We start from the raw sequence: 243793 nt of genomic DNA, 5'->3' as shown, positions 1-243793 counted from the left end.
TATTAAAAACACGAAAACCAAATTTACGGCCATTTCCGTTGGAAAATGTTGCTTAAACCTTCTGAACTCTGGAAATCGGAAGATACGTATATGTGGGTACTATATCAAATCGTGGATCTAGGTCGAACATTTTTGGTATGGAGGTTTTGTGTGACTTAGAACACAAAATACCAAAGTACAGCCAATTTGGTTGGAAAATATGAAGAATACCTTCAAAATACCAAAAATTTCGTGGCTAGACCAAAACGTGGACCTATGACCAGTGTTGCCGAATTTGCAGATTTTTTGGCCCAAAATTGAAAAATGACGATTTGACGATTTTATGGTCCAAAATGACGATTTTTCACCTAAGCCAGAAATGCATGAAATAAAAGACGATAACTACATTTTGACCAAAGTTTCACGAAAGATTTTAAGGAAAGGAATATTCCAAACTCGATTTTTGAGCTTTTTAATGTTTTATAGCAATTTCCAGACGGATTGGCTATATCTGGCATATCTAGGCACAGGTATTTCATAGTTTTTGCCACACATTCAAATTACACGAGCTGAAAATATTCCTTTAGTTTCGGTAATAGATGAACATCTTCCTTAAAAAGTTTTCGAGATAAAATATTACTTATATATATTTTGTTATAAAAAATATGAGTCCAGCTTTATTAACATCCTACAAATGCCCTCTTTAAGCTGTCAGCCAGTTTTGAATGAAAATTTTTATCGATTTTCGACTGCCCAACAACCAAAATGTTCGTGTACGGACAAATATGGACAGTCACACTGTCAAGCAAGCGATATTTGAGCATTAAGTGATATTGGGTTAGATTTATTGTTGTGGATTGTATATCTTATGTTGTCAGTCTCATTCTCAAAAAAAAACCGAGTTTTGGAACATGTTGGCGATTTTTTTAAGATTTTTCAAATATTGTTGACGATTTGACGATTTTTTTGACGATTTCTGATCAAAAACTGTCGGCAACGCTGCCTATGACCCCCATTATGGGAACTAATGTCACATACCCCCTTAAGACCCTAAATACCAAAATACAGCAAAATGCACAGTGAAATGTGGTCCACATACCCAAAATACCATATGTGCCGAGGTACCGTTACGAGGACGATATGATTTAACGGTGACCTATATTCGCCATACTCCTTGTAATCATACCTATACAAATAAGTAATATCTGTACCAAATTATAGCCGCTTACCTCAATTAGTTTAGGAGTTATTAATTTTTCCCCGCTAGATTTGGATTTCGCCCACAGTGCGTCTGTTGTAATCACTCTAGCGTTCGCAATAATTGAGCTAGAGCGCTATATCTTTGCACTCAAGTGTCTTTTTTCCATAGGCAAGTCAAGTTCGAAGATGGGCTATTTCAGACTACTTTTTGGTATAGCCCCCATATAACGGTATTTTGGAGATTTTAGCTAAATTTTTTGAGCGAACTACCTGTAATTTGTGATCTTAAAACATCTCCACTAAAAACTGTCCGGTGAACTTTTGTATTAGCAAAGTCATCTCCTGTGAACTTTTGTATTAGCAAAGTCATCTCCGGTGAACGTTTGTATTGGAACAGTCATCTCCGGTGAACTTTTGTATTGGAAAAGTCATATCCATGCTTGGTATAGCCTCCCGATTTTCTGAAATTTGAGGATTTTCGCTACAATTTTTGACCGAACTACCTGTAATTTGACACTTGAGGTTACTAGTGATCACAAAACATCTCCACTAAAAACTTTCGGCATAGGTCCATGTTTTGGTATAGCCCCCATATAGCTGTACCTCACGATTTTCGGTAATTTGAGGATTTTCGCTGCAATTTTTGACCGATCAACCTGTAATTTGACAGTTGAGGTTACTAGTGATTACAAAACATCTCCACTAGAAACTGTCAATATAGGTCCATGTTTTGGTATAGCCCTCATATAGCGGTACCTCCCGATTTTCGGTATTTTGAGGATTTTAGCTACAATTTTCGACCGAACTATTTGAATGTAAGTCGACATTTGAGGTTCCCAGTGGTCAGGTCCATGTTTTGGTATAGCCATCATATAACGGTACTTCCCGATTTTCGGTATTTTGAAGATTTTAGCTACAATTTTCGACTGAATTATTTCTATGTAAGTCGACATTTGAGGTTCCCAGTGGTCACACAACATCTCTACCAAAAACTATCAACATAGGTCCATGTTTTTGTATAGGCCCCATATAACAGTGCCTCCCCATTTTTCGGTATTTTTTACCGAAATATCTGTATTTCGAAAAACTGTCAACATAGGTCCTTGTTTTGGTAGAACCCCATATAACGCTACCTACCGATTTTCGGGTTTTTGGATTTCAGCTACAATTTTTGACTTAAGTATCTGCGTGGTCTGTCCATGTATTTTTGTTCGCCACGTACAGGTCGCACTTTTTGTCCGATTCAGCTGAAAATTGGAGAATACAATTTTTTAGCCATAGGAAGAACGCTATTGCTTTTGGTTAAAATCAGTTCAGATTTGGATATAGCTTTAATATATGTTTTCGGCCGATTAGACGTATTTGCTGCACCAAACACGTTATATACGTCCAATTTTGATGACATTTGGAATATGTGACCGAATTCGATCAGAAAATAAATGTGCCAAATTACATCGAAATCGTATAGCTCCCATATACTCGTATATTTTGGAATGTGTGACTAAACTCGGTCTAGAAATAAGTGTGCCAAATTATATCGGTTCAGATTTGGATATAGCTCCCATATATATTTTCGTCAGATTTGACGTATTTGCTGCACCAAACACGCTATATAGGTTCGATTTTAATGAAATCTGGTATGTGTGACTGAATTCGATCTTAAAATAAGTATGCCAAATTATATGGAAAACGTGGTCATCAAACTTCTCCACCGAACATCGCCAACACAGGTCCATGATTTGGTATTGCCCCCATATAACGGTACCTTCCGATTTTCGGTATTTTGAGAATTTTAGCTACAATTTTCACCCGAACTAGCAGTAAATTGACATTTGAGGTTCTCAGTGGTCATCAAACTTCTCCACCGAACATCGCCAACATAGGTCCATGGTTTGATATAGCCCCCATATAACGGTACCTCCCGATTTTCAGTATTTTGAGAATTTTAGCTACAATTTTCAACCGAACTAGCTGTAAATTGACTTTGAGGTTCTCAGTTGTCATCAAACTTCTCCACCGAATATTGCCAACATAGGTCCATGGTTTGGTATAGCCCCCATATAACGGTACCTCCCGATTTTCGGTATTTTTAGAATTTTAGCTACAATTTTCACCCGAACTAGCTGTAAATTGACATTTGAGGTTCTCAGTGGTCATCAAAGGTTTGAGGTTCTCAGTGGTCATCAAACTTCTCCACCAAGCATCGTTAACATAGGTCCATGGCTTGGTATAGCCCCCATATAACGATACCTCCCGATTTTCGGTATTTTGAGAATTTTAGATACAATTTTCACCCGAACTAGCTGTAAATTGACATTTGGGTTTCTCAGTGGTCATCAAGCTTCTCCACAAAACATCGTCAACATAGGTCCATGGTTTGGCAAAGCTCCCATATAACGATACCTCCTGATTTTCGGTATTTTGAGAATTTTAGCAACAATTTTTAATCGAACTAGCATAATTTGACATTTGAATTGTCAGTAATCACGAAACTTCTTCACTAAAATTCGTCAACATAGGTCCATCTTTTCGTGTAGCTCCTATATAACGGTACCTCCCGATTTTCGGCATTTTGAGGGTCTACATTGTTTGATGGAACTACCCTCAATTTAATTTGACTTTTGAGGTTCTCTGGAGTTACAAAACTTTTCCACCAAAAATTATAAAGATAGGTTGACACTTTGATATAGTCCCGTAGGTGGTACCATTCACCTGGCTGAACACATTTTTAGATTAGATTGGATAACTAAGACAATTGGTGTATCTATCCATGGTCGAAAATTTTTTCCACCTATAATTGTGAAAGGACACTAATTATTCTGTTTTAATTAAGACTATTTTATGGTGGAGTGTGTAAAAAGTTCGGCCCGGCCGAACTTAACGACTTTTGTTCTTACTGTTTTTACCTTATTTAGGTATCTCCGCCTAAAATTGTGTACAGGAAAGAAAATAATTATTCCGTTTTAGTTTAGAATATTTTATGGTGGTGGGTAGAGATGGAAAATGGGTAAATAAATACCCATTAAAATGGGTAAATTGGGTAATAATGGGTAAATACCCAGACATTTACCCACAATGTAGGTAGAAACTATGCAACCAAAAATGCTCTTATTAGGGTAGAAAACGTATAATTTTAGCAAATTTTGGATTAAATATTATTGAGGTTACCTTATTTTCATATGAAAACAGTTTAAACATGACCTATTTTGGTCCATATTTTGATAAAACTCCCAAAATAGCAACAGCATCATTTTTGGTATTCAGAGCAGTTGGTTGAAGTGCTCCTTGCTGGAAAACACCAATGTTGAATCACGCTTCATCATATTCCTAGTATCAAACGGTTTTGCAATCGATTTCAGTTGATTATCTTGAAATTTGGTAATATTCGGTAAAGTTGAGATTTTTGCAGCTTACATGTTTTTCCCCTCACATACAACTTAAAAACTTTATATGAAGCATGGAAAATTTCAAGATAGCGGATTTAAATCGTTTTTCTAGAATTTTTTTGTTGCATATTTGATTTTCTATATGATAGAAAAACAAAATGTTCGTTTAAATATACATATGTATGTATGTACATATTTAAATACCCAAACAAACACCAAAAAAGGTATTTACTGGGTATTTAACCATGTTTTGGAGGGTACAAAAAGTTCGGCCCGGCCGAACTTAAGGCTTTTTTATACCCTCAGCCCTTAGGCTGACCCCAAGTATGTTTGGACGAAATGTGTTTCAGACAATTTGGAGTCGATCTAGCCATGTCCGTCCGTCTCACTGTGGGTGAAATCCAAATCTAGCGGGGAAAAATTAATAACTTTTAGACTAGTTAAGATAGACTATTGAAATTTTGATCATATGTTTTTTATGACCATAGGCCCCATTATATGGAGTATGGTCTATATTGGCCCACATTTTGGTGTAGATCCCATATAACGCTACCGCCCGATTTTCGGCGTTTTGAATAACTTTGCTAAATTTTCTGGCCGAATCAACTGTATTTTGACATTTTGGATTCCCTGAGGTCAAAAAAATTCTCCACAAAAATTGGGGCATAGATCCACGTTTTGGTTTAGCCTCCATATATACGTATTTTCCGATTTTAGTTATTTTAAAGTTTTTAACAAAAATTTTTGACCGACTTAGCTGTATTTTGGCATTTAGGGTAACCAGTGGCCAAAAAAACTTCTCCCAAAAAAGTGGTGGCATAGCTTCACGTTTTGGTATAGGTTCCATGTAATGATATCCAAACTAAACGACTTTTTTACTTCAAAATAAAATGGCGATAAAATGAAGAGTTGCAAATAGTAGCAGTCGGAATTTTCGGAGTAATTACCTCGGAGTATGTATTTTAAGAAAGAAAAAAATTCGGAGGTGATCCCCGGTTATCCCTGGTTAGTTGTACTTTATATAAGATACTTAAAATCGAAGAGTTGTGTCTTAATAATTAAAGATTTTTTTTTGAATATTTTCAACAGTAAATAGTTATGCAACCACTTTCTTTTTAAAGCAGCATATCCAAACTGTTGAAAAAAATTCAATTATGCACTCTTTACTTTAATTTTTCCCACAATTTTTGACGATCAAAACAAATACCAAAAAAGTCGATTAAGCAATCACGAATAAAAACTCCCAATGTATGTACCGCTATAACAGCCAACTACAATAAAATACAAATTTGTTTATTGTTTTCGGGTGCCGCAAGATGTTTAGAATAGGACGCCATTAATTATTTCCATATAACATAAGGTCAGTTTTGGCACTTTTGCTCCGCTAGATTTGAATTTCGCCCACAGTGCGTCTGTCTGTCCTGCTGGCTGGAGCGCACGATAACTCTCGAACGGATGAACCGATTCGGTTCAAATTTTGGCATTAGTAATATTTTGCCCAAACTTAGTTTAAGTTCGAAGATGAGCTACATCTGTCCACTCCTTCCTGTACCTCCCCCACAAAAGTTCGAAAATGTTCGGAAAGTTTGTGCGCACGATAACTCTTGAAGGGAGTTACCGATTTGGTCCATACTTTGTCTTGCGTAAACTTTCTACCAGAGTAATATGAGGTTCCAATATGGTCTGAATAGGTCCACTCCTTCGGGTACCTCCCACACAAAATTTCGGAAAAGTTCAGTTTAGGGCCATCTCTCGAATCGCTTTGATTTTTGTTTTAGCAACTTGTATTCACTGCCCTCCATACGACGGTACAAGTTTCATCAGGGGCAAGTCCATACTTCCTGAGGAAATAGCATGAAAGTTGCAAAAAACCCTATGACACCTGTGATTCGGTCCAAAATATGGCCTTAGTAATATTTTATTCAAACATAGTTTAAGTTTGAAGATATGCAATAACGGTCCATTCCTTCAGGTACCTCCCCCACAAAAGTTCAAAAATGTTCGTACGGTAACTCTTGAAGGGAGTGGCCGAATTGGTCTATACTTTACACATCCTAATATATCTACCAGATATAGATCAGGTTCAAATATGGACTATGCTTGTCCACTTCATCCGGTACCTCCCACACAAAATTTCGGATAAGTTCACTGTAACACCTAATATCGACTAACTTTGATTTTTGTTGAAGCAACTTGCATTCGCTGCCTCAATTACGATATTAAAAGTTTTTTTAGGGGCAAGTCCATACTTCTTGAGCAAACATACCGAAGAGTGCAAAAACCCCCTATGACACCATATGTTGTGGATCCACTTTAATAACGGTCATTGTCGATCCATTCCTTTTAGTATCTCCTCCGCAAAACTTTTGATCTTTAATGCTAATCAAACGCCCAATTTTTTTAAAACCCCCTAAATACATACGTATTTTGGGAAAAAATTGTTTCAATATACACATGCTGAGGGTATACCTCTGTCGGCAAAGCCGACTGATACTTTTTTACTTGTTACTTGTTAGGGTTAAAGTAGCATCTTAATTAATTTAAGTTTATTAAAATTTGGCCCCTAAAACATCATTTTAGGGAGATGACTTCAAAGACAAAAATATTCTTTGTTAGATTGCACTGCCTGCTTAGATGACTTTCCGATGTATGTATACATTAAAAACGCCCATATACACTCCACGTCAGTAGAATGGAACACCTAAATTTCTGTTAATGTTAGCTTGTTTATCCCGAAGCTAATGAATCTACGTTTTTAATCTTGTAGGGACTTAAAGCCTATGATGTTCCGTGTCAAACACAGAAAAAATTATGTTTCTAGCTTTTCGCGAAATAATTTTCTGATCATTTTTCCGATAGTATTATGAAAAATAGGCATTTATTTTCGGTCATCAGGATAGAACAGTCCTTTTATTTTTGCGAGTTGTGGAGATATTAACGCCGAATTTTCTTTCAGTCGATAAAGCGGGGCTTTCCAATCATTTTTCACCAATAAAACTATATAAATAATTCCGCGGACGACGAAATAACAGCGTAAACGGGTTTAAATTGACAGATAATTGAAACATCTCGGAATATCAATAAGAGTCGCGCAACATGGAACATTTTGAAAATAAGTATGAAAAACGTCAACATTTCTTGGAAAAACCTTGATGTTTTGTTCAATGAAATGATTTTTCCGCGAACAAGTCTGCCGTTTAAATGTTTGGAAATATGTTCCACATTTCGAGAAAGATAATATGATACGAAAACAGCCGTTATTCTAATACACTGAGTCAAATTTTAGTACTTTTTAAAACAACATAGGAAACCTAAAACCTCAATTTCTATGACTGTGTTTTCCCGCGAAAACGGGGCTTTTACATTTGCGAGTTCAGTTACAAAAACTACTAATTCGTAAAATCCGGTACGGAGAGCATAACCTGGTCCATTTATATTGGACCATAACACTGTTGAGAACAGTCGCGGACAACGAAAAAAAATACATATAAAATTCAGAGTCCACAGGGTGTGTTCAATTTGAAAAATGTGCTATGTTGACGTTTTGTGAAATTTGTGAAATGTTGACGTTTTTCATACTTATTTTGAAAATGTTCCATGTTATCAGCATCCGCAGCACTCTAGTGTATCCGTCGAGGTTGTCTGTGTCATATTCTATCTTATTGTGAAGAAATATGACATAGCTGCGCGACTCCTATTGATATTCCGAGATGTTTCAATTATCTGTCAATTTAAACCCGTTTACGCTGTTATTTCGTCGTCCGCGGAATTATTTATATAGTTTTATTGGTGAAAAATTATTAGAAAGCCCCGCTTTATCGACTGAAAGAAAATTCGGCGTTAATATCTCCACAATTCGCAAAAATAAAAAGAATGTTCTATTCTGATGACCAAAAATAAATGCCTATTTTTCATAATACTATCGGAAAAATGATCAGATTATTTCGCGAAAAGCTAAAAACATAATTTTTTCTGTGTTTGATACGGAACATCATAGGCTTTAAATCCCCACAAGATTAAAATCGCAGATTCATTCGTTTTGGGATAAATACGCTAACATTAACAAAAATTGAGGTGTTCTATTCTACTGACGTGAGGTGTTTAATTCTACTTCCATAATCTGCTTAGTTTTCCTTGTCATTATTTTAGTGTCGACAGTATTATGCATGTCGGACGTTGTGTGTGTCAAGTTTTTGTGCTGAGTTTGTATTAATTCCATTAGTTAGTTTTGTATTACTTTTTTTGTTACTGAAATTCGTTGATATTAAATCGAATTTCAATATTCTGTTTTAGAATTTAAATGTATTTAGTTAGATATACCTATGTACTAACCAATATATATAGAAAGATGTATATATATAGTTTTGGAAAAATATTGTTTCTTTATTATTTCTTAAATTTGTTCATATTTTGTATTGTATCCCAACCTGATAATTAATTGCATAATCACATAGGAGGCTTTCAGCAGTAGTTTTAACATTTTATATGCACGGAGATTTGTCGGTCTGTTTTAAACGTTTTTTCTTAGATTTTAGTTTTTGTATTTAATTTTTATTTTCTGTTTTTTTACATACGTATATAACAAATAAATAGGATTTTTACATAAAAGAAAAAAGAAGTGGAAACGAAAACTACATAAGTACAACATAAAATATTTAAGTACGTTTATATGTATGTGTGTGTAAATGTACAATTATTTTTCTTTATAGATATTTTAAAATAATTCTAAGAATTTTACATACATAGATTTAATACTTTTAGTAATAAAGCTCACAAAGGTTTTTGTTTTTAAGTTTTTACTATTATTATTTTTTTTTTCTTCTTGAAGTTTACTTTTTTTGTAATAAGATTTAATAAAAATATTTGCTTTAGAATCGTTATGTTGGTATCTTTACATTTGTAACCGATGGTGAGTGTGTATTGTTTTTGTGTGAATAATTGGAATTTGTTGATATCATTATTTTTATTTGCTAACAGGATGTAAGTACTTAATTAAATTTAGACTAAAATGTGTTGCAATTGCAACCAGGGTTCAACATACTCGTAGAGTTCAATCTAATGGATTTTAACAATTTAACAAATGAAATAGTTTTTATTTTTTTCATTTATTGCTAAGGGTGTTACTTGAAAGTACTAATGTAATAACAACAATATTATTTGTGCATTTTCTATATATCGTAGGTATTTATAAAGAATAATTAACATTGGTGTAAGCCTACGCTGGAATTGTTGCCTCTTCATAGAAATCTGGCTCATCATCGTCGGCCTTTGCTTCGCTTCCATCCAACTGTAAAAAAGAAGGCAAAACAAAAATTAAATCTAAATGTACAAAATTTAACGCCTAACCAAATATAAATATATGATATGTGAAATTAAATGGTCAACTCAAGACACTGATTACTATTTCTTAATAATATGTATAGTATTGTATAATATGCTAAATTCGTTATAATTTGTGCTACTAACTAATTAAACATAATTCCAAGAAACAAAAATTATTTTTATCGTATTTCATCGTTTAAGGGAAGGAGCCATATGAGCCGTATAACAAACACACAACAAAGTAATGTTTCACTAAGACGATTAGAATTCCAATTCGTTCGAAGTAGTACCAAATTATGTTGTTTTTTTTAATATTTGACTCGTTATACCCTCAGCCTTTAGGCTAACGAGGGTATGTATATACACTTTGATACGATCAAAAATGTGCCTCATCGAAATACCCGATTCGGGTATGTTCTGAGACACTCTTCACCTCTTATTTCATGCTAGTCACTTCACGGATTTGGGTATGTTCTGAGACACACTTCACCTAGTCACTTCACGTACTAGTGTGTACTCTTCTTTTTAAATACCCTAATGAATCTTAGTCCCAAGAAATTCGTAAAAAATAGGAGTAAATGGGGTGAACAATACTTGAGGCGAGAAGTCAGAGGCGAAGTGTGTCTTAGAACATAAATGAATGGTTTTGATTTTTCCCTGTTCGTCTGTCTGGCTTTTGCGTACGATAACTCTGATTCGAACCAAATTTTGCAATGTTTTGCTCGAAACCTGCAAAAGTTCAAAATTTTTCTGTAAAATGGTGTGAGCTATAACTCTCGAAAGGACCAACAAATTTGGTCCAAACTTTGTAAATCGGATTATTCCTTCCAGATATAGATCGGGTTCGAATATGGGCTATATCGGTTCACACCTTTGGGTACCCCCACACAAAATTTAGACAAAGGACAGTTTGAGGACTCGTCTCGAATTTATTTGTTTTTAGGGTCGCTATTACAACGGTAACATTTTTTCCGTAGTAAGTGCAAACTTTCTGAGATAATAGCCCAAAAGATACAAAAAGCCCTGCCGTAGACCTATGTCTACAATTTTTGATAAAATTTGATGTTAAAATTTGGATAAGTTGTTTGAGCACTTGGAACCCTAAGTGTCAAATAATAGCTAATTCGGTCTGAAAATATAGCTACAAGCATCAAAATTCCTAAAATCTTGAGGTACCGTTATACCAAAACATGGTCCTATATTGAAATGTTTGTGTAGTAGACAAACCAAAACCGAAAAAATTATATTTTGTGAGTAAAATATGCACAAAATGTCTAAAAACAAGTAAAAAAGTAACAGTTGGCTTTGCTGACAGAGATATAACCTCAGCATGTGTGGATTGAAATACTTTTTTCCAAAACAAAACTTATGTATTTAAGGGGATTTTCAAAATTTTGGGCGTTTGAACCGACAAAAATGTTGATTAGGATTAAAGTTCAAAAGTTTTGAGGAGGAGATATTAAAAGGAATGGATCCACATTGACCATTATGGAAGTCGATCTCCAGCCACCCTTGGGGCTGGACTTGCCCCTGAAAAAACTTTTGCTGTCGTAATTGAGGCAGCAAATGCAAGTTAAAACAAAAACCAAAGTGATTCGATAGCAGGTCTTAATGTGAACTTATCCGAAATTTTGTGTGGGAGGTGTCGGATGGAGTGGACAAATTTAGTTCATATTTGAACCTGATCTATATCTAGTAGATATATTAGGATGTGGGGGAGGTACCTGAAGGAGTGGACCGATATGACTTATCTTCGAACTTAAACTATGTTTGGACAAAATATTACTCGGGCCAAATGTTGGACCGAATCGGCAGATCCGTTCGAGAGTTATCTTGCGCTCCAACCACCTCACTCGGTGTCATAGGGGTTTTTTGCAACTTTCAGGCTATTTTCTCGGGAAGTATGGACTACCCCCTGAAGAAACTTGTACGGTCGTATGTGGGGCAGTAAATACAGGTTGCTAAAACAAAAATCAAAGCGATTCGAGAGATGGCCCTAAACTGAACTTTTCCCAAATTTTGTGTGGGAGGTACCCGAAGGAGTGGACCGATTGAGTCCATATTAAAACTTTATCTAAGTCTGGTACGTACTTTACGATGGGCAAAGTATGGACCAAATCGGTTGCTCCCTTCAAGAGTTATCGTGCGCACAAATTTTCCGAACATAATCGAACTTTTGTGGGGAGTAGACCGATATAGCCCATCTTCGAACTAAGTTTGGGCAAAATATTACGAAAGCCAAAATTTGAACCGAAGAGGTTCATCCGTTCGAGAGTTATCGTGCGCTCCATCCAGCCAGACAGACGGACGGACATTGCTCAACCGACTCCAAATTGTCTGAAACACATTTCGTCCAAACATACTTGGGGTCTAAAACCATTATTTCGATGAGGCACATTTTGCCTGTATGAAAGTGTATACACCCTCTTTAGCATAAATGCTGAGGGAATAAAATACCAAATCAGGGAGCCCGCCTGGCTACCTCGGTGACCTCCCAGCAAACCAAATGTCGGATGTCCGACACATAAGAACAATTTCGAAACCAAAATCGTTCAGATTTCGGAGAGAATGTCGGAAGTAAAAATCCCTTCGAATATACCAATGTTATTCTTCCGATGTCGGTACGAATTCGGAGCGAAATGTCGGAAACAAAATGCCCTTCTTCACGCAACAATCACCTTTTGTATGTATCTAACAGCAAAGGGTTAGTTTCATTATACCCTCAGCATTTATGCTAACGAGGGTATATACACTTTCATACGGGCAAAATGTGCCTAATCGAAATAATGGTTTTAGACCCCAAGTATGTTTGGACGAAATGTGTTTCAGACAATTTGGAGTTGATTTAGCCATGTCCGTCCGTCTGTCTGTCTGGCTGGAACGCACGATAACTCTCGAACGGATCAACCGATTCGGTCCAAATTTTGGCTTTAGTAATATTTTGCCCAAACTTAGTTTAAGTTCGAAGATGGGTTATATCAGTCCACTCCTTCCGGTACCTCCCCCACAAAAGTTCGGAAATGTTCGGAAAATTTGTGCGCACGATAACCCTTGAAGGAATTAACAGATTTGGTCCATACTTTGCACATCGTGAAATTTCTACCAGACTTAGACGATGTTCCATTATGGACTCAATCGGTCCACTCCTTCGGGTACCTCCCAATTTCGGAAAAGTTCAGTTTAGGACCTGCTCTCGAATCGCTTCACTTTAAGACCTGCTCTCCAATCACTTTAGTTTTTGTTGAAGCAACTTGCATTCGCTGCCTCAATTACGACAGTAAAAGTTTTTTTAGGGGAAAGTCCATACTTCTTGAGAAAACAGCCCGAAAGTTGTAAAAAAACCTCTATGGCACCATATGTAGTGCCTGGAGAGCTCGAACCGAATACTGCGTTCGTCCACACTTTGGATATTGATTAAGGGTCTGCTCGCGGATCCTTTGGACATTTTTATCGAAGGTTTTCCTTGTGGCCCTGTTTACAGCGATTTAATGTTATCATAGGTTTGTGTGATAAAAAAGCTCTATCTATCGATATCCCCGCAAATTTTTGAGATTTAATCCTATCCATACTTTTGTCGGTTCATACGCCAAAAATTTTGAAAACCCCCCTAAATACATACGTTTTTTTTTTTGGGAAAAGGTATTTCAATCCTCACAGGCTGAGGGTATATCTCTGTTTTGGAAAATTCCCTTTGGAGATGAGCATATTAACAAAAAAAAAAAAAAAAAAAAAAAAAAAAATACATAACATAATAACATTTCCAATCGTTTCGTTTCGTATTTTCCATATGAACAATACAACACGAAACATAACCCACGTTGGCAGAGCTCGGTGCTTAGTTTCGTTTTGTTTACATTCGTGAGTACTAAGAAAACGAAAAGTACTCAACTCCACAAGAGCAGATAGAAAACGATATAGTACTAAACACATGTAAATAAATCAAAAGCGTTTGGTGGTTGATAAAATTCACCATGGTATGCTGATGCTAACTTATAGGGTTGTTAATCACATGTGTGTGTGTGCCTGAGTGTGTCATTGACCATAACGCACAGCAAACGTTTGCCAAAAATTATTTTTGTTTCGGAGGTGAATAAAACAACTCGGCAAAGCATAGCCTAAGTACATTTCAGCAATCGTACGGTTTTCATATTTTTACATTGAAAAGTTTGTGCTTTTGTTTTGGTTGTGAGAATGAAACGATTCAGAGAAGCTGAAAACTTTGTGACTTTGTGTGATTGGTACGGGAATCATTTTGTTTGTTTACGTTCATTGATTTTCCCTATAATGCCTGAGAAAATAGCTGTATATCTCTGCTTGGCGTTATTGTAGCGTTGTTTGGAGATTGCATGTCTTCAGTCAAATCAAATGGCGAATCTTTTCGTAGAATATTTCATCCTTGTAACTCAATTCTTTTCATGCCCTTTTGGTCCTTTGTTTCTAGAACCGTAGTAAAAGTACCACAAGATAAGATTTTTCAGCATCCAAATATTCTACAAAAATGTTGCTTAGAAGGTGTTGTGTACGGTTCTCAATGGCACCTAATCAATATTGTCCCGTTTTGTGTGTAGACATACCAATTGGTTATTGCCTATGTCGACATCTGGGGCTCTTCTGAAATATTTACAACAAATAGATATTGTAATCATGTACACGTTAGTAACTAATTTTCTTGGAGGATAGATCCTGCTATCTCAATTTTTGAACCGGATATTCCGACATTAAAACCGATTTTTGAACCGGGGTTAAGTAACCGATTAATCTTATATATGTATATCATTAAAAAGCTTATAGAGTTGTTAATCAAATGAAATTAATTCGTTATTAAAAGCTATTTCTCAGGGATTATCTTCAAAAGACATTTTCCACCCCCCAAAAATGCTGCTGCTGTTCGAAAATCTTTACGGATGGACCTTCAGATTTTAATACGACATTATTCCGAAGTCGTTCAGAAATCTCTGCGAAAGTTCGGAAGAAAAAATTCCGTTTCCGAATTTCCCAAGGTTATTCTTCCGATTTCGTTCCGAAAACAATCCGACTAAAATTTGGTATTTAGTCTTCGCTAAGGATACGATACGTTATAATGTACGTTATAAGGTACGAAACATCCCTTCCAAAAACAGACGGTATATGCAGGTCCACTCTATGAGTGTTCCACCAGATTTAGGCCTTTTTGAAGATTTCAGTCGGTTTCTACCAAATTGTTAGTTAATTAGAATTTTGTGTTCCCTTTGTATGTACTACCAAAAAACTATACATATATGTCCAGGTTTTAGTCTAGCCCCCATTAACCGCAATTGCCTAATTTTGTGTATTTCGAGATTTTTTTTAATTTTTGGACCGAGATTGCTGTAATTTGGTGTTGCCTGTTGTCAGAGAATTCGGAAAATTTTAAGTATTTGTCCATGTTTTGTTAAGGTTTTGCCACATTTGTCTTCTGAAGTGGATGTAACTTGGTGTTTTCGACTACTAATAGGCATCCACCACGCTGAAAATTAGCTATATAAAGTGATTTTCATCAGTCAAGATCAGGGTTTCGGAGTCGAGGTATTTTTGGAACGACTCCGACTCCAGACCAGTTTTTTTCACGACTCCGACTCCGGGTCGACTCCGAGAGTGAATTCCTGTAATACTAAAATTAATAAAATGTGCACAAATGTTTAACTTTTTACTATATTTTGGCCTATATAGGCTAAACTGTTGGGTTTTCCTTACATATTCTTTAGAAATGACATTCGTTTCAATATAATACTTAACTACAGAACATAAATATTAAGTAACTTCGTATCTATATTGAGAAAAGAAGAAAGTTTTTGCCGGTTTTACGGGTTTTTTCCACGAGTATATTCTGGACGGAATATGGAAATATGAAAATGAAAGGGTAATACAAATCATAAGTACTAAATGCGATAAAAAATATAAGCAATTCATAGCCAAATTTTAAACTGGATGTAAGCCAATGTGCTTAGTCCATATTTATTTTAGGCAATTTTCCTTGCGGCAATTTTCAGTTTGATGGAGAGAGAGGTGAGGCATATGTTAACCCTTTGCCTCTCAACACCCTCTCTCATCTACAAACTGACAATTGCCGTAAGAAAAATTGCCTAATGTAAATATGGACTTAGCCTTAAAAGGAGGCGTTGTTTTTAGATCTGAGAATAGGTGTTTAGCTACTTTTTGTACTGGTCAGTGAAATGACCAGGGTACCTCCCCCACAATTTTTTTTAAGAAAACATAAAATCAAAGATATTTTTGAACTGTCTTGACCCTGAAAAGTCATCGCGGAAGTAAAATATCGCGGTCGCGACAATTCCAAGTTGCATTTAAAGGTATATTTTAGAATTACTGAATGTTTCATATTTAGGATAATAAAATAAAAACGTGTTCAATGAAACAGTACATTGTTAACAACATGTAAAAACGGGGTTAAGTTCAATTGGGTCGAACTTCAGTCCGTTCTTTGGAAGCTATGTATAAAACCTGGAAGGTTTTGTACACAAAGAAGTCTAAAAGCAAATTGTAGCCATTTCGGTAGGATAATGTAACTAAAACCTCCAAAATATATAAAATACGGAAGCTATATCGGAACGCGGAACTAAACCAATAATTCTGTGCATAAATATTTTATGCCTCCAAGGGAGACTTAATACCGAATTATATCCAATTCGGTTGATTCATTTAGGTAAAACCCTTAAAAATGTCTAAAACCGGGAGGTACTCTTTTGGGTACCGGGAGGTACCCTTCCCATTAAACACCAAATTTAGGCCACTTCGGCAGGATAATGCGGCTAAAACCTAAAAAATACCGAAAATCGGGTTTTGTACCAAAGTGCACAGTTCTATGTTAAATATTGTGAGCTATATCTTGATTTCAGCTGAAGGATATCGCTGTATCGACTTATTTTTACGTTGATCAATAATATTTCGAAGTTACAAATGGAATCAAGTTATGGAATATTTTTTTCGACTCAGACTCCGACTCAAGCAAAATTGCTCGACTCCGACTCCGAAACCCTGGTCAAGATATCCTACTCCTGCAAAAAAACTAAGCCTTAACATGCAGGAAGAGTTTAGTACCATTTTCATAAATGAAAGGAAACTAATTGTTTCTATTTACTTCAAACCACGAACTGTGATAGAGGGTATAACAAGTAAAAAAGTATCAGTCGGCCATGCCGACAGAGATATACCCTCAGCCTGTTTGGATTGAAATACTTTTTTCCCAAAAAAAAAAACTCATGTATTTAGGGGGGTTTTCAAAATTTTGGGCGTATGAAACTACAAAAGTATGGATACGATTAAAGTTCAAAAATTTGCGGGGATAACGATAGATAGGGCTTTTTTATCGCACTAGCCTACGAAAAACATAATATCGCTGTAAACAGGGCCACTAGGAAAACCTTCAGTAAAAATGTCCAAAAGCTCCTCGAACAGACCCTTAACCACACAAAAATGTTGAACATTTGTGTGGGTGGTGCCACAAGGATTGGATAGATAGGGCCCACATTTGAACATAAACTAAGTTTCGACAATATTTGTTTTACAACTTTCGGGCTGTTTTCCCAAGAAGTATGGACTTCCCTCTGAAAATACTGTCGTAATTGAAGCAGCGAATGCAAGTTGCTACAACAAAAATCAAAGTGATTCGAGAGCAGGCCTTAAAGTGAATTTATCCAAAATTTTGTGTGTGAGGTACCCGAAAGAGTGGACAAATGATGTCCATATTCGAACCTAATCTATATCTGGTAGATATATTAGGATGTGTAAAGAGTTATCGTGCGCACAATTTTTCCGAACATTTTTGAGTTTTTGTGGGAGAGGTACCTGAAGGAGTGGACCGATATGGCTTATCTTCGAACTTAAACTAAGTTTGCACAAAATACTGCGAAGGCCACATTTTGGACCGAATCGGCACATCCGTTCGAGAGTTATCTTGCTCTCCAACCACTACACACGGTGTCATAGGGGTTTTTTGTACCTTTCAGGCTATTTTCTCAGGAAGTGTGGACTTACCCCTAATGAAACTTATAGCGTCGTATGGGGGGCAGTGAATACAAGTTGCTACAACAAAAATCAAAGCGATACGGGAGCAAGACCTAAACTGAACTTTTCCGAAATTTTGTGTGGGAGGTACCCGAAGGAGTGGACCGATTAAGTCCATATTGGAACCTCATCTAAGGCTGGTAGAAATTTCACGATGTGAAAGTATGGACCAAATCGGTTACTTACTTTAAGAGCAACATTTTCCGAACATTTCCGAAATTTTGTGTGGGAGGTACCGGAAGGAGTGGACCGATTGAATCCATATTGGAACCTAATCTAAGGCTGGTAGAAATTTCACGATGTGCAAAGTATGGACCAAATCGGTTACTTATTTTAAGAGTTATCGTGCGCACAAATTTTACGAACATTTCCGAATTTTTGTGGGAGATGTACCTGAAGGAGTGGACCGATATAACCCATCATCGAACTTAAACTAAGTTTCGACAAACTATTACGAAAGCCAAATTTTGGACCGAATCGGTTGATCCGTTCGACAGTTATCGTGCGCTTCAGCCAGCAAGACAGACGGACGGACATGGCTAAATCAACTCCAAATTGCCTGAAACACATTTCGTCCAAACATACTTGGGGTCTGAAACCATTATTTCGATGAGGCACATTTTCCTCGTATGAAAGTGTATATACGCTCGTTAGCATAAATGCTGATGGTATAAAAAGCTATTCATACAAAGACTACGAAAATTCGTGGAAATTTTTTATTATAGCTCTGGAAAAAATATAAATAATCTGGTGTTAACTTACCGCTTGCATTTCATGAGGTTTATACATTGCAGCCAATTTCATGCGAATTGGTACCATCATCACCAAAAAGAAGGGGAATGCTAACGATATCTTTGACGATTTCACAGCCCACAATATGGCTAAGCACAGAACTTGAATAACCGTAAATAAGTGCATCTTCCAGGTAGGAACTTTCTTAACATAGGGCGTGGGTGGATAATGTTTTACTGGCATAAAGAACAATCTCACTCTGAAAAACAGAAATAGAAAACAAAACATGTCTATATTGAAAACAGGACTTTTATATAGACTTATGGCCTGTTTCACTAAGACGATTCGAATACAAATTAGTTCGAACTACTACCAAACTTCTGTTTTTTTTTTAAATATTTGAATTGTTTTTATTTTTAATCAAACAAACATACATTTGCTACAACAAGAGGAGTTTTGTTAGTAATTCGAACGAATTTGAATTCGAATCGTCTAAGAGATACAGCCCATTAAGTTACAACATTGAGGGTATTTGCATCTAGTTACTGGTTAGAGAATACACTCTAATTAATTTGTGGCCTTCTAATGCTTGCTTTATCTTTTAATGTCATTTGTTTGCTTTTTAAAGCTTTGTTATTTATATCTTACTTCCATTAAAAGAAACTATGAATCTATTTGAGAAGAACCAAGCTCTTGCATTGCAAAGCTCGTACATTGCATGTTCTCTTGAAATAAGAAAATATCAACAGATTTCTTACCGGTCAAAGAACTGGACACCACTCATTGAAGCAACACCCATGTATAGGAAAACACCAAATAGCACAGCCATAGGAATGAGTCGTAATAATGGTGCCATAGTTACGGACAAACCAATCATTAGGGATACGAAAAATCCAGAAAGTCGTTGTTCCTTAACGTCAATAATTCTTGCAGATTCACCAGGGGCATGAGTTCTGCAAAGGAAAATAAAAACATTTGTTTCGTATCAAATAAATGCATTTATTGACTTCATTAAACTCTCTTCAAATTTACCTGGACATTATGGTAAGAGCCGAAACATGAGCCACTGAACGCACAGTTGCAGCACAATGCCAAGGCATTCCAAAGAATCCACATCCCATGTTCAACAAACAGAGCAGCACTATATCAAAATGTAGACCGGAACCTTTCTTCAATCCTCTTTCCGGCTTATCAACAATCAGTTCGGATATGTGTGATTCCATGAAGATAAGAATGTAAACCAAGAGTGCAGGAATTCCAGCCATGAATGGCAGCCAGGTTTCAACTGGTCCCAAACTAACTAACCAACCACGATTGACGGGATCACTGGGTGAAATACCTTCGGGTACACTTAACTTCTCGGTATAAACTTGGGGTATGAAGTAGTCCACCATAACAAATATTGTTATAGATATGGGAACTCCAAAATCACCCAGAGCACGGCGAGCATTACGTCCCAAAAAGTGGGAATTGCGAAACAGTTTCAGATAGTAGGCCACCGTAAAGGTACCCAGTGTTAAAATGGTACAAAATAGCGCAGTATTGGGCATATTTAGAGGTGATAGACTTCCATAATCCAAAGTAATACTGGAGTTCGTTGTTACATTTGTTCCATCTAATGTGGCGGCTGCATCTCCCAGAGTTTCATTACCTCTATCTAACGAGGGCGAGCCAACCATTGTCGGAGGAGGTAAATTATAATCAGCTAGCAGTGGATGTTTCTTGTACACCGATACAAGTTTCATAATTGTCTCCACAATATAAATTAAAGTAATTAGGGCTGAAAAAATTTCCTGTGTGAAACGAGTCAACAGCCTCACATAGACGCTGCCTTCGAAAGCCGAAACCAATATCGATATAATTGCCAGCCATATACCAATATAGGCCCGTATTGTTAAAAAGCTTATGCCATTTTCCTTGCAAAAATTATTCAAAGCTTCATCGAAAAGCAGCAGCGGTCCAGTTGTTCCAATAATCACCAAAGGTTGGCCAGCTAACGAATGGAATATTACACCTACTACGGAAGCGCTCAACAATGTCTCCGAAATACCAATTAAATTATGGGTCTTATCCGAAGCCAAACCACCAAAAGTAATTGCCGTCGATAGGCAAGCAAAATACATAAAAATGGTTGCAGCTAATGTTTCGGTGTTCAAACCATCCAAAATATCACTGCGATACATGGGCAAGCGTCGCTTGAGATCGTTTCGTAAACCACCAAATAGACGATGCGTTTTTTCCAAGGGGCTAGGTTTTTTCTTTTCGTCATCATCATCGTCGGGCTTCTTTTCTACCAAAGCACTGATCAAATCGGTGCCGGTGTTATTGATCTGTTTCTCTTTAAGCTCTTTTTTGTTTTGAAGGGCCTTGGTTTTGCGCGAACGAATCCAGTCTTTCTTTGCTTTCAACTCTTCGAATGGCAACAAATCATGACGATCCCAATTGCCGGGTGGCAAAACAATTGAATCATCCAAGAACTCATTAATGGCCGAAAGTAAATCTTTTCTATCATCAGCTGTATAGGCAATGCCGTGGAATGATTCGTTGGCCATTAGTGTGGCAATGGCACGACCCACCTCATGATAATCCAAGTCGTAATTGGGTGGTCCCAACAGAATAAACATGAAACGAACTGGTATGGGAACTTCCGTCAGACTTGGCATCGGTACACCTTCTGCTAAGCGCAGAAAAGCAATTGTTGGTTGTTCCAAGAAATCAACAGCACCTACCTGTAATAGTTGAAAATAGATAGAGAAATGAAATACAAACTTATCGACAAGAAAAACATTGCAAAAACTTACCAAAACAGTTGTAGCTTCTGCTCCCTGAGGTATCCTCTTTAGGATGGTATCGTTTTGCAATTTCTTCAAGTCTTCCTGTGACGATGAATACATATCATCCTTCATATCAATTTTCAAATCGTTGCTTTTCTTACTGCCTCCAATTTCTAGGGCGGGCATAATTTTTATTTTCTTGTCTTCACCGGAAAGATTCTGCATTAAAAAAAAAAAACAACAAGCAAAAATGCATTATCAGTGTTTTTGTAATGGATGTAAGAATCAACTACGAATCAAAAACATGCTTTAGAAAAAAAAAACATAAAAGCAAAATTGTACAGCATCGTGTTTATAACGAACAAAATCTAGAATTTAAATCAAAATCACAAAAATCAAGTTGTAAAGTGAACTGAATATCTTGGCATAAATCAAAGTAATTTGTGCAGAAGTATAAAAAGAGTAACTGTCATACTGGCCAACGATCAAAGAACCCAAAATTAAAAAAAAAGTAAAACGGCGTTAATTTCGGCAGGGTACAACTTTTTATACTCTCCACCATGAAATATTCTGAAGTTATATGGAATAATTAGTTTTTTTCTGTTACGGCAACCGTAAAAGCCAATTTTTTCGACAGCCAATCTTGTCCGAAATTGTAGATTAAAACTTAAAAAGTAAACTTTTTATACCCTCCACCATAAAATAGTCTTTATTAAAATGGAATTATTAGTTTCCTTTCACAATTTTAGGTGAAAACATTTTTCGACCATGGATACTCTAAATCCCTAAATTACATATATAATATAATCTAAAAAAATGTGTTCAGCAAGGTGAAACATACCTCTTATGGGGCTATATCAAAGGGTCTACCTATATTTACAACTTTTGATTGCAAAGTTTTATAACTGCAGGGAAACTAAAAAGTGAAATTACGGGTAGTTCCGTCAAACAATGTACCTAAGACCCGAAATAACGAAAATAGGAGGTACCGATAGTTCGATTTTTGGTGGAGAAGTTTCGTGACCACAGAGAACCTCAAATGTAAAATACAGCTAGTTCGGTTAAAAATTGTAGCTAAAATCTTCAAAATACCGTTAATCGGGGAGCGCGTTTATATGGGAGCTATACCAAAATATGGACCTATGTTGACGATTTTTGGTGGAAAAGTTTCGTGAGAACCTTAAATATTAAATTTCAGCTAGCTCGGTAAAAAATTTTAGCTAAAATTCGCAAAATACAGAAAATCATGAGGTACAGTTATATGGGGGCTATACCAAAATATGAACCTATGTTGAAAATTTTTGGTGGAAAAGTTTCGAGACCACTAGAAACCTCAAATGTCAAATTAAAGCTAATTCGGTTAAAAAGTGTACCTAAAATCCTCAAAATACCGAAAATCGGGAAGTACCGTTATATGCCAAAACATGGAATTATGTTAATGATTTTCGGAGGAAAAGTTTCCAGACCAATAGAAACCTCAAACGTCACATTACAGCTAGTTCGGTTAAAAAGTGTAGCTAAAATTCGCAAAATACCGAAAATCGGGAAGTACCGTTATATGGGGGTCACACCAAAACATGGACCTATGTTGACGATTTTTGGTGGAGAAGTTTCGTGAATACTGAGTACCTCAAATGTCAAATTACAGCTAGTTCGGTGAAAATTTGTAGCTAAAATTCTCAAAATACCGAAAATCAAGTGGTACCATTACGAGTATATGGGTGCTATACCAAAATATGACCCTATGTTGACAATTTTTGATGGAAAAGTTTCCTGACCACTTAAAACCCCAAGTGTTAAATTACAGCTAGTTCGGTTAAAAATTGTAACTAAGTTCTTCAAAATATCGAAAATCTGGAGGTACCGTTATAGGGGGCTACACCAAAACATGAACCTATGTTGACGATTTTTGGTAGAAACGTTTCGTGAGAACCTTCGCAAAATAACGAAAATCGGGACGTACCGTTATATGAGGGCTATACCAAAATATGGACCTATTTTGACGATATTTGGAGGAAAAGTTTCGTGGCCACTGAGAAACTTGAATGTCAAAACACTAAATACCAGCCATTTCTGAGGAATATTGAGGCAATAACCTTCAAAATACTGAATATTGGGAGGTACCGATCTATGGGGACTATATGAGAGCGTGGACCTACACCAACAAGACTAAATACCAAAATTTCAGCCTTTTCGTTGGGTTATTGTGGTCACAACCTTTAAAATACCGAAAATCGGGAGGTATCGTTCTATTGGGGCTATAGTATGACGTAGATCAGTACGAACAAATTGCTGGGTTAAAGTTTTATGACCACAAGGAAGACTAAAGACCAAATTTCAGTCATTTCGGAGGAATATTGAGGCCAAGGCCTTCAAAATACCGAAAATCGGGAGTTTCGTGGCCACTGAGAATCTTGAAAGTCAAATTACATCAAGTTCAGTTAAAAATTGTAGCTAAAATCCTCAAAATACCGAAAATCGGGAGGTACCATTATATGGGGGCTAAAGTAAAGGAAAGTAGTATATCCCCCAAAAAACACTAAATACCAAATTTCAGTCATTTCGATGAGTTATTGTGGCCACAACCTTCAAAATACCGAAAATCGGGAGTTTCGTGGCAATTGAGAATCTTGAAAGTCAAATTACAGCAAAAAATTGTTGCTAAAATCCTCAAAATACCTAAAATCGGGAGGTACCGTTATATGGGGGCTATACCAAAACATGGACCTTTGAAAACCTGACCGCACAAAATTGTGGAAAAATCAATTTTGCATTTGAGAAATGAAAAGTTCGATGACAGAGAAGCTACTCCACAGCCGATATGCCTGATGAGCTGCTACCGACAGCGAAACCCGGTCACATAATAGTGATTTTATGGGTTCGAATCCTGGGTTCTCTTTTTTCACTTTCAAAAAATTATCGGTCATTTAGTTCTACTCGAACATTAGTTAAAATAAATAATTTACTTTCTTTTATAACAGTACTAAGCTCTTCTTCTACGTTAAGGCTTATTACTTGTAGGAGCAGAATATCTGAAAATCACTTTATATTGATCATTTTCTGCGCGGTTATTTTCTATCCATTGAGATTCCAAAATACAAAGATGTTATATCTACTTCAGAAGGAAAATGTAGCAAAACTATTCGAAAGAGTTCACAATTGGGGCACCATCGCACAGTGGTCGCTGCCATTGGCCAAAATTAAAAAACGAAAGTCTAATTTTTGGTACCAAATGTGTTCATAAATACTACTAACATGGTAAATTTCTCTAAAATAAATTTGTTATGGATTACTTCTTACTGTACTCTTTGAGAATGGCACCAAAAAACAGAAAATTTAACAGGTTGGATTTCTAGGTGAATTCAGTGCAAAAGTTAGGTGAAAGTAAAATATCAATATCAAACTATTTGAACTCTATATTGACCAAACTTAAATCGAATATTGAAAAACAATGTTTTAACTTAATTTTTATGCAGTTTTGTGTTTGTTAATTTTTGGGATTCATTATTGAATACGTGTGTTGACTAAGGGACTTTTGTAATGTCATTTCTTCAATATAATTCAATTTCATGTAAAGTTGTAATTATGTTCCCCCTCTTTCCCCCTAACGAAATTTTTTTTAAAAGATCAGTAGTAGTCTAAGGATTATATTTTTCAAACCGTCAGCTGCATCTATCCGCATCTTTGGAACTGGTTCCCAAAATACTAAGGGTACATTTCAGGGTGTTTTTGTCATTTTTTTTTCAAATGTGCAGGTGATATATTTCAGCTTTTTAAATGTATAGAAGAGGCATTGTGAGGTTCAGTTATAGGAAGGATACGTTAAAATATGGTCCTCAATGTAAAATTTTAAAAATTCAGCCATTTTGATTGATTATTACGGCTAGAACCCTAAATATACCGAATATTGGGCGGTACCTATTTATGGGGACAAAATCAAAGGGTGGACCTACATTAATCGACAATTTTCTGGGTGTGGCCTACATCCACGAAAGATTAAGTGGCATTTCAGCTATTTCGATTTAATAACTTATATGAAACCCTCAAAATTCCGAAAATCGGGCGGTACAATTACATGGGGACCCTATCACAACGTGGACCCAGTTCAAAAAAATTTTGCTAGAAGGTTTTCTAACGCTAGGGAATACCGATAGCCAAATTTTAGCCAATTTCACTGAAAGATGTGGTCAAGACCCCCAAAATGCCTGAAATCAGGGGGTACCGTTCTATGGGGGCTATACCTAACCTTGGACCTATATTAATTTTTTTTTTGCTTATTTTTATTTGTGTTGCCAAACTAGCCTTTACTGAAATTTTCGTATTGTTATCTGCTCAGGAAGTATTTTTGGCCGCTCTTACCTTACAAGTTCGACCACAGTGCATCGTTGTTCTTTCCAAAATATAGACCACTATTAAAAATTTCTATCCTCTGGCAAACAAAAAAATAACAAATTACAGCAATCAAGGTTTGAAAACTTGACAAAAAAAAAAAAAAAAAACACCCGAAATACATAAAATTGGGCAATACCGGTTGATGGGGGAGGCTGGATTTAAAGATTGATATATAAATTGTTTTATTGCGAGTGAGCCTTACTTCTCTGGGAACACAAAACCAATTCGGTAAAAAATTTTACTAAAATCTTCAGAATATCTTAAATCGGTTGTACCTCTATGGTTGTACCGTTCTATGGGGGCTATATCAAAACGTCGGCGAAAAGAAGACCGTGCACCTATACTGATATTTCTCTTCTGAAATACTTTATAACTCATGGAAGACTAAATAAAAACTTGCAGTAATTTCGGATGTTTTAATTATCCAAATACCGAAAATCGTGAGGTACCGCTCTATAGGACTACATGAGGGTGTGGACCTGTACCGACAAATTTGTGGGGAAAGTTGTATGCCCCCAACAAACACAATATACCAAATTTCAGTCATTTCGGAGGAATATTGAGGCCATAACCTTCAAAATACCAAATATTGCGCGGCACCGTTCTATGGGGGCTTAATGAAGGTGTGGATCTATACCGACAAATTTAGGGGGGAAAGTATAATACCCCAGCGAAGACATAATACCAAATTTGAGCCACTTCGGTGGAATATTGAGGTCAAAACCTTCAAAATACGAAAATCGGGAGGTACCGTTCTATGGGGACTATATGAGGGCGTGGACTTATACCAACCAATTTAGACCAAGACGAAGACTAAAGACCAAATTTCAGCCATTTCGGTGGAATATTGAGGCCAAGGCCTTCAAAATATCGAAAATCGGGGGTACCGTTCTATGGGGACTATATTAAGGTGGTAGATCTGTACCGGGAAATTTCTGGGGGAAAGTTGTATACCCCCAATAACACTAAATACCAAATTACAGCCATTTCGATGGGTTATTGTGGCCACAACATTCAAAATACCGAAAATAGGGAAGTACCGTTCTATGGGGGCTATATTAAGGCGTGGACCTGTACCAACCAATTTATGGGGGAAAGTTTTATACCAGCAGAGAAGATCAACTACCAAATTCCGTGGAATATTGAGCCCAAAACCTTCAAAATACCGATAATCGGGATGTACAGTTCTATGGGGCTACATGAGGGCGTGGACCTGTACCGACAAATTTGTGGGGGGAAGTTGTATACCCACAACAACAAATTTTAAATTTCAGCCATTTAGGAGAAATATTGAGGCCATAACCTTATACCGAATATTGCGAGGTACCGTTCTATGGGGGCTTAATGAAGGTGTGGACCTATACCGACAAATTTCTGGTGGAAAGTTTTGTACACCAAACGAAGAAGAAGTACCAAATTTCAGCCATTTCGGTGTGATAATTAAGCTTAAACCTTTAAAATACTGAAAATCTGGCGGTTTCGTTCTATGGTGGCTATATCAAAACGTGGACCGATATAGCCAATTTGCAATTTGGTCACTGGGAACCCTAAATATCAATTTATAGCTAATTCGGTCTGAAAATGTAGCTAAAAACGTCAAAATAGCTGAAATCAGGCGGTACTGTTCTATGGGGCTGTACCAAAAGGTAGACCTATAATTTTTGGTGGAGAAGTTTCTTGATCACTGTGAACCCTAAATGCCAGAATATAGACAATTTGGCCAGAACATGTAGCTAAAAACGTCAAAATACCGGAAACCTGGTTGTACGGTTATATGAGGACTATTAGAAAACGTGTACCCATGTTCATAATTTTTGGTGGGGAAATTTCCTACTCACAGGTTTGAAAATGTGAAAATGTCTGAAATCGGGCGATACCGGTATGTGTGGACCGATATGGCCCATCTTCGAATTTGACCTAAGTTTAAACCAAAAACACATGTTTACAAAATTTCAGTGGTGTAGTTTGAATCGTTCGGAAGATAGCGTGCTTACAACAGACGGACGGACGGACAGAGGCACCGATGGACAGGGCTGAATCTTAGAATTTTACACTGATCAAGATTATATATACTTTACAGGGTCGCAAATGATAATTTCGATGAGTTACAAACGGAATGACAAACTTAATATACCCTCCATATTATGGTGGAGGGTATAAAAAAGTATCAGTAGGCTTCGCCGACGGAGATATACCGTCAGCCTATGACATAACGAAAATATGCAAATCCAGTATAGATCAAATTTGATATACGTTTGCAAGAACATTTACAATGCGCAAAGATTGTACCAAATTCAAGATAGTTATCGTACCTATCGGGCTTTTTAGTTTGCTACCGTTGAGTTTTTAAATAACGACAATATGTCGGGAAGCACAGACTTGCCCACGAAAAACATTATATCGCAGTTAAAAGGACCACAAGAAGTACTTTGCGTAAAAATTTGCAATCGATCATAGAACACGCCTTAAACTTAATCACAAATTTTGTTTTGTGCGGAAGTACCCTAAGGAGGAGACCGATATGGACTATATTTTAACTTAAACTAAATATAGACAAAATGTTAGGAGCTACAAAGTTTGAACAAATCGGTTGCTTCTTTCAAGATAATCGTGCGTACCATTTTAGTGAATGAGTGGACCGATTTGACCCTTATTCCAAGGCCAATTTTTGGACCGAATAAGCTGATCTGTTCGAGAGTTATCGAGCGCTGCAGCCACTACAAATGGTGTCGTGGGTTTTTTTGCCCCTAAAAATTGTACCGTCGTAATGGAAGCAGCGAACTTAAGTTCTTACAACAAAAATCAAAGCTCATAAACTGCAGTTTTGCGAAATTTTTTGTGGAAGGAACCTCGTTGGAACCTTACCTATGTCTGGTAGAAATATTTCGATGTGCACAGTATGGACCAAGTCGGTTATTGCCTTCGAGTATTATCGTGGGCTGGTGCGAAAAGTTTTGTGAGGAGGTGCCAGTGAATACAAGTTGTTGCAACGAAAATCAAAGCGATTCGACAGCTAGCCTTAAACTACATCTGTCCCAAATTTTGTGTGGCAGGTACCCGAAGGAGTAGATCGATACAGTCCATATTCAAAACTGATCTATGTCTGCTAAATATTTTACGATGTGCAAAGTATAGACCATATCGGTTACTCCCTTCGAGAGTTATCGTGAGCACCATTTCAGCGAAAATTTTTGAACTTTTGTGGGGGAGGGAGGGGCAGGATTTGTCTCATTTCGTACTTCAAAATAAATAAAGTAAAAATTACAATAACACAGACTTCTTTGTGAAACTCCTCCCTTCTGAATGCTGAGTTGCGTTTAAAATTCAAATATCAATCATAGAAAATAGAAGAAAAGAAAATAAGATTTGAAATCAAATTAAAAAAGAAACAGATTATACTCTACTTTTATATAAATGTTATTTACAAAAATAAGACAAAACACTACAAAAAGGCATTTTCTACAATATGTATTATTTTCGATTTTTTTATTAGTTATTTGGAAACATTTACACCCATGTAGGACAGTGTGGAATGCCTACGGCAAGATGCATCAATAGTGACTGCTGTCGCTGGTGGTGCACTCAGTGTCTCGCAGATGGAACGACGTGCCAGTGCTGTGGTTGCATTGTTGCGTATTCGTTGTTGCAACTGTATTTGTTGTAGATTGTGGTTCTCATTTCCCAATAAAAGCAACTACATTTCGTTCAACAAATATATGTATATGTACGTATTTTTAGATTTGATTAAAAAAAAATTAATCACAATTTGTTTTACACACACCATGGATTGTTTGTTTTAACATTGTCAATGAATTTGGTATTTCAGTTACGAAAATTCAATCATTTCACCACAATTATGTGAAAAGTAAATTCAATAACAAAAACAAAGGGAAAAAGAAAGAAAAACATCACTATGTTAAAGGGAATTTAATTTGTAGGTGAGAGAAAACATGTTTGCCATGAATTTTTAGCGTGTTCTGTATGGTGAAGGAAAGCGATACAGGGCACATGAGTGAATCCAGTGAAAATGTTGTGGAAAAAATTTCAACAAAATATATATGAATATGAAATAAACCATAATTAATTAGGAATTTCAAATAGTGTTTTTCTGAATCCTGCATATTATTTTTAAATTTCGGTATGTGCAATTGAAGAAAAATTATGAAACTCCTGTTTTTGCTTGAATTTTACATTGTATTTAAATGTATTTGAATCGATGAATTCTGTTTCAAATATATTTTTTACATTCCTAATGTTTATTACTCAATTTAACTTACGCGTTTTGAGAAATTTTAAGAGTCATTGTCTGTGAACATGTACCTAGAATGTTCGAACTGTTTATATACACGATGCAGCTTACTCACTGGCGACTGTAATTGGTCGTACATGGTCGACATTACTGTCATAGAGGAAATAAGATGAATTGGGGAAGCCATCAGAACAACACTTAAAGTTAAAGTGAAAGGCTAGCTATAAATTCAGATATCAGAATCAGAGGGGGATAATCTTCGCAACGTGACATGGCAAAATGGTCCAGCATACATCCCCAACGAAGACTATATAAAGAATTCTACGCTTTCTGTAGGGAGATGCGACTAAAATCTTGAAAATACTGAAAATCGGAGGTACCTTTTTATGGGGTCTACATTTACACGTGCGCACAAAACAAGTAAGAAAGTATCAGTCAGCTGTATATATAGATTTTGTACCGTAATATGGGCTATACCAAATCATTGACATATACCAAAACAAGTAAGAAAAGTCTATAGTCGGACAGAGCCGACCATGGGATACCCTATACCACTATCCCTGGACAATCGCTCTCCACGGAAATTTGTACCAATTTCACACAAAAGTTTCAGTCCATTTAACCCGCTAAGTATTATCTGATCTTCACGTTGGTTTGTACGCTTCTTCTTCATCATAAACTCAAACTTTGTTTAACATTTTGCGGGTTATTATTTTGACCTACAGAGCCGCTACAAAATTGGTCAAAATTGTATTTTTGGTCCATTTCATCCCCTGAACATTTCACGATCATCACCAAAAACTAATCATTTCTATTCTGGCCCGAACCCAACCTCCTTAAAAAATTCGTTACAATCGGTCCATAATTGCGTCCTTAAGCTTGTTTACAATTTTTAATGGACGGACACACATCGCTAAATCGCTTCTCGTCAAGATATGAATTTTGGCATACCAAATAAGGGGTTTAGGACGAATATTTCGTGGTGTTACATAAACTTTTGGAGAGACAATATGTAGCATGGGATAAAAATGTGGTTCTCTACACAGAACCCATTATATATTAGGCAGTAGGCTCGTTATCTAGCAAACACTTTATTGCAATTTACATCAGAGGAAAGATCAGAAGTTTTTTTCCATATGTAGGCTACTTTGCGAAATATATATGTCCTCAAGGAATTAAAATATCGACCAAAAATAAAATTTTTATATTTTTCATACAAATGTTGGTCCATTTCACCCGCTAAAGAATATCAGATCATCATTCAAAATTGTAGGCATCTTTTTCAACCTATACTCTTACCCGGTGCAAAATATCGTGACTATTGATGTATAATTGCGACTTCTAGCGAGTTTGTTATTACACTACAAACAAATAACGGAATATATTAGGCTGTAACTCTGTTATCTGATCATGCACACCAACATAATTGGCATCAATTGAAAGGTCAAGCGTTCCACTTTCAAGTATATCTCACTTGTACGGAATGTCACTTCCAGGAATTAAGATATAAGGTGTATATTAAAAATTTTCACAATTTTCACACAAAAGTTTTGGTCCATTTAATATTAATAATATTATCCGATCGCCATCTCAAATTGCAAGCTTCTCCTTTGTGATATACTCTTAACTTATTTAAAATTACGCGTTGATCGGACTATTATTGAGACCTACAGAGCCGCTAGAAAATTGGATAAATATTATGTTTTTGGTCCATTTCACCCGCTAAATATTTCACGATCATCACTAATAAGAATAGGGATCTATTCTGATCTGAACCCGACCTCCATGCAAAATTTCGTGGCGATCGGTCCATAATTGCGGCCTAGAGCGTGTTTACAATTTATAATGGACAGACGGACGGACGGACGGACACACATCTCAAAATCGCTTTATCTCGTCGAGATATTAAGATTGGTATACCACATTGGGGGTCTCCGACGAATATTTCGCGGTGTTACATGAATTTTTACCAAAACAAACTTATAATACCCTTTTCCACATTGTGGTATAGAGTACAAATATTAATAAGCAAATGTGTGATTCATAGAGAACTCGAAATTAAATTATGTAAAACTAAGTGTGGATTTTTTTTTTTTTTGAAAAAGGTTGAGAGTTATCTTGCACTCTAGCCATTTTGGTATGTGCCGTAAGGGATTTCTTGGAGCTTTTAGGCTATTATCTCAGAAAATATGGACTTACTTCGGAATGTACCGTTGTAATTTCAAATAGATCCGAAACGAGTCCTTAAACTGCACTTGTCCCAAATATTGTGTGGGAGGTAACCGGAGGACGGTAAGTGAGCTTTTAGTTTTTATCTTAGAAAGTATGGGCTTGCCCCCGCAAAAAATTACACCAAGACCTCGCTTTGCGTCGTTGATACGTTCCAAAAAAAAAACGACTCAAACGATGCAAAGCGAATTAAGATTTTCCACGGAAACCCATGTAAAGTTCGGAGATATGTTATAGGGGAAAAACACTATTTGTTCTTATGTCCAGAATTTTAAACGGAGAAATTATATGAACACTATCTACCCTAAATGCCAAATTATAGATATTTTGGTCTAATTTGGCAAGAAAATTTAGCTAAAACAGTCAAAATACTTGAAATCGGGCGGTACTGTTGTAGTAAGGCTATAACCAAACATGGACCTATGTTCATAATTTCTGGTGAAATTTCTACATCACTGGAAACTGTAATGTCAAATTATAGCTAAGTCGGTCTGAAAATGTAGAAAAAGTATCAAAATATCTGAAATCGGGCGCTACAGTTAAATGGAGGCTATACTAAAACCTGGACCGATGCACTACATCTTGATCTAACTTCAGACCAAATATCCATGTGTACAAAATTTCAGCCCTCTATCTGAAATCATTCAGAAAATAGCGTGATTACAACAAACGGAGGGACGGACGGAAACAACAAGCTTAATTTGCCCTCCATACTATGGTGGAGGGTATAAAACAATTAGACACTCAAACTTAAAACAACGCAACATCGAAAATCGAACGACGCATGGTGAAAATTGGTATTAACTAAGCAAAGACCCAGCTTCGAAAACAACGCAAAGTGAAACGACGCAATGCGAGGTCTTGGTGTATTCCGTCGTAAAGGGGACGGCTAGGGTTAACCTGCTGAAAATTTCAAAACGGCCCGATACAATATGGTCCATATTCGAATAGATTGCTATCTTCGAGAGTAATCGTTCACCCTATTTTAAAGAGACATTTTGAACTTCTGTGGGGGAGGTACCCGAAGGAGTGGACCAATATGGCCCATCTTCGAACTTAAACTAAGTTTGGGCAAAATATTACGCAGGGCAAAATTTGGTTCGAATCGGTTTATGAACGGTTCACGATGAATCCCGAACCAGCCAGACACACAGGTGAACTGACAGCGCCAAATTGTCTGAAACGAATTTCATCCAAGTATGTTTGGAGGTCTAAAACCATTATAGCGATGAAGCACCTTTTTGGTCGTATCATAGTATATATTCCCTCTTTAGCCTAAAGGAGTGGACTAAGCTTGGACAAAATATTACCAAAGCCAAATTTTGGACCGAATCGGTTGATCCGTTCGAGAGTTATCGTGCGGTCCAACCAGCAGACAGACAGACGGACGGATATGGCTAAATCATCTCCAAATTGTCTGAAACACATTTCGCCAAAACATACTTGTAGTCTAAAACCATTATTGTATATACCCTCGTTAACATAAATGCTGAGGGTATAAAAATGTTAAGTTCGGCTGGGCCGAACTTTTACAATTCTAAGTAGATACCCAAATGCCTAATTGTAGCTTAAATCCTCAAAATCCAGAAAACTGGGAGGTACCGTTACATGGGGGCTATACCAAGACATGGACCTATGTTGACGATTTTTGGTGGAGAAGTTTTGTAACCACTGAGAACCTCAAGTGTTAAATTACAGCTAGTTCGGTTAAAAATTATAGCTATTACATGGGGCTATACCAAAACGGGAAACTATGTCGACAATTTTTGGAGAACCTTAACTGTCAAAAAATATGTAGTTCGGTTAATAATTGTAGCTAAAATCTTCGAAATACTGAAAATCGAGAGGTGCTGTTATATGGGGCTATACAGAAACATGGACCTATGTTGACGACTTTTGGTGGAGAAGTTTCGTAACTACTGAGAACCTCAAATGTAAAATTACAGCTGTTATATGGGGGCTATACCAAAACATGGACCTATGTTGACGATTTTTTGTGAAGAAGTTTCGTGGACACTGGGAACCTAAAATGTCAAATTACTGCTAGTTCGGTTAAAATTAAAAAAAATACTCAAAATATCGAAACGCGCGAGGTGCCCTTATATAGAGTTCTATACCAAAACGTGAAACTTTGTTGAACATTTTTGGAGGAGATGTTTTGTGACCACTGGGAACCTCAACTGTCAAAGTACAGGTACTTCGGTTAAAAAAATTTAGCTAAAATTCTCAAAATACCGAAAATCGGGAGGTACCCTTATATGAGGGCTATACCAAAACATGTACCTATAATGGTGGAGAAGTTTCGTGGGCACCGAGAACCTTAAATGCCAAATTATAGATAGTTCGTTAAACAATTTTATCTAAAATCATGAAAATACCGAAAATCGGGACGAACCGTTGTATGGGGGCTATACAAAAACATGGACCTACAGTTGTTGGTGGAGATGTTTTGTGACCACTGTGAACCTTAAGTTTTAAATTACATGTAGTTTGTGTAAAAAATTTAGCTAAAATCCTCAAAATAACGAACATCGGAAGGTACTGTTATATGGAGGCTTAAAAAATGTAAGTAAAGTAGTTTTTTGACCAGTGGGAACCCCTAAAGTCAAATTACTGGTAGTTCGGTCAAAAAATATAGCTAAAATCACAAAATACCGAAAATCGGGAGATACCGTTATATGGGGACTATACTATGGGCCGATATCCCATCTTCGAACTTGACCTGTCTATGGAGAAAAGACACTCGGATATGGCTAAATCGACTCAGATTTGTATCCTGATCAAAAATATATATACTTTATAGGTTCGGAAATGTATATTTCAATGCCTTACAAACAAAAAAACAAACATAGTATACCCTCCATAGTAGCAGTTCTTAAACTGCATTTTTCCGAAATTTTATGTGGGAGTTACCCGAAAGAGTTGACATATATTGTCCATACTCGAACTAATTTCTATGTTACGATGTGCAAAGTATGGACCAAATCGTTTACCGACTTCGAGAGTAATTGAGCGCACCATTTTACCGAAAAGTTGTGAACCTTTGTGGGGGAGATAATTGAAGGATTGGACCGATATGGATCATTTCTAAACTTAAGCTAAGACTGGAAAATATATATACGAAGGCCAACTTTTGGACCTAATCGGCCGATCCGTTCGATAGTTATCAAGCGCTCCTGCCAGCCAGACGGACACACGGACGGAATTTCTAAATTGTCAAAAACGAATTTCGTCCAAACATACATACTTGGGGGTCTAAAACCATTATCTCGTTAGCATAAATTCTGAAGGTATAAAAACGATAGACCTATCATGTTTCCTTTTGCCAAACTGGGGTTTAGAATAAAAAATATATGTATATGTATGTACATCTAGTGCAATTTCTCTGAAAAGCCAATTAAATTAAAACAATGAAGTTGTTCTTTAAATAATTAAAGGAACGGCGTATCGATATGATTAATGGTTTGGTATGGCATGGCGAAGAAATAACAATGCAAATAAAATGAATTCAGCTTAAAAAAAGAAATACGATTGAAAAATGTCTACAAACATCGATAAATTTTGCATGGTCGAAGAATGACTGACATACGTATATATACAGATATGGATGTGTGTAGAAGGGAATTATTTCAATGATGTGTTCAAATATGGTAGTAAAATGCCAATGCATGTACGAGTATTGTATATGAAAGTAAGTATTGGAAATGCATTGTCTGACGTTGGTACATGTGACAATGAATTGTAAACGGAAAGCAAAGAAGATAATTACCTGTAGGCTTGTATAACTATTGTATTTTCGTTTGGTGAAAGGGAAACCACTTTGGTGTTCGTTGACATGACGATGGCGCAAAAGTAGGGAACGTAATACGGCCGGCTTGTCATCCGTGTGGATTAAATCTTCAACAACCATCTATCAAATGGAACAAAAAAAATGAAAACATTAGAGGGCAGAAATACATATAATAGTTTGCAAAATTTCGAGTCACCGATGTAGCCAGAAATACATCTGACACCAACCATTTCGTAAGACCCAAGGATAATATTCATATATGAAAAAGTCATACTTACTTGTTCAACTACACGATACGCAACTGCTGGCAAATCTTTTTCATTTAAATCCAACAAAACCACACCCGTTTCCAGGCAACGACGTAAATTAAGCAAAGAGTGAAATGAGAGCGATGATACATGAGCTTTGCCCCAACGATCTGAACCTTCTTGCACATCTTCTTCATATTTGATCCAACGAGCCGTTTCTTTCCACTCACGATCCTCACCGGATCCCATGAGTTCATCAAGCTGTACGAAGATCTAGAAATTTACGATTGGGAAGACAGAATTTTAATATTCAAATTTTGAAGTTGTTAATTTGTTTTGTTTTTTCGACTTACTTCATGTGGACTATGATCGAATTCCTTTTTAGTCTGTAATCCTGCCACACTAATCTGTGGCAGTTCTCTTAGTTTAATGGATGAATGATGAATTTTGTGCCTTCTCAATGCTCGAGGATCATCTGAACGATGCGATCTTAATTCATTAAGATCCGCTTCCTATAAGAAAAAATTTTAATTTTAGAATAATTTTCAAAAAATTTAGTTAGCCATAAGGACAAGTTTTAACCTGTGGAGCCTTTGGTTAGCATAAAAGGGATTAGTTTAAGAAATATTAAGAAAACGAAAAATATGTATACGCATATGGTTAGCTTGGAATAGAAACCAGGACTACATACATATATCTCAAAGTAAATATATAAATTTATGTTTATAAAGGAGTATCTAAGAAAAATAAAAGTGGTGAATATTCGTCTTTGATGGGATCTTAGGTTTACATAAAGACAATGACTACTGTTAGCACAAGCAATAAATATTCTGAGAAAAAAAAATATACGTAAGATATTGAGCTAAGAAGTGCGATAATCACCCATAAAAACGATAACTAGTAGTATTGCAACGCACAGTGTGGTTATTATACCCTCAGCCTTTAGACTAGGGCTACTATACAGTGCTGCTCAAAACATTTGCAACGGAATGACAGTTTCACGTTTAATGTAGTTCTGAGGTAATCTATGGATTTGAAATGCCAATATTCTTGTATGTTAATTGTTTATTGGGCCTTTTTCAAAGATTTAAAAAACAATTTGGAATAAATGCACTTATTTAAAAAAAAATATACAAAACAAAGCTCGAACAACATTTGGTTCTGCTCAAAACATTTGCAACTGAGAAAATTTGATCCAAAATCTGAGGAAATTATTTTTGTTTTGTTTTTCAAAATAGTCAGGCTTTATCCCATAGTCGTTATTTTTGTTTTGATAATATACTGTGAGTTGAACCTTTTTAAAAATCTGAAGACATCATAAAGGAATCCAGTTAACAAAATAAATTAATATATCCTTTGTAATACTGTGCTCTAAGTATAATTAATAATTGTTAAGGTTTTATTCGATATTTAACAGTCTAGAGTTAATATTAGGGTTCCGGAACCTCCTATATGAATTTATATCACTTAAGAACACAAACATATTTGCAAAAAAGTACTGGTTCTACGAGGTCATATATGCGTTTAGTGGTGGTATTATTATGTCAAAGCACCCTGTTATACAAAACTTCTGGTTCGAACAGGGTGCGATTTCGATATGTTATCTGTCCGGTTAGTTCTTGAATCTAATAAATATCTCAACCTCATGCCTCCAGTACTATTTCTGCCCATAAAAATATATAAAAAAATATCTCTAGGTCAATATAAAACACATTCTACGTTTTAAGAAAACTTTTTTGTATAATGGGATAAATTCTATTACACTGTGCAACATTTTAGAGGTCATCGAGTGCAAACAACTTGGGATGCGGATTTTTTGGAAGCTTACATCAAAACTCAGAAAATCATATCGTGGTTTTAAGTTTTCATCGGGTTGCGATTTTATGGCCCCATCTTTCTTTAGGATAAATATTTATTATTTTTACAATAATATGATAATTGAATACCGATATATCGGAATCCAGTGGAGCTATGGTCGAGGAGAAAAAAATCGTAGAAGCAACTAACCTTTAAAAATTAAATTATACTAAACTATATAAAGAAAATTGTAAAAAAAAATATTTTTTATTACATATTTATGAAATCGAGCATTTTAATCAATATCCATTGCTTTTGATAACTCATAATCAGATTCATCTGATGTTAATCTCATTGATACGTTATCATCATAGCCATTTCCTCTAGTTTCGGCGGCGCATGCATCTTGTTTTTGGGTCAAGTTTTGACTCCACCAACAAATTTCGGCTAACAACGCATCCAATTTTTTGTATCTTATTTCCATTAGTGAAGCAATTTGATCGAAGCGTTCTCCGTGCTCATCGGATTCGGTGTTCAATTGCTTTAAAATTCGTCAATGTGAAAATGTATCTCTCAAAAATTTGAAAGCATATCTTTCACTAAGTCCTTTGCTTCTAGCCCATTTGCAATACCAAACATCCTAGAAGTAATAGAAACTTCTATACCAAATTACAAAGCTCTATCTTAAAAATTGCGAGCTGTTTCTTGATTTCAACAGAGACGGACAGGACAGGACGGACAGACGGGCATGGTTATATCGACTTAGAATGTTGCCCTGATCAAGAATATATATACTTTATAGTCTCCGATGAATATTTCGATGTGTTACAAACGGAATGACAAATTTAATTATACCCTCCATATTATGGTGGAGGGTGTAAAAAATTCGAATTACAAATGAAATAATTCGAATTACAAATGAAAAAAATCAAATTACAAATGAAATCTTTCAAATTTCAAATGAAATTCTCAAACTACAAATGAAATAATTCGAATATCAATTGGAATTCTCAAATTACAAGTGAAATGTTTCGAATTTGAAATTAAATAATCCAATTAGCTTTCGATACTGTCAAGCAAGTTTTGATAATTCAAGCGCCAGCATCACTGTTCTATCACACTTCTTTCTCTGGTTGAGGCCTCGACAAATGTATGTGTATGGCATGCAGCGTTGTTGTCGTGCTGTGCTGATGATCGGTAACTGAATATATATTTCTGACGATCGACAAAAGCGAAGTAGGCCTGTATGATTCACCTTTGCTGGCTTCATTAGCGGGACCACCCTGCCCATTTTCCAGACGTGATGAGAGTTGCTAGCGACAGGTTGAGAACTATAGTGAGGTACTACACTCCCGGCACATCCAGCTGTTTCAGGATTATCATGGAGATTTCATGGTATCCCAACGCTTTGGATCATTTAGCATTCCTGATGACATTCGCAACATCGTCCCTTGTAAACTGTGGTAGTTCATCCTTGGCAGGAAGAGATCTAATGTGGCGTAGTACTCTCCTGTCACTCCTGGGCTGCTGGCTGAGGTCCTTTCTTCCTTCTTTCTAGGATTCAAGAGTGACTTAACCGTTGCCCACAATTCACTTATACCGGCTTCGATGTTGCAACACTTCGCGGTTAAATCCATTTGTTCTACTTATGCTCCCCGACCAACCTGTTAACTTCCAGTGTCAGCTCTCCGACCACTGGGGTTGCCTCGACGAAGCTCATCACGCTCAATTGCTAATCCCGTCGCCTTTGCCGTGAAGTTTGGTCTTACTTCGGATATTCGAACAACAAAATGACGAGCGGCTGCATCAGTGAAACGTCCGGGTCAGTAGAGTCAGGCTCAAGCGAGATAAGTCTGTATTTAACAGACTGGTGCAATAGGAAAGCTAATCCCCACCTCTACTTCTGGTGCGATCCTTCTTCAGTAATTTGTAACCATCACAACGCTGTAAGCTGCAGTTGTTGTTAAGCTTGGTTTCCTGTACCGCCGCGACCATGATGTTCTTCCGTATTTAAGAAGTTTCTCGATCATATCTCGGAGTCCATTGCAATTAAATTGCAAAAATGATGCATTTTCAGGGATTGCATGAACAATGGCTGGAGTTAAGCGCTGCGTGTGCGGCTGCTTTTGGGGGTCTGCGGGGGATTCGCATAATATGATGACTTAATGGGAGATGTGTTCATGCAGCATGCAGCAACATAGTCTCTATACTTCTTTGCCCACGCCTTCATATATCCCCCATATAACAGTACCTACACGCAGAAAAATTTATGTTAGAAATATGTTTGGATCCAAACAAATTTATGTTTGGGACCGGTTGCAAACAAATATATGTTTGGATCCAAACATTATATGTTTGGGTCCAAACAAATAAATGTTTGCAACATTTTGTAACATATCTCAATTTGATATGTTTGTGTAAAACATATTTTTTATGTTAGAACATTTTTTTCATGGGCGGAGAGAGGATGTTTGTCAATGAGAGTAATAACAGTGTTCTCGCGGCTTTGGAATGCTGTTTAATAATAAAGAGTTGTGTGTATTGTATAATATAATACGTAGAAGCGAAGAAGGGGGCTTTGGTGCTTTGATGGCGTGTATGCGTCATACTCGTGTGTTTCTTGTTTTGTTGTTGTTAACAGCAGGCGAAGAGGATAAGAAGAAATGGTATGAATTATTTTGTTTTTTCTTTCTTCAGTGTTTTAGTTGCCTTTGTAGAGTCAAGACGGTAAAGTGAGTGAATAAATCAGTGTTTTGTGTTTTCTTAAAGAAATTGTGCTTTTTAGTAAATGAAATGCCCAATACATTTTATAATTGAATCGGAAAGTTGAATGGAATGATTTTATTGGACAAGGAAGAAATCGCATTTAATATTGGTAATTACATACATACTTATGTATATTTGAAATATGGCATATACATATTTATTTATTACATTACATAATCATTTGATTCTAGACGCCGATTCCCCGCTGATGATTTCAACTATGAGGACAATTTGTTTTATTTCACAACTAAGGAGAAGCGTTCAACTACGTTTCTATATATTTTTCCTTTTTAAAAGTGTGACTATTTACAAATTATTTCAATCAGTTTTTCTTTTATTAAAGTGTGTTATGTATTTCTTTGGAATTTTGTATGTACCTTTGTGTTTGTTGTTCTTTTGTCTTTCAATAAAAAAACCACAACATTTGTGTGTATACTATAGAGATAGCCAGTGAGTTCTTACTGAGAGCAAGTGAGCACACATTTTAAAGTGTTTTACATTGAATTTTACGCTCCCTTGCTCTCAGTAAGCGCCCACTGGTGCATATGTTTGTTTTTTTTTTGTGCCTTTTGGGTTTGTATTCTTGTGCACCCAAACATATAAAATGTTTGCACACAAACATAAAATTGTTTCCACCCAAACATATCTTTGTTTGCAACCAAACATATATATCTTTGCACCCAAACATATATATGTTTGCACCCAAACATATATATGTTTGCACCCAAACATATATTTGTTTCCACCCAAACATATATTTGTTTCCACCCAAACATATATTTGTTTGCAGACCCAAACATATATTGTGTTTGGGACTGTTGCAAACATATATATGTTTGCTGCAAAATATGTTTGGACATATGTTAGAGAGGCCGTTTTTTTTTGCGTGTACCGATTTTCGGTATTTTGAAGGTTGTGGCCTCAACATTCCACAGAAATGGCTGGAATTTGGCATCTAATATTCCTCCGAAACTGCTGAAATTTGGTATTTAGTCTTCATTTAGGGTATAAAACTTTCCATATGAAATTTGTCGGTGTAGCCCCCATAGAACAATACCTCCCGATTTTCGGTATTTTGAAGGTTGTGGCCTCAATATTGTACAGGCCCCAATATTCGGTATTTAGCCTTTATATGGGGTATAAAATTTTCCATAAGAAATTTGTCGATATAGATCCACGCTTTCATATAGCCCCAATAGAACGGTACCTCCCGATTTTCGGCATTTTGAATGTTATGGCCACAATAATAGCTGAAATTTGGTATTTAGTCTTCATTTGGGGGTATTCAACTTTCCCCTCTAAATTTGTCGGTATTGTCCACGCCTTAGTATAGCCCCGATAGAACGGTACATTCCAATTTTCGGTATTTTGAAGGTTGTGGCCTCGTGGTGGAGAGTATAACAAGTTCGGCCCGGTCGAACTTAACGCCGCTCTTACATGTTTCCAGTTTGTCTGTTGGACAAATCTGTTTCAATACTTTTGGGCAACTTTTAAATACTACAAAACAAAATTCCTACTCGTTTTTTTAGATAAAGTCACGATAAGTACAATAAAGAGTAGGTTTAGCCCGGTTAAGATTAGTCCATGAAATGCAAACGGGAATGCAAAACCCAAATGGCGTGTTTGTACTAGAAGTTGTTTGCATTTTCAGTGCTGCAGCGTATAATATATCCTTTATTATATGGTGATGAGTATAAAAGTTAACCATTTTAACTTAATATCGTCTGCACTTAAACAATGAAAATGGAATGGCGATAAAGCAACACACATATTTGACACTAGTAACGCATCAAGACATCCAGCTGTGGAATTTTATACCTAAATGTCTAACATAATTGATAACTACAACTTTGAGACATATCAGGTGTCAATAATAGATCTGTGCATAAATAACTATTCTAAATAAACATACATACACATGTACATACATACATATGTATACACATGCAAAAACAAAACCAACAATGATAAGGAAAAAAACGTAAATAAATAAATTAATAATGCAAACACTGGATTTTCTTACCTCCAGTGCCGCGTCTTCCGGTGCTGATATTTTGCGATTACCGGCATCGCCGTTTTCTTCAGTGACTTTTTTGGCTTCCACGCTGTCTTGATGGGAAAATTTCCGTTGTCTATAATACTGTATTCGACTGCAGAAATAAAAACAAAACAAAAACGAATATAAATAGAAATCGGAATACAACGAAATAATTATTAAACATTTATTCTATTGCTAAAACAAAACAATGCGGACTAATTAACGGTAATTAGTGTTATTTTTATCAACAAAACGCCATATGTTTGTTTACCTTTTTCTTCTTTTACGTTCGTGTATATTGTCGTTGGGTTGTTCATCATAACTTAGACTGGGAGGTGTAACAACTGAGGCCTTCTTTTTACCAAATTGCACGTGTTTTTCGTCAGCAGAATTATCCTGTTGGAAAAAATTATTATGATTACCAGATTATAATGTAATAAATTTTTTCTTTGTTTTGTAATTCCTCCTTACCGAATGATCTCCATGACCAGCACGTTCCGATACTAATGGATAATCTTCTGGAATATCATCGTAATTTTGAGCATTTGTTGCTTCATTACCCTCTTCGTATTCGTTTTTTTCTTCTATATTTAAGTCTCCTGGTAAATTTTTTCGATTGGCTGTGAAATAAACGAGGAAATGTTTTGTTTAGCTATTGGTATCAACAAAAATTTAATGTGCTTAATTTGATATATCGACACCTCCAAATAATAGTATACTAAGTCTAAAAAGTGAGTTTTGCAGGAGAAGCTCTCAAAGTGTGGAAATTTTTTTGAACTTCAGTACTATGCTAAGTCAATATTTGTTTATAACTTCTGTTCGGATTGACCGATCATTACCAAAATTTGACAGAATTTAAGTTAAAGGACGTTCGACACCTCCAACTAATAGTTTGCTAATTCTGAACAGTGAGTTTTGCAGGACAAGCTCCAAAAGTTTGGAAATTTCTTTGACCTTCAGTACTATGCTAAGTAAATATTTGTTTATAACTTCTGTTCGGATTGTCCGCTTATTACCAAAATTTGACAGAATTTAAGTTCAAGGACGTTAAATATAAAAATGTAAAGAACTTGAAAATATGCTAAGTCGACTTAGCATACTATTGTTTGGAGTCGTCGATATGTATGTATGTATGAAATAGTGGTAAATAATTGTGACAACATATCTTGGGAATGTCCATTTATCAGTTACCACGAAAGGCACTGTTTTCTACCCTCCATCGCCCAACGACAAAAATCAAAAAATTCATTTCTTCATTCTAAAAATTTAAAGATGCAAATCGCTTCAAAACATTCCAAATTTTTCGAAACTCGACTTGATTTTTCCATTTTTCGCGGTTCTTAAGGAGAAAAAGCAAACATGACTACTTTTGAAGAAAAAAAATATATATTTAAAAATGAAAAAATAGTTATATTCTAAGGGAATTTATGAAACAAACTACTATTTTTAACACCTTAACTTAAGTTGAATCATTTAGCAAATTGCCTAAGCTTCATTTTTCCAGTTATGAAAATTCCTCCAAATTCAAAGGGTTGTCAAATATTTTGGTTATAATATATATTGATAAAAATGAAATTATTTAATATAGATGTATGGATTTTCTTAAAGTTTTAGTCACTTTCCAAAAATACGCAAGAATGACCAATAGTACCATACTGAAGCCTAGCGCCTGCAGATTTCAAAACTGTACAGACTTTTTGCGGAAATTTGCGGTTTTGGCAGTTATGACCAAAATTTGAACTCTATTTTTTAGATGCTGAATTCATATATTTTGAATTTTTAAAATTATTTTTATTATCCTGTTCAATGTTTTTGTTTTTGTGCTATTAGTGATTTCTTTTAACATGGTAACTTGGAGTCGCACTGAAAACTCGCGATTGAAAAATAAATGGTTTTGGGGGTATACACTTTAATAAATATTTTTTCTTGTTTGGGACACCCTAATGTTGCAACACGTCAAAACGTGGAAATTTTCCCCGCACTGAGAAACAAAAATACGTTATTACAGGTAATTCTGCAGAAAAAAAGTGATTAAATCTTATAAAGTACAGAAAAAACATGGTAACCCTATGCAGGCTGTGGCCAAAAGTGGACCAATGTCAAATTTATTTATAAAATCCTGTTCTAAACTCTGAGTTCACTATTAAAGCCTAATCCGTTTAGAATTTGTTAAATATCTGAAAAATACATTAAATCAAGATAGAAATCATGTATGGGGGTATAGCAAATCATGGACCAATATTGACAGTTTCTCGCGGGGACGTATACTATGCAACAACAACTCCTAGCACCGGATTACAGCGAATTCGGTTAAAAAATATGTTGGCAACAGTAAAATACTTCAATTCAGAATGACTCGCTACATGAGAACGACGCGAAATTTTGGACCTAGGACTCCAATATTTTTGTTAGAGTGTTTTTAGCCTCCGAGGACCAATTGATAAACATTTCAGTTCGATATATCATCTAGAAGTATTTTTGTCACACCATCCAATGTAAGTGCAACCACTGTGCATCGTAGTATGGAAAGTATATTAAGTTTGTTTGACAGACGGCAGCGTTAATGCAAATTAATTCAAATTAATTCGTGCATTATCCACATTCTTAATGCACAAAATCCAACTGAATTTAAAGGACATTTAGGTATTTCAATATGGCAATACCGTAGAAGAGAGCCCATATTTATATGAGGGAGAGAGCAATATTCATGCACTGAGACACAAGGAAAACAAAAATACAGTGCAAACAACAACAAAACAGTAATCAGCTGTTTCTAAATGCAGAAACTGTCGTCTGTCAGGCTAAAATTAAAAACAGTTCTTAATACAAATTAACGCTGCCGTCTGCCTAGGGAATTAAGCATTGAAATAATCATTTGCGACCGTATAAAGTATATATCACCAATATTTTTGAAAATTTAACATAGCTGAAGCCAAGGTTTACCCTTTTAGAATACGCGACTTTTGATTCTATATTATAGAAATTAAATATTTTTGGATAAAATGAAATGTTTTTGGACGTGGCAAAAATTATTGGCCTTAAAAGATAATTTGGGTTGAAGCTGTTAAAAAATGCGTAAAAATGGGTTGAAGCCACCATTTCTTTTTTTGTTTTCTCTCGATTTGTGAGTAAACCATACTTCTCTCGATTTTCCTGTCAAAGTAAAAGCATAGACTAATTAATGTAGAGACAAAGAATGGCTCTCACCATTTATCTGCGGCGACACAGATGTCGTTTACGCATGTTTGTGGTTTGAGTGACAGCTACTTGTTTCACTCAAACGAAAACTCCTAAAAATATTAACATTTACGAACTATATGCCTATCAAAAAGAGTGGCATAGTTAATTTCATATGTAAAGCACATTTTAAAGTGGCGAAGTTTGCAAACAGAGACCCTAATTGGTAGAAAAACAAATAAATTGTTTTCGAAGTTGAGTCATTTGACTAGCCCCAGTCTGGCTTGAGTCAGATGACTAGCCCCACATCGATTCGTGCGACATCTGGTTGAGAATGAAAAATGAGAGCGTTCGTAGTCTCTACTTAATTAGTCTATGGTAAAAGTAAATAAGGATCATCCCACTAATGTATCACTTTTCAAAATTTGAACTGCTTCTACCATTAAATGATGCTGACATTTTGAAGCCAGATTTACAGTGTTTTTGAAAATTTCTTCTAATTTCATTCCGCAAACAGGTTTTTCAAAAAATTATATATAGGATTGTAGTACTTGCGATTCTGAGTTATTTGATACGACTAATGTGAATATAGTCTGCACAGCTTCATAGAAATCTACATCCAAATGCGGAAATTTTGTGCGAACATTTTTTTTAAAAAACATATTTTTCGGACCTAATTTTTACAATTGTCATTCGATTTCCTCGTACTTGATTGCACATTTTAGTTTTTTACGTTCCGGATCTAATAAATCATTCTCCGTAAAAATCAATATACTAAAACGCGAGTTACAAGAAAGTCCAAAGTAGAAAAATCACCTAAAATTGTTTTTGGAAATATCGCGTATTTTATCGCGTTTTCTGCGGTTCGTTTCCATTGTTTCGTTTTAGCAGAAACAGAGATTTGAAAACTTCACTGATAAGGGAGCTACATTCATTTTATCCCAAAAAATAGTGTGTGATGCTACATCCACGGTTCTTAATTGATCGCCTTGATATAGATATATATCGATGTAGATTTTCATGGTGGACATTGAAATCGGATGCGGACAAAAATTGTATGCACTTTGCGCAAATTAGCGATATTTTATAGGTATTTTAATGCTAAGATGCAGCTGATGCTACATCTTAGCCTCCAAATTAAATTTCGAAAAAACATATACAAATTTACAGATATGGTCTCGCTGTACATGAAAATCACATGCGGACAAAATGATTTTGATAATTACGCGATTTACATGTATTTTAAAATGCATATAAATAAAAATGGGTTATTTGACATCTATTTCCATTTCAGAAGCTTTGACATATATCCTCATCAACCCAATTAGCTTCCCTAATGGGAAAGCTTTAATATGAATGTCAATAAAGCAAAATCCGTCTATTTTGTTGGGAGATTTAAGCAAAATAAAGGAAGTATTCCTATAAATTTTTAAAATGTTTTCTACTACATAATGCATGTGAAAAAATATTTTTTTAAACAAAAAATTATTTTTTGACCAAAATATGTGCTTATTTTGGTTTCGCCGTGAAGTTTGGATCCACGAAAATTTTTTATGTAATAATATGACCTCTAAATGGACCTTAATTTTAAAAAAAAGTAGACTTATATTCAATAATTTATCAATTTTATGTACATTCCGCGAATTTTGTGTAACATTTTGCAGGTATTATGCAATCTACTCGCTGAAGTCACTTCGAGAGAACTTTTTTGTAACAATTGTGCTCATTAAAATAATTAGCGTTTTATAATATTTCTTTCTTAAAAAGTGAAATAGAAGCGCCATAATTTTTGTCCGCAACAACCAAAAACTGGCTCGCGACCAGATTCGTACTGGGAATCTTTTTCTTAACCTACATATCAAAAATCGTTGATGTAGCGCGAAAAAAAGTTATCATTTTTTTCTGAAATGGAATATGAAATAATTGACAATATTCCTGATATATTCCTGATAGGAATAAAATTCTGAGTTGATATAGCCATGTCCGTTTGTCCGCCTGTTGTAATCACTCTAGCATCCGCAAAAATTGAGTTAGAGCGCTACATTTTAGCATCCGAGTATCTTTTTTTCCCTAGGCAGATCGAAGATGGACTATATCGGTCCATGTTTAGTGTATAGCCTCCTTATAACGGTACCTCCAGATTTTCAGTATTTTGAGGGTTTTATCTACCATTTTTAACCGAACTAGCTGTAATTTGACATATGAGGTTCTTAGTGGTCGCAACAAATCTTTACTAAAAATTGTCGACATAGGTTCATGTTTAGGAGTTGCTCCCATATAACGGTACCTCAAGATTTTCGGTATTTTGAGGGTTTTAGCTAAATTTTTTTACTGAACTACCGGAAACTTGACATTTGAGATTACCTTAGGGGTCACAACACCACGCGACCAAAAACTGTTGACATAGGTCCATTTTTAGGTATAGTCTCCATAACGGTACCTCGCGATTTTCGGTTTTTTGAGGATTTTAGCTACAATTTTTAACCGAACCAGCTGTAATTTGACATTTGAGGCTTCAAGTGGTCACGAAAGTTCTCCATCAAAAATCGTCAGCATAAGTCCATGTTTTGGTATAGTATTCATATAAAGGTACCTCCCGATGTTCGGTACTTTGAAGATTTAAGCTACAATTCTTAACCGAATTAGCCGTAATTGACATTTAAGTGGTCACTAAACTTTTCTAGCAAAAACGATAAACATTAGGGTAATGAATTTTTAACAACCTGGTATCCCTGTATGATATTTTGATGAGTTTTTACCTAAGATTACATAAAATATTAATTATAAAGTGATTCGATGAAAAAGCTTTCGCACAAAAAGCTTTTACAGTTTTTTGTCAGAACTTTTATACTATAAGCAGATATTTCACTGAAAACAATGTATAAGGGCACACAACTTAACCAAAATCACATAACCGTTTATTTTTAACTAATTTTTTCATCGTTTTATAACATATATATCATTTAATGTTATATATAACTTTATTTCGTACATCACAAAAATTAAAAGTTGTTTGTGAGAGACGTTTTTTAAAATTTAAATGGAATAAAAGTTATTTTAGTCATTAATAGACAAAGGGCCATTCATTCGTGCAACACGAAATAATTTTTGAGATTTTTTTTAAATTCATCGATTTTTTTCAAAAAAAAAAAAAAAAAAAAAAAAATAAAAATTATGTGACTTGTGCGGAACGTGTTTTATAATAAAATGGAATGAATGTTAATAGGACAACGTTCATTCATTCTCACTACAGGAAATCAAAAAGTCATAACCCTAGCTTTATTTTTTAACCGAACTGAAGCTTCTATTGCTCACTGCTTCTCCACCAAAAGTGGTCAATATAGGTCCATGTTTTGGTATAAGCCCCATATAACGGTACCTCCAGATTTTTGACATTTTCAGTGTTTTGGTAAGATTTTTTGATGGAACTACCCGGAATTTGACATTTGAGGTTTTCTGCAGTCACGAAACTTCCCAATAAAAAAATGTAAACGTAGGGCCATGTTCTGGTATAGCGCGCATATAACAGTGCCTCCCAATTTTCGGTATTTTGAGGGTTTTAGTGGCATTGTTTGACGGAACTAGCGGTAATTTAACATTTGGAACCTGCAGTCACAAAACTATTACACAGAAAATTGGCAACATAGGTCCACACTTTGATATAGCCCCTATATAAATGTACGAGTACCACCTGATTGAACAGATTTTTTAGATTAGATTAGATAAGTTGGGCATTTTGACTGAAAACCTCAAAAGAGCTCAAATCTGGTGGTATCTTTATATGGGGGCTATACCAAAACGTAGGCCTATACTGTCTGATTTTTGCAAGGTTTGTTTTATACCTGTTATAACACTGTGCAACACGAAAATTATTAGCCATATTCTGATACCGCAGCGTGATAGAAGACCAAAATATATCATATATCATTCCTAGAATCGTCAAATGTTCTAGAAAGTTGTTTACTGAAATCTTAGGTACACTTTTGTAGTTGACGGCATCCCTAATTTTTGGGCGGTTTGGTAACTGTGGACCAGAATCGGAGAAAAAAGTGTAAAAATTGAATATTTTCAAACGTGTTTTGCTATTTTCACATTTAAGAGCCGTTCATATTCATTTCGCATGTTCCAGAAAGTTGTTCACTGATGTCTTTGCTACATTATTGCAGTTGGTTGTTTTCTTGAATATTGAAGGGTTTAGTATCTGTGGACCAGACCAGAGAAATCAGGATAAAAATCCCCTTTGCTTTGTTATTTTGACCTTTAAGAACCGTCAATACAGAGATCGTATGTTCTAGAAAGATGTTTACTGGGATCTGCGGTACATTTTTGTAGTTCGTTGTTTGCTTCAAATTTGATCGGTTTGAAAGCTGCAGACCAAAACCCGAGAAAAAATTTTAAAAGAAATTTATCCTTGGCGATTTTGACCTTGCAGATGAAGTTTTATGGATTATATGTGTTCACAATTTGTGTTCCTCAATACAAGATCTACAACTTTGCCTCTGAGATAAATTCAAAATTCCTAACAGTTTGGAAGATATATTCTTGAAAAATTACCCCTTTTTACCCCTCAAACCTTTGGAGGCCTACAACCGCGAAAGATGATGAGATAGGGAAAAACGGTGAGACAAGTGTCTTCTATTTTTTGGTCTTCTATCACGCTGTGGTGTCACAATATGATTAATAAACCATGACTCAAAAAATGACACACAGTGTAATGTTTTTTACCACTAGCGAAAACTTAATGTCAAGTTTATGTTTTTTGGTTAATTAATGAGATAAAGCCTTCAAAATAACGAAAATCGGGAATACTGAATACGAGAAATTGCTAGAGGAAAGAAATGTAACTCCAACGAAGACTAAGAACAAATTTCAGTAATTTCGGTTGAATAATGGGGCTAACACTTCACTTAGCAGTAAATAACAAAAATTTAAAATATTTGCTACTGTTCATACAATTACTTTTACTCACCACTATTAATATTTTTAAAGCTACCGGGTATTGGATGAACGGAATCTTGAAATGTAGTTACATCAAATTTTTCCTTAAGCGCAGATGGACCAGCGAAAACTTTTTCCATTTCCGAGTCCAAATGAACTTCATTGGGGTCTTCATTGCCACTTGACTAAAATGAAAAACAAAAAGTAAAAAGAATTTATTAAACATTTATTCCTTAATTAATTCATTAATGTAATCTAAAATTTTTGAAAAAAAAAGTAACAAGTAAAATTGATTTTATTGATTTGATACCGTCGGCACACTAAGGAGTAGTTTACACTATATGTAAATGTCATATGACATGAAATTTTCCATCATTATATAGTCGCTAATATGTATGTGCAAAATTGTAATAAAATTACGTCTCCACATTGCCTACGTGGGTAGATATGGAATGTTTTTATTTCGTGTCATATGACATTGATAGATAGTGTAAACTACCTCTAAAGCCTAAAAACCCATTTTTCATAATTTTTTCCATGAGATCTAAGAAATTTTGGTATTTTTTTTTTATTGGTTTGAAAATTTTACCACATATTCTTTGCTACTTATATCTTATGGCAATAAAAATATTAAAAATTTCTGAATTTGACACCTTAAGTTCGGTCATGCCGAACATTTTTACCCCCCACCTCGAATTGTATTGGAATAAAATGAAATAATTTTCTTTCTTTTATGAAAGGAGGTGTAGAATATTCTAATTAAAGAGTAGCTCATTCTTGGACGAAAATACGTAAAATTGAGAGGTATCGTCCATATCGTATTGGTATATGGATCTATAACATGATTTTGACATTTTTTTGGAATGTTTGACAATTTTTAGCCTAAGAGTACTCAGGACAGTTTGACATACGACCATGTGTTGGGTTGTTTACAGTGGCTTGATTGAGACACCTCCAAAACATGGTATTGGAACGCTTTTACAGCATCATCCGGCGATTGCTGCTTTTAACATGGTAAAGTCCGGTTTTAACATGGTAAAGTCCAGGATTTATCTTGGTCCCTCTCCCATCTCAAGTGGACACTGACCTCCCCGTGGTGTCACCTGGGGAGCTGCCTTAAACACCCGTTAAAGGTAGTGAGCTAACATGTGCCGCGCGTTCACCCATAAGAACGTTAAAAACTTAGGTTTGGACCAAAGAATAATAAATCAAATTGATCACGTTGTGATAGATGGAAGACATTCATAGAGCGTGTTGGATGTACGATCGTTCCGAGGAGCAAACATAGATTCGGACCATTACCTCGTTGCAGCAAAGGTACGTACCCGTCTAAACGTTGCAAATAAAGCACGGACAGACACAGCACGAAAGTTGGACATCGCTAAGCTGCAAACACAACAGATAGCCACAGCATATTCCACTCAACTGACCCAATTGCTTAGTGAAAGCGCTTCTCGTCCCGATAACATATCAGCACAATAGCTAAATATTGCCCACTCCATGCAAACAGCCGCAAAATCAGTACTTGGATACCATAGACCTCCACCAAAGAATCCATGGTATGACCAGGAGTGCCGTGCTGCTACCGAAGAAAAAAATGCGGCATATAGGGCTACTTTACAATCAGTAGCAACGCGTAGCGCACGAGAGAGGTATCGGGAGAAAAGGAGAGAGGAGAAACGTCTTTTCCGCAGGAAAAAGAGAGAGATGGAAAAGAGGGAGTGTGAACAAATAGAGATGTACAGGAGACAGAATGAAAATTCTACCAAAGAGTGAAGCATCAAACTGATGGCTTTGGTACAGGCATATTTTCCTGTAGAGACCAACAACGTAATTTGGTAACTGATACAGATAGTGTGCTCAGGATATGGAAAGAACATTTTTCCAAACTGATGGTATCCGATAGCAGTGAAGACGGCGAAGATACCACAGATCCAATCCCAGAAGATGGTATTGAATATATACCGGCCAGCCAAGATGAGGTAAGGACAGCAATAAACCGGCTGAAGAATAATAAGGCGGCAGGAGCAGACGGCCTACCAGCCGAGCTGTTCAAAACCGGAGGCGACACGCTGATAAGGTGCGTGCATCAGCTAGTTAGCACCATCTGGCAGGAAGAACGCGTACCCGACAATTGGAACGTGAGCATCCTATGTCCAGTCTACAAGAATGGTGATAAGACTGTGTGCTCCAATTACAGGGGCATAAGTCTGCTCCCTATTGCATATAATTATTTTGTTTTATTTCAAATATTTATTATAATAAAAAATTACAATAAAATTATATAAAAAATAGCACTAGCATCTAAGGCTATCGAGAGAGACTAAAGCCTATGGTCAATGAAATTATTGGACCCTATCAGTGCGGCTTTAGACCTGGCAAATTTTGAGGTAGTAAAGGACTTCGTCTACCTCGGCAACGCCATAAACACAACAATAACATCAGTTGTGAAATACGAAGAAGAATAGTGTTGGCTAACAGATGCTACTTTGGGCTGAGTAAGCAGTTTAGGAATAAAGCCACCTCTCGTCAAACAAAAATAACACTTTACAAAACACTGATACTACCCATGCTAATGTATGGTTCCGAAGCATGGGTACTTTCTCAAGCAGATAAGGAAGTGCTTGGTGTGTTCGAGAGAAAATTTCTTCGAAAGATCTACGGGCCAATGTGTGTTGACGGCGAATATCGGCGTCGTATGAACAACGAGCTGTATCAACTTTACAATGACATCAATGTAGTTGAACGAATAAAGATACAACGATTGCGATGGCTAGGTCATGTTATAAGAATGAGTGATGATGAACCCGCTAAAAAGGCGTATAAATACGGGCCGCATGGAGGTTCTCGCAGATCTGAAAGGCCAAAGCTTCGTTGGAGCGAACAAGTGAAACGAGATATCAGAAAGCTACATATCCCAGATTGGGAAAATACAGCAGCAAACAGAGAGGATTGGAGATTTTTTCTTAGTTCGGCTTATCGAACAAATGTTCTGTAAAAGGCCAGATAAGTAAGTAAAGGCCAGGTAAGTAAAGATAAGATAAGATCCTTTATCGACATACAAAGATTTTATTTGATCAATGCACTCTGCCGTGATTACCCACGTCGAAATTTATGAAAAATGTAAATAACTGTAAACAACTCAAAATATGGACGTATGTGAAACGGTCCTGAGTACTATTAGGCTAAAAACTTTTAAACTTTCCAAACAAAAGTCAAATGTCGCCTGTCGGCACTGCGTGTTGCCTAGGAGGTTTTTTAGTGACCCTGGTAGAACCATCGCAAGTAAAGACTAAACTTAGTTCTTGTATCGTGTTAAACAACAACAAATGCATCAACCAGACGAAAGCATATAATGTTGACTATATGACGTGTGCTTCTGTTCGTCTTCCCTATCCCATTTCTGATCTATGTATGTTTGTCACTTTCTTCGTGGGGTTTTTTAACCATTGAGAATCGGGAATACCAATTTAGAGCAACTTCAGTACAAAACCGCTTTAAAAGAACTCACATCGGCAGTACAAACAAAAGATAGATTTTGTACTATAAGAACTAGCAACACCATACTACAGTCATTTGACCACAAATAAAATCTTTTTTTTTGAAAGATATTTTCTACCATTGGGGAATAACAAATATTAATTTCCAACGAATTTAGTTGTGATAAAGCCATAAATATTTTGTAAAATAGTATTAAAACAAGTGAGCCAAGGCTATAGTCGGGTCAGGGCCGACTATGCGATACCCTACACCACTACCCCTGTTCATAAGCTTTTGACTAATAAAATTCAAAATATTAAAATTGGAATTGCTTAGCGCCTTTGCTCTGAATGTCTACATTAACACAGGTCAATTTTTTTGATACGCATTTAAGTGCATCGACTGTACAACCCAAATAAAAAATGGAAAAGTGGGATGTATGCCAACCATCCATAGGCTTCTTTCTGTGTTAGACCCCCATCAACCCCCAAAATTTCGTGAGGATCCGATCAAAATGTCGTAGTGTGATTGCACAAAAATGGAAAAAGGGATGCATTACCGACTATTGCGATATCTCTGTTGTTTGACTACCTATGACAACCTACTTCACATTGTTGTAAAGGTGATATTTTCTACTTTCCTTGCCAGGTTTTGCTTTCGATATACATACCTCCTACAGAAGGGAGATATTAACTTTGAAATAAAACGTTGGCCTTTTTTTCAAATATTTTTTTTGTCACATTCCGACCCCTGAATAATATCCGACCATTATCAAAAATCAAAAGGTTTTTTCCTCTGTGGGACCCCCAATAACACTCAAAATTTCGTGACGATCCAATTAAAATTGCGACCTGTAGCGAGATTTCCAAAAAAGTGGAAAAATGGGATGTATTACCGACTATTGCGATATCTACGTTATTTGGATACCTACGCCAACCTGCTTTACATCATTGTAATGATGGGATTTTTTACTTTCATTGTCAGACTTTGCTTTTGGAAGGTCCGGAACCAAAGCTGTGATATTCGTCATTATTATTAAAATCGTAAAAAGGAAAAGTTGTGTTCTATTAGCGGCTTTTGCGATATTTACGTTGTTTGACCACCTACGACAACCTACGTAACATCGTTGCAAAGGTGATATTTTCTACGTTCATCAACAGGTTTTGCTTTTGATATACCCCTTTTAGAAGCAGAGATATTCGCTTTGAAATAAAACGTTGACTTTTTCTCCAATTAAGTTCTTTGCCCATTCCGACCTCTGAATATTATCCGACCATCACCGAAATCAATAGGCTTCTTTCTCTGTAGGATCCTCATTAGCCCCCAAAATTTCGTGACGATCCGATTAAAATTGCGACCTGTAGCGTGATTACAAAAAAATGAAAAAATGGGATGTATTGCCGACTATTGTGATATCTCCGTTATGTGGCCCTACGCCAACCTACTTTGCATCACTGTAAAGATGGGATTTTCTACTTTCATAGTCAGACTTTGTTTTTGAAAGATCCCCAACCGAAGCTGTGATATTCGTCATTATAACTAAAATCGCAAAAATAAAAAGTTGGGTTCTATTAGCGGCTATTGCGATATATTCGTTGTTTGATCACCTACGAGAACCTACTTTACATCATTAGAAAGGCGATATTTTCTACTTTCATGGCCAGGTTCTGCTTTTGGTATACCCCATATTGAAGCTGAGATATTCGCTTTGGAAAAAAACGTTGTCTTTTTCTCCAAATAAGTTTTTTGCCCATTACGACCCCTAAATATTTTCCGACCATCACCAAAATCAAGAGGCTTCTTCAACTGTGTGACCCCCATTAACCCTGAAAATTTCGTGACGATCCGATCAAAATTGAGACCTGTAGCGTGATTTCCAAAAAAGTGGAAAAATGGGATGTATTACCTACTATTCCGATATCTCCGTTATTTGGTCACCTACGCCGCCCTAGTTTACATCATTGTAAAGGCGGGATCTTCTACTTTCACAGCCAGGCTTTGCTTTTGGAAAGTCCTCAACCAAAGCTGTTATATTCGTCATTTTAATTAAAATTGCAAAAATAAAAATTTGGGTTTTATTTGCGACTATTGTGATATCTTCGTTGTTTGATCACCTACGAGAACCTACTTTACATCATTAGAAAGGCGATATTTTCTACTTTTATTGTCAGGTTTTGCTTTTGTATACCCCGTATAGAAGCTGAGATACTCGCTTTGGAAAAAAACGTTGTCTTTTTATCCACATAAGTTTTTTGCCCATTCCGACCCCTAAATATTATCCGACCATCACCAAAATCAATAGGCTTCTTCCCCTCTGAGACCCCCATCTACATCCAAAATTTCGGGACGATCCGAACAAAATTGCGACCTGTAGCGTGATTACAAGGTTTAGATGGACAGACTGACGGACGGACACACATAGCCAGATCGACTCAGCTCGTCGAGACATTCATTTTGGTATATATAAGTATGGGTCTACGACCATTATTTCGATGCGTTACAAACTTTTTGGCCAAAACCAACTTATAATACCCTCCCCACATAGTGGTGTAGGGTATAAATACATAAAATTGGGAGGAACCGTTATATGGAGGTTGTAGCAAAATGTGGACCTATATCGAAAATATTGTTTTAGATATGTTTTTTACCACCCTACATGGTAGAGAGTATAAAAATGCGTTTTTTTAAACACCCTCCTTCTTATGGTGAAGGGTATAAAAATATGGCTGAATATTTAAGAATATCTAAAATCGACCTGTTTGGAAGGTTGTTCCTACTATACCAATATGTGGGGAGGGTATTATAAGTCCAGGGTATTAAAAGTCCACATTTTTTCGTATGCGAATATCTCCGCTTCTGGTAGGAGTATTCCAAAAGGAAACCCCGTCAATGGAAGAAGAAAAGATCTTCTTTATATTGATGCAAGGTATGTTGGCGTAAGTGGCAAACAACCGAGATATCGCAAAAGTCAGTAATATATCCAATTTTACCAATCTTTGTAATCACGCTACAGGTTGGAATTTTGATCGGATTGTCACGAAATTTTGGGGCTTGATGGGGGCCCCACACAAGAAGAAGCCTATTGATTTTGGTGATAGTTGCATACAATTTAGAGTTCGGAATGGGGAAAAACTCATGTGGAGACAAATTCAAAGTTTTATTCTTTGTGAATGTATCGGCTTCTAGTAGGGGTATTCCAACGCAAAGTCTGTGAATGGAAGAAGAAAATATTACCTTTACATTGGTGTAAAGTAGGTTGGCGAAGGTGGTCAAACAAGGGAGATACCACAACAATCGGTAATGCATCCACTTCTTCCATTTTTTGAAATCACGCCACAGGTCGCAATTTTGATCGGATGGTCACGAAATTTAGGTTACGTATGGGGGTCCCAGAGAGAAAGAGGCATATTATGTTTGGTGTTAGTCGGATTATATTCCCTAACAAATTTTTACCAGTGAAAAGCTTTTGCACAGGTGTAGTGGTGTAGGGTATCCCATGGTCGGTCCTGTCCCGACTATAGCCTTTGCTCATTGTTTTTATAATGTGGTTAACCAAAACCCTAAATATGTAAATGGAAAAATGCAGAAACAATATAAATTTCATCGACAGATGTTAACAGTTTTCATTAATTATAAATATTGGTTAAGCTAATTTACAGTGGGATGTTAACAGTTAAGTTAATGTTCATCCGTATCCGTAATTAAAAAAAATAACATTGCTACGTGGGGAACTAAAGTATGAGGCCTATACAACACGTATTGTTGCCAGACGCCATTTGACATTTTTTGGAAAGTTTGACCGTTTTTATCCCAAACGTACTCAGGACAGTTTGACATACTTCGCAAAAAAAAAAGGAATTTACTTGTGAACATTTTCGTCTAATCATTTTTCACATTTTGCGACCTGAATAATTACGGCAAGAGTGCATCGATCAAATTAAATCTTTGTATGTCGATAAATATATTTTATTAATATCTGATCGCAAAAAGGGTTCTTCTCATTAAATCCAGCACAATTTGAAAATTGCTCAAAAAAAAGACTCTTGTCGGTTGGCACAAAGAAATTGTAAATGAATACGATCGCGTTGCTTCAAACGACGTTTATGAGATCTTAACAAACGGCAAATCTTGGATCTATGCGTATGATACCGAAGCGAAACAACAATCGACCGTTTGACCAGAAAAAAGTTAAGTCTTCGAAAGCGAGCCAAATCCTGCGAAAGTTGTTCGAAGCAATTTGTCGCCTATTTCTTCAGCAAAACTGACGATGTGCCAACTATACGGCTTGAGCAACGTAGGACGGTTAATTCTGATTGATACCCTGCAATTTGATTGCCTGAGGTTTCCGGAGGAATTCGAAAAAAGAACCCGAGAAGACGAATCATTGTGCACCATGACATTGCGAGCTCTAAAACATCGATTCAAAGCAGCGCCTTTTTGACCGAACAAAACGTGGACCTGATGGGTCATCCGCCGTAAAGCCTTGTCTTGGCGTCCAATGACTTCATTTAATTCCAGAGCATCATGAAAAAAGGAGTGGTCAACGATTTTTCGTCGTTAGAATATGCTGTTGAAGCGTTCAAAAACCATGTGTTGGAGATGTCCCAATCAAATCACTGAAAACAACACAACACATGTTCGTCTGTCAAAATGTCAAATGTCGTCCGGCAACAGCACCTATTGCCAAGGTCGCAAACTTGTCTAATTCTCCTCGTACCACTACAGCCATAGGGAGTAAAAAATGCAAGTTTATTTGAATATGTGCCTACCTCCTTGGTTATTAAAATAAATGGGTACTCCATTATTAGCCTTACCCCCATTATTATAAGACTTCTTTTGTTATGGTTTGGATTTACCGAACAGATTTATAGACTTCCGGTTAAGTTTAAGTTAAAAGTGATTATTGAATTTCAAGGAGGAGCTTCTAGTGATTAACTTTCAATATGAAAATAATATTTTTAATGCCTCCAAATTAGTTTATTTTGTATTTTCAAATCCATCAGATAGTAAAAGAACACATGTAATAATGGCCCTTAGTGTTTGGTCAATTCAAAGGCAAAACCCTTGAAAACTATCTATTCTTCTTTATCTAAAATAACTTTATCGTAGTGTACCTCTTTATCACAATTGCCAAAAGTGATAAAGTAAGTGTGAATTATGAATATACGTATTAATTTCGGAACTTTTAAATAGCATGTTGTAAGCTGAAACTGTTCAACTTTTTGGATGAAAGAGTTAATTACAAATAAAGCCCAACGAGATACACATACACACGTACACACTTATATACGTATGTATTTGTATTTATTGATAGTCTTATTTATATGTCACCTCCAAGTATTTCATCAACAAAACAATTGGTGTACAATTGCTATATTTACCAATTAAATAAATATCTTTTTTAATTGACTCCTAATAAGAGGTAATTTCCCTGAAGTGTCGAATGTGATCCAATGCGTCAAAGATGGTAAAAAATTTTGCTTTTATTATTGGAAACAACCATAATTGGAACATTTAACACCGAAGGTTCGTTTAGGACAAGGTTCAAGGCAATGGTCTTGAATTTGACAAAAAAATTGGTTAAATTGTCAAGTCCACAGAGCAAAATTTTTTCTATTGTTTATTAGATAGATATCTGATAAAATAACAAAAAAATACAAAAATTTTTTTTTCTATTTGGACCAATATTAAAGAAGTTTCAGTATTCATATGCATATAGTTTCTATAGAAATCGATTTCATCAAAGTGCGACAGCCAAAAAAAAAAAAAAAAAAAAAAAAAAAAAAACAAAATAGTCCTATTGAAATAAAGGTGCAGCTCACAATATTCAAGGTAGAGCTTTATAATTTCATAAATTTCCTTCAACACAAGACGTGGTAGAGGAGACAACACTTCCTGAGACATAGACCACTATTTCCTATATCTCTCGCCCTAAACTCGTTTGTTGACTGGCCCACTGTTTATTATACCCTACTCAACAATGTGGGAAGGGTATTATAAGTTTGTTTTCAATTTTGTTTTTTCAAAATAGTCTGGCTTAATCCCATTGTTGTTGTGGTTTTAATATTTTAAAACAACTAGTTCATTAATGGAAAAGATTTGGCATTGTTCGCCAAGGGGTAAGGCAGGAAATACTATAGTTTCGATTCTCGCCACAGAATCTCATCAGTTCCCTTGTTTTTTGTTTGTGGATATTCTCCACTGAAGTTATTTTTCAATAACTTCTTCAACAAAAAACTTGTTATACCCAAACATCAATCGTCAGCTGGAAGTATAAAGGTAAGCAAAGAAAAAAGTTCAATGAGAAGTTTTTCCTTGGCAACCTCACACAAATCCGACGAAAGTGTCTGCGAAAACAATTCAAACCTTTTACACTAGTATGTTTCGTCGAATTTCGACGAATGCACACACCAAAATTTGGTTGGTCTGCTGACGGAGAAATACCCTCAGCCACTGACCAAGAAAAAAAAAAACAACAAAACCAAACCAACCACAATAATTATGCTGTATATAAAATATATTGATTTTATATCACGAGTTTTCTTTAAAATCTGTAGGTACCGTAACATGAGCTTATACCAAATCATTGACATATACCAAACATTTTTGGCAACCAAACTTCCTCATAAAGAAATTTTTGAAAAAGTTTTAGAGTTATCTTGCACAATATCCGACAGCTTTTGGTCCATTATCTTAGGAAGTATTGACTTACTCCGGAGCAAAATGTACCATTGTGAATGAGGCCGCTCCAACAATCTACTGCAAAAGAGTCAAAACGATGCGATAGGAGCTCCTAAACTTCACTTTATCCGAATTTTGTGTGGGAGGTACCCGAAGGAGTGGACCGATATAGTCTATATATCAATCACATACTGGACTGGATGAAATAATACGATGTGCAAAGCCTGTATCAATCAAAAACTCCCTGTGAGGATTATCTTGCGGATTTGCCATTTTGGTTGGTGCCGTCAGGATTTCTTGGAGCTTTTAGACCAATATCTCAGGAATTATTGACTTACTCCGGCAAAAAATTGTATCGTCGTAAAACGAGACACAAAAAAACTTACTGAAAAAAATTTCAAAACGATCCGTGAGGAGCTCTTAAATTTCACTTTATCCGAATTTTGTGTGGGATGTACTCGAACGAGTTGACCTATACAATCCATATTCCAACCTGATACATGACTGGATGAAATAATGCGAAGCGATTTTGAGATGTGTGTCCGTCCGTCCATTAAAAATTGTGATCACGCTACAGGTCGCAATTATGTACTGATGGCCAGTTTCTCACCAGAATAGTCTTCTATTCTTATTGGTGATGATCGTGAAATATTCCGGGGGTGAAATGGACCAAAAACAATATTTTTATCAGACTTTGTAGCTGCTTTGTAGGGCGCAATAATAGTCCTATCAGCGCTAAATTTTACATAAGGTTTGAGTTTATGAGAGAGAAGAAGCTTACAATTTAATACGATGATCAGATAGATAGTATTTAGGTGGTAATATGCACCAATAATATTGTGTGAAAATTTGTAAAATTTTTAATATATATTTTATAACTTTATTCCCCCAAGTGAGTTATATTTGGAAGACGATCTCTCGACCTTTTCATGGATGCCGATTACATACATCAATGTAGTGGTCAGATAACATAGTTACATCCTAGTATATACAGGGATCCAACAGTTTTATTTGTGTTTAATGTTACCATAGCCACGCAAGAGTTCGTAGTTCTTTTATTGCTTTGTTTTGTTTGTATAGATCTACATTTACCTTCCATGCTACAAAATGCAGCAAGAATGATAAAGAATTTGTGAAATATAGAAACTCCCAGATTGTAAATTGATGCAAATTTCAATGATGTATGGGGTTTTGAAGGTTTTGTGCTACCTGCTGCTCAAAAGTAAGGTAATAACTCGAAACTTTGATTGGCCGGCCGAGCAAAACTAGTGCCCAGGGATAATGGAGTAGGGTATCACATGGTCGGCCCTGTCCGACTATAACCCTCTCTTACTTGTCTTAGATTATAGATCTGTTCTTAGCACATATGTATTCACCACTCCTGATATTATTTTGTTTTCTGCCTGACACATTTTCACTTGTTTGGAAAGTCTAGTAAAACAATTTCTTGAAAGTTCTGATACTCTAGAAAGTTCAGAGAGTCGGGTAAAACGTCACTCCGTCTGACGAAACGCACGAAACAAACGTTCCATGCCTGCTTACCTAGGTAAGCAAATTATACACTCCTGCAGGGTTTCGGAGTCGGAGTTGGAGTCTGGCAAATTCTGCTGGAGTCCGAGCAACACTTCATTCATTCTACACTTATCAGAAATGTTTTAAACAGAATTTCTTTAAATAAGTTAAAGGACAATAATTTAAATACAACCTTTTTTATGCCCTACATAACGCTGTAGTAAGGGGTATTACGTATAGTTCCTTCAAGACATATACATAGAATCACTTTCTGGGTCGATTTGTGCATGTCCGTCCGCCCTTTTGCAACGTACAGGTCGCATTTATTGTCCGATTCAGCTGAAAATATGGGATTATCATTTTTTAGCCATAGAAAGAGCGCTATTGGTTTTGGTGAAAATCGGTTCAGATTTGGATATAGCTCCAATATATTTTCGGCCGATCTCACGTATGCAGCACCAAACACTCTATATACATACGTCCGACTTTGATGAGAAGTGAAATGTGTAATTGAAAAATAAATGTAACAAATTATATCGAAATCGGTTCAGATTTAAATATAGCTCCCATATATATTTTCGGTCGTTTTCACGTATTTGCTGCACCAAACACGTTATTTACGTCAGATTTTTATAAAATTTGGAACTCGGTCTAAAAATAAATGTACCAAAATATATCGAAATCGGTTCAGATTTGGATATAGCTCTCATATATATTTTCGGCCGACTTCACGTGTTTGCTTCACCAAATACGCCATGAGTAGTAAATATTTAATAAATTTTGAGAGGTGGAATTTATTTTCGGAATCGACTTCGGCGTTGGAGTCGGAGTCGTGAAAAAATTTGGATCCAATCGGAGTCGGAGTCTGACCAAAAATGCTAGACTCCGAAGCCCTGCAGTGCTGGATACTATTCACCAAGCTCACGAAAGAGTTGCTTGCTTGAATATAATTCCAGTCATTTATTGTCTTGAGATCCACCTTGCTGGCAGTGGTAAAATGATGCAGATAAAAGATCTGTGATTCGCTGACCGTCACATTACATTTTGATACCCTCAGTCTTTAGGCCAGAGACGCGCTTCTTTGCAAAGAGGTATAGTGAGGGCGCCCACTGAGTTGTTTTTGCATTTGGTTCGCTCTCTCACTTAAAGTGTACGTGAATAACAACAAACGATAAACATCATGTGGTTTGTTTTCTTCACCCATACATACACACATACTAAAACATAGATGGATATTCTTGGGCGACGCTGCTTTAGGCTAAAAAGGGTATGTACACTTTGATGCGATCAAAAATGTGTCTCATTGAAATAAAGGTTTTAGACCCCAAATATGTTTGGACAAAATTGGTTGTAGACAATTTGGAGTCGATTTAGATATGTCCGTCCGCCTGTCTGGATGGTGCGCACGATAACTCTCGAACGGATCAACCAGTTCCAACCTTTCGGAGATAGGCCATATCGGTCCACACCTTCAGGTACCTCCCCCACAAAAGATCGAAAATGTTCGGCAAAATTGTGCGCACGATAACTCTTGAAGGGAGTAACCGATTTGGTCCATACTTTGCAACTCGTCAAATTTCTACCAGACCTACACTACATGTCTGGTAGAAATGTGATGGTTTGTGATGACAATTTCTCTGACATTCTTTTTCATTTACAAAAACCTTCTAATGAATCAGCCCGTCTCGAAAGAGAAACATAACAAAATTAAAAACATATGATCATCATCGCCTTAACAGGTAAACATAAATAGATCAAGTTCGTTTATGGACTATATCGGTCTACTATTTCGGGTACCTCTCACACAAAATTTGGAAAAGTGCAGTTTAAGACTTTCTCTTGAATCGTTTTGATTTTTTTTGTAAAAACTTGTATTCACTGCCCTCATTACAACGGTACAAGTTTTCTTTTCAGAAAGAAGTCCATACTTCCTGAGAAAATGACCCGAAAAGTGTAAAAACCCACCAAGGCACCATGTGTAGTGGTTGCAGCACACGAAAACTCTGCAACGGCTAAACAAATTCAATCCAAAATTTGGCAGTCGTTATATTTTGCGCAAACTTAAATCAAGTCCTAAGTTGGACCATATCGGCCCACTCCGTTGGGTACCTCCCCCACAACAGATTAAAACTTTTCGCTAAAATGGTGCGCACGATAACTCTCGAAGGCAGTAACCGATTTGGCAAATACTTTGCACATCATGATATTTCTAGGAGGCATAGATAATATGGAATATATGTCAACTCTTTCGGGTACCTCCCACACAAAATTTCGAAAATGTGCAGTTTAGGATCTCCTCTCGACTCGTTTTATTTTTCTTGCAAAAGGTTGTACTCAAGACCCCTATTACGATGGTACAAGCTTTTTTGATGGACAAGGCCATACATCATCCGCAAATGCCCCAAAAGCTGTAAGTAAACCCTACAGCCAATAAGTGTAGTGGCCGGACCTCAGTATTCGCTTGGTACATACTTTGCATATAGTAATATTTCTTCGCATATTAGACAAAATTCGAAGGTGGTGCTTATATGTCCCCTTCTTCCTGTACCTTCTCCACAAAACTTCGAAAATATTTTCTAAAACGTTACGCGGGATATCTCCAAACGGAGCAACCGATTTGGTCCAAACTTAGTTTATGTTCAAAAGTGTTTCCTATCGGCCCACTGCTTGGGGTACCACCCACACAAATGTTCATCATCTTTGCTTAAGTGCCGTTAACAGTCTGTTCGAGGATCCTTTGGAAATTTTTTACAGCGATAATATGTTTTTCGTGGGCAAGTCCATGTTTCCTGATATAATATGCTGACCAACTGAAATGACTGGTGGGCGCGATATCTATGGAGAGGGATGTCTCCCAAAACAAGACCCACTTCCAATATGGACTATGTCGTTCCATTCCTTTAGGTACCTCCCCCGCAAAACTTTTTAGCTTTAATTTAAATCCATTCTTGTCGGCAAGTTCATACACCCAAAATTCTGAAAACCTTCTAAATACAAAAGTTTTTTTTTTTTGGGGAAAACATTTACACAGGCAAAGCCGACTCATACTCTTTTACTTGTTCCACGTTCAACACTGCTTTCAGACACGGTGATAAAAAGATGCCCTCAATGAACAAAATTGGAATGTACTGAGACTGAGAGAAGCCTCCAAATTGTAGCATCAGAAATGATAGTGGGAACTAATGCATATGAATGAATATTCACTTTGTACGACGATTTGTATGGAAAAACCTTAATGGGCCCTTCGCTTTTCTTATTCCTGGGATTGAACTGATACAAAAAGTACACTAGACCATAGGTCCACGGTGAAAATAGAGCCTCCCTATTTTGAGTTTAGGTTTTTTTATACACGTTTTTGGACATTTTGGCATATAACAGCCAAACCATTGACACAAACACATTGGAACGCTCCTTCAGGCAGTTTTGGCCTTGAGAAGGTGTAAACTTTTCTGAAAATGTCGATAAATGGCACTGTGCTACAAAAGTTGACCAGAAAAATATTCAAGCTTTCTGATTCTAAATTCTATATATGTTTTGAACCATGGACAACGAAAATGCCTTTAGTTGTACAAGTGATCTGGATGTGCATCAAATTATGCATTTTCACTGATGATTTTTACAAGAGCGTGACTACTGAAAGATGCACTCCAAAGCACTGCATTTTAACTGACCCTTTGGCATTGCATCTTAACTAACCCTTTTGCACTGCATTTTAACTGACTCTCTGGCACTGCATTTTAACTGACCCTTTGGCATTGCATTTTAACTAACCCTTTGGGGTAGAATAGGAGGCAGTCCAAAGCACGTGTTTGGTACAGGCATTCTGCGGAAATTGTGCAAGCCATTACAAAATATGCCAGAACAAATAAAATGCATTTATTATTTGTGCAAAACAAAAATATTAAGAACTTTATTACATTAACACAAATTATGAAAATTCTCCATTGAATTCAATCGCAAACATGCGTGTTTCCTCCGCTTGCATTTGTTCCAAGCTGAACTGTTTTTGCTTCATTTGCTAAATGGGTTGTCTTCCCATCACCAGTTAAGATTTCGACACGTACTCCAACAGCACTCCATTCGGAAATTTTCTTCTGGTGAGTTGCCGGAAAAATGTTCACAAATTAAATATTATTTAAATATTAAATATTATTTAGTTTGTATTAACAAATGTTTGGACATGTTAACACGCTTATCTCTTTTTGGAAAATGAAAGCCGCTGCCTGTAGAGATGTACAATCTGATTTATGTACATATAGGGATCTCTAACAACTGCTAATAAAATGTAGCGAACGGAGTGCCTTTTTCACGACTCCGCTTGGACTGCATCCGGATGCTGTTAAATTGTGAGGAATTGGAGAGCCTTTTTCACGACTCCGTTGAACTGCATCCGGATGTTGTTAAAATGTGACAAGTGGATGTGATTCTTTGGATTGCATCCAAATGCGGTTAAAATGTGAGGACTGGAGTGCCTTTTTCACGACTCCAGTTGAACTGCATCAAAACATGCCGTGACAGAACTAGTCCAAATTGCACTACTTCCAATTTATTTTGCTGGGTATATGATCGCCATCTCAAATTGCAAGCTTCTTCTTTGTCGTAAACTCTTACCTTATTAAATTTTGAGACGATCGGACTATTATTGCGACCTACAGAGCAGCTACAAAATCGGATAAAAACTATGTTTTTGGTCCATTTCACCAGCTAAATATCACCAATTAAAATAGCGATATATTCTGATGTGAAACCGACCTCTATAGCAAATTTCCTGACGATCGGTCCATAATTGCGGCCTAGAGTTTGATTACAATTTATAATGGACAGACGGACACACGGACGGACGGACACACATCTCAAAATCGCTTTGGGGTCTCCAACAAATATTTCACGGTGTTACATGAATTTTTACCAAAACAAACTTATAATACCCTTCCCAGATAGTGGTGTAGGGTATAAAAACCCACAAGAGTTTTAGAGTTTTACACCAATTTTTGCAACCATTTTTATCTGGGTTAAAAATAAAAATGTATGGTTTTAAAGAATTAATTTTATATAAAAAAAGGCTAAAATATATTTTCCCGGTCTGGGATTGAACCGCACACCTTAAATTTGCAATGCTTGTATATATTGAAAAAAATTAATACCTATATGTAGGTAGGTAGCATAGCAAATTAACATAATTTGCCGCAAATCACTTTTCTTAAGAAAATTGCTAAAAATTCGTATACACATATGTATACTAAGGATAAAAATGAAAGTTCCTTGAAATGTCCTTTATCTTAAAAAGAAAACAAAAAAAAATACTCTTTTATGTTTTTTTTTGTTTTAAGTTGTGTATAGACGTATTCTTGTTTCTCTATTAGGATAAATATACTATATATAAGAGGCACTGGAACTGACCTTGAAAATAAGTCCTCATAGGGTTCTTTTCATATGCTGTATTAAATCCTTTAACGTTGTTGTTGCTGCTGTTGTATTTAATATATGTTCTATGGTATTAAATATTGATTACACAACACATTCTGTATAGTAAGCATCCCAAAATTGTATCCTTCAATGTTCTTTTATTTGCCATCAGATGAGGAAGCTGTTGTATGGACGGCCGAATCTATTGCGATAATTTCTTACAATATCTATCACTCATAATTTTGTATTCAACAATGATTTATTGTGGATTTTTATTTGAACTGTTGCAAACGCTTATTAACAGATTATATTATTAAATGTTTTTCTTTTGTTTTTCGACTGCATACTTTGAGGAGCGCTAATATTTCGATAAGAACTTGTCGCTGCGAACATCCGTTGAACAACTATAGCTCAGCTCGGCACACAATGCCAAACATCAAAAATGCCACTAGTGGCATACATACTATGTACGTCGTTGTCTTCCTCTTTTTTGTCGTTTGCTCCGCTATGCTGTGCTCTTTGCTGTTATTTCCTGTTGCATTGTGGGGTGAGTTATACCATCGATAACATACCCAATACTTATTATATTGAAAACCCCTACAATGGAATTTTGGCGCTCAATTTCCACAGACACTTTCACTGGTTGTATTCCTTCAAATAAACCTTATGTGTGGGAAAAATCTCTTCGAATAGAGACACATCAGGCACTCTCATTTAACATATCACTGTTAGTTTCTCATCATAGTATGTTTGTTAATGTACCTCCCCAGATGGTAGTGTGCGCAATCTCGGCTCAAACAGCTGTGCAAAAGCCGCTTACAAACATTTTCAAGGATATCACCACAATTATGTTTAGTTGTTTCTTTTGCTGTTGTTGTTATTTTTCACACAACCCCCAGTTATGCTTTACGCCCAAAGTTTTTATTTATGTTCTGTTGACGTAAAATCGGAAGAGTATGCTCTTGAACTTTTAACCTGTAGCTGTTGCAAATAGTATACTAGAAATACATACGTATAGATGACAGCTGTAAGGAATTTGCGAATTATAGTTGCTATTGACAGACTTGTGTGAAAACGGTAACACGTAACACTAAATAACCATGGACGACGGAAGTAATTCAAACTTAAATTATTTTGCAAACAGCTTCGGGTTGACGTAGTGGGTGTAACATGACACAGCCAAGGATTTATCACGGTCCCACTTGCTTCTTAAGTGGATACCGACCTAGCCGTGGTGTCACCTAGGGAACTGCCTTTAACACATGTAAAAGGCAGTGAGCTAACATGTCCCGCGTTTATACATAAGAATGATAAAAACCTAGGGGTGGGCGTCGGCTTAGTAAAACATCCTTACAAAAAAAAAATCCTAAAATAAAGAAAAAGAAAGAAGCTCTAATGTTTATGACCCTCGCAAACCTTTTAATGTCCATGATCTGCGAAACTGAACCTGAAATGTTCGCACTCTTTATAAACAAGGTGCAGTCTACGCACTGTCAGACAGGACGATATTACTACAATACCGGAAACACGCTGGATTGGGAAAGACGTGACAACAACAACAAAAGTTGGTGCACTGCAATATAAGTACAATGATATAAAGCACAGACTTGATTGTGAATTTATAGTCAGAGGTAGTTTAAAACATCTAGACTCCTGCATCACCCCGTTGGATGAACGACTTGTTGCAATTCCGGTCAACATCAACCTTATCTGTGTCCATTAGACTGGTTTTAACTCATAGGGAAACAAGCCTGTGTGGATTAAAATACTTTTTTCCCAAAAAAAAAAAAAAAACTGTGTATTTAAGGGGGTTTTCAAAAGTATGGATAGGATTAAAGCTCAAAAATTTAGCGGGATAACGATAGATAGGGCTTTTTTATCACACTAGCCTACGAAAAACAATATTGCTGTAAACAGTGCCACTAGGAATATCTTCGGTAAAAATGTCCAAAGGATCCTCGAACAGACCCTTAACCACACACAAATGTTGAACATTTGTGTGGGTGGTACCACAAGGATTGTACAGATAGGGCCCAAATTTGAACATAAACTAAGTTTCGACAAAATTTAGAGATCCAAAGTTTGGAACAAATCGGTTGCTATGTCTATAAAAATCGCGCGTACCATTTTAGCGCATATTTTCGAACTTTTGTGGGGGAGGTACCGGAAGGAGTGGACCTATAAGCACCACCTTCGAATTTCATCTAATATTCGAAGAAATATTATAATATCCAAAGTGTGGACGATAGCAGTATTCGGTTTGAGCTCTCCAGTCACTACATATGGTGCCATATGGGTTTTTTTACAACTCTCGGGCTGTTTTCTCAAGAAGTATGGATTTGCCCCTGAACAAAACTTTTACTGTCGTAGTTGAGGCAGCGAATGCAAGTTGCTTCAACAAAAACTAAAGTGATTTGAGAGCAGGTCTTAAAGTAAACATATCCGAAATTTTGTGTGAGAGGTACCCGAAGGAGTGGATAAATATAGTCCATATTCGAACATGATCTATATCTGGTGCATATATTAGGATGTGTAAAGTATGAGCCAAATCGGTCACTACAATCAAGAGTTATTGTGCGCACAATTTTTCCGAACATGTTTGAGCTTTTGTGGGGGACCGATATGACTTATCTTCGAACTTAAACTAAGTTTGCACAAAATATTACGAAGGCCACATTTTGGACCGAATTGGCAGATCTGTTCTACAGTTATCTTGCGCTCCAACCACTACACACGGTGTCATAGGCTATTTTCTCAGGAAGTATGGACTGGCCCCGGATGAAACTTATTATACCCTCACCATTTATGCTAACCACGGTATATACACTCTCATACGGGCAAAATGTGCATCATCGAAAGATTGGTTTCAGACCCCAAGTATGTTTGGACGAAATGTGTTTCAGACAATTTGGAATTGATTTAGCCATGTCCGTCCGTCTGTCTGGCTGGCTGGCACAAAATATTACGAAGGCCACATTTTGTACCGAATCGGCAGACCTGTTCTACAGTTATCTTGCGCTCCAACCACTACACACGGTGTCATAGGGGTTTTTTGAACCTTTCAGTCTATTTTCTCAGGAAGTATGGACTGGCCCCGGATGAAATTTATAGCGTCGTATTGGGGCAGTAAATGCAAATTGCTACATCAAAAATCAAAGCGCTTCGAGAGTAGGTCCTAAACTGAACTTTTCCGAAATTTTGTGTGGGAGGTACCCGAAGGGGTGGAATAATTGAGTCCATATTGGAACCTCATCTAAGTCCTGTAGAAAGTTTACGATGTGCAAAGTATGGACCAAATCGGTTACTTCCTTTAAGAGTTATCGTGCGCACAAATTTTCCGAACTTTTGTGGGGGAGGTACCAGAAGGACAAGACCGATATAACCCATCTTCGAACTTAAACTAAGTTTGGATAAAATATTACGAAAGCCAAATTTTGGACCGAATCTGTTAATCCGTTTGAGAGTTATCGTGCTCTCCAGCCAGCCAGACAGACTGACGGACATGGCTAAATAAATTCCAAATTGTCTGAAACACATTTCGTCCAAACATACTTGGGGTCTAAAACCAATCTTTCGATGAGGCACATTTTGCCCGTATGAGAGTGTATATACCCTGGTTAGCATAAATGCTGAGGGTATAATATAAACCGATGTCGGATTTCTTTTATGCGGCCCGCCCTAAATTGTTTAGTTTTGTTAGATTCTAAGATTGCCAAAGTTTGAGCACAATCGGAATATGTTAACACGTGCCACTCTGGCCTCAAAGTTTCCAAAGTAATTTGTATGGGGCAAAGGTTAATTTTCACGACATTTCTCTTAAGGCCATATTTATTGTCCAATCGAAGAACAAATTTGTGGCTAAACAAGTAATACCGCAGAAAAATTTGAAAATCGGCTGGATTTTAATATAAGGCTATATTATAGGGCCCAAATCACCTAAAATTTGTCAAGTATACTGTTGGAGCAATATCGAAAAATTACCCGATTTTCATAAATTTTTGTAGGATTTGTTTTCTAGTCACAGCAGTGAACTGTTAAAACTTGTGAAAATTCACCATTCTTCCCATACAAACTACTTTGGAAACTTTGAAGTCCCAGTGGCATGTGTTAATATATTCCGATTGTGCTCAAACTTTGGCAATCTTAAAATCTAACAAAACTAAAAATTTTAGGGGGTGCCGCTTAAAAAATTCCGACATCCGTGTCCTCTCCATGACATCAAAATTATGCTAAGCGATTTTAATGTCATAATAGGAAATCTGTGTCCGCAATGAAACATCTGACTGCGGAATAAGACTGATTGTATTTCGTAGCGGCAACAACATGTAAGCGTCAACGACATTCAAGGGCGCCAAAAAACCATATTGATCACGTAGTGACAGATGGTAGATATTCATAAAGCGTTCTGGATGTACGTTCGAGAAGCAAAGATTGACTCGAATCACTATCCTGTTGCTGCAAAGGTATATACCCAAAGTACCCATAGCAAAGAAAGTGCAAATAAACACAACTTCAAAGTTGGGCATTGGAAATCTGCAATGACAACGGATAGCCACAGCATATTGCACTCAGCTGATCCTGTTGATTTAGCGAACAGGCTGATTTCACTGTGCAACATTGAAAATGCAAAAAAAAACTTATAATGGGCATCTTCTGAAAGTACGTATTAAGACTACAAAAACCCTCATCTAAACTGGGCAAAATATACCCTCTTTCCATTGTTCGGGGCTTTATCTTAAAAACTAATAAGAATGCTTTGTGGCCTTCAGCAGTATTATACGAGTAGTTCTAAGTTTACAGCCTCATCTAAACCGAGCTAAAAAGTCCCTTTTTTTCCATTGTCCGAGGCTTTATCTCAAAAACTAATAAGATAGCTATATTATAGCCCTAAGGTAGTAGAACTTAAGTGTCTAACAGACGAACTAGGAAAAATTGATTCTAGCGGGTAAAAATTTATAAAATGTAATAATGTTTACACAATTTCTGGAACTCTGGTCAGTAGCAGCTAAACTATTGGGAGTTGAACTAAGTAACCGTTTGAAATTTTTTTCAAATAATGTGCTCAGCAATTCTTCAGAAGATTCTGAAACTCTAAAATATTATACCTTCTACAAAATATATTTCATATTTGAGATTTCAATGCATTGTTGATATACATATTTATCAAATTGTCTTCGAACAAGTAAAAAAGTATCAGCCGGCTTTGCCGACAGAGATATTCCCTCAGCCTGTGTATATGGAAACAAATTTTTCCCAAAATACGTATGTATTTAGGGGGTTTTAAAAATTTTGGGCGTTTCAACCGACAAAAATGTTTATTAGGATTAAAGATCAAAAGTTTTGCGGAGGAGATACTAAAAGGAATGGATCGACATTGACCGTTATGTAAGTGGATCTCCAAGAAGTATGGACCTGCCCCTAAAAATTGAGGCAGTGAACGCAAGTTGCTTGAACAAAAATCAAAGTGATTCGATATCAGGTCTTAAAGTGAACTTTTCCGAAATTTTGTGTGGGAGGTACCGGATGGAGTGGACAAATATAGCACATATTTGAACCTGATCTATATCTGGTAGATATATTAGGATGTGTAAAGTATAGACCAATTCGGCCACTCCGTTCAAGAGTTACCGTACAAAAAATGTTTCCGAACATGTTTGAACTTTTGTGGGGGAGGTACCTGAAGGAGTGGACCGATATGGCTTATCTTCAAACTTAAACTATGTTTGGACAAAATATTACTAAGGCCATATTTTGAACCGAATCGGCATATCCGTTCGAGAGTTATCTTGCGCTCCAACCACCTAACACGGTGTCATAGAGGTTTTTTGCAAGTTTAATGCTATTTTCTCAGGAAGTATGGACCTGATGAAACTTGTACCGTCGTATGGAGGGCAGTGAATACAAGTTGCTAAAACAAAAATCAAAGCGATTCGAGAGATGGCCCTAAACTGAACTTTTCCGAAATTTTGTGTGGGAGGTTGCCGAAGGAGTGGACTAATTAAGCCCATATTGGAACTTCATATTACCCTCGTAGAAGGTTTACGCTATACAAAGTATGGACCAAATCGGCCACTCCCTTCAAGAGTTATCGTGCGCACAAACCTTCCGAACATTTTCGAACTTTTGTGGGGGAGGTACCGGAAGGAGTGGACCGATGTAGCTCATCTTCGAACTTAAACTAAGTTTGGGCAAAATATTACGAAAGCCAAAATTTGAACCGGATAGGTTCATCCGTTCGAGAGTTATCGTGCGCTCCAGCCAGCAGGACAGACAGACAGACAGACAGACAGACAGACAGACGGACGGACATGGCTAGATCGTCTCCAAATTGTCTGAAACACATTTCGTCCAAACATACTTGGGGTCTAAACCATTATTTCGATGAGGCACATTTTCATCGTATCAAAGTGTATATGGTAATATTCAAAAATGTTTTACAATCGTTGAAGTTGAGGTTCACCATTTAATAAGTCGCGAACTGTTAATATATTTTATAAAATATGAATATATTTATATTAACTGAAGTGTTTTAGTCACGATCTCATAATATGGACCATAACAAATAATTTTCGTGGATGCTGCGTTGGTGGTAATATAAAAAAATGGGTAAAAATGTGTTGCAGTTAGCAAGCTTTTTTGTGTTTTTTCTTGATTTCTGGTCAAACCAGGGAAAATTCAGACCTGAGCTCAAAGAAAGAATTGAAGAATACCCCTTGGGCAACATGATTCTAATGTGTGACTTCTCGATATATACAGTGCACCCCCCTAAAATCGATGCTGACATTTTGAAGTTTTGAAATCGGGGTTTTTTGAATTTTTCTTATAATTGGAGGGCGCAACCAGATAATGACCTAATCTGTTTATTGGATTGTAGAACTCGTGATTCCACGTCGTTTGATGTATATCTCATGAGTGTGCTCCCCACAGCTCCCTAGTAATAGGAGTCCAAAGTCGAATTTTTGGTGCGTAATTTTTCTTTAAAAACCTATTTTTTGGCTTAAAAATGTACAACTGTGACTCAGGTACCCTTGAACACCGCGTGATATTAGTTTTTTTCCGCGCCGGATTCAATGAGCCCTACCGCGATCGAATCCATCCACTAAAACCGCTGATATAGATACCCTGAAAATAGGAAAATAAGCAAAATTTTATTTTGACTAATCCGCATACTTAACGGCGATTGCCCTTAAATTTTTTTACATAAATGGAATCCTTTATACACGATTATAATATTTGTCAAAAAGGTGTGTCATGAATTTCAGAGATTCGGGAGTAGTATTCGTATTTAACCAAAAATAGAATCAGGTAGCACATCCGCGGTTCTTGACGAATCTGTATAAAATTTGTCTTATTGACGTATTTTTAACAGGGGGTCACTGAAATCGGATGCGCCTTATAATCATATGAACATCGCGTTATTTTTACCCACATGAAGCATTTTGGTGTAGTAAGATGCAACTGATGGCACACTTTGGCGGTTAAATGAAACATGGAAAAATGCAAACATATTGACAGAGATGCACTCGCTCTATGCGAAAAGCACATGCGCCTCAACTGATTTTAACTATTTCGCGCGTTATACGGTTTTTAACTTTTATGTTTTTTCTTTGATTGTAATATCTATATCACTCTTTATTTTCTAATTCTATTGCTTATCACACTATGCAAATATACTTTCACGATGATAAACTATTTTCCTTGAAGAGGTTTTAGCAAAATAATTCAGGTTTTGTTAGGAAATTTAGCGAAATAGTAGAATAACTCCAAAAAATGTTCTCAAATTTTTCGTATTAAACCAAAAAATATATTCTTGAAATAATGTTCCAACAATAAACTTTTGTCTTTTGTTGTAGCTGCAATATGCAATTTAAAATCCTAATCAATAAAATTTTGGTATCACATTTTTCTGCACATTGTCTAGATTCTGTACGTATTTTTAATTTATTTTTTAGAGATTTTTATGGACTCTGAGTAAGAATAAATAAAATTTACTCCAATATTCCTTCATTATTTTTTGATTTTCCGCGAAAATGAAAATAAATTTAGCTAATATTTAGGCGTCTACGAATAGATATTAAATGTTGTTACCGATTTATATATACATTTTGGTATTACAACACAAAGGGCATTTTTAAATATTTTTTCTTTATAAGGGAATAAAACCCCCCATAACTTTTGGGCGCAGCATCCAATTTTGTGAACGCGAACATATTTGAAACCACGATTTTTTCTGAACCCATGTAACAAAAATCGTGAATGTGCTTGCCAATTTTTTTTTAAATTTTTTCTCGATGGAATTGTAAAGGAAATTTGAATTTTACCATATACCCTCCTTAGCCTAAAGGCTGAGGGTATAAAAATATGCTGCATACAGCTCGATAGAGGCATTTTACAAAACTGGAATGTTCTGAAGGCATTTGAACTACACTCCAGCGGCTAATTTTTCCAAAGACAAATCAACGAATTATGTACCAGTTATATAGAGTTTTTAGATATATCATGCATTTTGAGATGCAGTTTTCGAGTTGATTGTTTCTCTATACATTTTCTTCATGCTCTTATGCTCTTAAACAAGATCGATCGCATCGATTTGCTGTAAAAAGTCAATATTTAAACATGTTTAGATGAGGCCATAAAATCTAAACCCCATCTAACAAGACAACCCTAACTTAAGGTAAGGTCACATTAGGCAAATATTTGCTCCAGCGACTGGGAGTGTGTGCTTACTGAGAGCAAGTGAGCGTAAATAATGAAATGAAATCAAATTTATGCTAACTTGCTCTCAGTAAGCGTACACTGCCAGTCGCTGGAGCAAATATTTGCCTAATGTGACCTTACCTTAAGTTAGGTTAAGTCAAATTGTAATACTTAATTATTAAAAATATTTTTATATCCTCAGTATTTATGCTATCGAGGGTATATACACTTTCATACGGCAAAATGTGCCTCTTCGAAATAATGGTTTTAGACCCCAAGTATGTTTGGAAGAAATCCGTTTCAGACAATTTGGAGTAAATTTAGATATGTCCGTCCGTCTGATGGGAGTAACCGATTTGGTCTAAAGTTTGCACATCGTGAAATTTCTACGACACTTAGGTGAGGTTTCCATTTGCACTCAATAGGTCCACTCCATCGGATACCTCCCACACAAAATTTCGGAAAAGTTCAGGCCTGCTATCGAGTCACTTTGATGTTTGTTGAAGCAACTTGCATTCGCTGCCTCAATTACGACGTTAAAAGTTTTTTCAGGGACAAGCCCATACTTCTTGAGAAAACAGCCCGAATGGTGTTAAAAACTCCTATGACACCATATGTAGTTTATGGAGAGCACGATAACTCTCGAAATGATCAACAGATTTGATCCAAAATTTGGCCTTCGTCATATTTTGTCCAAATTTAGTTTCAGTTCGAAGATGGGCATTATCGGTCCACAACTTCCGATATGTCCCCCCAATATTTAAAAAAGTCACTAAACTGGTGCGCCCGATATCTCTTGAACGGGGCAACGAATTTGATCAAAACTTTGTATCTCCTAATATTTTGTGCAAATTTAATTTAACTTCTAAAATGGCCCATATCAGTCCTCTTCTTAGGGTACCTCCCCCACAACATTTCATTATCTGTGTTTACCTGCAGTTAAGGGTATGTTCCAAATTCTTGGGAAATGTATACCGATGCTGTTCGTTGTGGTCCTGTTTAAAGCGATATTTTGTTTTCCGTGGACAAGTCCATGTTTCCTGGCTTGTGAGCACGATATCTATCAAAAAGATATGACTCCCAAAATAAGATCCAATTCCACAGTAGACGTATCATTTCACGTGATTTCACATCACCCAAATATGTGACAACATTCATATCGGGTGCCCACAGATCAAATTCACGCTGCCACGCAGTCATTGTTAATAGTGGCACCACACATAAGAACGGCCCATACATTCTTTTAAGTACCTCTTCCGCAACACTTTTGAACTATAATTCTAATCCACATTTTTGTCGACAAGCTCAAATGTCCAAAAGGGACCACAAAATTTTTAAAATGCCCTAAATACATTCGATCTGTCTGTAGATGAAAGTTTAAATTCACATAGACTGAGGGCATATCGGCCTTTTGTAGAAAATTTACTTATGTTGAAACTGAGGTATGGGGTATTGTAACTCGAGAATAGTTGTAATATACCATAACTTTTGAACACATTTAGATAAAATAAACTGTTTTAGCATGATTCACCGATGGATTTCTTAAAATTATAATTTGAGCGGAAGCTGTGGTCATATTAATGTAAAAAAAAAAATAGGAAAAATCGTTGAAGGAAACGAGTTTTTTAATTCAATTTTCAATTAGTGGCTTTACAATACAATGTAGAGTATAATGTTCAAAGAAGAAGTTAAAGAATACACTTTAGATATGAAGTTTCCAATGTATGATTTTTTAATATAGCCACTGCATTAATCTCAAACGGATGCTGACATTTTGTAGACTGAAAAATTGGGTTTTTTGATTTTTTGCTCTAATCGGGACGCGTAACTGTCCTCGTTTAAAAACTGATTATTAGATTGTAGTACTCGCGATTACGCATTTTTTGATGTATAACTCGGGCGTGTAGCCTTCAAAGGTTCATAACAATCTCAGCTTAAAATCGAAATTTGTGTGCGAAAATTTTTATAAAAAACCTGTTTTTTGATTCAAAATTTGCAACTGCCATTAAATTGTCGGTGAAACCAGCATGAACTTAGTTTTTTAACGTTCTGAATCCAATAAGCCATGACTCGTCCAAATCCGTCCACTAGATCTGCGGATGTTTTTGAAAATTGCGCGCATTGAAACGCGTTTTGGAAGTTTAATTTTTACTGAAATAAATAGAGCTATGTATATGCTTGTTTAAAATGTGCAAAAACATATATTTCAAAACTATCGCTAATCCGGAGATACAATTGATTTTTTCTAAAAATTAAGTGCGATGCTACATCCACGGTTCTTGATGGATTGCAATGAAACGACATCAAATTATGTATTTTTTAAGGTTAACATCGAAATCGGATGCGCATAAAATGTAAATAAACTTTGTGGAAATTATGACCACCTAACTGTATTTTGCGCCCTAATATGCAACAAACGCTACATTGTGGCCGCCAAATAGAATTTCACAAACTGTACACCATATAAAAGGGATTGATTCGCTAAAAAAACCTATTTTTTGTTTAAAATTTACAAACGTTATCGATTTCCGTGGAAACCTGCGTAAATTTAGTTTTTTACGTTCTGAATCTAACAAGCCATGACGCGTACAAATCCACCCACTAGATCGGCGGATATGTTACCAATTATTTTGAAATTATCGCATATTAAAACGCGTATTGGATGTGTCAGTTCTACTTAAATAAATAGATAGATACGCGTGTTTTAACTGCGCAAAAACAGATATTTAAAAACTCTCGCAAATCCAGAGATATAAAAGATTTTTTCTAAAAATTGTGTCCGATGCTACATCCACGGTTCTTGATGGATCGCGTTGAAACGGCATAGAATGATGTATATTTTAATGGTGATTATTGAAATCGGATGCGCATTAAATGTAAATGAACTTTTGACCTAAATAAGCGAAAAATTTGTTTCAACGGAACATCTTCATTATTGGGACATAATTCTGATCAGGCGATAAATTGATCAAGAATATATCTATATCTGGTACATCTTGCTATAAGATAGTGTCTGGATTTTTGTGTGAACGACTAAAACCTATGGTTAATGACATAATTGGGCCACATTAGTGCTGCTTTAAACCTGACAAACCCACCATTGACCAGATATATACCTTGCACTGGTATTATCTAAAAGGGAATAACGACCTTAACATCCCCGCGGAACCCCGTCATCAGTCACATGGGACCGAAACTGGAAATAACTCGCATATGAGTTTTTGGCGATCTTTTTTGTTCTTTTGGGGGAATTTTCACACAAAAATAGGTGGCTGTCCGCTAACTCCAGAGCAGAATAGGGAAATAGGTCTCGCTCCTTATTACACATGGGCGACTGTTGAATGATAGTTCCTCATCCCCCACTAAGAGGTAAGTGAAACCCAAACTTTGTATCTGCAAATTGATGCCTGCGAGATAGAGATGGAAGCCCTGTGAAGAGCAAGCGCTCTTTAGGTAACCCCTAAGCGAAATCTTACTGAAATGGCTTCTAGTTTAGTTAAAACCAATTCTGTCGACACCAAGATGGGTATGAAGGTCTAGGCTTGTCCTAGTTCACTCGGATGTGGCTCTTATCGCATGACCTCCCTTTTTACATGACAAAGTAAATTCACATCGGACTGTGCTGACGGCGTCAATGTTTACAATTAAAATGTTTACCAACAACTTAACCTTCGAAGTAGAAGGATATTTCGGTAAATCCGATATTTCGGTAAAATCATTAAAATACTGAAAATCAAGAGGTAAGCTTCTGTGGGGGATATAGGAACCCGCGGTCCTATAATGATAGTTCTCTTCTGGAATATGTTGTAACTCTATAGAAGACAAAATAACAATTTTCAGTTTTTCGGTGGGATATTGACGTCACAATCTTCAGAATTACGAAAATCGGGAGGTACAATTTATGTGGGCTTTATGTGGACCTATACCGGCGAATTTCAGTCAGAAATGCTTTTTACCTCACAACAAATACTAAATACCAAATTTCAGCCATTCCGGTGGGTTGCTGTGGCTACAACCTTTAAAATACCTAAAACCGGGAGGTACCGCTCTATGGGGGCTATATGAAGACGTGGACATATACCGACAAATTTCGGGAGAAAGTTTTTTACCTCCAACGAAGACTAAGTGACAAATTTCAGCCATTTCTGAGGAATATTGAGGCCACAACCTATACCTACAAATTAAATATGGACGTTTAATACCCTAAATAAAGACCAAAATACCAAATTCCAGCCATTTCGGTGGAATATTGTGGCTACAACCTTGAAAATACCGAAAATCGGGAGGTACCGTTCTATGGGGGCAATACGAGGGCGTTGACCTATACCGAACAATTTCTGGGGGAAAGTGGTTATACCCTAATGAAGATTAAGTACCAAATTTCAGCCATTTCGGTGTTATAATGAGGATAAAACCTTCAAAATTCCGAAAATCGGGTGGTACCGTCAAAACGTGGACCGATATAGCCCATTTGCGATACCGAACATCCTAGGAGCAATAGAAACTTCTATACAAAGTTACAAAGCTCTACCTTTAAAACTGCGAGCTGTATCTTGATTTAAACAGACGGCTTAGAATTTTACCCTGATCAAGAATATATACTTTATACGGTCTCCGATGAATATTTCGATGTGTTAAAAATGGAATGACAAATTTATTTATACCCCCTTATTTTATGGTGGAGGGTATAAAAAACATAACCGAAAAGTTTTATACCAGCAGAGGTTTCAGACAAGGAGATAGCCTTTCTTGTGACCTATTCAATATTCTGCTGGAAAAGATTATCCGAGATGCAAACGTCGAAAGGGATGGCACAATATACACAAATAATCATATGTTGGTCGATCAGTAAAAGGTGTAACTGCTGCCTTTAAAAAATCGAAAGAAAATCTTATAAATTGGTTCTGTGCACCGCCATAAACACAACAAACAACATAAGTTGTGAAATAAGAAGAAGAATAGTATTGGCCAATAGATGCTACTCAAAGATGTAATGCAGCCTGTTATACCTAAGATTAAAGAGTCCGGTACAATTAGGAAATTGTGATCTACAGGGAAGACGTTATCACCGATTTTAATATACATATAATCGAGTTGCCCACGTCCAATTTTACTATGCCTTTTAGGATACGAAATATCGAAAAAAATTTAAGTTGGTAGAGCATATAAAAATTCGGTCCGGTCGGTGCATACTTCACACAGTTTTTATACCCTAAGCCTTTAGGCTAAGGAGGGTATATACACTTTGATACGATGAAAATGTGCCTCATCGAAATAATGGTTTTAGACCCCAAGTATGTTTGGACGAAATGTGTTTCAGACAATTTGGAGTCGATCTAGACATGTCCGTCCGTCTGTCTGTCTGTCCTGCTGGCTGGAGCGCACGATAACTCTCGAACGGATGAACCGATTCGGTTCAAATTTCGGCTTTCGTAATATTTTGCCCAAACTTAGTTTATGTTCGAAGATGAGCTACATCGGTCCACTCCTTCCGGTACCTCCCCCACAAAAGTTCGAAAATATTCGAAAAGTTTGTGCGCACGATAACTCTTGAAGGGAGTGACCGATTTGATCCATACTTTGTATAGCGTAAACTTTCTACCAGAGTTATATGAGGTTTCAATATGGTCTCAATAGGTCCACTCCTTCGGGTACCTCCCACACAAAATTTCGGAAAAGTTCAGTTTAGGGCCATCTCTCGAATCGCTTTGATTTTTGTTTTAGCAACTAGTATTCACTGCCCTCCATACGACGGTACAAGTTTCATCAGGGGCATGTCAATACCTTCTGAGAAAATAGCATGAAAGTTGCAAAAAAACCCCTATGACACCGTGTGAGGTGGTTGGAGCGCAAGATAACTCTCGAACGGATCTGCCGATTCCGTCCAAAATACGGCCTTAGTAATATTTTGTCCAAACATAGTTTAAGTTTGAAGATAAGCCATATCGGTCCACTCCTTCAGGTACCTCCCCCACAAATGTTCGGAAAAATTGTTCGTACGGTAACTCTTGAAGGGAGTGGCCGAATTGCTCTATACTTTACACATCCTAATATATCTACCAGATATAGATCAGCTTCAAATATGGACTATATTTGTCCACTCCATCCGGTACCTCCCACACAAAATTTCGAATAATATGGAATCACTATGATTTTTGTTGAAGCAACTTGCATTCGCTGCCTCAATTACGATGGTAAAAGTTTTTTTAGGGGCAAGTCCATACTTCTTGAGCAAACAGTCCGAAGAGTGTAAAAATCCCCTATGGCACTATATGTTGTGGTTGGAGATCCTCTTCCATAACGGTCAGTGTCGATCCATTCATTTTAGTATGTCTTCCGCAAAACTTTTGATCTTTAATCCTAATAAACAATTTTGTCGGTTCAAACGCCCAACATTTTTAAAACCCCCTAAATACATACGTATTTTGGAAAGAAATTGGTTCAATATACGCAGGCTGAGGGTATATCTCTGTCGGCAAAGTCGACTGATACTTTTTTACTTGTTATTTGTATTTTCAGTTTTTTTACCTATACGTTTTTTTTTAATATACACATTTATATAACTATAGGTGCTTTAATCCACAATTCACGTGTTTCTTTGATATAATGGAAATAAGCTTTTATGTTAAATTGTATGCTCTGTTAACTTTTACCAGAACTGTGTATAAGAGATTGAAAACAATGTGTGAGGTTCTTTATTTTAAATACTGAGAATCAACTAATCTTGCCAGCAAACACACCTAGACACATACTTAAGTACTGTATGTATGTATTACCTTTAACAACAATCCTTATACATGGTCAAGGCCAGTGAAGGCCAAATGTGGAAAAAGTTCATATGTTTAAGTGTGTATGTATATGTACGTATGTCCTTAGATATATCCCCTATATATGTATGCTAAAAGCTTTCCTATATTTAAATATAACCAGCAAGCAGGCTGGCGGTGTGGTCAAACAGAATAAAAACAAAATAGCTACAAGATATTTGGTTGCCCTCACCAACTGATGTACATGAATTGGAAATATACCGATGCATAATAAATGCTACACAGACGTCAACTGCAATTAAATTACATTTAATGAAGACACACGCACACAAATGTTACTACATATTTACGGATACTAAATGAAATTACGTGTGGGTTATATCTGCATTGCCTTATAGATTGAAGATGTGAAGTTATTTCATTTACGATATATTTATCCTGATGTATTTATGCAAAAATAATATAAAATGCAACTTTTTAATAAAACAAAAGTCTTTCATGGCCCTAAATGCAACAATAGACATTAAAGTGGGGCGATGTGTACACCACCACGGGCGCCTCGATTTTCTGATTATTGGGATTGTACTGAGCAAAAAAGTATACTAGACCATATGTCTACGTTGAAAATCGAGCCCCCGGATTTTGACTTGAAGTTTTTTTTCAAGGTTTTTTGGATATTTTTGCATATATGTAACAGGCAAACCACTGAGATTTTCGATCCAACACAAAGACAAAAATTGTAGCCAAGACAATAATTAAGAACTCTCTAATACATCGCAAAAGCATTGGAATGCTCCTTCAGGCAGTTGTGGCCCCAAAAATGTGCACATTTTTCGGAAAATATCGATAAATTACACTGTGCTACAAAATTTGACTCAAAGTCAGTGTGTGGAAATTCTTTTTGGAGATGAAAGCCCTTGGTGAATGTACTAAGAACGCAAAAGGAATTTTTCAGGATAGGTCAAGTTTCTGAGATATGGTTTGGCCAAAATAAAAAAAAATTTCAAGTCAAAATCCGGGGGCTCGATTTTCACCGTAGACATATGGTCTAGTGGACTTTTTTTGCTCAGTACAATCCCAAGAATCAGAAAATCCAGGCACCCACTATCACTTTTTTCCTTCCATACAAATCGCCCCGGCCTAATAGACATACATATATGTATGTATAGTTTTTTGCAAATAAATTTTCTATCTTCTGGGAACACAAAATTCCAACAACCAATTCGGTGGGAAGAAATCTTAAATGGGGGCTACTCATATATCGCGGCTCTAACAAAACATAGGTCAACATTTGATTCTTTCAAGGGAATTTCGTACTTGTAAAATGCTTTGTACCTTTAGCGCAGACTAAATACCAAATTTCGGTTATTCTATGGCGGCTGTATTAAACGTTGACCTGCACCGACAAATTTCTGGAGAAAAGTCTTGTAACACCAACGAAGAAAGAAACTGCCAACGAAAACTAAAATCCAAATTTCAGTCACTTTGGTGAAATATTGGAGCCGAAACCTTTAAAATACCGAAATTAGGAGGGAACGTTCTATGGGGGCTATATGGAGACGTGGAACAATACCGAAAAATTTCATATGGATTGTTTAATAATTCAGCCATTTCGATGGATTATTGTGGCCATAACCTTCAAAATATCGAAAATTGGTCGTTACCTTTCTATGGGGGCTATATTAAGGCGTGGACTTGTACCGACACATTTCTGGGGAAAGTTTTATACCACCAACGAAGACTAAACACCAATTTCAGCCATTTCGGCGGATTATTGAACCACAACTTTCAAAATACTGAAATTCGAGATGTACCGTTCTATGGGGGCTAATGATATAAAACACCCTTGTTGGTATAAAATATTTCCCCAGTTTTTTGTCAGTGTAGGTCCACGACTTCATATAGCCCCCATAGAACGGTACCTCTCCAATTTCAGTATTTTGAAAGTTGTGGCTCAATATTCCGCCGAAATGGCTGAAATCTGGTATTTAGTCTTCGTTGGTGGTATAAAACTTTAATAGAGATGGACAGTGGGTAAATACCCGGTAAATTGGGTAAATACCGGGTAAATTCCCATTTGTGGGCATTTACTATATTGAATCGCCAATACAACATCTTACACCCTATTTCTGGGTTTAGGTTGTGAAATCGTTTCAAAATGGAAAGTTTTACAATACTTTAAACAAGTGGATAAATACTTGGGTAAATACCCGAGTATTTACCCAAATGTTGGGTAAAAAGTTTTTAACTGCCGAACCACTTGACGTAGCCTAACGAAATTTGGTTCATATCTTACTTATATCAAGAGAACATCTGGTATATGTTCTATGGGGGCTTTATGAAAACATGGACCAAAAGACCCCATTTTCAATGCCAGATGTTCCCTTGATATAAGTAAGATTTGAGTCAAATTTTGTCAGCCTACGTCAAGTGGTGCGGCAGATAAAGAGTTTTTACCCAATATTAGGGTAAATACTCGAAATCGGGGTACCCTTATATGGGGGCTTTTAGAAAACGTGGACCTACGTTGACAAATTTGTACAAGGATATATTATACTCCTTGAGGACTCACTGTGTCAAATAACAGCCAATTTGGTTGTAAAATGTGGCTAATAGGCGAAAAACACCTTAAATCGGGAGGTAGGGTTATATGGGAGCTATATCAAAACATGGACCCAGAGACACCATTTTCGTTCGTGGTTCGACAGATAAAGAGTTTTTACCCAATATTTGGGTAAATACTCGAAATCGGGGTACCCTTATATGGGGGCTATAAGAAAACGTGGACCTACGTTGACAAATGTTTGCAAGGATATTTTATACTCCTTGAGGACTCACTGTGCCAAATTACAGCCAATTTGTTTGTAAAATGAGGCTAATAGATGAAAATACCTTAAATCGGGAGGTACGCCTATATGGGGCTGTATCAAAACGTGGACCCAGGGACTCCATTCTCAATACCGTTAATACCATTGATATAAGAAAGTTTTGAGTCAAATTTCGTCAGCCTACGTCAAGTGGTTCGACAGTTAAAGAGTTTTTACCCAACATTTGGGTAAATACTCGGGTATTTACCCAAGTATTTACCCACTTGTTTAAACTATTGTAAAACTGTCCATTTTGAAACTATTTCACAACCTATACCCAAGAATTGGGTGTAAGATGTTGTATTGGCGATTCAATATAGTAAATACCCAAATAAATACCCGGTAAAAACCATCTCTATCAAGGCCTTTCATCTCCAAAATGAATTTTCCACCCTCCAGACTTTAAGTTCAATTTTGTGTCACAATGCTATGGAGAAGAATCAGAAACATAACTATAAACAAATTTCCCTTTTCTTTTAAGCCGACCTCGTATATGCATTAAACGTGAATGCACAGAAGTTAATTATCCAAAAATGATGATCCATCCACACTGTCCATACAACAATCATTTGCTTGCTATTCCTTCCTGTCTTTCAACATGTTATCAAACATTGGACATTAGTTAAATTTTGCTGACACATTGACCGAGAGCATTCGTAATAATGACCTTGACCACCACTATTGATTTCTTATTGTTGCATGGAGGAAAAACAACAACGTACAGCAACCCACTACTGTTTGGTTTTTGTAAGTTTGTGCACACCCTATCATCTAAGCTGCGGGGGTATTTATTGTACATGTTTGTAGTATAGTCATATTTTTATATTCTCACTGCATGCACTGTGAACCGACCAGATGACGGTGACACATGATATTACACATCAGTCCGAATGACAAAATACTTTCACGATGTATGTATGTGAATTAAAGAGGGGGGTTGTGGATACAGATTAAACCTGAAAACATGGACGACTTATGCAACAATACAAACAAACTTACGTAGTATTTAGTAAGATTAAAGAGGTATCAAAGTGATTTAGTGCACCTAATACTTTGTTCATAGGTAAATGAATGTTTAAAAATGACACAAAATTCTTTATTTATCTTTATTTATCACAAGTATTGTCCGATTGACATGAGTCGGTCATAATTGATATTTGATATTTTTGGACATGGAACGATACTACGATACGATATACCAAAATGAATGTCTCGACGAGCTGAGTCGATCTGGATATGCGTGTCCATCCCTTCGTCCGTCTATCTAAACCTTGTTATCACGCTACAGGTCGCAACTTTTATTGGATCGACATGAAATGTTGGTGGTTAATGGGGGTCCCGGAGAGCAAGAATACTACTGATTTTGGTCAGGTGTCGGAATTCGAAAAAACTTATTTGGAGAAAAAGTCAAAGTTTTATTCCACATATCTCAGCGTCTATAAGGCGTATACCATTAAGTACGCCTGTGCTCATGTTGATTTTGAATCGACTTTTTCCCTCTGTGTAGTCGCTAACTACTGACCATCTTTACAATGATGCAAAGTAGGTTGGCGTAGGTCGCCAAATAACGGGGAGTTTTTACTTCCATTGCCAGGGCTTGCTTTTGAAAGGTTCCCAACCACGGCTGTGACATTGTGACTATTGCGATATCTCCGTTGTTTGAACTTCCAACGCCAACCTACCGTGTATCGTTGTAAAAGTGCTTTTGATATACCCCTTATATAAGCGGAGCTATTCGCTTTGGAATAAAACGTTGACTTTTTCCCCAAATCTAAACCTTGTTATCACGCTACAGGTCGCAACTTTTATTGGATCGTCATGAAATGTTGGCGGTTAATGGGGGTCCCGGAGAGCAAGAATACTACTGATTTTGGTCAGGTGTCGGAATGCAAAAAAAAACTTATTTGGAGAAAAAGTCAAAGTTTTATTCCACATATCTCAGCGTCTATAAGGGGTATACCAAAAGCAAAACCTGACAATGACAGTAGAATATATGTCCTTTCCATGAAAAGTAGGTTTTTGTAGGTGGTCAAACAACGAATATATCGCAATACTGACCACATCCGTTGTCAATAGTGTAGCAACACCTTTTGTATTCGAAATGAGCACGTCGTTGTTAATTTGACAACGAGGTGGTGTCAGCGGTTTCGAGAATTGACAACTTACCGTGGTAAAAGTGAGTACGATTGTGGTCGAAATATTAAAAATTGAGCACGCATGTGCTCTTATCGACACCATTCGTGGTCAGATTCAAAAAATTCCAACGCCGTGGTCAAAAAAAGAAAATTAAGTACGCCTGTGCTCATGTTGATTTTGAATCGACTTTTCCCTCTGTGTAGTCGCTAACTACTGACCATCGTTATAATGATGCAAAGTAGGTTGGCGTAGGTCGCCAAATAACGGGGAGTTTTTACTTCCATTGCCAGGGCTTGCTTTTGAAAGGTTCCCAACCACGGCTATGACATTGTGACTATTGCGATATCTCCGTTGTTTGAACATCCAACGCCAACCTACCATGTATCGTTGTAAAGGTGCTTTTGATATATCCCTTATAGAAGCGGAGCTATTCGCTTTGGAATAAAACGTTGAATTTTTCCCCAAATAAGTTATTTGCCTATTCTGACACCTGAATATTATCCGACCATCACTAAAATCAATAGGCTTCTTCCCGATCCGATCAAAAATGCTACCTGTATCGTGATTGCAAGGTTTAAATAGCTAGACGGACGGACGAAGGGACGGACTGACATAGCTAGATCGACTCAGCACGTCGAAACATTCATTCATTATTTCGATGCGTTACAAACTTGTTTGACCAAAATCAACTTAGTGGTGTAGGGTATAAAAATGTAGCTAAAATCATTAAAATGTCGTAAATCGGGAGGTACCGTTATATTGGGCCTATAGCAAAACATAGACCTTTGTTGAAAATTTGTAATGCAGAAGTTTTGCGACACCTGGAAATCTCAAATATAAGACTACAGGTAGTGTGGTCAAACATTTAGATAAACACCTCAAAATACCAAAAATCGGAAGATACCGTTATATGGGGATATACCAAAAACATGGACCTTCATATACTGTCAGTTTTTGTTGCAAAAGTTTTGCGATTGATGGCAATTTTAAATGCCAGGTTACAGGAAGTTTGATCAAAAATTGTAGCTAAAATCCTGAAAATGCCGAAAATAAGCAGGTATCGCTATATGGCGGCTATACCAAAACATGGACCTATGTTTTGGAGAAACTTTGTGACCACCGGGAACTTTAAATGTCAAATTACGGCGAGTTCGTTTAAAAAATGCAACTACACTGAACAGCGGGAGGTACCGTTATACCGATTTTTGGTATTTTGAAGATTTTGACCTCAATATCCCACCGAAAAGGCTGAACTATGGCATTTAGTCTGCTTGTGGCTATAAAACTTTCCACCAGAAATATTTCGGCTTACGTGGACGTTTTGATAGAACGATTCTTCTCGATTTTCGGTAGTTTGAAGGTTTAAGCTTCGTAGTCAAACCGAAATGGCTGAAATTTTGTATTCAGTCTTTGATGGGTATGTAAAACATTCCAGAAGAGAATTATCAGTATAGGTCAACGTTTTCATATAGACCCCATAGAATGGTACCTCCAGATTTTCGGTATTTTGAAGTTTGTGACCTCCCAACAAAGCGGTTGATCTTTGGTATTTAGTCTTCGTTGGGGCTATAAAACTTTCCACCTGAAATTTGTCGATATAGGTTCACGTCAAAATATAGCACCCATAGAACGATTCTTCCTTATTCTCGAAGGTTTTAGCGTCATTATCTCACCAAAATGGCAGAAATTTCGTCTTAAGTCTTCGATAGGAATTTAGAACTTTCAATGAATTTTTCTGTCTAGCACAACAAACACTGCTTTTTATACAAGCGCAAGTACTCAAGCTGGGGCATCATACATAGCACGTAAAGTGTTATGTTTGTTTGACGAGATGTGTTTTTTTAAACGGCTTACTTAAGCCAAAATATGATCTGTTAGCCAGTACAATTGTCCTTCTTATTTCACAACTGATGTTGTTTGTTGTTTTTATGATGTTCAAAATATCTCAAAATTATAGGAACCTATTTCCGCAGTTCGGCAGATTTCTATGGACGCATTGCGAGTCTCAACCATCAACTTGGTCACGTCAACTTGGGTTTTGTCTTCTTTGCTCTTACTAACAATTTGTAAGGCATAAGTAATGTCGGCTCTATAAATGGGCAAAATATTTCATCAAAAACTTTCACATTTTGCTCACATTGGTAAAATTTTAATTGGTGGCAAATAAATACATATGTTTTCTCGAAACCAGTTGTAAAAAATACAAACGACCATCAAGTGTAGCACGACAACTTTCAAACGGAATGCGCGAGTTGGTCCAACATTGCATATCGTAATCTTCGAAGATGATTTATACTGGCTTATTTTGCCACAATGCAGTTTTATGCAATTTTGAAAATAATTTCGAAAATTTTGCAACAAATTGTACTTCCCACAAAAAGTGTAAAATTTCTTGATAATTGGATAGACATGGCGGGTTTGGTACATTACGAGTAAATACATGAAATCGGACGAAGCTTTATCGAAATCTGAATCAATTTCAATATATTGGGGCTGCTCGATAACTTTCTGGCCTAGGCAGCACTGCCTGTTGCTTGGCGCCATTTGACATATTTTTTGGAAAGTTTGACAGTTTTTAGCCTAAACGTACTCCGGACAGTTTGACGTACGAAAATGTGTTGTGTTGTTTACAGAGACTTGAAAACATCCATTGTAAACAAGTGAGCAAAGGCTATAGTCGGGACGGGGCCGACCATGTGATACCCTACACCACTACCCCTGTGCATAAGCTTTTCACTGGTAAACATTTATTTTAGGGAATATAATCCGACTACCACCAAACATAATATGCCTCTTTCTCTCTGGGACCCCCATAATTTCGTGAACATTAGCGTGATTACTATTGCGATATCTCTTGTTTGACCACCTACGACAACCAACTTTACATCGTTGTAAAGGTGATATTTTCTACTTTCCTTGCTTTTGCTTTTGATATACCTCTTAAAGAAACAGAGATATTGGCTTTGAAATAAAATGTTGACATTTCTCCAAATAAGTTTTTGCCCATATGAATATTATCCAACCATCATCAAAATCAATAGGCTTCTTCCTCTGTGGACCCCCATTAAACCCACAAATTTCCTAACGATCCGATAAAAATTGCAACCTGTAGCGCGATTTCGAAAAAAATTGAAAAATGGAATGTATTACCGACTTTTGCTATATCTCCGTTATTTGGCCACCTACGCCAACATACTTTGCATTATTGTAAAGGTGAGATATTCTACTTTCATATTCAGACTTTGCTTTTGGAAGTTCCCCATCCAAAGCTGTGATACTCGTCATTATAATTATAATCGCAAAAATGAAATGTTGGGTTGTATTAGCGATATCTTCGTTGTTTGACCACCTCGACAACCTACTATACATCGCTGTAAAGGTGATATCTTCTACTTTCATTAGGTTTTGCTTTTGATATACCCCTTATAGATGCGGAGATATGCGCTTTGATATAAAACGTTGACATTTTCTCCAAATAATTTTTTTGTCCATTCCGACCCCTGAATATTATCCGACCATCACCAAAATCTTCCCCTCCGGGACCCTCATCAACACCCAAAATTTGGTGACGATCCGATCAAAATTACGACCTGTAGCGTGATTACAGATTAGATGGACAGACGGACGGACACACATAGCCAGATCGACTCAGCTCGTCGAGACATTCATTTTGGTATATATAAGTATGGGTCTACGACCATTATTTCGATGCGTTACAAACTGTTTGCCCAAAACCAACTTATAATACCCTCCCCACATAGTGGTGTAGGGTATAAAAATGGCTTGAAGAAGGTAAATTCTGAGTGGTACACCACAATTTGTTTGCCTGAAGTCTCCTGAGAAATGTGTGCACAATGACAATGAGAGCTCCCACACATCGATTCAAACTATTGCCTTTTGAACGAATTTACATTTTTATACCATCCACCAGAGTATGGACGGTATATTAAGAAATATTCCTGATTAGCGTAAAATTTTGAGTCGATCTATGAATATCTGTCCGTCTGTGGCAAGCACAGAAATCAAGATAGGACGCTGAGATTTTGGGAAGTGGCGTCTTTTGATTGCAGGCAAGTCAAGTGCGATGATGGGCTATATCGGTCCACGTTTTGGTATAGCCCCCATATAACGGTACCGTCCGATTTCAGGCATTTTGACGTTTTCACTCACATTTTCAAACTGAATTAGCTATTATTTGATATTTAGGGATCCTAGTGATCCACAAACTTATATTTCAAAATTATGGGCATATATTCATATTTTGGTATAGGCCCTATATAACGGCACCTCCCGATATTCGGTATTTTGAGGATTTAAGCTACAATTTTTAACCGAACTAGCTTTAATTTGACTTTTTAGGTTCTTAGCAATCACGAAACTTCTCCACAAAAAATCGTCAATATAGGTCCATGTTTTGGTATGGGCCCCATATAACGGTACCTCCCGATTTTCGGTATTTTGAACATTGTAGCTAAAATTGTTCACCGAATTAGCTTTAATTTGACATTTGAGATTCTCAGCGATGACGAAATTTTCAACCAAAAATCGTTAATATAGGTCTATGTTATGTTATAGCCCCCATATAATGGTACCTCCCGATTTTCGGTAGCTTGAGAATTTTTAATACAATTTTTAATCGAACTAGCTGTAATTTGACATTTGAGATTCTAAGTTATCACGAAACATCTCCACTAAAAATCGTAAACATACAGTGACACAGAAAAGTATACATACACCCTACAAAAATGCAGTTTTGGCTAAATCGTTGGGTTTTTTACAGCAACAACTGCACTGTGTGGCTCCTGGTGACAAAATAACCATAATTACACAAATTTATTTTAATCTAATACGTATATTTAATACAATTAAAGAAATTAAATATACACAACACAGAAAAGTATACATACACCACAAGGAAATACGAGTATTATCGTAAAATTTATGGAATTAGAGCAATATGTATACATTTTTTAGTTTTGGCGAATGTTTCTGGGTGTCTGAGATATATTTTAGAGAAAAGAAAATAATTTTTGGGGGTCAAATGCCGTTATTTAGGGTCAAATTTCTTATATACCTCGTTAAAGCTGACCGTTGCTTAATTTTTTGCGTTTTTAGGTATTGTACTTTATAAAAAGCACAAAATTAGTTTCAGATTGCAAATATTGAGACCCACGTTAGCTTTGCAGTTGTTATTGAGCAAAATATTCCTTCCTGGGCGTCGATTAATGCACGTTTTTCCTCAAATTTCTCAGGAAATTAACATATTCCGCGGAATTCCTGGCGCAAATTACATACAAAATGCATTAAATTGCCTTGTAATATGATCTGATACAATCCTTGGGCATTAATTTAATCAGAAATGTGCCATATTTTGTTACAAACCTGTTCCCAAAGCTTCTAAAGCAACAAAATATAAGGACTACCAAAAAAGCATGAAATTTGTACTGTGAACAACGTCGTTTTCGTATTATGATCATTACCGTTACTATAGGCGCAAAACGTTTCGTATAATTGTACATTCCTGAGTCATTTGATGCCAAAGGATTGTATCCCACATTATTACAAGGCAATTCAAGGCCATCTATATGTAATTTGCACCAAAAATTACGCGAAATCTATTCACTTCCTGTGAAATCTGAGGGAAAACGTGGATTTAACGACGTTCAGGAAGGTATATTAGGCACAAAAACAACTTCAAAGCTTTCTAGGGTCTCAAGATTTGCCATCTCATACGAATTTTTTGCTTTTTATAAAGTACAATACCCAAAAAAATTAAGCAAGGGTCAGCTTTAACGAGGTATATAAGAAATTTGACCCTAAATAACGGCATTTGACCCCCAAAAATTATTTTTTTTTCTAAAATATATCTCAGATACCCAGAGACATCCGCCAAAACTAAAAAATGTATAAATTTTGCTACTAATTCCATAAATTGTACGATAGTACTCGTATTTCCTTGGGGTGTATGTATACTTTTCTGTGTTGTGAAAATTGCATTTCTTTAATTGTATTAAATATACGTATTAGATTAAAATAAATTTGTGTAATTATGGTTATTTTGTCACCAGGAGCCACACAGTGCAGTTGTTGCTAAAAAACCCAATGATTTAGCCAAAACTTCATTTTTGTAGGGTGTATGTATACTTTTCTGTGTCACTGTAGGTCCATGTTTTGGTATAGCTCCCATATAACGGAACCGCCAGATTTTCGTTATTCTGAGGGTCTTAGCTACCTACAATGTTTGACGGAAATAGCCGTAAGTTGACTTTTGAGGTCCCCTTCAGTTATAAAACTTTTTCACCAAAAATTGGAAAGATAGGTCCACACTTCGATACAGGGCTATATCGAAGTGTGGACCTATCTAGGTGGAACCTTTAACCTGGTTGAAAAAATTTTTTAGATTAGATAATATATGCATTTGGTGTATCAGTTCTCGAAAAAAATTTCCACCTAAAACAGTGAAAGGAAACTAATTAGTCCATCTTTACTAAGAGTATTTTATGGTGTATGGTATAAAAAGTCCTTAACTTAACGACTTTTTACTTGTTGATTATAAATATTCGCGTTTTCTTTGTTAGGCCAGAAAGAGATCGAGCAGACTTCGTAACTTAGCAAACTTATTTGCAGTCCGAATTTGTTGACATTTTCCACATTTCTTCAAAATTGGAAATGATTCTTACAAATATATAAATAGCGTTCGTCCTTTGACAAAAAAGGTGACATTCCCCAATTTGTATGCGATTTGGACAATTAATGCGGCATGTATGTACTTTGTTTGCAAAAACTCGTAGAAAGATAGATCGACTCAGAAAATAAATCTATACAGGTCATCAAAAGGAACTATGGGTCTATTTTGTCTCCTTTTGCATGTTACAAACTAATGAACAAATAAATATAAACCCATATGGGAGCATCGCAATTAAAATATAAATTGCGCCTTTTAATTGAGATTACTCAGCTTAAAATTGTGGACTAGTGTAAGAAGAAAGATAAAACTCCATACAAAACTGTGACATAAGTTATAGTAAATAAATACATACGTAACGGCAATTGAGGTCGAGCCATTGGCAAAATTATCGTTACGATTAATTTTACTTTTTAACAATAAAATGTAAAATCAAACCTAACAACAATGATGTTGAAAATTGAAAGTAATCTCAAACGAGTTTATTTGAAGCGAATGTATGTATGTTGTTTTTTCTTTGAAATTTGGTTTAATAAAGACACTGTGGGTCGACAATGATGGTGTGGCAAAAGGGAGCATTACTCCAAAAAATCTTTTCAACCACACTACGCAAAGAAATTACAACAAATTGCAATTTGTATTTTTATAAATGTTCATAAAGGCCGAACTTCAGCTCCATAAACCATATTTCTTGAAAAAAATTTGGTCCAAGTCATAAATTTAGGTCTATGTCACCGTAAGAAATCAATAGGAATTTTTAATATTTTTGTAATTCCACTTATTAAACTAAAAATTGACAAAAAATAAAATCACCCATGCTGGTTATTAGACTTACCTTTTTGGTGTTAAATCCCAAAAATGATAGTTTTCGGACATTATTGTCACCGGACGAGCCTTGTCCGCTAAAACTCATACTGATGGTGGTGTCTTTTCCTCTTTTATGTTGTTATTGTTGGTTTTATTTATGAAATAGAGGCGTTTCTTGGCAATTAAATATGGCTGCAAATAAAAGAAAAAAATAAAAAATAAATAAATCACTTAAAAACTCACATGCAGTTTGTTATAACAAAATTGTGGTGGTACATCATATGTACTTGTGTAATTGCAACATCAATAAAATTAAAATAAATTCATAGAGCAATAATAGAACAATGTCTTCTTAAGTGTAATTGCGACTCGCCATTTAATTAAAGTCACGCATTTCTCTTGTCACGCAAACAAACGTGATATAAAATGAATCCTTATCATCATCGTCATCAGCCGTGTTTTCATTTTGTAATCGTTGTGTACTTTCATCTTCTTGCAAAACAATAATACCCCGACAATCATACTGATATGACGTCACTGCCATCATCATCTTCGTCACCATTATCGTCGTAGAAAACTCATAACGATCATTGATCATCATTGTTATTGTCCATTAATAAAAGCACGAGACTTTTTTTTCCTATGTAATCAATTAATAGAGCTCATTGTTGGGAACTTGTGTCTTCCAGCCGAATACTGTTTGCCAATCCGTAAAATATTCTGTGAAGAATAAAGAAAATTGCCGATAGCATGAGTGATGACAGTTCGGCCGGCCGGCCATACATAACTCACTTTCTGGTTGGGTTCTATTCAAAACATTGAACGACAGTGTCAGAAATAATGAATTGAGTTTAATTTATTGATGGTGTTAATAAAAGAGCTATGAATGTTTATAGTAGCAATTTCACAATTAATGACTGACAGACAACAAAAATAAAATTTTTAAATAATTGGGAAATATTCCATTATTTACTTTTCATATCATACGTATGTATGTATATAAAAGAGTAAATATGTATGAATGTACTGTAATGTATTTACTTGCACATAATGCAACATTTCGTTGGGTCTACGACAGAGAAAACATATGTATATGTATATCGTCACCTGAAATGCCTAAAGACGTAACCCTCAAAGGGTTACGTTGAGGGTTACGTCTTTGGGCATTTCTGGTGACGATATATGTATTTGCTTATCAAAGTGAATCGCTTAAGTCGATTTATGTCAATTTAGAGCAGCGTCGCTCAAGAATTTCCACATGATGTTTATCGTTTGTTTTTATTCACGTACACTGTAAGTGCGAGAGAGAAGCAAATGCAAAACCAACTCACTATACCGTCTTTGCAAAGAAGCGCGTCTCTGATTTAGAGTTACTGATAGCTGTAATTGTATTTGTAATGCTCTCAGTCTTAAGGTAAGATCACATTAGGCAAATACTTGCTCCAGGGACCGGCAGTGTGCGCTTACTGAGAACAAGTGACATACATTTCAATGCATTATTTGTTCTCACTTGCTCTCAGTAAGCGTACACTGCTGGTCGCTGGAGCAAATTTTTGCCTGTGACCTTACCTTTATAGCTAAAGAGTTTATACAAAGGGTATATACTGAGGTTATGACTTTTTTACAACCTGGTATCCCTGTACCACATTTTGATGAGTTTTTTGCTAAGATAAGATAAAATCTTAATTGTAATGTGATTCAAGAAAAAACGGCACAAAGTCATTTGAAAATGAGTCTGTATGAGCTTTTCTGACAAACATTTGAAGTCACTATAAGCAGACATGCATATAACTGAAATAGGCTTTGGAACCACACGACATAACCAAAATGGCTTAACCTTTTGTTGCTCATTAAATTCATATCATATGTATATAATTTTATATCATAGATCATATTAATTAAAAGTGGTTTGTGTGGTACCTGCTTAGATATTTAAATGGAATAATAGACAAGAGGTCACTCATTGGTACAACAGAAAATATTTTTTTGAGAACAAGTAAGAACGGCATTAAGTTCGGACTGGCCGAACTTTTTATACCCTCCACCACAAGTTGTACTGAAGTAAAATGGAACAATTAATTTGCTTTCGTTTATGAAAAAGACTATATACGAAATTTCTGCAAGTTCGATAGTTAGGAACCCGCGGACCTACACTGATAATTCTCTTCTGGAATATTTTATAACTCCATGGAAGACTGAATAACAAATGTCAGTCTTTCGGTGGGATATTGACGTCACAATCTATAGAATTACGAAAATCGGGAGCTACCGTTCTAGCTGTGAAAATTCGCCACAAGATTGCCCCTTATGATATTTTCGCAGGTTTTACCGTTTTTGAGGTATAGAAGTTCAAATTGAGACAATGCACTGACAGTATCGCCTCCTTAAAAAGCAATATCATGCTCAGTGCGCCTTAACTAATTTTTGATGAAAACCGCATACACCTGGGAAGATTTCGCGGATTCTGAAACAGCAATGTTCATAGATAAGAAAAATAAAGAAAAAAGAAAAAATCGCCGGAGGGATTTTTAAATAAATCGCGATCAAAATTCACAATTTTAGGTTTTCACGATTTTTCTTGGAAACCGCAAGTCGTATCGAAATGAGTCTAAAGAAAATGTTGTAGCTGTGAAAATTCTCTACAAGACTGACCTTTAGGTTTTTTTGTAGGTTTTACCATTTTTGAGATATAGAGGTTCAGTTCAAATTTTTAGGTTTTTATCTTAATTCTTCAAGATTTTGCTTGGAAACCGCAAGTCATATCAAAATGGGACTAAAGAAAATGTTGAAGCTGTGAAAATTCTCTACAAGACTGTATGATTTATTTCCTAGGTTGAACCATTTTCAAGATATAACAGTTTTATTTGGGAAATTGCAGTAATGACATTGTTTTATAAGGAGGCGATACAGTCAGTGCATTGTCTCAATTTCAACTTCTATAATTCAAAAACGGTGCAACATACAAAAATATCATAAAAGTCAATCTTGTGGAGAATAGCTACAACATTGTCTTTAGCCCCATTTACATAGGACTCGCGGTTTCCAAGCAAAATAGTGAAAACCTAAAGAATCCCTAAAAATGTGAATTTAAATCGCGATTTATTTGAATATCCCTCCGGCGATTTTTTTGTTTCTTGATATTTCTCATCTATGAGCATTGAAGTTTCAGAATCTGCAAAAACTTGCTAGGTGTAAGCACCTTCCATTTAAAATTAGTTAAGGCGCGTGATAAGCTTATTGTAAGAAATGACTTTGTCGATTCTGCCACCTTGTCACATTAAGCTTGGGACCTACAGTTTATTGCCGAGTCAGAACGGCGTATCCTAAGACACCACTTTAAGAGACGGTTTCTGTGGCTGAAATACTCAGAAAATGTCGCCAACATTACTGAGGTGTATTTTGCCACCGTTGAAAGTTTGATGTTACCTCGCCGGGGAATCGAACCCACGACATTCTACGTACAAGTCGGATGTGAAGTTGAAATATATCTACACTTTATGGAATAATATTAAAAATGAAGATACGTGTTAAAAGTCTCCGTAGTCTATTCTTCAAAAATCAAAAAATGTAAAATTTCCATGTTTTGACATATCTAATAGGTTGCCACTGTGGTGCAACGGTCTGCACGCCCGCATTTCATGCTGAATGCCCGGGTTCGGTTCCTAGGCCATGCCAAATGAAACGGTGGCAAAATACCTCTTAGTAATGATGATGACATTTACTGAGTATTTCAGCCATGAACAACTTCTCTACTTGCGGTGTCTTAGGACACGTCGCTCGGACTCGGCGATAAACAGTAGGTCCCTTATCATTGAGCTAGTATTAATCGGGATGCACTCATTCATTTGAGAGAAGCCTTCTTTGTCCATACTGGGATGTTTGTAGAACAATTATGTATATCATTAAATATTTCTAATAAAAGTTCCAAAATTGACACTTGTAGCACCTTCTGATACATCTATAAAGAATCTTTGAATATCTGGTTCCTTTTTGGAATACACCTAATATAAATAAATATATAAGCCACTGCAAATATACCCAATTACAATGCAATTTGCTATATCTTTCCGTGAAATTTTCGACAGACGGACACTGCTCCAATTTTATTGAACACTACAAGTGCTATATACAAATTTTCAAAGGGAATATTGTGAGTTTATGTCAAATGGAAATGATCGCGATTTTGTGCTTTTTAGGGTTTTTCGATAACAGTTCATTGTGGATATATATTGTGATATCAAAAATATATTTCAACCGGCAAAAAACAACTAATAATGAGCAGAAATTCAAATATGCAAATTATTTGAATTTCTGCTCATTATTAGGTGTATTTTGCCGGTTAAAATATATTTTACAACAAATATATGACTCCCAAAAGTATTTATATTTAATTGTACGCCAGGAGGGGAGTGTGCCTTCACCAAAATTGATATTTCACAAAAACTTTAACGGTAGCGACACCGAGTGCATTATTAAAAAAAGGTGGAAAAGCGACCCCTTGCTGCAATATACATATGTATAAAAATTCAATTGGACAATTAATATGCTAGGGCTCCACGTAATTTGCAATAATGCTGGGAATTTCTTTATCATGATAGAGACAAATTGTAGCATGGGAGGAAAATGTTGTATTCTACTCAAAACCTATCATATATTAGGCGGTAGGTCCGTTAGTTACCCAGGAGACACATGATTGCAATTTGCATCCGGGGAAAGGTCAGTAATTCCTTTTCCATATGTAGGCTGCTTTGCTGGTATATGTGCTCCAGGAAGTAAAATATGGACTAAATTTTAAATTTTTATATTTTTAGTCCATTTAACCCACTTAATGGTCCATTTAACTAGATAATATGAAATCATAATCCAAAATTGTAGGCATGTTCTTCGACCTAGACTCTTACATCGTACAAAATCTCGTGATTATTGACCTATAATTGCTTGCTTCTGATTACACTACAAACAATTAACTAGATATATTAGGCTGTAGCTTTGTTATCTGAGCAAGTAAATCAACGTATTTTAACCCTCTTAATATTATCTGATCACTATCTCATATTGCAAGCTTCTTCTTTGTCATATACTCTTACCTTAGTTTCGAGGCGATCGGACTATTATTGCAACCTACAGAACAGCTTTGAAATCGGATAAAAATTATGTTTTTGGTCCAATAACAATAGGTGTCTATTCTGGTCTGAACCCGACCTCCATGCATAATTTCGTGAAGATCGGTCCATAATTGTGGCCTGGATTTTGATTAAAATTTATAATGGATAGACGGACGGACGGACACACATCTCAACGTCGCTTTATCCCGTCGAGATATTAAGATTGGTATACCACATTGGGGGTCTAGGACCGATATGTCGCGGTGTTACATGAATTTTTCCCAAAACAAACGTTTAATATCCTTTCCACATAGTGGTGTAGGGTACAAATATGAAACATTTTCGCATGATAAAACTGTAATAATATGAATAAAGGTAATTTATTTGTATGTATGTATGTACACTAGGGTTAAGAGTTTTCGACATTTTTTCTCAAAAATGATTTCCCGTGGTATTCATCCGTACTTTTGCCCATTAATAAAAGAAGTTCACGCACAATTCGATGAAATGGAAATAAAAATTCTCAAATATTACTTCTTGTTGCCCGAATGAATAAACTTAAGCCTACTAATAATTAAAATAACGTTTATTCCATTCAAATATTAATAAAGGTATTGCACAAACAACTTTGAAAAAAAATTGATTTTTACTTTTTTTTGTTAAAAAATTAAATCTTTGAAAAAAAGGCGTTTACGACATATTTATGATTCTCAGAATTAAAGAAAATAAGTGAGAAACAAATGTTACGTCAGTTTGGTTATCTGAAGTTTATTTTCAATTAGATATCTGCTTACAGTGACTTAAAAAAATTGATCATAATTCTGATAAATTCAAATTTTAAAATCATTTTGTGCGTGAGGTTTTTTTCATGTAGAAACTCATCACACTATGATGCAGGGATATGAGGTTGTAAAATAAAGCGTAAAAAAAGCATAAAAGCGTATAAATATAATTATTAATAAATAAATTAAATAAAAATATTGTATAAACAACAACCTCTTCTGTCCAGTAGTATATACAAAAACGGTGTTTCGTTGTATTAATTAAACTGGAAAATACTAACACTACATTACCCAAAGGCTGCTTGAATTAATCTCAGATTTTAAGGTTCTCTCCCCACCTACGATTTTTGAACCCGTGGATAAAACAGGATCATATCACTAAGCCAAAAATAAAATACAGATTGCATCACATTTATTCCATTAATTTAAATGTAATTTGATGAGATTTTAATTAATAGAAATAATAATGTTGCAAGTAATTACATTTAATTTATTTCATCAATCATCTAAAGTTATTGTGAATACCCTAAATTTTCAGACGACAGATATATTTTACTAATTATTAAATATGTATGTATATATAATATCTGTAAACGGTGATTCGATAAAAAAAACGATTTAAGAATGTATATATCAGCGCTTTGGACACTTTGTTCAAGTCATTGTAAACATTGTAAACAAGTAAGAACGGCGCGCCGTTATGTTCGGCCGGGCCGAACTTGTTATACCCTCCACCACAAGTTGTATTGAAGTAAAATGGAATAATTAGTTTCCTTTCGTGTATGAAGAAGACTTAATACTAAATTTCAGCAATTTCGGTAAAACAATGTGAGGCACCGTTCTATTGGGGCTATTTCAAAACGTCGATCTATACCGACAAATTTCTGACGGAAAGTTTTTAGACTCAAAGAAGACTAAATACCAAATTTCCTATATTTCGGTAAGAGAATGTGGCTAAAACTTAAAAAATACCGAAAATCAAGAAGTACGCTTCTATGGGGATATAGGAAGACGTGGACCTATACTGATAATACTCTTCTGGAATATTTTATAACTCTTGGAAGACTAAATAACGAATTTCAGCCATTTCGGTGGGATATTGACGTCACAATCTTCAGTATTACGAAAATCAGGAGGTACCGTTCTAAGGGGGCAATATCGAAACCTGGACCTATACCGACGAATTTTAGTCGGAAATGGGACAATATGAAAGCGAGGACCTGTACAGACAAATTTCTGGCGAACCGTTTTATATCACATTGAAGACTAAATACCAAATTTCAGCCATTTTGGTGGAATATTGAAGCCACAACCTTCAAAATGCGGAAAATCGGGAGGGGGCTATACGAAGGCGTGGACTTATACCGACAAATTTAAAGGGGAAGTTTGAGTACCTCGAACGAAGTCTTAATACCAAATTTCAGCCATTTAGGTAGAATATTGAGGCCACAACGTTCAAAATACCGAAAATCGGGAGGTATCGTTCCATGGGGGCTATATGAAGGCATGGACCAATACCGACAAAGTTCTGGGGGAAAGTTTTCTACCACCAACGTAGACTAAGTACCAAATTTCAGCCATTTTGGTAGGATAATGAAGTTAAAACCTTAAAAATACCGAAAATCGGGAGGTACCGTATCCCGAAATTTTTGGGAGTTGATGTGGGTCCCACATAGGAAGAAGCCTATTGATTTTGGTGATAGTCGGATAATATTAAGGGGTCGGAATGGGGAAAAACTCATTTGGAGACAAATTCAAAGTTTTATTCTTTGTGAATATAAGGGCTTCTACTAGGGGTATTCCAACGACAAAGCCTGTCAATGGAAGAAGAAAATATTACCTTAACATTGGTGTAAAGCAGGTTGGCGAAGGTGGTCAAACAAGGGAGATACCACAATGTCGGTACAGGTCGTAATTTTGATCGGATGGTCACGAAATTTTGGTTGCTTATGGGGGTCCCGGAGACAAAGAAGCATATTATTTTTGGTGGTAGTCGGTTTATATTCCCTAAAAGAAATGTTTACCAGTGAAAAGCTTATGCACAGGGGTAGTGGTGTAGGGTATCACATGGTCGGTCCCGTCCCGACTATAGCCTTTGGTCACTTGTTTTTTATTTGTATTTTTGAATTTTGTTGGTACATTCAGCAGGTGTATACCATCCATTTTATTCATGATGTCTCAGATTAAGTTCAGGTTGGCACTGTGTTACAATTTTCACTGTATATTGGTACTTCCTGTACAGCATCTAAAACTGTAACACTATATATACATAAGTCGCCAACACTTTCAGGTCTAAACTAAGAAAAATTGCGAGATTATTCTTAATATCCCAGATATCCTCTTTTTAGGATAAGTGAATCCATTTCTTCAAAATACAGTAACCAATGGCGATCATTGTTGCGGTTACCTTTCTATTTTTGAAAATGCAACTAAATAACATTTCCGAAATCTTTTTAAAAAAATCTTGAATATCTCCGGAGACCTATTTTATTTTATTATATTTTATTTTAATTTATTTTATTTTGCTCTCTGCTAGATTTGATCCTGCGAAGTTCTGATTTGTAGCCGAACACACTATACACTGTACCACGCGTACGAACATTAAGGATGGTTTAAACGCTTACGTGTGCACTACCAACTGTTCTTTATTTTGTTAACAAAAAGCCGCGTGGCAACCGCGAGCGTTGAACACACAACCCTCTCACAGTGGGAAATAATACCGATCTAACGTGCAGAAAATAAAAAAAATGACTTGAAGGAAACTATGAAAGTATTGACTGTACTTAACCGCATATGTAATAACTAGAAATAGTCAAAACGGAATAACGGTACATTTAAAATTGATATTTTTTACTATGTTAACCATGACCTTTTTTAGCTGTAAATTTGCGATAGACGTGTGAATTCTGTGAACATATTATTGCGAATCTATTGTATTTTTAATATACCGTAAAGGTATTTAAATAAATTAAATAGTTTTGTAACCCATCAATTTTTTTAGTTTAAATGTTTCAGGGTAAATAAAATTAGAAATCAGTTAAAACATCGACTTTTATTTTTTGCACGCTACATATGCATTTTTCCCACTGTGCCTCAGTTTTGTAGTCGGACACACACTAATTTCTTACTAACGAGTAAAGTAAATAGTTTTTCCTTGTAAAATTTTTAAGAAATAACCCATTATTTTTCAGCCTACTGATAATGCAGAAAGTAGCTTGTTTACATTACTTTGTAATGGGTTATTCGGCTTATGTGGCTGCCAAATTTTTGATAGGAAGTACAAATTTAAGTCTTGTTGGTTCGATAATGTGGTACAATCCTTCAAATTACCTAAAATCAAAAGAGAAACTATACCGACTATTCCCCTACTAAATTGCTGATACATCGCTATACCTTATAAACACCGAAAATCTGGCGATATCATTCTATGAACCTATACCAAAACGAAGATATTTACGGGCAATTCCCCTCGCAAAAACTAAACCCAAATATTTCTGCCAGTTCAGTTCAATAATGTGGCTAAAACTTTAAAAATACCCAAAATCAGGAGATACCCTTCTATGGGGCTATTTCAAAACCGAACCGCAAATCTTGTAGCCCCAAAGAAGAAAAAATGTACGCCATTTCTGAGGAAATACCTCAAAATAAACTTTTGGAAGTAAACTTTGCATCCCCAAATACGACCAAATACCAAATTGCAGCCATTTCAGCAAGATAATGTGACTAAAAGCTTGAAAATACCGAAAATCGGGAGGTACAGTTTTATGGGGGCTATTTCAAAACGTGGACCGATACAACACATTTATAATACCAAACATCCTAGAAGAAATGGAAACTTGATTAAGAAATTATAATGCTCTATCTTAAATATTGTGAGCTGTATACTGATTTCAACAGATGTACGGACAGACGTGGCTAAAACGAATTATAACAGTATGCAACACTGAAAATGCAAACAACTTCTAGCATGTATTTTTTGAAAGTACATATTTAGACTACAAAAACCCTGGTAGGGTTTTGTCCTGTCAGGCCCAGTTCGGATTTTATGGCCTCATCTTAACCGGGCTAAAACAACAGTTTTTTGCATTTGTAGGACCTTTATCTCAGAAACGATTAGAAATTTGGCCTTGTAGTCTTTGGCAATATTGTAGCCCGAAAATGGTAGAAATTGTCTGTTGAACAGACCACATAAGAAAAACTTCATCTAGGGCATCAAAATCGATCAAATATAGAAAATTTTACATAATTTCTGGAATTCTGGTCGGTATCAGCTAAACTATTAGGAGTTGAACCAAGTAGCCTTTTGTAAAAATCATCCAAATAATGTTTATAGCAATTCTTCAGAACATTCTGAAACTCTAAAATGCTTATTTCATGTTGTTTCAGCGGTATTTTGCATCATATCTTTTACAACACGTATTTCAAACACAGTTCACACCAACGGTTTATTCTCGCATTTCCGATTTCACTACATTATTGAAATTTTTATTAAATCGTCGTTGAAAATGTACTGAAAACAACGGCATAGATGCATTTTACAACAATGACATGTTCTAAAGAGTTGTGTATTACATTTAAGGGAATATTTTTCCAAAAGAAAATATTCAGAAAAAATTAACGGTTTGGAGATACGGTGCGAAATGTATAAAAATTGTGGAATTTTTGCATATATTTTGAAATTTGAGGCAATAAATGTAGTTTTTTCGAGTTCATTATTTCTCCAAATATTTTATTCTTGTCCTTATCTACAAATTTGCTTCAGAGGTCAGAAGAAGATTCGCATTGGTTTCAGAGATATAGCCCCGAATTTCTTTAAAAACTCAATATTTAATCATGTTTAGATGGGGCAATAAAATCCGAGCTGCATCTGACACAACAAAACCCAACTAGGGCTTCCTGTCGTTTGGGCCTGTACTTTCAAAAAATCCTCAGTTCGAATTGTTTGCACAAGATCACCTTAAAAATGTTGCACAGTATAATTTAATTTATAGACCCTTCGACAAATATTTCAAGGTGTTACAAACGGAATGACAAAGTTTATTACACCCTTCATATTATGGTGGAAGGTATAACAATAAAGTCGTAGCAGCTGATGGCTTACCAACCGAGCTGTTCAAAACTGTAGGCGACATGATGCTAAGGTGTACATATCATCTTGGTTGGCATCATCTGGCAAGAGGTACACGTACCCAATGATTAGAACGAGATCATCATATTTTCCGACCAAAGGAGATAAGACTGTGGACTCAAATTATAGGGGCATATGTCTGCTCAGGCGTGTTGGTAAATTTTCGTGTTTCATTGTAAGGCCAGAACTTTGTCGTGCAACCGTCTATATAAATGTTTTATTAATTCGTGCATCCATTTATATAACATTTCCCGATAAATCGAAATTTCAAAAAAAAAATGTATATATTTGTCAAGCCGCTAACAACACTAACAGCACAGTCGTAGCCTACTGCTTGGGTATGTGGGATTTCCCTAGAAATATTTTTTTTTAATAAAACTATCACAATATAATTAATAATATTCCATCCAATAAAGCAAACAAGGAATTGGCAATTGTCTGTATAATATTTTCTACCCTTTCTTTAATTTATGTTTACAAACCAGTTCGAATATTTGTTTCGGTCACGTGCACCTGCTGTTTATATTAAGATAATCAACACTGTTTATTTGGATAGTTCCTTAGATACACTTGTAGTTTACTAAATTGTTACACTTAGTATTCTTATTCCATTCATGAGTTACCCAAAATTGAAACTTTTGAAATATGTATTTCGCCAACATGTGTTTAGTGTTTGGATAAATCGTACATCGTATTCCCACATACACTAATAATAATGTTACAAATCGTATAATTTACCAACACACAGACAGAAATCAGAACGTCGATTGCAATTTACACAAACACTGACAATTAATTATTAAACTGGACATAGAAAAGTCATTTACCGCTTAATTCAAATGCAAATAATCATTTATTGCATTTTTTATTTGTCTATTCCTTTTCCTTTGTGGTATTTAATTATTTAAGTTCTTTCTTTTGTTTTCACTTTATAGTGCCACCACAACTATTGAATGTGTCGCGCAAATTCACACGAATCCGAATCGAATTGACCAAACACTTGTGTTCAGGTCTCATAAATATGTATAAGTCAATAGTATAAAATTTAATATATTAAGGATAGAAGGATACACTAAAACAAAACAACAACCAAAACCACAACAACAATAACTAACACAAATAAACAAACACTAGACACGGCGTACGGTAAACGAGTAAGTAATATCGATTATAACCGCACGAATGTTAAAATCGATATGAACTTGTTGCTAAAGAACACACGGCGATTTATGCACCATCGAACCACCAGCCAGTCAGCCCGACCAGCACGACATAGACACCACAGCAGACAGACAGTAGCAGAGTTACCAAAGTAATTATTGTCATTGGTTGGTTGGTTCGTTGTGATATCGTAGTTGCCGACAACAAAGGCAAGCGCTAAACAAAACCAACAACACCACCATTACTATGGCACCAACAAATACTTCTTCATTCCCAAACTCAAAACCCTTTTGTTGACAACCCTAAATAACTAACCAACTGGGCTGGCTGGCTTGCTGGTACTTCTGTGCTCATCGTTCTACTTCATTCACATCATTAGAAGTGCACGTTAATTCACAGAGACAGTAACAACAACCCAGCAAACACAATGTCGGACGTCCGACGCGTCTGCTCAAAGTCGGAAGTTTTTTCCGACGCGTCTGACCGACTTCGGTCCGAACTCTGTCCGACTACTCTGACGAACTTTTTCCGGTTCTCCCTCTCCCTCTCTGAAGGGAATATTTCAATTTTCCCCTGTGCTTCTTTGGCAAAACTATGTGTAAATAAGCATAGAGAAAAGAATTGTACATGTTTCGCTCGCACATTGTAAATGTGTAATTGTTGATGTGCGGCGTTGATGCAGTACAAACGAAAAATTGAGTGTTCGGGTTTTAATTTCTGTTTATTTTCAACATCTTTTAATAATAATGATGGTAAATAAATCAGAATTTCATACGATAGTTCATCTGACTTCGCAAACACTTTCGAATTTCATAAGATTTTACTTCCGAATTCGGACCGATATCTGTCCGAAAGTCAGTAAATAAATCAGAAATTTATCCGATAGTTCATCAGAGTTCGGACCGAATTCGGTCCGAAAGTCGGCTAAAACATCCGATTTTCATCCGAATTTCGGTCAGAGAACACGTCAACCACGCCATATGACTTTCGGTCAGAGTTCGGACCGAATTCGGATCCGAACTCGGACGTTTCATCCGACTTTCGGACCGAATTCGGTCCGAACTCTGATGTTTCTTCCGATTTTGGTTTGCTGGGAATTTACTCAAATCTCCTTCATACACTTTTATATGGGTATGTGTGTATGTGTTGAATCAATAAATAATTGGAGAAAAGTATAAATAACAACAAAAATAAAATTATTTGTTTACATTCTCAATACACTGCACAGTGATTAGAATGCCTTTGAAGTGATTAGAATGCTATGTCACAATTAATTAAACAAAACAAGTAAAAACGCGGCTAATTTTCTCTCAACCATAAATTGTATTGAAACCACATTTCAGCCATTTCGCTTGGATAATGTGGCCAACACTTAAAAAATATCTAAAGTCCAGCATTACTGTTCTATGGGGTCAATATCAAGACGTGGACCTAATACCGACAATTCTCTGTTGGAATATTTTATACCCCCAAATGTTAACCATTTCGTTTGGATAATGTGGCTTAAAGCTTGAAAATAACGAAAATCGGGAGGTGGCTATACCAAAACATATTTAATATTATACATATATAATTATTGCGAGCTATATATTGGTTTTAACGGACAAACGGACATTATACGGACTTTGTATGCTTATCAAAAGTACGTACTTTACAGAGTTAACGAAGAATAATTTTCCGTACTTTTCGATATGCATACATATGTAAGTATACCCTACACCACACTGTGGAAAGGGGTTTTATGGCTTTGTGCATTTGTATGTAACATGCATAAGGAAACGAGATAGACCCATAGTTCCTTTTGGGAATATACATAGAATCTAAGTCGATTTATGCATATCCGTCCGTCCTTCCGTCCGTTCGCAACGTACATTTTTTAAGGCATAGAAAGAACGATATAGCTTTTGGTGAAAATTGGTTCAGATTTGGATATAGCTCCCATATACATATATTTTCGTCATTTTCATTTATTTGCTGCAACAAACATGCAGTATACATATGTCCGATGTCGATAAAATTTGGAATGTGTGACTGAATTCAATCTAGAAATAAACGTGTCAAATTATATCGAAATCGGTCCAGATTTAGTTTTAGCTCCCACATATATTTTCGGCCGATTTTACGTATTTGCTCCACCAAACACGTTATACATCTCCGATTTCGATGAAATTTGGCTCCCATATATATATATATTTTCGGCCGATTTTACAAAAGCGCTATATATGTCCAATTTCGACGAAATTTGGAATGTGTGACTGAATTTAATCTAGAAAAAATGTGCCAAATAAAATTGTATCCCGTCCAGATTTAGATGTAGCTAGCTCCCATATATATAAATATATTCGTGCGATTTCACTTGGTTGCTGCACCAAACATGCTGTATATGTCCGATTTTGATGAAATTTGAATGTGTGGGTGACATCGGTCCAGAAATAAATGTGATAAACTGTATCGAAATCGGTGCAGATTTGGATATAACTCCCATATATATTTTAGGCCGATTTCAATTATTTTTTGCACCAAACACACTATATATCTCCGACTTCGATGAAGTTTGGAACGTGTAAATACATTTGGTCCAGAAATAAATGTGCCAAATTACATCGAAATCGATTCAGATATTTTCGGTTGATTTCACAAACACGCTGTATATGTCCAATTTTAATGAAATTTGCAATGTGTGATGGAATTTGGTCTAAAAATGTTATATTGAAATCGGTTCAGATTTGGTTATAGCTCTCATACACTGCCGCTCACTTGAATAGAACCCCCTGCAAAATTTTTTTCAACTTCCATTTATTCCGACTTATACAAGATTTGAAGTTTTTAAGTTTTATTATATTTTGCTTCATGTGTTTGGAGTAAACTTAGTCATTCATTTGCATTCAAATCCAATTTGTATAAGAAATATACAAGTAAGAACGGCGTTAAGTTCGGCCGGGCCGAACTTGTTATACCCTCCACCACAAGTTGTATTGAAGTAAAATGGAATAATTAGTTTCCTTTCGTGTATGAAGAAGACTTAATACTAAATTTTAGCAATTTCGGTAAAACAATAGGAGGCACCATTCTATGGGGGCTATTTCAAAACGTCGATCTATACCGATAAATTTCTGACGGAAAGTTTTTAGGCTCAAAGAAGACTAAATACCAAATTTCCTATATTTCGGTAAGAGAATGTGGCTAAAACTTAAAAAATACCAAAAATCAAGAAGTACGCTTCTATGGGGATATAGGAAGACGTGGACCTATACTGATAATACTCTTCTGGAATATTTTATAACTCTTGGAAGACGAAATAACGAATTTCAGCCATTTCGGTTGGATATTGACGTCACAATCATCAGTATTACGAAAATCGGGAGGTAACGTTCTATGGGGCTATATCGAAACGTGGACCTATACCGACGAATTTTAGTCAGAAATGGGGCAATATGAAAGCGTGGACCTGTACAGACATATTTCTGGCGAACAGTTTTATATCACATTGAAGACTAAATACCAAATTTCAGCCATTTTGGTGGAATATTGAAGACACAACCTTCAAAATTGGAAAAATCGGGAGTTACCTTTCCATGGGGGCTATATGAAGGCGTGGACCTATACCGACAAATTAAAGGGGGAAGTTTGAGTACCCCCTCAAAGTCAAAATACCAAATTTCAGCCTTGTCGTTGGAATATTGAGGCCACAACGTTCAAAATACCGAAAATCGGCAGGTACCGTTCTATGGGGGCTATATGAAGGCATGGACTGATACCGACAAAGTTCTGGGGGAAGTTTTATACCACCAACGTAGACTAAGTACCAAATTTCAGCCATTTCGGTGTGATAATGAAGCTAAAACCTTCAAAATACCGAAAATCGGGAGGTACCGTTCTATGGGGGCTATATGAAGGTGTGGACCGATACCGACAAAATTCTGGGGAAAATTTTTGTACCCCTAAAGAAGACTACGTACCAAATTTCAGCCATTTTGGTATGATAATGAAGCTTAAACTTTCAAAATACCGAAAATCGGGAGGTACCGTTCTATGGGGGCTATATGAAGGTGTAGACCGTTACCGACAAAATTCTGGGGGAAAGTTTTACACCCCTGAAAAAGACTACGTACCAAATGTCAGCCATTTTGGTAGGATAATGAAGCTAAAACCTTAAAAATACCGAAAATCGGGAGGTACCGTTCTATGGGGGCTATATGAAGGTGTGGACCAGAACCGACAAAATTCTCGGGGTAAGTTTTATACCCCTAAAGAAGACTACGTACCAAATTTCAGCCATTTTGGTAGGATTAATGAAGCTAAACCTTAAAAATACCGAAAATCGGGAGGTACCGTTCTATGGGGGCTACATCAAAACGTGGACCGATATATCCCATTTTCAATACCAACCATCCTGCAAGTAATAAAAACTTCTGTACCAAATTTTGACTCTCTATCTTTAAAATTGCGAGCTGTATCTTGATTTCAACAGACAGACAGACAGACGGACGGACTGACGGACGGACGGACGGACGGACAGACGGACATGGTCAAATCGACATAGAATTTTATGCTGATCAATAATATATATACTTTATAGGGTCTCCGACGAATATTTCGATGTGTTACAAACGGAATGACAAATTTAATTATACCCTCCATATGGTGGAGGGTATAACTAGGAAAACAAAATAAAGTCAAAAATTGAAGTAAAAAATTTGGCTCATTTGAATAGAACCCCCCTTTAAAACTTGGGAATACAGAAAGATTGTATTAGAATATCGATGCATATTCACTCTATAATGAAAACGAAGAACTTTTAGTAATATTCAGTAAAAGTATATCCCTCCTGATTAAGGATACACCCGCATATGCTGGTTTGGCAAGGATTCTTTAAATAATCAGGTGTATTGCCTAACAAAGCTTGCTTTTTTCTTTCAACAACTTTATTTTTGGAAGCGTACTGTCTTCTTTAGTCGTATATTTTACGCATAAGTCATTCCCATACATTATAGAGAATATTTACCACTGTAGAATATGACGGCCCCTCCAGGATATCAGCATTTCTTTTCAAAAATTTAAGTTTTGATGACTCGAAGTGTACAAAAGTTTATAAAATCGCGATGAAATTGCCACTCTGGATATCCGAAAATGCTTCTCACTACTGGAAATGCCTGTTTTAGAACTCCTTTGTGAATTGTCGTGCCCATTTAGGGTGAAAGAAATTGACGTCCAAGTCCTTCATAAAGGAAGAACTGAAAGTTCTTCGTTTTCATTATAGAGTGAATATGCATCGATATTCTAATACAATCTTTCTGTATTCCCAAGTTTTAAAGGGGGGTTCTATTCAAATGAGCCAAATTTTTTACTTCAATTTTTGACTTTATTTGGTTTTTCTTGAATAATTCTTATACAAATTGGATTTGAATGCAAATGAATGACTAAGTTTACTCTAAACACATGAAGCAAAATATAATAAAACTTAAAAACTTCATATCTTGTATAATTCGGAAAAAACAGAGGCTAAAAAAATTTTGCAGGGGGGTTCTATTCAAGTGAGCGGCAGTGTATATATTTTACATATTCACACTGGTGTAGGGTATCAGAAAGTCGACCCGGCCCGACTTTGATACTTTTCTTACTGTTTTATTTTTGCGTTGATGTCGCTCGCTATGTATTAAAGGTAGAAATTATTTGTTTATATTTTTTTAATGTTAATTTTGAATGTTTCCACACAGAGTCAAAATCTCCAAAAATACTTCACTACTTGGGGATACTGTCAAAAGAAGAAATGTTCCAAACCGAATTTCACTATGAGTCTTTGAACAAAAACAATCTGTAACCATAATATATCTTTAGCGCTTCTTGTTTCTGATATATAGCTTAAGCTCATGTTTTACAAGCTTTGTCCAGATTTTCCTTATCATTGGACATTGGAATCTCTCAGAAAATGCTGTGCTTGTAGAATTTTTCATCTTTTGGTACTATTTGTATAAAACTAAGTTTCCTGTTACTTTCATGCATCACCTCGAAAAATTAACGAAATAAATTTCATTAATAATATGTTTGTGTTTTGTTGTCAAAATTAATATATGTGCGAATTTTAAATTTAGTAGGGGTTTCTAGTGCCACTTACTAAATTTATAGGTCTTAAAAATAAAAGATGTCAGTGCTTGATATAAATCGATTAAGATAACTAACAAATTTGGCGACTTGTATCATATTGACAAGTTCCACTACCAGCTCAGCTCAATATTTAAAAATATTCAAATTTTTATGTCTCACACTATCTATTAATAGGTTTTTATAAGACTCCGTGGCTATCCGGGGATACATTTTTCTACACATGTACTCACTATTACCTTCTACCACACATATATATTTTTTCGTGGATACGCCGCGATACCGAGAGTTATTCTCCAAAAAAAAAAAAATTATAAACTACACTAAAAACTACACAAATAGCTCATCACATGTCTACGCCAACAATTCTTTATCACATCTAACCTTTTTTTTAATTCTTAATCATAATTTTAATTAGCATACCTTCCCACGTATTTTCCATTAAAAAAAAAAGTGTTAATTATGTTTACGGCGTTTAATTGTTGAGCGAAACAATTTTGCTCTTCTTTTGATTGAATATTATAAAATTTTACAATGTTAGATGAAATATCTTTGCCAATGTATATGTTCCTAACATTGTCTTTCCCTTCCGCAGCATTACAATTAACCGCATTAATTGGCCGCTCTTGCGGGCTCAATTGGGAAATCTTTTCTGACTTTCTGTTAGGAGTCACATTCGCATGGTTCGGATTGTGGGAAAGAATATTTCTTTTTCTAAAAGTCATATTCGCTTAGTTCGGATGCAGAGTGGCGCTTTCCAATGTTGCGATCATAGTTGTTGATCACGGCCTTGCTACCGCTATTATGCTCATCTGCAACGACACTTGTTTAACTATCTAACTAACTATCGAAGGAGTCACACTCCTATTATAATCGTTTCGTAGTCGTCACATACAATACCAAGGAACTCATTATTACCACCAATAAAAATTGAAAATATTTGAACTGATACACTTGTTGTCTTTGGTTTCATTTTCTTCTCTTTTCATCCTGAGCTATCACGCCAACACTCTTTAATATTGGTCCAAATAGAATTTGTTGTATTTCTTGTATTGTTTATAGCTATTTAATAAAAATAGAACAAAATTTGCACAGTGGGTTTGGATGCAATTTTCGCGATTTAATATTCTAAAATCAATTTTTCTCTTTTCATCCTGAGCTATTGACTGACATTGGTATCACGCCAACACTCTTTAATATTGGTCCAAATAGAATTTGTTGTATTTCTTGTATTGTTTATAGCTATTTAATAAAAATAGAACAAAATTTGCACAGTGGGTTTGGATACAATTTTCGCGATTTAATATTCTTAAATCAATTTTTATAAATGATTGTATATATAAATGATTTTTGTATATAGCTACAATCAATTAGAAAAAAAAAATAAGTCCAATTTGGTAGTGGGATTCTATGGATTACTCTTTTTTCTTATTTTGTTTTAATTTTTCCTTTATACCAGTGCGAAACATTTGATTTTTACCAAAAAAAAAAACAGTACATTTCTTAACATGTGTTTTATTATTTTATATAGGAATTTATCTTAAACTTTTTAAAAACGTCTTAATTTTTTGTTATGGCATTGAAAAATTAGGAGTCTACCGAAGTCCCACACATCATCCAACCATTATGCTACGTCTCGCAGGTGGTTAAGTTTGATCATCAGGCATATATTGGGGTTTTGTTTTTGTGACAGACGAAGGCGAAGCTTGGTAACTAGTATATATGTATATGCAATTCATTTTGATATATGCAAATGCGAAATTATGTTACTTAATTGAAAATCCTAACTTCTCCTCTAGTCCAACTTGGTAATGCCATGTTCACAAATACCATAGCATGTTTATTCCTACGTCATTTGTATTTGAAGATTCTTGATCAATAATTTCATTTTTATACCCTACACCACTATGTGGTAAGGGGTATTATGTGTCAGTGCATTTGTATGTAACATACAAAAGGAAGCGAGATAGACCCATAGTTCCTTCTAGGGATATACATAGAATCACTTTCTGAGTCGATTTATGCATGTCCGTCCGTCCGTCCGTCCGTCCGTTCGCAACATACAGGTCGCATTTGTTGACCGATTTCGCTGAAAATTGGGGAATACCATTTTTTTAGCCGTCGGAAGATCAAGTTCGAAGATGGGCTTTATCGGTCCAAGTTTTGGTATAGCCCCCATATATATTTTCGGCCGATTTCACGTATTTTCTGTAACACACACGCTATATATGTCCGATTTCGATGAAATTTGGAATGTGTGACTGAATTTTGTCTAAAAATAAATGTGCCAAATTATATCGAAATCGGTTCAGATTTGGATATAGCTCCCATATATATGTTCGCCCGATTTCACGTATGCGATGTACCAATCACGCTATATACGTCCGATTTTAATGAAATTTGGAATGTTTGACTGAATTTGGTATAGAAATAAGTGTGCCAAATTATATAGAAATCAGTTCAGATTTGGATATAGCTCCCATATATATTTTCGGCCGATTTCACGTATTTTCTGTACCAAACACGCTATATATTTCCGATTTCGATGAAATTTGGAATGTGAGACTGAATTCAGTCTAGAAATAAATGTGCCAAATTATATCGAAATCGGTTCAGATTTGGATATAGCACCCATATATATTTTCGGCCGATTTCGCGTATTTGCTGCTCCAAACACGCTATATAAGTCGGATATCAATGATATTTGGAATGTGTGACTGAATTCGGTCTGGAAATAAATGTGCCAAATTATATGAAAATCGGTTTAGATCTGGATATAGCTCCGATTTATATTTTACATATTCACAGTGGTGTAGGGTATCATATAGTCGGCCCCGCCCGACTTTGATCCTTTCCTTACTGGTTTGATTTGAAAATGGATGGCAATTATTGTATTATTGAGTATTATTGAATGATTTTTTTTTTGTGCCCGCGATAAGTTCATCGATTGCATAACTTAAATTCAAATAATCTTTCATATTTAAATAATTATACCCTACACCACTATGTGGGGAGGGTTTTATATGTTGGTTTTGACTAAAAAGTTTGTAACGCATCAAAATAATGGTCGTAGACCCATACTTATGTATACCAAAATGATTGTCTCGACGAACTAAATCGATCTGAATGTAATCACGCTACAGGTCGCAATTTTGATCGGATCGTCACCAAATGGGTGTTGATGGGGGTCCCGGAGGGAAAGAAGCCTATTGATTTTGGTGATGGTTGGATAGTATTTAGGGCTCGAAATGGTCAAAAAACTTATTTGGAGAAAAAGTCAACTGTTTATTCATATGCGAATATCTCAGCTTCTATGAGGGGTATACCAAAAGCAAAACATGACAGGTTGTCGTAGGTGGTCAAACAACTAAGATATCACAATAGTCGCAAATAAACCCCAACTTTTCACTTTTTCGATTTTATGTATTATGACGAATATCACAGCTTTGGTTTGGGGACTTTCAAAAGGAAAGCCATGAAAGTAGAAAATCGTATCCTTACAATAATGCAAAGTTGATTGGCGTAGGTGGCCAAATAACGGAGATATCGCTATAGTCAGTAATACATCCCATTTTTTCAATTTTTTGTTATCACGCAGCAGGTCACATATTTCATTTTAATTTTAGAATGCAAAATAGGTTGGCGCACATCCCACTTTCCCATTTTTTATTTGAGTTATATTAACGAGCATCTGTCGCCTTTGCTGATGTGAAGGTATGATCCGACATAGTTCATTTTGGAAATGTGTCTTATGTTGGGAGTCATTGCTTTCGATAACACTATGCAACACTGAAAATGCACACAACTTCTAGTATGCATTTTTTGAAAGTAAATATTTAGACTACAAAAACCCTAGTAAGGTTTTGTCCTGTCAGATCCAGTTCGGATTTTATGGCCTCATCTAAGCCGGGCTAAATATACACTTTTTTGCATTAATCAGGCCTTTATCTCAGAAACGAATAGGAATTTGGCCTTGCTGTCTTCGGCAATATTGTAGCCCTAAACTAGTGAAACTTATCTTTTGAACAGACCATATAAGAAAAACTCCACCTAGGTCATCAAAATCTATAAAATATAGACAATTTTACATAATTGCTGAAAATCTGGTCAGTATCGGCTAAACTATTGGGAGTTGAACAAAGTAACCTTTTGCAAAAATCTTCTAAATAAAGTTCTCAACAATTCTTTAGAACAATCTGAAACTCTAAAATGCTTACTTCATTTTGTTTCAGCGGTATTTTGTATCAATTTCTTTAAAAACTTAATATTTAACTATGTTTAGATGGGGCCATAAAATCCGAGCTGGATCTGACACAACAAAACCCAACTAGGGTTTCTTCTCGTTTGGGTCTGTGCTTTCAAAAAATCCTCAGTTCGAATTGTTTGCACAAGATCACTTTAAAAATGTTGCACAGTGTAATATATCACTCATCTGTTGATTACCATAAACATTAGAGCTTTAATATCGCAGTAAAAAGGACCACATGGAGTAACTTCGCAAACAATATCCGCAGGATCCTCGAACATAGCTTAAACAAAAATGTTTAATGCGAGTGCGAGGGAGGTACCCTAAGGAGTGGACCGATATGACACATTTTCGAACTTAAACTAAGCTTGGACAAAATATTCCGAGATCCAAAATTTGAACCAAATCGGTTGATCTGCTTAAGAGATATCGCGCGTACTATCTTAGTGAATATTTTTGATCTTTAGTGGGGGAGGTACTGGATGGAGTGGCCAGATAAGTACCATTTCGAACTTTGGCTAAATTTTCTCAAAAATATTACGATTTACAACGGTTGGAACAACCCAGTATCCAGGTCGAAAGTTGTCGTGCGGATTAGCTAGATTTTTCAGGTAGTATGGAACTGTACCTTAAAAAAAAGCAAAGCGAGCAGGACTTAAACAGCACTTTTCCTAACTTTTGTATTGTAGGTAACCGATGGAGTGAACGGATGTAATCCATATTCGAACCTGATCTATATCTTGTAGAAATATTACGAAGTGCAAAGTATGCACCAAATCGTTTACGGTCTTCGAGATTTATCGTGCGCACCATTTTAGCGAAAAGTTTTGAACTTGAACCTCTGAAACCCATGCCTACGCCTACCAGCACATTCCAGAAATTTTCATAAAATTTGGTTCTTAAGTTTTCGAGATATAACATATTTAAAAAGTGGCCGTGATCGAGACTTCTGGCCTCAACTAAAACATTTGATAGGGGACACATCCACCGTTGTAAATTAATTTGCAAGCCAATGCGTACATAAATTTTGCAAATACAAATAACGATTTTAAAATAACATGGACCTCCAAAACTTATAACCATATATAAAGACCATTTTCATAACGGGACATTCCTAAAATTTTCATTAAATAAGGTTCAATACTTTTGGAAGTATAATGTATTAAAAACGATGGTGGTCGGGTTGTTTAGCTACAAATAAGTACATAGAGTAGGAGACACAACCCCAAAATTGTTACTCAAACCGATATGGTCATAAGTTTTGCATATATAGCGTTTTTTTAAGGACGTGGATAAGGTACCTCACTTCCTCTCAAATAAACATATCGCTCATTTACACATTTACATAAAACACATTTACACATTTACATACATAAAACATATCGCTCATTTACACAAAGAGTGACACGTAGTTTCGAGAAAAACATGTTTAAAGTTAACGATTAAAATTTGACTTCCCAAATTAAAAAGATTATTACACAAAAAATAAAAGAACTACTTGGACCATATTTTGCAAGCAGCTAGTCAGATATCAGTGTTAAATTTCTGTGGAAGATCAAGCATGATTTGAAGTGTTCTAGTGCTTCATAAACTCAAATAATTTTTTTGTTGAATTGTAGAGTTTAAGAGATATCAGCATGAAAATTTGACACAAGATAAAGTAGAAGTCGTAGAAAAAATAAAAATTTTTACTCAGAAAACTAATATTTTGAGATATGCTACTCTTTGAGTAAATGAGCGATATGTACATTACAACGGCAAACCTTGAACATTTTCTGCAAATTTCATGAAAAACGGTTCAGTAGTTTTGGAGATATAACATATTTAAAACAAGTATGAAAGGTCTATAGTCGGACGGAGCCGACCATGGGATACCCTATACCACTATCCGTGGACAATCGCTTTCCGCGGAACTTCTTTTCAATGATTGTGAAAATTTAATTGTCAAAAATCAGAGATGTATAATACTTATGACCAAAACCAAAAAGTTATCTAGAATGACAAATACATTTTTGTAGCAGGCAAGGAAAATTTAGTTCACACAAACTTATGTAGTACTACTACTTACTACATAAGTGTGTTTCATTATTTTCCGTTGTTTAACCGCTAAGTTATTGATATTTTACAAATTTTCAAACAAAAGTTTCAGTTTATTTAACCCGCTAAGTATTATCTGATCTTCACGTTGGTTTGCACGCTTCTTCTTCATCATAAACTCAAACTTTGTTTAAAATGTTACGGGTTATTATTTTGACCTACAGAGCAGCTACAAAATTGGGTAAAATTTTGTTTTTGGTCCATTTGATTCCCTGGACATTTCACGATCATCACCAAAAACTAATCATTTCTATTCTGGTTCGAACTCAACCTTCATAAAAATTTCTTTACTATCGGTCCATAAATGCGTCCTGAAGCTTGTTTACAATTTTTAATGGACGGACACACATCGCTAAATCGCTTTATCTCGTCGAGATATGCATTTTGTCATACCAAATGAGGGGTCTAGGACGAATATTTAGCGGTGCTACATGCATTTTTGGAGAGGCAATTTGTAGCATGGGATAAAAATGTGGTTCTCTACACAGAACCCATTATATATTAGGCAGTAGGCCCGTTATAAAGCAAACACTTTATTGCAATTTACATCAGAGGAAAGGTCAGTAGGTTTTTTTCCATATGTAGGCTACATTGCCGATATATGTCCTCAAGGAATAAAAATATCGACCAAAAATAAAATTTTTATATTTTTCATACAAAGGTAATGGTCCATTTCACCCGCTAAATAGTATCAGATCATCATTCAAAATTGTAGGCATCTTCTTTGACCTAAACTCTTACCCGGTGAAAATGTTCGTTACTATTGGGGTAAAATTGCGACCTCTAACGAGTTTATGATTACACTTTATACGAATAACTGAAAATATTGGGATGTAACTCTGTTATCTGATCATGCACACCAACACAACTGGCATCAATTGAAAGGTCAAGCGTTCCATTTCCAATGGTAGCTTACTTGTCCGGTATGTATCTTCCAGGATTAAAGATATAAGTTGTATATTAAAAATTTTCACAATTTTCACACAAAAGTTGTGGTCCATTTAACTCTCTAAATATTATCTGATCTCCGTCTCAAATTGCAAGCTTCTTCTCTGTCATATATTCTTACCTTATATAAAATTTCACGTTGATCGGACTATTACTTCAACCTACAGAGCCGCTAGAAAATTTAATAAATATTATGTTTTTGGTTCATTTCAGCCGCTAAATATTTCACGATAAGAATAGGGATCTATTCTGATCTGAACCCGACCTCCATACAAAATTTCGTGACGATCGATTGCGACTTGTAGCGTGTTTACAATTTATAATGGACAGACGGACGGACGGACACACATCTCAATATCGCTATATCTCGTCGAGATATGAAGATTGGTATACCACATTGGGGGTCTCCGACGAATATTTCGCGGTGTTACATGCATTTTTACCAAAACAAACTTATAATACCCTTTTCCACATTGTGGTATAGGGTATAAAAAGTAGACGCACCCATCAAAAAATCCTTACTAAATAATAGGTTTTTATAGTACTCATTGGTTGTGACTATTTACTATCCCATTATTTTAACAAGGACATGTCGCACTGAATAGCAAGTTATTCTACGACCACTAAAATAACTTGTTATTCTATGGCCTGTAGAAGTTGAAAATAGCTAAAAACATATGTTCTATTTTTAGAACAGTTAAGGTAGAATTTCCCTGCAATATAAAATTGAACTACTTCATGATGAAGTAGTACTTTCATAGCTTCTTTCCGAAGCAGTCTACAGAGAGTCATGATAGATACAGTCTATTCTTTATCTTTTGACAACATCCGATTTGTATCCTTATCATCGAATTTATTGTATATGAACAATTTATAAGTTTTTTTGCAAAACGACTTTTAAACAGCAAAAAACATGATCCGTTATGGTTATTTTTTACTTTTTTATAGTAGAGAACTCGCTTTTATTGATCAAAAATACTGGAAAACTTCTTAAGAAATGCTTCTTTATTGACATCCACAGAGTCACGCAAAATATGTGATGAACATACAAATTAGACATTATCCTCACTGCACCATGCCCTTGTAAAAATCATGACTTTTTTCACGAAAAAAAGATGTAGTCCAGAAGCACTTGCACTCATGATTCAACTACTTTTTTGGCTACAAACATTTTGCTGGGTTGTCTTCAATTTCAACGCACTTCATATTTTTATTTTATTTCGCTGTCTGCTGGATTTGATCATGCCAACTTTTGATTTTTTTTAACAAAGTACATGGCCGACGATGAGCATTGAACAAACAACCCCTGGATTTGCAGTCGGACACATTATAGAAATATAACATTAAATTCTGCACACCAATTTCTTCAAAAAGCATTATTTATTTGAATTTACTATCCTTATCTAGTCTTTTTCAACTCTATTTTGATTACAAAATTCATGTGGAAAATATTTTTGGTCCAATTGATCCTTTAATTTTTTGCAAGCAAAAGTAAAGTTCTATAACAATCGAGTTATAATTCAACATTTTACGTCTTCTATATAAGTCCTACAAGCCTTCTGTCAGAAGACCTCACAAAGGTCTACTGGTTTTTTTATCTTGCCTTTTATTAGAAATCATCCTTGTCTTCTATTAAAGGACCTGTTGGACTCCGTCGAAAGACAAGGTGGTCTCTTCGGATATCCCACTGATTACACTGTGACACCAAATGGAAGTCAACGTGTTGGGGTGAAAAATTCCCTTAGGATCCCAAAGGATCCCATATCAGATATTTCTGAGTTATGACGTAATGATTTTTTGATTGGCCCCCAATAACGTCTGAAAAAATGCTTTATAGCTTCGTTTGGCGATATTTTTTCATCATTTTGAGATGACATGTTTTCTGTTAAAAAGAATGAAGAATTTTTTTGTAGAATATTTTGATCTTATAGCTCAGTTCCTTCCATGTCTGTTTTGTTCTTGAATTCAAAAAGGAAAACAAGACCGGATTTTCTACATGAAAAAATTCTACAAAAATGTTCCTCCGAGAATTTTATGTAGGTTCCGAAAAATCGATTCACGTTTTCATTGTCCTTTATCAGATTTACCCGTTCCTTTCTCAAAAAATCCGTATGTTTATGTATTTCGGTACATTTCCTATAAGTTATTACCTATGTATGAAATACGGATGGTTATTATGATTTTTTACAACCTGATATTCCTGTATCATATTTTGAAGAGCATTTACATAACATTAGATAAAATCTTTATTATAAGATGATTCCATAAAAATCTAGTAAGGACATCAAACTCTAAAAACTCGTCGATCGAGTTTATTTTTCAAATATTTTTGCCCGCCTTATAATCAAAAACGTCAGTTTTTTAAACCAACAATTTAAATTTTGACTTTTACTGTCCACCATTTTTGTAAAATCTAAAACTTTTTACAAAATGGATCGATATGGGACTAGATTAGTGTGTCCTTCATAAGCCCACAAAATAAATGACAAGCGCTTTATTAGTTTTCGAGCTAGATTTGGCACCACAAAACGCTTTTATTAAAACAGGTTGTCGTAAATGGCAATTTTTCAAAAAAACTTCGCATATATTTTTCAACAAAAAAATTCAGAAAGCATAGTAAGTTATAATCTTTAAAATTAAGAAAAAATCTACCAAGAAAAAAGTTTCAAAGTTTCGTAAGTTTCACGAAAAATGGCTTTTCAACTGGGGCTCATCATTAAGGCTCTAGAATAAACAAAAAAAAATTGAACTTTGAACACAATTTATTTAAAAATCCCTCTAGCGATTTTTTCTTGTTTTTGGATTTTTCTCATCTATGAACATTGCTGTTTCAGAACCAGCAAAAAAACTTCACAGGTGTAAGCGTTTTTCATTTAAAGTTAGTTAAGGCGCACCGTACATCACATTGTTTTATAAGGAGGCAATACAGGCAACACATTTTCTCAATTTCAACTTCTATATCTCAAAAATGGTAAAACCTACGAAAATATCATAAAGGACAATATTGTAGAGAATTTACACAGCTACAACATTTTTCTAATCCTATTTACATATATTATGGTTATGACTTTTTGATATTTTTTCTCAAAAATTATTTCCTTTGATTGCTTGAGTTGGAGTATTCCCCCATTGCCTCAACTTAATTTTTCTGAACGCTACCAATATCATGATTTCATCCCGGCGAAGGGGATTATCAATTGTCCTCTCAGTTTTTGAAATGATGCCTTTTTAGCGAAAAACCGAACTCTTTAAGTGTCTAGTATTCCCATATGAATGAGAATCATACTCACTTTTCGGCTTTTCAAAGAAACACCAAAATCAAAACATGTCAGCACGTATCAACTAAGAATTCATCGAATTCTGTGATTTGAAAAGAACATCACTTTTTTTGCCTATAAATTACAAAAGTAAATGTTATTCCATTTAAATATTGAAAAAGGTCCCGCACAAACCCCTTTTAATTTTTAACTTTTATGAACTTTTAATAAAATAAAGTTATATATAATATAAAATGATACATAGGTAATAATACGATAATAAAATTAGTGAGAAATAAACGGTCGTGTCATTTTGGTTATTTCGTGTGCCCCTATACCTCGTTGTCAGTTAAATATCTACTTACAGTTACTTAAAAACATTTTTTTTAAGTTGTGAAAAATAACAACTTTAAAAGCTTTTTGTGCGGAAGCTTTTTTGTTGAATCACTTTATAATTAAGATTTTATGTAATCTTAAGTAAAAACTCATCAAAATATCATACAGGAATATGATGTGGTAAAAAAGTCATAACCCTAATTTCGATAGGACTTGCGGTTTCCAAGCAAACTCTTGAAATCCTAAAAAACCATAAAAAATGTGAACTTTGACCGCGATTAATTAAAAAAGCCCTCCGTCGATTTTTTTTTTCGTTTTTTGATTTTTCTCATCTATGAACATTGTAGCTTTAGAAGCTGCAAAAACTTCCCTGGTGTAAGCAAGTTTCATTTAATGTTGATTCAAGAGCAGCGTGTTCTCTTTTGAGCTGTGCTGTTGTGACTTAAGAGGTACATTGACAAATTAGGAGCCTACCTAAGTCCGACACATTCAACCATTACGTTACGTTTCATCAGGCATATTAGGAAAATATTTTCTATTTTCACCATGAGACTACATAAATACATTGTCTGCAAATTACATACATGAAAATCCCTTCGAGGTCTTTACGAGTATGTACGTAAGGTCGGAGACACAACCACCATTGTCTGGCAAATTAATTTTCAAACCGATACGTTCATAATTTTTGCAAATATAGATTTTTTTAATTCAACAAAAATTATGCAGTCAGTGATTAAACCACATTTTTAAATGCAAACTTTTTCATAGGTATAAAACATATCTGTATTCTCGTGTGTATGTACCCTTGTTCCGACTAAGTGCTCTTAAAAATGTATACACCACTGTGCCTAATATAAATAAAAAACATTTATTTACATCTTTCTCTGGTTTCTCTTTTCACTTTTTTTGAATGTGAGATATTTTGAGTTGGTTCGAAGCATGCATGTTTACCCGATACGGTATTTTGTCATATTTTCATAGCTAATAATCTCTAAACAGCTTGTGTATCAAGGTTATTTTTGATTTGCCGGTGGCAATAATATTTTTTTCCTATTTATTTATCTATCTATCCATTAAACGAATGACCCACGAATATTTACGAACTTTGCGATTGAGTATTATTTTGTACGATGTGACGACAACAAAATCAACAAAACCAGAAGCCCAGACACACAAAGTTAGAGACCAAAAATAGCTATTGACAGCAAATATTAAGCGATCATCTCGTGACTTTTGTTAATTGTGCGGGTGACGATGACTCCCTTCATTTGTTGTTGTACAAAAAAGTTCAGATATGAAATTATTTCGTTTAGTAGCAGCAGCGTATATTAAAAATTCACACATTTTAAATGAGAAAACACGGTAAAGTAATCAATTTATTAACACTTTCGTACAAAAAGGAAATAATCGGTTAAAGTCGATAATTTCATTTGTAGAGATGACAGCTCAATGATTATTTTATATTCTTTTTATACCCTCCACCATAGGATGGGGGTATATTAAGTTTGTCACTACGTTTGTAACTACTCGAAATAATCATTGTAGACCCCACAAAGTATATATATTCTTGATCAGCGTGCAATTCTACATCGATATAGCCATGTCCGTCCGTCTGTCCGTCTGTCCGTCTGTGGAAATCACTCTAGCGTCCGAACGGATTGACGTAGGTTGATGAAATTTTGGGAAAATAAGTTATATTTACGTAGGACTTTTGGTATTGAAAGCGGGCTATATAGGTCCACGCTTTCGTATAGCCCCCATACAAAATGACGCGTGACGCGCCGTCGTTTTAAGGAATTTTTAAGATATTTGGCCCAATTTACCACCGAATTGGTTGTAATTTGGTACTTTGTGTCTCCAGAGGCCAAAAAATATTCCTACCAAAGTTGGGTTATATAGGTCCACGTTTTGGTATAGCCCCCATATAAGGCCCCATATAAAGTACGCGTCATTTTAATATATTTCGAATGTATTAGACCCATTTGACCACAGAATTGGTTGTAATTTGGTATTTTGTGTCTTCAGAGGCCAGAAAACATTCCTACCAAAGTTGGGTTATATAGGTCCATGTTTTGGTATAGCCCCCATATAAGGCCCCATATAAAGTACGCGTCATTTTAATATATTTTGAATGTATTAGACCCATTTGACCACAGAATTGGTTGTAATTTGGTATTTTGTGTTTCCAGAGGCTAAGTAACATTTCTACCATAAAATGTTCATATAGGTCCACGTGTTGATATAGCCCCCATAATACAATATCTCCCGATTTTCGATATTTTGAACGTTTTAACCTCATTATCACACCGAGATGGCTGAAATTTGGTATTTAGTCTTCTTTAGGCGTATAAAACTTTCCCCCAGAAAGTTTTAGGTATAGGCCCACGCCATCATATAGCCCCCATAGAACGGTACCCTCAGAATTTCGGTATTTTGAAGGTTGTGGCCACATTAATCCACCGAAATGGCTGAAATTTGTGGTGGAGGGTATAAAAAGTTCGGCCTGATCGAACTTAACGCTTTTCTTACTTGTTTTTTTTAACTTACATTTATGGCGAATTCGTTTACATAGATTTAAACAAGAAATGTATTGCAAAGATCAAAATTGTAGAAAATTTCATATTAATTGTTCGTTTATGACAACAAATTATGCAAAAACAAGTAAGAGAGGACTAAAGTCGGGCGTGGCCGACCATATGATACCTCACTACCCTTGGGCATCACCAGTTTTCCACGGAATCTATTTAATATGATTGCTTAATATTTTTACCGTCCGGTTAGACATACATAAGTTGATATACATGATAACATCTCAGAAATATTGCAAGACATACACCGTCATCACTGGAAAAGTTGGGTGTAACTATCGTTACGAGTATTTTATAATGGATAGCCGGAACTTTTTGTATTAAAAAGGTAAAAGAAAAATATCAAATGCCATTTAGAAATAGCATTTGAGCGATTTTTATCGACCAATGAATAAATGACCAATATTTCGAGGTATTACATTACTTCTTACCAAAATTAGCACAACAACTTCAAGACCCCGTACGGCCTTGTAATTTGCATCAACTTAATAAAACTTTGAATTTCTCTATCATGATTTGAAAACTCTTCTATCATGATGGTCTTTACAAACTAAGGTCACGTATGGTCTTTACAAACTAAGGTCTTTATCAAAACTATAAAGCAACCCACTTACGAGGGGAACTAGAAAAGTTTCTGGCCTAACAATGAAAAGGCAAAAAAAAAATAAATCGTGTATATTCTATTTTTACTCGTCACTCGCGAAGCATATTTCAGACTTGCTCGATTTTAGAAAAAAAGAGAAAAGTGTTTGCGAGTGCGAGTTCTTTAAGAGTACGAGTTTTGAGTATAATCGAGTAGAAAACATTTATTTATTTTTTGACCGTTTGTGTGTTCGTGTGTGTGTGTGGTGGCGAACAGGTTTTGATGTTGCTGTGGACTGAATGTGGAATTGTTCAGAGGAGGGCGGTCGGAGGTTCAGAGAAGGGTGTTTGGAAGTTCGGATGAGTGTGGTCGGAAGTTCGGAGGAGAGTGGTCAGAGGTTCGGAGGAGGGTGGTCGGGAGTTCGCAAACCTGTTCGCCACAACACACGCACACACAAGGTCAAGAAATATTTAAATTTTTTCTACTCGATTATACTCAATTTTTCTCCTCGAGTAATCTTGTACTAATTTCGATAATTTTCACCACCACTCGTTTTTTCTTGCAAAACTCGTACCCTTCAAGTACTCGTACTCGCAAGCACTTTTCACTCACGAGTTAAATCGAGGAAGTCCGAAATCTGCTTCGCGAGTACTCCTTCTCGAACTCGCTCGAGTTTCACTCGCGAGTAGAATTCGATCGAGTATTTCGGAGCCCTGCTTATAAACGATTATAAACACGATTCAAAAAGGACTCGAAAAAGAGTCACAAATTAAGAGAAATAACACTAATAAATGATTAAAACACGACTCGAAGAAGACTTTATATACTACCAGAAAACAGTCGAAGGTGACTCTAAACTTAATGTAGAGGAAGATTTAAGAGTGATTTTTTTATATTACTCACTCGCGAGTAATAACGAGAAAATCGGAGCTCAGTTTATAAGTCCTTAGCGATTCATTTATGAGTCTTTTTATCAACGAAGAAGAAAATATGAAAAAAATTAAAGGAATTTTCTTTTTTATTCTTCTTTTTGTTTCTTTGTTTATTGTTGTTAAGTTTTGTAGAAAGTGTATATGAGAATTATATACAACCAAACAAAACAATCAGTGTTTAATCACCTATCTGTTCAAAATCTGTTCAGAAGACACATAATTCTAATAACTTTTCAAACAACTGCATGATCTGTTTTTGTTTAAACATTTTTCAATCTTCAGGTGATCAAGATGTGACAATAAATAACGAAAAAATAGTCACAGTTTACAGGCTTCAATGATATATTTTCGATTGCTATACATTTTGTTATTGTATTTATACCCTATACCACAATGTGGAAAAGGGTATTATAAGTTTGTTTTGGTAAAAATTCATGTAACACCGCGAACTATTCGTCGGAGACCCCCAATGTGGCATACCAATCTTCATATCTCGACGAGATAAAGCGATTTTGAGATGTGGGTCCGTCCGTCTGTCCATTATAAATTGTAAACACGCTCCAGGCCGCAATTATGGACCGATCGTCACGAAATTTTGTATGGAGGTCGGGTTCAGATCAGAATAGATCCCTATTCTTATTGGTGATGATCGTGAAATATTTAGCGGGTGAAATGGACCAAAAACATAATATTTATCCAATTTTCTAGCGGCTCTGTAGGTCTCAATAATAGTCCGATCAACGCGTAATTTTAAATAAGGTAAGAGTATATCACAAAGGAGAAGCTTGCAATTTGAGATGGCGATCGGATAATATTTAGAGGGTTAAATGGACCAAAACTTTTGTGTGAAAATTGTGAAAATTTTTAATATACAGCTTATAAATTAATTCTGGGAAGTGACATTCCGGACAAGTGATATATACTTGAAAGTGGAACGCTTGACCTTTCAATTGATGCCAATTATGTTGGTTTGCATGATCAGATAACAGAGTTACAGCCTAATATATTCCGTTATTTGTTTGTAGTGTAATAATAAACTCGCTAGAAGTCGCAATTATACATCAATAGTCACGAAATTTTGCACCGGGTAAGAGTATAGGTCGAAAAAGATGCCTACAATTTTGAATGATGATCTGATATTCTTTAGCGGGTGAAATGGACCATTACTTTTGTATGAAAAATATAACAATTTTATTTTTGGTCGATATTTTAATTCCTTGAGGACATATATATTTCGCAAAGTAGCCTATATATGAAAAAAAAAACTACTGACCTTTCCTCTGATGTAAATTGCAATAAGGTATTTGCTAGATAACGGGCCTACTGCCTAATACATAATGGGTTCTGTGTAGAGAAGCACAATTTTATCCCATGCTACATATTGTCTCTCCAAAAGTTTATGTAACACCACGAAATATTCGTCCTAGACCCCTTATTTGGTATGCCAAAATTCATATCTCGACGAGATAAAGCGATTTAGCGATGGGTGTCCGTCCATTAAAAATTGTAAACAAGCTTAAGGCCGCAATTATGGACCGATTGTAACAAATTTTTTAAGGAGGTTGGGTTCGGGCCAGAATATAAATGCTTAGTTTTTGGTGATGATCGTGAAATGTTCAGGGGATGAAATGGACCAAAAACAAAATTTTAACCAATTTTGTAGCGGCTCTGTAGGTCAAAATAATAACCCGCAAAATTTTAAACAAAGTTTGAGTTTATGATGAAAAAGAAGCGTACAAACCAACGTGAAGATCAGATAATACTTAGCGGGTTAAATGGACTGAAACTTTGGTTTTGGTCATAAGTACTAGTATTATACATTACATCTCTAATATTTCATAATTAAATTTTCACAATCATTGAAAAGAAGTTCCGTGGAGAGCGATTGTCCAGGATAGTGGTATAGGGTATCCCATGGTCGGCTCCGTCCGACTATAGACTTTTCTTACTTGTTTAAATTGAACTCTTTTTAATCATTAGAGCGAGTCACCTTCGATTTCCGTTTTGATTGTACATGTGAGTAATTAAATTTTTGACCATCAAAATGGCTCTTAAAAGACTCCGGAATTTAATTTTTCAAAAAACAATCTTCTAAGTCCTGGCTGGAGTGCTATGGATGATCCTTTATCGACATACAAAGACTAAATTTGATCGATGCACTCTTGCCGTGCATATCCGCTTCGAAAGTTATGAAAAACAATTGGACGAAATGTTCATAAGCATGGTGCAAGAAAGAAGGTGATACAATAATACCAACTGATGTCTTCATTTACTGTCAAAACATATTTTTAATCAAAAATAAATAACAAATATGTCGCTCCTATAAACAATATATGTCTATAAAATCTTTATTTAAACTTCGCGAAGTATATTTTAACGTTTTCTTCTACCTTTTGTGGATATTTCGCGCAAAAAAGAAATGGAAAAAAAATGAGGACTTCGGCCTGAATTCGCCTTTTGGATCCCCAGCACAAAAAGTTATTACCAAATAATGACTTTATTCAGTAAATTTTTGCAGTTGTAACTACTTACTGATTGACCGTAAAAGTCATTATTTTTACATGGGGATGTCATAGGAAGGAAGTACTTCCTTAAATGTGTTTTTTAAGTACATATTTAACCACTTACCAGTAGTAAAAAAGGCTAAAAAGCGTATGTTCTATTTTTCGAACAATTGTGGCAAAATTATATTCAAATTCAACACTCCAATTATTTTTTGTTTTTATTTCTTCTTTTTCTTTTATTCTGCTCCCTGCTGGTGTCGAACACATGAACTTCTGATTTCTAGGCAACCACACTACACACTAGGCCACTCGTACAAATAGTAAGTGTTGTTTAAAAACATCCATGTACATCAACATTTCTTCTTAATTTTGTCAACAAAAAACTCCCATGCCGACGGTGAGCTTTGAACACACAAACCTAGGATTTGTAGTCGGACTCACTAGCTCTGTGCCACCGTACTTATTCCTTAGTAAGTAAGTAGTAGTAAGGAAGTAAGTAGTTATGTGTAAACCATTATATATGCACTACCTGATAATGCGGAGTGTAATGAGAACTCATTACTCGGTAATGCATCAAGTAATGACACGTGCTTACCAAATTTTTGCTGGGTCACCTTGTTAAATTCGCCTTGTTCACAAGTAATTTGCATTTTTTTTGCAAAGTGATTTTTTTATATGTATATGTTTACGTTTCTTTCTTACAGTAAACACATCAGATAAAACGAATCTGAAAGAATTTTGTTGATATGTGCATCCATAGCTCTCTAATATGAAAACAATTTCCCAGGTAATGTAAAATTAGACGACTTTTAAAATAGCTATTTCCGAAAATTTTGTTGATAATATTAAAAGTTTTGGATGGGGATTTGATGAGTGGGCTATAAATATAACATTTTAGTACAATAAGTAGACATCAAATAGATATGGTCAAAGTAACGTTACCAAGAATTAACAATTTAAATTTGATAAAAAATATAAATTCTTAACATTTCCTAGAGTAGATCTTTTGATTGCCACCTTGGCTATTGGTTTCCGCTAATTGGACATCTCTTCCGATGTGAAATGTATAAAAGCTTTCTGCCCACCTCTGCAAACTTCTGAGATATATCACAATTTTAATCAACTTTATGACAGTGTTGCCGCTTCCTTTTCAAATAGAAAGAGTTGACGTGTGTTGATAATTTTTGTGCAAGTACTTATGATTGCATAGGAATGGAAAATTCCAACTTTGGCACATATCGGTTCAGATTTGGATATAGGCACCATATACGTATATTTTCCCCGATTTTGCTATAATTCGGTCAATTTTAATTGAATAGCCTTCAAAATATCGCATTGTCGTAGGCCCATGATCAATTTTACCGATTGCGACAAAAAGCTGTTCGGATTTGGATATTTGATACACTTCTGGACAGATTTTTGTGAAATCAGGGACCTAAGAAAATATCAAATATTAAATTTGAAGGCTATTCAAGCAAAATTGACCGAGTTATAGCTATGCCATCATAAGTACTTGTGCAAAATTCATCAACCTAGGTCAACTCCTTCTAGTTTTGTCCACTTTTTTATGGAAGCGGCAACAATGTGCAGTATGTTGTCTAGGCCAGAAACTTTTCATGTTCCACTCGTATATGTTAGACAGTAGATTCGTATTCTAACCACTACATTTATATAATGAGAGCTGAACAGTTGCTTTTCAAGTTTTGTTTCCGTATCTGTCGCAATATGTCCCAGAATTTAAAATGTGGACCAAATTATTAAATTTTGTATATTTTCCCCACACAAATTACGGACAATTTCGACCGCTAAATATACCCGATCATTATCCAAAAATATTGGCATTTTCCTTGACCAAAACCTTTACATCGTGTAAAATATTGTCAATATTGAACGATTGCTGTCACCCCTAGCGTGATTATGGTGACACTACACAAATTTAAAATTTTGGAGTCTTTCTACATTATATTCTGTAACTCTGTTATCTGAACTCGTACATCAACATAATTGACATCAATGGAAAGGTCAAAGTTTCGTCTTCTAAACATAACTCAAGTGGGCGGAATGTGTCTTTCACAAATAAAGATATAAGATACATATTAGAGATTTTATCAATTTTCAAAGAAAAGTTTTGGTCCATTTAACCGGCTAAATATTTTCTGATCATCATGTTAAAATGTGACCTTCTTCTTTGTCATAAACTCAAACATTTCTCAAAACTTCTCGCTGATCGGACTATAATTGCGACCTACAAAGCAGCAGCAAAATCGGGTAAAATTTTTGTTTTTGGTCCATTTCATCCACTAAATATTTTGCGCTCATCACCAATAACTATAGGGGTCTTGTCTGGTCTGAATCCGACCTCTATACAAAATTTTGTGAAGATTGGTCCATAAATGCGACCTGTAGTTTTATTAAAATTTTTAATGGACGGACAGATGGACCGACGAACCGATGGACACACATTTCAAAATCGCTTTATCTCCTCGTGATATGAATTTTGGTACACCGCATTGGGGTCTCCGATGAATATTTCACGGTGCTACATGAATTTTCGTACAAACTTATAATACCCTTTCCACATTGTGGTATAGGGTATAACTATACGGTTTTTTGTTCAAATCTCTTGACATTAGTCCTCGAAACAATATTTCGTCAAAATATACAAAGTTTATTTTCGATTTATAACAAACACGGACTAAAATAAGAATTACCTATCACTTTGAGGTGTCAATAAAAGTATTGCAACATTAAAAGCTGTACAATAAAACTAATAATTTTTGGAAATTTTTGTAGTCATTATACATTTTATACCCTCCACATAATATGGACGCTCGCTCCGTAACACTTGTAACACTTCGAAATATTCATCGGAGTATATGGTAATATTCAAAAATGTTTTACAATTGTTGAAGTTGAGGTTCACCATTTAATAAGTCGCGAACTGTCAATATAATTTATATAATATGAATATATTTATATTAATTGAAGTGTTTTAGCCGGGGTCGCATAAAATGAACCATAACAAATAATTTATGTGGAAGCTGTGTTGGTGGTAATATTAAAAAATGGGTAAAAATGTGTTGAAGTTTACAAGTTTTTTTGTGTTCTTTCTTGACTTCTGGTAAAACCACGGAAAATTCAGACCTGAGCTCAAAGAAAGAATTGAAAAATACACCTTGGGCAACATGGTTCTAATGTATGACTTTTCGATATATACACTGCATCCCCCTAAAATCGATGCTGACATTTTGAAGTTTTGAAATCTGGGGTTTTTGAATTTTTCTTATAATTGGAGGGCGCAACCAGATAATTTCCCAAACTATTTATTGGATTGTAGAACTCGTGATTCCACGTCGTTTGATGTATAGCTCGTGAGTGTGCTTCATACAGCTCCCTAGTAATAAGAGTCCAAAGTCGAAATTTTAGTGCGTAAATTTTCTTTAAAAACCTATTTTTATACCCTCCACCATAGTATGGAGGGTATATTAAGTTTGTTTTTCCGTTTGTAACGCATTGAAATACTCATTTGCGACCCTATAAAGTATATATATTCTTGATCAGGGTAAAATTCTAAGTCGATCTGAGCACGTCCGTCCGTCCGTCCGTCTGTGGTAATCATTCTAGCATCCACAAAAATGGAGATAGGACGCTGAAATTTTGGGAAAATGCGTCTTTTGTTTGCAGGCAGGTCAAGTTCGAAGATGGGCTATATCGGTCCACGTTTTGGTATAGCCCCCATATAACGGTACCCCCCGATTTACGGTATGTTGACGTTTTTAGCTACATTTTCAGACTGATTTGGCTATAATTTGACATTTAGGGTTCTTAAGTGTCAATAAACATATATAACAAAACTTGTGGACATAGGTCCACGTTTTGGTATAGCCCCCATACAACGGTACCCCCCGATTTGCGGTATTTTGACGTTTTTTAGCTACATTTTTAGACCGATTTAGCTATAATTTGACATTTAGGGTTCTTAAGTATCGATAAACTTATATAACAAAAGTTGTGGACATAGGTCTACGTTTTGGTATAGCCCCCATATAACGGTACCCCCGATTTACGGTATTTTGACGTTTTTAGCTACATTATCAGACCGATGTAGCTATAATTTGACATTTAGGGTTCTTAAGTGTTAATAAACTTATATATTAGAAGTTGTGGACATAGGTCCACGTTTTGGTATAGCCCCCATATAACGGTACCCCCCGATTTGCGGTATTTTGACGTTTTTAGCTACATTTTCAGACCGATTTTGCTATAATTTGACATTTAGGGTTCTTAAGTGTCAATAAACATATATACCAAAACTTGTGGACATAGGTCCACGTTTTGGTATAGCCCCCATATAACCCCTATATAACAGTACCTCCCAATTTCTAGCCCACCAAAAATTGTCAACAGTTAGATATAGGCACCATAAAAAAGGGTCTCCCGAATGAAGCATTTTATGTACATTATCTGACATTTTAACGTACTCACTTAAAGTTGGGGACAGGAATGAATATTTTATGGTGGAGGGTATGAAAAGTTCGGCCCGGCCGAACTTAATGCTTTTTTACTTGTTTGACTTCAAAATGTACAACTGTGACTCAGGTACCCTTGAACCCCGCGTGATTTTAGTTTTTTTACGTGCCGGATCTAATGAACCCTTCCGCGTTCAAATCCATCCACCAAAACGGCGGTTATAGATACCTTGAAAGTAGGAAATTCTGCAAAATTATATTTTGATGATTCCGCGCATTGAACCGCGATTTTCTTTGGTTATTTTTGCATAAATGGAAGCCTTCATACGCGATTATATTATTTTCTAAAACCGTGTGGCATAAATTACCGAGATTCTGGAGTAATATTCGTATTTCATATAAAATAGAATTTGGTAGCACATCCGCGGTTCTTGACGAATTTGTTTAAAATTTGTTATGCATGCGCATAAAGGTTTTTTGAACAGTAAGATGCAGCTGACGGCACACTTTGGCCGCTGAATGAAAAGTGGAAAAATCGCTACATATTGATAGAGATGCACTCGCTGTATCTGAAAAGCGCATGCGCCTTAACTGATTTTAACGAATTCGCGAATTATACGTTTTTTAACTTTTATGTTTTTTCTTTGGTTGTAGTTTCAATATTACTTTCTATTTCATAATCCTATTGTTCATCAAAGTAAGAAAATACACTTTCGGGTTTGTCATCGCATTTTCCTTGAAGAAGTTTCAGCGAAGTCCGTCAGTCCTTGCATCGAAATTTAGCGAAAGAGTAGAATAACTCCCAAAAATGTTTTTTTCTATTTTTCGTATTAAACAAAAAATATATTTTTGAAATAATATTCCAACAATAAGTTTTCGTCTTTTGTTGTTGCTGTAATATGGCAGTTATAAATCCTATCGTTAAACTTTTGGTCTCATATTTTTCTACGCGTTGTCTATAATCTGTGCGTATTTTTAATTTATTTTTTCGAGTTTTATTTGGACTCTAAATTAGAATAAATTAAATTTACTCCAAGATTTTTTCAGTATTTCTTGATTTTCCGCGAAAATAGAAATACATTTAGTAAATATTTAGGCATCTACGGATAGATATTAAATGCTGTTAACGCTTTATATATACATTTTCTTATTACAGCAAAAATTGAATTTTTAAATATTTGTTCTTTATAAGGGAATAAAACCCCCCATAACTTTGGAGCGCAGCATCCAATTTTGTGAACGCGAACAGATTTGAAACCATGACTTTTTTCGTAACCTATGTTCCAAAAATTGCGGATGTGCTCGCAAAAATTTTTTTAAAATTTCTTCCAATGGAATTGCAAAAGAAATTTGAAATTTACCATATATATTCTTGATTAGGGTAAAATTCTAAGTCGATATAACCATGTCCGTCTGTCCGTCCACCCGTCTGTTGAAATCAAGATACAGCTGGCAATTTTTAAGATAGAGCTTTGTAATTTTGTATAGAAGTTTCTATTACTCCTAGAATGTTTGGTATTGCAAATGGGCTATATCGGCCCACGTTTGGATATAGCCCCCATAGAACGGTACCACCCAATTTTCGGTATTTTTAAGGTTTTAGCAATATTCGATCGGAATGGCCGAAATTTGGTATTTGGTCTTCATTTGGGGTACAAAACTTTCCATATGAAATTTGTCGGGATAGGTCTATAGCCCCTCATATAGCCCCTGCAGAATGGTACCTTCCGATTTTCGGTATTTTGAATGTTGTGGCCTCAATATTCCTCCGAAATGGCTGAAATTTGGTATTAAGTCTGCATTTGAGGTATAAAACATTCTATATGAAATTTTTCGGTATAGGTCCACACCTTCATATAGCCCCCGTAGAACGGTACCTCCCGATGTTCGGTATTTTAAAGGATGTGGTCTCAAGAATGAACATTTAGAGTTCCATGAATTTATTACAATAATTTGTAAAACATTGTCTATATGTATTTACATTTGATACTAAATATTTCCATTCCAATGTGACTTAATCGCCTTAAACATGGATCACTTTTAAATCAACTTGTCTTTTCATCAAGTGACAATATTACAGACAATTACACAGGTAAATTCACAATAATATCGACAAACAAATGATTTCGCACTATTTTATAGTTGTCGCTTTTGAGTTATGTATTAAATTATTTGTTCGAATATAATAAATTATTTGATTTAAAGCTGCACATGTCATACGTTATTATATTCTTGACGGGACAAAACCATTTCGCATTACTTTTAAATCTCTGAAGCTCATCAATAATGCCAATGGACATCGACAAACGTATTTGGCGGATACTTACGTGTAATACCCGTAGACAATGATATGTCATATCTTAGAACGAGCATATATGATATATCACATAATTATTAATATCGTTTTTTTTTTGTCATAGGGAACGGACAGGTGGATATAAGGTGAATGAAAAACAAAAATGTGCAGAACATTTATTATTTATTTTGATTGCACTCAATATTATGTAATAATTGATATCGGAGAAGTAATATTTTCACACAAACAGGCTTTATAAATACATAATAAACAAAAGAGGAATGAATGGTGAGACTTATAAATCAATTTATATGTCAGAGGGGCACATGCTAGTTAGTTTGTCACATGTTTTATCTTGCAAAAAAAAACATAAATAGTGACAAAGTTTTCGTTAATTGTAGATTATGTGACTAAAACCAACAAAATATCGAACATCGTGAGGTACTTTCTATGGGAGTTAAATCAATAAGTGGAGCTGTACCGACTATTATCAGCAAGAATGCTGTACACAGTGCGCCTGAACTAACTTTAAATGAAAAGAGCTTATACCTTGGAAATTTTTGCGGAATCTAGAACTACAATGTTCATTGATGAGAAAAAAAACCAACAAAAATCGCCGGAGGGATTTATAAAAAAATCGCTATCAAAGTTAACATTTCACATTTTTTAGACTTTCAGGATTGAAAATGACAAGCCTTATCGAAATGGGACTACAGAATATCTCATATAATAATAGTTCCACAAACATCTCAGGCGGGACAAGGGAGCCACCGTGGTGCAATGGTATGCACACCCGACTTGCACACAGAAGTGAGTGCGATTCCCCGGCTAGGCAATATCAAATTTTCAATGGTGGCAAAATACCCCTCAGTAATGTTGGCGACATTTCCTGAGTATTTCAGCCATGTAAAACTTCTCTACAAGTGGTTTATTAGGACACGCCGTTCGGACTCGGCCATAAACAGTAGGTCCCATATCATTGAGCTTAATATGAATCGGGGTCCACTCATTGATATGAGAGAAGTCTCCCTTGTCCCTTGAGAATACCACTTTAAAAACTCTCTACAAGATTGGCTTTATTGGTTTGTTTCTAGGTTTTACCATTAGAAATATAGAAGTTCAAATTTAAATTGGGACATTGCACGCCTTAGCTATCTTTAAATTAAAATTGATTACACCTAGGAAGTTTTTTTTTTTGGATTCTGAAACAACAATTTTCATAGATGATAAAAAACAACAAAATGCCCAGAGGGATTTTTAAATAAATCACATTTTTAGGGTTTATTAGGTTTTCACGATTTTGCTAGAAAATGGCAAGTGCTATGGAAATGGGGCTACTGAAAATTTTGTAGCTGTGGAAATTCTCTGCAAGATTGACCTTTATGATTTGTTTCTAGGTTTTACCATTTCTGAGATTTAGAAGTTTAGGTCAGATTTTCAGTTTTTTAGGGTTTCAGGATTTTACATGAAAACGGCAAGCTGTGAAATTCTCTACAGGATAGGCTTTTATAATTTTTTCCTAGGTTGTACCATTTTTATACCCTCCACCATAATATGAGAGCATAATCAAATTTGTCATTCCGTTTGTAACACATTGAAATATCCATCAGAGATCCTATAAAGTAAATATATTCTTGATCAGGGTAAAATTCTAAGTCGATATAACCATGTCCGTCCGTCCGTCTGTTGAAATCAAGATACAGTTCGCAAGTTTTAAGATAGAGCTTTGTAATTTGGTATAGAAGTTTATCTTACTCATATGATGTTTGGTATTGCGAAAGGGTTATATCGGTCCGCGTTTTGATATAGCCCCATTGGAACGTTACCTCCCGATTTGCGGTATTTTGAAGGTTGTGTCAATATTCCACCGAAAAGGTTGAAATTTGGTATTAAACTTCGCTGGTGGTATTCAACTTTCCCTATGTCGGTAGAGGTCCATGCCTTCATATAGCCCCTAAAGAACTCTACCTCCCAATTTTTGGTATTTTGAAGGTTGTGGCCTAAATATTCCTCCGAAATGGCTGAAATTTGGTATTTCATCTTCGTTGGGTGTACAAAACTTTCCACCTGAAATTTGTAGGTATATGTTTACGGTTTCATATTGTGGCTTCAATATTCCACCGAAATGACTGAAATTTGGCATTTAGTCTTCGTTCGTGGTATAAGATTTTCCCCCCAAATTTGTCCGTAAAAGTCCACGCCATCATATAGCGCCCATAGAACAGGTACCTCCCGAATTTCGGTATATTGAATGTTATCCACATTGTTTTACCGAAATTTGCTGGAATTTGGTACTATGAAGAGGACCTCATAAACTTCAATACAGCTCGTGGTGAAGGGTATAACAAGTTCGGCCGGGCCGTACTTATTTGTTAAGATATTGATTTTTAAATTGGGACATTGCACTCAAGGGCTGGGTAAATAAGCAGCCTCGCCTGCCTGCCTGTCTGCTTCATGACATAATAAAAATAAAAGAATAAAAAGAAGCTGGCAACCTAGTTCGAAATTGGCGAGGCCTTCTTTATTTTTTATATTTTTTATGTCAGAATTGAAGCAAGGCAACATGGCTGCATATGTAGCCAAGGGCTCAATTCTGTTTGTATGAAACTGTAAAATGAAAAAAAAAATATAAAGGAAATGGAAAATATTACAAAAAAATCATTTCAAATTTTCGTAGAACGAGAATCCATCCCCAGGCCTTAACTTCATCGCCTGCTTCCAGAAAATGCTAGTCATGACATTATTTTATAAGCACGCGATGCACAGTGTTACCGCAGTGGACCAAATTCGAAGAATGTGATGTTAACTTTTTTTACGTTTACGTTTCTTTCTTACAGTAAACGCAGTAAGGCGAGCGAATCTGGATGTTGTCGATATGTGCATCCATTATGATGTTATAGCTCTTGAAATATGAAAAATATTTCACAGGTAATCTAAAGCGTAACTATTTCCGAGTAACTATTTCCGAAAATTATATGACTGACATTTGGTATTTAATCTTCTTTGGGGGTATAAAACTTTCCGGCATAGTTCCACGTCTTCATATAGCCTCCATAAAACGATCCCTCAAGATTTTTGGTATTTTGAAAGTTTCAGAGTCATTAATAAACTGAAATTAATGCAACATTGGTCTTAATTGAGGTTATAAAAAATTCCAGAAGAGAATTATTTGTATAGGTCTACGTCTACATATAGCACCATAGAAAAGTATCTCCTGATTTTCGGCATTTTGAAGGTTGTGGTCTCAATATCCAAATATGGCAATCTGGTTGGGAGGGGGATATCAAATTTTCCACCTCAAATTTGTCGGTATAGGTCCATGTTTTCATATAGACCCCATAAAAAAGTACCCCCGATTTTCGGTATTTTTAAGATTGTTTCCTCAATATCCAACCGAAATGGACGAATTTTGGTATTTAGTCGTCATTGGTGGTATCAACTCTCCACCTGAAATTTGTCGGTATAGGTCTACGACAACACATAGCCCCCACATAACAATACCCCCGATTTTCGGTATTTTGAAGGTTGTGGTCTTATTATCACCCCAAAATGGATGAAATTTGCTATTTAATCCTTATTGAAAGTATAAAACTTTTCACCTGAAATTTGTCGGTATAGGTCCAACGGTGGCAAATTACCCCCCAGTAATGTTGGCGATATTTCCTGGGTATTTCAGCCATGTAAAAGTTCTCCACAATTGGTGCCTTAGGACACGCCGTTAGAACTCGGCTATAGACTGTAGGTCCCATATCATTGAGCTAATATGAATCGGGGTGCACTCATTGATATGATAAGTCTCCCTTGTCCCGTGTGGGATGTTGGTGGAACAATTATTATATTATTATAACGCATATGTGAAACATGTTAGATATTGAAAAAATAATAATTATATAATTGTTCCACAAACATCCCAGGCGGGACAGGGGAGACTTCTCTCATATCAAAGAGTGCACCCCGATTCATATTAGCTCAATGATATGGGAACTACTGTTTATCGCCGAGTCCGAACGGCGTGTCTAAGACACCGCTTGTAGAGAAGTTGTACAAGGCTGAAATACTCAGAAAATGTCGCCAACATTACTGAGGGGTATTTTGCCACCGTTGAAAAGTGTTTTGATGTTGACTGGCCGGGGAATCGAACCCACGACATTTAGCGTGCAAGGCGGGTGTGCGTACCATTGCACCACGGTGGCACCCGTATTGAAAAAATATTATTTGCAATTCCTCTCCTATTGTTCGATCTAACAGAATTCGTAGACAAAATTGGCTAGTTCTACTTAGATGAACCGGAGTGTATATAGTGTCAAGTAGAGCAGATGAATTTAGAAGTTAAAACAAAAATGTTGTCACTTCTCTATGTAGACACAACATACCACGAGTAAATGACAACAGTTAAAAAACACGATTTTGCATGAGGTGGTCGTGCATCAATGCAACTGGTACATACACATAAAATTCTACCTATCGGCTGTACACACCCCTGCCACAATCTAAAGGTAGGCTACGTCATAATTTCATTGACAAAAAAATTCAAGTTCAATGGCATACATTGTTAATAGGAGCGCTAACAATTGTTGTCATAGCTATGATGGCATTACACTACACACATAACCAGTTTTCATCAGCAAGGTTTTAAAGTTAAGTTGCATATGGAAAAAACAGTTATGAACAAAAAATATGTGACGAGCAACAAATTATCCATGTTAATACTTAAGTTACCATTTTCAATGCTAAAGATAAACTAGTAAGAAAAGGACCAAATTAGGACGGGGCTGACTATGTGATCCCTATACCACCACGATTTTAATATAACTTGGCGAACATTTTTCTAGATAAAAATGGGTCAAATTTTTTGTTGAAATTGGGCATACATAATTTGTTCGGTAAAACTGATAAAAAAATATGTATATGGCGAATAACAAAAATTTTTTACAATCGATGAATCCGAGTTTCACCCTTTCAGAATTCGCGAACTGTTAACATATTCTATATAGTATGATATACATTCTTTAAACTGAAGTGTTTTAGGAGGAATCCCATAAGGTCGACCATTAAAATTAATTTACGTGGAAGCTGTGTTGGCATCAATGTAGAAAAATAGGTAAAAATGGGTTGAAGCCAACAAGTTTTTTTATGCTCCCTTCCGATTTTAGGCTTAACCTTACATTTTATAGACATATGCCCAAATAAAGACTCAAAGAATACTTCATGGGCAATATGATACTAGTGTATCATTTTTCGATATATCCACTGCATCCACCTAAAATTGATGCTAACATTTTGAAGCCGGAATTTCGGGGATTTTTGAATTGTTTTAATAATTCGGACGCGCAACAAGATAATATTCAAAACTCACATTAGGATTATAAAACTCTTGATTCTACGTCGTATAATGCATATCTCATGAGTGTGCTCCTTACAGCATCCTAGTAATTGGAGTCTAAAGGCCAATATTTGATGTGTGATTTTTTTTAAAAAACCTATTTTTTGCGTCTAAAATTTACAAGTGCCATTCAATTTCCTTTTTACCCCGCGTGAATTTAGTTTTTTTACGCGACGGATCTAATGAGACCTTCCTCGAGCGAATCCATCCACTAAAACCGCGGATATAGATACCCTGAAAATAGGAAAAGCAGTAAAAAATTATTTCGAAAAATCCGCGTACTAAACCGCGATTTTCTTGAAATTTTTTTACGTAAATGGAATCCTTTATACGCGATTATAATATTTGCGAAAACGCGTGTCATAAATTACTGAGATTCGCGTGTAATATGGGTTTTCACCAAAAATAGAATGTGGAGGCACATCCGCGGTTCTTGAAGAATCTAATTAAAATTCGTATATTTGGACGTATTTTTGATAGGCGCTGACGAAACCGGATGCGCATCAAAATCGTATGCACAATGCGCGACTTTCACCAACTTTAAGGTTTTTTGCAGTGTATGATGCAACTGGTGGCACACAATGGCCCCTGAGTGAAACATCGAAATATGCATAAATTTTGACAGAGATTGATTCGCTGTATCCAAAAACGGATGCGCATCAACCGACTTTAACTAATTCGCGAATAACAGGCTTTTTAATTATAATATTAATTGAATGATTGTAATTTCAATATTACTCTTAATTTCCTACCCTTATAAGTTATCACAGTAATCAGTTAAACTCTCGCGATGGTAAACCATATGTTTTGATGAAGTTTTAACTGTATACATTCATTATTCTATGGGATTTTAGCAAAATATTTGGAGAACTCCCAAATATTTTTTTCTAATTTTTAGAATCAAACCAAAAAAATATTTGCAACAATATTTTCCAACAATAAGTTTTTCTCTTTTGTTGTTGCTATAATATGCAATTTATGTACCCAATCTCTATAAATTTGGTATCATATTTTTCTACGCATTGTCTAGATTCCGCATATATTCTTTAATTTATTTTTGAGGGTTTGTACGGATTCTGGGACAGGATAATTTGGATTTACTTCAAAATTTTTTTATTATTTGTTGACTTTCCGCGAAAATAATAATAAATTTAATAACTATATAAACATCTACCAATAGATATGGACTGCTGTTAACGATTTATGCATACATTTTCTCATAACAACAAAAAAGATATTTTTAAATATTTTTTCTTTATATGAGAATAAAAACCGCTATAACTTTCGCGCGCATTGGCCAATTTCGTGAACGCGAGCAGATTTGAAACCGGATTTTTTTCCTTTACCTCTGTACCAAAAATCGTAGATGTGCTCGTAAAAAAATTTTTTAATTTTTTTCAAATGGAATTGTAAAGGAATTTTGTTATTCGCCATATATATGAGCGTTATATCCAATGTAATTGTAGTTCCCTTCAGGTGATTGGAGATTACGATCGAAATGTTGGAAACAATTCAAATTTGAAAACGATGGAATGACAATTTTTTTAAAAAGTCGCCAGCAGAAACTCCGTAATATAAAATAAATACAACTAGGCAAAATACCTAATGTGCTTAAAAAAGGAAGGCGTTAAGTTCACTTTATATTGGTAATTCCCTGCGGGGAAGTTTTCTCCTACCGAATTTGACAAAAACAACTCGATATACAAACAAGTAAGAACGGGGTTAAGTTCGGTGATGCCGAACTTGTTTTACCCTCCACCACTAGTTACATTGGAGTAAATTGGAATAATTAGTTTCCTTTCGTTCATGAAGAAGACTAAATACAAAATTTCAGGAAGTTCGGTAAAACAATGTGGCTAACCTTCACAATAACGAAATGCGTGAGGTACCGTTCTATGGTGGCTATATCAAAACGTCGATCTATACCGACAAATTTCTGGCGGAAAGTTATAAGACTCAAAGAAGACAAAATACCAAGTTTCCCATATTTTGGTAAAACCTTCAAAATACCGAAAATCCGGTATATAGGAACCCGCGGACCTTTACTTATAATTATTTTATTGAATATTTTATAACCCCATGGAAGACTTAATAACATATTTCAGTCTTTCGGTGGGATATTGACGTCACAAACTTCAGAATTGCGAAAATCGGAAGGTACCGTCCTATGGGGGCTAGACCGACAACTTTTAGCTTGAGACGTAGAATCCTTTCTAACAAAGACTGAATTCGTTTCGGTGGGTTGCTGTGGCCACAACCTTCAAAATACCGAAAATCGGGAGGTACCATTCTATGGGGCTATATGAAGGCGTGGACCAAATAACCTAGGAGTAATAGAAACTTCTATACCAAAACTCTATCTTAAAAATTGTGAGCTGTTTCTTGATTCCAATAGAAGGACGGAAGGACAGACGGACATGTTTATGTCGACTTAGAATTTTATCCTAAACAAGAATATACATACTTTATGGGGTCTTCGGTGAATATTTCGATGTGCTTCAAACGGAATGACAATTTTAATTATTACCTCCATATTATGGTGAAGGGTATAAAAATTGGGCAATATCGGTTCATGGAGACAAGACTAAAGCAGGAATATATGCATAGTTTTTTTTGTTTTTTGCTTGTAACTTACTATATTCTCGAAACACAAAATTCCAACTAGCAACCAATTCGACAGAAAAAATGTGACTAAAATGTTCAAAGTAGTCAATAGGGCGATGTCTTTATATGGGGCCTATAGTACAACGTGTACCTATACTGTATGATTTTTCCAAAGGATGTTTTGTACATGTTATAACATTTTGTGTCCCTAGCTCAGATTAAATATCAAATATTAGTTATTCCAGTTGAATAATGTGACTAAAACTTTCAAAATACGGAAAATACCGTTATATGGAGGTACAACAATACGTCTACTTGTACCGAGAAATGTCTGCAGGAATGTTTTGTAAAGCCAACGAAGGCTGAATACCAAATACCATTGAATAATATAGCTAAAACTTTCAAAATACCGAAAATGAAGGAGTACCGTTCTAGGGGGGCTACGTGAAGAAGTGGGCCTATACAGACGAATTTCTGGTGGAAAGTTGTATACCACCAACAGATAGTAAATGCCAATTTCAGCTATTTCGGTTGGATATTGAGGCCACAACCTTCAAAATACCGAAAATCGGCAAGTACTGTTCTATGAGGGCCATATGAATGCATGGACATTTACTGGCGCAAATTGTTGGGGAAAAGTTGTATACCCCCGTCGAATGCTAAATACTTAATTTCATCTATTTCGATTCGATAATGGCGCTGAAAAGTTCAAAATACCGGATATCGAGAAAAACTGAAGACGTGGACCTATGCTGACAAATTTGTTGCCGATAATTTTATACGCCTGACGAAGACTAAATGCCAAATTTCAGCTATTTTGTTTGGATATTGAGGCCACAAACTTTAAAACAACGAAAATTGAGGGGTATCCTTCTATAGAGGGCTATATATACCTACAAATTTCAGGCGCAAAGTTTTATATCCCCATCCAAGACTACATATCAACTTTAGTTTAATAATGACATGTGGATAGATATAGGCATTTTTTCAATATCAAACATCCTGGGAATAATACAAACTTCTGTGCCAAATAATAAAGCTCTATTTGAAATATTTAGAGCTGTATCTTGATTTAAACAGCCTAAGCATTTATATTTATACTTGCCGACTTGGTCCGCGTTGCTGGACCTTGAAACAGTTTTATGTTACCATTTTGCTTTTCAAAATTGTCAGACTTATACCCTAGACAGACGGTAACGTTAATTTTCATTAAGATCTGCATTTAATTTTACCTTGATAGACGACAGTTTCAGCATTTGCGAATCAGCTGATTGTCGGTTAACATTTTTGGTTGCACTGCAATATCCATTCCATGTTACTCAGTGCAAATCAAAAGAATGTTCGTACAGTATTGTCATATTTAAATTAGTAAATGCAGTTTAAATTCAATTTGATTTTGTGCATTAAGAATGTGGATAATAAACGAATTAATTTAAATTAAGGGAGTTAATGCAAAATAACGCTGACGTCTGTCTAGGACATAAATCCCATAGTCGTTGTTTTAATATGTATTAAAACAACTTTAATTTATTAGTGGGAACAAATTGGCGATGTTTATCAAGGGGTAAGGCAGGTAAGACTATAGTTTCAGATCTCGCCACAGGTCTTCATCAGTTCCCTTGTTTTTTGTTTTTCAACAAGAAACTTTTTATACCCAAGTGTCAATTCCTCGCTCAAATAGATAAGTGCCCAAAGAAACTCTCTGATCGAGAATTTTTATTGGCAGTACCTAAACTCGAGTAACTTCACTTGCAAACAAAATCAAATCTTTCCCAATGCTATGAGTTCGTTGATTCTCAACGAAAAACACATAACTAATATGTTAGTATTGCGTAATACAGCAATAAACCAACACTTTATCGATGGTGCCCGGTCTCACAACTAGGAGGGTTGGCGTTTTTATTTGGAATAGCGACTTCTATTTCGGTTTAGAAGTTTTGGAGATATATCATATGTCATATTTAAAAAGAGGGCGTGGTCTGGTCTTGAAGCCACAAATAAGTGCCTCGGGTCGGAGACACAACAACCATCGAATTCATTTTCAAACCCTCCCCGTCGAAATTCAACAAAATATATAGCTATTTTTCACCAGGAGACATCTATACAGCCTATTTTATTATCCCAGGATTATCCCGGTACATTCTCTGAAATTTGTAGATAAATCGGGGCAGTAGTTTCAGAGATATACCATATAAAAAGGGGGCGTGATATTTAAGCTCCAAATAAGTATCTAGCGTCAGAGATTCAACCACGGTTGCCAATCAAATTTATTTTCTTACCGATACGTTCGTCAGTTTTGCAAAAATTTAAAAAATAGGGCATAGGGTAGGTACCCCTCCCCTTCCGAAATTCAACAAAAATATAACCTAATTTCACCACGGGTCCTCCCTGTACATTCTCTGAAATTTTCAGGATAATCGGTTCAGTAGTTTTGCATAACTTGGTCTGTTCCAGTACTGCAAGAATCTACTAATTTTCACTATTTTTTTTTCGATAACATAAAGGAAAAAATGTTATCGTGGTAAAAAATAGTAGCTTCTTGCAGGTTCTGGAATAGAGCATATAACATATTTAAAAAGTGTGCGTGCTAAAATAGGGTTTTTAAAAAATTAAAAATTCGAATTCAATAAAATATATAGCCTATTTTCACCACGGATCCTCCCTGTACATTCTCGGACATTTTCAAGAAAATCGGTTGAGCCGAGTGAATCTGGTGGTGGAAGCAGGGTGAATCGGAGGGTGGAAGTACGGAGCGGGATGGTTGGGTGGGTGGAAGTTCGGATAGGGGTGGTTCGGAGGGTGGAAGTTTGGAGCAAGGTTGGTTCGGAGGGTGGTGGTTCGGAGAGGGGAATTTCAGGGGGGGGGTTGTTTTGGAGTTCAATAGTTGGTTCCAGTTTTGCTAAAATAGCGTTTTTTAAAAAATGGGGCATAGCGGAGGTCTTCCACCCTCTCCGAAATTCAAAAAAATATATTTTTATTATTTAATATATTTTTTATTAGTGAGTAGAGATTAAACTGCATACTTGGAATTTCATAAAAACTTTTGTCCCTAACTGTATAAGATATGGGGATTTCTAAGTGAAATCGCACAGTTTTTCAAAATGAAGTTTTTGAGTTCCTTTATTTTTTGCTTTGATGATACTACTCATCAGAAAAACATTTTAGTATATTTTCAGATTTTTTTTACTAAAGATTCCATATATATTACGCCTTGAAAATGTCGAATTCTCTAAAAACTCTTTATTTTTAAAGTAAGACCCAGCTTAATCACAGATTTGTTGTTTTCAAATTTAAAAAACAACAAGTTTTTAAATTGTGGGTAGTTAAAATTTATTTACTTTAAAAACTTGTTGTTTTTAAAATTTGAAAACAACAAATCTGTGATTAAGCTGGGTCTTACTTTAAAAATAAAAAGTAAACACACATCACAACAAAGCTGCCGAAGTGAATCTAAGATTCTCTAAAAACTTCTTCATCAGATATCTAACAAAAAATAGAAAAAATACTTTTTTATTTTTTTTTCTTCATTAGATATCTAACAAAAAATAGAAAAAATTTTGCACAGTGCGCTTGGATGCAATATTCGCGATTTAACATTTAAAATCTATTTCTATTTCTAAAATCTATTAAATTGCGATGAATTAAAATGCGATTAATTACAAATATTTTAAGTCATATTTGACAGTGAGATTCGAATAACTACTATTTTTTTTTTCAAATTCGTCAATAAAATTTTTCCTATAAACCAAAAAAAACCAGTAAGGAAAGGATCATAGTCGGGCGGGGCCGACTATATGATACCCTACACCACTGTGAATATGTAAAATATAGGAGATATGTATCAATTTGAACTGATTTATATACATATATATACACATCCCAAATTTCATCAAAATTAGACAGAGCGGGCGAAAATATACATAGGAGCTATATCCAAATCTGAACCGATTTCGATATAAGTTGTTACACTTATTTCTAGACTAAATTCAGTCACACATTCCAAATTTCATCAAAATTGCACGTAAATAGCGTGTTTTCAGCAAATACGTCAAATCGGCCGAAAATATATTTGGGAGCTATATCCAAATATGAACCGATTTCGATGTAGTTTGGGACATTTATTTTGAGACCGAATTCAGGTACACATTCAAAATTTCATTAAAATCGGACGTATATAGCGTGTTTGGTGCAGCAAATACGCCAAATCGGCGGAAAAATATATGGGAGCTATATCCAAATCTGAACCGATTTCGATATAATTTGGTACATTTATTTATAGACCTAATAAATTTAAATGTCAAATTATAGCTACATCGGTCTGAAAATGTAGCTACAAACGTCAAAACACCGCAAATCGGGGGTACCGTTATATGGGGGCTATACCAAAACGTGGACCTATGTCCACAAGTTTGGTTATATAAGTTTATTGACACTTAAGAACCCTAAGTGTCAAAATATAGCTAAATCGGTCTGAAAATTTAGCTAAAACTGTCAAAATACCGTAAATCGGGGGGTACCGTTATATGGGGGCTATACCGAAACGTGGACCTATGTCCACAACTTTTGTTATATAAGTTTATTGACATTTAAGAACCCTAAATGTCAAATTATAGCTACATCGGTCTGAAAATGTAGCTAAAAACGTCAAAATACCGCAAATCGGAGGGTACCGTTATATGGGGGCTATACCAAAACGTGGACCTATGTCCACAACTTTTGTTATATAAGTTTATTGACACTTAAGAACCCTAAATGTCAAATTATAGCTATATCGGTCTGAAAATGTAGCTAAAAACATCAAAACACCGTAAATCGGGGGGCACCGTTATATGGGGGCTATACCAAAACGGGGACCTATGTCCACAACTTTTGTTTTATAAGTTTATTGAAACTTAAGAACCCTAAATGTTAAATTATAGCTACATCGGTCTGAAAATGTAGCTAAAAACGTCAAAATACCGTAAATTGGGGGGTACCGTTATATGGGGGCTATACCAAAACGTGGACCTATGTCCACAAGTTTTGTTATATATGTTTATTGACACTTAAGAACCCTAAATGTCAAATTATAGCCAAATCGGTCTGAAAATGTAGCTGAAAACGTGAAAATACCGTAAATCGGGGGGGTGCCGTTATATGGGGGCTATACCAAAACGTGGACCGATATATCCCATCTTCGAACTTGATCTTCCGACGGCTAAAAAAATGGTATTCCCCAATTTTCAGCGAAATCGGTCAACAAATGCGACCTGTATGTTGCGAACGGACGGACGGACGGACGGACGGACATGCATAAATCGACTCAGAAAGTGATTCTATGTATATCCCTAGAAGGAACTATGGGTCTATCTCGCTTCCTTTTGTATGTTACATACAAATGCACTAACACATAATACCCCTTACCACATAGTGGTGTAGGGTATAAAAAAAAACATACTAATACCATCACATACAAAACAATATACATAACAATATCATCGATAAAAATTGATTTTAAATTTTTTATTTGCAAAAATTGCATCCAAGCCACTGTGCAAACATTTTTTTCTATTTTTTCTAATAAAGCTGATAAAAAATACAAAAATATATTTTTACTATGTGAACCAATATTAAAGAACTTTTGAGTATTTGAGTATTTTCTATTTCTTATTAGATAGCTGACAAAAAAATAAAAAATATATTTTTTCTATGTGGGCCAATATTAAAGAACTTATGAGTATTTGTTTGCATATATTTTTTACAGAATTTGGTTTTTTCAAGTCGCGATATCTCTGGAACATTTATTAAAAAAACTTAAAATATACTAAAATGTTTTGCTGATGAGTAAATAGCAAGACCGCAGCACTCACTCAAAAATTCCCACATGTATTTCATAGGGTCTCCAACGAATATTTCGATGAGTTACAAACGCCGAATTGACCATCATCTTCGACACGCCATCGTCCCAAGCAGATACGTTAAAGAGACTATAAAATTACTCTGCACTAAGTGCTATAATCCTCGTGCGATCATCCTCGATGTAGACATCACTGTAAAAGGCCTTTGAACCCAATAAAATTGTTACAGCCAGAGATTTCTACAAAGTTTAAACTATTTCGTAATAAGTAAAACAAAAAACTCTATATGTTGAAAAAAAAAAACAATATAAAAAAACAATCGTAAAATTCTTAAAGAATATTCTGTTTAATGAAAGTCATAAAACACACAAACAAGTTTTTTTTACCTAAAAAATAAAATATTAAATGTAAGAACATATTGCTGTTATGGTTTGTTCGTTTGTACATTGTAAATTAGCACGATCATGTGGAATCAGACTTCCAGATGATCTTGAAATTGATATGTTGTGCAAAGTTTGCTAAGATTTCAAGAAACCCCAAAATGTGAAAGGCGTATTTTGTGTTGGAGCACGTGATATATCGCAGCGGCTAATTATGTACGAGGGAGACACTCAACAGCAACAACAACAAAACAACAGACATTTTCAAAGTAAACCAGTAAGTACATTGTTTATAAACACATTCTATTTTGGTATAACAATTATAACTGGCTTATGACTAAATAGGAAATTGTCATATTTAATTGTAACCAATCAATTTTATTGTTAATTAACAATAAATAAATGAACTTAACAAGAAGTTCGATAAATATATTTTTTACTTAAATTCCACCTAAGTAGTTTTGAAGTTTAATTTATAAATTTAAAATTAAAAAACAGATTTTTGATTTTTTCGTTTGTCTATCAACAAAAAAGACCCTTGAAGCTCCCTAATGTTGATAACCATGGCAAATTCATTAAAGACTATAAACCTAGAATGTCCGGAGTATATTGATATTATTTGTTATTTGAGTTGAGAAAGTGAGTACTTTAAACGTATAAAGGTTCCAGCTGCAGAGGTTTGCAGACGAACATGTTATTTCACTTTTTCAGCGACCACCTCACTTAGGGGTTACCCCCTATTTTAACAAAGCGATTTGCGGTGTTGGCTATAGCGCGAAAACGAATGAACCGATCATGACATATTTTTATGGGCTTATTAAGTACGTAATAAACTTGCTTTAAAACGAGGGGCTTTTAAAACTATAAATTTTTTTGAAAAAATGATGAATAGCGAATGTCAAAATTCGATTTCTTACAAAAAATGGACCGTTTTTGACCATTAATCGGTCAAAAAACGTTTTTAAAGGAAAATTATCATATATAAAGACAAGATATTGATGTATTCAATAAGCTCCCAAAAAGTATGAAGACTGAACGCCAAATTTCAGTCATTTCGGGTGGATATTGAGGTCACAACATCCAAAATAAGAAAATGGGGAGGTAAGGTTCTATGGGGGCTGTAGGAAGTCGAGGACCTATACTGACAGATTTCTGGTGGAAAGTTATAAGCCCCCAACGAAGACCTTATACCAATTTTCAGCCATTTCGGTGTGATAATCAGGCTAAAACCTCCAAAATACTGAAAATCGGGAGGTACCGACCTATGCGGACAAATTTCAACGTGAAAGTTGTATGTTCCCAACTAAGACTAAATTCCAAATTTCAGCAATTTCGGTGTAATAATGACTCTAAAATCTTCAAAATACCGATAAGCGCGAGGTACCGTTCTATGGGGGCTATATCAAAACGTGGACCTACAGCCAAAATTCTCAGTTGGAATGTTTCATACTTCTGCTTAAGGCTAACCACCAAATTTCAGTAATTACGGTTGGTCATTATAACTAAAACTTTTAAAATACTGAACATAGGGAGGTACGGCTCCATGGGGGCTATATCAAAACGTGGACCGACCATACCAGTTTTTTGTCCTGGAGATTGTAAGTCAATAATAGGTACGTGTACCAAAATTGATGCACCTACAACAACTCCTTCTATTTTTAGCCACAGCTAATATGAACTCGCGACATAGTGCGCTCCGACGAATGTAATGTAAAATACAATGCTGATATTATCGCCTTACCTCCAGAATAATGCCGACGGAAATTCATTCGTCAACAACAATCTTATCTCTGGAGATTTGAATATTATTGTTACGGATATCTTACTCGTAGTACCGAAATTGGCAAGGTGATATCTTTGTGTCAATGGAATGACACCGATAAACTGTTTAAACATAACGGTCCCCAAATCAAGCCACAATAATCCATTCCATCATTCATGTTGTTATACATTAATGATACTCATTGAGTATGTTGGACGTACGATTGATGCGAGGAACAACAAATGTTCGCAACCGACTTAACGTAGCCAATAATGTACGAACGGACAAAACACCGAAACATTACATCGATCGCAATGTCCAATTTTTCCATTTTTGTCCAGGGTTTTCCGAAAAATTAACCACTGTGGTATAAGTGTGAGGTTTTGAAGATGTAAGAATAATTTTTTTGCGTTGATCTGACAATATTAGCTTATAAAATTTGCCGTTTTGTGGGCCTGAATCAGCCAATAGTCTCATTTCATGTTTCATATACCCAATATGTTTATGGCAGCGATGTTAAAAAACACACAATTGCGCTAGTGTAGGCTGGCTCTCCTCAAGTGCTTCTCATCAACAAATTTTCAAAATGTAAACAAGGTGTCAACCTAAAGGAGCCACACGAAGATGTTTATTAGAGTTATGACATTTTTACAACCTCATATCCCTGTATGATATTTTGATGAGATTACATAAAATCTTAATTATAAAGTGATTCGATAAAAAAAAGCTTCCGCACAAAAATCTTTTAAAGTTTTTATTTTTTAGAACATTTGAACATTTGTTAAAGTCATTTATGCGGAACCCCCTAAAGTGTTTTGTTAGATTTTAAATTTGAAAAACTTTGAGCACAATCGGAATACGTTAACACGTGCCACTGGGGCCTCAAAGTTTCCATGGGCCCTATATATAGCTTAAACTAAAATCCGAACCGATTTTCAAAATTTTTTATAGGATTATAGGATTGCTTAGCCACAGATAGGATTGTTTAGCCACAGAAATGAACTGGTAAAAATGTCTCATCGATTGGACAATAAATGTAGCCTTTAGAGGAACTTCGTGAAAATTCACGTTTGGCCCCATATAAATTACTATGGAAGCTTTGAGGCCCCAGTCGAACTCAAACTTTGGCAATCTTAAAATCTAACAAAACTAAGCACTTTTGGGGGTGCCGCCTAAAAATATCTGACATCGATTTTTTCCCTTTAAGTAAAACCAGTATTTTGAGGATTTAAGCCACCCCTTTCTGCCAAATTTTTTGTAATATGGTACTTAGGTCATGATCATTTAACTTTTCCACCATAAATTTTAGATATTGTTCCATGTTTGGGTATAGCCCCTTATTAGTTACCTCCCGATTTTCAGTATTTTGGGGGTTTTTCCTACATTTTGCGAATAAATTAGGTGTTATTTGGTATTTGGGGTTCACGTGGACAAAAACATTCTCCACCAAAAATTGTGGACATTGGTCTACGTGTCTATATTTCCCCCATATAACGTTACCTCCAAATATTCGATATTTTGAGGATTTTGTCCATATTTTCAGACCAATAAGCTGAATTTTGGCATTGGAAGTTGGTTATACATCATCTCCACCAAAAATTGTGAACATAGGTCTACGTTTTAATATAGCCCCCATATAACTGTATCGCCCGATTTTGGGTATTTTCATGATTTAAGAGATATTTTCAGACCATTCATCAGCAAGAACAAAAGTATATTACACTAAAAAACACAAGAACTCCAAGAATCTACTAATTTTTACTATTTTTCCAATAACATAAAGGAAAAAATGTTATCGTAGTAAAAATGATGAACTAAAAAACTCATAAAACATCCTAGTTTTCAGATATTCCCGGTTTGAGATTTATAGGACATTCTTTACATGTAATACGATCTGGACCATATGGCAACCCTCTTAGTAGGGATATTATATACCTACTATTCTTGATACTTGTTAGTAGTTAATCCTTATTTTGAAAAAAGTCATAAAATGTCATGGTTTTTAAGAATTTACTGAATAAATGGGGTGGGGTATTTTGAAACATTCATTACGTTTTGAAAACATTTGTTTGCCACATTGTATAACTGGTTAATTTTTTGTTTATGTATTTAATCTGGTCTTAAACAAGTAGATCAACTGATTTTTGCAAAAAATCGGACATTTTTATCACAACTGTTTGTCATTTTTCACTAATTAATGCATGACAAGTGTTAGTTTTCTTAGTTTGTCAAACTGTATGTTCCCAATTTTTGCTGGAGAAGTTTTCTTGTCACTTTTAAAAATAAATGCTAAGTAACATGCAATTTGGGCTAAAAATATCGATTAAACTCCAAAATGCATGAAATCAGGCGGTTTCAAAACGTGGACCTATGTCCACAATTTTTGGTTGAGACATTTTTCGATATTATTAAAACATCCCAAAGAGATAAGGGATACCTCACTCACACCTATCCATATTAGTCCAATTATATGAGACCTACTTTTTATAGGAGAGTCCGAACAACGAGTCCTACGACATCATTATACGATAATATGGGGGTATAATTAAATTTGTTTTTCCGTTTGTAACACGTCGAAATGTTCATCGGAGACCCTATAAGGCATATATATTCTTGATCAGGGTAAAATTATAAGTCGATATAACCATGTCCATCTGTCAGTCCGTCACTCTGTTGAAATCAATATACAGCTCGCAATATTTAAGATAGAGCTTTGTAATTTGGTATAGAAGTTGCTATTACTCCTAGGATGTTTGGCATTGCAAATGGGCTATATCGGTCCACGTTTTGATATAGCCCCCATAGAACAGAACCACCCGATTTTCGGTATTTTGAAGGTTTTAACTTCATTATAACACCGAAATGGCTGACATGTGGTACTTAGTCTTCTTTGAGGGTATACAACTTTTCCTCAGAATTTTGTCGGCCTTCATATAGCTCCCCCACAGAACGGTACATCCCAATTTTCGGTATTTTGCCACCAAAATGGCTGAAATTTGGTATTTAGGCTTCGCTGAGAGTGTAACATTTTCCACCTGAAATTGGTAGGTATAGGTTTACTTCTTCATACTGCCGCCATAGAATTGAACCTGTACCTTTGTAACTTGGTATAGAAGTTTCTATTACTCCCAGGATGTTTGGTTTGGTAATTTTTGCTAAAACTGCACTCAATCCAAAATTCCGCCTACAGTCCGATGTAAAATATGATATCGAACATGTCTTTATTGATTTTAATTCTGATAACAAGAAAATGCCAGTTGGCTGCATCTATCGGCCGAGCAATACCATTGACTTGAATCATTTCCTCACTGTTTTGGAAAACGTATCGCTTGGATATAACGATGTAATCATCGCTGGAGATTTTAATTCAAATATTCTCATTGATCCCTTATTAACTAACAGTATGCTCTCACTTGGTCTATTTCCCACTAATAAGACACACCCTACTCAGTTTTGTTCTTCCGCCAGCACACTACTCGATTTGTTTTTTTGTTAATAGCCATAATAATATCCTCCTATATGATCAGGTCTCTGCCCCCTGCTTTTCGAAACACGATTTGATATTTCTCACATATAACTTTAGTACGCCCATAGCTGGAGAAAGCTACTCGTTTATGGACTACAGAATCATTATTTATAGCGATTTGGAGCTCAAGGGAGATTTACTCTTCAATTGATGTTTATCGCCAACTTGACTTTGTTCAAGGTAATATTCTTTCGTTAGTAGCATTAGTCCCGCCTAAGATCAAAAGAACCACTGCAAATAGTAAACCTTTGTTTAATTCTCATATCAAGTCTGCCACTATAAACAGAGCAAAGCATATTCTAGATGGAAACGTTTTAAAACTGCGGATCTATACGAAGAATTTCGTGCTGCCAGAAGAATAGTGAACAATTCCATTTCTACAGCAAAAACAGAATATTATTTCAATCGATACAATTCGGCTCTGGATTCCAAAAGTAAATGGAAAATTATTAATGAAATTGGAGTTGGTAAACCTAAAGATATTGGCGCTTGCCACAATAATGCTGATGAACTCAACAAAACATTTGTCAATATTCCAACGGGTTCTATGCTAATGATGATGACCCACCATTTCGCGAGGGCAATTTTGGATTCCGCTGTGTTTCTTGCAATGAAGCTCTTAAATGTTTTGATGAAATTAAATCGAACGCGGTTGGTCCTGATGAGATTGATCCCAAGTTTATACCTTATTCTTCAATAATATATTAACCACAAGTACTTTCGCAACGATATGGAAACACGACAAGATTATTCCTGTCGCGAAATCTAATAAAGAATTTCGCTCAATTGCAATCTTGTGTTACCTTTCCAAAATCTTTTAGAAGATTCTTCATAAACAAATTACCGAATTTCTTCACCAAAAGTCTCTATGAACGGATGTGCAGTCTGGTTTTCGTGCGGACCACAGCTGTATTACTGCTTTGATAGATGTTTCCGAGTCGATTAGGACAGAAATTGATGATAATAAGGTATGCTTTCTAGCTCTTCTTGATATGAGTGGCATCAATATCCACCGAAATGGCTAAAATTTGGTATTTAGTCTTCGTTGGTGGTATAAAATATATCCGTACGGGGCCACGCCTTCATATAGCGTCTATAGAACGGCACCTCCCGAATTTGGGTATTTTGAAAGTTAGCCAAATTCAACGACGTAAATTGCGCAAGGCAGTAACGTACGGCTAAAAATAGGTTTGCAAATATGTAAACATTTTCACATAGAATTTACAAAATAAATGGAATTATACTAACGAATTGTTTGTTTTGTAAATATAAACAAATTGCACTGTGTCACAAAATTAAGCTCAAGGTCGGGGGATGGATTTTTTTAGGGATGGAAGCCCTTGACTACTCTATAATGAGTCTAAAATAATTGCAATAATCAAGTTCCTGAGTTATGGCGTGATGCATTTTTTCTCCCCTATATTGCTTGAGCAAAAGAGCTTTATATCTCTTATTGAATGTCGAGTCTTCATGTAGAATATTTTATCCTTAAAACTCCGTGAAACGTACTATATATTTTACAAAAAATGTTACTCAGAGGATTTTGGGTACGGTTCTTAAAGAAAACTTTCTTTTTTTACATTCAAACTAAAACTTCAAATGTTATCGTTCATTCTCTCTTTCTCGGGATTTTTGGGACTTTACTAATGTAAATTCGTTTGCATGAGAATGAAAACAAATTGTGTTGAAAACATTTAATTTGAATAAAAAGGAAGTTGTTTTTTTTTTCTTTGGTGTACATCGGTCAATTTTCATGTAACCACAATCACTTGCTCCGTCCGTATTTGTTGCTATTGCCATTTTATATATGAATATTTTTTTTTTTTTTCATTTATTAAAACAAATTGTGGCTGTCATCGGTTAACAGCATCTATTGTAGAAGCATTTAAATGCAATTTTGTATATGGTATTCTGATACCACATATATTCTGTGGTGCTCTGCAATCTACAATTCAAACGAACTGTGCAAAAATATTGAACAAACAATCAGAATCAATTTAAGGCTGGCAACCTTCATCGAAATGTTATTGTCATCGAGACACAAACGTTTATTTATTTACTTTTTTTTTGAAATGCGCAAATAAATAAAAATATGTATGTATGTATTTGTGAGTATTTGTGTAAATGTGCGAATATAAGACATGAGCTGAATTACATTTACTTACAGTTCCAAATAATAAAAAAACAATCACTTCATAAAGTTTGATCTTAAATAGAAGTAACATTACTGAGTAATTTTTTATAACTATTTATCGAACTTTAGTGCCCAAAAGTTGTGGTGCAGGGTATCATATGGTGTTTGGACACCACTTGTAGAGAGTGGTATTTTTTACCGTTGAAAATTGGACAAAATCCAACCAATTTACGCAAAACTAACAAAACTAGTGGTGTATTTAAAGAACTGTTTGAATGGATGCAGAAATGGCGAAATACAGTAAAACAGCTGAGCACATCCAAGGAGAAGAGGACAAAGGAAGCGACTGTATCCACGCTCATCAGCTCAGCGATACCTGATTTTTTCCAAAGTGGGTTGGCAATGACCTATCAATGAGTAAACGGAAGCATAACCGAACGGACATTCCCAACTCAATGTCGAGGGTGACGTAGGGGATGAAAGATACCAAGGAACGGTCCTGACCGGCTTTAACATGACAAAGTCCAGGATTTATCTTGGTCCCTCTCTCATCTCAAGTGAACACTGACCTTCCCGTGGTGTCACCTGGGGATCTGCCTTTAACACCCGTTAAAAGTAGTAACATCTGACGTTAAAAACTTGGGTTTGGGCGTCGGGTTAGTAACCCTGCCCTAGAAAAAAGCAGCCTAATATAAAACAAGTAAGCAAAGGCTATAGTCGGACGGGGCCGACCATGTGATACCCTACACCACAACCTGTAGGAATTAGCTATGTGCAACCGCCTTGCACGCTGAATGTCCGGGTTCGATTCCCATCAAATTGTCAACTGTGGCAAAATACCCCTTAGTAATGTTGGCGATATTTCCTGAGTATTTCAGCCATGAAAAAACGTCTCTACAAGTGGCAACTTAGGACACGACGTTCGGACTCGGCGATAAAAACTAGTTATCAATAACTTAATATGAATCCATTGATATATGAAAAGCCTCCCTTGTCCTTACTTGGATGTTTGCGGAAAATATATAAATTATACATTTCTAAAAAATATTCGAAAATTGGAAAATTCACATTGATTACCCCCTCATGTTCAATTACACACCAAAGAAGATAGTATAAGTCAGCTGCGCTAACGGTGATATACCTTCAGCCTCTAAAAATATATTTATTTTGTAACACTAGTTTGCTTCAAAATACGTGGAATCTGTAGGTATCGTAATATGGGGCTATACTAAATTCTAATTTTTGGAAATATTTGAGAATTATTTTTTCAGATTTGTAATTTTAGTTGGAGCCGGCAGGGGTTTTTGGAACTTCTGGACGATTATCTCAGGAAGAATGACTCGCCCCGGGAAAGGGACCAGAATACGGAACGTAAAAAAAACCTTCTTCAAAAAAAAAAATGAAGATAATAATCAAATAGATCCGATACTGGTCCTCAAACTGCACTTTTCCCAAATTTTGTCTGGGAGATACTCGAAGGACGGACCGATATAGTCCATATTCCGACCTGACACATGACTGGATGAAATAATACGATGTGTAAAGTTTCGACCAATCAGAAAATCCCCTTGAGAGTTAACTTGCGGATTTGCAGCGCAAGTACAATCTGCTGAAAAAAATTCAAAACGATTCTAGAGGACTCTTAAATTTCCCTTTTCCGAATTTTGTGTGGGAGGTATCCTAAGGACCGCTATAGTTTTTCCGATCTATATCTGGAAGGAATAATAATATATGGAAAGTTTGGAGCAAATCGATTGCTCACTTCGCCAGTTATCGTTCACACAATTTTTCGAAAACAATTTTGAACTTTTTTTGGGGAGGTGTGGACCGACATAGCCTACATTCGAACTTAAACAAAGTTTAGGCAAAATGTCACGTTGTATAAAAGTTGTTTCTAATCGGTAGATCCATTCGAGAGTTATCGTGCGCACCAGCCAGCTAGACATTAAGAGAGACAGATGAACGGACAGCGCTAAATAGACTCTAAATTGTCTGAAACGAATTTCGTCCAAATATACTTGGGGTCTAAAACCAATATTGCGATGAGACACATCTTTGGTCTTATTTTGTTTGTATCCCTTTTACCCTAAATCCTGAGGTATAAAATAGGTGGCGAGGCGACCCCATGTTGCAGTATTTGTATAAAAATCCAATTTGACAACTGAACTGAAAATTTCTCTGTCATGATAGAGACAATTTGTAGCATGGGAGGAAATTGTGGTTCTCTACACAAAACACATTATATATCAGGCAGTAGGTGCGTTATCTAGCAGACACATTATTGCAATTTGCATCAGGGGAATGAGCAGTAGTTATTTTTCCGTATGTAGGCTAATTTGTCGGTATATGCCCTCCAGGACTAAAAATATTGACCAAAAATAAAATTTGTATATTTTCATACAAAAGTAATGGCCTAAGTAAACCGCTAAATAATATCAGATAATCATGCAATATTATAGGCATTTTCTTCAACCTAAACTCTTACTTCGTGCAAATTTTCGTGACTATTGATCTATAATTGCGACCTCTAGCGGGTTTATGATTACACTACAAACAAAAAACTGGATATATTAGGCTGTAACTCTGTTATCTGATCATGTACATCAATATAATTGACATCAATTGAAAGGTCAAGAGATCGTCTTCCAAATATAACTCACGAGTGGGGAAGGTATCTTTCAGGAACAAAGACATAAGCTGTTTATTAAAAATTTTCACAATTTTCACACAAAAGTTATGGTCCATTTAACCCTCCAAATATTATCTGATCGCCATCTCAAATTGCAACCTTCCTCTTTGTCATATACTCTTACCTTATTTAAAATTTCGAGGCGATCGGGCTATTATTGCGACCTACAGAGCAGCTGCAAATTCGGATAAAAATTATGTTTTTGGTCCATTTCACCCGCTAAATATTTCACGATCATCACCAATTAAAATAGCGATCTATTCTGATGTGAAACCGACCACCATACCAAATTTCGTGACGATCGGTCCATAATTGCGGCCTGGAGTTTGATTACAATTTATAATGGACAGACGGACACACGGACGGACGGACGGACAGACACACATCTCAAAATCGCTTTATCTCGCCGAGATATGAAGATTGGTATACCACATTGGGGGTCTCCGATGAATATTTCGCGGTGTTACATGAATTTTTCCCAAAACAAACTTATAATACCCTTTCCACATAGTGGTGTAGGGTATAAAAACGAAAGAAAAGAAAAACAATCCCCTCTAAAGTTGACGACCTCCGCAAACGTTTTAAGGACCATGATCTGCGAATCTGTACCTGGAATATTCGCTCTCTTTATAGAGAAGGTGCAGTTTACGCGCTGGCAGATGTACTTGAAAAGTACAAGATCTATATTACTGCCGTACAGGAAATACGATGGATTGGGAAAAACGATACAACAAGACCTGAAGATGACGCAATGTATTATAGCTGCCATGACACAAAGCATGAGTTTGGTTGCGGTTTTGTAGTCTGTAGGAGGTTAAAACATCTGGTCTCCAGCTCCTCCCCAGTAAATGAAAAATTTGCTGCAATGCGGATAAAAGCAAAATTCTTCAACATTAGATATATCTGCGCTCATGCTCCAACCGAAGGCAACGACGAAAAGACCAAAGATATATTCTACTAGCGTTTAGAAGAAACATATGATATTTGTGCTGTCCCTTACATTAAAATCGCTTAAATTGGAAAGGACAATATCTTTGGTCTAACAGTTGGGAAATGCAGTCTCCACATTGAAACATCTGACAATGGAATGAGGTCGATAGACTTCGCAGCGCAATATATATTTTCAGATTTTTAAAATACACTATTTTGCTCTTAGAATATGATTGTTTCAACAATATCTCTTCTCTGTGTGTAGTTAGCAGTACCAGATTTAAGCATCTCGATATTCATAAGGGCACCTGGCTGTCTCCAGATCAAACAACAAGAAATCAAATTGAACACATTGTGATAGATGGAAGACATTCATCGAGCAAGTTTGGATGTACGATCGTCCCGAGGAGCAAACATAAACTCGGACCACTACCTTGTTGCAGCAAAGGTACGTACCCATCTAAACGTTGCAAATAAAACACGAGCAGACACAACACGGAATTTGGACATCGGTAAGCTGCAAACACAACAGATAGCCACAACATATTCCACTGAAATAGCGCAATTGCTTACTGAAAGCACTCCTCGTCCCGATAGCATATCAGAATGGCAAAATATTGCCCACTCCATGCAAACAGCCGCAAAATCAATACTTGGATACCAGAGACCTCCACCAAGGAATCCATGGTATGACCAGGAGTGTCGTGCTGCTACCGAAGAGAAAAATGCGTCATATAGCCCTACTCTGCAATCAGTAGCAACGCGTACACACAGAGAAGAGATATTGTTGGAACAATCATATTCTAAGAGCAAAATGGTGTATTTTAAAAATCTGAAAATATATATTGTTGTTTCAACCATATATTTTTTATTAGCAAACATGATGACACAACACATATTGTTGCGCCAACAATACATATTTTAAGAATTTTAAAATACACTATTTTGCTCTTAGAATATGATTGTTCCAACAATATTTTTTCTCTGCGTGTAGCGCAAGAGAGTCGTATCGGGAGAAAAGGAGAGAGGATAAAGTCTTTTCCGCAGGAAAATAGAAATCGAAATGAGGGAGTATGAAGTCCGAAAATTCTACCAAAGACTGAAGCATCAATCTGATGGCTTTGGTTCCGGCACATCCTCCTGTAGAGACCAGCAAGGTAATTTGGTAACTGATATAGATAGTGTGCTCGGGATATGGAAAGAGCATTTTTCCAAACTGTTGGTATCCGATAGGGACGACGAAGATACCACAGATCCAATCCCAGAAGATGGTATTAAATGTATACCGCCCGGCAAAGATGGGGTAAAGACAGCAATAAACCGGCTGAAGAATAATAAGGCAGCAGGAGCCGATGGCCTACCAGACGAGCTGTTCAAAACCGAAGGCGACATGCTTATAAGGTGTAGGCATCAGCTAGTTAGCACCATCTGGCAGAAAGAACGCGTACCCGACGATTGGAAGGTGAGCATCCTATGCCCAGTCCACAAGAAGGGAGATAAGACTGTGTGCATGTAAGATAGTATCTGGCATATTGTGTGAGCGACTAAAGCCTACGGTCAACGAAATAATTGGACCCTATCAGTATGGCTTTAGACTGGGCAAATCCACCATGACCAGATATTTACCTTAAGACAAATGCTGGAAAAGACTCAAGAAATGCAGATCGACACCTTCCATCTTTTTGTCGGTTATAAAGCAGCCTTCGACAGCCCTATACGCTCAAAGGTGTTCGAAGCCATGTCTGATTTTGGTATCTACGCAAAGCTGATTTGGCTCGGTCCTCAGCTAAAATCGGAAATAACCTCTCCGAAGAGTGTATTACCAAAAAAGGATTCAGACAAGGAGACGTTTTATACAAACAGCCATATGTTACTTGCTTATGCCGACGACATTGACATCATAGGTCGATCGGTAAAGGAAGTAACTAATACCTTTGTAAAAGTCGAAAGGGAATCTGCTAAAGTTGATCTGGCAGTAAACAGCGATAAAACACAGTTCTCGCACCAACTGTGAATGTTGGTACCTGCAATTTTGAGGTAGTAAAGGACTTCGTCTACCTCGGCTCCGCCGCAAACACAGCAAACAACATCAGTTGTAAAATAAAAATAAGAATTATAATGTGCTATACAACGACATTAGTATCGAGATGCAACGACTGCTTCGGCTGGGCCATATCATAAGAATGAGCGATGATGAACCCGCTAAAAAGGTGTATAAATACGGGGTTCATGGCAGTGCACATTGAATTGGCAGGCCAAGGCTTCAATGGACCACGCAAGTGGATGACGAGATGAAAAGGCGCGGTATTCCAGAACGCGAAGCAACAAACAGAAACAAATGTTCTACAATGTGCCAACTAAGTAAGTAAGTAACTCAATGCCGATCAGGAATCTACAAGGCTATCTACAAGGAAACTGCTCGGGTCTAGGGATATAACCAACACTTTGTCTGTAGAAGTGCAGCATGCACTCTGACGATAAACCATTCTTGAGAGCTTTGTATATTAGACCGTGGTGCTCAAGAATAAATCTATAGAAATTGAGTTGGCTGTGCTCAATTGGGAAAACTCAAACAAGTGCAGAAGGACTCCAGAATGTGTTAGATGTGTTCAACCTGTGGGCAAAAATTGTGAGGATTATTGCCGATACAACAATCGTGGCAGTTCGACTGCAGCAAATGTTCGAAGAGAAAGATCACACACACACACCCTAGTTCAGCATTGATGTCGTGGATTGCGTTCACTTCTTTGTGCAGGATTTGATGCTAAATGAAAGCAGCATTCCGCCATGATAAAGAGACAAGTGAAAACGGCATTAAGTTCGGCTGGGTTGGACTTTCTTACCCTCCATTTTATTTTATAGCTTTAACGGAGACTAAGTACAAAATGTTGGCCATTTTGGTTATATAATTCGGCTAATACTTCCAAAATACCGTTTGTTCTATGGGTGGATTTATCAAAACGTGGATCTATGGCGACCGCTCTCTGCGGGAATGTTTTGATTTCGTAATTAATACCTAGTACCAAATTTCAACTATTTCGGTCGACAACTTAAAAATTCCAAAAATCTAAAGGTACCTTTGTATAGGGGCTATATCAAAAACTGGATCCATATCTACAATTCTCTGCAGTATTTTTTTACTCACAACAAAGACTTGATATTGAATTTCCGCCATTTCGGTTTAATAATATGGCTAAATTCCCGTAAATAGCGAAAATCGACCGGTGCCGTACTATGGGAGCTACAGTGGCGGCCATATAATTAAGAACGACATCGTATTAAAAAGTATTTGACTTGCTACGTTCCAAATATTTGAATATTTATATGGAACAAAATTTGTAAATAAAGTACACAGTAAGCACTTTCAAATAAAGCCAAAACATGTTTTAATTCTCCCTCGTTTATACGAAAGAAACCACGATTTATTAAAATAGTCATAAATCGACCTGGCCACATAATTAAGAACGATATAAGTAAAGGTTACTGTAAGGTAATTTTCATACATAATATGTGAATATATCGTTATGTATTTTAGAAATCGGTTACTTTGATTCATTTTTAGTATCAAATGTCCTTCAATGGTACATATTATTGAGTCTAATTTTGATAATTAGGGCATACAAAACGTTTTCCAAAATTTGCCCATAATTTGACGAATTTATTTTATTTTTGGGATCTAAAGCCACAGTTTTGGCATCCTCTCATTCCCTCGACGACGCTCTGAACGATACCCTGCGATTGTCGTTCCATAATCGGCGCTTATTTACCCTTAAATTGGCTTTTATCCCACTTGTTTGAGTCCTTTACGAGGGAATTGTCTGGGAAATAGTTTCGTAAGAGCCATTTCCACCTTATAAATCGGTAGGATTGTTGTCTGCAGATAGTAGACAGGAAATAAAAAAATAATTTCGTTTTGTACCAAAAATTGGCCTAACGGTACACCGAACAAAAATGAAAGGTTTAATATTTTGAAAGCCTTCATTGCACAATGTCTTTGTGGGTGTGGTAGGCATATTTATGTAAGACTTTTTAATCAATGAAGCTCATATTAATATCAAAACCAGTCAAATCAATAACTTTTATGGATGAAAATACAATTTTTGTATAAACTAATGTCTGATGTACATACACAAAATTATTGTGGAATTTGAGCATTCAAAACATTATGTTAATAAATGTTATATTCGGTGTGGAATTCTTCCAATTTTTGTATAGACGTTATATTATTGTTTCATTTCCTGTCTACTACATGCAGACAAAAATCCTACCGCTCTATAGGGTGGAAATGGCTCTTACGAAAATATTTCCCAGATAATTCCCTCGTAAAGGACTCAAACAAGTGGGATAAAAGCCAATTTAAGGGTAAATAAGCGCCGATTATGGAACGACAATCACAGGGTATCGTTCAGAGCGTCGTCGAGGTAATGAGAGAAAGGCAAAACTGTGGCTTTAGATCCCAAAAATAAAATAAATTCGTCAAATTATGGGCAAATTTTGGAAAACGTTGTGTATGCCCTAATTATCAAACTTAGACTCAATAATATGTACCATTGAAGGACATTTGATACTAAAAATGAATCAAAGTAACCGATTTCTAAAATACATAACGATATATTCACATATTATGTACGAAAATTACCTTACAGTAACCTTTACTTATATCGTTCTTAATTATGTGGCCAGGTCGATTTATGACTATTTTAATAAATCGTGGTTTCTTTCGTATAAACGAGGGAGAATTAAAACATGTTTTGGCTTTATTTGAAAGTGCTTACCGTGTACTTTATTTACAAATTTTGTTCCATATAAATATTTAAATATTTGGAACGTAGCAAGTCAAATACTTTTTAATACGATGTCGTTCTTAATTATATGACCGCCACTGTATATCAAAACGTGGACTGTCACCGACAAATTTCTGGGGGAAGATTTTTAGCCCCAAGGAAAACTAAATACCTAATTTAAACTATTTCGGTGAGATAATTAGGCTAAAACCTCCAAGATTCCCAAAATCGAGAACTATCTTTCGACGGGGGCTATATCAAAACTTGGCTTGCACCGATCATTCTCTCCCGGAATACAACAACGAAGACTTAATACCAAATTTCAGCCATTTCGGTGGGTTAGTGAGACTTAATACTTTAAAATACCAAAAATCGGATGGGCCTATATCAAAACGAGGAACTATTTATATAACTACGGCGACCAATATTTTTGGATAAAAATAGAGTACATATACCGTGCCATCGTGGTGCAATGGTATGCACACCCGCCTTGCACGCTGAAGGTCGTGGGTTCGATTTCCAGGCCAGGCAATCTCAACATCAATAATTTCAACGGTGGCAAAATACCCCTCAGTAATGTTGGCGACATTTCCTGAGTATTTCAGCCATGTAGAACTTCTATACAAGTGTTGGCTTATATTATTATACACATTTGTGAACAGCTGCTGGCCAAACAAGTAAAAAATTGTTAAGTTCGGCCAGACCGAACTTTTTGTACCTTCCACCATAAAATATCCTGAACTAAAAAGGAATAATTAGTTTATTTTCTGACAATAATTTTAGGTAGAGAAGTTTCGACCGCAATTGCTGAAATAGACCGGGAAATTGTAAAAAAATGTTTTCCATCGCGCGTTTACTTTACATGGGAGCTACATTAAAGTGTGGACCTATGTTGAAAATGTTTGATGGAGAAGTTTTCTGATTACTCGGCACCTCAAATTTCAAATTACAGACTGTTCGGTCAACAAATCTAGCTAAATTGTTCACAACTCATAAAATTCTGAGGTATCATTATATGCCGGCTATAAAAATTGAACTTTGCTGGCAAATTATAGTGGATACTTTTGTGACAACTACCCTTACCTCATATGGAAGTTATACCAACACACTGGCCTATGTTGAGAATTTTTGGTGGAGAAAATTCGTAACTGTGGGGAACTTCAATTATCAAATTACGGGTAGTTCAGTCTAAAAATTAAATAAAAGTGTGTGAGTATTTAAACCACACTTTTTGCACCCTTGGGAATTCCAAATGCCAAGTTACAACCAATTCGGGCTAAACATGAAGATAAAATCCTCAAAAAACCTGAAATTGGGTGGTACCGCAATATGGGGTCTATAGAAAAAATGGACCCATATTGATTTTCATATTCATGTATTCATTCCTCCAAATCTGAAAAGTATGCAAAATTTTAGTTCGATTGATCAACTGCAACTGTGTTAAAAATGAGTTGAGCAAGTTAAATAAAACACTGTAATAAACATTTTAAAGCATTTTCTGATTTAGGTTTTTATCGAACCACTTTATATGTAAGATTTCATTTTATCTTAAATACAGGTGATACAGGTTTATGAGGGTGTAAAAAACACATCACCCTAATGTTTACTGTACATCACAAAGATTAATGTTAAATGTCACTTTCTAGAAGCTCATATTATTCGTGGTAAAGTAATAATGTGATTTATTAGCAGATTATAGCTTTCTTTGTATTGAAATTGCTCGTTATCTTATTGGCGAAAGTCTTAGTCACGTTGTTTATAGATAAATTCAAATGCTTGTCACTTATCATAAGAATACTTCAAAGGAATATATAGAAGAAGTGGAGTATATTCCAATCGTACAGTCCTGTTATAGATAAATGTAATTTCCCTCATGACATTCAATGATACATTGCCCACGACATTCCATTGAAATTGTGTTTTCTACAAAATCTTTTTACCCCACACATTGTTGAAGTGTTCCCGGTAAATTGTGTAAAACTACCATTTATCCAGTATTATTGTAGTGTGGAACAAAATAAAACTCAAGAAAATCATTCTTTTGTGGATGAAAGTTCTTGGAGCGTGTACTAAGAAAGATTATGCGATCCGACAAAAGTCCCTAAACTGCACTTGTGCCAAAAATGTTGAAAATTTGTGTAGGAGGTACTCGGAGATGTGGACCGATATAATCCATGTATGAAGCGGATCTATGTCTGGGGGAAATAAGAGGGGAACTGGAAAAGTTTCTGGCCAAATAATGAAAACGTCAATATTTACATCAAAAATAGTTTAATTATTTTCTCAAGTAGTCTTCAGGATGATTTATACCCTTTTTCATGCGCACAAACCAATCGTTCAAGCACTTTTCCACTCCGAATGAGACACCTCCAAAACATGGTTTTGAACCTTTTAGCAGCGTCGTCTGGCGACGAAAATCGTTCTCCACGCCATATTTTTCTTGATGTGCGGGAATCAAATGAAGTCATTGGGTTCCAAGTCAGGGCTGTACGGCGGATGACCCATCAATTCCACGCTTTATCCGCTCAAGCTCACATTGTCATGGTGCACAATGATTCGTATTCTTTTGTTCGTTTTTCGAATTTCTCCAGAGACTTCAGGTAAACAAATTGTATTATACCACTTAAAATTAACCGTCCTACGTTCCTCAAGCCGTAATGTACCCACATCTCAGTTTAGCCGAAGAAACTGGCGACCATTTGCTTAGATGTGCTTCTTCCATGAGTAATTTTTGTGGGATATGACTCACCTTCGAAGATTAAACGGAAAGAGAGTTAAAATAAACCATTTTAATTTATATGAGTTTTTAACATTTTGTTTTTTCAAAATAGTCTGGCTTAATCCCATTGGTGTTGTTTTATTATTTTAAAACAACTAATTTATTTATAAAATACAGTAATTTATAAAATACAGTTAGTTAGTTGCTTGTGCTTCCGAAGTTAAAAAATAAAACATTTCCTGTTTCACTTTCGAAACGAAAATATATGCGACAAAAAGCCATACGAAATAACACGTAAACGTACACTTTCCATGTAAATTTAGGTTTATGTATTTCGAAAAGACTGTCTTTTGTAGAAAGAGAATGTCAAAATCACTCACTTGCTTTGTAGGTGTCGCGAATAACACCGAAAATCTTAAAACGCGTTTAAAGGCGGTTTCATTCATTATTTTGAAGAAATCAATTAAATAAAATAATTCAAAGTAGCGACGCATTTTATTTTCTCAAATAAAACAAATCACAAATATTCCAATGTTTGTATGTACACGCAGAAAAATATATCTTATATCTTCTATCCAAACAAATATTTGTTTGGGACTGGTTGCCAACAAACTGGATCCAAACATAATTTGTTTGTGTCAAAATCCATATATGTTTGCAACATTTTATAACATATATCAATTTTATTTGTTTGGGTACCAACATATTTTTATGTTAGAACATATTTTTTTGGCTATAAAGAGGAATTTTTTCAAAGAGAGTGACAACAGGGCACCAGCGGCTGCGGAATGCTGTTTTATAATCAGCGTTGCCGTTTCTGGCATTTCGGACCAAATTTAGTCCGAAAAATATTTAATTTTTAAATTGGTCCGATGGTCGGTCCAAATCCATTTTGGTCCGTTTTCATCCTAATAATAAACAAGCTAGAAAGTATCAGTCGGCTCTTCCGATCAAAACCAACATTTTTCCAAAGTGTCCGATTTCCCGCGAATTCCCCATATACTTAGTTTATAAATTTTTCTCTGAATTTTTAAATGTTGGGCCGTTTTGGGCCGTTTTTCACGAAAATTTTGGACCGAAAAAAATGTTTACGAACGGCAACACTGTTTATAATAAAGAGCTGTGTAATATCCCAGCAAACCAAATGTCTGATGTCCGACACGTCTGAACAATTTCGGAAGCAAAGTCTTTCAGATTTCGTTCCGATTTCTAAACGATTTTTTGGATAGGAAATAGTTTAGATTTTGTACCGATTTCGTTCCGATTTCGGAACGAACGTCGAAAAGAAATTTCCTATCCGAATTTCCCAAAGATTTTCTTCAGATTTCGTTACGAAATCGATCCGATGTCGCTAAGGCATTTCGTTCCGAAATTATGTCAACCACTTCATACAACTTTCGTTAAGATATCGTTACGATTTCGGATCAGATATCGGACGTATCGTCCGAATTTTGTTCCGATTTCATTACGATGTCGGTACGATTTGTTTTCTGGGAGGAGACGCAGAAGCGAAGACGAGACGCCAGACACGTGAGTTTCGTGCTTTGTTGTGGTTAACCAACGTAGCAAGTGAGGAGGAAAAAAAATGTATGAATTATGTTGTTCTTTTTTTCAGTTCTTTAAATACATTCGTTGAGTAAAGACGACGAAGAGGATGAGTAAGTGAATAAATCGGTGTTTTGTGTTTTCTTAATGAAATGGTGCTTTTTAGTAAATTAAATGCCCAATGCATTTTATAAATGGAAATTTTATAATTGAATCAAAAAGGTGAATGGAAATATTTTATTGGACAAGGAAGAAATCGCATTTAATATTGGTAATTACATACATGCTTATGTATATTTGAAATATGGTACATCCAGATTTATTTATTACATTATATAATCATTTTATTCCAGATGCCGATTACCCGCTGATGATTTCAACTTTGCGGAAAATGTGTTTTGTTTCACAACTAAGGAGAAGCGTTCAACAATGTTTCTATAAAAATTTTCCTTTTTAGAAGTGTGACTTTTATAAATTAATTCATTCAGTTTTTCTTTTATTAAAGTCTGTTGTGTATTTCATTGGAATTTTTTATGTACCTATCTGTCTGTTGTTGCTTTTGCCTTTCAATAAACCACCACCACGTATAAATGTGTGTATATGATAGAGATAGCCAGTGATCGCTTACTGAGAGAAAGTGAGCATATATTTCAATGTGTTTTACATTGAAATTTACGCTCCCTTGCTCTCAGTAAGCGCCCACTGTTGCATGTGTTTGTTTTTTTTTGTGGCTTTTGGTTTTGTATTGGTTTGCGTCCAAACAAATATTTGTTTGTACCCAAACATATAACTTGTTTGCACCCAAACATATATTTGTTTGCAGGACCCAAACATATGTTTAGGACAGATTGCAAACAAATATATGTTTGCAACAAAATATGTTTGGGACTTATGTTAGAGAGGCCTTTTTTCCTCCGTGTATATGCGGATTTTGTTTTTCTTTCTCATTTGGCTCTCATTTATGGAACATAGTTGTACAAATGTACATTCAAATTAGTAGTATTTCGCATAGGATACGTAACGTCAGTCGCACGATAGTTTGCGAAAGACATGAACGCACTTTTAGACGGAAGTGGGTGACTGTTTTCCTTTCGTACGGGTTTTCGTGCGACATACATAAAAATGCGGTTAATTAGGAATTACTACAAGAAATTCCTTGAATAATGTTGGGTTTTTTTGTATATATGTTTCTGTTGATTTACCTGTCGATGACAACATCAAGCCAATAAATGCAGAAATCGTTCGAAAATAACAAAAACACAAGGATAGGTACCTGGTGTTTGTGGTGTCAACTAAAATTATTGCTCTGTGTGAACATAGACGTTATATTCAGAAAAAGGTAAACGGATTTCGGAAAATATGTTACCTTTGGTCTATTCTAAATAAACTGAAAAACATCATATACAGCAGAAAAAAATTGCTTTTTCTAATTAAAACAGATTTGGAGTAAAGCTGAAAACACATCCAATGTTTGAGTAAAATTTTTGTGCCATTTCTGGTAGAAGTATTAAGAAAACTTGAAACTTGGCAGCACTTTGTCTTTTATTCGTCTACCAGAAATGACACAAATCTATACTCAAACGTTAGATGTGTTTAGAGCTTAAGTGTGTTACATGTAAAAGTCAGAAAAGTGCTACATAATAATGTTGTACTATCACGATGGGTCTCAAAAAGTATTGCGAAACCTCCTTAAAGCCATGGAAAACACTAATTTAAGACATAAAGTAAAGTTCGAAAAGCTGTCAGTTATGGTATGGGGTTGTATATCAAACAGTGACGTTGGTAACATCCAGATTTTGGAGAAAAAAATGATGTTTTAAAAAATGATTTAACCAACAGCTTCAAGAAATTTGAGCCTGATGACAATGAAAATTCAACCAAATCGCAATATAAGTACTACCTAGCCAACGAACCTACGTATAAATCATATTTATGGACTTGATTGTTATACAGCTGCACCAAAGTCATTGACACCCAGTCCAAAGTCTAGATATTAACCCCATCGACAATTCATGGGTACACTTGAAAAAAAGTCGGAAATAGGTTGCCTACTTACAGTAAATAAACTAAACTAAATAAAATGCACTAAAGAAGAATGGCAAAATACCATTGGAATATAACATTTCGAAACATATTTATTAAATTCAAAGACCTGTACAAGCTTTTATTGTTGCCCAAGATGGGCATACGAAATATTAGAACAAACTTTTCGAAAAATACCTTGAAAGACTGAAAAGTTGTGAATTTTGCAATTCTTCAGTTGACAGTACAAATAATGAGTTGCTTTCCTTTTTGTTAATTTTAAGGAAATGTTTACAGAAATTTAGCTACTTTTTATTTTATTTTTTCATTTTATTTTATTTTATTAATAAACTTGTGTAAGAATTAAATTGTTAACAAAAATATTAACCCATATCGTACCGAGACAAATTTTTTATTTATTTTTTTAAAAACAAAACACTTTTTTAGGGTAATTAGGACCCACTCATGTCAAAAATCAACTCAAAAAAATTTACCGATTTTTCGTTTTCCCGGAAAGTGGTGTTCGAAATTTCGAACACTGGCGCTTAAGCTATATATATTGAAGTAAAATAAAATTGATTTATTTGCCGTTTTATTGATTTATTTCACCATTTTTGTATGAAAAAATGGTTGAAGATTGGTATTGAGACTTCTTTGGACCTACACAACTTTTCCCCGAAATGTGTCAGCACTGGTCCACGTTTTGGATTGCCCCCCATAGAACGGTACCGCCCTATTTCCGGGAGATTTCAAAGATTTAGCTGCATTATCCTACAGAAATGGTTGTATATTAATACAAATTTAGTCTTTTTTGAGTCTACATAACTTTCCTCCAGAAATTTGTCAGCATATGTCCACGTTTTATGTAGACTCCGTTGAATGGTACCTAACGATTTTAGGGTATTTCAGGATTTTAGCCGCAATTTGTCAGTAAATTTCCACGTTTTGATATACCCATCGATATGTAGGTTAAGTACCAGCGTTCGAAATTTCGAACAGTCAACTTTGCACATCTGTAAAGTCGCGCTTGCGCATGTAAATCAAGTTCTCTATATTTTGTGAAACGGCCACATATATTGCCAATAATTCCCCATGATTACTTTTTTAATTTAATTTTTTTATAATTTTTTAAAATTAATTTAAAAAGTATCCAAAAATATAGGTTTCAAAAATCTACCCTTAACATCGAGGGGGAGGGGGGGTTGTCAAGGGAACATTTTTTTTATTTGCTGACAGATTAGACTTTATACATATACAAAAACTTGTTTAAAATTTAACCTCTTACATCCATAAATATTTTTTTGAAAAGAAGTGATTTTACTGTTCGAAAAATCGAACACCAAGTACGAAATGGGTTAATAACACTGCGCAACAAAATTCAAAATTTTTTAAATTATGGGAATACCCGATTATATTATGAAAGTAGAACTAAAAATATAGACACGTGTATCGGCGTTTTTAAAGTTTACATCGGAAAGTAGTAGTAGTTGGTCTTTCTGTTGCTTTTTTTGAAAATCTCTCAAAATCTCCATTAAAATGTCATCATATCAAACCCAAATATTCTACAAAATTGTTCGTCATAAAATTTTACTAAATCTTATCTAATCGCCAGCAATCTCTTAAAATGAAAAACACATTTTAGGGTTAAAGTCGGACTCCATCTAAGTTTGTTCAAAACTGTCCCATAAAACATAACTTTAGGGAGATGCCTTCAAAGACAAAAATATTCTTCGTCAAATTTCAGTATGGGTCACCAAAGAAATGAAATGTTATGAAAACATCATCATCAAAAAAACACGGCATATTTCCCAATTTTTTTAAGATTTTTTTCCTTTCTTTCGAGTTGATACAAGAAAGTAATATGAAACTTGATTCTAGGTAAAAGTGTCAAAAGCAGAAAATTCTACACAAAATTTCACTAAGAGTTTCAGAATAAACCGTATATCTACGTATACCATTTCCTTATAAAAAATAGATTTATGATGCAATTATTTGCTTTCCTTTTGAACTCTTAATTTAACATAATTCCATGCTGGATCAAAATCTAACAAAATCCTTAACTTTTGGGAATGCTGTTAAAAAAGGAATGTTCCAAATCAAATTACACTATGAGTCTCTGAAAAAAAGACATATGTAACTATAACATATAACATTCATATCAGCCCTTATTTTTGGCATAGGGCTTAGGGACATATTTTAATTTTTTTTTTATCAAGATTGTCGTTGTGATTGGACTCTATACATATATTATTGATGGTTTTTCGTTATGAATTCATACAGAAGATGTTGTTCGCACCATTTAAAAATTTTTTAAATATTTGTGGTGAATATACGTATATTTGAAAAATATAAAAAAACCCAAGTCAAACTTTGTAAAATTACGTATTTTTAGTACTTTTAACTTAAATTAGGTAGTATAGATAAGCCATTGTTTGCTTATATCGACACCTCCAAATAATAGTATGCTAAGTCTAAAAAGTGAGTTTTGCAGGAGAAGCTCCCAAAGTTTGGAATTTTTTTTGAACTTCAGTACTATGCTATGTCAATATTTGTTTATAACTTCTGTTCGGATTGACCGATCATTACCAAAATTAGACAGAATTTAAGTTAAAGGACGTTCGACACCTCCAAATAATAGTTTGCTAATTCTGAAAAGCGAGTTTTGCAGGACAAGCTCTAAAAGTTTGGAAATTTTTTTGAACTTCAGTACTATGCTATGTCAATATTTGTTTATAACTTCTGTTCGGATTGTCCGATCATTACCAAAATTTGACAGAATTTAAGTTAAAGGGCGTTTAATATAAAAATGTAAAGAACTTGAAAACATGCTAAGTCGACTTACCATACTATTGTTTGGAGGCGTCGATATTATATGAATTATATTGTATGTGAAAATATGTGAGAGGTCTACGGTCCAGTAAAAATATAGGTGTCATATGGACCCACATATGTACGACTTGGCGTGGTCCACAATAATACAATGATATGAGTAATTCCTGCTTTGGTGACATTTACGGGATTAACCCTAGTGAAATTTTGTGTAGAATTTTTCTTCTTTCGACACTTTTCACCTAGATCCATGTTTCATATTACTTTCATGTATCAACTCGAAAAAAGAAAAAAATTGAGAAATATTTTCATGTCTTTTCAGCAAAATTGATACTGATATTTTCATTTCCTTGCTGACAAATAAATTTGACGAAGAATATGTTTGTCTTTGACGACATCTCTCTAAAATTATGTTTTATGAGACAGTTTTGAATAAACTCAGATGAAGTTCGACTTTAACCCTAAAATGTGTTTTTCATTTTTAGAGATTCCTGGGTTTGATATGATCAAATTTTAATGGAGTTTTTGAACATTTTTCGAAAAAAGGACCAACAAAACCCTTTGATGAACCGCATGAGGGTTAACATTTTAAAAAAAGTGTTCCCCACATCTTCCTCAGTAAAGTTGCCAAAGACACTATATACCTACGGTGACCAACCGTACTCTATTATAGAGGACAGTACTCTATTTTAGGTGCCCGTACTCTATTTTTCCAACGTACTCTATTTGTCCTCTATTTTCATCATATGTACTCTATGTCCTCTATTTTCGATTTGTTTTACAAATACATGTGAATACAAAGGTAATACAATGAAATCCGAGAAACCTAGGCATAAATTTAACCAAATATTGTCGTTGTTGAAATGAAATCAGTCGTTTCAAATCACTGTTTATTGATTTAAACACTTCTGCACGCGCTCAAACCATCGATCGTATTTTTTAAAATTTCTTGCACCAATCGGTACGGAATCCATCGATAAGAAACCTTTTTTACGGCCAGGTTTTCATGCAGTATGGGATGTAAGCCGATGAATTAGCGGCAAGTGTCACAGACATAACCATCGTGTCAATTGGTCTGACAAATGATGTCGTTTCGCTTGGACGTACAAAGTTTGCCGTAAAATATATTGAATGTTTGGTAGAGAGCGGGAAGAACTCAATTTACTTTACGGAAAACTTTTTACGTGTGACTACCAAAGTTTCGGAATCGAGCCATTTTTGTTTCGACTCCGACTCCGGAGGCGACCCCGAGGATAATTTCTAATAGCACTCAATGAATAAAATATACACAAGTTTCCAATTATTTCCTATATGTTGGCAACTTTCTGCGGTGTTCCTTGAAAATAACTTTTGTCGAATATAATACACAACTACAAAACTTCCTTGTTTAAAACCTCTACAATTATAATAAAAATACAAGATCACCGAAATTTGAAACTCTGTGTAAGAGGTTCTGAAGCAGGCTTTCTCTCGGGAATATGAGCAGTTTAAAATCATTATTCTTGGAATACCATAGATCATAATCTTGATAAAGAATGTGTTTGATCTAAAACAAATATTCCAAAATATTTATACATTTCTTATCGTATATTAAGAAATCAACCCAGCTTGCAAATTTGCTTAAATTGAAACTCTAATTCGATTGTCATGGAATTTTAAGTTTGCTTTAGAGTATTAATTGGACCAATAAAGTTCTTGAAATTCATATTTAATAAATGTAGAAAAAATTGTTGCCCGGAGTTGGAGCCAAGTTATTTTTTCGACTCAGTCTCGACTCCAACTCAGGCTACGAAACCCTATTGACTACTAACTATAGGATGTTGCTTCATCGCGTCGTCATCACGTAGAAGATTGTGAAAAATGGTCGGACGAAAATGTTCACAAGTAAATTCCACATTTTTTTGCAAATTAATTCTTCAAGTCCTGTAAAAAACGCAATACGTGGTACGTCAAACCGTACTGAGTACGCTTAGGCTAGAAAATGTTAAGCTTTCCAATGGAAATGGTAAATGGCGCCTGACATTGTTGTGCAACCCAGAAACTTATGTAGTAGCCCTCGTATGTGTACTCTATTTTCATCCAAAAATATTGGTCACCGTATATATACCTAAAGTGCAAGGATTCCAAGATATCTTAACTCGAATTTTTTGTAAAAACTAGAAATGGCCCCCGCCTACTTTGTGTCTCATATTTTTAGCTCTTTTTTCATAATCTACTCAGTATAGCTTCTAATTTTTTTGGTTGCCGCACAGTGTAATGACATTTATTTATACCAATAAAATTATGTTTTCTTTTAACTTTTGTAATAATTTAGGGTTTGCAATAAGTAAGTTGACTAACTGTATGTGTAAATCGCGTAATTGTCAAATAATCACTTTGTTCGCATGTGACTTTCATGTGCAGCAAGACCATACAATTCAATGTGTATATATTTTTCGAAAGTTAATTTGTAGTACCAGCTGCATCTTACTGTTCAAAAACATATAAAACGTCGCTAATTTGAGCAGAGTGCATATACTTTTTGTTCGCATCCGATTTCGGTGTCTACTGTGAACATCTATATCTATATACATACATAAATATCTATTTCGAAGCGTCCAATAAAGAACAGTGGAAGTAGGATCACTCACTATTTTTGGTATAAAATAAATATACATATGTAGCTCCCTTATCAGTGAAGTTTTTAAGTCTCTGCTTTCGCTAAAATTAAAATGCAGCACCAGTTTTTCACTGCAGAAAATGTGATCAAATACGGGATATATTCAAAAACAATTTTAGGTGATTTTCGTATTTTAGAATTTCACGAGAGAATAATCCATTAGATCCGGAACGTAAAAAACTAAATTTTGGAATAAAGTACGAGCAAATCGAATAACAATTGTAAAAAGTAGGCCCGAAAAACATAATTTTTAGAAAAAAGTTTAGTGCGCTTTTGGGTGCAGAAGCTTCCTTGGGTCTAAAATACTTTCTCGCAGGAATTTTTCAGTACAGATCCACGTTTTTATAGAGCTCCCATTTTTATATAGCGGTATTTTGGAGGTTTTAGCCTCATTGACACACCGAAATGGCTGAAACTTCGCATTAAGCCTTTTTTGAGGCTACAAAACTTTCCTACCGAAATTTGTTGCTACAGGTCCACGTTTTGATATAGCCCCTGTAGAACGGTACTTTCCGACTTTTGGTATTTCGGAAGCTTTAGCCGCATTATCCCACCGAAGTGGCTGAAATTTCGTATTTAGTCTTCTTTGGGGCTACAAGAAAATTGTTCAATACAGGTCAACGTTTTGATATAGCCCCTATAGAATGGTACTTTTCGACATACGGTATTTCAGAGGCTTTAGCCGCATTATCCCACCGAAATGCCTGAAATTTCGTATTTAGTCTTCTTTGGGGCTATAAGATTTTCTCCAAGAAACTGTATTTTTGAGGTTTTATCCTCTTTATCACACAGAAATTTTTGAAATTTGGTATTTAGTCTTTTTGGGGCTACAAGACTTTCTCCCAGAAAATGTTGTCAATATAGGTCCACGTTTTGATGCAGGTTTTTGCCTCATACCACACAGAAATGGCTGACATTTGGTATTTAGTCTTTTTTTGGGCTACACGATTTTCACGCTGAATTTGTCAGTATTGGCTCGCGTTTTAATATATACCCCATAGAACGGCACTTCCCGACTTTCGGAGTTTTGAAGGTTTTAGCCTTATTATCTCAACGAAATGGCTGATATTCGGTATTTAGGCTTCTGTGGGGCTACAAGACTTTCTCCCAGAAATTTTGTCAGTATAGGTCTACATTTTGATACAGCTCCAATGGAATGGTACCGCCCGATTTTCGGAATTTTTAAAGTTTTACTCACATTGTCCAACCGAAATGACTAAAATCAGGTACTCAGCCCCCGTTGGGGTATAAAATATTTAAGCAGAGAATTTTCGGTACAGGTCTACGGTTTGATGTAGTCCCCATAGGGCGGTACATTCCGATATTCAGTATGTTAAAGGTTTTAGCCAAAAAATCCAAGCGAAGCATCTGGAATTTAGTACATAGCCTTCGCTAGGAGTATAAACCATTCCTAAAGAGAATTGTCGGTTCAGGACCACTATTTACTTAGCCTCCCATATGTATTTTCAAACGGAAATTGGATTGACAAAAAATAAAAACCAATTTTTTGGTAGGAAAGTAATATAACGCATCACTCCGATTTATGGTATTTTAGGGTATGGTCAAGACGTACTGGATTGTAGTAATATGGAATTTGGTATTTCATGGTTTCAATTTATTTTGAGCACTCAATTTTATAAAAAGCCTAAATAGCTTTAAAGCGTTGTTCGATTGCATAGAAGTTGAGAAATGTCAAATGAAATGCAGAATGAACTTGAAGTTTAGGTGTGGCTCACATTCAACATCGCCCCTTGAATTTAATCACCCTTTACATGTGAACCTATTGTAAATCAATTAAAATGATATAGTCTACTTCTGGGAATTCAAACATAGCAATATACATATTGCTATGTAGATCTGCTAATTACACTGGTCAACAGGACTTTTGTTTCAACCGAAGTTGCAGTTGTTTCTAGATGAAATCGGCGAGTTGTTTTCAAATCCGGTCCCTGTTTTTCTCCATCAGCTCTTGTTTTTGAGATATAGCTCAAAATCGGTTTTTACGAGTTTACCCCAGACTTTCGTTATTTTCGGATACAAACAAATATTTTTTGTGGGGTTTTCGACATTAATATATTCAGGAGATGTTATACGCTCGATACAAATCGTTTTTGAAATAGGTATAGTGAGTATATATCAAAAAAATATACTTTAAGCTGTAATTACGTCATCGGGGGAAGTCATATGGTACTCCGGATATGCTTAGGGTGTCTACTATATAATCCAGTATTCAAATGTATAATATAAAGTTCATAGCCCCCATGATTCGGCCATAACCTAAAAATCGCCATGAAGACTGCTAAGGGAAATAATTTACCAGTGATATCATTACCACATAAGCCACTTACTTTTCAATGGCAGTCTTCATGATGATTTCTAATTTATGGCCGAATCATGGGCGCTATGAACTTTATATTATATATTTGAATACTGGACTATATAGTAGACACCCTAAGCATATCCGCATTGCCATATGAAGATCCTATGACTTCCCCCGATGACGTAATTACAGCTTAAAGTACTCAAAATAAGCAATTTTTACAAGGTCCGTTGTATATTTTCTATATTTTTTTGATATATACTCACCATAACTATTACAAAAACGATTTGTATCGAGCGTACAACATCTCCATAATATATTAATGTCGAAAAACCAGAAAAAAATATTTGTTTGTATCCGAAAATAACGAAAGTCTGGGTTAAACTCGTAAAAACCGATTTTGAGCTATATCTCAAAAACAAGAGCTGATGGAGAAAAACCGGGACCGGATTTGGAAATAACTCGCCGATTTCATCTAGAAACAACTGCAACTTCGTCTGAAACATTCAACTTTTTCAATTTTGTTGAGCAGTGTTATTTTTATTTTGTTTAACATAATTCTCGATAGCTAGCCTATTAAAAAGATTTTGCAGTAATTGAATTTCGACATACCTTGACATTACATATCAAATATATTCTTATACAATTATTATTATATACATTAGGGTTATACATTTTTTGCAGTTTTGTAAGTATCAAAAATACCTCCACATAGTCATGTAGAGGATGGAAAGATATGTACATATATTTTTATCATCTATACAATATTCCCCACATTGTACCAGTGCGTTTATATTTGTAGCCCTAATGTACATACATACATACATATGTATGCATGTATATTACTCTGCACTGTTTTCATGTAATACGAGTGTGTATATACAGATAAACCAATGTCTCTTCATTTATGCATTGGAAATTTCATTTGAAACATGTGTTTGCATTTTTATCCACCGTATTATTAAATAGTTAACTGTTAACGCTTCAATTACTCACCGTTTATGTTTTATCAGTTTACTTGTGATAAGTGTCTGATTAATATTGAATGAAGAAATGTAGTTTTTCACTTCTCAAGTACTGGCAGCTACCTAAATAGACAATTTGTTGTAATTAACCAGGTAATTATTTGGACAAAAAGAAAAATGTTATTTGGAGTGGCACTACACGATACTTTCTTTAATAATATGGGCACTTTAATAATATGAGCCCGACACTTTTTTAATACGATTGCGCACATGCTTTTCATACGATATCGATGCAGAACATAACACATGAACTGAAAAGTATTAGTCGAGGAATGTTTCGGACAGCGTAATTTAGTTAAACACATCACGATACATATCATATACAGTGTCCGTGTAAAAACTAAGTAAATACCCTAAAATAAATATTAAAATTATTATTATTATTATTATAAACCAATATTATACCCTACACAACTGTGCATATGAAATGTTCTATATCCAAATCTGAACCGATTTCGATATTATTTGTTTTTGGCATTTCTTTTCTTGGCCGAATTCAGTTACACGCTCCAAATTTCATCGAAATCGGACATATATAGCGTGTTTAGTGCAGCTAATACATGAAATCGGCCGAAAATATATACGGGAAGTATATTTAAATCTAAACCAATTTCGATATAACTTGGCACATTTATTTCTATATCGAATTTAGTAACACGCTCCAAGTTTGTTTGGTGCAGCTAATACGTGAAATCGGCCGAACATATATATGGGAACTATATTTAAATCTGAACCGATTTCGATATAATTTGGTACATTTATTTCTAGACCGAATTTAGTCACACATTGCAAATTTCATCGAAATCGGGCATATATAGAGCGTTTGGTGCAGCCGAAAATATATATGGGAGCTATATCTAAATCTTTATCATATTATTCTGCACATTTTTTTCTAGATCAAATTCAGTCACATATTCCAAATTTCGTCGAAATCGGACATATATAGCGTATTTGGTGCAGCAAATACCTGGAATCGGCCGAAAAAATATATGGGAGCTATATCCAAATCTAAACCGATTTTGATATAATTTGGCACATTTATTTCTAGACCAAATATATTTACACGCTCCAAATTTCATCGAAATCGGAGAGGTAGAGCATGTTTGGTGCAGCAAATACGTGAAAAATTTATATGGGAGCTATATGCAAATCTGAACTGATTTCGATATAATATTGCACATTTATTTCAAGACCAAATTCAGTCACACATTCCAAATTTCAGCGAAATGGCGTGTTTGGTGCTGCACGGACGGACGGACATGCATAAATCGACTCAGAAAGTGATTCTATATATAGTTCAGGCGCACTGAGCACGATATTGTTTTAAAAGGAGGCGATACAGTCAGTGCATTGTCTCAATTTCAACTTCTATATCTCAAAAACTGTAAAACCTACGAAAATATCATAAAGAGAATTTTCACATCTACAGAATTTTTTTAGACCCATTTACATAGGACTCGCGGCTTCCAAGCAAAATCGAGAAAATCTAAAGAACCCCTAAAAATGTGAAATTAAATCGCGATTTATTTGAAAATCTCTCCGACGACTTTTTTGTTTCGTGATATTTCTCATCTATGAGCAATGTAGTTTCAAAATCTGCAAAAACTTCCCATTTAAAATTAGTTAAGGCGCACCGTGCATATACAACCTTATACGAGGGCTGCACGACAACTTTTTGGTCTAGGCAACACCGCGTGTTGCCAGACACCGTTTGCATTGGGAAAGTTTGACAGTTTTTAACCTAAACGCACTCAGGACAGCTTGTCATACGACCATGTCTGGTTTGCAGTGACTTGAAAAATTCACTTTGCAAAAAATGAAATTAAATTGTGAATATTTTCGTCGGATCATTTTTCACAACATTCGACGTGGATAATCTCTAGCCGTGAATAGTGTATCGATCAAATTACATCTTTGTATGTCGATAAAGGGCCATCCTATAGCACTATGAAAAACTGGTTTAATCGTGGCCAATATTCGCCAAAAAACGATGCGCCTATGCGATATTTTTAAAAAAACACTATATTTGCAAAAATTACACATGCATCGGTTTAAGCATTTTCGGATTAATCTAAAATCTAGGTACTTCTTTGGGGACTAAAGACCCGACCACGCCTATTTTTTTATCGTGTTATATCTCCAATACTACTAAACCGATTTCCATCAAATTTGCAGCAAAAGCTCAATTTTTGCCGTTGTTATGTATATTTTATGAATTTCGCAGGAGGTGGGGTACCTTCCCCACGCCTTTCCTTTAAACGATATATGTCTAAGTCAAACTTATGACTATATCGGTTTCAGCATAAATTTTGGGAGGCAATGGAGTTGTGTGTGCCCTAGGTACATATTGGGAGCCAAAATACCGGACCACGCCCACTTTTTTAGATATGTTATATCTTGAAAACTGATGACCACGTCCACTCTTTTCAATACATTATTTTTCCAAAACTAGTGAAAGTAATTTCATGCAATATTTAGAAAATGTTCAGGAATGTCCTGTGGTCCAAAATGCTATAAATTTGTAGTCGAATTTTGGGGTCCTATGGTTTTATAATCGCTATATTCGCTATATTCACTTATGAGTGCTTCGGCCTGCAAATTAAAACGGTATATTTACAAATTTCTTTAAATGGTGAGGTTCGACTGTCCATCAGCCATGAAAAACTAAAACATATACATAAGTTTCAAAAAGCGGGAAAATTCGACTTAAACATTTTTCAATTTTTATAACTTTTTTGAGAGTAGTAAATGTATAGTGATTTTTGGAACCGATCATGGCCCTATGGGTTAGGTTTTTACATGAGCATAAATAAATAAAAAATAAATAATTAGATCGCTTTAGGATAAAGACAGGGGCATGGACGATAATAAATCCTAAACAGTATCAAAACACGAAAAAATCCGACAAAGTCCGTAAGATAAAAGAAATGTTGGAAACAAAATCTGTTGATAAATTTAAAATCCTTTGATAATGGACCGAAGAAGTGAGGTAGAGAATACATATTTTTGAATTGTCAAGTCCATTAAAAGTTGTTTTTAAAACTCATTACGACGGGCCAGCAATGCGAGCCGGGTTCTGATAGTTGTGAATAAAAACAATCGAGATGCTTCAAAAGTCGTTTGTAGGGGTCACAGATGAAGAATCTTGTATCTATGCTTAGGAGCCCGAAAAAAAACAGAAGTCGACGGTTTAGGTCTTCGAAAGCGAGCCAAATTTTTCATGTAAGAAACAATTCGAAGCAATGGTCGCCTGTTTCTTCGGCAAAACTGACCGTGTGGCGACTATACGGCTTGGGAAATGCTGGATGGTTAATTCTGAGTGGTACACTACAATTTGTTTGCCTGCAATACCCTGAGAAATTCGAAAAACGAACAAGAGAAGACGAACCATTCGGCATCGTCGATTCAAACCAGCACCTGTTTGAGCGGACAAAACGTGGAATTGATGGATCAGCCGCTGTCAGGCCTGACTGGGAATACAATGGCTTCATTTGATTCCAGAATATCAAGAAAACAATGTATGGTCAATAATTCTGTAAAAGCGCTAAAAACCCATGTTTTGGAGTTGTCTCAATCGAAGTGGAAAAAGTGCTTCAACATCTGGTTTGAGCGCAATCATGCTGGAGACTACTTAAGAATATAATAAAACTATTTTTGATGGTAAATATTCGCGTTTTCATTGTTAGGACAGATAGTTGTCGTGCAGCCCTCATATAAATCTCCTAGAACTTTTAAAACCTCCACAGACATAATCAAATCCTTCACCATACCCTTTATTTAGAATTCATTTGTCGGTATACATTCATTTGTCGATATAAGTGTAAGCTCTTGTAAATGTTATAAACCAACTTAATAGGCTTAAAGCCGAAATTTCTTGTTGTATAAAAACGAATAACAATTCTTATACTCAGAAAATCTTAGATGACAAATCATGTGTTGAATCATGGACAAAACTTATTTGTCATGGCATTGTTTTTAGGTGAATCATCACTGAACGCTAGGTTTTGGGATTTCCCGGGAATATGGGTGGGGCATATACGACAAAGAGAGCAAACAAAAGCAAATTGTTTTTAAGCTTTTTCCCCCTTGGGGGGGGGTGGGGGGTGCTACTACACCATACACCACTGTCAATGTGTAAAATATATGTATTGGAGATATATCCAAATCTGAACAGATTTCAATATAATTTGGCAAATTTATTTCAAGACAAAATTTCGTCACACATTTCTAACTGCATCAACATGGGCAGATATAGCGTGTTTTGTGCATAAAATAACTCAAATCACCCGAAAATATATACGGCAGCTACACTGGTGTGCGATATAATGGAGCCACTGAAGTTACAACGCATTAAACGTTTCTAAATCACTTCTGAAAACTGTTTTATGGCGCAAATTGCATTTTATAGTGGAACATTATCCCATAAATAGAATTCAGTGAACATTTGCCCAATTTGGGGGTTGACCTTGAATTAGGCATTTCTTAAAGAAATTTAAACTTGTCCGTCAAAATCCTTCCTAACATTATTTTCCTGAATGAACCTGCACCAAAAATTAAAATTGTAATTCCCATTCTAGAGTTAATGGGGCTGAAAACCCATATGGGCCCACAATCAAAGATAATGCCCCATACAGACCTCCAATATATTGCAAATATCAATAATATTTGTGATTGTGAAGAAAATGTGCTAATAGGGGCCGCGAGTACAACACACTGCCAACAATTTCGATAAGATCCGATCCCTGTCCTTAAACTGCACTAGAGGAAGTGCACCAAGTAGTACACATTCGAATATGATTTATGTCTAAAAGAAATATTACGACTTGCAAAACAAGTCAACAGTTACTCAATTCGAGAGTTATAGTGTGCACAGTTTTAGAGAAAATTATAGGACTCTTGAGAGGCAGGTATCCGAATAAGAGGTCCGATATGGCCGATCTTCGAACTGATTACCCTTGTTGGCAAAAATGCTGACGGTATATAAAAACGTTGGTTTTTATACCCTACACCACTATGTGGGGAGGGTATTATAAGTTGGTTTTGGCCAAAAAGTTTGTAACGCATCGAAATAATGGTCGTAGACCCATACTTATATATACCAAAATGAATGTCTCGACGTGCTGAGTCGATCTGGCTATGTGTGTCGCAATTTTGATCGGATCGTCACGAAATTTTGGATGTTGATGGGGGTCCCGGAGGGGAATAAGCCTATTGAGTTTGGTGATGGTCGGATAATATTTAGGGGTCGTAATGGGCAAAAAACTTATTTGGAGAAAAAGACAACGTTTTTTTCCTAAGCGAATATCTCAGCTTCAATATGGGGTATACCAAAAGCAGAACCTGGCCATGAAAGTAGAATATATCGCCTTTCTAATGATGTAAAGTGGGTTCTCGTAGGTGATCAAATAACGATTGATTTTGGTGATGGTCGGATAATATTCAGGGGTCGGAATGGGCAAAAAACTTCTTTGGAGAAAAAGTCAACGGGGGTATATTAAAAACAAAACCTACTAATGAAAGTAGAATATATCACCTTTGCAACGATGTTACGTAGGTTGTCGTAGGTGGTCAAACAACGAAGATATCGCAAAAGCCGCTAATAGAACAGAACTTTTCATTTTTGCGATTTTAGTAATAATGACGAATATCACAGCTTTGGTTCGGGACCTTCCAAAAGCAAAGTCTGACAATGAAAGTAAAAAATCCCATCATAACAATGATGTAAAGCAGGTTGGCGTAGGTATCCAAATAACGGAGATATCGCAATAGTCGGTAATACATCCCATTTTTCCCCTTTTTTGGAAATCACGCCACAGGTCGCAATTTTAATTGGATCGTCACGAAATTTTGGGTGTTATTGGGGGTCCAACAGAGGAAAAAACTTTTGATTTTTGATAATGGTCGGATATTATTCAGGTGTCGGAATGTGACAAAAAAATATTTGGAAAAACTACCAACGTTTTATATCAAAGTTAATATCTCCCTTCTGTAGGAGGTATATCGAAAGCAAAACCTGGCAAGGAAAGTAGAAAATATCACCTTTACAACGATGTGAAGTAGGTTGTCATAGGTGGTCAAACAACAGAGATATCGCAATAGTCGGTAATGCATCCCTTTTTCCATTTTTGTGCAATCACACTACGAAATTTTGATCGGATCATCACGAAATTTTGGGGGTTGATGGGGGTCTAACAGAGAAAGAAGCCTATTGATGGTTGGCATACATCCCACTTTTCCATTTTTTATTTGGGTTGTACTGTCGACGCACTTAAATGCGTTTCAAAAAAAATTTACCTGTGTTAATGAAGACATTCATAGCAAAGGCGCTAAGCTATCCCAATTTTAATATTTTGAATTTTATTAGTCAAAAGCTTATGAACAGGGGTAGTGGTGAAGGGTATCATATAGTCGGCCCCGAACCGACTATAGCCTTGGCTCACTTGTTTTATTTAATCAGGTTCTGGTTTAATTTCCTGATGTATGTATGTGGACACTTCGGAGATGACCTCAAAGCTTCTGGAGCTAGTTAGGTATGTTTGAATTTCAGTTGAAACGTTGCTGTGTATACGGATCTGTGCCACAATCAATCCATGCCCAAAAGGTGGTTGCACCACCCAGAACGTCTTTGAGCTAATACTTCTTTATTCTGCCAAAGTACAGAACGTATTTTTATGGGGCAGATGCGATATTTCCAACATTTAGTAACCATAAGAGAAAATAATATATGCCTCATATGAATGTACAAATAGCCATATTCTCGTGAATTTAAAAATTTTTCTCAGGACATCCCGTCTCAATCATATGCGAAAATTCGCGATAATAGTGAACCTACAGTTTCACCAATTCCTTGGAAGATCCATTCCGCCACAGAAACTGTTATGTGGAAAAACACTCTTGGTTTTGGATATGCCCTTGTATAATGGTTTACCCCGATTTCAAGTATTTTGATGTTATTGGGCATTTGTGATTCCTAGTGGTCAAAAAACAATTTCTGGGTTTTATACCCTCCACCATAATATGGAGGGTATAATTAAATATGTCATTCTGTTCTTAATACATAGAAATATTCGCCGGAGACCCTATGAAGTATATATTAGGGCGGGGCAAATGTTTTCCTTATGATCTAAAAACCTTATATATGATATTTTAGTGCGATCGGTTAACTTTAGCCGTATCACCAGATGGAGTTTTTGTCATTCATTGATTGGACCATAAATGCGGAGTTTAGAGAAATTTCGTGAAAATTCTTCTTTGGCCCCATACAAATTACTATGGACACAACGATCCCTCTGGTGGCACGGGTCAACGTTAACCGACCACCATAAAATTTCATATATAAGGTTTTTGGCTTCAAATGGAAAAAATGGGTAAGTGTTTCAAAAAAAAAAAAAACTTTCGTTTTTTGGAACACCCTAATATATATTCTTCACCAAAATAAAATTGAGAGTTGATACAAACATGTCCGACTTTTCGTCTGTTGAAATTAAGATACTGCTCGCAATATTTAAGATAGAGCTCTATAATTTGGTACAGAAGTTTATATCACTCCTAGGATGTTTGGTATTGAAAATGGGTTATATCGGTCCTCGATTTGCTACAGCCCCCATAGAACAGTACCTTCCGATTTTGAGAATGTTGAAAATCCTCACACATTCTTCAACCGAAATATATGAATTTAGGTGTTTAGTTTTCATTGGGGATATGAATCATACCCATGAAGAATGGTCGGTACAGTTATCGGTACGTTAACTTCCGATTTTCGGTATTTTTAAGTTTTTATCCACATTATTCAACCGAAATCTAAAATTGTGTAATTAGTTGAGAATTGTCGGTAAAGACCCACGTTTTGACATACATAAATTTGGGAACATATCGCTCATTTACTCAAAGAGTGGCACATTTCAAAAAATCAGGTTTCGAGAAAATCGCGTTTTAAGTTGCGGAATGAAATTTGACTTCCCAATTAAAAAAGGTTATTACACAAACAAGTAAGAACGGCGTTAAGTTCGGCCGGGCCGAACTTGTTATACCCTCCGCCACAAGTTGTATTGAAGTAAAATGGAATAATTAGTTTCCTTTCGTGTATAAAGAAGACTTAATACTAAATTTCAGCAATTTCGGTAAAACAATGTGAGGCACCATTCTGTGGGGGCTATTTCAAAACGTCGATCTATACCGAAAAATTTCTGACGGAAAGTTTTTAGGCTCAAAGAAGACTAAATACCAAATTTCCTATATTTCGGTAAGAGAATGTGGCTAAAACTAAAAAAATACCGAAAATCAAGAAGTAAGCTTCTATGGGGATATAGAAAGACGTGGACCTATACTGATAATACTCATCTGGAATATTTTATAACTCTTGGAAGACGAAATATCGAATTTCAGCCAATTCTGTTGGATATTGACGTCACAATCTTCAGTATTACGAAAATCAGGAGATACCGTTCTATGGGGGCTATATCGAAACGTGGACCTATACCGAAGAATTTTAGTCAGAAATGGGGCAATATGAAAGCGTGGACCTGTACAGACATATTTCTGGCGAACAGTGTTATATCACATTGAAGATATTTTGGTGGAATATTGAAGACACAACCTTCAAAATACGAAAAATCGGGAGGTACTTTTCCATGGGGGCTATATGAAGACGTGGACCTATACTGACAAATTTAAAGGGGAAGTTTGAGTACCCCCAACGAAGTCTAAATACCAAATTTCAGCCATTTCGGTGGAATATTGAGGCCACAACGTTCCAAATACCGAAAATCGGGAGGTACCGTTCTATGGGGGCTATATGAAGGCATGGGCCGATACCGACAAAATTCTGGTGGAAAGTTTTATACCACCAACGTAGACTAAGTACCAAATTCAGCCATTTCGGTGTGATAATGAAGCTAAAACCTTAAATATACCGAAAATCGGGAGGTACCGTTCTATGGGGGCTATATGAAGGTTTGGACCGATACCGACAAAATTCTGGGAGACAGTTTTATACTTCTAAAGAAGACTACGTACCAAATTTCAGCCATTTTGGTAGGATAATGAAGCTAAAACCTTAAAAATACCTAAAATCGGGAGGTACCGTTCTATGGGGGCTATATGAAGGTGTGGACCGATACCGACAAAATTCTGGGGGACAGTTTTATACCCGTAAAGAAGACTACGTACCAAATTTCAGCCATTTTGGTAGGATAATGAAGCTAAAACCTTAAAAATAGCGAAAATCGGGAGGTACCGTTCTATGGGGGCTATATCAAAACGTGGACCGATATATCCCATTTTCAATACCAACCATCCTGCAAGTAATAAAAACTTCTGTACCAAATTTTGACTCTCTATCTTTAAAACGGACGAACGGACGGACAGACGGACATGGTCAAATCGACATAGAATTTTATGCTGATCAATAATATATATACTTTATAGGGTCTCCGACGAATATTTCGATGTGTTACAAACGGAATGACAAATTTAATTATACCCTCCATATGGTGGAGGGTATAAAAATAAAACAACTATTGGGATCATCTTTTGAAAAGATCTTGCCAGATATCCGTGCTAAATTTCTGTGCAACATCAAGCATGATTCGAAATGTTTTAGTGCTTCATAACTTCAAAAAACTTTTTTGTTGATTTATGCCAATCGCCTAGAAAACAAGCTGTAACTCGTTGAGTTTTCGATATATCAAGATGAAAATTTGACACAAGATAAAATAGAAGTCGTAGAAAATGTGGAGGGTATGATTAAATTTGTCATTCCGTTTGTAACACATCGAAATATTCATCGGAGACCATATCGACACCTCCAAATAATAGTATGCTAAGTCTAAAAAGTGAGTTTTGCAGGAGAAGCTCTCACAGTTTGGAATTTTTTTTTTGAACTTCAGTACTATGCTAAGTCAATATTTGTTTATAACTTCTGTTCGGATTGACCGATCATTACCAAAATTAGACAGAATTTAAGTTAAAGGACGTTTGACACCTCCAAATAATAGTTTGCTATTTCTGAAAAGCGAGTTTTGCAGGACAAGCTCTTAAAGTTTGGAAATCTATTTGACCTTCAGTACTATGCTAAGGAAATATTTGTTTATAACTTCTGTTCGGATTGGCCGATCGTTACCAAAATTTGACAGAAGTTAAGTAAAAGGACGTTAAATATAAAAATGTAAAGTACTTGAAAACATGCTAAGTCGACTTAGCATACTATTGTTTGGAGGCGTCGATATAAAGTATATATGTTCTTGATCTTGATCAAGGTAAAATTCGAAGTCGATATAACTATGTCCGTCCGTCCGACTGTTGAAATTAAGATACAGCTAGCAATTTTTAAGATAGAGCTTAGTAATTTGGTATAGACGTTTTTTTACTCCTACGATATTTGGTATTGCAAATGGGTTATATCGGTCCACGTTTTGATATAGCCCCCATAGAACGGTATCACCCGATTTTCGGTGATTTGAAGGTTGTGGCCTCAATATTCTTCAGAAATGACTGAAATTTGATATTTAGTCCTCGTTGGGGGTACAAAACTACCCCCCTAGAAACTTGTCGGTACACGTCCACGCCTTATTATAGCCCCCATAGAACGGTACCTCCCGATTTTCGGTTGTTTGAAGGTTATTCTAAAGAAATGGCTGAAATTTGGTATTTAGTCTTCATTTGGGGTATTAAACGTTCCATACGAAATTTGTCGGTATAGATCCACGCCTTAGTATAGCCCCCATAGAACGGTACCTCCCTATTTCCGGCATTTTGAAGATTGTTGCCTCAATATTCCAGCGAAATGGGGTATTAAACGTTCCATATGAAATTTGTCGGTATAAGTCCACGCCTTAATATAGCCCGCATAGACCGGTACCACCCGATTTTCGGTATTTTGAAGGAGCCTCATTATCACATCGATATGGCTGAAATTTGGGGTTTAGTCTTCGTTGGTGGTATAAACTTTCTCCCAGAAATTTGTCGGTATAGGTCCACGCCTTCATATACGTAGCCCCCATAGAACGGTACCTCTCGATTTTCAGTATTTTGAAGGTTGTGTCCACAGCAACCCACCGAGATGGCTGAAAATTGATATTTAGGCTTTCTGACTGAAATTCGTCGGTATTCCGAAATATGGGAAATTTGGTATTTAGTTCTCTTTGAGTCTAAAAACTTTCTGCAAGCAATTTGTAGGTATAGATCAACCGACGTTTTGATATAACCCCCATGGAAAGGTACTTTCCGAATTTCGGTATTTTGAAGGTTAGCCGCGTTGTTTTACCGAACATCCTAAAAATTGGTATTTAGTGTTCTTCGTAAACGAAAAGAAACTAATTGTTCCTTCAATACAGTGGTTAAAAACTTCTATAAAAAATGTTGCAAGTAGGCCCACGTTGTTGTATTACCGTGCCGGTGCCGTCCGATTTCAGATATTTTCAAATTTTTAGCTGACCGAAAAATTAGGTATTTGGGGTTTACAGTGATCAAAAAACGTCTCCAAATTTTTGACCCAAAGTGTTGTAACTGATCTTTGGATTCCTAGTGTTCTGAAAACTTCCCCACCACAAATTGTCGTGGTTGGTACTTTCGTAACAGAAAGAGAACTAATTATTCCATATTCGTTCAGATTATGTCATGATAGATGGCAAAAAAGTTCATCCCGGCCGTACTTACAGTTTATTTGCTTTGCTAACTGTTAGTAGGTTTTTACTATCTTTTGACGGACACTGTACATTTGTAAACGTTTGCAGTGGTTAATCGCGAAGAAAATCCTCTTTTGCAAATTTCAAAAGATTTTGTTAGTTGGTGTTTAGTTTGACATTCTGGGTGTTAATATTGGGAACTTTCAGTTCATGTATTAAAAATTCTTTGTAAATAAAAATAATGTTTGTTATTATTTCAATTACGTTCAGACATGAAACAACTAGACAAAGTCAAAAACGACAAATGACAGCGAGACGTTAAACATTTACAGAAAAAACTTTCCACTCGTTAAGATTCATTGCGAATTGTGATTGGGTTTATATTTTTTTAAGTTCAAATTGACTTTGGTTTTTTGTTTGATTTGTATCTGGAGGCAACAAATAATTATTGGGGTTTTTGTTTTCTTTTTTTTGTTTTTGGTAATCAGCACTTTTGTGTATTGAAGTTAATGATGATGATGATGATCACCGTTCTCCCAAGTTATTGTAGATGTGTCAAATTTCTTTGTGGAAGACTGGTGGAGGATTTTTGATTATTTTAATTAACTTAATTTTTGTGATAATTAACTGTTCTTTTTTCACTTCATCGTTTTGTGGATTGTATACATAAAATTTACAATTTTTTTTTGTTTGTTTTTTTTTTTTTAACTTGTATAAATAACAATAAAGAAACCAGCTTGTGTGGATCTTATTCTTATAAACAAACCATTCGTAAACAATATTTTAACCCTCCGTATGATTTTCGCAAATTATTAGCGTTGTGAAATACAAATCGAAAAAAGAATTACAACAACACATGACCGTCACAATCGAAAATATAAATTGAAACACATTTCACAGAATGAACAACAAAACACTGGTCGAGAACATTGAGCGTAAAGGGTAGACGAAAGAGATTAACCAAAAGCGTACGATAAATCTTTGGACATATGGAGGGAGAAAAGATCCAAATAGTAGCAACAACAACAAAAAACTTGAACTTGATCGTAACGTGTCGCGTGTATTGACTGTTGCCGTTTTCACGTTTCTCACACTAATGATTTACAGTTTCTCTGCCCAGCACGTTTTAAACAAAATCAAGAAAAATACCAACAAAATAATAACAACTACAACACATCAGCGGCTACGTCATCATACAGTTCAATGTATGACATACACACACTGTATTCCTGACATTATGTTTGAGCTGCGACCGAACGATCAAATACTGCACAGAGTTGAAAAACTCACTACAACTGTACTCTTTTTAGTACCTACTGCATTCGTATGTATAACTTGATTTTTAATGAAAACTATAATCACCTTGGGCGCCAATAAACTCGCATACCAAAACATGAATTTATAACACAAATTTTCTAGAAAGAGATATCTATTCTGTTTTAAATAATATCCAATAGTTTTTTTTTTTTCAAAAATCACCTCTTCAATACCATGTTAATAAATTGTCGAATAACATCTTTCCCACCCTGATATTAATGCATTGGTTACAGTAACTGACACCGCAGTCTTTTGTTTGGTGTTTGTTTTTCATAGCCGGAACGCTATGGAATGCTCTCCAAACGTCCAACGTACAAATGATTGTGGAGATGTTGCACATACAAAATTGCTCTCCCATGGATTTTTAACAGGGTTGGAAGTGTCACAGAATACACTTAGCCATACATAGTATGTATGAATGAGTTTGTGGAGGTTGGGCAGTGCGCAACATGTGGTGACTCTTGTAGATACACTGTCTTACGAAATTAATTTTCGATAAAATTTGATCATGTGTATGGCCATAAAAATTTGAATTAAAAATAACAAATTTTATTTTGGATCATTTGGAAATTATTCGTTAGCTACCTACACACGATCAGTTTTGACTATCAGTTTTGCTCAAATAATCGGTTGCTTGCTAGTTTGGCTGTTCATTTTTGTCATTCATCAGAGTCTTTTCCTTCATTTTTGAAAATTTTAAAACCGGCAAATTGTGTCTGAAGTAAAGGAACGCTTTTCGAATAAAAAGTGGTAAAACTTGAAGATTCTTGCTAAAATATTTTGTAGTTGCTGGACAGTTTGACAGTAATCGATATTTCCGAAACATCGACAGTAAAACCGATGGAGTGTACCCCGGTTAATTATAGCACTGCTCAACAAAAAGAAAAAATTTGTTTGTTTAGTTCGAACGTTTTTGTGTTTCTAACTCAATTGGCCGAGCTATTTCCAAATCCGGAAGCAGTTTTTTTCTATTAGCTCTGGTTTTGGACATTTAGCTCAGGACCCTATTTTACAATTTTTACCCAGATTTTCGTTATCCTTGGCCACCAAAAATATTTTTTTTAAACATGGGTTTGTTAGACAGATTTCGTGTGATCGATTTAAACAGTAAAACCTATGAATAAAACCGTGAATATACATACACATAGCCCAGAAAGTATGCGTTCAACTTATTAATTTTCACAAATGATACTAAAACATTACACACGGTGAGCCTTAACTAATTTTAAATGGAAGGTGCTTACACCTCGGAAGTTTTTGCTGATTCTGAAACTACAATGCTCATAGATGAGAAATATCATGAAAAAAAATCGCCGGAGGGATTTTAAAATAAATCGCGATTTAAGTTCACATTTTAAGGGGTTCTTTAGGTTTTCACGATTTTGCTTGGAAACCGCGAGTCCTATGTAAATGTGCGTAAGAAAATGTTGTAGCTGTGAAAATTCTCCACAAGATTGCCCTTTATGATATTTCCGTAGGTTTTACCGTTTTTGAGATATAGAAGCTCAAATTGAGACAATGCACTGACTGCATCGCCTCCTTATAAAACAATGTCATTACTGTAATTTCCCAAATAAAACTTTTATATCTTGGAAATGGTACAACCTAGGAAAAAATCATCTAGTCTTGTAGAGAATTTTCAGAGCTTCAACATTTTCTTTAGTCCAATGATGATATGACTTGCGGTTTCCAAGCAAAATCTTGAAGACTTAAGATAAAAACCTAAACATTTGAACTGAACCTCTATATCTCAAAAATGGTAAGACCTACGAAAGAACCTAAAGGTCAGTTTTGTAGAGAATTTTCACAGCTATAACAATTTCTTTAGACTCATTTCGATACGACTTGCGGTTTCCAAGCAAAATCGTGAAAACCAAAAAACCCCTAAAATTGTGAATTTTGATCGCGATTTTTTTTTTAAATCCATCCAGCGATTTTTTCTGTTTTCATTATTTTTCTCATCTATGAACATTGCTGTTTCAGAATCCGCAAAAACATCCCATGTGTAAGCCGTTTTCATTAAAAGTTAGTTAAGGGACACTGTGCATGACATTGTTTTATAAGGGGGCGATACAGTCAGTGCATTGTCCCAATTTGAACTTCCATATCTTAAAAACGGTAAAATATACGAAAATATCATAAAGGCCAATCTTGTGGAGAATTTTCTCTGCTACAACATTTGCTTTAGTGCCATTTACATAGAACTCGCGGTTTCCAAGCAAAATCGTGAAAACCTAAAGAACCCCTAAAAATGTAAACTTAAATCGCGATTTATTTTAAAATCCCTCCGGCGATTTTTTTTTTGTTTCATGATATTTCTCATCTATGAGCATTGTAGTTTCAGAATCAGCAAAAACTTCCGAGGTGTAAGCACCTTCCATTTAAAATTAGTTAAGGCTCACCGTGTACATACATAAATGGGTAAATGAGAACAGTTTTACTTTCATAAATATTTTTTTGTGTATATTGTCATAGTACCGTTAATTTGTTTTGAATTTTTTGCAGTTTTCTCCCATTTTTTAATCAATATTATCACAACTGATCATTCTGTGAGCTCGTTTGCACACTTAACTTATAAGAGTAAATTATTTCATAACTAATTTAGTTAAAACAAACCGTCTGATAACATCTCCGAAAATTGTTGAAAATGTGAAAGTGGCATCCAACAAAAGTATTTGTGCAGAAACCGCCAGAAAAATGCTGCATATAGCTGGATATCACGGTAAAGTCGCACGGCGAAAGCCATACATATCACTAGTGAACAGGCAGTGGCGTATTGAATTTGCTAATGAATACATATAGTCCGGTCAAAATATACATGCGTATAAGGGGGAAAGAGCAAAAATTCCCACAAAGCTGAATTTCGGTGGAGAGCTAGGGTTGGCCATTAGAAGCAAAGTCCTAAAAGTCCCCATTGATCCCATGTGTGCAAAACAAGTTATTCGGGGTCAAAGGTCATTTTTGGAGGTATTGCTCAGTTTTTTTTTAATTTTTCTCAAAAACGGTAATACTTAGCAAAAGCTCGCTAAAGTAAAAGTTGTAGATTCAATAATTGTCTACAAGATTGGTCTTTATGATTCTTAAAAAAGACTTACCATTTTCGAGATATCTCGATCTAAAGGTCAAATAAAAAATTAGCCGCGTAAGTACATTATGAGGCGAACCGGTTAAAGTAACGACACTTTGTGTTGATACTTCCGTAACCTTTCAAACGATATCCACTTTGCAGTAATCGGTTCAGTAGAACCGGGTCTAACCCGGTTTTTAAATTTGGCCTTTCGGGTCTAATAACCGGCGAACCGGATCCGCAACCGTTGAAAATTATACATTTCTGTATTCAGCGCAACAAACCCTACCATCGGACAAAACTTGAAAAAGATCGGAGAGTTTTCGTTGGGGTCGTTTCCGTTGGGCTTTCGATTATGCATGTGGGTTAAATGGGCTATTTTTGCAAAAATGACTCTAACATTGAATAACTCTACTAAACACACTCCGATTTTGTTGGAATTTTTTTAGAAGATAGCTATAATTTCGCTCTTCAAGAAAATATATATTTATATATATATATATATATATAAGTGCATAAAAATCATGTGTTTTTTAGAACAGCTATATCTCAACAATGGTTCCTTCTAAGAAAAAAATTATAAGGGTCAAACTTGTAGATATTTTTTCTGTCTACAATATTTACTTTAGTCACTTTTTGATTAGATCAACCGTTTTCAAAAAATAAATCCGAAAACCTAAAAACTCTTAAATTTTGACCTTTGACCCCGAATAATTTTTTTTGCACACATGGGATCGATGGGGACTTTTAGGACGTTGCTTCTAATGGCAAACCCTAGCTCTCCACCAAAATTCAGCTTTGTGGGAATTTTTGCTATTTCAATGTCTATTTTGACCGGACTAATATACAAGCCTTCAGAATTCTAGAAAGAAGTGATATTTTCGGACGAAAGCAAGTTCTGTATGTTTGGAATAAAAGGACGTCAAATAGTTTGGAGAAACGTTGGAACAGCGCTTGAGAAACGAAATCTTCTTGGCACGGTAAAACATGGTGGGGGTGGTGTTATGGTTTGGTTGTGTATGAAAGCTTCTGGAGTGGATCAACTTATATTTATTGAATCGACAAAGGACATGTATGGTTACCTAAACATTTTGAAACAAAATTTGAACCAAAGTGTAGAAAATTTTGGCTTAACTACGACATTTTCGTTGCAACAAGATAATGTTTTAAAGCACACTGCTGAGATCGTAGAGCTTTGACTTCTATATTGTGTCTAGATCTGGGCTTCGACGTAAAAATTTCGGTTTGTTTATAGTTAATTATCACTTTCTATACGGACTAATATGTTCTACCTACAGTTTCACCAATATTTCGGTAGCTTTTTCAATAATTTATAAATAATTTTCCTCTCATCAATGCTATTTTCGTTGCCCTTGTTTTCCAATCTTGCTTTTTTAAGTTAAGCTTATAGAATGATCACTTGTGACGATATTGATTAAAAATATGGGAGAAAACTGCAAAAAAAGTTCAAGAAACTAACGGTACTATTACAACATACAAAGTGAACGCAGACTTTTTGGGTCTCTAACTCAGCAGTTGTAATGTATTTTTTGGAGTTTTTCTTTTTATTCCTGTGCTAAAGAGTGCGAATAAAATATTTTTGTAAGAAAAACTGTTCTCATTTCTCATTTCTGTAATGTTTTAGTATTACACTATGCGACACGAAAATTATTAACCATATTCTGACACCGCACCAAGATAAAAGACTAAAAATACCAAATTTCAGCCATGTCGAGGAATATTGAGGCCACAACCTTAAAAACCCGGAAATCTGAACATACCGTTCTATGGGGGCTATATGAAGGTGTCGACTTATAACGACGAATTTCATATAGAAAGTGTTATACCCGATACGAAGGCTGAATACCAAATTTTAGCCATTTCGGTGGATTATTGTGGATACCGCATATCGCTAGGTACCGTTCTATGGGGGCTATATTAAGGCTTGGACTTATAAAGACGAATTTCATATGGAAAGTGTTATATCCGTAATGAAGACTAAATACCAAATTTCAGCCATTACGATTACTGTGGCCACAACCTTCCAAATACCACATATAGGGAGGTACCGTTCTATGGGGGCTATATGAAGGCGTGGACCTGTACCGACAAATTTCTGGGGCAAAGTGTTATACCACCGAGGAAGACCAAATACCAAATTTCTGCTATTTCGGGGGAATATTGAGGCCACAACCTTCAAAATACCGAAAAGTTGGAAGTACCATTCTATGGTAGCTATATAGACCTATATCGACATATTAAAGGGGGGAAAGTTGAATACCCCCAACGAAGACTAAGTACCAAATTTAAGTCAGATAATGAAGCTAAAACCTTCAAAATACCGAAAATGGGCCGTTCAGTTCTATGCCTGAACCTATACCGACAAATTTCTGCGGCAAAGTGTTATACCACCGAAGAAGACTAAATACCAAATTTCTGCCATTTCGGAGGAATATTGAGGCCACAGCCTTTAAAATACCGAAAAGTTGGAGGTACCGTTCTATTGGAGCTACATATATGAAGGCGTAGACCTATATCAACAAATTAAAGAGGGGAAGTTGAATATCCCCAACGAAGTCTAAGTACCACATTTCAGTCATTTCGGTCTGATAATGAAGGTAAAACCTTAAAAATACCGAAAATCGGGCGGTTCAGTTCTACGGGGGCTATATCAAAACGTGGACCGATATAGCCCATTCAAGGAGTAATAGAAACTTTTATACCAAATAACAAATTACGAGCTGTATCATGATTTCAACAGACTGACATGGTTATATCGACTTAGAATTTTACCCTGATCAAGTATATATATACATTATAGGGTCTCCGATGAATATTTCAATGTGTTACAAACGGAATGACAAATTTAATTATACCCTCCATATTATGGTGAAGGGTATAAAAAGTAAGAAAGGGCCTCTCGGACGGAGAGGGAAATAGTCGGGCGGAGAGGGCTATAGTCGGACGTGGCAGACAATGTGATACCTACCCTACTACTCTTGGGCATCACCAGTTTTCCACGGAACGTATTGAATATAATGGTGTAATATTTTTGCCGTCCGATAATACACACATAAGTTGATATACATGACAACTTCTCAGAAATATTGCGCATACATACATCGTCATTACTGGAAAAGTTAGGTGTAAATTTTCTTATTTTATGATAGACAGCCGGATCTTTTTGTATTAGAAAGCACCCACAAAAATTGAGATAAGACCCTGAAATTTTGGAAAAATATTTTTTTTTTCTTTTTAGGCTGGTCAAGTTAAAATGGGCTGTATTGGTCCATGTTATGGTATAACACGCATAAAACGGTACCGCCTGATTCTTTAGCTATCATTTGGTATTTTGGGTTCCTAGTTCCCAAAAAACTTTTACGCCTAAAATTGAGAACATATGTCCACACTATGCAACACTGAAAATGCAAACAACTTCTAGTATGCATTTCTTCAAAATACATATTGAGACTACAACAACCCTTGTAAGGCTATGTTGCAGTTACAGTTTTTTGCATTTATTGGGCCTTTGTCTCAGAAAAGATTAGGAATTTGGCCTTGCTATCTTTGGCAATATTGTAGCTCTCAAATAGTAGAACTAATCTTTTGAACAGACCACATAAGAAAAACTCCATCTAAAGCATCAAAATCGATCAAATATAGAAAATGTTACAGAATTGCTGAAATTCTGGTCAGTATCAGCTAAACTATTGAGAGTTGAACCAAGTAACCTTCCGCAAAAATCTTCCAAATAAAGTTCTCAACAATTCAGAACATTCTGAAACTCTAAAATGCTTACTTCATGTTGTTTCTGCAGTATTTTGCATCATATCTTTTACAACTCGTATTTCACAGTTCACACGAACAGTTTATTCTCGCATTTCGGATTTCACCACATTATGGACATATTAATTAAATTGGCGTTGAAAAATATAATTAAAACAACGTGATACAGGCGTTTTACAACAATGGCATGTTCTGAAGAGTTGTGTATTGTATTCCAAAATAAAACATTAAGAAAAAACCAGTAAGGAAAGGATCAAAGTCTACAGCACTGTGATAGGTAAAATATATATGGGAGCTAAATCCAAATGTGAACAGATAACGATATAATTTGGCAAATATATTTCTAGACCAAACACCGTCACACATTCCAAATTTCATCAAAATTAGACATACATAGCGTCTTTGGTGCATCAACCGATTTTGATAAAATTTGGCACACTTATTTCTAGACCAAATTCAGTGACACATTTTATATTTCATTGAGAGCCGACATATATAACGAGTTTCGTGCACCAAATACCAAAAATCGGCCAAAAATATATATGGGAGCTATATCCAAATCTGAACCGATTTTGATATAATTTGGCACACTTATTTCTAGGCCAAATTCCGTCACACACTCCAAATTTCATTGAGATCGGACATATATAACGTCTTTCGTGCACCAAATACCACATATCGGCCGAAAATATACATGGGAGCTATATCCAAATCTGAACCGATTTCGATATAATTTGGCACATTTATCTATAGACCTATTTCCACCACACATTCCAAATTTCATCAAAATTGGACAGATACAGAGTGTTTGGTACATCAAATACCTCAAATCGGCCGAAAATATATATGGGAGCTATATCCAAATCTGAACCGATTTTCACCAAAAGCAATAGCGTTCTTCATTAGGCTAAAAAATGATTATCCCCAATTTTCAGCCAAATCGAACAATAAATGCGATCTGTACGTTGCGAACGGACGGACGGACATGCATAAATCGACTCAGAAAGTGATTCTATGCATATCCCTAGAAGGAATTATGGGTCTATCTCTTTTCCTTAGGCATGTTACATACAAATGCACTAGCACATAATACCCTTACCACAGGGTGGTGTAGGGTATAATTAACGGCTTTGTAGATATGGTGCGAAATGTATTCAAATTATGAAAATTTTCGATATTTTATAAAATTTGAAGCAATAAATGTAGTTTTTCGAGTTCGTTATTTCTCCAAATATTTTATTCTTGCCCTTATCTACAAATTTGCTTCAGATGTCAGATGAAGATTCACATAGGTTTTGGAGATATAACCCAGAATTGCTTTAAAAAGTTAATATTTAACCAAAATTTTTGGACATAGGTCAACGCCCGATTCAATGTATTTGGATGTTATTTGGCATTTATGGTCCCCAGTGCTTAAAAGATTGTAGACATAGATCCACGTTGTGGTATAGCCCCCATATAACGGTTCCGCACAATTTCAAGTATTTTCAAGTTTTCAGCTGATCCAATTGGCATATAATTTGACGTTTAGGGTTCCTTGTGACAGGTCAATGTTTTGGTATGGTCCCCATATAACGGTACCACCCGATTTTTTAACCGAACTAGTTGTTTTTTGACATTTAAGGTTCTCAGTGGTCACAAAAGTTCCCCACCAAAAATCGTCAACATAGGTCCATGTTTTGCTATAGTCCAAATATAACGGTACCTACCGATTTTCGTTATTTTGAGGATTTTATCTTCAATTTTTTACCGGACTAGCTGTAATTTGACATTTGAGGATCTCAATGGTCACGAAACTTCTTCACTAAAGTTCGTCAACATAGGTCCATGTATTGGTATAGTCCCCATATAACGGTGTCTCCTGATTTTCGGTATTTTTATGATTGTAGCTAAAAATTTAAACCGATCTAGCTGTATTTGACATTGAAGGTTCACGGTGGTCACGAAACTTCTGCACTAAAGATCGTCAACATTGGTCCATGTTTTGGTATAGCCTCCATTTAACGATACCTCCCGATTTTCGTTATTTGAGGGCGTTACCTAAATTATTTGATGGAACTACCCGTAATTTGATGTTTGAGGTTTCTTGCAGTTACAAAACTTGTCAAGATAATTCCACACTTTGATATATGTGGTGCCTTTCACCTGGTTGAACAAATTTTAAATTAAATTAGATAATTTAGAAATTTGTGGTAGCCATGGTTGAACAAATTTTTGCACCTAAAATTGTGGACATTAAGAGAAACTATTCAACTGTAATTATGAATATTTTATGGTGGAGGGTATAAAAAGATCGGACTGGCCGAATTTAACGACCTTTTACTTGTTTTATCTCGACGAGAAGAAGCAATTTATTGGTGTGTCCGTTCGTCCATTAAAAATTGTTGTCAAACTACAGGCCGCAATTATTGACCGATCGTCACGAAATTTTGTATTTAATTTAGCTTCTGACCAGGATAGAAATTATTAGTTTGAAATTAAGGAAAACAAAATTTTTACCTGATTTTGTTCTGAAATTTTCAATAAGGGTTGCGTTTACGACAAACAAGAAGCTTGTTATTTAACACGATGATCGGACAATATTTAGCGGGTTAAATGGACGAAACGTTTGTGTGAAAATGTGTAAAATTTTAATATACATTTTGAACTTTTGACCTTTCCATTGATGTCAATTATGTTGATTTGCGTAGACATATAATGGAGTTACAGGCTAGTATGTACAGGGATCCCAAAGTATTAATTGTGTGTAGTTTAACTATAGTCACACTAGAGGTCTCAGTTATAGTTCAACATTTACAAAATGTTGCACGTAAAGGTCAAGGATGATGTCAAAAATTTTGGATAATAATCGGATTGTATTTAGTATGTGAAATTGGCCATAACTTTTGTGTAAAAAATATCCAAAAAATTTGTTGGTCCATATTTAAATTTTGGTGATATATTCCGGCAAATGAAACAACACTTCGGTTAGATAACGAAACTACTGTCTAACTTATAAGTGGGTTCTTTTATAGTTTTGGTTTGTTTGTAAGGAACTACATTTATCTTTTATGCTACAATTAATTAATCAATTATGATAGAGAATTTTTCAAATCACGATTGATAATAGAAAAATTTCCAGTGCTACATTCGGTTGTGGCCTCAATATCCCACCGAAATAGCTGAAATTTTGTGTTTAGTCTTCGTTGGGGGTATCAAACTTTCCACTTAAAACTGTTCGGTGTAGGTCCACGTCTTCAGATAGCCCCCAAAGAATGGTACTTCCCGATTTTCGATATTTTGAGGTTGTGACCTCAATAACTAACCGAAATGACTGAAATTTGGTATTTAGTCTTCATTGGCGGTATACAACTTTCCTGAAATTTGTCGGTATAGGTCCAAGTCTTCAGGTAGCCCCCATAGAACGGTACCCCCCGATTTTTGGTGTTTTGAAGGTTGTTGCCTCAATATCCCACCGAAATGGCTTAAATTTTGGTATTTAGTGTTCGTTGGGGGCATAGAACTTTCCCACTTGAAATTTATCGGTATTGGTACCACGTCTTCTGGTAGCCGCCATGAACGGTACCTGCCGATTTTCGATATTTTGAGGTTGTGGCCTCAATATCGAAATGGCTGAAATTTGGTATTTAGTCTTCGTTGTGGGCATACAACTTCCCACTTGAAATTATTAATTATAGGTAAACGCCTTCATGTAGCCCCTCAAAGAACGGTACCTCCCGATTTTCGGTATTTTGAAGTTTGTGGCCTCGATATCCCACCGAAATTGTTGACATTTGGTATTTTTTCCAGCTAAAACTTTTTGGTAAAGCTCCACGTCTTCAGACAGCCCCCATAGTATGTCACCTCCCGATTTTCGATATTTTGAAGGTTGTGGCCTCAATATCCCAACGAAATGTGTTGAAAATTTGTGTTTAGTCTTCATTGGTGGTATAACACTTTCCACCAGAAATTTGTGGGTATAGGTCTTCATATAGCCCCCATAGAACCGCACTCACGGTGGGTAGTAAAATATTATTCTCCTCTAACGAATTACACGAAAATTGTCAGTGTAATGTGGTTATTATCAGTTAAAATATTATTCTCCTCCAAGGAATTAGACTTGACGAGATGAAGTGCTTAGTACACAGAAAAAAAGCCACCCCTGAAATTTTGATTAATAGCTTTATCACCATATTTTTGTCGAATGGCTATAAAATATTACGAATATATTGGGAAAATGTTTATCAAACATTTCAAAGCATGGTAATGGAATTTTTGCAGCATGGAGGGATGGAGGCGCTTGTGTGGCATTTGGTTTGTTTATTTACTTCTGCTCGGGTGAATGTTTGTATGTATACAATAAGAAAAACACTGTAAAAAATGTTACGAGCAGGGTTTAAAAGCCAGCATGTAAAAACATTAGCATTAGCTGTACACGTCAACCGATACACAATAATATTCACAAACCAGGCTAAATAAGCAACCGAACTCACATTTATTTTTGTACATTTTTACTTATTTCCTTTTTTACGCCTAATCTTTTTTTCGTTAGGCTTAATCGACAACCACGCTACATATTTAGCAGTCGGCTGACCATTCGTCGCAGCGAATTAGCATCCGAGGGTTTTTTAGTGATTAGGGTTGCCAACGTAGTAATAAACAAGTAAGAAAAGCGTTAAGTTCGGTCGGGCCGAACTTTTTATACCCTCCACCACAAATGTCAGCCATTTCGGTGGATTAATGTGGCCACAACCTTCAAAATACCGAAATTCGGAAGGTACCGTTCTATGGGGGCTATATGATGGCGTGGACCTATACCTACAAATTTCTGGGGGAAAGTTTTATACGCCTAAAGAAGACTAAATACCAAATTTCAGCCATCTCGGTGTGATAATGAGACTAAAACGTTCAAAATATCGAAAATCGGGAGATACTGTATTATGGGGGCTATATCAACACGTGGACCTATATAAACATTTTATGGTAGTAATGTTTCTTAGCCTCTGGAAACACAAAATACAAAGTTACAACCGATTCTTTGGTCAAATGGGTCTTATACATTCAAAATATATTAAAATGACGCGTACTTTATATGGTGCGTTATATGGGGGCTATACCAAAACGTGGACCTATATAACCCAACTTTGGTAGGAATGTTTTTTGGCCTCTGAAGACACAAAATACCAAATTACAACCAATTCTGTGGTCAAATGGGTCTAATACATTCAAAATATATCAAAATGACGCGTACTTTATATGGGGCCTTATATGGGGGCTATACCAAAACGTGGACCTATATAACCCAACTTTGGTAGGAATATTTGTTGGCCTCTGGAGACACAAAGTACCAAATTACAACCAATTCGGTGGTAAAATGGGCCAAATATCTTAAAAATTCCTTAAAACGACGACGCGTCACGCGTCATTTTGTATGGGGGCTATACGAAAGCGTGGACCTACATAGCCCGGTTTCAATACCAAAAGTCCTACGTAAATATAACATATTTTCCCAAAATTTCATCAACCTACGTCAATCCGTTCGGACGCTAGAGTGATTTCCACAGACGGACAGACGGACAGACGGACGGACATGGCTATATCGATGTAGAATTGCACGCTGATCAAGAATATATATACTTTGTGGGGTCTACGATGATTATTTCGAGTAGTTACAAACGTAGTGACAAACTTAATATACCCCCATCCTATGGTGGAGGGTATAAAAAGGTGTCATTTAATGTCAAAATGCCACCATCATATGGTAGAAACTAAAGAATACTAATTATTATTGTTTAAAAATAAAAAAATATATTTTGAAAGGTTTCACCAAAAATTCAAATGTCCTTTGAACGAAAAAGTGGAATTAATTATATCGTAATTTTTATCGCCGGAAAATCGATAAATTTTTGATTGAATCTTCGATTTTTTTACGAAATGGCTACAATTTTTTTTCTGTGTAGTTACTAATTCTTCATTGTTACTTCAATAGAGTTCGTGGTGGAGGGTATACAAATTTCGGCCCGGCCGACTTGTTTTATTGTTACTTGTTTTATTTAATTTTGATCATTTTATGATTTCTTTAATAATTTCAATTATTTTTAGTCCTTCAGAATAATGTGTTCATAGACTTGTTTAGATCATTCTTTTCAGCTTTCTATTTCGCCGTTGTGTCCGAGGTAACTAACTGTTATTTTTATTGTGAACCAGCTAAACCCGGTGCGCTTCGCTACCCCTTTAGATTGATATGCATTTGAAATTTTACGGATTTTTTGAAATCAGAAAGAAATCAAATTCAAAAATTTAAAGTTAATTATTTATTGTAATGCTTTAGGATATACAATGTTTTTTGTTTTTCCTTCAGGAGCGTAAACAAACAAATCGGCCGGTCTACCAACACGTGAACATGCAACGTAGAGCTAACCACGAGAAAAGCAAGAACATGCTAAATTTAGGCCGGATACACGAAGAGTCTGTCCTTGGGATTTATTTATAGTCATTGCAAATGCCAAACGTACAGGAAACTGCAATCTTTTAAAATTGAAGGGCGTTTCTGTTGCTATTAGAGGGATTCGAGGTAGAAGTACATCTGAACCTATATACTTCCCAGTAATAATCGTTGCCTCAATTAAATAGTTATGTAGTTTTTTACTGTTAACCTTGTACCATTGCAAAGGCGAGGTGGGTCTATGTTTCTTAATAAAATAATAGGTACACCAACTTTTAGCACTAAATTATGTGGTGGAAAGCCTGAAGATCCAACGAACTTAGGAATTCAACTGGATAGTTAACCGCGTCGTCTTCAGTTGCCACAGTATCAATGGATTTGTACGTTCGTGCATTTCCTGAAATTCTATTGACTGAAATTCTTTCAATATAATTGACCAATTTGTTTTGTAGACCAATTCCCGCCACATATTCCAAATTTCACTGAAATTGGGCTTACATAGCGTGTTTGGTGCATCAAATACATGAAATCGCCCGAAAATATATATGGGAGCTATATGTAAATCTGAACCGATTTCAATATAATTTGACAAATTTTTTTGTAATTTCCGCCACATATTTCAAATTTCATTGAAATTGGACAAACATAAGCTGTTTATTGCATAAAATACATGAAATCGGCCAAAAATATATATTGGAGGTATATCCAAATCTGATCCGATTTCAATATAATTTGGCAATCTAATTTCTAGGAACAATTCCGTCAAAGATTTCCAAATTTCGTGTTTGGTGTAGAATATACATGAAATAGGCCGAAAATATATATGGGAGCTATATCGCAATCTGAACCGATTTCAAAATAGTTTGGAACATTTATTTCTGCAATAAACTGCGTCACACATTCCAAATTTCATTGGAATTGGACATACAAAATGTGTTTTATGCATCAAATGCATTAAGTCGGCCGAAAATATATATCCAAATCTGAGCCGATTTCAAATTACTTTTTGCAAATTTATATTTAGACCAAATTCCGTCACACGTACCAAATTTGAAGACTGTATCGATAATCGTTCGTTAGATATCAGCATACAAAGTCTACAGTTTTTGGAGGTACTTCCGATACTGAGGCTATATCTCCAGATCGGGGCGGAATTTTTAAGATTTATATAGCCTGTGACACTTTCAGGCCATGTGGTAATATACTCTGAAAGTTTCAGGATGATCGGTTCGGCGGTTTTTGAGTCCATAAACTTCAAACAAACTAACGTACAAACAGTTTCCTCCGTTATAGATATACTCGTAGATACCGCACAAATTTCATTGAAATAAATATGGGAGCTATAGCCAAATCAACACCGATTTCAATACTTATTTCTACTCCAAATTTAGTTACACATTGGACATACATAGCGTGTTTGGGGCATCAAATACATGAAATCGGCCGAAAATATATATAGGAGCTATATCCAAATCTGAACCGATTTCAATATAATTTTGCATACTCATTTCTAAAACAAATTTAGTTACACATTCCAAATTTCATTGAAATTGGACATACATAGTGGGTTGGGTGCATCAAATACATGAAATCGGCCGAAAATATATATAGGAGCTATATCCAAATCTGAAACGATTTCAATATAATTTGGCATACTCATTTCTACAACAAATTTAGTCACACATTCCAAATTTCATTGAAATTGGACATACATAGTGGGTTAGGTGCATCAAATACATGAAATCGGCCGAAAATATATATAGGAGCTATATCCAAATCTGAACCCATTTCAACATAATTTGGCATACTCATTTCTACGACAAATTTAGTCCCACATGCCAAATTTCATTGAAATTGGACATACATAGTGGGTTGGGTGCATCAAATACATGAAATTAGCCGAAAATATATATAGGAGCTATATCCAAATCTGAACCGATTTCAATATAATTTGGCATACTCATTTCTACAAAAAAATTAGTCACACATTCCAAATTTCATTGAAATTGGATATACATAGTGGGTTGGGTGCATCAAATACATGAAATCGGCCGAAAATATATATAGGAGCTATATCCAAATCTGAACCGATTTCAATATAATTTAGCATACTCATTTTTACAACAAATTTAGTCACATATTCCAAATTTCATGGAAATCGGACATATATAGCGTGTTTGGTACATCAAATACTTGAAATTGGACGAAAATATATATGGGAGCTATATCCAAATCTCGACCGATTTCGATATATTTTGGCACATTTATTTTTAGGCTAAAATCCATCACACATTTCAAATTTGGAGTCTGTATCTGTAACCGTTCTATAGATATTTGCATACAAAGTTTAAATTTTTTGGAGGTACCTCCGATTCTGATGCTATATCTCCGGATCAGAGCGGAATTTCGAAACTTTTTATAGCCTATGTTACTTTCAGGCGATGTAGTAATATACCCTGAAAATTTCAGCAAGATCGGTTCAGCGGTTTTTGAGTCTATAAATTTCAAACAAACAAACAAACAAACATACAAACATTTTTCTATTTTATATATATAGATGTTACTTTCAGGCGATGTAGTAATATACCCTGAAAATTTCAGCAAGATCGGTTCAGCGGTTTTTGAGTCTATAAATTTCAAACAAACAAACAAACAAACAAACAAACAAACATACAAACATTTTTCTATTTTATATATATAGATGTTGGAGAGCTCGCGTTCACTTTAAATATGAACTTGTGGATTTGGAATCTCAGTCACCACTTTAGTCGAAATTAAATATTCGCATTATTTTTCTCAGTCTCCAACCTCTGTATTACGACAAGTCGTGGGCAGATATACCACAGCTTATTAGGGCTAAGGTTTTTGAGACTTCTTCCATGTCAATGTTTTGTTGAAACTATCAATAGTTGCCCTATTCCGTTATTCGTAGATATACAATTATGTCTGTTTATTTAAATGAATTGTTTCCATTAATAATACACATTTAATCACTCCCGTGCATCAATAAAAAATCAATAGTTTATTATAGAAAAAGTGTCATATCTTTTGTAGTTGTTGAAAATATATCAATAAAGACTTTATTAAAGCTATACACTAACTGAAGTTTATTTATAGCATTTATAATTTATACAGTCAAATGATAAATTTAAGTGCAATTTTTAACTCATAAATCCCGGAATTATTAGTTTTATTTACTACGAGTAGGCATTTGTTTAAAAGTAAGAGTCATTCGTGTTAATTTTCACATGAATGATGACGATTTCGATACAGAAATAGGTAATTGCTTTCAGCATACTAAAACCTTTGGAATTATTTACGATTGTGTCGACACAGTAAGCCAATCGATTTTTAATGTGAGTGGGTTAGTGCTTAGATTGTGACTCTCAAGTGCCCAAACATATTTCACTCATTTCAGGCGTGCTGATAATAATTCTGAATCAATAACTGTTGATAACCACTGGTAGGCAGTATATACTTTAGTCTACAATTCTTTTTAACTAGTCAATCGAAAAAAAATTGGTATTTTCAGATATTTACAGTAGAATACCGATAACTAGTAAAGATTGGACAATTTTTAATGAAGGGTAGCGTTTTATGAAGGTTAGAATGCGAAGGAAATGGTTTTAGAAGTCTAACTGATTTTATGAGTTAATCAGGCTTTCGGATTTTAGGTGTACGAATTATCTAGATTCTACTGTATTTATTTTAGTTAACCTACAAACAGTACATGAAAACGTACATTTCATTCAAAGGTAACTCTAAATAACGAAATGTAAGAAAATGTATCTGCGATTATATTTATGTCTCAATGTCGTTCTGCCTTTCACAATTCCTAAAATAAGGAGATAATAACAAAGTTTTTCCGATTTTTTCCGAAAGAATCATTCGAATCGACCCCATAAAGTACATATGGTAAGAACTAAAGTTCTTTAGTAATTCCATTTTAAAACATTTAAATTTTTTGGCGAGCACATCAAATATTTTAAGACAAAAATTCTGGTTTCAAATCTGTTCGCGTTCACAAAATTGACCGATGCGCGCAAAACTTATAGCGGTTTTTATTATCTTATATAATGATTTTTTAATATTATCTGGTTATGCGTCTGGATTATTTAAAAAAAATTAAAAAAAAAAACTATCTGGCCTAGGCAACACCGCGTGTTGCCAGGCTCCATTTTGGACAGTTTGACTGTTTTTAGCCTATACGTACTCAGGACAGTTTGTCATGCGGCCGTGTGTTGTGTTGTTTACAGTGACATGAAAAAATCACTTTCCAAAAAAATACTTCTGAACATTTTCGTCTGATCATTTTTCACAAATTTCGACGTCGCAAGAGTGCTTCAATCAAATTAAATCATTGTATGTTGATAAAGGGCCATCCAATAGCGCTATGAAAAACTGGTTTAATCAATTCAATCGTGGCCGAACGAGGGTAGCCCAAAATCAGCCTTTGTGCCAGAAAAAATTATGCCGTGAGTGAACGGATAATGCAATATCGCTATGTTATATTCCGATTTCGGATAGAGGCATCCTTAGACATTTCTTCCACTAACTAACATTTGATATTGCATGAAAAACTGGCCGCCAAAATGGATTTTTCTCATTAGATCCAGCAAAATTGGACAATCGCAAAAAAGAGGCTCTTGTGGATTGGTGCAAAGAAATCGTGAACAAAAACGTTTATAACATCGTCACATATGACTTGGATCTATGCTTAGAAGCCCGAAACAAAACATGAATCCACCGTATAGGTCTTGGAAAGCGAGCCAAATCCAACGAAAGTTGTTCATGTAAGAAGAACTTCGAATAAAATGGTCGCCTGTTTTTTTGGCCAGACTGAAATGTAGGACGGTTAATTATGAGTGTTACACAACAATTTGTTTGCCTGAATTCTATTGAGAAATTGGAAAAACGAACAAGAAAACACGAATCTTTCTGCATCATGACAATGCGAGCTCTCACACATAGATTCAAACCAGCGCATATTTGACCGGACAAACCAAGGAATTGATGAGTCATCCGCCATACAGCCGTGACTGGGGATCCAATGACTTTATTTGATTCCAGCATATCAAGAAAAAAAGGCGTGTCCAACGATTTTCGTAGCCAGAAGATGTTATAAAAGCGATGAAAAACCATATTTTGGAGGGGTCTAAATCGGAGTGGAAAAAGGATTGAACAATTGGTTTGAGCGCATGAAAAATCGTGCAAATAATGCTGGAGGCCCCTTAGGAAAACAACAAAACTATTTTTGATGGTAAATATTCTCGTTTTCATTGTTAGGCCAGATAGTTATCGTTTATCCCTCATATATTGAAAAATCATACACTAGTATCATGTTGCTCATGGAGTATTCTTTAATTCTTACTTTAGGAATAGATCTAGGAAATTCAAGGTTAAGCCACAAATCGGTAGGTACCATAAAACACTTAATTTTAAAGAAATTCAGTCATATTATATAGAATATGTCAACAGTTCGCATAGATGGCACAGCAATTATTGTTTCGAGCAGCGCTGATTGGAAATACATCTTTTTTCCAGCAAGTCTTCAAGCATTTGTGAGTTTTTATGTACCCATTAGGCTTTGGGTAGGAATTTCCCCCAGCGAGAATTCCCGATCCTTGTACACCATATAAACAAAATTCGATTATGATTTTGCAGAATCAGGAAATGACAAAGATTTGGAAATAAGTCAAATTCACAAAGTTTTGTTTCAGGGAGAAGGATATAAGAGCCGCATCAAAAACATGAACTATAAAAACGCATTTTTATACACTTCACCATAATATGGAGGGTATAATTAAAGTTGTCATTCCGTTTGTAACACATCGAAGTATTTATCGAAGGCCCTATAAAGTATATATATTCTGGATCAGGGTAAAATTCTAAGTCGATATAACAATGTCCGTCTGTTGCAATAAAGATACAGCTCGCATTTTTCGACATAGAGCTTTGTAATTTGATATAGATGCTTCTAGTACTCCTAGGATGTTTGGTATTGCAAATGGGCTATATCGGTCCGATCGTTTTGAAATAACCCCCATAGAACGGTATCACCTGATTTTCTATATTTTGAACGTTTTAGCCTCATTATCTCACCGAAATGGCGGAAATTTGGGTGTATAAAACTTTCCCCCAGAAATTTGTCTGTATAGGTCCGCGCTTTCTTATAGCCATCATAGAACGGCACTTCCCGATTTTCAGTATTTTAAAGGTTGTGGCCTCAATAATCCACCGAAATGGCTGAAATTTGGTATTCAGTCTTCATATTGGGTATAAAACTTTCTTTTGTTGATATAGGTTCACGCCTTCATATAGACCCCATAGAACGGTACCTCCCGATATTCGGTATATTGAAGGTTGTGGTAACAATAAACCAACAAAATGGCTGAATTTCTTCGTTGAGGGTATTTCCCCCCTAAATTTGTCGCTACAGATCCACACCTTCATAAGCCCCCATATAACGGTACCTCCCGATTTCCCGTATTTTGAAGGTTGTGGCCTCAATATCCCACCGAAATGGCTAAAATTTGGGGTACAATACTTTCTATATGAAATTTGTTGGTATAGGTTCAAGCCTTCATATGTCCCCCATAGAACGGTACCTCCCCAACTTCAGTATTTTGAAGCTTAGCCACAAAATACAAAATATTAAACTACAGCAATCTCGTCTCAAAAACTCTAAAAATATGTTCATAAAAATGGGCAATATCGGCTGGACATAAACCTGGCGAGTAAGTTCTCTATCTTCTGGGAACATAAAACTAACTGACTAAAATCTTAAATGAGGGTAAAATTATATGGGGGCTATACAAAAACGCTATACCTACACTGTCTGATTTTTTGCAAGGTATGTTTTGTACCTGTAATAATGTAGCTAAAATGTTTATAATACCGAAAATCGGAAGGTCCGCTTCTATGGGGGCTATATAAAGACGTGAACTGATAATTCCATTCTGGAATATTTTATATCATGGAAGACTAAATCTTTATATATAAAACTCAATTGTCGTTTGTTGGTAATTGAATCAGTTGAAAACGGCTGGAGCGATTTGGATAATTTTTGTGTGGAAATGTTAGTCATAGTCCAGTTTAGGTTTTTATGCGAAGAAAAATTGGCCAAGCCCACTTTTCCGCCCACTTTTATAAATATGTTATATCAGGGAACGTAGAGTGATGGCCCCCGGTTGAAATAGGCTACATATTTGGTTCAATTTCGGATCTGGCGGGGTACCTCCCCTATGCCCTATTTTTGTAAAAATGCAATATTTGCAACAATTACAAATGTATCGCTTTGAAAATTAATTTCCGAGTCAATGGCGATTGTGTCTCCGACCTTACGTGCTTATTTGGGGCATTAAGACTGGACAACGCCCACTTTTTAAATATGTTATATCTACAAAACTACTGAATCGATTTTCCTGAAACTTTCAGCGAATGTACAGAGTTGGTCCTACATATCTTTCGACTTTCGGGTCGGGCGGGTACCTCCTTATGCCCTATTTTTGTAAAAATGCAATATTTGCAACAAATACGAATGTATCGGTTTCGGAATTTATTTGCGAGTCAATGGCGATTGTGTCTCCAACCTTACGTACTTATTTTGGGACTTAAGATCCGACCACGCTCACTTTCTAATTAGGTTATATCTACAAAACTACTGAAGGGATTTTCAAGAAAATCGCGATTTGTCTAAACTTTTAAATCTTTATAAATAAAAATCAAATGTCGTTCGTTGGTAATGACATCAGTTGAGAACGGCTGGACCGATTTCGATAATTTTTTCTGTAAAATGTGTGCCATAACCCGACTTGGGTTTTTATGCAAAGAAAATTTGACCACGGCCATTTTTACGCCAAATTTTTTCAATTTTCAATTTTTATCTTTTCTACAAAAACTACTGAACCGATTTTGCTGAAATTGTCAGAGAATGTACAGTGATTGCCCCCGCTTAAAATAGGCTACAAATTCAATTGAATTTCGGAAGGGGCAGGGTACTTCTCATATACCCTACTTTTTTTTTTAAATTTTATATTTACAATAATTACGAATGTATCTATTTGGAAGTTAATTTGCGAGACAAGGATCCAAAGACTTAACCACACCCACTTTTTAAAATATGTTACATCTACAAAACTACTGAAAATGTCAAGGAATGTACGGGCATATTTTCTTGAATTTTGAAGGGGACATATTTAAAAAAAGCCTTACCTTTATGAATAAAAATCAAATGATGTCATAACCCAACTTAGGTTTTTTGGAAAGAAAAGTTTACCACACCCCCGAAAACAGGTTACATATTTTATTGAATTCCAGAAGGGGCGGGGTAACTCCCCTATGCGATATTTAAAAAAAAACGTTATATTTGCAAAAATTAGGCATGTATCGGATTAAAAATTTAAGGATTAATCCACAATCTAGGTACTTCTTTAGGGCCTATAGGCCCGACCACGCCTGTTATTATTTTAATATATCACAACTCCAATACTACTGAAGGGATTTTCATAAAATTTGCAGCAAAAGCTCAATGTTTGCCGTTGTTATGTATATTTTATGAATTTCGGAAGAGATAGGGTACCTTTCCCATGCCTTTCTGTTAAACGCTTTATGTATAAGCCAAACTTATGATTATATCGGTTTCAGAATACATTTTGGTAGGCAATGAAGTTGTGTGCACCCTATGTACATATTTGGAGCCAAAATACCGGCCCAGGCCTACTCTTTTAATATGTTATATCTGATGACCACGCCCACTCTTTTCAAAACATTATTTTTCCAAAACTACTGAACCTAATTTTCAGAAAATTTTTAGGAATGTCCTGTGGTCCAAAATGCTATATATATTTGTAGACGAATTTCGGGGCCTATAATTTTATTATCGCTATATTTGCTAAACTTATGAGTGCATCGGGTTGCAAATTAGTTTTCGAGACAACGGTGGTTGCGCCCCCGATCAAGAAAAACTATATATTTACAAATGTACTTAAATGGTGAGGTTCAACGGACCATCAGCCATGAAAAGCTAAAACATATAAGTCTCAATAAGCGGGAGAATTCGATTTAACCGTTTTTTTAACTTTTATAATTAGATCTCTTTAGGATAAAGACAGGGACATGGACGATAATAAATCCTAAAATTCACAAATTGGCGAAAAAATCCGACAAAGTCCGTAAGAGAAAAGAAAGTTTGCAGACAAAATCTGTTGATAAATTTAAAATCCTTCTCGGTTTGACAATGGACCGAAGAAGTGAGGTAGAAAATACCTATTTTTGAATTGTCAAGCATAAAATCGACAAAAAGTTGTCAGTAAAACTCATTATGGCGGGCCAGCAACGCGGACCGGGGTCTGCTAGTACTAAATAAATATCGGCAGGTACTATTCAATGTGGGCTATATTAAGGCGTGGAGCCATATCGACTAATTTTTCGATGTGACGAATATTTCGATGTGTTACAAAAGGAATGACAATTTTAAAAAGTAGTTTGAACACTGGGAAGTCTGGATGACAGATCCAATCCAACGTCCAACATCCAATTTGAACCGAATGTGTATATAGAATGACTTAATATCTAAAATCGGGTAAAACTATTATATAGGGGTTATTCCAAAATGTGGATCTATGTTCATAGTTTTCAGTGGACAATTTTTAAACCACGTTGAACCCGAAATGAAAATTGACATTCAATTCGGGCCGAAAATATCGATAAAACTCTAAAAATCCTGAATTCGAACTATTCCAAAACATGCACAAAGCAAACATATGTCCACAATTTTGATTAATAAGTTGTTTGACTACTGGGAAGACTAATTGGAAAATTACATCCAATTTGAGCCGAAAATGACACTAAAAATGTCAATAGTAGTTCAACCTTAAATCGTGCTTTACCGTTATACTATAGGGGATACTTCAAAATGTGGAGGAGAAATCGTTTAACCGCTTTGAACTCAAAATGACAATTACTGCCAATTTACGCTTAAAATGAAGTTAAATCTCTTGAAACACTAAGTGCCGAGTTGGAGCCAATTTGAGACGAAAAGTTAGCAAACATACTCAAAATACTTTAAATCGGGAGGTACCTTTATATGGGGGCTATACCAAACCGTGGACCTATCTTGACAATTTTTAGTCGCGAAGTTTCATTCATCTACTAAAACGCGAGTTACGAGAAATTCTAAACTAGGAAAATCACCTAAACTTGTTTCTGAAAATATCGGGTATTTAATCGCGTTTTCTGCGGGTCACTTCCACAGTTTAGCGTTGTAGCGGAAACAGAGATTTAAAAACTTCACTGATAAGGGAGCTGTATTCATTTTATCCCAAAAATTGTGTGTGATGCTACATCCACGGTTCTTCACCGACCGTCAAGGAATGGATATATATCGATGTAGATTTCTATGTTGTACACTGAAATCGGATGCGGAAAAATATTGTATGCACTTTGCGCAAATTAACGAAGTTTTATACGTTTTCAACACTTAGATGCAGCCGATACTACATCTTAGCCACCAAATTAAATTTCAAAAACTATATGCAAATTAAAAGATACGGTATTGTTGTACATGACAATCACATGCGGACAAAATGATGTTGATTATTACGCGATTTACACGAATTTTAAAATGCATATAAATTAAAATGGTTTATTTTACCTCTATTTTCATTTCAGAAGCTTTGAGGTATATGCTCAGCAACCCAATTATATTCCCCAATGGGAAAGCTTTAATATGAATGTCTATAAAGCAAAATCCGTCTATTTTATTTGGAGATTTAAGAAAAATGAAAAAAGTATTCCTTTAGATTTTTCCAATATTTTCTACCAAACAAAAAATATTTTTTCAAACAAAAAATTATTTTTTTTTTACCAAAATATGTGCTTATTTTGGCTGTAACATCGAAACTTTAATACCAATCTGTATGATTTTAGTCTCATTCGATTCGCCGTGAAGTTTTGGTCCACAATAAATTTTTCTTTAATTTTATGACCGCTAAATGGGCCTTTATTTTGAAAAAAGTTAAAAACTTAAATTCAATAATTTATCAATTTTTTGTACATTTCGTGAGTTCTGAGTAACATTTTACAATCTACTTACTGAAGTCGCTTCGAGAGAACTTTTTAGTAACAATTGTGCTCATTACTATAATTAGCGTTTGTACGAGTATAATATTTTTTTCTTAAAAGACGAAATAAAACCGCCGCACAGTGTTGCCGCTTCCATACAAATGTGGACAAAAATAGAAGGCGTTGACCTAGGTTGATGAATTTTTGCACAAGTACTTATGAGGGCACAGGAATGAAAAATATCAACTTTGGTCCATATAGGTTCAGATTTGGATATAGCCCACATGTATATCTTTTCCCGATTTTGCTATAACTCGGTCAATTTTAATCGAATAGCCAATTTAATATGTGATATTTTCTTAGGCTCCTGAGTAATTTCACCAATTTTCGTAAAATCGGTTCAGGTTTGGATATAGCTTCTATATATCTTTCCCCGATTTTGGTATAAATCGTTCAATTTTTGATGAATAGTTTTCAAATTTAACATGGGACGTTTCCCCAGGCCCCTGTTCAGTTTTACCGATTTTGATTTGATGTCGCAAAAATCGGTACAGATTTGGATATAGCCTCCATATATATCTTTCAACGATTTTGCTATAAATCGGCCAATTTTTGAAAAATAACCTTCACATTTAACATGGAATGTTTTCTTAGGCCTGTGCCCTCATAAGTACTTGTGCAAACATTCATCAACCCAGGTCAACGGTAAAACTGAACAGGGGCCTGAGGAATCCCATGTTAAATTTGAAGGTTATTCATCAAAAATTGAGCGAATTGTAGCAAAATCGGGAAAATATATATATAGGGGCTATATCCAAATCTGAACCGATTTTTACTAAAATCAGTGAAACTACTCAGGAGCCTAAGAAAATATCACATATTAAATATGAAGGCCATTCGATTAAAATTGACCGAGTTATAGCAAAATCGGGAAAAGATATATATAGGGGCTATATCTGAATCTGAACCGATTGTTGTAAAAATCGGTGTAGCTACTCAGGGGCCTAAGAAAATAACACATACTAAATTTAGGCTATTCGATCAAAATTTAACGAGTTGTAGCAAAATCGGGAAAAGATATATATGGGGGCTATATAAAATCTGAACCGATATATCTCAGAAGGTTGCAGGGATGGGCAGAAAGTTTTTACACATTTTGATGTGGAAGAGATGCCCAATTAATGGAAAACAGTAGCCAAGGTGGCAATAGGTGGCAATCAAAATACCTGCTCTACTAAATATTAAGAATTTTGATTTTTTTTTATCAAATTTAAATTTTGATTTCTTGATAACGGTACATTGCCCATGTGCAGTTAATGTCAACTTTTTGTACTAAAACGTTATATTTATAGCCCACTCATCAAATCCCCATCCAAAAGTTTTAGTATTATCAACAAATTTTTCAGAAAATGTTATTTTAAATGTCGTCTAATTTTCATATGATTATCGCCTTAGATCACCTGGGAAATATTTATCATATTTACAGAGCTATAACTTTATTATGGATGCACATATCGACAAAATTCTTTCAGATTCCTTGTATCGGATGTGTTTACTGTAAGAAAAAAACATAATCATATGTAATAGTTAACATCACATTTTTTGATTTTTGTCCACGCGGCAACACTGTGCGCCGTAACTTTTGTCCGCAACAACTAAAAATTGGCTCGCGAGCGGATTCCTACTAGGATTTTTTTCTTAACCTATGTACCAAAAATCTTTGATGCAGCGCGAAAAAAAAATTTAAAATTTTTTTTGAAATGGAATATGAAATATTTGACAACATTTGTGATATACATTATGATTAGTTCGATGTGTTACAAACAGGAAAACAACCTTAATATACCCTCCATTCTATGGTGGAGGGTATAAAAATTTGTTTTGTTATTTTTATATCATTCTTTGTTATAGTAATCGCTATCAATTTTTTCATATTTGGAAGTAATAACGATGCTATTCATTTTTGAGGGGTGTACGAATATAAACTTCGAATACTGCATATCGATGCCTTACTTCCTCAAACTCGTATCTTAAAAAATGCTATTTTGACTTTTTTATATCAAACGATTACTGTTTTTGTGTTTTATTACTGCAACCACTTATTATCTCAATATGTTGTGCAGTTCTCTAAATATTAATATAATATATTCTCGTGTCTCATTCACTGCTATTTTCATAACTGACTCAATATATCTTAATACCTGAGCAATAATGTCTGACTGACAATCAATGCCCGGGCGAAACGGCGGAAGCTAGGATCTTGAAATTATGGGTGATGGTTAAGGCCTCGACACATAAGAAGCATGGCATTCTTGCTTAAGTCATATCTGGTAAATGACTAAAGACCAAGTTCGACGAAATAAAAAGATTTCCGACTCATTTTAATTAGGTCGAACTTGGTGTTTAGTCTTTTATCAGATATGACTTCAGCAAGAATGCCATACTTCTTATGTGTCGAGGCCTTTAGTCTTGGGGCGTAGGTGGTCGAATTGGCTGGGTTTTTGAAAATTCGTAGTAGAAGGGTTACGGAGAAAAGTACTAAAATTCACAAAAATTGTACCTTTTGTATTACGCGAACGACTAGAGCTAGAATTCTGAGCGGAAAACTTGGGTAGGGATGGAGTGCAAGATAGTGGTATTAAAGGGTTTTTAGAAACAATAAAAATAAGTTTACGACAAGTACTAAAAGGTACTAAAGGTGTACAATTAGTATTATGTGAACGAATAAAGTTAAAATCTTCAAAATTTTTATGCTAACTAATATCGGTTGAGAAATTTTGTTTATGTACGGAGAGGATTTGGAAATATGTACAAATATATACGAAAAGTACTTAATTAAGTACTGTTTGGCGTTGAGTGAACGGATAAAAGTGGAATACATGCAAACATATGTTCCACAATACTCCCAAAGGGACAAGGGGGTCTCCTATCAATGAGTGCACACCAATTAATATTGGCTCAATAATGTGGGACATACTTCTTATCGCCGAGCAGGAACGGCCTGTCTTACGACACCACTTTCTAGTGAAGTTTTTCAAGACATTACATTACAAGACATTACACTGAGGGGATTTGCCACCGCCGAATCTGAGACAATCTGAGTGCAAAGCGGAGGTGCTTCTCACTGCACCACGATGGTTCCCAATGCCTATGCAATAGTTACCATAAAAACAGGCAATCTTTATGGTGGTAAGTGAACGATAAAAGTGAAATAATGATATTTATTGTCTATGTCACTGATTATGTGTATGTTTGAGGTACCATGAATAAAATAACCATATTCCCATAATGCAGCGTAATAGAAGACCAAACAAGTAAAAAAGTGTCAGTCGGCTTTGCCGACAGATATATATCCTCAGCCAATGTGAAGTGAAACTTTCACCTACTGACAGATCGAATGTATTTAAGGTCTTGTGGCGTTTTTGAACTTGCCGACAAAAATCTGGATTAGGAATTAACTGCACTAAGACACAAATGTTGAACTATTGTGGGTGAGGTACCCTTAGAGAGGACCGATATGGGCCATTTTAGAAGTTAAACTAAATTTTGACAAAATATAAGGAGATCCAAAGTTTGTACCAAATTGGTTGCCTCATTCAAGTGATATCGTCATAGCATTTTAGGGGTATTTTTTTAAATATTGGGGAGAAGTGCCGGAAGTTGTGGACCAGAATCACCCCATGAAAATAAGTTTGGATATAATGTGACGAAGACCTAATCTTGGACCAAATCGGTAGAACAGTTCGAGAGTTATCGTGCTCTTCGACAGCCACATATGGCGACATAGGGTTTTTTTTACACCTTTCGGGCTGTATTCCCAAGAAATATGGACTTGCCCCTGAAAAAACCTTTGCCGTCGTAATGGAAGTAGCGAATGCAAATCGCTTGAATAAAAATCAAAGTGAAATTTTGTGTGAGAGATACCACAAGCAGTAAACAAATATAGTCCATATTCGAACCTGATCTATATCTGGTAGATATATTAGGATGTGCAAAGTATGGATTAAATCGGTCACTCCCTTCAAGAGTTATCGTGCGCACAATTTTTCCGAACATTCTTGAACTTTTGTGGGGGAGGTAGCTGAAGGAGTGGGCCGATATGGCTTATCTTCGAATTTAAATTATGTTTGGACAAAGTATTACGAAGGCCAAATTTTGGACCGAATCGGCAAATCCATTCAAGAGTTATCTCGCGCTCCAACCACTACTCACGGTGCCATAGGGGCTTTTTGCATCTTTCAGGCTATTTTCTCAGGAAGTATGGACTAGCCCCTGATGAAATTTGTACCGTCATATGGAGGGCAGTGAATGCAAGTTGTTGCAACAAAAGTCGAAACAATTCGAGAGCAGGTCCTAATCTGAACATATCCGAAATTTTGTGTGGGATGTACCCGATGGAGTGGACCGATTGAGTCCATATTGGAACCTCATCTAAGTCTGGTAAAAATTTCACGATGTGCAAAGTATAGACCAAATCGGTTATTCCCTTCAAGAGTTATCGTGCGCACAAATTTTCCCAACATTTTCGAACTTTTGTGGGGGAGGTACCGGAAGGAGTGGACCAATATAACCCATCTTCGAACTTAAACTAAGTTTGGACAAAATATAGCGAAAGCCAAATTTTGGACCAAATCGGTTAATCCATTCGAGAGTTATCGTGCGCACCAACCAGCCAGACAGACAGACAGACGGACGGACATGGCTAAATCAACTCCAAATTGTCTGAAACACATTTCGTCCAAACATACTTGGGATCTAAAACCATTATTTCGATGAGGCACATTTTGCCCGTATGAAAGTGTATATCAGGAATATTGCCAATTATTTCATATTCCATTTCAGAAAAAAAGGATAAATTTTTTTCGCGCTACATTAACGATTTTTGATATGTAGGTTAAGAAAAAGATTCCTAGTACGAATCTGGTCGCGAGCCAATTTTTGGTTGTTGCGGACAAAAGTTATGGCGCTTTTATTTCGCTTTTTAAGAAAGAAAATATTATAAAAACGCTAATTATTTTAATGAGCACAATTGTTACAAAAAAGTTCTCTCGAAGTGACTTCAGCGAGTAGATTGCATAATACCTGCAAAATATTACACAGAATTCGCGGAATGTACATAAAATTGATAAATTATTGAATATAAGTCAACTTTTTTCAAAATTAAGGTCCATTTAGTGGCCATAAAATTACATAAAAATTTGTTCTATATCAAAACTTCACGGCGAATCAAATGAGACTACAATCATACAGACTGGTGTTATAGTTTCGATGTTACAGCCAAAATAAGCACATATTTTGGTCAAAAAAAATATTTTTTGTTTGAAAAAATATTTTTTCACATGCATTATGTAGTAGAAAAAATTGTAAAAATCTATAGGAATACTTCCTTCATTTTGCTTAAATCTCCCAATAAAATAGACGGATTTTGCTTTATTGACATTCATATTAAAGCTTTTCCATAGGGGAAGGTAATTGGGTTGATGAGAATGTATCTCAAAGCTTCTGAAATGGAAATAGAGGTCAAATAACCCATTTTAATTTATATGCATTTTAAAATACGTGCAAATCGCGTATTTATCAAAATCATTTTGTCCGCATGTGATTTTCGTGTACAGCAAGACCATATCTATTAAGTTGTATATATTTTTCGAAATATAATTTGGACTCTAAGATGTAGCATCGGCTGCATCTTAGCATTAAAAAACCTATAAAATATCGCTAATTTGCGCAAAGTGCATACAATTTTTATCCGCATCCGATTTCAATGTCAACCATGAAAATCTACATCGATATATATCTATTTGAAGGCGATCAATCAAGAACCGCGGATGTAGCATCACACACTATTTTTTGGGATAAAATGAATGTAGCGGGTGACGTAGGGGATGGAAGATACCAAGGAACGGTCCTGACCGGTTTTAACATGGCAAAGCCCAGGATTTATCTTGGTCCCTCTTTCATCCCAAGTGGACACTGACCTCCCCGTGGTGTCACCTGGGGAACTGCCTTTAACACCCGTTAAAGGTAGTGAGCTAACATGTGCCGCGCGTTCACCCATAAGAACGTTAAAAACTTGGGTTTGGGCGTCGGGTTAGTAACCCTCCCCTAGAAAAAACAGCCTACTATGAAAAAACGAAAGAAAAGAAAAACAAACCCCTCTAAAGTTGACGAACCCCGCAAACGTTTTAAGGACCATGATCTGCGAATCTGCACCTGGAATGTTCGCACTCTTTATAGAGAAGGTGCAGTCTTCGCATTGGCAGACGTACTTGAAAAGTACAAGACCGATATTACTGCCATACAGGAAATACGATGGATTGGGAAAGGCGTCACAACAACACCTAAAGGTGACGCACTGTATTATAGCTGCCATGACGTAAAGCATGAGTTTGGTTGTGGATTCGTAGTTAGTCGGAGACTAAAACATCTTGTATCCAGCTTCACTCCAGTGAATGAAAGACTTGCTGCAATTCGAATAAAAGCTAAATTCTTCAACATCAGCTTTATTTGCGCTCATGCTCCCACTGAAGAAAAGGACGAACAGACCAAAGATATATTTTACGAGTGCTTAGAAGAAACATATGACCGTTGCCCTGCCCATGACATTAAAATCATTCTAGGCGATTTTAATGCCAAAATTGGAAAGGAGAATATCTTTGGCCCAACAGTCGGGAAATTCAGTCTCCACAGTGAAACATCTGACAATGGTATGAGACTGATAGACTTTGCAGCTGCAAAAAACATGGTAGTTAGCAGTACCAGATTTAATCATCTCGATATTCATAAGGGCACCTGGCTGTCTCCAGATCAGAAAACAAGAAACCAAATTGATCATGTTGTGATAGATGGAAGACATTCATCGAGCGTGTTGGATGTACGATCGTTCCGAGGCGCAAACATTGATTCGGACCACTACCTTGTTGCAGCAAAGGTACGCACCCGCTTAAACGTAGCAAACAAAGTACGAGCAGACACAACACGAAAGTTAGACATCGGTAAGCTGCAATCACAACAGATAGCCACAGCATATTCCACTCAACTAGCCCAATTGCTTAATCAAAGCCCTCCTCATCCCGATAACATATCAGCGCAATGGCAAAGCATTGCCCACTCCATGCAAACAGCCGCAAAATCCATACTTGGATACCAGAGACCTCCACCAAGGAATCCATGGTATGATGAGGAGTGTCGTGCTGCCACCGAAGCAACGCGTAGCGCACGAGAGAGATACAGGGAGAAAAGGAGAGAGGAGAAACGTCTTTTCCGCAGGAAAAAGAGAGAGATGGAAAAGCGGGAGTGTGAAAAAATCGAGATGTACAGGAGCCAGAATGAAGTCCGAAAATTCTACCAAAGAGTCAAGCATCAAACTGATGGCTTTGGTACAGGCACATCCTCCTGTAGAGACCAGCAAGGTAATTTGGTAACTGATACAGATAGTATACTCAGGATATGGAAAGAACATTTTTCAAATCTGTTGGTATCCAATAGCAGCGAAGAAGACGAAGATACCACAGTCCCAATCCCAGAAGATGGTATTGAATGTATACTGCCCAGCCAAGATGAGGTAAAGACAGCAATAAATCGGCTGAAGAATAATAAGGCAGCAGGGGCCGATGGCTTACCAGCCGAGCTGTTCAAAACCGGAGGCGACACGCTGATAAGGTGTATTCATCAGCTAGTTAGCACCATCTGGCAGGAAGAACGAATACCCGACGATTGGAACCTGAGTATCCTGTGCCCCGTCCACAAGAAGGGAGATAAGACTGTATGCTCTAACTATAGGGGCATAAGTCTACTCCCTATTGCCTACAAGATCGTGTCAGGGATATTGTGCGAACGACTAAAGCCAATGGTCAACGAGATTATTGGACCATACCAATGCGGCTTTAGACCTGGCAAGTCCACCATTGACCAGATATTTACCCTGCGGCAAATCCTGGAGAAGACCCAAGAGATGCAGATCGACACCTACCACCTTTTTGTCGATTATAAAGCAGCCTTCGACAGTCCGCTGCGCTCAAAGGTATTCCAAGCCATGTCTGAATTTGGTATTCCCGCAAAGCTCATCCGGCTTTGTAAAATGACTTTAACTGACACGAGGTCCTCAGTTAAAATAGGAAAGAACCTCTCCGAAGAGTTTGGTACCAAAAGAGGTTTCAGACAAGGAGACAGCCTTTCGTGTGACCTCTTCAACATCCTGCTAGAAAAGGTTATACGAGAGGCAAACGTCAAAAGAAGTGGCACAATCTACACCAATAGTCACATGTTACTTGCTTATGCTGATGATATAGACATCATGGGTCGATCAGTAAAAGAAGTAACTGATACCTTTATAAAGGTCGAAGGAGAATCTGCTAAAGTGGGTCTGGCGGTAAACGGTGAGAAGACCAAGTTGATGGTGTCGACGCGCAATGCGTCCATTGAGCTCGGACCGACTGTGGAAGTTGGTTCCTATAATATTGAGGTAGTAAAAGACTTCGTCTACCTCGGCACCTCCGTCAACACAACAAACGACATCAGTTGTGAAATAAAAAGAAGAATTGTATTGGCCAACAGATGCTACTTTGGATTAAGTAAGCAGTTTAAAAACAAAGCCACATCTCGTCAAACAAAAATAACGCTCTACAAAACACTGATACTACCCGTGCTGATGTATGGCTCCGAAGCCTGGGTACTTGCGCAAGCAGACATGGCAGTGCTTGGTGTGTTTGAGAGAAAAATTCTTCGAAAGATCTACGGACCAATCTGCGTTGACGGTGAATATCGACGTCGCATGAACCACGAGCTGTATCTGCTATACAACGACATCAATATAGTTAAACGTATCGAGATGCAGCGATTGCGTTGGCTAGGCCATATCATAAGAATGAGCGATGATGAACCCGTTAAAAAGGCGTATGAATACATGCCACATGGCGGTGCACGCAGAATTGGCAGGCCAAGGAATAGATGGCGCAAACAAGTGGATGTTGAGATGAAAAGGCGCGGTATTCCAGAGAGCAAAGCAACAAATAGAGAGGAATGGAGATCTCTTCTTAGTTCGGCCTATAGAACAAATGTTCTGTAATGGGCCAGCTAAGTAAGTAAGTAAGTAAGCTTCCTTATCAGTAAAGTTTTAAAATCTCTGTTTCCGCTAAAACGAAGATGCTGCACTAGTTTTTTCATTGCAGTGGAAACGATGCGCAGAAAACGCGATAAAATACGTGTGGTGTATTTCATGATGTATAGATATTTGATGGCAACCCTGCAATGTTAAGTTTTTCTACTCAATGCTAATGTATCTTTTGTACTAATTAGTATTCGTTACATTTTTAGTAACAGCCATTTTACTTACTAGTTATTATTAACTTGTTCACTTCGATTTCAACTATCAACCAGATCAAAACGTTCGACTCCATTTTTATAATCAACCTTAATCTTTGTTGTTAGTTAGTTATTAAATAAAGCAATATTAATTAAACTTTAATCAACGCGTGCTCATTTTTCAATTTAAATACACAACAAAGAATTGGCGACGAGGATAAACTCAAGTTCAAAGAGTTCTCAGTAAGATTTTGTGCAAAAAAATATCTATTTTCAACTTCAACAAAATCCATAACCTAAAATGGATCAAAATCAATTGGCGAAACTGTTGGAAGCCATTACAACAATGGCAACAGCAATGCAAAATCAGCAACAAGCTTCAACTTCGACATCCACCAATGTGCAAATAATTACAAATTTCGATGCCTTCGAACCTAAAACCGAAAATTTTCAAACGTACAAGGAACGGTTGGAGCTTCACTTGCAGCTGAAAGGAGTGTTCGACGACAAAGCGACCTGTGCAAAGCTTTTGTTACAATATATCGGTTCACCTGTATATTCAACTCTATCTACTTTAGCTGCCCCAAGAAACGTTAGTGATTTGAAGTACGACGAAATCATTCAATTTCTAACTTCTCATTTTTGTCCGAAGAAAAATATTTTGGTGGAGCAACACAAGTTTCTTTGTGAAATTCAAAATGAAAATCAAACCATATCAGAATTTGTTGCAATTCTTCAACAGCGAGCCAGTGCATGTATGTTTGTGTGTCAATGCAAAAAATCAGTGGCAGAAATATTTTTGCGCTCTCAATTCATCCGAGGCTTAAGAGATGATTATATACGCGAGCAACTACTTCAAACGCCCGAGGCAACATTTACACAGATTGTTGAAAAAGCAACAACAATCGAAGCAGCAAAAATCAACAATATGGTTATCTCTCAAAACACATCAACACAAATCAACCAAGTTCAAGAAAGCCGCCAAATCAACAAGATTCGAAGCCGCAATCAAACCCATCATAACAACCGAAGAACACAAAATTAAAATTAATTACAGCGAATTGGGACTTAATGGCATGTGTGTGCGTTGTGGACAGACAAATCACTTCGCTAATGAGTGCAAAATAAACAAAAATACCTTAAAGTGCCGTTTATGTGGGAGAGTCGGCCATTTACAACAAGTGTGCATTCAGGAGAAAATCAATCAAAGGAAAACAAAAATCGATAAATATACAAATTCGATCGATAATTGCAATCAGCTGTTCGATAGTAGCTCATCACATACACATGACACTAGTGATTTTTTTGGTATCAATCAAGTGCAAAAACATAAACAAACAGCAACAGAGGATACTGAAAATTTTTACACAAAAATAAAAATTGAAGGAAAAAATCAATGTTTCGAGTTGGATTCTGGTGCCGCATATACCCTAATACCGGAAAATCAATTTCAAAAACTGAAAATAAATAATCCGGTACGGAAATCCAGCATTGAACTTCGTTCATATACCGGTGAAGTGTTTGTGCCAATGGGTGTTGTTACCATTCAAGTGCAATATAAAAACAGAAAATCAATAGAAGAAATATACATTGTCGATTCAAAATATCCAGCAGTAGTGGGCCGTACTTGGATACGCCACTTAAATATCAATTTCAATGATGCCGATTTGGAACATTCAGTTTACAATCGAAACAAAAACAACATTTTCAGTCAAAATTGCAACAATTAATTAGGGGAGAAAGCGAGGAAGAAACCAAAAACAGTACAGCAATGAACCACAAATCAGTTTTAAAATAATTAATTGCAAACTATCAACTTTTCGTGTCACTAAGCAACATCAATTCGACAAATTCAACACATTCTGAGAATAATTCGACGAACAAAAATCAAAATGTAATTAATATTGTCAACTCTTCCGATTCTACAAATGTTCCTGCAGCTCCTGAATATTCAATGCGATTGAGTTGTAAAGAAGACCTGTTCGTTTACCATTCGGGCAAAGCACTTTTTAAGCCTGGGAGATTGTGGTGTATTTCATGATGTATTGATATTTGATGGCAACCCTGCAATGTTAAGTTTTTCTACTCAATGCTAATGTATCTTTTGTACTAATTAGTATTCGTTACATTTTTAGTAACAGCCATTTTACTTACTAGTTATTATTAACTTGTTCACTTCGATTTCAACTATCAACCAGATCAAAACGTTCGACTCCATTTTTATAATCAACCTTAATCTTTGTTGTTAGTTATTTATTAAATAAAGCAATATTAATTAAACTTTAATCAACGCGTGCTCATTTTTCAATTTAAATACACAACAATACGCGATATTTTCAAAAACAATTTTAGGTGATTTTTCTACTTTGGAATTTCTCGTAACTCGCGTTTTAGTAGATAGATTTTCACGAGGAATGATTTATTGGATCCGAAACGTAAAAAACTAAAATGTGCAATGGAGTACGAAGTATTCTAGAGACAATTGCAAATATTAGACCCGAAAAATATGATTTTTAGAAAAATGTTCACACAAAATTTCCGCATTTGGATGCAGATTTCTATGAAGCTGTCTACTACATTCACTATATACGTATCAAATAACTCAGAATCGCAAGTATTACAATTCTATATATGATTTTTTGAAAACCCTGTTTGCGGAATGACATTAGAAGAAAATTTCAAAAAACACTGTAAATCTGGCTTCAAAATGTCAGCATCATTTAATGGTAGAAGCAGACGAAATTTTGAAAAGTAATACATTAGTGAGATGATCCTTATTTAATTTGCTTCTGCTTTTACTTTGACAGGAAACTCGAGAGAAGTGTGGTTTACTCACAAATCGAGATATAACAAAAAAAGACATGGTGGCTTCAACCCATTTTCACCAATTTTTTAACATAAATGTAGCCACAGCTTCCACGCAAATTATCTTTTAAGGCCAATATTTTTTGCCACGACCAAAAACATTTCATTTTATCCAAAAGTATTTAATTTGTATAATATACAATCACGAGTCGCGTTTTCTAAAAGGGTAAACCTTGGCTTCAGCTATGTTAAATTTTCAAAAATATTGGTGATATACCCTCGTTAGCATAAATGCTGAGGGTATAAAAAGAGGATATACTTGTCTCGGCGTTTGTCGCTATCACATGCACTTTTGTTGTTACGGGCCCACAAACATTAGATTTGATTTATTGCCTCAAACTCGTATCTCAATAAACGCGTTTTATGCTTAAACTAAAAAAGATTAGCATATTATTCCTACTTATATGCATAGATGTACTTAATTCCGTAATAATTGCCTTTAAAGATGGGTACACATTGTCAGTTTTGAATGACAGCTTTGTTGTTGCTTGCTAGTGTGGCCGTTCATTTTTGTCATTCATCATGCAACCGCAAAATGTTTTGTGGTTGCTGGACGGTTTGACAGTTATCGATAATTGCGAAATATCGACGTTCAAAACTGACAATGTGTACCCAGCTTTAAACTTTTACCCAAACACGGATGTATCAAAACATAAATCGTTTTTTGTCTCTCCTGAGAAGTTGTATTTTTTAAGATACGAGGTTGAGGAACTAATACATCGATATACCTTGAACGGAAAAACAAACTTAATTTACTATGGAGGAGGATATAGAAAGCAACTCTTATCTATGTCGGTAAGCACGGGAATTTTCGATAGCTGAACGCCAAAGCCCTCAGCACAACAACGCCACTAAATGATATTAGCACCTACATGTCCTCAACCAAAATTACCGCAAGCGCGTGCTGTTGTCACTGCGTTAGACTTTTCCAAAGCGTCCAATTTTCTTTTTAAGTCCGTTGACAACTTTCAGCTAATTTCACCACATTCCAATACCAAATAAAGAAGTCTGTGTAATTTTTAGCAAAATAGTCAAAAGGCCACTTTTGCATAGTGAAACCTAAAATTATTTGCTGGTGTCAAAATTATTCAGATTTATTGATAAATGTGCCTATATGCAGTTTCGTAGGAAAATGACTGAAAAATTTGACCATTGACAACAATATGTGTTAATACAAATATTCAATTACATTCAATAAAACAAAATAACTGATAACTGTTTGAATAAATACTGATTTATTTGTATGTGCACTACTTTAACACATAACATTTAGCAAGAAATCGTTAATTAAATCAATTATTTTTGTCACAATCAATAAAAAAGTTTTTGTTATATCAATCTTTTTGTTAACGATAATTGCCAAAATATTTAGCATTTATAAAAATAGTTGACATATTTTTAAAAAAAGTTATAAATAAATTATCTCAAAAAATTCCGTATCACAAATTAATGCAAATTGATGAGGTTTTTTTGATAGGAAGGAAATGATTGACAACGAGGTAATAATCAATGTGACAATTGTTTAATGAATGAGGTTCGATGGTTCGGTTAATCTTGGCGATAATGAGAAAAAAACGAAGAGGTGTTAATAAGTTCGATAAGTGTCATGCAAACAAACAATTCCAATATTGATTCTGATAATTCAGTAAAACACATGTATTATTTCCAAATTGTTGATACTGTGGAAAACTTTTAGATTTTAAAGGAAAGTACATTTTTGATATCATGGCTAGAAAAGGTCTGGCTAATGACTGCAATGTATGCGTAACCAGATCATAGTGTTTGTACATTAGGGCGACACAAAACAATTTTTTGGTACTCCTACCCCCCCCATTTTTTTCCATTTGATAAAAAACCTTATATATGAAATTTCATGACGATCGGTTAACGTTGACCCGTGCCACCCGAGCAGTCTTTGGATACTATAGTAATTTGTATGGGGCCAATGGTGTATTTTCACCAAAATTCTCTAAAGGCTGCAATTATGGTCCAATCGATGAAAAATTTACAAGTTCTTTGTTGTGGCTAAAAAACGAATCCTACAGAATCGGATCGGATTTTGATATTGCTCCATTATGCATATTTGGCCGATTTTAAGTATTTTGGGTCCTATATAGCTATATCAAAAACCGATTAATTATTCACAAATTTAATATGATTTATTTTTTAGCCACACTACTTCTGTGCTTTAAACGAATAAAAATTCATTTTAGAGAATATGGGCACAGGTCCACGTTTTGAAATAGCTACATATACCAGTGGGTGACGTAGGGGGTGGGGGATAACAAGGAATGTTCCTAACCGGCTTTAACATGGCAAAGCCCTACTATGAAAAAACGAACGAAAAGAAAAACAAACCCCTCTAAAGTTGACCATGATCTGCGAATCTGCACCTGGAATGTGTTCGCACTCTTTATAGAGAAGGTACAGTTTACGCATTGGCAGATGTACTTGAAAATTACAAGGCCGACATTACTGCCATACAGGAAATACGATGGAACGGAAAAGGCGTCACAACAACACCACTGTATTACTGCTGCCATGACACAAACCATGAGTTTGGTTGCGGATTTGTAGATGGTCGGAGGTTAAAACATCTGGTCTCCAGCTTCACCCCATTGAATGAAAGACTAACTGCAATTCGATTAAATGCAAAATTCTTCAACATCAGCTTTAATTGCGCGCATGCTCCCACTGAAGACAGGGACGAACAGACCAAAGATATATTTTACGAGCACTTAGAAGAAATTTATGACCGTTGCCCTGCCCATGACATTAAAATTATACTAGGCTATTTTAATGCCAAAATTGGAAAGGCTGGAAACTCAGTGTCCACACTGAAACATCTGACAATGGTATGAGGCTGATAGACTTAGCAGCTGCAAGAAACAATGGTAGTTAGCAGTACCAGATTTAAGCATCTCGATATTCATAGGGGCACCTGGCTGTCGCCAGATGAAAGAACAAAAAATCAAATTGATCACGTTGTGATAGATGGAAGACATGCATCAAACGTGATGGATGTACGATCGTTCCGAGGTGCAAACATAGACTCGAACCACTACCTTGTTTCAGCAAAGGTACGTACCAGATTAAACATAGCAAACAAAATGCGAACAGACGCAACACGGAAGTTGGACATCGGTAAGCTGCAATCACAACAGATAGCCACAGCATATTCCACTCAACTGGCCCAACTGCTTAAAGCTTTGGAACTGGCACATCCTCCTGTAGAGACCAGCAAGGTAATCTGGTAACTGATACAGGTAGTGTGCTAAGGATATGGAAAGAACATTTTTCCAAACTGTTGGTATCCAATAGTAGCGAATTCGACGAAGGTACCACAGATCCCAGAAGATGGTATTGAATGTATACCACCCGGCCAAGATGAGGTAATGACAGCAATAAACCGGCTGAAGAATAATAAGGCAGCAGGAGCTGATGGCCTACCAGCTGAGCTGTTTGAAACCGGAGGCGACACGCTGATAAGGTGTATGTATCAGCTTGTTAGCTCCATTTGGCAGTCTTCTCCCTATCGCCTACAAGATAGTGTCAGGGATATTGTGCGAACGAAAAAAGCCCATGGTCAACGAAATAATTGGACCATACCAATGCGGCTTTAGACCTGGCAAGTCCACCATTGACTAGATATTTACCCTGCGGCAAATCCTGGAGAAGACCCAAGAGATGCAGATCGACACCTACCACCTTTTTGTCGATTATAAAGCAGCCTTCGACAGTCCGCTACGCTCAAAGGTATTCCAAGCCATGTCTGAATTTGGTATCCCCGCAAAGCTCATTCGGCTTTGTAAAATGACTCTAACTGACACAAGATCTTCAGTTAAAATAGGAAAGAACCTCTCCGAAGAGTTTTGTACCAAAAGAGGTTACAGGCAAGGAGACAGCCTTTCGTGTGATCTTTTTAACATCCTGCTAGAAAAGGTTATACGAGAGGCAAACGTCAAACGAAGTGGCACAATCTACACCAATAGCCACATGTTACTTGCTTATGCTGATGATATAGACATCATGGGACGATCAGTAAAAGAAATAACCGATACCTTTATGAAGGTCGAAGGAGAATCTGCTAAAGTGGGTCTGGCGGTAAACGTCGAGAAGACCAAGTTGATGGTGTCGACGCGCAATGTGTCCATTGAGCTCGGACCAACTGCTGAAGTTTGTTCCTATAACTTTGAGGTAGTAAAAGCCTTCGTATACCTCGGCACCGCCGTAAACACAACAAACGACATCAGTTGTGAAATAAAAAGAAGAAGAATTGTATTGGCCAACAGATGCTACTTTGGCTTAAGTAATCACTTGAAAAACAAAGCCATAACTCGTCAAACAAAAATAACGCATTACAAAACACTGATACTACCCGTGCTGATGTATGGTTCCGAAGCCTGGGTACTTGCGCAAGCAGATAAGGCAGTGCTTGGCGTGTTTGAGAGAAAAATTCTTCGAAATATCTACGGACCGATCTGCGTTGACGGTGAATATCGACGTCGCACAGTGTCACGACCGTGGCCAAAAATGGTAAAAACTAAATACTTCGTTAAACAAATTTATTGATGGGGAGTGATAGAAAACATATTAATTAAGAAGAATCTGAATTTTGGTACTGATACGTGAAGAAGTTTTTGCTATATGAGGATTTAAATCCGACAGGAGGTATATCAAAGGCTGTGGGTGCCTTCACTTTCACAAAAATTAATATTAAAAAACTTTAACGACAGCTACACCGAGTATATTTGCAAAAAGTGGCTAAGCGACCCCATGCTGCAATATATGTATAAAAATCCAATTGGACAATTAATATGCTGAGGCTCCACACATTATCGCAATTTGCATCAGGGGAAGCTTCAGTAGCTCTTTCTTCAAATATGCAAAATATGCAAGTAATTTTTTTGAAGAAAATCGTCAAATTAAATTTGGAAAATCATCAAAACGTGTTCTAAATTAAGTTTATTGCCGTTAAAGTAGATTTCTTAGCAAATTATTATGTTATTAATTACACTGTGATACAAAAGTGGAAAAACATTTTTTGCAGGGGTTCTGATGCATAAATTCGGCATTGTCGGAGTCCATGGAAGACGAAAATACCTTTGGTTTCTTTGGGTCACTTCGTTTTTTGTTTTTATAACGGAAAATGTAGTGAAAAACGGGGTTTCTTGGATTTTCGGCTTAAAACGGACATAACTTCTTTTTTCCACAACGGACATTTACAGCTTATCTTTTATATAAAAGGTGAGAATCATGTCTTTCGAACAAGCCATAAAAAATCGGGTAACAAATGGTTGAGTTGTAGTGATTTAAGTGTGACTAAAACGCATTAAAAAACAGGAAAATGCTTTCCCTGTGCTCTAGGCTGCGTAGAAGACACCAGACTGCGTAATTATTTAGTTAGCTTTACAAAATGGGGGAAAACCAATAAAATCGGTTGAAAAATGCGTGAGTTATGACATTTTTTGTGTTTTAACTTTTTGGGATAATCGGGAGGTACCGTTGTATGGGGGCTATATCAAAACATGGAATGTTTGGAATGTTTGATACCTCTGCCGAAGACTAACCACATAATTTGAATACAGTATAGTCTCGATAATCCGGACACTCGTTAATCCGGACAACGCGGTAATCCGGACACTAGAATTTTTTACATTGTAGACTCTGTAATCCGGACACCACATATTTTTCTTACCTCGATAATCCGGAAACCAATATTTTTTTCTATCTTGAGCTTTATATTCTTATTTATTTCATTTACGTTTTCGTTATTAGCAATAGCAATTGGTGTAGATAGACGTGATTCTCACCTTTTATATAAAAGATAAGCTGTAAATTTCCATTGTGGAAAAAAGAAGTTATGTCCGTTTAAAGTTGAAAATCCAAGAAACCCCGTTTTTCACTACATTTACCGTTATAAAAACAAAAAACGAAGTGACCCAAAGAAACCAAAGGTATTTTCGTCTTCCATGGACTCCGACAATGCCGAATTTATGCATCAGAACCCCTGCAAATTTTCACTGTAGCACATAGTTTCTGTATGTTCATAGTTTCTGCTCGGCCAAAATTGTCTGACAGAAAAACAAATGAGATAGAAATTAAGACTAAGAAAATATTGAATATTACATAAAATCTTTCATATTTTACTAAAAACATATAACATATACAGGACAATCATAAATCATTTTCCGCACGGAAAATAATTTTTAAAAGTGAAATTTTTTTAAAATCAATATTTGTTAAAAGTTGAAAACTACTAGATTCGCTTCATTATGACGTATTCTAGTCGAATCGACAAAAATATTCCCTTTTTGGGCATAAATATGGAAATAAAAAAAATGCAGAATTGGGGAAAAGGAACAAATTCCGCACGGAATTTTTATTCATGATTGCACTGATAACCATATTTTAATACCCTAGGGGTATTATGTCTTAGTGAATGAGTTTGCAACATGCAAAAGGAAACGAAATAGACCCACAGTTCCTCTGCATAGATTCACACTTATCCGTCTGGCCAATTATTTTTGAAAACAAAGTACAGGTCACATTTGTTGACTAATTCGCATAAAAATTGGAGATTTTTTTGGCCCTAGGGCGATTCCTATTTATTTTGGTAAGAATCGATCCAGATTTGGATATTGCTCCCATATATACAGTATAATCTCGATAATCCGCACACAACAGGTTTAGGCGGTATCCGAATTATCAAATTTTCCGGATTAACGAATAGTAAAGAAAATAAATTATTTTCTATGATTAAATCACTCGTGTTTGTTACAAAAGTAACCTAAATTACGCTGGAGGAATATAAGACGTAAATTTGGTAGCCAGGGAAGCTGCTTCCGGTCTTAAAATGGTCGCAACCCATAATATTTGCTTAATATGAATTTGTTTACCTTATATGTCAGGTTATTATCTAGGAACAGTCTATTATTAATGATTTAAACATACAAAATTATTTGTTTTTGTTATTACTCGGTAATCCGGACAATTCGATAATCCGGACACCGCCGAAACATGTGGTGTCCGGATTATCGAGATTATACTGTATTTACTTTGTGGAATCGAAAATGAACATTTCAAGGAGTTACAAACGAAATGATATACTTAATGTATCATTCATATGGTGGTGTATACAAAATAAAAAAAAAACATTTATTTTAGCTTAGGGTCCATTTAAATTTGTTAATTTAACGGTTAATTCGATATTATTTATAGATATTTATAACACCCAGTATATTTTTCTAAATATTCCATTTATTAAGATTTGTGTCACCCTGTAGATTCGAACAACCGTTACGACATTGCACAACGTATGGTCGGTAACAGAGTGCACTAAACAAGTGACCGTTCTATTTAAATAATATGTTGCATATATTTCAATAAATTCTGAAACTGAATTTCTCTTTCTATAGCATATTTTTAGGCATTAAGAGATATATATATATAGTTGATATTCAGTTAATTGGATATCCATGTTTTTTGCTGCGAATAACTGTGTAATTTATCTTTGAAATACACTTTACTCATTTCATTCATTCATTAATACATTTTTCATTGAGATAGGTCAAGTAATTAAAATATTCAAGCCCAAAATGTTTTCACTCATTTGAGATATGTACGTATAATGACGTTATTTAACTCACCACACCGGCATAAATGAACATGCGCCAAACATTCACCACAAACGAGAAAGAGAAAAAAGTGGGTGAGAGATAAAGGAACACATGAGTAATAGAATGTCCCAAAAACGTTTGTCCTCGATTACTGGCTAAAAACAGAAATGATTTTTGTCGTGTCTTCATTTGTCCTGAATTCGTTGTCAATGGATGTACGTAAGCTGAGCAAAAGTTTCCCGAGAGCTATAAATTTCGTACGGGTGCAGCGAATATATTTTAATCCACTTCCATTTTTGTGCATTTTGTGTGTATAGTTTTTAAAATACTTGTTTCAACTGTTGTGAATTTAAGAGTTCTTTAAGAAATGAGAAAAATATTTTAATGAAGGAAAAATGACATTTAATTAATGTTTTTTTAATACAGATGTATGAATGGCGTTTTTCATAAGTTATACTGATTATTCATTATTGGTATAACGGCCCAACGTGATTTACCGTTGATCAACGAGATTAATATTTGAAAACAATGTCAGAAATATGTTTGTCTGCTTAATAAAAGATTTTGCAAGAAGAAATTTCTCCTGTAAAAAATTGCAAAATCTCAGTGAAAAACTGTTAAAAAATTGTGTTGGCAGACAACATTTAGTTTGTAGAAATTGTTAAAAATTTTTGAGTAACCAGACAGATCTAACCTTTTAAGAACTAAAAGTGGGTGTATATTAGTTCATATTTACATCAGGCAATTTTCCTTACGGCAATTGTCAGTGTGATGGTGGGATGTCTCTCCATAAAATTGACAATTGCGACAAGGAAAATAGCCTAATACAAATATGGACTTATTTATATATTGTAATACCCTGTTGTTATAGTATATGTTGTTTACAGGTTTCTGGTAACTACCACTAGTTACCTTCTAATCTACTCCCCATACTTTAGACGCGCGAATTTAAAATGACATAGGAGGAAGTCAATTGATTCATTCCTGCATTACCAGTAGTAAAGTCAGTAAAAGCTACCAAAAAATCGTAAAAAAAATTTTTTTAGTTAATTTAAGATCTACTTACTTGCGACATGTATGGCTATAGAAAGGATACAAAACTGAAATCACTTCGAATATGGCAAAACGAAGCCTTGAACATTTTATCAGACTTGCCAATGAATTATTATATTTCCCCCCCACTTTTAGATAGAGAATTTTTTGTACACCCTGCACCATAATATGAAGGTTGTAATCAAATTTGTCATTCAGTTTGTAACCCATTGAAATATTCTTTATCAGCATAAAATTCTATGTCGACGTAACCTTGCCCGTCTGTCCGTAGAGAGCTTTATAATTTGTCATAGACGTTTCTATTACCTCTGGGATGTTTGAAAATCGGATATATCCATGTTTTGATGTTGCTCAATTTAATGTATTTCGAGGGTTATTTTTGTCATATTTTCGAACCGAGATTTCAGTAGAGGATACCAAAGCTCAATTCGGAAAATTGTAAATATCACTGTGCAACATTTTTAAGGTGATCTTGTGCAAACAATTCGAACTGAGGATTTTTTTTAGAGTACAGACCCAAACGACAAGAAGCCCTAGTTGGGTTTTGTTGTGTCAGATCCAGTTTGGATTTTATGGCCCCGTCTAAACATGGTTAAATATTGAGTTTTTATAGAAATTCGGGGCTATATCTCTGAAACCAATGCGAATCTTCTTCTGGCCTCTGAAGCAAATTTGTAAGTAAGGACAAGAATAAAATATTTGGAAGAAATAATGAACTTGAAAAACTACATTTATTGTCTCAAATGTCAAAATATATGCAAAAATGCCACAATTTTTATACATTTCGCGCCGTATCTGCAAAACCGTTAAATTTTTCTGAATATTTTCTTTTGGAAAAATATTCCCCTAATACACAACTCTTCAGAACATGTCATTGTTGTAAAACGCCTCTATCCCGTGGTTTTAATTATAGTTTTCAACGCCAATTTAATTAATATGTCAATAATGTGATGAAATCCGAAATGCGAGAAAAAACTGTTGGTGTGAACTGTGTTTGAAATACGTGTTGTAAAAGATATGATGCAAAATACCGCTGAAACAACATGAAGTAAGCATATTAGAGTTTCAGAATGTTCTAAAGAATAGTTGAGAACTTTATTTGGAAGATTTTTGCAAAAGGTTACTTGGTTCAACTCCCAATAGTTTAGCCGAAACTGACCAGAATTCAGCAATTATGTAAAATTTTCTAGATGGAGTTTTTCTTATGTGGTTTTTTTCAGTAAAACTTATCTTACTAGTTTAGGGGTACAATATTGCTAAAGACAGCAAGGCCAAATTCCTATTCGTTTCTGAGATAAAGGCCTGATAAATGCAAAAAAGTGTAGATTTAGCCTGGTTTAGATGAGGCCATAAAATCCGAACTGGATCTGACAGGACAAAACCCTACTAGGGGTTTTGTAGTCTAAATATGTACTCTCAAAAAATGCATACTAGAAGTTGTTTACATTTTCAGTGTTGCATAGTGTATTGGACCATGTTTTGGAATAAACAACGATGACTCCCCATGTAAGCTCTTTTAAAGGGTTTTGCTAAATGTTCCTTCTGAAGTGGATTAAGCTGAGCCCTGCTGGGATTTGAAGCTGGTTCGTCGCAACCAACAGAAAATGTCACTGACGCCTTAGCGTTCTAAACCACAATCGACTTAACAAATTGAAAGACAAAATGAAAGACACAGACAACAACGATGAAAAAAACAATATTTTTATATTTTGTTGGAAGTGGGACAACAATTGACTCGCCTTTGGAAAGAAAAAAAATTCACTTTAAATTCACACATGCAACTTGGCAATGCTGTCCGTAGAAATATCTAATATGCTTGATGCCTTCTTTAGTGACTTCGCTAGATATCATTTTTTAATAGAATCTCCTTAGGTCATATTGGTTGATTAATAAA

General features: G+C 35.6%; 1 protein-coding gene across 17 annotated transcripts; it reads right to left on the bottom strand.

Annotated features, from left to right (window-relative positions):
* Positions 1–8922: 8922 nt before the first annotated feature.
* On the bottom strand, positions 8923–196613 carry Ae2 (anion exchange protein Ae2). Of its 17 annotated transcripts, none has more exons than XM_073984871.1 (16): positions 196168–196512; positions 183749–183840; positions 96124–96287; positions 51089–51242; positions 43414–43562; positions 43214–43338; positions 42928–43054; positions 36695–36853; positions 36372–36614; positions 36073–36213; positions 29337–29519; positions 21461–21652; positions 19692–21388; positions 19418–19612; positions 18690–18918; positions 8923–9852 (listed from the first exon to the last, which is right to left on the bottom strand). In XM_073984871.1, the coding sequence occupies exons 3-16, from the start codon at positions 96199–96201 to the stop codon at positions 9781–9783; spliced, it is 3744 nt and encodes a 1247-aa protein (XP_073840972.1). In that variant the 5' UTR covers positions 96202–96287; positions 183749–183840; positions 196168–196512; the 3' UTR covers positions 8923–9780. The 17 variants fall into 17 exon arrangements, 16 of the variants coding, with proteins under 16 accessions (XP_073840972.1, XP_073840974.1, XP_073840973.1 ...); XM_073984873.1 differs by having other exon boundaries at positions 183749–183836; positions 196168–196496; XM_073984872.1 differs by lacking the exon at positions 196168–196512 and adding an exon at positions 195666–195680.
* Between the last annotated feature and the right edge of the window lie 47180 nt (positions 196614–243793).

Source organism: Musca autumnalis, unplaced genomic scaffold (assembly GCF_047663935.1).
Source record: "Musca autumnalis isolate F117 unplaced genomic scaffold, ASM4766393v1 scaffold_4, whole genome shotgun sequence".
Taxonomy (NCBI): Eukaryota; Metazoa; Arthropoda; class Insecta; order Diptera; family Muscidae; genus Musca; species Musca autumnalis.
Note: the sequence above shows the minus strand (reverse complement) of the source record. Positions and strands in the feature narration are given on the sequence as shown.

What these genes read in the sequence shown, in the direction of transcription:
- Ae2 (XM_073984871.1), bottom strand. Translation starts at nt 96,201, where the DNA reads ATGAGTTTTAGCGGACAAGGCTCGTCCGGTGACAATAATGTCCGAAAA. An exon ending in TCGATCATAGTCCACATGAA is followed by an intron (nt 36,615 to 36,694) that starts GTAAGTCGAAAA and finishes GTAAATTTCTAG; the next exon opens with ATCTTCGTACAGCTTGATGA. An exon ending in CGTATCGTGTAGTTGAACAA is followed by an intron (nt 36,214 to 36,371) that starts GTAAGTATGACT and finishes TCCATTTGATAG; the next exon opens with ATGGTTGTTGAAGATTTAAT.